Raw genomic sequence first — 243,793 nt, forward strand, 5'->3', positions numbered from 1 at the left:
CTTTTATTTCTTGAAGTAGCATTTTGTAGTTTTCTTTGTACAGGTCCTTTATCTCCTTAGGTGAACTGATTGCGAGGTACTTGATTTTCTGAGACATGATTGTGAATGGGACTGTTTTTTTCATACTACTACTTTCTTCTCTCTGGTTGTTTAGAAAAGTCTTGGATTGGTCCTGCCCTCCTGCCCCAAACGCTGCTCTGCCAGTTTCCTTCCCACCCAGGTCAGTCCGCCCTCCAGCATTCGAGTCCGGGACTTGGCATTTGCCCTGCAAAGGCCCAGGCATCCTCTCGGACCCTGGAACAAAAATGGACCTGAACCCCATCCTGCCCGCCCGTCCCCAAAGCTGCTCCGATGGTCTCCTCCCCATCCAGTCTTTACACCCCAGACACACACCAGGTACCCGTGGGGGTGTGGCTTGTAGAAGTGGGTGTGGCCTGATTTTCAGCAGGCCAAGGCTTACGCGGCCGCAGGTAGTTTACTCATACCAAGAACTCTACTCCCTATACCGACACACCAACATGAAGAAACAACTCAAGTCCCCGCCGCAAGGAGAGGACGATGAAATGAGCCCAGAAGCCTCAGTAAGTGCTAGCCACCTAAGGGACCTCTCTGACAAAGAATTCAGATATGAAGTCATCAAGATGTTCAATCAACTCAATGAAACAGTCAGACAGATATCCAGTAAATTGAAAGAGGACATGAAAGAAACAATTGATCGCACAATCGACAAAATACAGGAAGAAATGAGAGCAGAAATTGGAAAGCTACGCACAGAAATGGCACAAATCAAAGATTCCATAGATGAAATCAAAAACTCACTCTGTGCCCTCAAAAATAGAATGACCACAGGAAAGAATCAGTGAGCTGGAGGATCAGCTGCACCAAGCCAACAGGAAACAATAAACAGTGGAAAAGGACCTCAAAAGGGCTCTACAGAGAATCAGAGTCCTAGGAGATGATACCAAAAGAAACAACATTAGAATCATTGGACTACCAGAAGCTCAGGGAAACAATCCCAATGAAAAAACCATGGTAAAACAAATCATCACCGAGAAATTCCCAGAGCTCCACAATACAGCCATTCAGATTCAAGGAGACTGAAGAGTGCCAGCTAAAAGAGACCCTAAAAAAACCACTCCAAGACATATTATAGTTAGAATGATTGATGCTGCCGATAGAGACACAATACTGCAAGCAGCAAGGGCAAAGAAGGAAATCACATACAAAGGAGCACCCCTTAGATTCACAGCAGACCTGTCAGAGAAAACCCTCCAAGCCCAAAGGCAGTGGTGAGATATAGTGAAAAAACTCACTGAAATGAATGCTTCACCAAGAATACTCTATCCGGCTAAAATCTCACTCAAAATCGAAGGAACGGTACACTATTATCTAGATAAACAGCAGCTCAGGAACTTCATAGACTCAAAACCAAAACCTTAAAGGGGCTACTATAACACAACACAAACCCTACAACCACAACACACCCTTACAGAAAGATAACACAAAATCCCATAACAATAATCTCTCTCAATGTCAACGGTCTAAATTCACCATTTAAGAGACAGAGAGTGGCAAAATGGATACAGAGACAGAACCCAACATTCTGCTGCCTATAAGAAACTCATCTCAACAATCAAAGCAAACACAGACTCAAAGTCAAAGGATGGAAAACAATCCTGCAAGCAAACAGCTCCTTCAAAAAAGCTGAGGTGGCCATACTAGTATCCGACAACATTAATTTCACCTTGAAAAAGATTAGAAGGGACAGTGAAGGCCATTTTTTCTTCATCAAGGGATATGTACAACAGGAAGAAATCACACTCTTAAATGTATACGCACCTAATGAGGGAACAGCTAAATATTTAAAACACCTGCTAAAAAATTTTAAGGAGGACATTGCTAGCAACACAATAGTACTTGGAGACTTCACCATCACCTTATCACCTCTGGATAGATTAACAAGAACAAAACCCAGCAAGGAATCATTGGCTTTGAAAGAAGAAATAGAAGAGAAAGGGCTTATAGACCTATACAGGGCTTTACACCCCCAAAAGAAAGAATACACATTCTTCTCCAGTGCACATGGAACATTTTCCAAAATAGACCATGTGCTAGGCCGCAAAACATACCTCAACAGAATCGGGAAGATAGAAACAGTATCAACTATCTTTTTAGACCATTATGCACTGAGGATAGAAATGAATCACACACAGACACGGAGAACCAAATCAAACACCTGGAAATTAAACAACTTGATGCTGAACAACGAGTGGGTCAGGAACGAAATCAAGGACGAAATCAAAAGATACCTGGAAACAAATGAGAATGAAGACACGAGCTACCAGAACCTATGGGATGCAGCGAAAGCCGTATTAAGGGGAAAATTTATAGCTCTGCAAGCATATCTTAGGTCTGTAGAAACGATGCACATAAGCAACTTGACCTCACAGCTCAAGACATTAGAAAAGGATCAACAGAAAGAGCCTAAATCAGGCAGAAGGAAAGAGATCATAAACCTTAGAGCAGAAATCAATGACATGGAAACCAAAGAAACAATCCGAAAGATCAATGAAACCAAGAGATGGTTCTTCGAGAAAACAAACAAGATAGATAAAGCACTAGCAACAATCACAAAGAAACAGAGAGAGAGAACCCTAATAAACCGAATCAGAAATGAGAAGGGATATCACAACAGAAACCAAAGAAATCCAAAAGATCACCAAGACTAATTTGAATGCTATGAGAAAAGAGAACCTAGAAGAAATGGATAAATTACTGGACTCCTATAATCTCCCAAAGCTGAATCAAGAAGATCTAGAGTATCTGAATAGACCTATTAACATCAACAAAATTGAAACTGTAATCCAAAGTCTTCCCAAAAACAAAAGCCCAGGTTCAGATGGATTCACTAGCGAATTTTTTCCAAACATTTAAAGAGGACTTACTGCCAGTCCTTCTCAAGCTTTTCCAGGAAATTGAAAAAATGGAAACTCTCCCAAATAGTTTGTATGAAGCCCATACCTCTCTAATAACAAAAGGAAACAAAGACACCAAGAGAAAAGAAAACTACAAGCCGATATCCCTGATGAACTCGGATGAGAAGATTCTCAACAAAATACAAGCAAATAGAATTCAAGTACTCAACAAAAAGATCATACACCATGACCAAGTAGGATTCATCCAGGGGATGCAAGGCTGGTTTTACATTCTGAAATCAATCAGCATAATCCATCATATCAACAAAAAAAGATAAAAATTATATGATCATATCATATCATAGATGCAGAGAAAGCATTTGACAAGATCAAGCATCCATTCATGATGAAAACCCTAGCCAAAATGGGGATAGAGGGGACTTTCCTCAATATAGTTAAAACCATCTACCACAAGCCTACAGTAAGCATCATCCTCAATGGGGAAAAACTGAGAGCCTTCCCTCTAAGATCAGGGACGAGACAAAGATGCCAACTCTCTCCACTGCTATTCAATATAGTACTGGAAGTACTTGCAATAGCAATTAGACAAGAAAAAGATATTAAGGGCATCCAGGTAGGAAAGGAATAAATCAAGCTCTCACTATTCGCAGATGATATGATACTATACTTAGAGAATCCTAAAACCTCTACCAAGAAACTCCTAGAAACAATTGGCTTGTATCGTAAAGTTGCAGGCTATAAAATCAATATCCAAAAGTCCATGGCTTTCGTATATGCAAATAGTGAAAGAGAAGAAAGTGACATGAAGAAAACAATCCCGTTTACAATTGTGCCCCAGAAAATCAAGTACCTAGGAATAAGCTTAACTAAGGAAGTAAAGGACCGGTACAAAGAAAACTACAAAATGCTACTTCAGGAAATAAAAGAGGATACGAGAAATGGAAAAATATCCCCTGTTCTTGGATTGGGAGAATTAACATTGTCAAAATGGCAATACTTCCCAAAGCAGTATAAATTCAACGTGATCCCTATTAGGACACCCATGACGTTCTTCAAAGAAATGGAGCAAACACTCCTGAAATTTATGTGGAACAATAAGCCCCCACAAATAGCTAAAGCAATTCTTGGGAAAAAGAAAATGGGAGGAATCAACCTCCCTAACTTCAAACTCTAATACAAGGCAGTAATAATTACAACAGCATGGTACTGGAACAAAGGCAGAGCTGTAGACCAATGGAACAGGGTTGAATATACTGGCATCTCCCCCCAAGCATATACGAGCATCTAATCTTCGATAAGGGGGCAAGAAAAGTGAAGTGGAGCAGGGAAAACCTCTTTAACAAATTGTGCTGGCAAAACTGGATGGCTACATGCAAAAAAGTGGGCTCAGATCTCTGCCTAACTCCATGTACAAAAGTAAGATCAAAGTGGATTAAAGACCTCAACATCAGACAGGAATCCAAAGGTACATTGAGGAAAAAGTTGGCAACACCCTCCATGACATAGAAGCTAATGGTATCTTCAAAGATGTCATGCTGATGGCCAAGCAAGTGAAAACAGAGATAGACAAATTGGACTGTCTTAAACTAAGAAGCTTCTGCACCTCAAAAGAAACAGTGACCAAAATACAAAGACAGTCTACAAAATGGGAAAGGATATTCACCAAATACACATCCGACAAGGGGTTGATATCAAGGATATACAAAGTACTGGTTGAACTCCACAAAAAGAAAATATCCAACCCCAACAAAAAATGGGGCAATGAAATGAACAGAAACTTTCACAAAGAAGAAATCCAAATGGTTAAAAGGCACATGAGAAAATGCTCCACATCATTAATCATCAGGGAGATGCAGATCAAAACCACAATGAGATATCACTTCACACCACAGAGACTCGCCCATATCCACAAGAACAAAAACCAGTGCTGGCGCGGATGTGGCAAGAAAGGGACACTCCTTCACTGCTGGTGCGAATGCCGACTGGTTCAGCCCTTTTGGAAAACAGTATGGACGATTCTCAAAAAATTAAAAATTGAGCTCCCATTTGACCCTGCAATACCACTCCTGGGAATATATCCCAGAGAGGCAAAAATGTATAGTCGAAGTGACATCTGCAATTGTTTGTGCATTGCAGCACTCTTTACAATAGCCAGAATCTTTAAAAACCTGAGTGCCCGAGAACAGATGACTGGTTAAAGAAACTTTGGTACTTTTACTCAATGGAGTACTATGTAGCTGTTAGAAAAGATGAAGTCATAAAATTTACATACAAGTGGTACTACATGGAAAGTATCATGTTAAGCGAAATGACTCAGAAAGAAAGGGTTAGACATAGAAAGATTGCATTCATCTGGGGAACATAAAATAACAAAATAGAAGACTAACACCCAAGAATGGCCAAGATTAGTACCAGGAATTTTACTCCATGTCTTGGAGGCTGACCACACATGCTAGGGGAAAGGGGAGCTCAGATAGAGAAGGGAACACCAAATAAAGGTGTTGGGAGGATCCTCCCAGGATGGGAGAAGCATGCTGAAAGTAGACTATAGACCAAACATGATTGTCACCCATTGCCTCTTTTGAAAACCAAAACACCCAATAAGAGAGAGAGAACAAAAGGGAATGCCCTGCCACAGAGGCAGGTTGGGATGGGGGGGGGGGCTGGGAGCTGGGAGGAATACTGTGATCCGTGGTGGTGGGAAATGGACACTGGTGGAGGGATGGGTATTTGATCATTATATAATTGAAACCCTAGCACAAAAATTTGTAAGTCTACAACTGTACTTCATGATGTCTCACTATTAAAAAATAAAAGAAAAGTCTTGGACTTTTGGGCATTGGTTTTATAGCCTGCGACTTCACTATACAAGTCTATTATTTGTAGGAGCCTCTTCATAGAGGCTTTAGGGTAGAACTTAGGGTTCTCTGAGTGATAGCATCATGTCATCTGCAAAAATGAGGGCTTGATTTCCTCCTTTACTATCTGGATAACCTTAATATCTTTTTCTTGCCTAACTGCTATGGCAAGAACTTCCAGTGCTATATTGAATAGAAGTGCTGAGATTGGACATCCTTGTCTTGTCCCTGATCATAGAGGGAAGGATTTTAGTTTTTCCCCATTGAGGATAATGCTTGCCGTGGGCTTGTGGTAGATGGCTTTGACTATATTGAGGAAAGTTCCTTCAATACCCATTTTGCTGAGAGTTTTCATAATAAATGGGTGCTGGTTCTTGTCAAATGCTTTCTCTGTATTTATTGATATGATCATACGGTTTTATCTTTTATTTATATTATGGATTATGTTGATTGACTTGCTAATGTTAAAACATCCTGGCATCCCCAGGATAAATCCCACTTGGTTGTAGTGTATGATCTTTTTGATGAGTTGTTGGATTCTATTTGCTAAAATTTTGTTGAGGATCTTTGCATCCGTGTTCATCAGTAATATCGGCCTGTAATTTTCTTCTTTCTGGTGTCTCTGTTTTCTTTTGGTAACGAAGCACAACAGGTACGGCATTTGCCTTGCACGTGACTGACCCAGGTTCGATTCCTCCATCCCACTCAGAGAGCCTGGCAAGCTACCAAGAGTATTCTGCCCACACGGCAGAGTCTGGCAAGCTCCTCATGGAGTATTCGATATGCCAAAAACAGTAACAAGTCTCACAATGGAGATGTTACTGGTGCCCACTCCAGCAAATTGATGAACAATGGGAGAACAGTTCTACAGTGCTATTAAGGTGATATGTGCCTCTTAAAAACTGTTTCTTCAATTTCTTGGAAAATCTTGAAAAGGACAGGCAATAGTCTTTAAGTGTTTGAAAGAACTCACTAGTCAATCCATCTGGACCTGGGCTTATGTTTGGGGAAATTTTTTGATTACCATTTCAATTTCCTTGATAATGATAGATCTATTCAGGTATTTCATATCTTCTTGACTCAGCCTTGGGAGGCTATATGAATCCAGAAATTTATCCATTTCTTCTAGGTTCTCTTGTTTTGTGGCATACAGGCTTTCTAAGTAATCTTTGATGATATTTTGAATTTCTTTGGTTTCTGTTGTGATGTCCCCTTTTCATTTCTTACTCATTTTGTTAGGGTTCTCTCTCTCTCTCTCTCTCTCTCTCTCTCTCTCTCTCACTCACTCTCTGTTTCTTTGTGAGTCTTGCTAGTGGTTTATCAATCTTGTTATTTTCTCAAAGAAACACCTCTTAGTTTCTTTGATATTTTGGAGTGTTTTTTGAGTTTTCATGTTGTTGATTTCTGCTCTATGTTTTATTATTTCTTTCCTTCTGCCTAGTTTGGGCTCCTTTTGTTGGCCATTTTCTAAGAGCGTAAGCTGTGATGTCAAGTTTAGGCCCTTTCTCCCTAACTGAAAAAGTTCTTACAGAGGTATAAGTTTTCCCCTTGACATTGGTTTAGGTGTGTCCCACAAATTCTGGTAGCTCATGTCTTCATTCTCATTTGTTTACAGGAATCTTTGATTTCTTTCTGGATTTCCTCTCTGACCCACTCATTGTTCAACATTGAGTAGTTTAATTTCAAGTGTTTGATTTCTCCATTTCTGTGTGTGATTAACATCTATCTTCAGTGCATTGTGGTCTGAAATGAGAGTTGATACAGTTACTATCTTCCTGAGTCTATTGAGGCCCAGCATGTTTTGTGGCCCAGCAAGTGGTCTATCTTGGAGAATGTTTCATGTGCACTGGGAAAGATTGTGTATTTGGTTTGGAGGGGATTAATAGCCCTGTATACATTTATTATCCCTCTCTCTTCCATTTCTTCCTTCAAAGCCAGTACTTTCCTGGTGAGTTTTAGTCTTGCTGATCTATCAAGAGGTGATAGGGCTTTGTTGAAATTTTCAACCACTATTGAGTTGCTACCAGTAGCCTCCTTGAAGTCTATTAGCAGTTGTTTTTTTATTTTCATTTCTAAGTATATTTATAATTTCATATAAAATGTAAAAGTGACTATGGACTGAACATGTTTGCCACTCAATGCCTCTTTCGCAGAACACAACACCCAAAACGAGAGAGAGAACACAGGGGATTGCCCTGACACAGAGGCAGGGGGAGATGGGGGGATGGGAGTGAGGGGGATATTATCCATGGTGGTGGAAAATGGGCACTGGTGGAGGGATGGGTATCTGATCATTGTATAATCGAAACCCAAGCACAAAAAATAGTAAATCTACAACTGTACCTCGTGGTGTTTCACTAATAAAAAAAATTTAAAAAAAATGTAAAAGTGAACAAAAATGATGATACATTTCTAAAGTCAAACACAGGTTTAATTATTAATACATTTTAATCTCTCCATATAACCTTAAAGACAATTTTTCTTTTTTTTATTTTTTTTTTATTAGTGAAACACCATGAGGTACAGTTGTAGATTTTCAATTTTTTTTTTTTTTTGCTTTTTGGGCCACACCTGGCAATGCACAGGGGTTACTCCTGGCTCTGCGCTCAGGAATTACCCCTGGCGGTGCTCAGGGGACCAGATGAGATGCTGGGAATCGAAGCCGGGTTGGCCGCATGCAAGGTAAACGCCCTACCCGCTGTGCTATTGCTCCAGCCCCAGACTCACAATTTTCTGTGCTTGGGTTTCCATTGTACAATGATCGAGTACCCATCCCTCCACCAGTGCCCATTTTCCACCACCACAAATCCCAGTACCCCTCCAACACCCCTCAATCCCCCATCCCACCCTGCCGCTGTGGCATGGCACTCCCTTTTGTTCTCTCTCTCCTTTTGGGTGCTTGTGGCCTGCAAAAGAGGTATCAAGTGGCAACATGTTCGGTCTAGAGTCTAGTCTCAGCATGCTTCTCCCATCCTGGGGGGATTCTCCCAATACCCCTCATTTGGTGCTTCCTTCTACATATGGGCTGCCTTTACCCCTAGAGTGTGAAGCTGGCTTCCAAGCCATGGAGTAAACCTCCTGATATTTATCTCAGCTATTCTTGGGTGTTAGTCTCCTATTTTGTTACTTTATGTTCCCCAGATGAATGCGGTCTTTCTGTGTCTATCCCTCTCGGACTCATTTCACTTAGCATGATACTTTCCATGTGGTACCACTTGTATGTAAATTTCATGACTTCATCCTTTCTGACAGCTACATAGTATTCCATTGTGTAGATGTACCAAAGCTTCTTTAACCAGTCATCTGTTCTCAGGCTCTCAGGTTTTTTCCAGATTCTAGCTATTGTAAACAGTTATTAGCAGTTGTTTTAAGAATTTTGGTGGCCCCTCATTGAAAGAGTATATGTTTATGAGTGTGATTTCTTCCTGATGCACATATCCCTTGACTATTAAAAAATGTCCTTCTCTGTCCCTTCTAATTTTTTTTAGCCTGAAATCTATGTTGTCAGATACGAGTGTGGCCATCTCAGCTTTTCTGAGGGAGTTGTTTGCTTAAAGAATTTTTTCGAGACAGCCGGTTTTCAACCCCTGAGCCGCGTGGGACGGGCACAGAGGCCCAGCTCTGGGCAACAAAGCTGAACGGCTCCAATTCCAACAGGTACAGCCCGCCCCCAAGGGCCTGGGTTCCTCTCTGGGCACGCGCAGCTAGAAACAGCCCCGAGACAGCCGGTTTTCAACCCCTGAGCCGCGTGGGACGGGCACAGAGGCCCAGCTCTGGGCAACAAAGCTGAACGGCTCCAATTCCAACAGGTACAGCCCGCCCCCAAGGGCCTGGGTTCCTCTCTGGGCACGCGCAGCTAGAAACAGCCCCGAGACAGCCGGTTTTCAACCCCTGAGCCGCGTGGGACAGGCACAGAGGCCCAGCTCTGGGCAACAAAGCTGAACGGCTCCAATTCCAACAGGTACAGCCCGCCCCCAAGGGCCTGGGTTCCTCTCTGGGCACGCGCAGCTAGAAACAGCCCCGAGACAGCCGGTTTTCAACCCCTGAGCCGCGTGGGACGGGCACAGAGGCCCAGCTCTGGGCAACAAAGCTGAACGGCTCCAATTCCAACAGGTACAGGCCGCCCCCAAGGGCCTGGGTTCCTCTCTGGGCACGCGCAGCTAGAAACAGCCCCGAGACAGCCGGTTTTCAACCCCTGAGCCGCGTGGGACGGGCACAGAGGCCCAGCTCTGGGCAACAAAGCTGAACGGCTCCAATTCCAACAGGTACAGGCCGCCCCCAAGGGCCTGGGTTCCTCTCTGGGCACGCGCAGCTAGAAACAGCCCCGAGACAGCCGGTTTTCAACCCCTGAGCCGCGTGGGACGGGCACAGAGGCCCAGCTCTGGGCAACAAAGCTGAACGGCTCCAATTCCAACAGGTACAGCCCGCCCCCAAGGGCCTGGGTTCCTCTCTGGGCACGCGCAGCTAGAAACAGCCCCGAGACAGCCGGTTTTCAACCCCTGAGCCGCGTGGGACGGGCACAGAGGCCCAGCTCTGGGCAACAAAGCTGAACGGCTCCAATTCCAACAGGTACAGGCCGCCCCCAAGGGCCTGGGTTCCTCTCTGGGCACGCGCAGCTAGAAACAGCCCCGAGACAGCCGGTTTTCAACCCCTGAGCCGCGTGGGACGGGCACAGAGGCCCAGCTCTGGGCAACAAAGCTGAACGGCTCCAATTCCAACAGGTACAGGCCGCCCCCAAGGGCCTGGGTTCCTCTCTGGGCACGCGCAGCTAGAAACAGCCCCGAGACAGCCGGTTTTCAACCCCTGAGCCGCGTGGGACGGGCACAGAGGCCCAGCTCTGGGCAACAAAGCTGAACGGCTCCAATTCCAACAGGTACAGCCCGCCCCCAAGGGCCTGGGTTCCTCTCTGGGCACGCGCAGCTAGAAACAGCCCCGAGACAGCCGGTTTTCAACCCCTGAGCCGCGTGGGACGGGCACAGAGGCCCAGCTCTGGGCAACAAAGCTGAACCGCTCCAATTCCAAACAGGAGACATTCCCAACTCCTCGCCCAGTGCCAGGGACTCTTTCCGGAGCCGCGGCCGCTAACGCGGCCGCGAAATATTTTCCCACTACATATGCCATAGGAACCATAAGCTAACTTCTTAGATGGAAACTTCTCTATTTTAGCTCAGCCACTAGAAATACAGTTGCCAATAACTCATAAGCCTATCTTAACTCACACTGCATATCAAGCAGAATAGTAACACTGAACGTGAAGGACTAAACCATACCTCTCACAATGGTAAAGCAACGCAAAAGCCCACCAAACATTCATATTGAAGAGTCTAGCCCAGATGACACCAACAGTACTGTAGTGTTAGACAACCTCTCTGACAAGGAATTCAGAAGGGAGCTACTTAGGATGCTTAGGGAATTAAAAGAAACAATGGAAACCAATGCCAATAGAAGACAAGAGGATCTGAAGGCAGAAATGAGGAAAATGCAATCAGAAATGTCAGACCTGAAAAATCTCGTAGGCGAATTGAAAAGCTCAGTGGAAGGCCTCAGCAGCAGAGTAACAGCGGCTGAGAACAGAATCAGTGAGCTCGAAGATGAAGTTCAGAGACTCTCCCGAAAAGAGCAGAAAATGGAAAAGAGACTCACAATTCGGGAACAGATGGCAAGAGAAGATCGTGATGAAGCCAAGAGGGGTAACATAAGAATTATTGGAGTCCCAGAGGGACAGGAAGAAAACCTCGATGAAGAAGAAACTGTCAAAGACATCATTGCTACAACATTTCCAGAGCTGAAGAAAACTTGTGACCACATTCAGGAGGCCCGAAGGGTACCAGCTAGAAGAAATCCGAATAAAAATACCCCAAGACACATTCTGATCAAAATGACCAAAACCTTAGACAGAGACAAAATTCTGAAAGCAGCAAGATCGAAGAAAGAAATCTCTTACAAAGGAGCATCCTTAAAATTCACAGCTGATTTTTCTGATGAAACCCTCATGGCCCGAAAACAGTGGTGGGACATAGTAAAAAAACTCAATGAAATAAATGCCTCCCCCAAAATACTTTCCCCAGCAAGACTCTCATTCATAATAGAAGGAACAACACACAGTTTCACAGACAAACAACAGCTCAGGAACTTCATAGACTCAAAACCATGGTTACAAGAACAACTAAATGGGCTACTTTAAGGCAAGAAAGGCCCCTCAAATACACCCAATTTTAACATAACAATGGGACAAAATCCCATAACTATAATCTCTCTCAATGTCAATGGGCTAAACGCACCAATTAAAAGACATAGAGTGGCAGGATGGATTAGAAAATTGAACCCAACATTCTGCTGCCTGCAAGAAACGCATCTCAATAGTCAAAGCAAACACAGACTCAGAGTCAAAGGCTGGAAAACAATCCTACAGGCAAACAGCTCCCATAAAAAAGCTGGGGTAGCCATCCTTATATCAGACCACATTGATTTCAGAGTGAGGAAGGTCATAAGAGACAGTGAAGGCCATTACTTATTGATCAGAGGATCTGTACAACAGGAAGAACTTACAATAATAAATGTATATGCACCTAATGAGAGACCAGCAAAGTACTTAAAACAACTACTCATAGATTTGGAAAAAGACATCAATAGCAACACAATACTAGTGGGAGACTTCAACACTGCTTTGTCACCTCTTGATAGATCCACCAGACTCAAGCTTAGCAAGGACATACTTCATTTGAGGGAAACAATGGAAGAAAGGGACTTAGTAGATATATACAGGACACTTCATCCACAAAAAGCTGAATACACATTCTTCTCAAGCGTACATGGAACATTCTCCAAGATAGACCACATGCTGAGCCACAAAACATGCCTCCATAAAATTAAGAAGGTAGAGATTGTATCAACAATCTTCTCAGACCATAATGCGCTGAAATTAGAAGTAAATCACACACAAAAACAGAAAACTAAATCAAACACCTGGAAATTAAACAGTGCACTATTGAACAACGAGTGGATTAGACAGGAAATCAAAGAGGAAATCAAAAGATTCCTAGAAACGAATGAAAATGAGAACACGAGTTACCAAAACTTATGGGACACAGCAAAGGCTGTGTTAAGAGGAAAGTTTATAGCTCTACAAGCATTCCTCAGGAAGGAGGAGCGAGCACACATAAGTAACCTAACCTCACAGCTTAAGAGCTTGGAGAAGGACCAAAAAAAGGAGCACAACCCGAACAGGAGAAAGGAAATAATAAAACTCAGAGCAGAGATTAACGAGATGGAAACCCAAAAAACAATCCGAAAGATCAATGAAACCAAGAGCTGGTTCTTTGAGAAAATTAACAAGATCGATAAGCCTCTAGCAAAACTCACAAAGAAAGGGAGAGAGAAAACCCTAATAAACCGAATCAGAAATGAAAAGGGGGTCATTACAACAGAAACCACAGAAATTCAGAGGATCCTCAGGGAGTACTTTGAGAAGCTTTATGCCACGGAACATCAAAACCTCGAGGAAATGGATATATTCCTAGACTCCTACAGACTCCCAAGGCTGAACCAAGAAGACCTGGAATACCTGAACAGACCTATCACCATCAAGGAAATTGAAATGGTAATAAAAAGTCTCCCCAAGCACAAAAGTCCTGGCCCGGATGGATTCACTAGTGAATTCTTCCAAATCTTTAAAGAGGACTTACTCCCAATACTCTTTAAGCTTTTCCACGAAATTGAAATATCAAAAACACTTCCAAACAGTTTCTACGAAGCAAATATCACACTGATACCAAAAGCAGACAGAGATACCACAAAGAAAGAGAATTACAGGCCGATATCCCTGATGAACACAGATGCAAAGATCCTCAACAAACTACTAGCAAATAGAATCCAACTACTCATCAAAAAGATCATACACCATGACCAAGTAGGATTCATCCCAGGGATGCAAGGATGGTTCAACATTCGGAAATCAATCAACATAATCCACCATATCAACAAAAGAAAAGATAAAAAGCATATGATCATATCAATAGATGCAGAGAAAGCATTTGATAAGATCCAGCACCCCTTTATGATGAAAACCCTAGCCAAAATGGGTATAGAGGGGTCCTTCCTCAACATAATTAAAGCCATCTACCACAAGCCTACAGCAAGCATCATCCTCAATGGGGAAAAACTGAGAGCCTTCCCTCTAAGATCAGGGACGAGACAGGGATGCCCACTCTCTCCACTGCTGTTCAATATAGTACTGGAAGTACTTGCAATAGCGATTAGGCAGGAAAAAGATATTAAGGGCATTCAGGTAGGAAAGGAAGAAATCAAGCTCTCACTATTCGCAGATGATATGATACTCTACTTAGAGAACCCAATAACTTCCACCAAAAAACTCTTAGAAACAATAGACTCGTATAGTAAAGTTGCAGGTTATAAAATCAATACCCAAAAGTCCATGGCTTTCCTATACGCAAACAGTGAGAGAGAAGAAAGCAACATGAAAAAAACAATCCCATTCACAATTGTGCCCCAGAAAATCAAGTACCTAGGAATCAGCTTAACTAAGGAAGTAAAGGACCTGTACAAAGAAAACTACAAAACGCTACTTCAGGAAATAAAAGAGGACATGAGGAAATGGAAAGATATCCCCTGCTCATGGGTCGGGAGACTTAACATTGTCAAAATGGCAATACTACCGAAAGCATTGTATAAATTCAATGCAATCCCTATAAGGATACCCATGACATTCTTCAAAGAAATGGAGCAAACACTCTTGAAATTTATATGGAACAATAAGCCCCCACGAATAGCTAAAGCAATTCTTGGGAAAAAGAAAATGGGAGGAATCAACCTCCCGAACTTCAAACTGTACTACAAAGCAGTAATAATTAAAACAGCATGGTACTGGAACAAAGGCAGAACTGCAGACCAATGGAACAGGGTTGAATACACTGACATCTCTCCTCAATCATATGCTCATCTAATCTTTGATAAAGGTGCAAGTAATGTGAAGTGGAGTAAGGAAAGCCTCTTTAATAAATTGTGTTGGCATCACTGGACGGCTACATGCAAAAAAATAGGCTCAGAACTCTGCCTAACATCATGTACAAAAGTAAGATCAAAATGGATTAAAGACCTCAACATCAGACCAGAAACCATAAGGTACATTGAAGATAAAGTTGGCAAAACCCTCCATGACATTGAAGCTAATGGTATCTTCAAAGATGCCACGCCACTGGCCGAGCAAGTGAAAACAGAGATAGATAAATGGGACTATCTTAAACTAAGAAGCTTCTGCACCTCCAAAGAAACAGTGACCAAAATACAAAGACAGTCTACAGAATGGGAAAGGATATTCACCGAATACACATCTGACAAGGGGTTGATATCCAGGATATACAAAATACTGGTTAAACTCCACAAGAAGAAAACATCCAACCCCATCCAAAAATGGGGCAATGAAATGAACAGAAACTTTCTCAAAGAAGAAATCCGAATGGCAAAAAAGCACATGAGAAAATGCTCTACATCATTAATCATCAGGGAGATGCAGATCAAAACCACAATGAGATACCATCTCACACCTCAGAGACTGGCCCAAATTCAAAAGAACAAAAGCAACCAATGCTGGCGTGGATGTGGCGAGAAAGGGACACTCCTTCACTGTTGGTGGGAATGTCCACTGGTTCAGCCCTTCTGGACAACAGTATGGACGATTCTCAAAAAATTAGAAATTGAGCTCCCATTTGACCCAGCAATACCACTCCTGGGAATATATCCCAGAGAGGCAAAAATGTATAGTCGAAGTGACATCTGCACTTGTTTGTTCATTGCAGCCCTCTTTACAATAGCCAGAAACTGGAAGAAACCTGAATGCCCAAGAACAGATGACTGGTTAAAGAAACTTTGGTACATCTACACAATGGAGTACTATGTAGCTCTTAGAAAAGATGAAGTCATGAAATTTACATACAAGTGGTACAATATGGAAAGTATCATGCTAAGCGAAATGAGTCAGAAAGAGAGGGATAGACATAGAAAGATTGCATTCATCTGGGGGATATAAAGTAACAAAGTATGAGATGAATACCCAAGAATAGCTGAGATCAGCACCAGGAGGATTACTCCATAACTTAGAGGCCAGCCGGGTATCCTAGAGGAAAGGGCTATTCAGATAGAGAAGGGAGCACCAAATAAAGGATGTTTGGAGGATCCTCCCAGGAGGGGAGATGCATGTCGAAAGTAGACTATGGACTGAACATGTTTGCCACTCAATGCCTCTTTTGCAGACCACAACACCCAAAAGGAGAGAGAGAACACAGGGCAATGCCCTGCCACAGAGACGGGGGGATGGGGGGATGGGGGTGGGAGGGATATTATCCATGGTGGTGGAAAATGGGCACTGGTGGAGGGATGGGTATCTGATCATTTTATAATTGAAACCAAAGCACAAAAAATTGTAAATCTACAACTTTAAAAAAAAATAAAATAAAATAAAGGGGGAAAAAAAACAAAAAAAAAAAAAGAATTTTTTCCCATCCTTTGACTTTGAGACAGTGTTTGCTCTGACTTTTCAGATGTGTTTCTCGCAGGCAGCAGAATGTTGGGTTCGCTCTTTTAATCCATTTTGCCACTCTGTGTCTCTTAATTGGTTCTTTTAGATCATTGACATTGAGAGAGTTTATTGTGGGGTTTTGTGCCATCTTTCTATGGAGGTTTGTTGGACTTGTAGGGGGTTTTCTTGTCTTACAGTAGCCCCTTTAGTCCTTCTTTTAAAGTTGGTTTTTGAGTCTATGAAGTTCCTGAGTTGTTGTTTATCCATGAAAGAGTGTATTGTTCCTTTGAGCTTGAGTGACAGTTTAGCTGAATAAAATATTCTTGATGAGGCATTCATTTCATTGAGTTTTTTCACTATATCCCACTACTGTCTTCAGGCTTGGACGGTTTCTTCTGATAATCTGCTGTAAATCTAAGGAATGCTCCTTTGTATGTTATTTCCTTCTTTGACCTTGCTGCTTGGAGTATTGTGTCTCTATCTGTGGTATACGTTGTTCTGATTATGATATATCTTGGAATCTTTTATTAGGGTCTCTTTTGGCTGACACCCTTCTTGGATCTGGATGCCCACATTCTCCAGCTCTGGGAACTTCTCAGCAATGATACCTTTAACTGTTGCAACTTCATTGGGGTTGCCTCCCTGTCCTTCTGATACTCCGATGAATCTTATGTTATTCCACTTGATTTCATCCCCTAGGTCTCTTATTCACCTGAGCACTATTTTGAGGTCTTTTCCTGTTATATCTTGTTTCTTATGTGCTTTCTGCTGCTCATATTCAAGCTCACTGATTCTGTCTTTGGCTGTTGTCATTCTATTGTTGAGGATATCCACTGAGTTTTTAATTTCATCTATCGAATCCTTTATTAGTGATGTTTCTGTTTGCAGCTTTCTTTTCTCTGATCTCATTTCTTCCTGTATTGTGTTGGCTGTCTGTTCCACAGTTTCTTTCGTGTCTTACTTTAATTTACAGGATGCCTATTCCATTGTTTCTTTGAGCTCATTGAACATCTTCAACATTTCATCTCTGAATGCTTTATCAGAGAGGTTATATTTGTGAGTATTCCCTGATGAGGCCTCATGGCTCTTTTCTTCATCCACTCCTTGTGGTGGGGATCTGTGCTGTTTCTTCATGTTGTTGTGGTAATATGGAGGTGGGTCCCTCAAGTTCATGCTCAGTGACCCCCTCTCACAGAAAGGGAGGATTCTAGATGGGATAGATTGATAGTGGTCTCCTTTTTCCCCTTTAAGAATACTATCTCTTTGGTGCTCCTCTGTGCCTTATGTGAGGCCACTAGTGCAAATGCAGGGAATGTGTTCTATTCTATTAAGCTTGTTCAGATTCTTGTATTCACTGTTATTTTGATGAGTTTTGGGAGTATTTTAATTGGAATAGGCCAGTGGACTATTGGCTTAATATGTTTGGGATAGCCAGGCTGCCCTCTTCAGAATTAGGTAATGCAGGCTAAGATGTGAGTCCAAAGTGTTGGGAAAGGAAAAATTAACTGAGGCCACATTAGCGGCTGCCGCCTCAAGGTCAGGCCCACAGAGCTGCTGTACCTGTGTGGGGAGGGGCTGCTTCAGTGTCTGTGCTGGGCTTGCAGTCCATTTCTGACGCACTTCTAAGACTTGTGGGGGTCACTTTTGACCAGGTGCTCAGAGGGCATTAATGAATGACTTTAGAAAAAAGGTAGAAATTTATTTGAAAATGGAGGAATACAAATAATTTCTAACTTCTCTAAACATAAAGGTTAAGGGCAATCCAGAGCAAGGAATCACATAAGTAAAACATGACAGTATGAAAGAGCATTGGGGGTGCGGTGCTGATGGAACATTTCTCACCTGACTAAAATGCCAAGAAGCATTTTAGTGTGGCCCAACTGGAATTATTTTTAAATATGCAATGGATCATATAGCTAGAAAATATTAGAGTATGTTGCACAGAGGGAAACTGAGATGTGTTTTGTTAAACCTTTTAAAGTGATCTGTGTGGGTATTAGACTACAATGTAAAATCTATTTCTTATGGGTAGCAGTCTAAGAAGTTAGGAAGGCATTAGAGAGTTTAGATGCTAAGTCATGGAGAGTTATGTAGTGTAGCCGGGAGGCTGGTATTCTAGAATAAAATGAGGGCTCATGTTTGAGATGTGGAATGATGTGTTTGTGTTTGAAAAATGGAAGAAGGGAGACAAGCTGGATAAGACATAATAATTTATGCCAGCACATCCATCTTAGCATTCAGCAAGTCTATTCTGGGGTAGTTAGTCAGGATGCGTGCATAGAAGTCTCATGAGCAAACAGCATGAAAAGAGAGGTGGTTTTGCTGCAAGCTAATAAAGATGAATCTATAGAGACCCTTGTTTTTATGAGTCCCTTCCAAAGGCCTGTTCTGAATTTTGTATTTATAATGTGTTCTTTTTCTTTCTAGAAGAAATGGGATGAGCCACACATGGTGGTGCTTGGGAGCTTCTCTTGGCATGATGGTTTTATGTGGCTCCCAGCACTGTCAGGGGACCATGTGGTGCTGAGCTGCACCCCAGGCCTTTGAGCCATGTAGTCCCTGGTTTTTGCGCCCTCCCCTTTTTTCCCCTCTCCTTCCCTCTTCTTCCCACCTCTCCCTCTCCTTTCCTCCTCTTCTCTTTCCTCCTCTTCTTTTTCCTCACTTCTGTCCCCTCTCCTCCCTTTTCTTTCCCTCCCCCTCCAGTTCTCTGTACTCTTACCTTCACCCCTTCCAACCCTTTCACCCCTCCCATCCCCAAGCTTTCTTGCTTTTTATTCACACCCAATGGTTCAATGGTGCATAGGGTTTACTCCTGGCTTTACACTCAGGATTCACTCCTGGTAGATTTGTGGTGGGGGGTGACATATAGGGTGCTGGAGATGAAACCCAGGTAGGTTATGTCCCCTACCTGCTGTACTTTCACTCCAGCTCCCCTGTTGTTGTTTTTGTTGTTGTTGTTCCTTTGCACCTTCCGGTCTGCCTTAAGAAACTACTTGCCATCATTTTTTTCTTTTTTTCACTTTTTTTACTCTGCCCATGATTATATCTCCCATTTCTTCCTGTGGATAACAATATTTGTGATTCGGCCTTATAGTTGGAAACAGGAAGGAAAAAATACAGATAATAGAAAATGCATATGGATCTGTTGTTACAGTGTCTGTTATATCTGTTAATGATTGTATGTTCTTATCTCCTCCCACTAAAACCTAGAACAGCAGAAGCCAATCCCCCATTTTGTGGTCCTCAAGGCTGCCTTAATTTAGGATGCCCACAGCACATGAGCACTGATTCCTTAGCCGGCTCTGAGTCAGCAACCCACAAGGAATCAAATCCTGCCAACCATTTGGATGAAAGTGAAAGTGAGTCCTCCTGCAGCCCAAGTGTGCTGGTGTGCTTGCAGCATCAGCAGGCACCTCATTTGCAGCCGGTGAGAGATTGGGCTGGGGAGCTGGCTGGGCCCTGGCCACATGCTGACCTATAGAAACTCTGAGATAATAAAGGTTGTTTTAAATTCACTGAATTCTGGAGTGATATATCACACAGTAAAAGATAAATAATACAGTCAATCACACTGCAACCTATTCTCAAAGGGCTCTGAAGGAAAATCTGTACTCTAAATTGGTGATTTGTTTTTGAGAGAGACAGAGAGAGAAAGACAGACAGAATGTATGTTGAATTAGGTCACTCTACTGCTTAAAGTTCTTTTATGCTGGGTTTTAATCACATTTAGAACAAAATTCAAACTTCTCCTACCCTACTGTTCTAATTTTGATCACTTCTAAGTGTCCCCTTTGCCCTATCACCCTGCCTAACTTCTGCCACAGATTTTTTTTTCTTTTTAGTTCCTTAAACACATCAGGGTTTTCCTATGATCAGAGAATTTACTGCTCATAAGAACTAGAGTGGGGGTGGGGGTCGGGGGTGGCCGTCCCCAATTCTCACATGACCCGCCTGTTCCCATCATTTAAGTCTCAAACTCAATATTTCAAGTGTGCCGAATCATGCATACGTTTTTAACCCACATCAACTTCCTTCATATACACTTATCAAATTTTGTAGTTATTGTGTCTGTATACTTCTTAAAATTGGATTGTGGAGACGGAGTGATAGTTAGGGCATTTGCCTTGCATATAGCCATCTGGGGTTCAATCCCTGGTACCACCTGAGATCCACCGAGAGTGATTTCTAAGACCAGAGACAGGAATAAGCCCTGAACATTGCCAGGTGTGACCCCAAAACAAAACCCCTGCTAAAGATAAGCCCACTGGGGGAAATCCTCTTCATCCTCATCACATCTCCTGTACCTGACACTTTAGTACTGTTGCACTGTCCTCCTGTTGTTCATTGATTTGCTTGAGCACGGACCAATAATGTCTCCATTGTGAGACTTGTTACTGTTTTTGGCACATCGAATACGCCCCGAGGAGCTTGCCAGGCTCTGCCGTGTGGGCGGGATACTCTCAGTAGCTTGCCAGGCTCTTCAAGAGGGATGGAGGAATCGAACCCAGGTCGGCCACGTGCAAGGCAAACTGTGCTGTGCTATCGCTCTACCTGACACAGTAAATATATTTTACTGATTAGTTTTTTTTTTAATGTAGGAGTATTGCCATTGATTCAGCCACTGATTAGCTGATTGAATTGTGCACGAACTCCACCTTACTTTTTTTTTCATTTTTTATAATTTTATTTATTGAATCACTGTGAGAACAGTTACAAAGCTTTCGGGTCTAAGTCTTGGTCATACAATGAAACACCTGTACCTTCACCAGTGCCCATTCTCCACCACCAAAAACCCCAGTATACCCCCACCCTAAACCCTCCCCCTACCTGTGGGGTAGATGATTTTCACATTACTCTCTCTACTTTGATCACGTTCAATATTTGGACACCAGACCCACCATTATTATTTGAGATTTTACCCCAACACTCAGATCTGCTGAAAAGGCAACAATAGACAATTTGTGTTCTATTGCTGGTTATGAATAACATATGTCTGTGACTTCAGTAGGGTCACGTGATTTTGAAATTCTGAAATTTTAACACTTAAATCTGGAGGGATTTCTGCCAAAAGCCACTGGGTTTTGAGATTTGCTCCTGAGTATCTGGGATCATGGCCATTGAGCAGCTCAATCAGGAGCCAGAGAGGCCGTTCGTGGGCAATGACTTGGGGTCTCGTTGGGGTGGGGAGTACAGGCCCGGCTCCACCCCCATCCCATGAGGCCCAACAAGTTTTGTTACTGCAGGCCCAAGCCTGACTGTTCAATGGCCTCTGGAGGATGACGGCCACCTAGCCGCCAGGCGGAAGCAGGCAGAGGGATAGCACCCTTTCCCCCCATGGGGTGGCCCAGTGACAGTAACCTACTGCGTGGTCCAGCCGCATTTCTGCCAAAAGTCACTGGGTTTCGAGATTTGTTTCTGAGTCTCTAGGATCATGGCCATTGAGCAGCTTGATCAGGAGCCAGAGAGGCCGTTTGTGGGCGATGACTTGGGGTCTCGTTGGGATGGGGAGGACAGGCCCGAATCCCCGCCCCCCCCAATCCCATGAATCCCTGCGTGTCTCGTCACTGGGGGCCCAAACCTGACTGTCCAGTGGCTTCTGAAGGATGGCGGCCACTGGGCCGCCCAGGGGAACAGGCCAAGGCACAAAACCTATTCCCACCTGGGTTAGCCCAGCACCGGTAACCTTCTGCAGGAACCGGATGCATTTCTGCCAAAAGCCGCTGGGTTTCAAGATTTGTTTCTGAGTCTCTGGGATCATGACCATTAAGAAGTTCGATCAGGAACAAGAGAGGCCATGCCTCTAATTATATAGCTGAGCCGGAGGTGGTTTGTGGGTATGTTTCCCACATACCTAACTTTTGGTCATTTACTTTCTTGGTAAACTTTGCCCCAAGTTTTTGGGGTCTGGCCAAAGGCATAGCAGCAATTTTGGGGTATCTGGAAGCCTGAAGGCGCCATGAGGCTGCTGATACACTCGCCTCACAGGTACAGACTGACCTGCTGGCGGCACCATACCCCCATACTGATTAGTTTTTATGAATTCTTCAACATAATGCTGGCTGGGGAATTTTTTCTTATTTTAAAATTTTTCTTTTATAAGTTATTTCATAATACTTGATTACAACAAATATTCAAAGACCAATCCCACCACCATTATACCTTCCCACCACCAAATTTGGGATGTTTTCATCCCAAGCCCCAAGCCCTATCCCAAAACACACGCTAAAGAATATATTTTTTATTGTCTGTTATGAAGAACTGCTGAACATTCTTATAAAAAAGTGTTCATACAGAAAACAGTGTGAAGGTTGTTCTATTTTGGCAGGAGCCATTAAGACATTCTATTGGATATCACTAATATGTTGTTAAAGTTTGGATGATGTGAGCTTTGGTATTGGTATATATGTCTGAAAATATGTATATATGCATATATATATTTCCTTCTGGGGTAGGGAATGTCTTACAATGTGCCACTTTTGTGGCTGTGCAGTCCAGGAATGTGTTCAGTCATGTGTGAGGCTCGGCCTCAGCATGTGAAAAGTAGCTTGAAGCGTGGCGGGGTTGGGTTGTGGAGGATGGCTGCCAGGGCTGGGTCCCGTGGGGTGGTGAAGGCTCTCACCCACCCCCCTCTGGGGCATCCTGAGTGAAAACAGCTTGGCACAGAGTTCAGTGGCATGGTTATGAGGGCCTCATTTTATGCTCCCTTTTGGAAGAAGCAGTCATGAGTTGGAAAATTTTTTCTAAAGAAAAAATTTTATTTCTTTTCACCTTCCTACCCCCAATTTTTAAGGCTACTCAGAGATAATTCAAATTTGATGAATATGGGCAATCAAGTCTGATCCTAATAGACGTCATATCTTCTGACATCCAAACAGATTGTGTAAGTCATCATCAAGTTTAAAATTTAACCCCAGCTTTATCAACACATCAAAACCTTAGAATTCCTGAAACACATGGCCTCTTTCATGGCCTCGGGACATCTCTTACTCTGCATTACTGATATACCAGGAGTACTAAACCCATTGTGGATACCTAGTAGAAGGTAACCAATCTTGATCAATAAAATATTAACACATGAGCCTTAACCTGTAACAACACGTTAGTAATCTCATATACAAAAGCTTAATAGCTCCATGATGAGATACAACAATAGTCACACACTTTCTTCTAAGGAAATATTTTTTGATCATTTTTAGAGAATTAATCATCATTTTGGGCCTGCAATTGGGGCAGGCTTGGATGGTGGTTGGGAAAATAGAAAATAATGGTGGTGGGAAAGAGTAATGGTAGTGAGATTGGTGTTGGAATATTGAATGTAATAAATCACTGTGAGCAATTTTATAAAAATTAAATTAAAATAATAATAATAAAGCCCAGTTGGCCATGTGAGAGGCAAGGGGCCTCCCTGCTTTAAAAAACAAAAAACTGAAACCTGATTGTGTATACTGAGCTGGGTAACTAGGTCATATCTCTTTTTGGTATTGCTGATCATTTTGGTTATCCTATTTATTTGTGCCTAGAGAGCTTGTGCTTTATTTTTCCATGATTTCAGCTCCTATTTTGCAGATATCTCAAACCAGCTTTTATCTGATTTCACAAACAGTTCCACATCCAGATAACAGCATCATCTTTCAAGAATCCTGAGAACAGATACCATGCAGATTTACTGATCAGTGGAGCTGGCTTTGACAGTGGGACTGGGAATCTGGTCCTGATAGCTCCATGCTTCCTTCTCCTCTTCAACAATTCAGTACCATTAGGAAGGTGAGGAAAAGGCAGCAAGTGTGGGCTTGAAATCTCCAGCTTGTTTCTGCCAGAACACATCAGTTCCAGGTCATGTTTCTGCAGCACATGTGTCATAGAGCAAGCACGAGCTGTCAATGTGAAGAAGGGAGACACTCCTTTGACAGATCCCAGGTTCGCATTCCAAACCCATTACACTAGGAGAATGTGTTTCCCTCAAATGAGCTGCTTTTCTCTCAGCTGGGTTCCCTCACCCGCTGCAGAAATGCATCTGTTGCTGGAAAAAATGTCGAGCCCTAGAAAAGGCCGCATTTCTGCTTGTCATATATATTTACAGGACATGGCTGGTCTATTGATAGCGGGGAATAGGGGTGAGAAGGGACAAACAAGCAGAAATACAGTCTGTTTCCCTAGGTGATGGCATCTGTCATTTCACATTTTTACCATGGAAAGTTTGTTTTCTTCAAACTTAGAATTGAAAAAAAGTCTTCCAGGATTAACTTCTTTTTTCCTTTATTTTTTGCATAAACCTAATTCTTCTGAGGGTAGTTTTTCCATAACTGGGTAAACAAATGTTTTCATAAAAAAATTATAAACTACATTTCTTGTGAATTTTGGTTTTTAGATAAGGGAGCAGGAGATAAAAGCAAAAGTTATCTATGTATACTTTTTGTATTATATATAATAGCACAGCAGGTAGGGCGTTCGCCTTACAAGCGGCCAACATGGCCGACCCGAGTTCGATTCCTCCGCCCCTCTCGGAGAGCCCGGCAAGCTACCGAGAGTATTCGATATGCCAGACACAGTAACAACAAAGTCTCCAATGGAGACGTTACTGGGCCCGCTCGAGCAAATCGACGATCAACGGGAGGGCCTTTACCTTTTACCTTATATTAGCACTACTGGGTGTGGCTCTAAAATTATATATATTATATTATATATTGGACTGGAGTGACAGCACAGCGGGTAGGGCGTTTGCCTTGCATGCAGCTGACCCGGGTTTGATTCCTCTGCCCCTCTGTAGAGCCTGGCAAGCTAACGAAAGTATCCCATCTGCACGGCAAAGCCTGGCAAATTACTCTGACATATTTGATACGCCAAACACAGTAACAACAAGTCTTACAATGGAGACGTTACTGGGCCTGCTCAAACAAATTGATGAACAACGGGAGGACAGTGCTACAGTGCTAAATATATATTTACATTACATTTACATATATACTTATATATGTATACATATATATATATATATGACAACCAATCCAAAGGATGTGTGTATGTGTATGAGAGAGAGAGAGAGAGAGAGAGAGAGAGTTTTGGGAGGCCACACTTTGCTGTGCCCAGGGCTTACTCATGATTTTATGCTCAGGGGTTTCTCCTGGCAGGGTTGGGGGACCCTATGTCATGCTGAGGATATAACCCAGGTTAGCTGCATGCAAAGCAAGTGCCTTATCCACTGCACTAGCTCTCTGACTCCCAGAAGTAACCTTAAAGACAATGTTCAGAAATATTAAGTGGCACAAGATTATTTATACCATAGGAAAAAAATCTTAAAATTGAATACACAAAAATACAATCCATGGAATTAATAAATATGTATTTAGAAAGCATTTAAAAACAAGCACTGGAATAAAAAAATTCATGATAGACCTTAACCTGGAAGAGAGAGATGATAAGATTCATGACTGCTGAAAGATTTATCAGGAACTTCTACCTTATTGATAATCATTTATATTTTTAGATATTAAATGAAACATGCAAATAATAAATTTTGTAGATTCTACATGGGAATTTGCCCTAATTTTATTCTTTTTCAGTTGAAAAGTAAGCTTTTATCAAAATAAAAGTAAATTATGATGATTTATAAATTTTTTAGACTCAAAAACTGGAGCTAAGAAGGGTTATATGAGCTGTTAACAGGGCAGCACTCAGCATGAAAGGAGCTCTGTGCAGACGTATGGTGGTGACCTACAAGGCCCTTCACCATGAGACTCCTACTTCGGGGTATACAGAGAGAGCCCCAGAATGAATTGACTCCGCTCCCCCTCACTTCAGCCTTCATTGCTTAGTTCATGCATCATTCTCTCCAGGAAGTCTTTCCCATTTTGTTCAAGTGAGTTATATTCCCTCCTTTGTGTCTGAGAGGTTCTCTCTGTGTGTACCTCAAGCATGTGATATTTATCATGCTAGTCAAAGCTTCTAGTTTATTTGTTTGGTGCCCCTGGGTCTACAGGCTCCTCTGGGAGAAGCTGTTGCATTGCTATCACTGGCAGAGTACCCAGCCCCATGTGTATCCTTCTTACCTTTTTGTTGAATTTTGTATTTTCTTCGTCTAGACAAGGCACTGGAGTGGGGTGTGGAATGGGCTCCGCTGACACAGGGCAAAACAGGTAGGTAGAAAATTCTCAAGCAAAAATTTTCTATGGCAAACTTACTGCCTGGAGCTTGACTTGCAGTTCATAGTCATTACTGTCTGAGATAAATTTTCATTAAAAGAAAACAAAACAGAAAGTAGAGTTGGTTTTTATCAGCAGCTGATCTTGAAATTACCATTTAATTCGGCCATCCCACTTTTGAGTGCCCAAAGAACATGAAAATGTTAACGTCCAAAGTTATATCCAGTCCCAGTATTTATGCAGCATTATTTGCCATAGGTAATGTGGAAGCAACCAGAGTGTCATCAAGAAATGATAAAGGAAGAGGGATGTGAGTCAGTGGTAAAACATATGCCTTGCATAGACCTGCATTTCTGAAAAGAGAGAGAAAATAGAAAAAGATAGAAATGATTTTCAAAGTATGTGACATGGTTATACAATGGAACATTATTCTATCATAAAGGTATAAAACTTTGTCACTTCACTGTCCTCCCGTTGTTCATCCATTTGCTCGAGCGGGCCCAGTAACGTCTCCATTGGAGACTTTGTTGTTACTGTGTTTGGCATATCAAATACATCACGGGTAGCTTGCCAGGCTCTGCCGTGGGGGGGAGATACTCTTGGTAGCTTGCCAGGCACTTCGAGAGGGGCGGAGGAATCGAACTCGGGTCGGCCATGTTGGCTGCGTGCAAGGCAAATGCCCTACCGCTGTGCTATCGCTAGCACAGTGAGTAAGGTGTTTGCCTTGCACGCAGCCAACATGGCTGACACAGGTTCGATTCCCAGCATCCCATATGGTCCCCTGGACACCACCAGGAGCAATTCCTGAGTGCATGAGCCAGGAGTAACCCCTGAGCATCGCCAGGTGTGACCCAACAAGCAAAAATAAATAAATAAATAAAACTTTACCTTATTAAAAAATAAATAATTCTAACAAATATTTCCACCTGCCACAAAAATGTTGTCATCACAGCACAGAGCTCAAGGGAATTCTGCAAAGCAAAGTAAGTCATAAAGAACAAAGATAAATATTGAGTGATTTTGCTTATGCACACAGTAGAAGGATATAAACCTGGTGGACAGATAAAATACAATAACAAGACAAGCCTATGGATGCTGATAATAGAACCAGGTGGCCTGAAGAGAGGGGATTGGGGAGGGAAAGTAAGGTGTGTAGAATTAGAGGAGGACTGGAAGTTTGCCAAGACCTAGAATCACCCCTGTTTGGAGAGACACAATTGGGCTTTGCTTGTCTATTGATTTGTCTGTCAAGGGCTACTCTTGTCAATCTTTTTCACTGGTATTATTGCTAAGGACTGAAAAAGTAAATAAGTAAATAGACAAAAGACAGCTTGTCATCATTCCTCCCTTTTTATCTACACACACACATGTATGGAAAGTTGGCTCCAAATTGGATTTTCTCTATAGTCTCCAGGCAAAATCCCCCTTAAAACAACTTTCCACATGAAAAAAGTCAGGCCACAGCCCTATGGAACACATCCTGTACACATTTTCCTGTTTTCCTTGTCCAGTTCTACAATGTGCAGGAGCCACTTTATTGGACCCTAGAACTGTCCAGCGTGCCCTGAACCCCTCCCAGCTTTTGAAATCATAATGTAATTCAGATGTCCTTGACTTGTCAACTCCTGATTGGTCAGAACAGGTCACGAGGCCTGAACTGTCCTGTGAGTTTGGAGTGACACAAAGCTTCTGGGGACTCGGCTATGCACAGTGTTGCAGGCCAGACCTTGTGATGGATTGTGAATTGCTCCTGAGCGTTTTCTGCCCCTTCACACACACCGCCTGCCCTGCCTTGTCACTTGCAGAGCTCCCATTGAGGACAATACTGCCCTCTGTCAGGGGCAGCAGCTTGGCCACTGGACTTGCACTGGTCTATGAAATGTGCATGGAAGTAAAGGTGCAGTTATGCCTGCAGATGGCTGTGAGAGCTCTGGCTTTCGGCTCACTGTCTGGATCTCCCTTCCCCCCATCACGTTCCAAATGGCATGTTTCAAAAAAAGTTTACCCTGCTAGCAGAATTTCAGAATAAAAAATATCTGTGGAGCCGACTGATCTGTAAAGTGAGCTTGGGGGGTGGGGGGTGGGAGAGAGGAAAAACAAAGCAAAAAAAACTGATGACTAAGACTTTAGCATTATTGGTCATCATGACAGAGTGAAAGATTAGACCAAATCTATTAGTTTAAGTAAAAAAAAAAAAAGACTACCTGTGTCAAGATATCAAACTTTGCCAGAAGATCCCTATGAATTAGCCAAGTGAAAATGAGTGTTTCCCCCAAAGCATGGGTGGCAAATAATGTTTATACGAAGATTTGAAACTCTGCAAGTCTTCTTAAAGATTTTCCCATACCATCAAGACTGAAATGGGGATGGGGGCAGATAATACTGCCCTCCACCCTGGGGAGTAAGTGTGCCATGTTCTTTCAAAAGCTACCGGAGTCAAGAGTCCAGGTAGAAGAGAATGACGAACCTGCAAGTCACAAAAAGAGGGGAAGTAGGAAAGTGACCATCAGAATGCAGCTGGGTTTGTCCAGAAAACAGATGAAAGGAATGTCGCCAAAAAAATTATTAAGTTTTTAAATGATGGGGACTGGAGCGATAGCACAGTGGGTAGAACATTTGCCTTGCACACGGCTGACGCTCGTCCGATTTCCAGCATCCCATATGGTCCCCCGAGCACTTCCAGGAGTAATTCCTGAATGCATGAGCCAGGAGTATCCCCTGAGCATCGCCAGGTGTGACCCAAAAAAGCTGAAAAAAAAAGGTAGTTGCATACAACCTGGAAAAAAAATTAGATCAAACAAAAGACAAGCTCCTCCACAGTAGGCACCAAGCTGCCAGACAGTCTCCTCTGCTGCTACAGCAGCTGTTCTTAGACTAGACCAAGACGCGAGGGAACATTGTTATGGGTTGGCCTCTTTTTGTCTCAAGGTTGGTTGGTGAGAGCAGTGATGTGCATCACTTAACAACCGGGATACATCCTGAGGAGTGGGTCACCAGGTGAATTTGTCACTGTGGGAATGCCAGAGTGTAATTAAACACTAGGCTGTGGGCCATCATCATCTCTTAGCACCACTGTCAAACCTGCATCCACCACTGAACCAACAGTAGTTCAGTGGTGCATGGCTATGTTCTGTCTCTTGTGCTACTGAGATTCTCGCTTTAATTTCTGTGTGTAGGAAGTGGGGGCTTCCAACATCAATGAATAATCCTGTAGACACATTGCCCTGGGGACTTCTACCATTCAACTCCAAACTCCAAAAGGGCCAGAGTGACAGTACAACGGGTACAGTATCTGACTTATGCACTATCAACCCAGGTTCGACGCCCCCAGCACTCCATATGACTGCCCAAGTCCACCACGAGTGATCCCTGAGTGCAGAGTAGTAACCCTGAGAAGTTCTGGGTGTGTCTCCAACACCTCACCTGTGCTCCCCCACCCCCCCGCAAAAGAAAAAGGTGTCACAAAAGACACATTTTTCCCTGTTTCCCAGGAGAGTTTCAGAACCCACCAATTGAGGGCTCAATCCTACAGGTCTGCATACCCTACTCTGACACTTGGCCCATTTCAGAGGTCTATAAGAAGACCAGGTCCTCATTCTGCTTCTGCCTATGTAATGCTACTATGCACTGGGGGTCCGGAACCCTCTCCCAGTAATTTAAACTACAGTCACAAGTCTAGGTTGCAATCTCTACTTCTGACAGACTTCCAATTAACATGTCCTATGCCCTTCTACCCTGTTCAAAGGATTAGCTGAGTGGATCACAGAACTCAGAAAAAAATTTTGTTTACTACTTATCAGGTGTTTCTTTTAAAAAAAATAAGAGAACAATAGACAGAAAAAGCCAGCTATGATGTTGGAGGGCCAGTTTTGGGTAGGCACAGGATTTAAAGAGGCTCTTGGTGAGATTCTGCTTGACTCGAAACAGCTGCCCTGCGAGACCCACAAGGACAGGTACCCGAAAAGGCATCATCTGAGTATCTGGGAGTTGGTTTTAGACACCTTGGAGCTTAGATTTGACTCTGAGTGAGATTTTACTAGTTCAGGGTGGTTGAGAGAAAAGCAAGCGGCTCAAGTCAGATACCGGGTTCCTTGTCTTTATTGGAGAAAGAATTCAAAGATAAGACAGAATAAATATAGAAAGCAAAGATTTGTTAAATTTAAATTTATTTTAATCATAAAGGACTTAGTAAAGTGAAGTATATACATATGCACAAATATACTTATGTACTTCTTATATAAGGATAAAGCATAAGTATTATTAAAGTACCAAGCCAAGGCATGGTATAGGAGCTCTTGAGGAGCCTGTCACCTGTGGGGTTTTAGGGCAAGGATGAGTTCACTAAGGTATTAGGCTAGTGCAGTCTGATCTGAGCAATGCTGGGTTCTCACAAGCATATTAGAGCTACTTTTCACATGTACCTACTTATGCAGCTGGGGAGAATGGGTTTGAATTCCTTTGTATTGGAGCCTTAATGAAGGCAAAAGAAGAAATTAGAATGAGGAGTCTTTCATTTTTCAGCTTTGGGTCTTTTGGTACTTGGGGACTATTCTTGGCTCTGTGCTTGAGGGTCAGTCCCTGTGGCGATTTGGGACCATGTGGTGTGGATGTCAGGGTTTTCAAACCAATGTAGGCCACATGCAAGAAGCTTAAGCCAAGCCCTGTGCTATCTTTCTGACCCCAAATGTGTCTCTTATTTGGTCCTGCACCAGTCATTAGTTCATCTGAGTTTCTCTCCTTATCAGTTACTGGTCATTCTAAGAACAGCAACAATAATAGTTCTAGGTGTTTTCATCCTTCCTTACAAAGTTTCTACACTGCCTCTTTGTACATGGAAAAGGTGCTTAAGGCAAGGCATAGGGAGAAAGGGTGGAGCTTGCACACCCTATAACTACATTGTTTTTCTAGAATCTCTTTACCAACCAGAAAGCTCTTGTACCCATGCTTTTGGGCTTTTAACAGAGATGTGCTGGTTCATTGCAGCACTATTCACCATAACCAAAATCTAGAAACACCCCAAGTGACCAAGAACAGATGATTGGATAAAGGAACTATGATACATCTACACAATGGAATACACAGTCGCTAGGTAAAATGAAGTCATGAAATTTGCTTGTATGAGTATAGATATGGAGAGTATCATGCTAAGTGAAAAGAGTCAGAGGGAGAGGAACAGACTAGAATGATTGCATTCATTTCCAGGATATATTAAAAAAACATAGTATGAGACTAATTAATAACTAATACCCGAAGACAGTAGAAATAATAGCCAGGAAGACTGGTCCATGGAGGCTTCCACAAGTGGTGGTGGCTGCAGAGGGGGGTGGGGAGTGCAATTAGGATAAAGAAGGGATCATTATGATAATGATGATTGGAAATAATCACTCTGGACAAGAACTGAGTATTGAAAGTAGATAAAGGGATATACTATACTTTATATCTTTCAGTATCTGTAATGCCAAAAAGGATGGAGGGAGGGAGGGAGGGGGAGGGAAGGGGGAGGGAGGGAGAGAGGGAGGGAGAAAGAGGTAGGGGGAGAGAGAGAGAGGAGACAGAGGAGACAGAGGAGAGAGGAGAGAGGAAAGAGAGAGAGGAAAAGAGTGCCCTAGAGGCAGGCTGGGGGTGAGGTGGCAGGAGGGAAATTGGGTACATTGATGGTGGGAAATGTACATTGGGAATGGAGGGGTGTTGGAACATTGTATATAGAAACCAAATCATGAACAACTTTGTAACTTTGGGAGGATGGGGGCAATTTAAAAACAGAAGTTGTGCTGGATTAACTCCTTGGACTGTGACTGATTAAACCTCCTCTCCTTTCACTGAAGATTAAAGCACTTGGTACTTGAAGGACTACATTTCTAGTAACTGGATTGGTTTTCATGGCAACATTTCCCCAGTTTTAGGGTCCAAGTGTCACCCCTTCCACATAACAAAAGACACCTTTGTTCGTCTAATCATTTGGGAAATTCTAAGAGTTTTGAGAGCTCAGGATCAGAAACAAGATGAGGATCAAATGCATACTATTGTAAATGACAATGTCATAATAGATAAGTGTTTAGCTTCCTGTTTTTTAAGATTTATCTCTAAAATTCAGCACTTTCTGAGTTCAGAATGAGTCCCACTGTTGTACTAATTTCCCAGACAGATCTTCAGCAAACTTCTTATCCAGTTGCAAGTGAGCATTGCTATTCGAGCAGAGTAGATTGTCCTATCTTTTCTGTATCACTAGTTGAAAACACTAGAATTTCCCAAATGAGTATAATTTTTTCCCTATTGATTTTTCCATTAGTCACCCTCAGCAGTTTTCCTAGGAAGATTGAAGACATTTCATTAAATATTCCTTGGAAGTGGATGCAGTGTCAAGCTTACCCATAGTCATCCTAAAGAATAGAGCAGGAGAAAGGCTGAGAGAGAGGAGGGAGCGATGGGGAAGAGAGGGGACAGGAGGAGAGATGAGGAGAGGGAAAGGGAATGGGGAGGAGGGGAGAGGAGTATAGGGGAAGAGAAGGCAGGGAAGGAGAAGAGGAGGGGAGGAGAGAGAAGCTTTCATGGAAACATGGTCCATGACGGGGCTGCTGTCCTGGAGGTAATAGAAACCAATGAGATAGGTAATAAAAATGATCTAGAAACACTCTACTTGGGGTATGCTTGTTTTTAGATCCATTCAACTTAATTGGAATCAGCGTTAATGGAGAAAGCAAGGAGAGAGCAGATAAATCAAGACAATTCTTGGGGCCAGAGATATAGTACAGCAAGAAGGGAACTTGCCTGGCAAGCAGCTGAACCTGATTTGGTCCCTGGAACCCCATCGGGTCCCCCAAGTCCTGCTAGGGTTGATTCCTGAGTGCAGAGACAGGAGTAAGCCCTAGTAGTGCCAGGTGTGGTCCCAAAACAAATAATAACGACAACAAAAAGCCAATTCAATTGCTCATTTCAAACCATACTTATATAATCAATCAGCTAACAGAACTAGCTTGGGTGGTAACATAGATAAACATAGGTCACTGAAAAGGAGGAGATCAGATCAGCAGAGAGTGCTGATGGTCAATGCTGGCGGGCAGATAGCAGGAGCAACAGCGAGAAACACAGGCAGAAACTCTGATCAGCAATGACTGATGGAGCCTGGAGGCAGGCAGAGGAGCTACTAGGAGCCGGAGTAGCAAGTGACTGAGCATCTTGGTTGCAGAAGTTTCTGTCTCTGTGGCTGCTACAGCCCACACAGATATGAGAAATTAAGCATGTGGAATAAAAGCTATTAAATAAAACAGCAGTATCACCAAAGACTTGGTGTGCTAATGTTACTACCCACAAAGACCCAGAAAGTAGTGGTTCCACTGTACTGTTAGAGCATCCTTTTATTCAACATATATGTATCCAAATAACTCAAACCCAGTATATGCTGCTGAGAATTCAGCATGCCACTCTTCTTGTTATTATTTAATGAAGGTACTTTAATAAAATAAACAGAAATAGATGACTACAAGGAATGCCTTGAAGCTTTAGAATATTTGCAGCAAATAGTATCTGTTTCTTTAAAAATTCAGGTAGGATGGAAGCCTGCCACATGGGCCGGGGGAAGGGGGGGAGAGAAGGCATCTGGAATGGAGAAGGGATCACTAGGAAAATGATGGTTGGAAAGATCAATCAGGGTGGGAGATGTGTGCTGAAATAAAGGACCAAAAGTGGTGGCCTCTCAGTATCAGTATTGCATAATGCCCCAAGGTAGAGAGAATGTGGGAAATTGTCTGCCAGGGAGGTAGGGGAGGGTGGGAAAGAGGGGGTACACTGGAATATTGGTGGTGGGGAATGTGCACTGGTGGAGGGATTGGTGTTTGATCATTGTGTGATTGTAACTCAAACATAAAAGCTTGTGACTGTATCTCATGGTGATTCAATAAAATAAAATTTAAAAAAATTAAGGTAGGATGTGTTTTTTTGTAACTATCTTCTTGTTTTGATATTTACTTTCCCTGTCTGGCTTCTAGTTGGTTCTTTGTTTTGTTCCCCTTTTTCTCCTAAGCTCTGCCTGGTAGCTCTTTTCCACCTCCACTATCTACCTGATCTCAACCCTGAAGACAGAGCAGTTGAAGAACTCTGAACTTAGAGTCTTGGGTGCTGGGATTGAAACTAATGCTGCCACCAGCATACTGCAATGATTTGTGACAAATCACTTTTCTGTGTATTTTTTTCAAAAAATAAATGGTTTAATTATCTCTAAGATTCACAGCAACTTATTTTTTTGCTCTCTACATATCAAGTGGGCATTTGAATCTGCTCTAGTTTTTTTTTTTCATTTGTGAGTTGGGGGTTGGACTATACCCAGCTGTGCTCAAAGATCACTCCTGGAGGTGCTGGGGGGTCATATGTGGTGTTTGGGAGACCATATGTGTGGTTTGGGGGATATGACTGGATTTGACTGCATGCTAGGCAAACAACCTTTTTTATACTATAATTCTGGTTCTGCTCTAGTTTTTATAAACTATGCGGCTACTTCTTTTTCATTATTATTATTATAGATATTTGTGCTTTAAACATTGGTGTGAAGTATGATTGAACAATTATTTTTTATACTTAAGCATAACACCCAATTACTCCTAGGATGATATGACTCCTTGATAGGTTAAAATAGATAAAATTCAAAAAATAGTTTTCCAGGCTCGTAGAAAGGGAAGATAGAAGGGGTTAAGGATATTCTTCCTGAAAATGACAAGTGAGCTCATCCAAGTTGCTGGAGAACCTTAAACTACTCTTAAAAGAATGGATTTCATCATCTTTCCTGGAAAAAAAAATGAGTGTCAATTTCCATTTGCATCCCCAAGCCTCTTTTCTTCTTAAGTTCCAAATAAGAAAAGGTGATAGTTTCACGCATAACTCTCAGCTGTTGGAATAAAGGGGAGGAAGTACAGTCAGGTCCATCAGTGTCAACATCATGAATGTTTGCCAGGAAACACTGAAATGGAATCTGGGTTTGTTTTATTCTGTTTGCGCTCTTTATTTGACACAAAGTGGGGGGCTCAGACCTTCAGAAAACAAGTGTGTTCTGCAGGCAGCCAAGGACCAGTCAAACTCTCCTGGAGGATAAGTGACTTCTCCTGTGAGGACTTTGATCCAGGACTGCAAGATCAATTAATCTCTTATTCACACATCTACTATTCTCCACTGAATTAGTTCAAACATTCGTGTTAATATTTTCTAATAGAAATAGAGCTCACAAAGATAAAATATTGATAACATCTCAGTTAGAGAGGGAATACAGATGGAAATACTCAAATAAATATGTTGATATTGTGCCTACTCAGCACAAATTTCTGAGGAGCGATTTGGCAATGTAGATTAAAAAAAAAAACCTTAAATGCATGTTCCTGTTCCACTTCTATTGGTTTCCCTAAAGGATCTCAAGAGAGTACACAGGTGTTCATTGCCTAAGTGTTTATGTAAACAAAACCTAAAAACAACTCTTAGGTTATACTGAATATGGATTAGTGGGGGATGGCCTAATAATTAGAATTCATCCACACGATGGAACTCATATAGCTACTTACAGAATAAAGGAATTCTCTACAGATGCTGACAACAAAATTTGTATCAGAGGACTAAAGAGGTATTACAACAGGTAAGGTGTTTATTTTGTACATGACTGACCTGGCTTTGATTTCTGGCACCCTGAGTACCACTGGAAGTGACCCCTGACCACACAGCCAGAAGTAAGCCTTGAGCACAGCCAGTTGTTACCTCTCCAACACTGCCTCCCCCAAATTATCTCAACTATGACCATATTAAAAGGTATCATACACAGTAGAAGACTACTCAAAAAAGATCAAATATTGTAATTTTCTACAATTTGAATGGAATTGGAGGGCATTATGTTAAGTGAAATAAGACAGAAGGAGAAGAACAAGTACCAGATGGTCTCACTTATCTATGAATTTTAGAAAATTGGGCTGGAGCGATAGCACAGCGGGTAGGGCGTTCGCCTTACAAGCGGCCAACATGGCCGACCCGAGTTCGATTCCTCCGCCCCTCTCGGAGAGCCTGGCAAGCTACCGAGAGTATTTGATATGCCAGACACAGTAACAACAAAGTCTCCATTGGAGACGTTACTGGGCCCGCTCGAGCATACAAGGGAATAGGCAGTATCAAATGATGACAAACCCTTGATCTTGAAACGTAAAACTGACATTACCAATTTGTGGAGGAAGAGGATTTATGCGAGAAGAAATAGGCAGATTAAGGTTAACATAAAGACAGTGGTAGGGGTCTTGAAAACTTTGGTTGTGAGGTGCAATACAGGTGTTTATAGCACATCAAAATTATTAGTATCAACACTATTGTAGCCATGATACTTTAATTGCAATAAAAATTTAAAGACATATTACAGAACTTGTTTTTACATGAATGTTTTCCATTCACATAAAATAAGTACATTGAAAACTGCTTCTGTGTGTATTAGAAATATTTAAATGATTGTTAAAAGAAGTTATTGTGAAGAATGGGAAGAGGTAGGAGTGGAAAGGAAGATTTTACCTCTCTAATGAAAATTTTTTTATTTTACTTCATATTTCAGTACTCATGTATTTGATATAAAAATGTTCATATACAATTTCTTCTGTAAAATCTGAAGTTAGAAAAAAAAACTAGAAACACCTGAAAAGGGAGGAACTGGTGAAATAAATTATGATGCAACCATAAAATATAATGCTAACCAACCATTAAAACTATCTCCTAAAACCCTACTTGCTGACAGAAAGATGTTTGTAATATATTGCCTAATTTAAAAAGCAGTTTACAAAACAGAAGCGAGAGGGTGAGGGAAAGCCACTGGTGTTTCTCAGGAATGTGCCAGGTCAAGTGTGTTAGATACCAGTGCCAGCATGTTGCCCCCACACCTTTCACAAATCTTCCGTTTCTTTGATGCTTCCTAGACACCTGCCTGGTGATATGAATTTACAGTGTTTATGACTGATTTTTCTCAACCACACTCTCCCACATTATAAGCTAAATGGAAGATTAAAGAGAGGTGGTTTTTGCCCCAACCAAAAGATTTGTGAATTAAATTATCAACAAATTGAAAATGATAGGGCCAGAGAGATAGTACAGAGAATAAGGCACTTATCTTGTATGTGGCCAATCCCTGTTTGAATTCCTGGTGCCACATATGGAGTACTGCTAGAAGTGATCCCTGGGCACAGTATCGGGTGTAAACTCTGAGCAGGGTTAGATGTGGCTAAGCACCCTTCTCCCCACCCCCCCACCACCAAAACAATGGTAAGACCACACCAGACTGAGTTACTGTACCAGAGAATACAGAATCTATAACCTAGGGAGAAATCCTTATGCTCTCCCAACACCTTGACATGGGAATGGGACTTGACTAACTTAAGGGCTAATTTTCTGACTTGATGTATCATAGGAAATAGCCACCTTGTCTTCTGCTTTTTGAACTGTAAGTTTTTGTCCTTCGGTGAATCCTGAAATAAATATGGCAGATTACAAAATTAAAAAATCAAAATGGTGGACGGTCCCCTTGGCAGGACTCAGGAACTAGTGCTCACAAGACCACTCTTAGAGATAGTCAACACAGCAACATAAACCTGATGGTTTAGTACTCAACCTGATCATGTGGGCTGCTTCTGGAGTCACTGGAGTTATGCCTGGTATTGTTTGAGGGGGACCATGAGGTAGTGAGAGCCAAGCTATTCAGGGATCAAATGAACTAGGGGCCTTATATGTGCCACACATGCATGTGATTCCTCCAAGATATCTCCCCTCCCTATTATTAAGATATTTGTTTAGATAGAGACTGGCATTGAATATAGAAAACCTTATCTGTAATGTATATAGTGAAGATGTTTATATTTTTGTGAAGCTTATTTGTTATATTTTCATAGACAGAGGAGCATATGAATTGCCCTGCAAAGCATCACTATACATGACAGTCAGACATGCTTCAAAATCACTGATTTGAATGAGGTCACTAAAGTTGAGAGGGTTCTGATTGATTTTTTTCTGAGACAATGTCTTTGCCTGCAGAACTAGACTAAATTTTATGTCTTCCTCCTTATATTCTTTGCATTATAGTATTCCTTTCTTCCATATGGGGTTGGTATTACTGAACACACTTTTCTGACAGGACCATTAGTGAAGATAGTGGATGTATAGTAATGGAAATTGTGTGCCTTGGAACTTGCCACATTATTAATGTAGGATTGAGTTCCGGCATAACCCAAAGTCACTCTGTTGACCTCAGATGAACAAAGCATGCTTTGTGACACAGAAAGTGAGAATTTTGTATCCCTGCTTAGTTATTTCCTTATAAGACTGTTTCTAAGCTACAAGTAACACACGGTGAGTAAAAGAACATTTGGAGTATTATCTATAATGCTGCATTATGACAGATGTAGTTGTCCAGCATCATTGTATTTAAAATGCCATAAGTAATTTCCTCTCAACTTCTATTCTTATGTTAACTGTGCATATTTCATGTCAATAGATGTTTCTCATTTCTAAGAAAATGGTCATGTGATACAATTTAAGACTTTTCCAATGCATTATTCAACTCAGCTTAGTGTTAAGTAAAAACTATTGCTTTCCTTTACTCTCCCCAATACACACTTATATTATATAATTTCAAAATTTTGGGGGTGCATCAGGAATGTCATTTTCCCCCCAGCTTAAGCTACAAACATTTAATACTTCTCTGGCTCTTAACCTGATTATTTGTACTGTGAGTCTCTTTTGATAACTGATAAAACCACTGAGGGTGCAGTTAGTTGGATTCTTTTCCCAGAGCCAATACCAAACACAGTAAAAATATTTTAACTAGGCATGAGGATGCCTTCACACTAAACAAGATCAAGATTGAGAAGTGCCAGTAAGGCACTTGCTCTGCATGCAGCCTGATCTGCAAGCCCCAGCAACACATATGTTTCTCTGAGCATCTCTCTAAGAATAATCCTTAAGCACAGAGCTAGGAGTAAGTCTTGAGTATGGCTGGATGTGGCCAAAAATCTTTTTTAAAAAAGTTGTTTTTGGGGGGTGGGGGGGACTTTGGTAGATCTATACAATGAAATACTATGAAGCTGTTAGAAAAGATGAAGTCATGAAATTTGCACACACGTGGTTCTACATGGAAAGTATCATGCTAAGTGAAATGAGTCAGAAAGAGAGGAACAGACATAGAAAGACTGGACTCATCTGGGGAATATAAAGTAACAGAATGGGAGATGAACACCCAAGAATAGTTGAGATAAGTACCAAGAGGTCTGCTCCATGGCTTGGAAGCCAGCAGCACATGCTGGGGGAAAAGGCCAATTTTTAAAAAATGGCTCAGATAGAGAAGAGAACACCAAGTAAAGAATATTTGGAGGATTCGTTCAGGATGCAAGAAACATGCTGAAAGTAGACAATAGACCGAGCACAATGGCTACTCAATACCTCTATTGCAAACCACAACACTCTAAAGCAAAGAGAGAGCAAAAGAGAATGCCCTGCCTCAGAAGTGGGGAGGTGTGGGGGGCATGGGGTGAGGGGGTGGGAGGGCTACTGGGATCACTGGTGGTGGATAATGGGCATTGGTGGAGGGATGAGTACTCGATCATTCTATAACTGAAACCCAACCACTAAAGTTTGTAAGTCTACAACTGTACCTCATGGTGTTTCACTAAAAGAGAGAGAGAGAGATAGGTCATATCCCATTCTATTATAATTTATTTCCCTAATATTTTAAATAAGTTTGCTTGTGTACATAAAACCTAAGAGAGATAACACCCACAACTATTAAATATTTGTGCAATTCAAGTCAACACAAGTTTTATAACCATTTCTATGAACCAAATACAAACTAAATGCAAAAGTTTCAAGGTGATATGCCCTATTCTCAATAAAGCATCTAGGAGAGAGTAACATATACACAAATCTAATAACTTTTGTTATAAATTCACTGTGTACAAAATCAGTGCTGAGAGCTTTCCCCAATCTCTTTTAACTTGCACAACTTTGTAAAGATATTAACCTGTGGTCACCTAACTTTTCAGAGCCTGAACTATGATTGAGTAGACTATTGATCCATTTTTCCTTCCATTTAACACATTTCCATTGAAACTGATCATACAGTTTTGGGTTTTGCAGCAATTATTGAATGGTGTTCTATTAGAAGTAGTTTTTGCCCTCTCCCAGCGAACCCTGATCATTGGGTGTTCCAGATGGCCTCAGTTGGTGGCACTGGGACCTAAGCTCAGTGCTTCACGTTTGCACAATTGCTTCTTTTGTCACTGAACCATCTTCTAAGTCCTTTCTCACTGAAGAAATGCAAACAACAGAGCCGGCAGGGCCACTCAGTGCTTGTGTATGGCTTGAGTTCTACCTTGTGATGTCCAGCCAAGCACTTGTCTTTACTGACTTAACTTCCAACCTTAATACCATCAATTTTAGCTCACATTTTTAAACCTACTGCAAAGAGCCTTCTAGTGCAATGAAGGGAATTGAATTTACCTCCCCCCCCCCCCCCGAATTTTATTCTATTTTCTGTTGAGTTTGAGTCTATGCCTTCTTTATGTTGAGCAAGGCTTCTGGATTATTCACAACCAGTGGCTCACAAACTTTGGAAAGAAGAAGGAAGAGAAAAAATAAGGGGGTTGGGGAGAAACCTCCTAGTACTGATAAATTCAAGGGAGCCTGAAAACCTTTCTTCTTTCTTAACTTGACATTTGTAAATATTCAATCACCATAGGTTGGAGAGTGAGAAGCAGAAAATACACTTTTCAGCATCTTTCTTCCTCCAGGGAAATATGCAGTTCCTCACTCCAGGAGCTGAGCAGATGTGCTGAGACAAAAGTTGTCTGATTCAATGCTCCTTATCACAGTGCAAGCAGAAGTCCTGTGCCAAGCACTGGGATTCCAGAAACAGAGGCAGCCACTCCCACATGCCACTATGAGCTAGGGTGTATATGCTGCAACCACAGACAGGATCACCCAACACTCAGATCTGAGGAGTCTCATGGATGGCCCAGACTCCACAAATCTCTGCTGGGCTGCCAGCTAGCAGGTCCTCTAGAAAAGGGCACTGGTGACTACACTTTATTTTTCTAATTTTAATGGAGTCATTTGGGTTTTGTTGCTCGATTTGCTCGAGCGGGCTGGAGTGATAGCACAGCGGGTAGGGCGTTCGCCTTACAAGCGGCCAACATGGCCGACCCGAGTTCGATTCCTCCGCCCCTCTCGGAGAGCCCGGCAAGCTACCGAGAGTATTCGATATGCCAGACACAGTAACAACAAAGTCTCCAATGGAGATGTTACTGGGCCCGCTCGAGCAAGTCGACGATCAACAGGAGGGCCTTTACCTTTACCTTGGGTTTTGTTGTTGGTTTTATATTTTGGATAAGGTTTTTTTGTGGGGGGCATTTTATTTGGACTACACTAGACATTCTAGGCCATGGGTCCCGATGTGAAGTTCTTCAGCTGATCTTCTCGGTCCTATCTTGGCATTAAAATCACCCACAATGATCTTGTAGAAGGTGTGGTCTTCTTTATAGAACTTCTCCAGCTCCATGTAGAACTTCTCAATTTCTCCTTCATCATAATTGGATGTTGGTGCGTAGACAATGAAGATAGAAGCTGCAGGCAGTGAGCCACATCTATTCAAATGTAAACGTCCGATTCAGGTTGTTAGGCATTCGAATGAATCAATGCTCTTGGCCAAGTTTGTGTTGACAAGGACAGCGACGCCTCCAACACCTCTTTTATCGCATGTTCTGAGGAACAATTCTTCTCCAGTGTTGAAAAAGGCATGGTGAGATTCGTGCCTTCTTGTCTCGGTCAGACCAATGATGTCGTACTTGATCATTCGCGCTTGTACCATCAGGTCCTCGATGGACGCATCTGATGCTAGCGTACATGCATTGGAAGTACAGACGATCATTTTTGTCTTCCTTCATTGTGGCAGTCTAATTTGACCTTGAGATTTTGTCGGCCTCTCCTTTCTCATCCTTCTCAGTGCTGCCATGTCGGTGAAGCCTTCAGGGTCAGGTGAATGAGACCAGTTGTAGTTACTGGTTTTGGCATATTGAATACACAACGGATAGCTTGCCAGGCTCTTCTGTGCGGGCAGAATACTCTCGGTAGCTTGCCAGTCTTTCCGAGAGGGATAGAGGCTTTTGGGGTGACCTCTAATCCCCCTTGTAGGTGTTACCATATTTGAACCCTATCAAATATTGTACGACAATTCCGGAAGATGGGTATTTAGTGTCTTATGATGTTTTGCACGGCTGCTTTGCGGCCACAGGGGTCTGGAAAGCGTCCTGGAGTGTGGCGGTGTGGCAACGGCTGGGTAGTGGAGGTACTGTCGAGAGTGGAAGTCTGCCAGTGGGGTATTTATCTGGGTAGGGTGGGTCTCCTGTGCGCAATTCGATCCCTGGGTGGTTGATGGAAGCAGACAGGGCAGGGTAGGGTGGGGCTCCTGATTAGAATCCCTTTGTCACCTGTGGTGGTGGGAGCAAGCAGAGAAGCTTTGTCCCTGGGTCCGCCGAGCCTGGAGGAACGAATGAACAGGGTGAGAGACTGTCTGAGTTCATCATGTCGACCAAGACCATTCATGGTAACTCACAGTTCCAGAAGGCAGAATCTAAACGATGGACATGGGAGTCTCCCGGTGGACGATTCCACAACGAAATAGACCACATCATATTCAATCGACAGTTTTGCCTGACTGATGTCGCTGTTGTCCCAAAATTTCGAATGGGATCGGACCACCGTCTCCTTTGTGCAAAATTCTACTTCACAGAGAGGGGAGAAAGGACTGCAAAGTTCAAAAAGAGAACTCCCAGAATGACCACCAACTGGGAACTCTTTGGTACTATTGCGGCAACATGGGAAAATGCCATTGTTGACAACATTGACGAGGAATACGATCGACAGGTTCAGCACCTCCATGAATGTGCGAGGAACGCCAAGAGAGAGATAGCCACAAAAAATTGCCTATCTTCGAAAACTCTTGAGCTAATTCGCCAGCGTGGTTTGGCACATGCCTCAGGCAACCGCAAGCTAACGCCCGAGCTCGCAAAGCAGTGCAGAGATGCGATCAAGGAAGACCTCAAAGAGAGAAGAGCAGAAGTACTGGTAGATGCGGCAGAAACCGGGAAAAGTATTTGTAACGCCCGCCTGTCCTTCGCCAACTATAAGACCAAGATGACTGCCCTCCGACGTCCTGATGGATCCATCACATCCTCCAGAATGGCAATGGAGAAGATTATCCATGACTTCTACTCAAATCTCTTCGATAGCCATGTCCACTTGCCGACATACCAAATTCCACAGGATGGATATGTTGTTCCCAACGTTATCCCTTCCGAAATCCGACACGCCATTTCGTCGGTAAAGAAACAAACAGCACCCGGCCCAGACAAGGTCAGACCTGAACACCTGAAGAACCTGCCGTCAGTACTCATCAATACACTGGCTCGGCTCTTCACTCGCTACCTGTCTGAATGCAAGGTTCCGTCCCAATGGAAAACAAGCAGGACCGTACTACTGTTCAAGAAGGGAGACACCCATGACATTGGCAACTATCGCCCAATCTGCCTATTGTCTGTCATCTACAAGTTGTTCACTCGAGTCATCCTAAATAGGATTGGCAGAACACTAGATGAAGGACAACCATGCGAGCAAGCAGGGTTCCGTGAAGGATTCAGCACCATCGACCATATCCACACAATAACCAAGCTCATTGAGGTTTCTCAGGAGTTCAAGATGCCGCTCTGTTTAACGTTCATTGATTTAAAGAAGGCCTTTGATTCTGTTGAGACGGAAGCGGTCATTGAAGCCCTAGCCAATCAGGGCATTCAAGCCCAATACATCAGGATCCTCCGTGAGCTGTATTGCGGATTCACTACCAGGATCTCACCATTCTACAAAGAAGTGATCGTTGATGTCAAGAGAGGGGTGCGGCAGGGTGATACCATTTTACCGAAACTCTTCAGTGCCACCCTCGAGAACATCATGCGACGACTGGAATGGGAAGGAATGGGAGTGAAGATAGATGGTCGGCAACTACACCACCTCCGCTTTGCTGATGACATTGTTTTAATAACACCAAACATCAGCCAAGCGGCACAAATGCTGGCTGACTTTGACCGTGAGTGTGGAAAGGTAGGACTACAGCTGAATCTTACGAAGACAATGTTTATGAGAAACAACCTTGTTCCTGACACCCCATTCGCTCTCAATGGAACGACCATCTCCGAATGCAACATCTATGTGTACCTAGGTCAAGAGGTCAACATGACAAATGACCTGGCACCCGAGCTGCGCAGGAGGAAGAGAGCGGCTTGGAACGCCTTCAAGAATGTCGAAGAAATAGCGAAGAGGATGAAGAACCTCCGGCTCCCGGCACATCTCTTTGATTCCACTGTTCTTCCTGCATTAACATATGCCTCAGAGACCTGGGCCCTACGCAAACAAGATGAGAACGCCATTCAGGTCTCCCAAAGAAGAATAGAAAGAGCTATGCTTGGAATATCACGTTTCACTCAAATGAGAGAAAGAATCCGGAGTTCTGACATCCGTCGACGATCAAGAATCAGGGACGCTGTCTCATTTGCCAAGGTGTCGAAAATCAGATGGGCTGGTCACGTAATGAGATTTAAAGACGACCGCTGGACTAGAGCTGTTACCGACTGGATTCCACGGGATTTCAAAAGACCGCGTGGCCTCCCTCCTTCCAGATGGTCACACTTCTTCGTCAAGATCATGAACAATTGGTTTGAGGCCCTTCATGTTCCTGGAGCGAACAGATGCCATTGGGCTACACTAGCACGCGACAGGGACAAATGGAGACGTTACTGGCGCCCGCTCGAGCAAATCGCCGACTAACGGGAAGTTAAGTGATTAAGTGACACTAGACAAACCTCTGGTTGTGGCACTTAGGGATCAGTCCTGGCAGGCATCAGGGGACAATATGTGGTCCTGGGATTCAACTGCGTTTGGCGTGTGTAAAGCAAACCCCTCTGTATCACATCACTCAGGCCCCAGTGGTCACACTTTAAACTTCCTATCTCTGAAGGATGTCTTGGGTTCTTCCTAAGGAAGTGGGAGGAAGGGTCTCTCAGTCCTCCCTTCTACTCACCCACTCTGAACCTCTAGGAGCTTGAGTTAAATCAGAATCTCACTCCTGAAGTTGATCAGCAATGTTTTCTTATGAAGAGCTCTAACCTCGTCATCTTCCATTTATCAATTGCCAAAAAACATTTTGTGTCCTGAATAAGGACTTTGTCCTAGAATAGTTCACACAAACCTCATGAAACTCAGAAAGGGTCCAAGTTCCTACAAACATTCCGGTTTCACCAGGAATCAGCAAGGCTCCAAAGGGGCAGGTAGCAGTCCCTATCTCAGCTAACTCAAGGACTTGGTTGGAATATGTGGGTATGGTCTGGAAGGATTTAGGGAAATTCACAGTTTGAAGAGAGATGAAAAGACAGCTGAGAAAGGGTACAGAGGCTTGTTCAATGCTCTGACATCTTGACTTGGACTGCCATCAGACAAGGGAAGGCAGCCAGTTCTTCTGGGGAAATGCTTTCTTGGTAAATGATCATTTGGGGGAGCACAGCGGTGATGCACGGGGGCTACTCCCATCTGGTGCTTAGGAGTCATTGCTAGCTGTGCTCAGGGGACCATGCAGTGCCAGGGATTAGACCCAATCCCCCGGCGTGCAAAGCCTGCCCTTCAGCTCACTGAACTATCTCTCTGGTTCTTGCTAGTGCTCACCCTTACAATCAGAACATGAATTAGAAATGCTGATAGCATGGAAAATTTTTTTCCACATGCCCCTTCACCTTGCCCCATCCCCACCCATCCATTTATTGTTGCAATCACCAGAGTTCCTGTGCACACCTGGCCGTGCTGCTGCACACTTAGCTGTGTGCTTGCTCAGGATCTACACAACAGTGTGTGTTGCTCAGATGCACTCAGTGTTGTCTGGGTCACACTCCTTTATTTGTGGTGCTTCTTTGCATTGTTATTGGGCTTTCCAGGTTGCTGTGGTGGTCCCACTTCACTTTAAGTTGTGGTGCTCAACACACCCCTTTCACTTGGGGGCTTGCTCACACCTGGCTGTGGTGAGGCTGGAAATCTCTGGCAGAGCTTCTCGTGCCATGCTGAGTATTTGTGGATCCGCCAGGAACTGAAGGTGGAGTCTCTCGCTAAGTGCTCTAAACCACTGAACTATCTCTAGGGCACCATCAATGCAAACTTCTTATATTTGATAAAAGCACTATGGTCACAGTATAAAGTGTCTTTGTTCTTAGCAATGCTGAAGTATTAAACCGTAAGGAGCATAACCCTCTTTAAATGACTGAAGACCAAAAAATACATAAATACATGTATGTATGTCTTATAGTGAATGATATACCAATGTGACAAAATATTAATGTAATGAATCTTCTTGAAGATTTTTACTAAGTTTGGAATCATTTAAAAATAAACAGCAGAGAGGCCAGAGTGATAGTATAGCAAATAGACTTCTTGCTTTGCACAGAGGCAAATCAATCCTCAGCACTCCATATAATTCCCCAAGCCTACCAGGAGTGATCCCTGAGTGCAGAGCCAGGAAATAGTCCTGAGTACCACCAGGTGTGGCCCCCAAACCAACAAATTTTAAACATTTTAAGAAAATGAACAATATAGGCCGGAGCAATAGAACAGGAGGTAAGGTGTTAGCCTTCCATGCACCCAACCCTGGTTCAACCTCCAGCAACACATACGGTTCCCCAACCAGCACCAGGGGTCACTCCAGAGCACAGAACCAAAAACAGTCCAACATAAATGGGTGTAGCTCAAATATTGAGAAGTAAGTAAATTGCAGGAGCAGAATTTTAAGTCATGCATTTCAAATGTTCTCATCCAAGATTGCTATATTTTAGATCATGAGGAGTGACGCACGGCAGGAATATATTTTAAAGTTCAGTAGGGCATTCAGGGCCTAGAAACCAAACCTAGGACTACAGGACTTGCCCCAGCTGAGAAGCAAAACTGAAAAGAATCCCCAAACTAATAATAGCCATTACTTTAACCATATATAGACTTAACTATTTATTATATTTATGGTTTTCATTATAAAGTAATATAACCACATTACATAAAAATTGGATTTTTTTAAAAGGCAAAGAAAAAGTTATTACTGTAACATGTGCAATGAGAATATTTTAGTTTATTTCCTCTAAGTATTTTTTAATGTATATATTTACTTCCTACACAGTTTGACACATTGAGCATACAACTTCAATGCTGCTATTTTCATTTGACATTGAAAACGTCTTTGGAGCAATCATTTCTGATGAAACAATACCAAGTAGATGTGTTGTTATTGATTTAACTATTCCCCTACTCTTGCACATTTAGATTGTCCTGAATTTTCATTTTTAAATTACAAATAATGCTGCAAGGAACAAATTTGTTCATTCCACTGCTTCCATTATTGGAGGCCATTTACAAAAGTAGGGTCATGGGGTCAGGATGCGTCCACTCCCCTAGCCTCAATAAAATGCCGAATTGTTTTTGCAAAAAAAGCTTTATCTATTTATGTTTCAACAATTGAGAGATGCTAGCTTTGCAACATTTGACATTATAAAATTTTTGTAGCAAATTCAAAGTGTGCAAATGTAAACTGCTTATTGTTTACACATTTCAGATAAACTGCTTATTGTTTACACATTTCAGAAAACCTTAACAGTCAGAGACACAATTCTAGTTCAAGATTCATCAGACAATTGTTAAAAGATTTTCTTTTATATTATAAATTGAAGGGACTTTTTGGGCTTTCTTGCTAAGTTTTACTATACAACTTACATTCATGAAAATTTTATCTTCACACTTTCCTTGATACTAGTAATTGTTAATAAATTATGAAACATAGATTCAAAAAAAAACAAAGTGTGCAAATGTGCCAGAAGTAGGTCAGGGCTGACAGAGGGAAATCTTGAGGCTAACTCCTTCTGCCAGTAACAAAATGTGACACTTTGAGACTATTCCTTTGCCTTGCTATTAATTACTAAATACATTTATTCAACAAATGCTTATTGGGTATCTACTTTGTTCCTAGTCATATGCTCATTGCTAAAGCATTATAGGTTGGCATCCTGGAAATTAGACTCTGAATGTGAAAGATTCAGAAGTGATTTGTGTATCAGTAACCTTAAGGGAGGTTAGAAAGATGGATGGGTAGAGCTTAACAAGGCAACAAAGTCTCAGCAAATTCACAGCCAATACCATGCATGGTGCAAAAGTGGCACAGGCCCTGCCTTCAGAGGTATCCTTAATTTATGTGAAAGGCATTGATCAGATGCAGGCTTTTCTGGAATGGGATATGAGCTCGAGGGATATGAAACAAGAGGATAGCCCTCTTGTTTCATGAGAAATATTGCTTCTTGAAGGTTATGTATGGTCAGGCTCCCAGTTATTGAAGACACAAGAATCTCCTTCTTAAAAAGAAAATCTCTGGGTGGTAATGATGATACCCCTACCAGGTGAACAAAGCCAATGATTGCCTTTGTTCGATGTTGCTTACAGAAAGAAAAAATAGAGATTGTTATTGAATACACACACACACACACACACACACACACACACACAACCAAGCTGAAAATGACTAAGAAAAAAATGAAAAAATTCAGGGTTCTATGAGTGTGGACAATAAGGGAACTGGAGCTAGACTTGGGATTTCAAGAAAGATGTCCTTGAGGAAGTCACATGAGTTCAGATATGGGGCAATGAGTTCAAAGATGAGGATAGGCAAGAGTCCCTCTGGGAAGGAAACTGATCCACACAACGGAGTTAGTGGTGGGTGGGTGTGAAAGGAAGAGGAATTAGAATCTTTGGAGGGAGGTGAATGGGTACACTGGTGATGTGTATGCTGTTCGGATTATGAGCATGGGAAACCATCATTAACAGTATGGCAAGTCACAGTACCTCAACAAACAAAAAAGAAAAAAATTTAAAAAAAAAACACTGTGCAAAGAAGCAAGTCTGGAGGTGAAACTAACCCAAGCAATGAAGAGCAGAACTCACTCAAAGTGAGAATTGGAAATCTCCTTTGAGTGTGGGCTGGTGAGACTCTAAAGTATATTGTGTTTTTCCTTATTTTGTCCTTTCAGAAAATCTATATAACAGGAGTGTGGAACTTCTTCTCTGCCAAAGATCATTTTGATATTTGTAACATCACTGTCAGGTCATGCAGTACAGGCAGATGAGCTGTGGACAGCTGACGAGAAGCATAGATGTCTGTTCCATCATGGTCAAGAGCCAGGACACATGACTTTGCAGCCCAGAAAGGACCCACAGAACAGATGTTCCCCACCTCTGCTGTACAAGTGTGACAATGGTATGGAAGGGAGGAGTGCCTGGTGAACTAGTTAAACAATTGGTCATTACAAAGGCACCAGTCAAAATGGTAGTGGTATGCTGAGGGAGAAAACTGGCAGCAGATGAAAGGAGGCCCCCAACCAGGCAACTCTCTTTAACCTGTCACCTATGACCAGAAAGATGGCAGGGCACCAAGGATCTCATCTATGCATGCATGACCACGGCCAGAGAACAAGGAAAGCCTACAGGACAGAGAGCTGTTGGACTACAGTTCTGGAAAAGTCCAGTGACAGGTTACAGAGAGACAATCCCTGCCAAGGAAGAGGAGTAGCAGGGGTCCAGCTGTGTATTTTAAAGTAGGAATGTGTACCCTGCATAGGAAGAATAGTGGAGGGACAAGACATGGCTGCCATGCAGTGAAGGCAAGCAGGCAGTGAGGGATAAGAACAATGACATCATAATCTGGACTGGGCAGTAAGGAACAGGACAAATGACATGGTACATAGGTCAAAGGAGACACCAGGGCATTACGTACCCAGACCCATCTACTTAAACTATATAATGAACTTTGAACTTTTTTAATTCTTCTTCTTAAGTTTTTGGGTCCGATCTGTCCATGCTCAGGGCTTGGTCCTCTCTCTCCACTCAGAGATCATTTCTGGTGAGTTTTGGGGATTCCACTTGCTGTACTATTTCTCCACCCCCAAACTTTAGCTTCTGAAACACCTGATTTTGGATCCAATCTTTCATATAATTCTCAGAAACCCTCAAGCTCAGGAATAAACTCCTTCTGCACTAACATAAGAAAGATAGCACCTAGAACGACCCCTTAATCAGGTATCTTTCTTTAGGTTGACAGAACAGATGAACATTGGTGTATGCATTAGAGGACCAGTCTTTAATTTGCTCTTTCTAAAATCAAGATTCCCTATTATATTTTTTGTATAAGCTGATTCTTGTGACAATACAGGCAAGATAGTTCTCTAGGCTGTGAGTCTGCCGTCTTTACACCTGAAAACTTGTGGTTTAATAAAGTTCTTTGGCAATCATTCATCATACCTCTCAATTGATTGACCCTCATAAATGAAATTGGAACTTTAATGTGACAGAGAGAGCTGAAGGTTCAAAAGAATTTTTTAAAGTAGGAATGTGTACCTACCTACTGTAATGATTGGTGTTTGAGAGCCAAAAGGAATGGAATAAGAATAAAGCTAGGGAGACAGTTATCAGTTCAAGAAACTTTTTTTGGACATAGGCTTGTTTTTTAAAGCATATTGGTAACAATTATATTTGTGTTTAAAACTATTTCTTACTGTGAAACGGATTGAACAAAGCAAGAAATCAGTTTGCTAAAAGGCATTTGATTATAACAGTCTGGAGAGGTCATAGTGGACCTGAATAGCATTGAAAGAGATAAAATTGATAGAATTTGGCATTAGAGAAGGTTTGAGAGGTGAAAAACATGGCAGGATCAGGACTGACTCCAGGAATTTTATCTCCCCGGTGGGGTGGTTTTGGTTTATACTGTTCAATGAGATGAGGGTAAGAAGAAAGGTTAGCTTTAGGGTAGAACATACTTTGGAGTTCTTGCCTTTGAACTTGGTATAATGCAGAAATGTTATGTTAAGTATGTTCTTTGGGGAGTACATTCAAGTATACATAGGAGAAATATGTTTGATAGACCCCCAGACAGAGATTAGAACTCTATATGACAAAAGGACATTACATAAGAAGATCTCCAAAGAAGTATAGTGCCAAAATTTGAGGAACTTAAAAGACAATTAAATTTGTGCAGGGGATCACAAGAAACTTAGACAACAGGGCAGTGAGTGTTCCTGGAAGCGGAGGTTCATGGAAAACTTTAGAATGATTCAATGAGGGAGGTGTAGTCCAAGGGTTAAATGAGGTTGGGAAGTTGGGTGAGAAGAACATCGAGAAGAGATCCAGGACTGATTGACTTGTCTTTCATTAGTGAATCCATTATGGGTTCAGAAGACTGAGTGGAATAAGAGAAAGAGAGAATTAACTTGTGAGGAAATGAAAATATTGAACCTAGACCTCTTTCAGAAAGCTCAGGTGTAGAGTGTTGTAAAGAAATTGGTGTGAGCTAGAGGTGGGGAACGGTAGATTTTGCTTTGTTTTGCTTTTATAATGTTTTAGTAGATAGGAAAGTTTCAGTCATGTGGAAGAAGATGAGTGTGTTGAATTGGGGAGGAGGTCAATATAGACAGTAAAATTCCTGGGGGTGGAATAGGACTAATATAGTTCAAACTGCAGGAGAATAGGATGCCAGTGTGGATGAAAGGATGTGCTGAAATGGAGATGTTTTCTATCAATGATTTCTATTTTTATGTAAAGTAGAAGAAGGGCAATATGTAGAGAATAAGAAGGAAAAATTAGAGGTTGAGGATGGCGGGACTGAGGGTTTGTAATATCTTCCAGTTCCAGATGCCTGCAATTTCCAAGTTTGAGGCATGGATGATGTACAATGTTGTTGGAGGTTGAGGACAGAGGAAGGTTCTACAGGTCAGTTCTGGCCAGGCAAGAAGCTCTTGGTCAAGACCTTTTCACTGGAAGAAAGGTAACATCACTAATCCCAGGTCTTCATCCCAGCCCACTTCTTAGATATTTTGCTTGATAACCCAGTTTAAATAAATGAGTTCTTCCTCTAGGACTAGATTGGTATCATTACTAGACAGGACCAGCTAATAAAAAATGATCCTCCAACTTTTATGCATAAAGTTGACCATGATAGTTTGGGGGGAGGGACTACCCCCATAGAGAATGTTATGAACATAAATAGCCTTATTATATCAGTTTGTCTGGTAAATTAATAAACATCTAGTTCATGTCCTCTGTGGACCATACACTTGGAATAGAGTGAAAAGGAGACATTATCCATCTTGGTAAGGCTTACAGTATAGTTGGGACTCATAACAATATAACTAATTAAATAATTATAAGTCAGTAAAGTGTCATAAGGGAGAAGTTTAGAGTTCTTTAGCAGTTCAATGAAGGAAGACTCCACTTAATTTTAGAGGTAAAAGAAGATGCCCCAGGGAAATATGTAACTCCAAGACATGAAAAATCAGCAGGTGTTGGCCTAGTGAAAAGCCTTAAGCTGTTAGGGAGGGGATGAGCATCAAAGGGCCAGAGTGACTGAAATTTTGGAAAGTTATGACATCAGTCTTGAGAGAAGTTGGTAATTATCAATGGATGATTAGAACCCATAAAATTTGGGTGACACCAGGTCAGTTCACAATTGTTTTTCTAGGTTGTTTTTCAGTAAGACTGCTTCTATGATTATTATTGATTATTCATGATGGGTGTTTAACTTTTCATCATGTTAGCTAATGGCTTCTCATTAAAATCACTTGGGAGCAGGAAGAGCTTTGTTAAGTGGTATTTTAAAGCACCTTAGACCAACTAGGTTAGAATGGCTGGACTAGGGTCTTTATGAGGCCGTTATTATTTTTAGGAAATCTCCAGCCAATTCTAACGTGTTGTTGCTATGAGACCCATTTCTGTGAGACTCTGGGAGATATACATAGGTGAGTGATTGGTCTCAGGATGCCAAATCCCAGGTCTCAGAGTGAGGACAGAGACGGGACAAAGGAACATTTGCTTCCCATAACTCCACCTTTGTGCAGAAAAAGTACCTCCAGGCACACCTGCTTCCGTTTAGGCCTCAGAGATGTCATTCTTGCATGCATTTGAGTTTCAACAGATTCTTTTTTCTGCTTTGTGAAATCCATACTAACCTCAGTAATTTTAGCCTATAGCCTCCCCTATATCATTTATTTCCCATTCATCCATTCTAGCTCTCCTGCAGAGAGACCTTTGTCCTGTTTTTTGGCAGGGGCAGGGGTGACAGTGAGGGGGTTCCATAGAAGCTCTTACTGATGTTTTTTCCTCTGCTCCCAAAGTCAGCTTTTTTTTTTCAAATCAGCTGTGATCTATCATCTTTCAAGCAAACCACTCTCTTCGACATTCCTCATCTGCACTGTTTTCAACTTTACCATCCCTCTGTATGGCAGGGGTTAAAATTACCGAGGAATTAAAATTATCTCCGGTACCAGGTTTAAAATATGAAAGTTAGGGGCTAAGGAGATAGTACAGAGATAGGTTCTTGCCTTGCAGATAGCAGACTCCAGGCTGATCCCCAGGATACAATATGGTCCCCTGAACACTGCCAGGACTGATCCCTGACCAGAGCCAGGATTATATCCTGAGAACTTCTGGGTATAGCCCCATATTATCCCCTCCAAAATAAGTAAAGTACCCATGGTCCTGCACAAAAGAAGCATCTTCTGATGAGTCCAGTGCTCATTTCAGGGAACCAAAAGAATGAGCTTCCTGTCTTTCTGAGAACTTGGGGCATCTTTTGCTACCCTCTCTGGCCAGTGGATCAGCCCACTGAACAGAGACCTGGGGCCATACTGAAAAACAGATTCCTCAGTAGGCTCTCTGGGCAGCCCATACTCAAGACTTGATCACAAAGACCATCTCACATTTCCTTTCTTCTAAAATGATGATGATGACAATGAACCAGCTCATTTGACTAGATACTCATGTTGGCTGCTCTCAACATGCTCAACTCCAGTTGACCTAAACATACCATTTCTGTTTTTCTTCATACGTTGAATGCTCCAAATAGACCTTTTGGCTTTTCCCATGATCTGGTCTTAGAGAGAGTTTCTGGGAGGTCTGATCACACCTTGCACACTGGTCTTGCTCCCATCAAGAAGGGTGCATCTCTTATAGACACTTTTAATTGAAGTCAGGGGCAGAACGTTCACAGGGTCATTAATTAATTAAATAGGATAATAAAATCAGGGTTTGGCCCAACCCTTGAGCATTTACAAAATCACTTTAAACGCATGGACCAGCCCAAGTCTGGTATGTGCCAGGGCCAAACCAGGCCAATTGAGTTATGAGTCAGCCCAAAGGTGCTCTCTCAGACCAACGATGACTACTCAGCATCTGTTCACTCAACACATCTCAGTGCAGACCACTGCCAGCAGGAGCCCTCTATTCAAACTCCTTTTTGTTCCTCAGTCCCACTTTATTGCTGGGAGAGTCTGGGTGAAGACAAAATCAAGTGTGAGGTTGGACAGGTAGACAGGTAGTGCAAGTCTACACCATGTTATAGACCATCATTCAGGGAGCACCTGGTAGGAAGAAAGCAGATGGGGGCTGTAGGGGGGACACCAGGACTGGATACACACTTCCTGACACTCAAAATAGTCAGACTCTTGAGAAAAGAAAATAGGTCTCAGAGTGTAATTTACCGTTGAATGCTTCTTAAAGATGAGAGGATTTATCTGTGGCCCTTCCCTTTATAAATAGTTAAGTCTATATATGGTTAAAGTAATGGCTATTATTAGTTTGGGGATTCTTTTCAGTTTTGCTTCTCAGCTGGGGCAAGTCCTGTAGTCCTAGGTTTGGTTTCTAGGCCCTGAATGCCCTACTGAACTTTAAAATATATTCCTGCCATGCGTCACTCCTCATGATCTAAAATATAGCAATCTTGGATGAGAACATTTGAAATGCATGACTTAAAATTCTGCTCCTGCAATTTACTTACTTCTCAATATTTGAGCTACACCCATTTATGTTGGACTATTTTTGGTTCTGTGCTCCGGAGTGACCCCTGGTGCTGGTTGGGGAACCGTATGTGTTACTGGAGATTGAACCAGAATAAACAACCTGCATTTTCATCAGACTAACCTGCTTTCTTTGAGAAATTTTGCCCTTTCCAAATTTATTCTCTGCCCTTCCCTATGTCACCAAATCTGGTGTCACACCCCTCAGATGCCAATACTCGAGAGATGAGAGTTGGTGCAGTAAAACAGATTTGTTCTGGTGCTAGCAATGGAGAAGATGGTGGACTTGTCCCTCAAAACATTTTACTCCCAAGCTGAGGCGTATAGTTTATTAGGGCTGGTGGAGGAAGAGGGTGAAAAACAGAAAAGCACAGTCAGCTGGCAGACGGAATGAGGTAAATCACAGAGCATCTTGCTGAATTAGGATTTAATGAAGTCACTGAACCAGGCTGATCTGTTCTTTGTAAAATTTAAGATAACACCAAAAAGTTGTCCTTCAGGGATGCCATGCGGGAGCTGATATCAGTTTGTTCTTTTCCTCTATTTATGGTTGTCTCCTACTTTAACACTTAACAGAGCTTATAGGAACATTTCAAGGGGAAAGGCGGGAGGAAGGGATGAGTGATAGTTCTAAAAATTCTGTGGAGAGCAAGCTGTAAGTATCCTGTGACTACTCATGTATACAAACACTGGTGTCATCATGGTTCCGCCAGTCCCACAGTGACTACAAAGGAAAAGGAGATGTCTATCCAGTTTCTCATCTGCTGGTCCTCATTACTTGGATCATGAAAGGAAAATTTGGATGCTTTATCTTTGCTTGAACATAACCAACATGACTTTCATAGAGCCAAATGCCGGGTTCCCTGGAGTTCTTAATACAATAGGGGTAGACTAAGATTTTTTTCCTAAGGGTTATTCACCTATTGAAGTTTGTGTCCCCCAGGGGTGGCTTATGTTAGGCAGGGAGGAGAGAGACGGTCACTTTCTCCCAATTTTCCTCTGCTGAAAAAACTCCGAGGGCGGCCAGGGGATGACCCTGATGGCTCTTCCCCTGGCCTCCCAGGTTCTGGGGGGCCTGGGCCCTGGGGCAGATGGTGGAGGAAGCGAGGGCCAAGCCAGTTGATTGATCAGATGCTATTTATTCCATTCTCATCCCAGTTCACTCCTCTCTCTCTCTCTCTCTCTCTCTCTCTCTCTCTCTCTCTCTCCTCTCCTCTCCTGGGCCCCGATCTGGAACCCTTTTTTCCTGGCTCTGGCTCTCGATCTTCTCTCTCAGCTGGGCTTACACATAGTTGTGGTCACAGTCAACAGGGGTAAAGTTCTTACCCTCAGGGGATGCTGCTTTTAAGACAGATTCTCTTTCAGCAGGACCACCCACCCACGGGTGGAGGGTGGAATCCCATGGGTGTGGTTCTCCTCTCCTTGTCCAACAAACATATAAGCATTCATAATATTAATAATTTTATATGGGCACAGTAAGCGATGCTTTAAGCTTATAGAATTGCTCTCCTGAGGTCATCCCGATCTCAGACTACAGTGCTCAGGCCAGATTAGTCTTTCCTATTCCTAGCAAGGTTCTTGTCTCGTCGTTACTTTTGGATCATGACAGCATTTGTCATGCTCAAGCTCTTAACTTATGGTTAAGAATTATGGTGCTTTGGCCAGGCCCATTTCGATGCCAGGGTAGCACATAGCTTACTGCTTGCCCTGGTTCCATCCAATCCCTCGTCGGGACCCTGCTTTTGGGGGTGCTAGGAAGTGAGGGCAACTGAGGCTTAAGTTGAGAAAGCAGATGCCCGGGAATGAAAAATATTCGAAGCCAATTAAATCCCAAGCATAATATTAATTGTCTTCTTGTGTTGATACAAAAGGACATTGCTTTAAAGTAAACTATTCAAAAGACATAAGGAGAGGAGAAAGGCAGTATTAATTTACAATATAAATTCAGTGTCCATCCTAGAAAGATCTGACCTTACAAATTAACAGAAACTGATTAGGGGAATAAGCTGATTAACTGTTTGGGGAAGAGAGCATAGAGAAGTAGTTACAAATAAACAAAAGAATGGGAGTGACTTGGGAGCACTGGAATGGGTGTGACCAGATAAACCTAAGCTGCCTGAGGAAGGACAAAACAGTGTTATCCTAAACTCTTGCCACTCCCAGAACCAGGGTTACCAGGTTCTTGTCTCACCTTACAGAAAAGAATTTCAGTAGGCAGGCAGTAAACTAAGAACAGATTTTATTTGGAAGTTTTTAGGAAGAGGAAGGAGGGAGAGAAAGTGTGTGTGTGTGTGTGTGTGTGTGTGTGTGTGAGAGAGAGAGAGAGAGAGAGAGAGAGATAAGAGAGAGATGAGATGAGAGAGAGACAGGCAGAGAGAGAGACAGAGACAGTGAGAAACGCACTCAAGAGAAAATGCTGGCTTCTCCAAAGGTAGAGAGAACCCCTACACATCCCACCATTAGATATGAAAGTACACATCTCAAAAGAAGAGATGTGGATGACACATGCACACGGGCACCACATGTCCTTGGATATGTGGGCACAAGCAGCGTATGGGCTCCCGGAGCATCTGCATGCTCTTTCTTTGTTCAAGGTGGCCTTTGTAGGGTATTCCCAACCTTCCCCCATGTGGAGCTTCTACCTAGCTTAAAGTCCGTTGCTTAGGGAGGTTGCCAGAGCGGGTTGAGTTGAGCGTGGTCTCTGGTCTTCTTTGACATTCCTTCCCTGGCCTTTGGAAGCGGGGTCCAGCCTTCTCTGGCTCTATTGCTAGCGCTAGAGGAAAGTCTTGAAAAATCTCATCAGGACTTAGTTCCTGTGCTCACAAGGTGGCCCCTGATGGCTTGAAGGCTAGGCAGTTTTATTATATCTTAGGAATTCCATTGCTGTGAGGCTCTTGTCTACTTGCCCACATCACTACCAGGGAGAAGCACGGAGTCGTCATGCTTATCATTCTGTGAAAAATGTGTGTGAAACAGCGTCATGAAGCAGGAATAAGTCTGTGTGGTATAAAGTAGCAACAGGACCTTCCTTAACCACTGCCGAGTTCTGACTACAAATGCTCTAAGTGAGGTCATGTTGATCTGCTAAACGTAACATAGCTAAAAGTGCTTCAAAAATAAAAACATATACAAGGACCAGGAGTCATTTTTAGGAAAGAAAAAAAGGACTGCCAACGAAATCATTTATCAGCCTCTGGATTTTTGCAATTCTAGTCAGCTTTAAATAGTTACATGGAGGTTCCCTCCTCTCCACTCCTCTAATTTGAGAAACTGCAATGGGGTTATAATTTACCAAAGATAACAGCAAGACAGCAGCAATTTGCTAATGGGAAAGCCATGATTTTAAAATTAGCTGAGAGTAACTACTGAAAACGAGGGCTTGATTTTAAAGATATTTTGAAAATCTGCTTTGGTTTTATAGTAGCAAATTACAAGTTAGAACTTTTCATATAAAACACACACACACACACACACACACACACACACACACAAAACAAATAGCTGTTTTCCAGAGGTACTAGAGGACAAGACACCAGGCTAGATTAATCTGTGAGGTTCAAGCCTTTGTATTGCCTCCAAATTGCAAGCAAGTCTTGATTGGGAAGGGCTGAATATTGAAGGTGAAATTCTCCCCAGTGCAACACTAATTAATAACAGGTACCCAAGCAGATTTCCTGTATTTCAAGAGTACGTTAAAGGGAAACATATAGCAAACATTTGTGAAAGATCTTTAACTATTTCAGAGAAATGTCATAATGTCACCAAGTGAGTACATCTAGCTTTACACACCAGGGATGCTCTACATGTAAATAAAAATAAAATATAAACAAAATAAAAATAGAATGTAAAAAAAAATTGGCAAATGTTAGAAAAGTGAAGCAAAGTTTGTTTATAATTAAGCCTTTTTATATACACAAATTGTGTTACTATAGGTTTCCAAAAAATCTTATTTCCTAAAAGCAGTCTATCTGAAGTGCTGTTTCCATTAAACACACAGCTATTCACAGAGGCTGGTGATAAGAGCAGTCTGCATGTGGTTACCTGTTAAGGATTGCCAACTATGCCACTGATCCAGAACCTAATGGAAAACATCCAATTCTGGAGAAAATATGTATTTTCTCCCAAATTAAAAACTATACAGAGCTAGAGTTCCATTCAATTTTTTTTTTAAAAGCAAGTCTTAATTTTTGTTATGGTTTTGGGGCCACACGCAGCAGTGGTGAGGCATTACTCCTGGGATCACTTACTCAGGAATGGATCACTGTAGGAGTGCTCAGGGGACTATACATGGTGCTAGCTGCATGCAAAATAGGGTCAGCTGTAAGCAAGGCAAGAGCCTTACCCCTGAATTATTTTTCTGGACGGAAGCAAAAGTTTCATTTACTCTTTAGAGTCACATCAGCTGATGCTCATGAATGCTTATTACTGGCTCTGTACTCAGGGATCATTCCTAGTGGGGCTTGGGTTGTTGGGGATTGAACCCAAGTCAGCCACGTGAAAGGCAAGCATCTTACCTGCTGTACTATTTCTTTAATCCCCAAGCAAAGTTTTGAAATGTCATTTTCAGTATCTATTATGTTACTAAGAAAAAAGTCAAATGATGACATTATCCGGATGAAAACTATGCTTATGGTATTCAAATATTGTTTCTTGTTGAAAAAGCCATTGGGGGAAAATGCTTTCATGCTACCATCAGTAACATAGTGCACCCTAAGAATAGAGAAAAAATTTAAAATAGAATTTTATGGCTGTACTTGTAGTTCTCTCTCTCTCTCTCTCTCTCTCTCTCTCTCTCTCTCTCTCTCTCTCTTCTCTCTCTCATACAACAAAGAAAAGGAAAGAAAAGGTTTTCAGGGAAACTGCACACCCATCAGACCATCAGAGAGAGTCTGGTAATCATTCCTTCTTTGATTTTCTACTGCACTTACTCTGTGAATCATTTTATATGGGTTAGTTGTCTTATATCTTTTCATGCATACATTTCTTATTTGCAGAATTAGAACATGAGTTCCTGAAAGACATTCTCTGTGACACTATGCCCAATCCCTCATATATAATCTGGGTGACTTACTCATTGATTAACACACACAATTGCAGATTGGAGCCCAGCGAGATTCACTTAAAACCTTTATTCATTGATTTACAAAATTTACAGTATTTACAAGGCATTAATCCCACATTGACAAGAATGCTGTAGGGTGTCTAAAAATAAATAAGTGGCACATAGGTTAATATACACATCACAGCTCTTGAGCCCCGAGCTGTCACCAATGGCGGGATTAAATGGAAAGTTTGATGTGACAGAAAGATCAAATGACTGACCAGTTCTGGGTCTTCCAGTGAATGGCCCTCCCTGGGCTCCTTGAGGCTGGACCTGGCAAGCAGACCACTTTCTTTCAAGAGAATGAAACAGCATCAACTCTGCCAGATACACACAGTGCACAGCCACATTCACTAGGGCTTTGCAGTGACCTTAGGGGGCCCAGATGAGTCCACACCCCCATGGACCAGGTCCCTGCACAGCAGCCAGGAGGCTTTGGAAAGGTCCCATTCATGTCCAGAGCCAACATTTGCATTTTGTCTCTTATTCAAATCACATGCAGTACTTGGAAGATGTCAGTGGAGAGTGGCCATGCACAAAAACAGTACTTGTAGCTATGTACAACGAAACTTCACTGTCTTCTAGCATTTTCAAATGCAGGATCATCTTGTTTCCTCTTCCAGCAAGAAGAATGAATAAGGAAGTTGTACCACCTCTCCTCAAATTAAAAAAAATCCTCCAGAACACAAGCAAATAGCATCCTGCATGGAAAGTTTGAATGAACAAGACAAACTAGACAAACTCATATGAAAAGGTTGGACATTTGTCCATGAGATAAGGCCTGAAAGCTTCCCTAAGTGTGGTCACTCTACCTGTTCTTTCTCTTCAATCCATTTCATCCCATATAATCTAAATAGGAACAAAAATGCATAATGCTATTGAGCATGTTAGAGCCCCAGTACCTTCATGTGTAACATGTAAATACCAATAACATTCCTTACAAGACTCTTACAGAGACTATACGACCTAACTTATGTAAAGTGCTTAGCATAGTGCCTGGCACAGAGGAGGTGCTTAATAAATGTTTTGCTTTACTTTCCCTCTACTCCCTCCACCCCATTCTACTCAACGTATTGATAAACCTACAGAACTCTGAGTTAAGGCCATTGGATACATTTTAGTCTTCTGGATCCGAGTTATAGCTGTCCATGCATATTTGGTCCCTGAGGAGGGTCTCATTTTATGATACAGAGATGCATTTTATGCTCACAGATGGACCTGATGACACACTACAGTTCATCAGAATCGACTTTGTCAAATTTAATACAAACACACCACCCCATAACCCTGCAGAGAAACTCATACCTGAAATGGTCACCACCTCTACTCTTCTGGAATAGTATCACTGAAGAGAACCACCAGCGACAACCTCGAGGTCTCCTCATGACTCTAGCTCACAAAATAAGGTAAGCTTTTCAACACTGGTGCACGTATTATAGATAACTTTGAACATATATTACAAGCTCTACCACTGTTGAAAAATAAGTACTCTAATTTGACCATTTTGTTCAGAATAAAGAGCTTTTATAATAGATTTTAGTTTCTAGTTTATGCCATACAAAAATAAATACTGTATAAATGATTTCTGAGGAAAGAATTGTAACTTGGGTGACAGAAATATAGGAAGGAGAGTGACAATTTTACCATTTATGTCAAAATCAATCATCTAAAAGAACAAAAAACTTCCCTCTGCATCACCTTACTGGTCTTATAATCTCCCGATAGATCCATTGACTTCTCATTCTAAAATAATATTGTCTTCTTTTCGTATTAGTCTTGAGACAATTTAATGTAGAACCTTCTTTCTAAAAGTCATTGGGGATTAGAAGTAGGAAAAGGGGAAGGTTCTTTGGCAGTATAAATTGCAGATGAAAGGAGGTCTGATTGAGCTATTTATAGGGTTGTCCAAATGAGGCAGACCCAATTCTTATAGTTTCTTTCAATTCTGAATTCCTCTTTCATATTTAATTATGCCTGGATGGAGTTCCATAACTGGAGAAAAAAACCTCCATCTGGTTTTGGAACTCCTTGAATGCCCATTGGTCTGGATAGAAACCAGAATCTCATGAAGCACATGAAGGTGCCAAGTCAAGGCCAATATCATCAATTACAGGATGGGATAAAAAGACACTTTATGGATGCTAGTTACATAAAGTTGGAAAAATCTTCTAGCTACCCCTCTCCCATAATAAGTTTGTCTGTTTGCCTTTTCAATCTTCTAAACAGAGGAGAGAAAATATAACTTCTACAACTGGGAGAAGGGTGTTGGAAAAAAAGATATTGGACAAATTGTTCTCTACTTTTCTAGAGATTCAGTCAGAGTCTCCAAGGAAGCAGGTTATTAATTTTGGAATCAAAATTATTAAAATAATTCTAAAGTTATCGATGAATTTATGATTGTATTTAAACAAGTGGTCTGTAACCATTTTTTTTCCTGAAAATCCACACATCTATGCATGCCCATATAACATCACCTAACATCTCAGAGGGCCCCAGGACTTCTTGTGGCTCATGCCTGGATTCCAAACTAAAATATCTCAAGAAACAGTTCTTGGCATGAAAACAAAGGCTGTGGTATAGAACTCAGAGTCTGTTTTGGAGGCAGTCTGACTTTGATGAGGTCATGAACTTGACAGTGCAGCATCACTTGTTTCCCCATGATAAGTGGTGATGCTCGGTAGCATCCTCAAGCGTTGTGGTTCAAATGTAGAATTACTGTCAGGCTGGTGATTCATGCATGACTGTGGGCCATTGTTATCCCGTGGCTCCATTCTACAGAGGGTGCCTTGGAGCAGCTATAAAGTGAGTCCTAACCACACCCATAAGCAGGACACTATCACTGACATGCAGTGAGGGTGCCCATTTGTCTGATTTATGGGTGATGTTGTGGCAAATGTGGCTTCTGTTTCATTTCGTGGGAGTGGTAAATTACAGATATTTCCTTCACAACAGGAAGTGCAAACCTGAAAGAAAGAAAGCAAAATCAGGGTGAGGAGAAGCTGGCATGTCCTCAAAGAAGGCAGGACTTTTTAATTAATTAATTAATTAATTGCTATTGCTATTAATATATTTTTTTAAATCCTCTCTTTTCATGGAAAGACTCAGAAGACAGTTCCGAACTCTGCAGAGGAGGTACCAATGTTGTTGTTAAGTGGTAGGATGAAGTTGTAGCTAGAATAAGTGTGGTCATAATGAACACTCTGCACCCCCAGATGAAACTTTTGTGGTTAATACAGTTTTATAGCCTTGCGAGGTCTTAGTTAATTCACTAGGGAAATGTGGGCTACAATATTCAGTTAACTTGAATTTTGTCTCTGATACTGGCTCAAAGAGGCTCTTTATGACAACTTAAAAAAAATATTATAAAGAAGGCAAACTTTCACTTGCCAGATTTTCACAGTGAAAATTAATAGGTAACAACTTCTATCATTTAAACCTAAATATTAACTTTCATTAGAACTGTCTGCATAATTATCACCATTCTCATGGGTGAGTTAAAGTTTGAAAGGCTTTCATTTATTCAATTATACCTACTTTATGTTGCTTCACTTATGGTTTACAAGAAAGAAAGAAATCCAAAAGATTACTAATAGAAATGTTTTCAGACCAGGGCTACTTAGGGTTCAGACTACAGTTTCAGCAGCAACAGGGAACTTACTAGAAATGCAGACTCTCAAACCTCACCCTAGACTCAGGCCATTAGAATCTGCATTTTAATATGATTCCCAAGTGACTCATGGGCACAGTGATGTGTGGGAAAACTCTACGATGTGTAATATCCCAGAGAAATCATTATTCTATAGAGATCTGCATCTTTGGTCACAACTGATAGAAGCCAGGAAAACAGTATAAGTTTTCGAGGAAAGAAACTAGAAATCAGTGTGTTTGAGAGTCTGTCTGTCATGCAATAGCTGTGTAATCTAAGTGCATCATCTCACTTCTTGGTCTGTAGCTTCCTACTTTATAGAAGTAGTTACACTACTTCTATAAAGTAGTTACAATAGTGCCCGAGAACCTGACTTGACAAATCTAACTTGACAGCGATTCAGGAAAAATCTTTGACTTTACCCTTTATATTTCAAAACAGAAGCAAATAGGCAAATATTACATTTTAAATTTTCACCTTTTTTATGATATATATATTTAATTTTTATTAGTGAAACACCATGAGGTAGAGTTGTAGACTTACAAATTTTTGTGCTTGTATTTCAGTTATACAATGATTGAGTACCCATACCTCCACTGGTGCCCATTTCCCACCTCCAATGCTCCCAGCATCCCTCCCACCCCCCCACCCCCCCCCCCCATCCCACCCCACCCCTGTGGCAGGGCATTCCCTTTTGTTCTCTCTCTCCTTTTGGGTGCTGTGGTTTGCAAAAGAGGCATTGAGTGGCTATCATGTTCGGTCTATAGTCTATTTTCAGCATAAATCTCTCATCCTGGGAGGGTCCACCCAACACCCTTTACTTGGTGCTCCCCTCTCTATCTGAGTTGCCTTCTCCCTCAGCATGTGCAGCTGGCCTCCAAGCCATGGAGTGAACCTCCTGGTACTTATCTAGGCTATTCTTGGGTGTTAGTCTCCCAATTTGTTACTTTATATTCCCCAGATGAATGCAATCTTTCTATGTCTGTCCCTCTCTTTCTAACTCATTTCGTTTAGCATGATACTTTCCATGTAGTATCACTTATATGTAAATTTCATGACTTCATCTTTTCTAACAACTGCATAGTACTCCATTGTATAGATGCACGGAAGTTTCTTTAACCAGTCATCTGTTCTTGGGCACTCGGGTTTTTTCCAGATTTCAGGGCTGCAGACCAATGGAACAGGTTGGAATATCCGTACACACAACCCTAAATGTATGAACATCTAATTTTTGACAAGGGGGCAAGAAATGTGAAGTGGAACAAGGAAAGCCTCTTCAACAAATGGTGCTGGCATAACTGGACAACCAAAAATGGGCTTAGACCTCGACCTAACACCATGCACATAAATTTTCACTTTGTATCTAAAAAGCACTTGAGCTTATGTTCTGTTTTGTTTGAGAGAAAAGCCCACTAACAGTGTTGTTTCCGGGTGTGGAGTGTGGGCAGCTGCACCTACCTAATCCCTAGGAAAGTAGATGAAGAGCAAAGCCTCTAAGTCAGGACGGAGGCCTGACATTTTGTCACGTGTATGGCCATCTCTGAATGACAGAAAGGGAGTCTGGGGCATCCTCCTTCCAACCAGGGTCAGGCTGCCTTGCTCTGATTCTTTTGCTTTTTCCTTTTTTTTTTTTTTTCCTTTTCGGGTCACACCTGGCAATGCACAGCGTGGATTACTCCTGGCTCATGCACTCAGAAATTACTCCTGGCGGTGCTCCGGGGACCATATGGGATGCTGGGAATCGAGCCTGGGTCGGCCGCGTGCAAGGCAAACGCGCTACCCGCTGTGCTATCACTCCAGCCCCGCTCTGATTCTTTATATTCTCTTTCAAGGTTGACCTTGGCATTCTTTTAACACTGAATACTTCTATACAGGCGCTGAATGGACTTTACACATCCCTAAGGTGATGGTGCTCTTGTCATCTAGAAGCTGACAGGTCCCTTCCCACAAACGGTCTCTTTTGTGAAGAGAAGCCCCATATTACAGACAGGTTTCAAAGCTGAATTGCTTCAGCCAGCATCAGCTGAATGAGTCACCTGAACATTTCCAGTGTGCTTGAACCAAGATTACAGGACTGGTTCCCTGGCTCTCCTAGGCTCTTTCTTAAAGTATTCAGAGTGAAGGATTTCTGATCATTTTGACCGTCCTCTTATTGTGTTTATAGAATTTGTACCATTTGTTCTATGCTTTGGTATACATTTTCATTCCTTAAAAGCAAAGAGGAAAGAAAGCCTGTTCTTTCTCCTATTGCCTGAAGACAGTGAGCACTGGCAGGGATCAGAATGGGAGGAAGGACTGACTGCCCCAGGAGTTACTCGATTTGTCTCCCACACCTTGTGGCCTTCATGCTCAGAATCTCGACAGCCAGTGGACAAGCACTCCTCCAGTGGGACACAGCGTTTGGTGACAGAGATGCTGTTTCCTGTGACTTCCATTGTGTGCTGAGTGTAGCAGTACCTGGTCTCTGCCAAAAGAGAAAATTCATTTTAATTGACATGGGAAATGTTAGCCCAACCTGCTGGAAAAGGAAACAATAGGGGTGTCAACACAGCAAATCTTAGAAGGATCTAATAGCACATGGTGTGTATACTGTTTTGACCTTGTATTTGGTGCCAAAAATATCCTTGGAGAGATCCACTTCACTGTGGCTGGACTTCACCAGTGTTCTTTCTGCCTGTTGTAATTCCATAAGCCAAGACACAGGGGAATCACTCGTTGCCATTCAACACATCTTTGCTACTGTATTTCTTGATCTTTTATTTTTTAGAGGAGGAGGAATTTGGAGGGATAATTTAGAATGAAGAGTCACAGCAATTTCCAGGAAGATGAAAGGTTGGGAAAGCTCAAAGAAACTTTTCATTCTTTTGATAAAAGAAGTTAGGTAGATAGTAATAGACTTCAAGGAGAAAAAAGATTAGGGCAGAGACTCACACAGAAGTATGTTTGGAAAAGAGTTACTCCCAGGAAGGGAATTATAACAAAAATATTGAACCATCGTATCTGGAGAAAATATATTATCCAAAGAAGATTTGATCCAAAAGAAAGGATTTCTGGCCAACAAACTGATCTTGATCCTAAATGAAAAAGTGACTCTAGTGCCAGGATCTAATACAGGTAGGGCACAGCACATCTGGATTTCTCTGGCACAGCATGGTTCCTCAAGCATGGTCAAGAGTAACTCCCCTGAGCAAATAGCCAGAAGTAATCCTTGAGCACATCCAGGTATACCCCCCCCCCCCACACACACACACATGCCCACCACCACCATCACTGCCTCCAAATTTTTTTTTAAAAGAAAAAGTGACAAAGTGACTCAACAATGAAGACTTTCCAAACTGGGGGGCATTTCTTCCCAGAATGATTTCAGTGACCTTTTGGGCAGATGAATACCATGATACACATTTCTAGAGATTCTATGTATTAAGATTCTGAAAACTTATATTTCTTCCAAAATTCTATAGAAAACTTCTTAAATTGGATTTTAAAGACTTAAAAAAAATGGCCTTGTCAATGGATTTCTTCAAGGCCTTTCAGATTTAGGGGAAGTTTCATGTTTCACTTACAGGTTAAAAAAGAAAATGAATAATTCTAAAGAAATGTCACGGAACATTTTTCATCCTTATCTTGAACCCAACCTTGTATGCTTTCTACATTTTGAATGGTAGCTAATGTGTAATTATGACCTTCTAGGATATTATTTATTAGGTAATAAAAATCCCACCTTCCAGATTCTATCATAAATTTTGGAAGTTTTTACCCAACTATTAATGTACAAAGAGTTTTAGGACCATAGAATGAGCTTATACTGACCCCAATGTCGTATCTTGGGTGTTATGAACATTCTGAAATTTTAATAATCATCCTAGACACCCCACCTGGGTGATCCCAACTGAGATTTCGAAGGATAGGGAGTGTCCCGGTGGATGTGCCCGGCTGTGTCTGTTCATGTTCTCCCCATCGTGCTGTTTTCACACTGCATCCCATGCAAGTCATGTGGAGGATCAAGCAGTCTTTAGCTTGCTAAGAAATTCTAAAGAGATGGGGTAAGAAAGATAGCCCAGCAGGTAGGGCGCTTGCTCGTCTTGCACACAGTCAACCTAGGTTCAGTTTCCAACAGCTCACATGGTCCCTGAGCACTGTCGGGAGTAATTCCTGATTACAGATCAGGAGTAAGCCCTGAACATTGGCAGGCATGGCCCCAAATACAAAAACAATAAAAAAGAAATTCTAGAGAGCTCCTCGGGGGTAGGATAAAGTCAGCTGATGCCCTCACTGAGAGTGTGCCTGTCTCTGGCAACGATTTTTCCAAAGCCCTAAAACACTCTAAAATCGAACAGGGGTAGAGTAACTGACAACCTCTTCAACAAATGGTGTTAGGAAAACCAAAGAGCCACATATAAAAAACTAAACTTGGACCCATATCTCACACTCTATACCAAAGTCAATTCAAAGTGGATCAAAGATCTTGTGATCAGACCAGAATCCGTAGCAATACATTGAGAAAAATGTAGGCAGAGTGCTCCAAGATTTGGACCTTAAAGGTTTCTGTAATTAGATGGCTCCATTGGCAGAGGCAACAGAAACAAAAATATACAAATGGACTCTATCAAACTAAAGAGTTTATGCACATCTAATACGCTAAAACTAAAAGACACTCAATGGATGGGGTTGGAGCAATAGTACAGCGGGTAGGACGTTTGCCTTGCACGTGGCCGACCTGGGTTCGATTCCCAGCATCCTATATGGTCCCCCAAGAACCGCCAGGAGTGATTCCTGAGTGCAAAGTCAGGAGTAACCTCTGAGCATCGCCGGGTGTGACCCAAAAAGAAAAAAAAGACACTCAATGGGAAAAAATATTTGCACTCAATATAGAAAACAGAATTAATATACAAACTGTAAAAAGTACTCACAAAGACCAACAACAGCAACAAAAATTCACAAATACTGTCAAAAAATGAGGAGAGGAAATGAAGGTACTTCTCTGAAGTTGACAGACACATGAGAGAATGTTCATCATCTCTTATTATCAGGGAAATTCAAATCAAAGCAACAATGATATATCATCTGATACCAGTAAGAATGGCACACAACAAAAAAAATGGGAACAATCAATGTTGATGGGATTGTGGTAAGAAAGGAGCTCTCATTCACTGCTGATGGGAATGATGAGTGGTTCATCCCCTATGGAAAATAGTATGGAACTTTTTCAAGGTAAAAATAGAGCTATCATGTGATTCAGCAATTTACCCCCAGGACACAAAACTATAAATTCAAAAGGATATGTGCACACCATTATTCACTGTAACCCATAGCATAATATCTAGGAAATAGGAATCAACCCAGACCCCCAGTAGATGAATATATAATGGAAGTATTGTATATATGTACAATGGGATACTATGCAGCTGCAAGAAATGCTGAAATCATGCATTTTAGTGCAACTTGGATAGAGCTAGAGGATATCATGTTGAGTGAAGTAAGTCAGAAGAAGACAAAAATACCAGATGAGCTTAGATATCCGTGGTATATAGAAGAATAACAGGGGGAGGGAATGCAAGGTATCAAAGGAGGGCACCAAGAATACCCTTGACCCTTGATCATAGAAATGAGAAGGACAGGAAAGGAAAGAAACCAAGGAAGTGGGGAGTAAGAAGAGCTGGATGGGAAACAGGGATTTGGGTCAGGGGCCTTGAGCACATCAGTGATGTGGAAATGTGTGTGTGTGTGTGTGTGTGTGTGTGTGTGTGTGTGTGTGTGTTCTACAGAGCCAGCAATACTCTAAACATAAAATCCAATCTACTACAATAAACTAAACTTTAAAATGTGCCTGTCCAGGATGCAGGCTATGGGCTGGAAGGGAACCTGGGGTCATTGGTGCAGGGAAGTAGAACACCGTTGGTGGGATTAGTGTTGGAACATTGTACAACTGAAAAAATGCTTAAAAATAAAATAAAAATAAAATTGGGCACAGAAAATGACTTAGAGGGCTGTGGCACTAGCTTTGTGTGTGGGAACTCTGGGATCAATCCCTGGCACTGCCTGGTTCCCTATGCACCATCAGGAACAACCCCTGAGAAACTTTCAGGGTACTACTTCACGCACCCAAATACTTTAAAATTGAAGAGACTGCTTTCTTGATGAGTAGGTGCAGTTGTCCTCTATTTTTAAACACAGGGGATTTGGTTTTGGTCTTTTTTAAACTTTAAAGGCACTAATGGGGTTTAGCAAATGGAGCCTTGAGAGATTTACCATATCTTCCAAATAACTGGCTTACTTTGTAAAGTGTCTCACTTGGCCATTTATGACCATGATGTATTGACCATTTCCACCCCATCCTAACATCTTCAGTTTAAGAAAATAATAAAAGCATGAATATTCTTATCTCCTGTCTCCTCTTCATGTAGACAACCAGGAGCAGCTGCCAGAGGTTTTATTGCTTCAAATGTAAATCTAAGAAGATAAGATCATACATTTATGGAAGAGGTAAATCATCATATGGTTTCAGTTTTGGAAATTAGATTTGTCCTGCAAGTAGTGAATCTCTTTGAGTAAGCTTTAAAACAACAATTAGTGAACTTGATATTAACTACTTTTTGTCTATATATCTATGTATACAAACTCTCTTTAATTGGTTGGAATCTTATTATACTGAATGGAAGTAGAATAATTGATGAACATTTCCTTTTTTCAGAAAAATACACAAAACTTCAACACCTAGTAAGTGAATTTGTGCTATTCTTTTGGAAGAAGTATGATTAGTGAGAAAACTATGTTGGAGCTATTTCTTATACTTCTATGCAAGTATACTTCATAACAAAGAAAAAACATCACTTCTCTCTCTATATATACATATATATGTAGAATATGTATATAGATCCTCAGATCTGAAACCTCAAACCCTTAAAAGTATTTCATGCCTACATAACAAAGATACTAGAGACAACGAGTGTTAACAGCAGTATCGTGAAAAAGAAACCCTCTCTCACTATCTGTGGGAATATTGTCTGGTTCAACTTCTGTATAAAAACAGTATGGGGGGCAGACGGGCACGGGGGCCCAGCTCTGGGCAACAAAGCTGAACGGCTCCTATTCCAACTGGGTACAGCCCGCCCCCAAGGGACTGGGACCCTCTCTGGGCATGCACAGCTAGCCCCATCTCCTAGAAAGCCGGTTTTCTCCCATATCTGCGTGGGACGAGCACGAGGCCCAGCTCTGGGCAACAAAGCTGAACAGCTCCTATTCCAACCAGGCACAGCCCGCCCCCAAGGGCCTGGGACCCTCTCTGGGCATGCACAGCTAGCCCCACCTCCTAGAAAGCTGGTTTTCTCCCGTGATTTGCGCGGGACGGGCACGGAGGCCCAGCTCTGGGCAACAAAGTTGAACAGCTCCTATTCCAACCAGGTACAGCCCGCCCCCAAGGGCCTGAGAGCCTCTCTGGGCATGTGCAGCTAGCCCCATCTCCGAGAAAGCCGGTTTTCTTCCCTGATCTGAGCGGTATGGGCACGGTGGCCCAGCTCTGGGCAACAAAGCTGAACGGCTCCTATTCCAACCAGGTACAGCCTGCCCCCAAGGGTCTGGAAATCTCTCTGGGCATGCGCGGCTAGCCCCATCTCCTAGAAAGCCGGTTTTCTGCCCTGATATGCGCGGGAAGGGCATGGAGGCCCACCTCTGGGCAACAAAGCTGAACGGCTCCTATTCCAACCAGGTACAGCCCGCCCCCAAGGGCCTGGGACCCTCTCTGGGCATGCACAGCTAGCCCCATCTCCTAGAAAGCCGGTTTTCTCCCCTGATCTGCGTGGGACGGGCACGGAGGCCCAGCTCTGGGTAACAAAGCTGAACAACTCCTATTCCAACCACGTACAGCCCGCCCCCAAGGGCCTGGGACCCTCTCGGGGCATGCGCAGCTAGCCCCATCTCCTAGAAAGCCGGTTTTCTCCCCTGATCTGCGTGGGACGGGCACGAAGGCCCAGCTCTGGGCAACACAGCTGAACGGTTCCTATTCCAACCAGGTACAGCTCGCCCCCAAGGGCCTGGGACCCTCTCTGGGCATGCGCAGCTAGTCCCACCTCCTAGAAAGCCAGTTTTCTCCCCTGATCTGAGCGGGACGGGCACGGAGGCCCAGCTCTGGGCAACAAAGCTGAACGGCTCCTATTCCAACCAGGCACAGCCGGCCCCCAAGGGCATGGGACTCTCTCTGGGCATGCGCAGCTAGCCCCATCTCCTAGAAAGCCGGTTTTCTCCCCTGATCTGCACGGGACAAGCACGGAGGCCCATCTCTGGGCAACAAAGCTGAATGGCTCCTATTCCAACCAGGCACAGCCCGCCCCCAAGGGACTGGGACCCTCTCTGGGCATGCGCAGCTAGCCCCATCTCCTAGAAAGCCAGTTTTCTCCCCTGATCTGTGTGGGACGGGCACGGAGGCCCAGCTCTGGGTAACAAAGCTGAACAACTCCTATTCCAACCAGGTACAGCCTGCCCCCAAGGGCCTGGGACCCTCTCGGGGCATGCGCAGCTAGCCCCATCTCCTAGAAAGCCGGTTTTCTCCCCTGATCTGCGTGGGATGGGCACGGAGGCCCAGCTCTGGGCAACAGAGCTGAACGGCTCCTATTCTAACCAGGTAAAGCTCGCCCCCAAGGGCCTGGGACCCTCTCTGGGCATGCGCAGCTAGCCCCACCTCTTAGAAAGCCAGTTTTCTCCCCTGATCTGAGCGGGACGGGCACGGAGGCCCAGCTCTGGGTAACAAAGCTGAACAACTACTATTCCAACCAGGTACAGCCTGCCCCCAAGGGCCTGGGACCCTCTCGGGGCATGCGCAGCTAGCCCCATCTCCTAGAAAGCCAGTTTTCTCCCCTGATCTGCGTGGGATGGGCACGGAGGCCCAGCTCTGGGCAACAGAGCTGAACGGCTCCTATTCTAACCAGGTACAGCTCGCCCCCAAGGGCCTGGGACCCTCTCTGGGCATGCGCAGCTAGCCCCACCTCCTGGAAAGCCAGTTTTCTCCCCTGATCTGAGCGGGACGGGCACGGAGGCCCAGCTCTGGGCAACAAAGCTGAACGGCTCCTATTCCAACCAGGCACAGCCGGCCCCCAAGGGCATGGGACTCTCTCTGGGCATGCGCAGCTAGCCCCATCTCCTAGAAAGCCGGTTTTCTCCCCTGATCTGCACGGGACAAGCACGGAGGCCCATCTCTGGGCAACAAAGCTGAATGGCTCCTATTCCAACCAGGCACAGCCCACCCCCAAGGGACTGGGACCCTCTCTGGGCATGCGCAGCTAGCCCCATCTCCTAGAAAGCCGGTTTTCTCCCATATCTGCGTGGGACGGGCACGAGGCCCAGCTCTGGGCAACAAAGCTGAACGGCTCCTATTCCAACCAGGCACAGCCCGCCCCCAAGGGCCTGGGACCCTCTCTGGGCATGCGCAGCTAGCCCCATCTCCTAGAAAGCCGGTTTTCTCCCCTGATATGCGCAGGACGGGCACGGAGGCCCAGCTCTGGCAACAAAGCTGAACGACTCCTATTCCAACCAGGTACAGCCCTCCCCCAAGGGCCTGGGACCCCCTCTGGGCATGCGCAGCTAGCCCCATCTCCTAGAAAGCCAGTTTTCTCCCCTGATCTGCGTGGGACGGGCAGGGAGGCCCAGCTCTGGGCAACAAAGCTGAACGGCTCCTATTCCAACCAGGTACAGCCCACCCCCAAGGGTCTGGAACCCTCTCTGGGCATGCGCAGCTAGCCCCATCTCCTAGAAAGTCGGTTTTCTCCCCTGATCCGCACGGGACAGGCCCGGAGGCCCAGCTCTGGGCAACAATGCAGAATGGCTCCTCATTCCAACCAGGAGACGTTCCCAACTCCTCGCCCAGTCACAGGGACTCTTTCCAGAACCACGGCTGCTAACGTGGCCATGAAATACTTTCCCACTACATATGCCCTTGGAACCATAAGTACCTTCTTAGATGGAAACTTCTTTAGTTTAGCTCAGCCACTAGAACACACAGTAGCCAATAACTCATAAACCTATCTTAACTCACACTGCATATCAAGCAGAATAGTAACAGTGAACATGAAGGACTAAACCACACTTGTCACAATGGTAAAGCAACGCAAAAGCCCACCAAACTTTCTTCTTGAAGAGTCTAGCCCAGATGACACCAACAGTACTGTAGTGTTAGACAACCTCTCTGACAAGAAATTCAGAAGGGAGCTACTTAGGATGCTTAGGGAACTAAAAGAAACAATGGAAAGCAACGCCAATAGAAGACAAGAGGATTTGAACGCAGAAATGAGGAAAATGCAATCGGAAATGTCAGACCTGAAAAATCTAGTAGGCGAATTGAAAAACTCAGTGGAAGGCCTCAGCAGCAGAGTAAGAGCTGCTGAGAACAGAATCAGTGAGCTCGAAGATGAAGTTCAGAGACTCTTCAGAAAAGAGCAAAAAAATGGAAAAGAGACTCACAATTCGGGAACAGGTGGCAAGAGAAGATCGTGATGAAGCCAAGAGGGGTAACATAAGAATTATTGGAGTCCCAGAGGGACAGGAAGAAAACCTTGATGAAGAAGAAACTGTCAAAGACATCATTGCTACAACGTTTCCAGAGCTGAAGAAAACTAGTGACCACATTCAGGAGGCCTGAAGGGTACCAGCTAGAAGAAATCCGAATAAAAATACCCCAAGACACATTCTGATCAAAATGACCAAAACCATAGACAGAGACAAAATTCTGAAAGCAGCAAGATCGAAGAAAGAAATTTGTTACAAAGGAGCATCCTTAAAATTCACAGCTGATTTTTCTGATGAAACCCTCATGGCCCGAAAACAGTGGTGGGACATAGTGAAAAAACTCAATGAAATAAATGCCTCCCCAAAAATACTTTACCCAGCGAGACTCTCATTCATAATAGAAGGAACAACACACAGTTTCACAGACAAACAACAGCTCAGGAACTTCATAGACTCAAAACCATGGTTACAAGAACAACTAAATGGGCTACTTTAAGGCAAGAAAGGCCCCTCAAATACACCAAATTTCAACAGAACAATGGGACAAAATCCTATAACAATAATCTCTCTCAATGTCAATGGGCTAAACGCACCAATTAAAAGACATAGAGTGGCACGATGGATTAGAAAATTGAACCCAACATTCTGCTGCCTGCAAGAAACACATCTCAATAGTCAAAGCAAACACAGACTCAGAGTCAAAGGCCGGAAAACAATCTTCCAGGCAAACAGCTCCCATAAAAAAGCTGGGGTAGCCATCCCAATATCAGACCACATCGATTTCAGAGTGCAGAAGGTCATAAGAGACAGTGAAGGCCATTTCTTATTGATCAAAGGATCTGTACAACAGGAAGAACTTACAATAATAAATGTATATGCACCTAATGAGAGACCAGCAAAATACTTAAAACAACTACTCATAGATTTGGAAAAAGACAACAATAGCAACACAATACTAGTGGGAGACTTCAACACTGCTTTGTCACCTCTTGATAGATCCACCAGACTCAAGCTTAGCAAGGACATACTTCATTTGAGGGAAACAATGGAAGAAAGGGACTTAGTAGATATATACAGGACACTTCATCCACAAAAAGCTGAATACACATTCTTCTCAAGCGTACATGGAATATTCTCCAAGATAGACCACATGCTGAGCCACAAAACATGCCTCCATAAAATTAAGAAGATAGAGATTGTATCAACAATCTTCTAAGACCATAATGCGCTGAAATTAGAAGTAAATCACACACAAAAACAGAAAACTAAATCAAACACCTGGAAATTAAACAGTGCACTATTGAACAACGAGTGGATTAGACAGGAAATCAAAGAGGAAATCAAAAGATTCCCAGAAACGAATGAAAATGAGAACACGAGTTACCAAAACTTATGGGACACAGGAAAGGCTGTGTTAAGAGGAAAGTTTATAGCTCTACAAGCATTCCTCAGGAAGGAGGAGCGAGCACACATAAGTAACCTAAACTCACAGCTTAAGAGCTTGGAGAAGGACCAAAAAAAGGAGCACAACCCGAACAGGAGAAAGGAAATAATAAAACTCAGAGCAGAGATTAACGAGATGGAAACCCAAAAAACAATCCAAAAGATCAATTAAACCAAGAGCTGGATCTTTGAGAAAATTAACAAGATCGATAAGCCTCTAGAAAAACTCACAAAGAAAGGGAGAGAGAAAACCCTAATACACCGAATCAGAAATGAAAAGGGGGTCATAACAACAGAAACTACAGAAATTCAAAGGATCCTCAGGGAGTACTTTGAGAAGTTTTATGCCACGGAACATCAAAACCTCGAGGAAATGGATAAATTCCTAGACTCCTACAGACTCCCAAGGCTGAACCAAGAAGACCTGGAATACCTGAACAGACCTATCACCATCAAGGAAATTGAAATGGTAATAAAAAGTCTCCCCAAGCACAAAAGTCCTGGCCCGGATGGATTCACTAGTGAATTCTTCCAAATCTTTAAAGAGGACTTACTCCCAATACTCTTTAAGCTTTTCCACGAAATTGAAATATCAAAAACACTTCCAAACAGTTTCTACGAAGCAAATATCACACTGATACCAAAAGCACACAGAGATACCACAAAGAAAGAGAATTACAGACCGATATCCCTGATGAACACAGATGCAAAGATTCTCAACAAACTATTAGCAAATAGAATTCAACTACTCATAAAAAAGATCATACACCATGACCAAGTAGGATTCATCCCAGGGATGCAAGGATGGTTTAACATTCGGAAATCAATCAACATAATCCATCATATCAGCAAAAGAAAGGATAAAAAGCATATGATTATATCAATAGCTGCAGAGAAAGCATTTGACAAGATCCAGCACCCCTTTATGATGAAAACCCTAGCCAAAATGGGTATAGAGGGGACCTTCCTCAACATAATTAAAGCCATCTACCACAAGCCTACAGCAAGCATCATCCTCAATGGGGAAAAACTGAGAGACTTCCCTCTAAGATCAGGGACGAGACAAGGATTCCCACTATCTCCACTGCTGTTCAATATAGTACTGGAAGTACTTGCAATAGCGATTAGGCAAGAAAAAGATATTAAGGGCATTCAGGTAGGAAAGGAAGAAATCAAGCTTTCACTATTCGCAGATGATATGATCCTATACTTAGAGAACCCAATAACCTCCACCAAAAAATTCCTAGATACAATAGACTCGTATAGTAAAGTGGCAGGCTATAAAATCAATACCAAAAAGTCCATGGCTTTCCTATATGCAAACAGTGAGAGAGAAGAAAGCAACATAAAAAAACAATCCCATTCACAATTGTGACCTAGAAAATCAAGTACCTAGGAATCAGCTTAACTAAGGAAGTAAAGGACCTGTACAAAGAAAACTACAAAACGCTACTTCAGGAAATAAAAGGGACATGAGGAAATGGAAAGATATCCCCTGCTCATGGGTCGCTAGACTTAACATTGTCAAAATGGCGATACTACCGAAAGCATTGTATAAATTTAATGCAATCTCTATAAAGATACCCATGACATTCTTCAAAGAAATGGAGCAAACACTACTGAAATTTATATGGAACAATAAACCCCCACGAATAGCTAAAGCAATTCTTGGGAAAAAGAAAAAGGGAGGAATCAACCTCCCGAACTTCAAACTGTACTACAAAGCAGTAATAATTAAAACAGCATGGTACTGGAACAACAGCAGAACTGCAGACCAATGGAACAGGGTTGAATACACTGACATCTCCCCTAAATCATATGATCATCTAATCTTTGATAAAGGTGCAAGTAATGTGAAGTGGAGTAAGGAAAGCCTCTTTAAGAAATTGTGCTGGCATCACTGGACGGCTACATGCAAAAAAATGGGCTTAGAACTCTGCCGAACACCATGTACAAAAGTAAGATCAAAGTGGATTAAAGACCTCAACATCAGACCAGAAACCATAAGGTATACTGAAGACAAAGTTGGCAAAACCCTCCATGACATTGAAGCTAATGGTATCTTCAAAGATGCCACGCCACTGGCCGAGCAAGTGAAAACAGAGATAGATACATGGGACTATCTTAAACTAAGAAGCTTCTGCACCTCCAAAGAAACAGTGACCAAAATACAAAGACAGCCTACAGAATGGGAAAGGATATTCACCGAATACACATCTGACAAGGGGTTGATATCAAGGATATACAAAATACTGGTTAAACTCCACAAGAAGAAAACATCCAACCCCATCCAAAAATGGGGCAATGAAATGAACAGAAACTTTCTCAAAGAAGAAATCCGAATGGCAAAAAAGTACATGAGAAAATGCTCTACATCATTAATCATCAGGGAGATGCAGATGAAAACCACAATGAGATACCATCTCACACCTCAGAAACTGGCCCACATTCAAAAGAACAAAAGCAACCGATGCTGGCGTGGATGTGGCGAGAAAGAGACACTTCTTCACTGTTGTTGGGAATGTCGACTGGTTCAGCCCTTCTGGAAAACAGTATGGACGATTCTCAAAAAATTAGAAATTGAGCTCCCATTTGACCCAGCAATACCACTCCTGGGAATATACCCCAGAGAGGCAAAAATGTATAGTCGAAGTGACATCTGCACTTGTTTGTTCATTGCAGCACTCTTTACAGTAGCCAGAAACTGGAAGAAACCTGAATGTCCAAGAACAGATGACTGGTTAAAGAAACTTTGGTACATCTATACAATGGAGTACTATGTAGCTGTTAGAAAGGATGAGGTCATGAAATTTACATACAAGTGGTACTACATGGAAAGTATCATGCTAAGCGAAATGAGTCAGAAAGAGAGGGATAGACATAGAAAGATTGCATTCATCTGGGGGATATAAAGTAACAAAATATGAGATTACTACCCAAGAATACGTGGTATTGGGGACTGAACATGGGAACAGCTACTTGCAAGGCAAGCGCCTACCCGCCGTTCTATCACCCCGCCAAATAGCACAGCGGGTAAGGCGTTTGCCTTACAAGCGGCCAACATGGCCGACCCGAGTTCGATTCCTCCGCCCCTCTCGGAGAGCCCGGCAAGCTACCGAGAGTATTCGATATGCCAGATACAGTAACAACAAAGTCTCCAATGGAGACGTTACTGGGCCCGCTCAAGCAAATCGACGATCAACGGGAGGACCTTTACCTTACCCAAGAATAGCTGAGATCAGCACCAGGAGGATTACTCCATAGCTTAGTGGCCAGCCAGGCATTCTAGAGGAAAGGGCAGCTCAAATAGAGAAGGGAGCACCAAATAAAGGGTGTTTGGAGGATCCTCCCAGGAGGGGAGATGCATGTCAAAAGTAGACTATGGACTGAACATGTTTGCCACTCAATGCCTGTTTTGCAGACCACAACACCCAAAAGGAGAGAGAGAACACAGGGGATTTCCCTGCCACAGAGGCAGGGGGGGATGGGGGGATGGGGGAATGGGGTTGGAGGGGATATTATCCATGGTTGTGGAAAATGGGTACTGGTGGAGGGATGGGTATCTGATCATTGTATAATCGAAACCCAAGCATAAAAATTGTAAATCTCTAACTGTACCTCATGGTGTTTCACTAATAAAAAAAAGTAAAAAAAAAACAGTATGGGGACCTCTTTTAATAAACTAAGAATAGAGTTTCGTAGGACCCTGCAGATATCCTTCTTGGAATCTATCCTAAGAACACAAAAGCATTAATTCAAAATGATCTTTGCATACCTATGTTCATTACAGATATCAATAAATAAAGTATAATGAATGCCCAAAAGGAGGGGAGGGGAAGAGAGCGAGAGAGAGAGAGAGAGAGAGAGAGAGAGAGAGAGTAGTGCCTGCCATAGAGGCAGGTTGGGGGAAGGGAGAGGGGGAGGAAAATTGGTGGTGAGAAATGGAGGCTGGTTTAGGGATGGTTGTGGTCACATTATACAACTGAAACTCAATGATGAACAGCTTTGTAACTGTGTATCTCATGGTGACTCAATTAAAAATACATTAATAGATCAGGAATTTCTTATCAGAAATAAAAATATTGATTTCTTTTTAAAAGAAGGTATGGTTTGTATATATACACACAACAGAATACTATGCAGCTATGAGAAAAGAGGAAATCTTGCAGTTAGGAGCAACTTGGACAGAACAAAACGGTATCATGTTAAGTGAAATAATTGAGAGGGAGAACAAATACCAGATATTTTCATTTATCTTTGGGACATAGAGAAACAAAATAGGGGAATTAACATATCTAATGAAGACAAATTTTTGACCTCCGAATGTAAAGCCAAGATTACCAAGCATCTGGGAAAAGAGAGAGAGGGGACAGACTAGGAGAGACACAGATAGTAGTGGAGGGTCTTGGGAATTTTTGGTGGTGATGATCATAACCACGATCATCCTGTTGTTCTTCGATTGCCTGAGCAGGCACCAGTAACATCTCCTTCGTCCTAGCCCTGAGATTTTTTTTTTGCTTTTTGGGTCACACCTGGCAACACACAGAGGTGACTTCTGGCTCTGCACTCAGGAATCAGCCCTGGCAGTGCTCAGTGGACCATATGGGATGCTGGGAATCGAACCTAGGTTGGCTGCATGCAAGGCAAATGCCCTACCCGCTGTGCTATTGCTCCAGCCCCAGCCCTGAGATTTTTAAAGGTGCCATATTCAAGACTCTTTCAGGATTAGAAGAATGAGACCCATCATTGTTACTGGTATTTGGCATATTGAGTATGTCATGGGGAGTTTGCCAGACTCTGCCATGTGGGCAGGTTACATTCGGTAGCCTGCCAGGTTGTCCAAAGTAAGAATCAAATAATAAGATGTCTTATGTCTTCCGGGAGCTGGGTTTTATAGTCTCTGGGTCTTGACCGTTGATGGGATTACACGGCACTGGGGGTCAGTTGGTGGGTGTGACCCCTGCCTACTGGAAAATGGAGGATCTGGGTGGGGGATGCTCAGCCCCGATCCGAGCAGGTTTGGAGATCTCAGCCCCGGGATCTGCATATCTTTGTTCCTCTGCCAGTACCTTCATGCATGTGGAAAGTGGTCTCACCATGGTTGTGGCTGGTTCTGGAGGTCTTTGTCTGCCGGAGCTCTGCTCGGGGTGGGGAGGGAAACTCAACCCGCCACCCTCCAAAGGTAGGTACGGGCAGAGGAACAAAGGCATGCGGGTCCCAGGGCTGAGATCTCCAAGCCTGCTCAGATCGGGGCTGAGCATCCTCCACCTCCATCTTCCAGTAGGCAGGGGTCACACCCACCAACTGACCCCCAGCGCCGTGTAATCCCATCAATGGCCAAGACGCAGAGACTATAAAACCCAGCTCCTGGAAGAGAACAGCTCAGAATCTCCTGCCCCTGCGCTTGGCGGTACTCGTAGGGTGGTGGTGAAGGTGCAGTAATTTTTTTCATCAAAACCACACAAGTTAATACAACCATAACATTTCATCTAAACAAAAACAATAATTTTTTAAAAGTAGTAATTCTACCTCATATCGTTCAAACCTTCTAGGTAAGTTTTAAAGTATTAATGTGGAACAAGGTCCTATGAATCAGCAAGTGTGGAAATATCCAAATAAAACTGAATACATTTCTTCAGACCATAACTCGTGAAAGCCTGGAATTTACATTGTGATCTCCAAGGGGTGGGAACAAAAAAAGTAGAATTATCCAAGAGAACCAGGAGGACCACATGTGGCTTATCACTGGACTGTAGAACTGATTAAAGAAATCATTTTATGCCACAGAGCATGCATTTTGAATAATCTTTGGGTTAGTAATTAGGTTATATGAGAAACAAGCTTGCTGATAACTTCACACTAAAAGGATTTCAAAGGCTTCTATCTAAAAGATAAAAGATGGACTTGAATTTCTACCAGGTTAGTTTCAGCCTCTAAAAATAACCCCTCATATTCTGCAACTGCCTCATATTCTCAGAGGTTGTGAAACAAAAGTCTTTTGCTGTGAGATGCACAGGTATTCATCTAAAATCAGAACTGAGTGTGAGGCCAGAACCAACCATTATAAAACACAAAGAATGATTTTCACAAAGTTCGCAAACATACACACTCTGAAAGAGAGTTCCAAAATTCACAAAAGATTAAAAGCCAAAATGTAAAATTTCCATTTACCTTCCAATAGTTAGCTTTCAATAACAGAAACTGTACTTAAGCAGAATGTACATATAATTATTTGAACCAAAAATGACCAACTCTGATAAAAGGCTTTCTCACCACTCAGTTACTATCTGTTTTTCTGCTAGTTTTTGTTTCCTGACAAGCATATATAATGATTAAAGTGATGGTAGAGAACAATTCACCAGGTACAAGAAAATTAATGGAAGGAAAATTACTGTAATCATAATATTATAAATTACACAGAAAAATAAAAGACTGGTAGCATCTGCTGTCATTGTGAGCTCAGCCCTTCAATTTTCAGCCACACCCCACCAGAATATGAACACTAAAGCAGGCAGGATGCATAACAGTTCACCTATCCAAAATCTGATTTTATTTTGTGGGATTGGGAGGAAGGAGCCACACTCAGTAGTGCTCAGGGCTTAATCGTGGTTTTGTGCTCTGGAGCCATATGCATGCAAGGCAAGCACCATGGTCCCTGTAACTATCACAACACTTCAGTTTGACTTTGCATAATCTTCTTCTTTTATATCTTCTTCCCTCTTTATCTATCCCTCTCCTTGCCCTTAGCAACATTTTATCTATGCTACACTTTATAATATTTTCTCATCCATAGCCTTTTATATTAAGTAGAATCAGATAGTAAGTGAACTTCTGAGAATGGGAATATGGACTTGCTTAATTAACTTGAGACTTAACCAGGTTTATTTTTATTGCTGGAAAGTATCCCTGGCATGAATATATCAAAGTTGATTTAATCATTAACCCAATGGAAGGCCATAAATGTTGGGAACATATTTAAGCAAGATGGCATCGCATTTGTGCAGAACTTTTTATGTGAACACAAGTTTTTATATCTGTGGAATAAATGCACAGAAATGGAATTACTAGTTGTATGACAGCTGGCTACTTGTATAAGAAAATGCCATAGTACTTCTCTTGAGTGGCTGTATGATTTTACACGTCTACTAATCTAACAATGTATAAATTCTCTACTGTCTCCTAATTATGATTATTACTTTGTGTGTTGAGCTTATTTGGCTTACTGGATTTTGAGCACCTAGTGGTTCTCAGGGCTTATTCCTAGCTCTGTGCTGAGGAATCACCCCTGGCGGGGATCTGGGGACCATATGGGGTGCTGGAAATCAAATCAGGTTGGCCATATGTAAGTAAAATACCCCACCCATTATACTATTGTCTCAGTTTCTCCTAATTCTTACGAACCTTTGGCACAACTTATAGTTTTAGCCATTCTGTTGAACATATAGTAATTTTACCTATTCTTAATTTGAATTTTAATACTTAATGATGTTGATCTTTACATCTTTACATGTCATTTATTTTTGATGAAGTATCGGTTCCTATTTTTATTCTTTTCCTAATCTTTTTTCTGTTGAATTTTAGCACAGCGGGTAGGGCGTTTGCCTTGCATGCAGCCAACATGGCCGACCCGAGTTCGATTCCTCTGCCCCTCTCGGAGAGCCTGGCAAGCTACCGAGAGAATTCGATATGCCAGACACAGTAACAACAAAGTCTCCAATGGAGACGTTACTGGGCCCGCTCGAGCAAATTATTTATTATATATATTATAAATATATAATAGTCAGATACATGATTTGCTAATATTTTCTTTTACTTTGCATTAGTTTTTTCAGCCTCTAACTCTATTTTATACAAAGCAAGTTTTAAAATCTTTGATACAATATAATTAATCACTTTTTTCTTTTATGGATTTTGCTTTTTATATTAAGTCCATGAATTTTTTAGCTAGCTGGGTTAATGGTTTGACACAAATCTGTGAATCATCTTGGGTTATCTTTTGTGAAAGTGTGAGACTTAGGCCAAGGATGTTGTGTGTGTGTGTGTGTGTGTGTGTGTGTGTGTGTGTGACAAAACAAGGATTCCCAAAGCTTTTACACCATCTATTGGAAAAGCTCTATTTTCTCCATTGTATTCCATTCGTGTCGTTGTCAAAAATAAATTTGGCACATTTTTAAGAACTCTTTCTGAGATTTCTATTCTGTCCCATTGATCTATGTTTCTACCCATCAGCCAATACCACAGTCTGGATTATTATAGTCATATAATAAATCTTGAAATAGAATAGAGTCATCCAATTTTGTTCATTTTTAAAATTGTTTTATTCTAGTTTCTTAGCTTTTTATATAATTTGTACACTAATAGTGTCAGTATCTACAGACAATCTTGCTGATATTTTGACAAGAGTTGTATTAAACTGTACATCAATTTAAAGGGAATTGATATTTTTACTATATTGGGTGCTTTAATTCATCAGTATGGCCCCCTCATTAGTTTTTCTTTGGATTCTTTCATTAGTATTAAGACTAGTATTAAGATTAGTATTAGCATGGAAATCCTGTATAAATTTTTTAAGACTTATGTGTAAGTGTTAATTTTTATTGACAATTTAAACTGCTATGTTTACATTTAATGACCACATGTTGATAAAGGTAAAAGGTAAAGGTAAAGGCCCTCCCGTTGATCGTCTATTTGCTCGAGCGGGCCCAGTAACGTCTCCATTGGAGACTTTGTTGTTACTGTGTCTGGTTGATTGGTAGAATATATTGATATAATTAAGTAATGTGTGTATATCTTAATATCTGTGACCTTTTTGAATTCATTCTCTTTTTTAAAAAAGAATTTGCTGCAATTTTCTAAAAAATCTATAATAAGGGACAGTTTTATTTCTCCCTTTTCAAACTACATACTTTTTATTTCTTGCACTGAACAAAACTTTTAACAGTGCACTGAGTAAGAATGGTCAAAATATTCTTAGTTCTCAGTCTTAACAGGAAAATACTAAGTCGAATAATATTTCAGGAGGGGGCATGCACTGGTGTTTGAAGAAACCAAAATTTCTCTGTCCCTATTTTCCTGAGAGATTTGAATAACAATGCTGTTAAATTTTACTAAATGCATTTTCTGTCAGTTGATAAAAATCATGATTTTATTTTCTTTAGTCAGCTATTATTTGGGATTACATGGCACATTAGGAATAAACCCCATTTGGTCATAGTGCATAATTTTAAAAATCAATAAATTTTTTTAGTATTTTATTAAGAATGTGTCTTTGTAAATGTAGCTAGATTTGTTTATTTTCTTTTTTGGGGGGATATGGTCTTTGCCTAATTTTGTATTCAAGACAATTTAATATTTATAGAATGAAATTAGAAGTGTTTCTTTCTCTTCTATTTTCTGGAGAGTTAATGTAGGGTTGGTGTATATTCTTTAAAATTTTAATAGAATTCTTCCATGAACCCATCGGGTACTAGATATTTCTTTGGAGGAAAAATTTAAATTACTAGTTCATTTTTCTTAGTAATTATAGGGTTATTTAAATCAAACAAATCTATCCTGAATGGATCATGATGGGTATGTTTTTTGAGGTAGGATCTATTTCACCTAAATTGTAGAGCTTAGATGGCTGCTGAAGAGCACCTTTATGTCATTCAAATCAATGTTCTCGATATGGTATGTTTCTCTTTTGTTGTTTCAGTTTTGTTGTTGTTATTGTTGTTTTTTAAGCTCCCAGAAGAGAACAGAGTCTCCTGCCCCTGTGCCTGGCTGTCTTAACTGGGAGCCCCTTGGAGAGGGGCGGGTTGAGTTTCTCTCGCCACCCTGAGCAGAGCTCCGGCAGCTGAAGACCTCCGGAACCAGCCACAGCCATGCTTAAGACCACTGTCCACAGGCTTGGAGGAGCCTCATGCATGAAGGAACCAGCAGAGGAACCAGGTATGTGGGACCCAGGGCTGAGATCTCCAAGGCTGCTCAGATCGGGACTGGGCCTCCTCCACCCAGATCACCCATCTTCTAGTACCTAAGTGTTACACCCATCAACTGCCCCTGGCGCTGGGTAATCCCACCAACAACCAAGACCCAGAGACTATAAAACCAAGCTTGCAGAAGCGTGGCCGCATTTGTGGCTGCACAACTTCTGATTGTTAGGGTCTTGATGTGGAGAACCCGGTAGGCTACTGAGAGTATCCTGCCCACATGGCAGAGTCTGGCAAGCTCCTGTGGCATATTTGTATGCCAAAACCCAGTAACAATGATGGGTGCCATTCCCCTGACCCTGAAAGAGCCTCCATGTGGCACTTGCTAAAATCTATGGGCTAGGACGAATTGAGACACTACTGGTGCCTGTTCAAAGAAATCGATAAACAAAGGAATTACAGTGATACACTGATATTGTTGTTTTTAGTTTCAGAAGCTTGGCTATTAAATATCCTGTGTGAATTTCTTCAATTTTACTTCTCTGTGTATCACTTAGCTTCTTGAAACTGAAAGATTTATCTTTTACCAAATCAGAAAGTTTCAGCAGTAATTTCTTTGAGTGCATTTTTTTTTCAGCGCTAACCTCCATTATCTTTTCTCCTGCGATACCAATGATAGCCTATAAGTTTTTAAATTTCTACTGATCATGAGATTATGCATATTTTTATCTTTGTTATTTGTATTAGGTCATTTCTATTTTTCTATATTCCCTCTATTTACCTTCTCTGTCACTGTCACTGTCCTCCCGTTTTTCATTGATTTGCTCGAGCGGACCCAGTAACATCTCCATTTTGAGACTTGTTGTTACTGTATTTGGCATATTAAATACGTCACGAGGAACTTGCCAAGCTTTGCCGTGAGAGCAAGATACTCTCAATAGCTTGCCAGGCTCTCTGACAGGGGTTGAGGAACTGAACCCGGCTTGGCCAGACTGTCTGGGCACAAGGCAAATGCCCTACCGCTGTGCTATCGTTCCAGCCCAATTACCTTCTCTACCCTTTATATTTCTTTATTCTGATACTATATTCTATGGTTCTAAAATTTTCAGTTTTTTTTCTTTATGTTTCCTATTTCTTCACACATCAGGTAAAGGAGTGACATCCAAGATGTACATCACAAAAATGAACATAATCTAATAGCCACATTTAAAAAATGGGAAAATGAAATGAATACACTCTCTGAAGTAGACAAATGGTTGTATAGTAGACATATGAAAAACTATTGATCATCACTCATTATCAGGGAAATCCAAATTAAAAATGAGATAACACCAGTGAGAATGGCACATAACAGAAAGGATAGAAACAACTTCCGCTGGTAGGGTTGTGGTGAAAAAGGAATTCTCATAAACTGCTGGTGGGATAGTCAGCCTTTATGGAAAACATTAAAACATTATGGAGGTTCATCAAAAAACTAACAATAGATCTACCATATGACCTGGCAATCTCACTGCTTGGTATCTATAAACAAGATGCAAAAACATCCATTCAAAAAAATTTGTGCACAACTATGCTTTTTGCAGCATTTAGTACAATAGCCAGATTATGTAAACAATCCAGGTGTTCAATGAGAGAAGAATGGATAATGAAGATATAAGATATATATATATGTAAGGTAAAGGTAAAGGTAAAGGTAAAGGCCCTCCCGTTGATCGTCGATTTGCTCGAGCGGGCCCAGTAACGTCTCCATTGGAGACTTGGTTGTTACTGTGTCTGGCATATCGAATACTCTCGGTAGCTTGCCGGGCTCTCCGAGAGGGGCAGAGGAATCGAACTCGGGTTGGCCATGTTGGCCGCTTGTAAGGCGAACGCCCTACCTGCTGTGCTATCGCTCCAGCCCTGAAATTTTTAGCACAGCTGCACGTCTTGACCCAGAAAGACCCTCTCAGCCTCGGGAAATGCTCCTGCCCCTGGCAGGGACTGAGGCAGAGTCATTTCTTCTTTTTTTTTTTTTTTTGCTTTTTTTTGGGTCACACCTGGCGATGCACAGGGGTTCCTCCTGGCTCATGCACTCAGGAGTTACTCCTGGCAGTGTTCGGGGGACCATATGGGATGCTGGGAATTGAACCCCGGGTCAGCCGCGTGCAAGGCAAACGCCCTACCCGCTGTGCTATCTCTCCAGCCAGGGAGTGAAATTATGGATGAGCATGAAGGATGATCTTAGGGAGCATTTTATATTTGAGACTGAGTGGCGTGAGGATATCAGCTTTGCAGGGAAGAGGGAAACAACAATCTAGGCATGTATATGTATACACACATATACATATACGTATATGGAAGACTATGCAACCATATGGAAGGAGAAAATTATGTGATTCACTGGAACTAGGATGGAACTGAAAGATCTTATGTTAAGTGAAGTAGGTTAGAAGGGCAATGACAAATACTGGATGCTTTCACTAATCTATAGATCATAGAATAACTGTCTAGGGAATGGCAGGAGCAAAGGTGGATAAAACACTGGCTCTAGGTACAGAAACAAAAATTCCAAGGAACAAGAGGGAGAAAAGTAGAAGGGAATCCAAAAGAGGAGATCTGGACATGGTGTAGGGACAAGGGTTGGGGGCCTGGGTCCCTCTGTGGTGAAGAGGTGAAAGATCTGCATATATCTAAACCATTAGATCCAACACTACTGTAAACATGGGACCTAAATGACAAGGATCCTCCCAGGATGAGGAAGCATGCTGAAAGTAGACCAAACATAGATCAATGCCTCTTTTGCAAACCACAACACCCAAAAGGAGAGAGAGAACAAAAGGGAATGCCCTGTCACAGAGGCAGGGTGGGATGGGGGTGATGGGGGGGTGGGAGGGATACTGGGACCCGTGGTGGTGAAAAATGGGCACTGGTGGAGGGATGGGTATTTGATCATTATATAATTGAAATTCAAGCACAAAAATTCATAAGTCTACAACTGTACCTCATGGTGTTTCACTAATAAAATTAAAAAAATAATTGTCAAGGAAGGAGTCAGGGGATGAGAGGAATCTGAGGTCACAGGTGGAGGGTGGGGCAGGGATGATAGGATGGAGGTGGGAATATTGTATGCCTGAAACCCCATTGTAAATAATTATGTAAATCTTGGCGTTTAAATAAAAAAACAATTTACATGAATGAAAGTGAGTGCAAACTCATCAAATGCTTCCTATGTGGTGCATTCTACTCAGATAAAACAGAAACTACTCAGATAAAAACTACTCAGATAAAAACACCAAAATCAAATAGGTTTAAATGTTCTTAGGATACAAAGAATGGATTGTCTCCTTTGGACGACTGTAAAACTGTCAATTAAAGAATTGCTGGAAGTTCTAGTTAAAGAGCAAGTACGAGAATTACAATGCTTATAGAGATCTATCTTCTTACCAAGAAGTAAATAACTAGACAAAATAACCAAAATAACAGTAACAAAGCATAAGCAAATAACAGCTGAACTATAAAAGACAGACGAATTAAACCGTGCCTGGGACCAGTGAAATGAACATGCTATGTTCAGCGGACATTCAGGGACCCTGTTCAGTTCTAGAGGAGCTTGCTGATACACAAAGTCCTAATAAGGAGCAGAGAAGTCTAGCAGAGTCTTGTGCAGCCCCCAAGATGCCAGGGAGAGACAGAGAGGGCAAGGACCTAGAATGATCATCCCATAGGGATTCCTTGCTTGTGACATTTGAAAGCTGGCATTTCACTACTTTCTTGCATCCACTATTTCTGTCAAAACCAAAACACTGGCAAGGCTGTGTGGCACTGGTATCTCAGGTATTTGGGGTGGTGGGGTGAAGGGGTGGAGAGGGCATGGGGTACAGTCACACTGGAAAACTATCAGGCAGTATCTAGTAGGGGCAAAGCCTGCATGCTTCATACCAGAAGCCCCTGCTGGGATAGAGCAGAAGTAATGAACACACCCATGCACCAAGAGACACGTACAAAAAATGCATGTGGCCTCACAATCTGGAAATGCTCCAACTGTCTACCAACATCAGAATGAAAGGACTTGAGCACATTTATAAATCTATTGTATATTGTGAGGGAAAAATGACCTAGTGCTATAAAATCATGAGAGAATTTCAGATACAGAATGTGGAATATTAAAGTGTATGTCTTTTATGATTTCATTTGCAAACACACCTTGGAAAATATTTTGGATTAGAATCCCGACCACTAACGCTAAAGCAAATATCATAATAAAGAGGGTCACATGAACTATTTTTGTTTTCCACTGCATGTAAATGTCACGTTTACACTATAAGATAGCCTGGGAAATGTGCAAGAACATTAGGTATGAAAAGAATATACATATCTGAATTAAAAAGCACAGGGTGCTAAATTAATGCTAACCAACATGGGAACTGGTAAAAAAAAATTGGCACCAATAGATTTGCTTGAATCAGGGTTGTCATAAAATTGAAACTTGTATAAAAAATTACAATGTTTGTGAAGCACAAGGAAATGAGGTATTGGTACCAGGGAAATAGTTCAAAAGTCTGTGTGATACATGTCTTGAAGGGGTGAGACCCCCAAGTTTAGCCCCTGTCATCTCATGTCATGTCTCTGGCACTGCTAAGCATGAACCTGGTAGCCCCCCAGAACTGAAATGTCAGGACCATACTGCTAGGAAGGGTGTAGCCAGGAGCAGAAAACTGGACCTTCAAGCAGGGGAGACCCCCCAAAAAAAGTCCAAAGTAAAATAAGATAAGGTATGGTTGTATAGAAAACTCAATAATTGCTGCCCCAGCTTCATTATTTGTAGGAAATGAGTATAATGATTGAGGTCTTTTTGACTTCTACTGCTTTACTTGATGAAAGACACACAGCAAGTTCTCTTTGTGAAAGTTCGATGAGCATTGCACTTATTATCTATTCTACTATATCTTGTCTATTATATGATGCATGTTAAACTTTAAAAAAATTACTTAAAGCAAGGGAGTTGAAGACTTCCATTTAGTAGTGTAACATGATGTGAATGCTATCTCATTACTTAGCAACCAAAAGAGTTGGATAACATTGAACTAATATCTTTGGTTAATGTTCAAAGCTACTCATCAGAGAGCAAGAAACACCCTAGAGTCCTACAGTAGGTGAGATAATTTTTCTACCTCAGAAAATGGGGGGGGGGGTCACTGATAGATAAATTATTAGAAGGTGGTAGGTCTGAGGGCTATGGAGTTCAGAGCTAAAAATAAAGAATGCTGTATAATGACAGAAACTTTGAAAACCTACATTCTAAGCAAAAGAATGCCTAAATAATCCAACACAATTAAATTAAAATCCAGGTGCTGGAGAGGTAGTACAGAGGTTAAGGCTCTTGCATCTGTCCCAGTTTGAACCCCTGTACTTCATGGTGAGAAATCCCCAAGCACAGAGGCAGGAGTAAGACCCCAACACTGCTTGTTGTGATCCAGTACCATCTGTCTCAATGAAAAACTAAAGCCCACCCACATCTAGGTAAGTAAGTAAGTAAGTAAAGGCCCTCCCGTTGATCGTCGATTTGTTCGAGCGGGCCCAGTAACGTCTCCATTGGAGACTTTGTTGTTACTGTGTCTGGCATATCGAATACTCTTGGTAGCTTGCCGGGCTCTCGAGACAAAAATAAAGACTGCCTGTCTGTCTTAGCCTAGTCTCTATTTAAAGAGTTAACTCAAAGATATCTTTCCAGAAACTCTGTCACCAGAGATCTTTAGTTGAATTGTAGATGGCACTCAGACTTCCTGCTTGTACCAGATATTAGATATTTAAAAAGAAAGCTATTTGGGGACATGCCCATCTTTTTATTCACTCACAGAAAAACAGTAAGTACCCCAGAAGTGAGATAGAGAACAATGCTCTTCTATCTTGAGGTTTCTCTTGGTCTGATATGAACTCAGCAGTAATTTCAAATGAAGAGTTTGCCTCCAAGGGAGATATCTGTACCTCATAATTAACAAAGAACATTAAATCCTTGTGGCTTAGGTACCCTCCACAAACCAAGCCTTTTACAAACCTGTAGTGTTTTGACTTGCCATTTAACTCCACAGACTGTTAAGAGAAAGGCAGACTGTTCCTCTCCTGAGAAGCTTCTGCATCTTACCTCAAAGTCACAGATAAAAACCACATGTATCTATGCAAGCAATGCTCAACTCTTGTTTTGCTTTCTCATTTCCAGAGGATTCCTTCTATAATAAATATGATTTCAAAACCTGTCGTACTGTGGCTTAGAAAAGCAAGAAAACTGCACAGAGTGGTGGATGGAATTAAGTGGATGAAATTAAGCTCAGAAAATGTTTGGGGACTGAAAACTAAATGGAAATCAAGTATGTGGAGGGACATGAGTGAGTTTGGATGGGATCTTCAATTCTTTTTCTAGGGCTGGAGATGGATGAGTCTGAACTCAAGTTTGTGGCAACATGGGCAGTAAGAGTGTGATGGAAGAGGAATTAACTTATGAAACACTTCCCAAAAGTAAGAATGACAACAAACAGGCTTAGCTTGTTGACAACAAACCAGCTAATGCCACCTCTGACTGTCTGAATGAGGGTTTCTGGAAGCTTATTTGACCAAATGAAGATTTACATCAAGTCTGTTGCTCCACATACAAGCTGTGGGGATGTGGACTTTTCCTTAAAAATAAGATTAAATACTTTCGGAAATGGAGGCATAGCACAGGAGTTATGACTCTTGCCTCTTACATGGCCAAGCCCAGTTCTATCCCTGAGCACTGCTAGGAGTGACCCCTGAGCACAGAGCCAGTTGGAGACCCTGAACACTATCTGGTACTCCACACTCCTCAACACACACACACACACACACACACACACACACACACACACACACACACACCCGAGCACACAGTTAAAAACTTGCACAAAATTCTTTTTTCACTTTCAACAAATTCTGTCATGTGATAATTAAAACCTAGTCAACTATTTCACATAACAATGTGTGACACCCCTATGTGATTTGTCTTTCACATAGGACCAACAAGAAAAAGACCAAAACAACAACAAAAAAACCAATCAACAAAACAGAAACCACACACACAAAAAGCAGGATTCTCACAGAAACCTAGTTCCAAATTCACTACTCACCACCCTTCCTAAAGCTCTTTATAGTCTAATAGATGCTTCCAATAAACTAATAACGAATGATAATAAGTAACAACAAAGCTAGGGTGAGTCATTGGTTTTCAGCGGTTGGACATGTTTGATATTTCAGGCTTATTATACAGTATTATTTTCACTGTTAGATCTGGGAGAAAAAAAACCCCGAGAGGAATGAATTAATGATTCGTGGAAACTGGAACGCATAAGAGGGAAGCCAAGTGTGCTTTCAGTCTCAAGTTCCAACTTTAGTCCCCATCCTGATGTGTAACCCCACCTACCAGGTTCTGTCTGACTTGAAATAGCTGCCAGGCCCTGGACTGGAGTCTCCCTGAGCTGAACCACTGGGAGTCCTCCTCACACTTTCTCTGAATGACTTTCCAGAGATGCCCCTCTTACCCACCTACCAGGCTGATGCAGTCTTCCAGTCCATTATGCTGTCCCTGGCATTTAAGCCGGGGGCAGCATACCAGTTTTTCCTTTAAACTTCCATAGCATTCATGCCATATCTTACTTGCCACCTCCTCTGTTCTGCTGCTTTTGACATTTAATAGGTTTAGATCTTATCTCTCCAGCTGAAGTCCTTGCTTTCATTTTAAGATACTGCCTGCCCCCCTCAAAAAGTCTGGCACGGTGCTCTGTGCCATGAACCTCAGGGAATCACTTCCATTTGCCCCTATCAACGCAAGGACAGAAAGATTAATGTGGAAGGGAATATAGGGCAATAGGAGAGTTGTGTTCAGAGCTGTGATATTTTAGGTATCTGGTCATTTGAAAGTTTTTTTGTTTGTGTTTTTTTTTTTAATTCGCTTTTTAGGTCACACCCAGCAATGCTCAAGAGTTACTCCTCACTCTGCACTCAGGAATCACTCTTGGCAGTGCTTGGGGACCATATGGGATGCCAGGGATCGAAACTGGGTTGGCCGGGTACAAGGCAAATGTCCTACTCACTGTACTATCACTCCAACTCCTGGAAGATTGTTTTGAACTCAAAAGCAAGCACCCAGTTGGAATTGACTTTCTTGTTTGTTTGTTTGGTTTTTTTGGTCACATCCAGTGGTGTTCAGGGCTTACTCCTAATTCTGTGCTCAGGGATCACTCCTGGCAAAGTTTGGGGAGCGGGGACATATGTGATGCTGGGATTCAAACCAAAATTGGCTGCATGCAAGGCAAGTGCTTTAAACCCCGTGATATCTTTCCACCCTAGCACTGCCACCTAGGAAGCACTCAAGCAGAGTTCTCTCTTCCAGACACTATTTTCCTTCTGACATATGTGTCCACCATCAGACTTGGACTGGAGCTTTAAGAGATGAAGAGATAGTACAGGGCAGAAGAGATAGTAAGGATAGGGCACTTGTCTTGCATGTGGCTGACTGGGTCTGATCCCCAGTACCACTTTTGGTTCCCCAAACTTCTGCTTAACTGGGGATTTTTTCTGCAGTGGGACCTGTAGGCAAAGGCTGAATCACTCAGAAATGTGTGACTGTAGCAGGCAGGCAGGCGTCCCTGCAATTACCCAGATGGCTGCTAGTTACTCACTGGTGGTTAAGCCAGTCTTTAGCATCTCCATGTTTTATCTCTTCCCTGTGGTCTTCTGGGGAAATCCATTAGCATCTCTACCTCAAACTAAACAAGGAGAAGCTGAAATGATAATACTGCGGTTTCACTTCCTACAAATGGGGGACCAGCTCACAGGGGCTTGTGGCCTTATTCATTCATGTCATATGGGGCAGTCACACAAAATAATGCAGACCCCTAACCTCGGGGCCATGGCTCCTCTTGTACAGAGCTGGGGCTCTTTCACACATCGTCTCCAGACCAGCAGATAACCCCAGGCTGTCTTCCAGCTGTGCTCTGGGCTATGTTCTCAAGGATCACTCCAGGCTGTGACTGAGGGACTAAATGTGTGGTGTCAGGGAAGGAACAGATTTAGCTGCCTTTAAGGTAAGAGCCTTATCCAGTACTATGGCTCCAGTCCCCGAAATGAAATTGGTGTTTGAGTACTCCTTTCCAGGGAGTGACGATCATGCTAAAAACCTGAGAACCACTAGTCTAGCGAGACCTCAGTTTCCAGGGATGATGAAAAGATCGGCAGATGTTTCTCCTAGGCAGCCTGGGGGAAAGCTTTCAATAGCACTGGCTTAGGTAACTTTTATTGTAATTTCCCCCCCAAAGTCTAGTCCTCCAAGAGAAACACAGTGCCTTTCATGAGGTGTGTGTGAAACCTCTTGCATTATGTTGAAAAAGTGACAGATTTGGATATTGGTATGTTCAGTCATTTTCACAACTGGATTAGCTCAGCAGGGAAGCAGATCTAACTACTCACTTAAACGTGTTTGTAAGATGCCCATTTTCATTATCTTCCCATCAAATCAATCAACTTTGCTCCAAAAATAAAACAGCCACATTTTTTGTGACCGTTACCAAGTGAAGCCTTCAATTTTTACTCAATAAGATAAAAGAAAGATGAGTAGAAAGCATTTTTTTTTCAGTTTGAAAGGGTCAAAATTTCATGCTTCAATTGGACATCCATCGATTCTTTGAAAAAGAACTTAATAGTGGAAGAAGCTCAGCATTTTTATTTGTGCAATGATGACATTTAGAATTCTCGCTTTCATGCAGTTTCAGGATAGACGCCCGTGGCAAGACATATAATAAAGAGAATCTTTATATGAACATTGATTCGTACTTTGCATAAAGGAAGTTGCTGGGCAATGACTAATGCTTTCAAGAATGGCGATGAATCTGGTTATTCTCTTCCTACCCTGCCTTTGGCTGGTTTGGAAGGGGGGGGTGGAAAAATACACTTACTTCCTTCAGAACTTCAAGGATACTTCACTGAGAAAAAGGGAAGTTCTATGAGTCTGTCTGGGTCTGAGAAGTCACTCCAAGAAGTCACTGGGTGTGATATGAAGGTCTACTAACAGTCACCAAGAGGAGTGTGGTCAAGGTTGCAAACAAGTCTCATTCTGTACACACATTACAGTCAATAGGGCTGTTTCCTCAAGGACAGCTCTGGGGAACCCCATGTTACTACAGTGAGCTTACCTCGAGGACAGTAGATGTCTGGAGCCCATCGGTTGCACTCATAATTATCTGCTGCCTTTTCACAGGTGAAACACTTAAATCCACCAGGATATGGTGTGGCTGCAAAAAGTATGAAGAAATGATTGTTTAGACCGAAACTAGATATTAGACACTTGCATGTTTTAAATAAAGGCTTCTCTGTGCTGAAGTAATAGTACAGCGGGTAGGGCATTTATTTGCCTTGCATGTGGCTGACCCGGGTTTGATTCCCAGCATCCCATATGGTCCCCTGAGCACCACCAGGAGTAACTGCTGAGTGCAAAGCCAGGAATAACCCCTGTGAATCGCTGGGTGTGATCCCAAAAGCAAAATTGTAGGATAACACTGTTTTGTCCTTCCTGCATAGCCTCAGATAGTTTAGGTTTATTGGGCTGCTCCCATCACAGTGCTCTCACTCCTCTGTGTTTATTTGTAACTTCTTTCTTTGTGCTCTGTTAATTTGTAAATATTGTTTTTCCTCTTCTCCCTAAGTCCTTTGTATAGTTTATTCAGAGCAAGGTCCTTTTTGTATGGGCAGAGGGAGACAGTAGTAAACGCTATGCTTTAGTTATATGGGAGTCATTTAACTCTAAATGATATTTTCCTCCTGGGCATCTCTTCTCTTGACCTAAGCCTCAGCAGCCCTTACTTCCTAGCATGCCCAAAGGTAGGGTCCTGATGAGGAACTGGATGGAACCAGGGCAAGCGGTAAGCTATGTGTTACCCTGGCATCGAAATGGGCCTGGCCAAAATGCCATAATGCTTAACTATAAGTTAAGAGCTTGGTCATGGACAAATTCTGTAATGATCCATAAAGCAATAACTAGATTCGGATCCTGCTAGGGTTAGGAATGATTAATCTGCCCTGAGCTCTATAGTTTGAGTCTGTGGCAAGATGTTCCCAGGAGAGCTGCCCTACAAGCCTCTATGTATCTCTTACTATATCCATACAAAAATAACTGGGATTAAGATGCTGGTAGAGTTATTGGACTAGGAAAGGAGAAAAACACTTTAGGAGGTATTTTTGCTCTTGGGCAGTCAAGAAGGGCTTTGGAATACCCCTAGGTGATGTTTCCACCCTTGAGCCTGGCAGTCAGGAAGGGCTTTCTTATGTTGATTTGGCTGGGGGTGAAGTATAGGCCCAGAGTGCTGGGGAAGTTGGAGAGACAAGAGAGTTGGAGAGATGAGAGGGAGAGCAGGGCCAGGAAGTGGGCCATGGAGAGACTAGCAAGGGGGACAGAGGGAGAAGGATGTAGAAGAATACAGGAGCAGGCACGTGGAGAGAGAGAGAGAGAGAGAGAGAGAGCCCAGGCTGTGAGATGGAGACGGATAAATGAGCAGGAGAGACAGGAAGAGACAGGAATGAGGGGCAGTGTGAGATTAGAATGAGGGGCTCAGAGAGACTGGGGCAGGTGTGTGGGTAGAATGGAATAAAGGGCATCTGATCAACCAACTGGCTTGGCCCTTGTCTCATCCACCGACTGCCCCATGGCCTGGGCTGCTCTGGCCCACCCCAACACGGTGGCAAGTGTCAAAGCTGTTGGGCCTCTCCCTGGCCATCCCCGGAGATATTATACACAAAATAACTAACTAACTAATTAACTAACTAACTAAATAAATAAATAAATAAATAAAGGTTTCTCAAAGCATACTTGTAGTTTCTTGAAAAACTAAACACGCAAATACCTATAACTCTTCAATTTCACTCTTGGCCATTTACCCCCAATAAACAAAAGCTTCTATTCATGTACAGGCTTACCATCACTTTATTTGTAATAGCCCCAAACTGGAGGAATGGTTAAACAAACTGGAATAGTCATCAGCAATCAAGTCAACAACCTGAATGGATTTCCAAGGAATTATGCTGAGTGGAAACAATTAATCAAAAAGACTTAGTTTGGACTTAGTATGGTTTCTTTTATATAACATTTAAAAATGACCATGTTTTTTGGGAAAAGCTCTAATATTTTTTCCTCTCAGCAACCTCAGAGAAAATATTAGAGCTTGCTCAATATTAGGGAAGGAGAGAGGATACCAATAGGAAGAATCTTTGGCTATTAAGCTGTTTCAAACACTCATTTGTTAAGAGCTGAAGGACTAAACAGAGGCACTAACTAAACACAGGCACAAATACATGGACACAGGTAAAAGGGGGAAAGTCTAAATAAGAAAGGTGGATTGAATGTGTCAACTGAATGTTTCAAAGTTGGGGAAAGAAAAAACAGATACACAGGGGTTCTTCATATCATTTCTTAAGGCAGCTATTGAATTTATATTTATCCCAATATAAATGTCAATTAAAAAAAAGACAATTCAAAATGGCATACTCCCCAAAGTATTATATAGATTCAATTAGGTCCCTATAAGGTTACCTATTTTTCAAAGAAATTGATCAAACACTCCTGAAATTCATATGGAACAATAATCCCCCATAAATAGCTGAAGTAGTCTTTGAAAAAAAGAAGGTGGAAGGCATTACTTTCTCCAACTTCAAACTGTACTACAAAACAGTTGTAATTAAAACATCATGGTATTGTAATAAAGACAGACCTGCAGGCCAATGGAATAGGGTTGAATATCCCGACACACACCCTTCAATATATGATCATTTAATCTTTGATAAGGGAACAAGATATGTGAAATGGAGCAAGGAAAGCCTCTTTAACAAGTCATGCTGGCAAAACTGGACAGCTACTTGTAAAAAAATGAACTCAGCTTCTGTCTAACGCCATTCACAAAAGTCAGATCAAAATGGATTAAAAACCTCAATATCAGGCCTGAATCCATAAGGTACATGAAAGAAAATGTAGGCAAAACTCTCCACGATATTGAAGCTAAAGCTATCTTCAAAAATGAAATGTCACTGATCAAGTAAATGGAAGCAAAGATAAATGGGAGTACATTAAACTAAGAAGCCTTTGCACTTCAAAAGAAACAGTGACCAAGATACAAAGACAGCTTACGGAATGGGAAAGGTAATTCACTCAATGCCCTTCTGATAAAGGGTTAATAAAAAAAGATATACAAGGCACTGGTTGAACTCTACAAGAAAAAAAGAAAAATGGGGCAAAGAAATGAACACAAACTTTCTCAAAGAAGAAATCTGAATGGCCAAAAGGTCCATGAAAAAATGTTCTTCATCATTAATCATAAGGGAGATGCAAGTCAAAACAATAAGATATCATCTCACACATCCCAAAGAACAAGAGAACAGATGTGGGGAGAAAGGGACTCTTCTTCATTGTTGGTGGGAATGTTCACTGGTCCAGCCTTTTTTGAAAACAATATGTGCATTCCTAAAAAAACTAGAAATTGGGGGTATGGTGCTGCCAGTAGGTCAATCTGTACCTGTGAGGCGAGTGCATCAGCAACCTAATGGTGTCTTCAGACTTCCAGATACCCCAAAATTGCTGCTGTGCCTTTGGCCAGACCCCAAAAACTTGGGGCAAAGTTTACCAAGAAAGTAAATGGCCAAAAGTTAGGTGTGTGGGAGCCACACCCACAAACCACCTTGGGCTCAGCTACATAATTGGAGGCATGGCCTCTCTGGTTCCTGATTGAACTGCTTAATGGCCAGAGACTCAGAAACAAATCTTGAAACCCAATGGCTTTCGGCAAAAATGTGTCCGGTCCCTGCAGTAGGTTACTGGCGCTAGGCCAACCCAGGTGGGAAAAGATTTCATGCCTTGGCCTGTTCCCCCTGGCGGACCAGTGGCCACCATCCTCCAGACGCCACTGGATAGTCAGGTTTGGGCCCGCAGTGATGAGACACATGGGGCTTCATGGGATGAAGGTGGAGCCGGCCTGTTCCTCCCCATCCCAACAAGACCCCGAGTCACTGCCCATGAATGGCTTCTCTGGCTCTTGATCAACTGCTTAATGGCCATGATCCCAGAAACTCAGAAACAAATCTCAGAACCCAGTGGCTTTTGGCAGAAATGTGTCCAGACCCCACAGTAGGTTACTGTCGCCAGTCCACCCCAGGGTGGAAAGGGTGTTGTCGCTCCGCCTGCTCACCCCTAGGCAACTTGGTGGCTGCCATCCTCCAGAGGCCATTGGACAATCAGGTTTGGGCCCTCAATGATGAGACATGTTGGGCCTCACAGGATGGGAATGGATCTGGCCCTTTCCTCCCCACCCCAACGAGACCCCAAGTCGTCGCTCAAGAACGGCCTGACTCCTGATCAAGCTTCTTAACGGCCATGATCCCAGAGACTCAGAAACAAATCTTGGAACCCAGTGGCTTTTGGCAGAAATGCGTCCGGACCCCACAGTAGGTTACTGTTGCCGGGCCACCCCAGTGGGGAAAGGGTGTTGTCCTTCTGCCTGCTCACCTGAGGCAGCTCGGTGGCTGCCATCCTTCAAAGGTCACTGGACAGTCAGGTTTGGGCCCTCAGTGATGAGACACGCGGGGACTCATGGGATGGGGGTGGAACCAGCCCTTTCCTCCTCGTCCCAATGAGATCCTGAGTTGCTGCCCATGAACGGCCTTTCTGGCTCCTGATCAAGCTGCTTAATGGCCATGATCCCAGAGACTCAGGAACAAATCTCAGAACCCAGAAAGTTTGGGCAGATATCCCTCCAGATTTAAGTGTTAAAATTTCGGAATTTCAAAATCACACGACCACTACTACAGTCATGCGACATCATATATTATTTTTAATCAGCAATAGAAAACAAACTGTCTACTGTTACCTTTCCAGCAGATCTGAGTTTTGGGTTAAAATCCTGAATAATAATGGTGGGTCTTGTGTCAAAATATTGAATGTGATCAAAGTAGAGAGAGAGTAATGTGGAAATCACCTGCCCCACAGGTAGGGGGAGGGTGTGGGATGGGGGTATACTGGGGTTTTTGGTGGTGCAGAATGGGCACTGGTGAAGGTACGAGTGTTTCATTGTATGATTGAGAGTAAAACCCGAAAGATTTGTAACTGCTCTCATGGTGATTCAATAAATAAAATTATAAAAAATGAAAAAAAAAAGTAAGGTGGGGGCTGGAGAGATAGCACAGCGGGTAGGGTGTTTGCCTTGCACGCAGCCGACCCGGGTTCGATTCCCAGCATCCCATATGGTCCCCTGAGCACCGCCAGGAGTAACTCCTGAGTGAAGAGCCAGGAGTGGCCCCTGTGCATCACCAGGTGTGACCCAAAAAGCAAAAAAAAAAAAAAGTAAGGTGGAGTTCATGCCCAATTAAATCAGCTAATCAGTGGCTGAATAAATAGCAGTACTCCTACATAAAAAAAAAAACCAACTAGAAATTGAGCTGTCATTTGACCCAGCAGTACAACTTCTGGGAATATACTTTGGGGGCCCAAAAATACACAGCAGAAATACCATTTGCACTTGTGTGTACGTTGCAGCACTATTCACAATAGCCAGAATCTGGAAACAATCTGAGTGCCTGAGAACAGATGGATGGGTAAAGATGGATGGATGGCACATCTACACAATGCAATACTTAGCAGCTGTTAGGGAAAATGAAGTCATGAAATTTGCCTATAAATTGATGGACATGGAGAGTATCATGCTGAGTGAAATGTGTCAGGAGGAGAGGGACAGATACAGAGTGACTGCATCCATTTGTGGTAAATCATGTATATTATATTAAATATCCACAGTCACAGTCAGGGAAAACAGGCCTAGGAGGACTGGTTCAATGGTTGGAGTCAACCACAAGTGTGTGTGGGTGGAGGGTAGGTAAAATAGAGAAGGGACCAGTCTGATAATAACAGCTGGGAATGATCATGCTGGACAAGAACTGAGTGTTAAAAGTAGGTAAAGGGATATATCTGGTAACCTTTAAGTATTTGCATTGCAAGACACAATGCCCTAAAGGAAAGAGAGAGAGAGAGAGAGAGAGAGAGAGAGAGAGAGAGAGAGAGAGAGAGAGAGAGAGAAGAAAAGCACCTTCCATAGAGTCAAGCTGTTGGGGGGGGTGAAGGGAGGAAAACTGGGGACACAGGTGCTGGGAAATGTACAATGATGGAGGGATGGTGTTGGAACACTGTATGACTGAAACCTAATCATGAATAGCTTTGTAATGGTCTATCTAACAGTGATTCAATTTAAAAAAAATTTTTAAAAATAGAATAAAAGACACTATGAAGGCATCCAGGATATGGCTCAGAGGTAAAGCATGTATCTGGCCCAGGTTCAATTCCTGGCACACAAATAAAATAAAGAAAGTATATTTCAGATTTTCAATTTTCAAAAATTCATTCCGGGGCGTCAAGCTATCTAGACTTGTTAACATGTAAGTATTAACATTAGATTGAGTCTTTACAAATTTTCTGATGTTTGACATTTCACCTGTGAAGGTGGCAATTGCTTTGGTTTAATTGAGTGGTTTTCTATAGTGGGATTGGCATGGTAATGAATCCAGCTGGGAGGTGTCCACTGCAAGGCCCCATTGAGAGAGGATCTGTGGTCTTCACAGAGGGCCCCACTACTCCAACAGCCTTTCAGCACCCTCACTTGGCATGCAGGAGGCAGAGCAGAAGGATCTACACTCTACAGGATCCCATCTCCAGTAGAAGCCCTCAGCCAAGTACCAGTATTTGGGCCTTGCATCTATATCAGGAAGTGGGAAAGCCCATGACTGTCACACTCTAACGCAGTATTTTTCAGTTTTTTCTTTTTAAATTTATTTTTTAATTTTTTAATTGAATCAGTGAAATGCAGTTACAAAGTTATTTACGATTGGATTTCAGTCATACAATGTTCCAACATCCATCCCTTCACGGGTGTACATTTCTGTCCCCAGTTTCTCTCTTGCCACCACCACCTCCCACCCCAGCCTGCCTCTAAGGCAGGAACTTTTCTTCTCTCATGTGTATATTCAAAAAATAAAATTACAAAGGGGCCGCGTGGCGCTCTCTCTCTCTCTCTCTCTCTCTCTCTCTCTCTCTGTCTGTCTCTGTCTCTGTCTCTGTCTCTCTCCCCACCCCCTCCCCCCCGACCCGCCTGTGTTTGGTAGTCTTGTGCTGCTTCCCCCACCCCGAGTTCCCCCACCCGGAGGAGGTTGATGGCGAAGGGAGGGAATAAGGGCCAGGTTGGTTGGTGTCAGTTGCAGTTTATTCCATTCCCATCTCCATTCTCTTTCTCCTCTGAATCCCCCTTCCCTGATCCCCCTCATCTTCCTCTTGGATCCTGCTCTGTCATACTTCTCCTTCCTGCTCCTGCCTCCCCATTCAACTTCATTCTCCTTCTGGATCTCCTTCATTCTCTCTCTGGATCCCCCAGCCCACTCTTACAGCCTTGTTAAATCCCAAAGCATCAGGGGTTGGGGCTTACACGTAGGTGTGGTCATACAATCAACAGAGGTAAAATCCTTCCCTCAGGGGAAGCTTCTTCTAGGACAGATTTGCATTCAGTAAGACGACGCACCCAAGAGCGGAATCCCGTGGGTGTGTTTCTCCTCTCCTTGTCCAACAAACATATAAACGTTCATAACATTAGTCATTTTGTATGGACACAGTAAGAGATACATTAAGCTTATAGAATTGCTCTCCTGGGGCTATCTCGCTATAGTGTCAGGCCAGATTAGTCTCTCCTAACCCTAGCAGGGTCCTAATCTCTTCGTTAATTTTTGCATCATAATAGAATCTGTCCATGACCATGCTCTTAACTTATAGTTAATTATTGTGGCACTTTGGCCTGGCCCATTTTGATGCCAGGGTAGCTCACAGAGCTTGCCCTGGGTCCATTCAGTCCCTCGTTGGGACCCTGTTTTGGGGTTTCTAGGAACCAAGGGCGACTGAGCCTTAAGTGGAGAAAGCAGATGCCCGGGAGTGAATATTATTCAGAGTCAATCAACTTCCAAGTTACAAAAGTATAATATTGTCTTCCTGTGTCTATACAAAAAGGGCATTGTCTAAAGTGAACTATGCAAAAGACATAAGGAGAGGAGAAAACCATATTTCACTCATGAATACAAGTCAAGTGTCCTTAGAAGGATCTGATCTTACAAGTTAACAGAATCTGATTAGGAGAAAAAGGTGATAGACTGGTTGGGGAAGAGAGCACAAAGAAGTTACAGATAAGCACAGACGAATGGGAGCGACTCAGGAGCACTGGTGTAACCCAATGGGTGTAACCCAATAAACCTAAGCTCCCTGTGGCAAGGGAGAAGACAAACCAATGTTATCCACTCTCTTTCTCTCTCTCTCTCTCTCTCTCTCTCTCTCTCTCTCTCTCTCTCTCTCTCTGTTTTTTCTGATGGTGGCTTCATTCCTGTACCACCACCCCTCTTCCACCATGCTGCCAGTTATCCACTTAGTCTCATGCTATGGTGTATGTATGGCATGAGTCACAGTTTGTGCCTTAAGAAGTATGCAATTTTCACTTACACTCCCCTTGGAATATCCCGGGGCATCCTGGTTGAGAAACACTTCTCTGGAGAGTGCCCAGTATTCCCAGACTTGTGGGTATTTCAGGGTGAAGATCTCTAAGGAAGGATCTCTAAGACCAAGTTATTCTTCATCCATTTCACTGATGTCCTGTAAATGCCATTAACTTCTAATCACGTTCTTGTTTTGCTACTGAGAATTTTACCTTTCCTTAACAGATCTACTTGTGCTGTCATTTTTTTTTTGAAAATTACCTAGCCTTGTTGAAAACTACACATTCTCAAACACTTCATCTGCAGGGGCCAACTGTGCTCCCTCGCAGATGGCTGAGCCTGCATATCCCACTGGCAGAAATAATCATCTCAGGGTAAATTGCTTTGCCCACATGGAACCAATTAAGTACGTTATCAAAAATAAATGAAGAAAGAGGCAGCAGCTTAAGGCCAGAATTATGGGTCAGATATAACTTTGATTTTCACCTTGCTGGAATAGCTACTCATCTTTGCCTTTGCTGGCAACGTTTTACAGAGCTAACTCTGACAACATTCAATAAAGTAACATAATCAAAGGTCATAGAGTGTCTAAAAATGATACGTAAAGGGACCTTTTGCAGAGCCATGTGAGACTTCTCTGTCCTCCACCCAGCTGGTGACTCAAATTTATAAACAGAATGAGAGCAAGAGCATGGGCTGTCTTTGAACATGAGTGATGAAAAGCAGCTTAAACACAGAGAGATATACAACCATTTCATTCCCAATGAGAAACTTTCCTCTGGAGAAAAAAAATGATCATACTATCATATAAACAAAATAAAATATAAGTGTGCCACTTTACAAAAGTACACAGAAAAATAATTCTATATATACAATTTTTTTATTATAACTCATGAATCACCATGACTTAGCCCATTACAGAGCTGTTCATGATTGGGTTTCATTCATACAGTGTTCCAATACCCCCAACCCTCCACCAGTGTACACCTATTAGCACCAGTGTCCCTAGTTTCCCCGCCATCCCCAGCACTACCCCCTCCACAGCCTGTCTCTATGGCAAGCACCTATATTCTCTCTCTCTCTCTCTCTCTCTCTCTCTCTCTCTCTCTCTCTTCCCCCTTATTCCCCCTCCCTCCCTCTCCCTCTCTCCCTCCTGTTGGGCATTGTGGTTTGCAATACAGAGACTGAAAGGTTATTATGTATATCTCTTTACCCAGTACGGTCCCTCTCTGTCTTACCTACCCTATGCCTCACACACACCTGTGGTAGATTCCAACCACTGACCTGCCCTCCTGGCCCCTCTACAGAAAAATAATTTTTGTATATTCATATCCTATAAACTAGATAAATGAATTACATTTGAGTCAAAAGATTTTATTTAGGCAAGTTTATGTATGGTTGGGAAATTTATAACAAACAGATTCACAATTTCCAAAGTCATTCAAAATTCTTAAGGAAATTACTTTTTTTTGTTTGTTTGTTTTTTGGCGATGCACAGGGGTTACTCCTGGCTCTTCACTCATGAATTACCCCTGGTGGTGCTCAGGGGAATATATGAGATGCTGGGAATCGAACCTGGGTTGGCCATGTGCAAGGCAAATGCCCTACCCGCTGTGCTATGGCTCCAGTCCCGGAAATTACATTTTTAAAATAAATAATGCTATGAGAAAAATCATACAATTGTCCTAACTGAATGCATTTTAAAAAATTTCGCGTCAACTTGAAAATGACCAAAAAAAAAGTTTAAAACAAAATTTTAAGAGAGCTTAAAAATTCTTTATTTTTTAAAAAAATTTATTAGTGAAAAAATTCTGAGTTAGAATTATTAAAGTAGGAATTTGGAAAAAATGTAAATAATTTGTCAAAGAACTACATTTGTCAAAAATGATCACCATGTTGGGGCTGGAGAGATGGTACAGCGGGTAGGGCATTTGCCTTGCACACGGTCAAGCCAGGTTCAATTCCCAGCATCCCATATGGTCCCCTGAGCACTGCCAGGAGTAACTCCTGAGTGCAGAGCCAGGAGTAACCCCTGTGCATCGCCAGGTGTGACTCAAAAAGCACTGTCTGTATCACTGTCCTCCCGTTGTTCATCGATTTGCTCAAGCGGGCCCAGCAACGTCTCCATTTTGAGACTTGTTATTACTGTGTTTGGCATATTCAATATGTCATGGGTAGCTTGCCAGGCTTTGCTGTGCGGATGAGGTACTCTTGGTAGATTGCCGTGCTCTCCAAGAGAGGTGGAGGAATCGAACCTGGCTCAGCCAGGCTGGCTGCTTGCAAGGCAAATGCCCTACCTACTCCAGTCCCTGACCCAAAAAGAAAAAAAAAATGATCACCATGCTGACCTAAGTTTGACTGAAAGCTATCTGTGCCATTTTACATAGCATGATTAATTCACTGGAGTATCCAATTTTATCTGTCTATCACAGAAGCCAGTAAAAGTTTTTGCTGGAATGTTGGATTAGTTATTTCTGGAATCTTTCCCATCAAAGTCATAAATTAAAAACTTTGAATGAAGATTGATGCTCCAGGCACTTCTAGATATACTATTGAGAACCTAGCACTAATAAGTTAGAATGTCCCCAATTTTGGATTATTTAACAATCTTTTCAAAAGTATGGTTTGTAAGACTGCCGAATGCTGACATATTAAAAAGAATATTAAAATTTCTTTCTCCTTCATGCAAAATTCTACTTCACAGAGCAGGGAGAAATGGCTGCAAAGTTCAAAAAGAGAACTCCCAGAACGACCACCAACTGGGAACTCTTTGGCACTATTGCGGCAACATGGGAAGATGCCATTGTTGACAACATTGACGAGGAATATGATTGACTGGTTCAGCACCTCCATGAATGTGCGAGGAACGTCAAGAGAGAGATAGCCACAAAAAATCGCCTATCTTGGAAAACTCTTGAGCTAATTCGCCAGCATGGTTTGGCGCATGCCTCAGGCAACAGCAAGCTAACATCCGAGCTTGCAAAGCAGTGTAGAGATGCGATCAAGGAAGACCTCAAAGAGAGAAGAGCAGAAGTACTGGTAGATGCGGCAGAAGCCGGGGAAAGTATTCGTAATGCCTGCCTGTCCTTCGCCAACTACAAGACCAAGATGACTGCCCTCCGACGTCCTGATGGATCCATCACATCCTCCAGAACGGCAATGGAGAAGATTATCCATGACTTCTACTCAAATCTCTTCAATAGCCATGTCCACTTGCCGACATACCAAATTCCACAGGATGGATATGTCGCTCCTAACGTTCTCCCTTCCGAAATCCAACACGCCATTTCGTTGGTAAAGAAACAAACAGCACCCGGCCCAGACAAGGTCAGACCTGAACACCTGAAGAACCTGCCGTCAGTACTCATCAATACACTGGCTCGGCTCTTCACTCACTACCTGTCTGAATGCAAGGTTCCATCCCCATGGAAAACCAGCAGGACCGTACTACTGTTCAAGAAGGGAGACATCCATGACATTGGCAACTATCGCCCAATCTGCCTATTGTCTGTCATCTACAAGTTGTTCACTCGAGTCATCCTAAATAGGATTGGCAGAACACTAGATGAAGGACAACCATGCGAGCAAGCCGGGTTCTGCAAAGGATTCAGCACCATGGACCATATCCACACGATAACCAAGCTCACTGAGGTTTCTCTGGGCGTTCAAGATGCTGCTCTGTTTAACGTTCATTGATTTAAAGAAGGCCTTTGATTCTGTTGAGACGGAAGCGGTCATTGAAGCCCTAGCCACTCAGGGCATTCAAGCACAATACATCAGGATCCTCCGTGAGCTGTATTGCGGATTCACTACCAGGATCTCACCATTCTACAAAGAAGTGATCGTTGATGTCAAGAGAGGGGTGCGGCAGGGTGATACCACTTCACTGAAACTCTTCAGTGCCACCCTCGAGAACATCATGCGACGACTAGAATGGGAAGGAATGGGAGTGAAGATAGATGGTCAGCAACTACACCACCTCCGCTTTGCTGATGACATTTTTTAATAACACCAAACATCAACCAAGCGGCACAAATGCTGGCCAACTTTGACCGTGAGTGTGGAAAGGCAGGACTACAGCTGAATCTTACGACGACAATGTTCATGAGAAACAGCCTCGTTCCTGACGCCCCATTTGCTCTCAATGGAACGACCATCTCCGAATGCAACAGCTATGTGTACCTAGGTTGAGAGGTCAACATGACAAATGACCTGGCACCCGAGCTGCGCAGGAGGAAGAGAGCGGCTTGGAACGCTTTCAAGAACGTCGAAGAAATAGCTAAGAGGACGAAGAACCTCTGGCTCTGGGCACATCTCTTTGATTCCACTGTTCTTCCTGCATTAACATATGCCTCAGAGACCTGGGCCCTACGCAAACAAGATGAGAACGCTATTCAGGTCTCCCAAAGAAGAATAGAAAGAGCTATGCTTGGAATATCACATTTCACTCAAATGAGAGAAAGAATCCGGAGTTCTGACATCTGTCGACAATCAAGAATCAGGGACGCTGTCTTGTTTGCCAAGGTGTCAAAAATCAGATGGGCTGGTCACGTAATGAGATTTAAAGACAACCGCTGGACTAGAGCTGTTAGTGACTGGATTCCAGGGGATGTCAAAAGACCGCGTGGCCGCCCACCTACCAGATGGTCAGACTTCTTCGTCAAGATTATGAACGATAGGTTTGAGGCTCTTCATGTTCACAGAGCGAACAGATGCCATTGGGCTACACTAGCACGCGACAGGGACAAATGGAGACTTTACTCGCGCCCGCTCGTGCAAATCGACGACTAACGGGAAGTAAAGTGATAAGTGATTAAGTGAAAATTTAAATATGATTATGAACTAACATACTTTTATATCACAATGCTTTTCTTTCTCAAATCATTTATCTTTGAAGGCATTTATCAGCATGAAGCAATGGCAATTAACCAAACGATCTCATTTTTGCTGAGTTTATTTAAAAATTATAACTGTATATGTTAGCAAATAGAATTCAACTACTCATCAAAAAGATCATACACCATGACCAACTAGGATTCATCCCGGGAATGCAAGGGTTGTTTAACACTCGGAAATCAATCAACATAATCAATCATATCAACAAAAGATAAAAATCATATGATCATATCAATAGATGCAGAGAAAGCATCTGACAAGATCCAGCACCCATTTATGATGAAAACCCTAGCCAAAATGAGGATAGCGGGGACTTTCCTCAATATTGTTAAAGCCATCTACCACAAGCCTACAGCAAGCATCGTCCTCAATGGCGAAAAACTGAGAGCCTTCCCTCTAAGATCAGGGATGAGACAAGGATGTCCACTCTCTCCACTGCTGTTCAATATAGTACTGGAAGTACTTGCAATAGCAATTAGGCAAGAAAAATATATTAGGGGCATCCAGGTAGGAAAGGAAGAAATCAAGCTCTCACTATTCGCAGATGATATGATACTATACTTAGAGAATCCTAAAACCTTTACCAAGAAACTTCTAGAAACAATAGGCTTGTATAGTAAAGTGGCAGGCTATAAAATCAATACCCAAAAGTCCATGGCTTTTCTATATGCAAATAGTGAAAGAAGAAAGTGACATGAAGAAAACAATCCCATTCACAATTGTTCCCCAGAAAATCAAGTACCTAGGAATCACCTTAACTAAGGAAGTAAAGGACCTGTACAAAGAAAACTACAAAACACTACTTCAGGAAATAAAAGAGGATATGAGGAAATGGAAAAATATCCCCTGTTCATGGATCGGGAGAATTAACATTGTCAAAATGGCAATATTTCCCAAAGCACTGTATAAATTCAACGCAATCCCTATTAGGATACCCATGACATTCTTCAAAGAAGTAGAGCAAACACTCCTGAAATTTATATGGAACAATAAGCCCACACGAATAGTTAAAGCAATTCTTAGGAAAAAGAAAATGGGAGGAATCAACCTCTCTAACTTCAAACTCTACTACAAAGCAGTAATAATTAAAACAGCATGGTACTGGAACAAAGGCAGAGCTGTAGACCAATGGAACAGGGTTGAATATACTGATATCTCCTCCCAAGCATACGAGCATTTAATCTTTGAAAAGGGTGCAAGAAAAATGAAGTGGAGCAGGGAAAGCCTCTTTAACAAATTATGCTTGCAGAACTGGATGGCTACATGCAAAAAAATGGGCTCAGATCTCTGCCTAACTCCATGTGCAAAAGTAAAATCTAAGTGGATTAAAGACCTCAACATCAGACCAGAATCTATAAGGTACATTGAGGAAAAACTTCGCAAAACCCTCCATGACATAGAAGCTAATGGTGTCTTCAAAGATGTCACACCGCTGGCCAAGCAAGTGAAAACAGAGATAGACAAATGGGACTATCTTAAACTAAGAAACTTCTGCACCTCAAAAGAAACAGTGACCAAAATACAAAGACAGTCTACAGAATGGGAAAGGATATTCGCCAACTACACATCTGATAAGGGGTTAAATTCAAGGATATACAAAGTACTGGTTGAACTCCACAAAAAGAAAACATTCAACCCCATCAAAAAATGGGGAGATGAAATGAATAGAAACTTTCACAAAGAATAAATCCGAATGGCTAAAAGGCACATGAGAAAATGTCCCACATCATTAATCATCAGGGAGATGCAGATCAAAACCACAATGAGATATCACTTCACACCAAAAAGACTGGCCCATATCAACTAGAACAAAAGCAACCGGTGCTGGCGCAGATGTGGTGAGAAAGGGACACTCCTTCCCTGTTTGTGGGAATGCCAACTGGTTCAGCCCTTTTGGAAAACATTATGAACGATTCTCAAAAAATTAGAAATTGGGCTCCCATTTGATCCAGCAATATCACTCCTGGGAATATATCCCAGAGAGGCAAAAAAGTATAGTCGAAGTGACATCTGCGATTGTCTGTTTATTGCAGCACTCTTTACAATAGCCAGAATCTGGAAAAAACCTGAGCGCCCGAGAACAGATGACTGGTTAAAGAAACTTTGGTACATTTACACAATGGAGTACTATGTAGCTGTTAGAAAAGACGAAGTTACAAAATTTACACACAAGTGGTACTACATGGAAAGTATCATGTTAAGTGAAATGACTCAGAAAGAAAGGGATAGACATAGAAAGATTGCATTCATCTGGGGAACATAAAGTAACAAAATAGCAAACTAACACCCAAGAATGGCGGAGATTAGTACCAGGAATTTTACTCCATGACTTGGAGGCCAACCACACATACGAGGGGAAAAGGGAGCTCAGATAAAGAGGGGAACACCAAATAAAGGTGTTGGGAGGATCCTGCCAGGATGGGAGAATCATGCTGAAAGTAGACTATAGACCAAACATGATTGCCACTCAATGTTTCTTTTGCAAACCACAACACCCAAAAGGAGAGAGAGAACAGATGGGAATGCCCTGCCACAGAGGCACGGTGGGATGGGGGGGATGGGGGGTGAGAGGGATACTGACATCCGTGGTGATGGGAAATGGGCACTGGTGGAGGGATGGGTACTTGATCATTGTATAATTGAAACCCAAGCACAAAAATGTGTAAGTCTGCAACTGTACTTCATGATGTCTCACGATTAAAAATTTTTTAATAAAAAAAAACTAAACCAAAAAAATTTATAACTGTATATCTATGTGTCTCCTCCAAGATGACAGTTTAATATTTTCTTATAGAAAACAGTGTTTACATCTTGGTGGTTTATTATTGATTAGTGAACAAACAAAGCCTTTTCAGTGACAAATCTGCAAACTCAGTTTTAAGTAGTTAACTGTAGCACAAAAAGAAGTAAATGGCTACATTCTTCTCTCTGGAAATAGCGAAAATAAGGTCTGTAAGATGAACAGTTATATTCAGTAACATGCTAATTGATACTGCATCTGATAAGGGAGGTTTTTTGTTTGTGGTGTGTGTGTGTGTGTGTGTGTGTGTGTGCGTGTGTGTGTGTCTAAAGAGGACAAACAGTTCCTAAGAGATGTGCTATTTTCTTCTTTGTTACTTCAAAGCATTACAGAGCAAATAGAGTTTCAAATTGTTGTGGCCCCAGCTGTGAATGAATCTAATTTGGCTCTTGATCACAGACTTAATAAGCTCAGTACTCTGTATTTCAGGGCCTAAGTCCTTGGTCCCTCAAGAGAAGGTGATTGTAAAGAAAAGAAATGCCAAAGTGCCCAGTTACTTCCTGTAACATAATCTGTCCATTAACTCTCTTGGTCAGCCACAGTTCAGCCAACCATAATTCACTTGGAAGGTATCAGAGAAGATTTCATCTTTGTTTCCAACTCTTGCAACTTTTGCCTGGACAAAAGGCCTTTGGTTACCAAAACTACAGTTAGTGCAAAGAGAATCTTGTTTTGAGACATATGCTGATATGTAAATTTTTTTTCTTCACAAACTAATTCCTATTGTTTTTAGAAAATGGAAAAAACTATAAAATTTCTAGAAATAAAATAAAATTGATCTTCAATCTTCATTCCCATGCACTTGACTTCAAAATATTGTTACTATGATTTCTTTTCCACTGGGGTGCCAGTATAATTTTAATACTGTGAATATAGTTCTGATTGAAATGCATTTCTTGGCATCTATCTAGAAAACTCTGTTACTTCCTAAGATTTTCCTAGTATAGAACTGTGAATAAAACTTTACTGACTCTCTAACTGGTAATAACTCCCTGTAGTGATATAGTTCTTTTGGTTCACATGATTAAGAATAGTCAGAATGTGAATTCAAAGGAAAAGTGGATTTTCAAGAAAAGCTACTATTATAAGAAAAGAAATGAAGCCACTTAGGACATGAAATTTTGTGACCTTAAATCTGTCCAGTGACCAAATAAGTAATTTTATTTCTTTTAATATTAAATCATCTTTAAAAAACTCTTTAGGTTGGCAATGACACTTTAATCTTGGGCTGGGAAGAAATACTCTCATTTTGAATCTTAAAAAGAAAAATCAGAAAAAAAAGAAAAAAAAAGAAAAATCAGTATATAAATTATATAAAAGACTGTTACTGAGGACATAGGCCCAAATTTGAAAGCCGTAAAGTTTATTTCAAATATTAGGGATCCAGGGAGCAAAGATTAGTCACAAGAGGTTGAATTTTCCCAACTTGGGTTCCCATTTCACCCCACTTACTACCTGACACAGATGTCTAGGCTTCATGAGAACCACGTGTAGATTTATCTAGGGTTGAAAACTTGTACATCCGGGGGTATAGTTCCACCAATAGGTCAACCTGTACTTGTGGGGTGAGTGCATCAGCAGCCTGAAGGTGTCTTCAGACTTCCAGATACCCCAAAATTGCTTCTGTTCCTTTGGCCAGACCCCAACAACTTGGCACCGAGTTTACCAAGAAATTAAACGTCCAAAAGTTAGGTATGTGGAAACACACCCACAAACCACCTCTGGCTTAGCTATATAAGCTCATTTATTGGCCTTATTTCAGAGACCCATAAATCTCAAAAAAGATCAAAAAGACGCAGTTAGGGCCTGTAGTGTGGAGGTAGATGACTGAGATCTCCAGGCCCACTTGGATTGGTATTGGGCCTCCTCCCATCAGGTCCCCAGTTTTCCAGAAGCTTGGCAGTCATACCCACAAACTGCCCCCGGTGCCATGTAATTTCATCAGTGGCCAAGACCCAGAGACTATAAACTAAAGCTCCCAGAAGAGAACGACACAGAATATCCTTGACATTATATTCTATCCATAACAAGCAATACAAAACAAATCGTCTAGCATTGCCTTTTCGGCAGGTTTTAGTGGTGATGAGACTGGTATCGAAATATTGAATGTAACCAAAGTAGAGAGAGAGTAGGGGGGAAATGGTCTGCCACACAAGCAGGGGAAGAATTAGAATGGGGGTGGGGAGGGAATACTGGGGATTTTGGGGTTGGCAAATGTGCACTGGTGAAAGGATGGGTGTTTGATGATTGCATGACCAAAGCTCAAACAAGAAAGCTTTATAACTGTATCTCACAGTGAATCAATTAAAAAAAAGGGGGGGGGGATAATAATAAAATAAAACTAACATTCAGAATAAAAAAATAAAAAGTAATGTGGAGTTCATGACCAATTCAATCAGCTTAATCAATGTCTGAATAAATAGCAGTACTCCTACATTATAAAAAAAAAAGAAGAAGAAAACTTGCACTTCCTCTCTCCCTGCAACATCACAGCACCTTTCCTGGGGCAGCTTCTGAGCTGTATCTAACATTTATGAAATCCAGCTTGCTGTCTGACCCCAAGAAGGTGGTTTGTGTCTCCAGCTACAAAGTGAGGTGATTCAATCAATAATTTAAATTCAGAATAACCCCACACTTCCCTCATGTATCTTTCATGGTCTGTGTTCTATAGAAACCTCTTATTTGTGGAGAAAGCATTTCATCTAAACATAGTCCAGTGGGTGCTACTCAGGGGTAGAGAACCAGGACCATTAAAAAAAAATCAGAGTATAAAAGCAACCCCAAACCCCAAACTTCTGAAAGAGTGTAAGGATATGTAAACGTTGCTCTTCTTTAAGGCAGGCAGAGAAAATAAAGTTTTTCCTAAAGGAATTTACTGACAATAACTTCAGTCTTGCAAAAGCTTGTGTGCACATATATTCCACTCTCCAACCCGTCTCACATTTGGGAATCCTCCTGGGGAATCCTCTGTATCCTGTCTAGCTTTGAGATGACTTCTCCCTCTTTGTATATCAAAATCATATCAGAAAACCTGGGGTGACATTTTTGTCATTAGTGATTTATCCCAAAGAAATAAACTGCTGAAACAAAGGCTATCAACATTTCATTTCAATTTTTGGTTTTGGGGCCACACTTAGCTGTGCTCATGGGTCATTCCTGGTGATGCTCAGGGCATCATATGTGGTTCTGGAAATACTAGCCTATTGGCTACATTCAATGCTAGTATCTTATCTGACCCATTATCAGCAGTTTACTTTTTGAGTGTTGCTTTATTTTTTTTCTTTACTGTTTTTATTCCCACTTGGAGAGCCTGGCAAGCTACCAAGAGTATCCCGCCTATGCAGCAAAGCCTGGCAAGCTACCCGTGATGTTTTTGATATGCCAAAAACAGTAAGAACAAGTCTCACAATGGAGATGTTACTGGTTCCCGCTCCAGCAAATCGATGAACAATGGGAGGATAGTGCTACAGAGCTACAGTTCTATTTAACAAGTTGTTGGATCAGCACTGCTTTTTTGGTTTGACTCTTCTTTGTTTGTTTTGGGACTAGACCTGGTGATGCTCAGGGGTTATTACTGGCTCTGCAGTCAGAACCTAACTCCTGGAGGTGTTTGGGGAACTATATGGATGCCAGAATCAAACTCAGGTTTACCATGTACAAGGTAAGCACCCAATCTGCTGTACAATCACTCCAGCCCCAGATTAGTGCTGCTTGCTCCCGACTCCTACAGACAACAAATCATGGTGCCTTGACCTGGAAGAACTCATCCTTCAAGGAGCCCATTTTGAAAAAGGCATTTTTGACTTTCCAAACAGGATCCTGCATAATAGTGCTTATCTCCAGCACTGACTTAGCAGGCCATTGAGGAAGAAGGGTGGGTGTTTTTTTGTTTGTTGGTATTTTTATTGGTGTAATATCCAAGTTCAGTTCCATCAATTATCCTTTCCCCATGCCTTTGCAAAGGCAATCTCAGACCAGGCAAGATGTGGGCCTGTTTGGTCACTCAATGGTAAATAAATCAGTCATCAAAATGGACACATAATGCTTCAGAAGCCCAAACTCCTTGCCATCCAATTTAAGAGCCTCACATTTTGTTTTGGATCACCCCGCTGAAATATTCAAAAGAACAGCTGATAAACAAAAATATAAAAGGAACAAAATGTAATCTTAGAACATAAGTAAGTATTGAGATGCCTTCTTTTTATAAACAGTACTAAAACCTAGAGCGATAGCAGAGCAGGTAAGGCATTTGCCTTGCATGCAGCCGACCTGGGTTCAATTCCTCTGCCCCTCCCAGAGAGCCCGGCAAGCTACTGAGAGTACCCCACCCACATGGCAGAGCCTGACAAGCTTCCCGTGCTGTATTCGATATGACAAAAACAGTAATGACAAGTCTCACAGTGGAGATGTTATTGGTGCCTGCTCAAGCAAATCGATGAACAATGGAAGGTCAGTGCTACAATGTTATTAAAACTAAGTAAGGAGTTTGCAAAAACACACAGCCAGGTAGCTTTTCACACTATTAACTAGGAGGCACCAGACTATCCCGGCGAGAGGGTATACAGAGTAGCAGTGGGTCTACAAAAGCTGTTTGCTACCAGTCCAAAGTATATTTGGAATTAGAGGAATTAGAGTGATGGCTTTTCTGCACCCTCTGTATTACCTAACCAAACCAATTATAGCAACATTACAAACAATGAATGTCTTGTTGTCTACTTGTAATTGCCTAGTGTTTTTCGGTTTGGTTTGGTGTGGTTTGGGGTTTTGGGGGAGGAGTGGCACACCTCAGTGGTACTCAGGGTTTACTCCTGGTGGGGCTTGGGGGGCTAAATGGGGTAGTAGTGATTGAACCCTGACTAGCTGCATGTGAGGCTAGAGCCCTGCCAGCTGTACTTTCTCTCCCTGTGCCTATCTTAATGATAGTATTTCTAGTTCACAAAATCATGTTACAGGGTATGTATTATCTCTTCCACTTTAGGAGTGTAGAACTTAACACATACAAGAATTTCACTAATATTTGAGCACTAATATTTGAGTACATGCATTATACTCAATGCAAAATGCTTTGTAAGCATCCTTTTATTAAATCTTCACATTGTTAGGAAATTTATTTCAAACTGGAATCCTACAACAAAGCAACTGAGATAGTTGCTGACCCGAGGTTGAGTGGACGCCAGAGACCACAGCTCATCCTAATCAGAACTTGCCAATGTGAAGCATTTTGTCTGTCAGCAAAGGAGCCCAGAGACTGTCCCCAATGTGTATATGATAATATTCTCAAAAGCAAAGACTATACTCTATTTGCTTATATATCTTTCATGCCTATCACAATGCTTGGCATACAATAGAGGTCCAACAATGTTTGTTAAATATAATATGTTAAAAAAAAATCTCAGGTCATAGCATACACAAAATAATGCACTCTATCACAGGGACAAATCTGGGAGGGACTCAAATAAAATAAAGAAGACGAGATGAATACAAAAGAGGGAATAAAACATCAGTGTTTCCCAAAGTCTGATGATCCCGATACTTATTGACAGAGGAAGCATCTAAAGTATTTGCTTAGAGCAAAACTCCATGGGCACAGCCCATGGCAGAGACTCCAGAGAAAAGATCTGAGAAACTCTGTTATTATGTGCTCCCTAGATAATTTTTAAACACAGGAAACGAAAAGGCATAGAGAATGGGAGGCTGTGGGAAGCAATTATGTTGAAACTGAGCATTAGGTGCACAGACAGGAAGACCAGCTATTATCTTGCCTATAAAGGACAATCTTTTGAGCTTCCTCCGGGGATATGGCGGTACCCTTTGATAACTGACAGAGTGCTGGCAGGAGTCAAAGCGACGGTGTTGACAATCAGAGCAACTGTGCAGGGAACAGAGAAAAAAAGCCTGAAACTTTGCCTTAATATATATATATATATATATATATATATACACATATATATTTATGTTTATAAAAATATATACATATATAATAAATATATATATACATATGGGGCTGGAGCGATAGCACAGCAGTAGGGCGTTTGCCTTGCATGCAGCCAATATGGCAGACCTGAGTTCGATTCCTCCGCCCCTCTCGGAGAGCCCGGCAAGCTACCGAGAGTATCTCGCCCGCACAGCAGAGCCTGGCAAGCTACCCGTGAAGTATTCAATATGCCAAACACAGTAACAACAAGTTTCACGATGGAGATGTTACTGGGCCCACTCGAGTAAATCGATGAACAACGGGAGGACCGTGATAATACATGTGTATTTAGTTGAAGCGATAGCACAGCAGGTAGGGCATTTGCCTTGCACACAGCCAACGCAATTTTGATTCTGGCAAGCTGCTGAAAATATCCCATCTACACGGCAAAGTCTGGGAAGCTACCCATGACGTATTCGATATGCCAAACACAGTAACAATAAGTCTCACAATGGAGATGTTACTGGACCCACTCGAGCAAATCAATAAACAATGAGAGGACAGTGCTACAGTGCTACATATATATTTACATTACATTTACATATATACATATATGTATATGTACATATATATACATACATACATATATATACATACTTAAAAGAGTTCAGGGCAAAACACAGCATCTTCAGCAGGACCTGTCTCCCTGATTTAAATCACTGCAAGTTTCCCCTGCATGGAAGGCTACAGGGCATGCATCATCTCAGACACTGATCAAAGTTTAGTGCCATTTCTTCAGCAAAGCAAGTGAAGTCTTACTTGAAGGGTGGAGGTAGATAATGTCTTTCACTGTGAAGTCCCGGGACTGAGCAGCTTTCAGACAATCGGCCAGCAGGCTCAGGAGCAGGAGCCAGGCCAGGGCAGGGCCAGGTTCCATGGCAGGTCGCGGACTCACTCATACAGAGGTCCTGGGAGTGGGGACTCGGCACAGTGGAAGAGAATTCACACCTGAAACATGAAGCAAGATGCACGTCAGTGTCTGACTCATAAAAACCACAGGGAAACTGGCTGGCTTCCATGTCACCGGGCTGGGCCAGGAGGGATGGAGAGATGGCGATGCAAGAACGTGAACTGGGTGGAGAGAAATGTTATAAATAGTCTTGTAAGAGCACTTACAGAGGTCTAGCCTGAACCTGTTCCTAATGAGATTGCTAAAACTCCACTGGTCATGGGTCCCGCTAATATCCAGTGGAGATGGTATCAAGAGAAATGGGATTTTAATGAAACCCAGTTATTTGTGCCAGGAGGCTGGGGATGGCTGCCAGAAGGCAACAATAAGTGAGTCGGGGACAGAAGCTGAGAAGCATCTCCATGTCCCTGGGGAGGGCCAAGAGGGAGTCACAGCTAAGGCTGGGTGCTCTGTCAGCCCTGTGTAGGGAAGCCTTTCTGATTTAGGGGAGTGAGGGTAGAAGTGTAGGTAAAATTCTCCCAAAGCAAAATGTGTCCTTCCAGCTCAGAATCTCTTTAGTGAACTAGAGATATAGTTATAGAGGTTAGGGCACTTGCCTTGCATAGGGCCAACTCTGTTTTAATTCCTGATATCACATACAGTTCCCTGAGCACCACCATGAGTGATTCCTGAGCACTGCTGGGTACAGTTTAAAGAAAGAAAAACAATGAACAGTAGTACTGTAGCACTGTCCTCCCGTTGCTCATTGATTTGCTTGAGCGGGCACCAGTAATCTCTGTTGTGAGACTTGTTGTTACTGTTTTTGGCATATCCAATACGCCAGGCCCTGCCATGCAGGCAGGATACTCTCAGTAGCTTGCCAGGCTCTCAGAGAGGGATGGAAGAATCAAACCCAGGTTGGCCTTGTACAAGGCAAACTCCCTACCCGCTGTGCTATCACTCCAGCCTCACAACAATGAAAAAAATTTTCCTTACCACAACTAATATTCTTGGCAAAGTATACTGAAATCCTTTACATATACCCACTTTGTTCCCTAACAACCTTGGAAGATAGGCATTATCAGCATCTCATCTTGAGAAAAATGAAGTTCAGCAAATAAGCACAGGAGTTAATTCAAGACCAAACCGGCTATCAACTTCATGTTTTGAGGGTTTTTTTTTAAAAATTTTTTGCCTTTTGGGTCACACCTGGTGATGCGCAGGGCTTACTCCTGGCTCATGCACTCAGGGGTTACTCCTGGCAGTGCTCGGAGGACCATATGGGATGCTGGGAATTGAACCTGGGTCGACTGTGTGCAAGGGAAACGCCCTACCGGTTGTGCTATCAACCCAACCTCGCTTGTTGTTGTTGTTTTTTTTTTATTCACATTTTTCTTTCCATTGTTGGGAGGGCCACACTTGGTGGAGCTGATGTGAGTGTGGGGAACCGAATCTAGCTCCCATATATACAAGTGTACAGAATTTCTAAACTGTTGGGGATAATACTGTGTTTAGCATATATCAGAGACTATTTTGAGATACATAAACAAAAACCTATGAAATAAGATCTAAGTATCATTATGGCCCTAATTGTTATTCTATCCATTATATCTATTCTGTCTTTTTCAATTAAAATTGAAATTCAATGAAAATTTCAATTAAAATTTGTTTCACTAACAAAATTTTTTTTTAAAAAAATGTAAATGATGGAGAATGGGCACTGGTGGAGGGATGGGTACTGGATCATTGTATAACTGAAACCCAAGCACAAAAATTTGTAAGTCTACAACTGTACCTCATGGTGTTTCACTAATAAAAATTAAAAAAAAATAAAATTGAGGTCAGGGGTTGAAGATGTAGCTCAGCAGTAGAGCACTGGTCCAATTCTCAGCACCTCATATACATGCAAGCATTGAGGACAGTAAAACCACTTTCTTGGACTGAACTGCCCAACTTTCCTATAGAGTATGTTTTTCATGTTCTGTTGTTTTCCTATTACTGCTCTTCTATTGTCCACAAAAGGGGTCAAGTTAGATACTTACTTTTTTAAGAGCATAATGTGGATATTATGCTTATGAATCCTAATGCAAATATTTAACAATATTTTTTAAACAGCGTAACAAAATAATTCTAAAATTACCTGTTCAAAACTAGACCAACAGTCACTGTCACTGTCCTCCCATTGTTCATCGATTTTCTCGAGCAGGCCCAGTAACGTCTCCATCGTGAGACTTTGTTGTTACTGTGTTTGGCATATTGAATACGTCACGGGTGGCTTGCCAGGCTCTGCTGTGCGGGCGAGATACTCTCGGTAGCTTGCTGGGCTCTCCGAGAGGGGCGGAGGAATCGAACTCGGGTCGGCCATGTTGGTTGTGTGCAAGGCAAACGGCCTACCCGCTGTGCTATCGCTCCAATAGACCAAGAGTAAACATATTTTAGACAAAATAAGTACAGAAAATTTATCAATAAGAATTCATCTTGCTGGGTGTGGCCCAAAAAGAAAAAAAAGAATTCATCTTAATTGGCTTTCAATTAGAATATAATACAAAGCAATGTAATCCAAACAGGATGATAGGAAGTATAAAAATAAATGCAAAAAAACCCCCCAAACCCCAGAATACCCTAAATAACTCTAAAATAGTTACAACAGTTTACATTCTACAAGCAAATTTTCAACTTAGGAAAACATTAAATGAACAATGTTATGATAACTTGATAAAAATTATGGAAAAGACAACTGAAGCCAAACTTGGTGTGATGCACTGAAACTGGCTCCAGGTGGATTGGTGTGTTCATTAGTCTTTAGAAAATAAATTGCTAGAAAATAGAGTAAGGCTCTTATCAGTCTGGAACAGCTTGATGGCACCAGTCTTGCCAATTTCATGCTTGAGAGCCATCTCCTACATAGTTTGATTCTTCCCAGCAACTATGCATTCAGAGAGAGAACAGGCTAGTTCACTTATTACACATTACTTCCAGGCACTTCTAGGCATTTGATTGGACAATATGATGATAAGCAAATATCATTGATATTTTTTCCCTTACCAAGAGAGACAAATAGTAGGACCTCATCTTTAATTAAATATGCGTCCTACAGTATTCTAACACCACAATTTCCACAGGAATGTCTTCTGTCCACCAGTGTTTCATGATCCTATCCCATCTACCCAACAGCTTCCTCCCCCAGCCCTTGGTAAGCTCAGTTCCATAGACGAACTCTCATGTCCTGTGGCTTTTGGTCATTTGTTGTTTTCTTGTTGTATATCTTTATACTCAAGATATTAAAGAGATTATTTTATACATGTCTCCATTTGACTGACTTCAACCAAACCAATATCCCCTAGGCCCACCAACATAGTAGAGAATTGCATGTTTTCATAATTATACATGAGTAGCAACTATGTATGTGTATACCAAAATTTTGTTATTAAAATTACTAGCAGTTGGACAAAAAAAATTCAATATGCTTCCTTGTAGAGACATCTGGTCCAGAATGGAACCAGCACAGATGAGGCTGTCCTTCAGGGCCCCCTCTGCACCATAGCAGCCCATAGAGATCAGGCAATGGAGACACACCCACAACTCCACACAATCTGCGGCAGGGCTCACTTCAAAGGGGAAAGTGCAGAAACCTAGTTAGCTTTATATTTACATAATTATAATGCAGTTAAATATGAACTGGTTACCAACTTGAGATCTCCTTCATGTTAAACTGGACATCAATCTCAGTGCATCCTGTGCATCAAGACACAGTCTAACCTCAGTGTTGGGATCCAAAGCCCAGAAACAGTCCTTGTATGAGTATGAGTATGAGTATAGGGCTGAGTATGGTGCAAGGTCTATAGCCATGAGACTTTATTTGGGAGGAACAAGTCCTAGCTCAAGACAACTGGGGCAGGGGTGGTAGAGGAATAAGGAGAAGGAAGCAGGAGAGAAAAGGTAAAAAGCAGAGCTAGAGGGAAGTGGGAAGAAAAAGTAGAGAAGGGGCGAAGTAGCCAATGTGAATCTAGGTTACTATGCTGCTCACCTTTTTTCTAATATATCACAAAGAAATAGAAGGTGGCAAGGTCCTGAACCTTCACATCGCTCACAGAGGAGAAAGGCAGGAGAGATTTTTTGCCAGGGGCCTTCCTGCTCTCTTCACATGTCCATTCCCCAACTCCTCTGTCAATAATCAAGGTTTGTTCTGTAAAGATCTTGAACCCCACACAGATCATTGTATAATTGAAACCCAAGCACAAAAAATTGTAAGTCTACAACTGTACCTCATGGTGTCTCACTAATAAAAATTTAAAAAAAATTTTAAAAATATATATAATATAGATTTTATTCCCTTATTTAAAAAGAATAAAGCATTAAAACCAAAGATTCATATACAATGCCCAGTACAAAGAACGTATCCACTTTGTAGTGAACAAGACACCATTTTCCACCTCTTTCTATGAGAAAAATAGGGTGCGCGGGACTGTCTACTAATATCACCAATTGCTTACATTCCTGTAGCACATCATGAAGCAGCACTCCCCACTCACTGTATTCATACTTTCTAGGAACTGAATACTTAGTGACAACGAATATACAACGTGTAACCAAGCTGGAGTTACAGGCACTACATGGTCCCATAGGAAGAAGAATCTTTTTCACAGAGATTCTCAGTGGTTAGTGGAACTTTAACCCCAAAAGCTCACAAATAAAATGCTGGAAATGCTCAAATAATATAAGTGGTCTTTTCTTGGATGCTTATCCTTTTACCTGGAGTACACTGGGTCTTTGGACTGTTCCACACATTTAGAAAAGAGCTTGCATTGCCCTTTTATATGCTACTATTTGAATATGCACTGAAGATTCCATCTCTGACTGTGTGGCTCGCTCTATGAAGAAGTACACACTCTCATTTTCACAGCTCTGTGACCTTTCATTTGTTATTTATGAGCTTTTGCAAATCTAATACCACTCTGACAGATTTAATTTGTGCTCTAAATTACCTTTGCATGAGTTACTCAACTGCTGGTTTTATTCCAATGGATTACATGCTACTTTCTGAAACAGGAAAAAAAATAGTTGAGATCTATTAGACTTCCTTCACTTCGGAGCAACTTGAAAAAAGCTGCATTCTTATTTTCATTCCATGAATACTAGAAAGTATAAAGGAGGATTTCTCTATTCTTCAGAGAGGCGAAGTGATAAAACCAAGACCTAGGACAAGTATTACTAATCCATACTCTAATTGTTATTTCATATAGATCCTCTAAAAAAAGATATCCCTACTCCTTAATCTGGTTACTTGAAGACAATTAAGAAGTTCTGAAACCTGCATTGACTATGTTACCACATACTAAGTGACAACACTTCAATACCCAATCAATATAGAAGCAATTGCAAAGTAGAGAACAAATGCAAATCTAAATAGTTTTCAATGCTATTTAAATTGAAATTTGGAATGCCTCATATAAAAGCAAGATGGAATTCTAAAGCCTGAAATGTTGTAAAAACAATCTTGATTTAATTTTCAATATGCATAAACTGGGCTTATTGCCATAATGGCCTGAAAAATTAATTTGGTTCTTAAAAGCAGAAACAATATTCACAAAACTAACTCTACCTAAATATATCAGTCTCATCAAAACCATCCTTCTTACAATAGGAGTTATTCATAATATATGGTGCTTTTAAACATGTCTGCAAATCCTGGGATTGGAAAGATAATACAGCAGATGAAGGCACTTATCTTGCATATGGCTGACCTGGGTTAGATCCCTGGAACCCCAAATGGTCCCCATGCACTGCCATGAATGATCCTTCAGCACAAAACCAGGAGCACCACCAGGCCCAAAAGCCAAAAATAAAATAAAATAAGGAAATAAAGAAAATTCTCTAGGCCCTGTACCAAGTCGATATCACCACGAGGTCCCAGATGGGGCTGGTGCCGTCTCCCCGCCTTCTCCAGATGGAATTCCAGCAACAATGAGCTTCTACAAGTATGGTCCATTATGTGGGCATCAGTACTATTCTTGTGAACTGCACGGGAGCACTGGACTGGGCAGTTCCATCCCGGCTCCCAGTCAGTCCCTGATCCTGGAAGTCACGCCCTCAACCCCACCCCCAGCGCCATTTTGCTGCACACAGTAGTGAAGAAACCTGGCCAGCAGGAACCACAACACCCAGAGAATTCTCTGGGCCCCGTACCAAGCTGATATTGCAAAGAGGTCCCAGATGGGCCAGGTGCTGTCTCCCCACCTTCTCCAGATGGAATCCCGGCCCATGAGCTTCTACAAGCATGGCTCCAGTATGTGAGCACCAGAACTATTTATCCGACCTTTCCTGACATGCAAAGTGAGCAATGGTAGATGATCTAGCATATGTCCCTGGAAGGCAGGCTTGAATGATAGTGGGAAAATTTAAGCAAAATATAATGTCCAACAGAAATGTATCTGCACTGTGCATTAAACTACATTGCCATGCCGCATGGGGAGGGGAAGGGTGTTTGTCCCCCCACCGTTTCCCCCTGGTGGCAGTGGCATGGTGGCCACTATCTTTGAGTCTAATGGACAGTCAGGTATGCAGTGACAAGGCCTGCGGGACCTCATGGGATGCGGGGTGGAACCGACCCTTCTCCCCGCCCTCACAGGCCCTGAGTTGCCACCCACAAATGCTTCCTCCAGTTCCTGAGTGGACATGATCCCAGAGGCACACAAACCAATCTCGATATCACCAGCTTTTGGCAGAAATTCATCTGGACGGTGCATTAAACTATGGGACCTGTGCCACCCCGGGAGGGGATGAGTGTTTCTCCCTTCACCTTTTCCCCCTGATGGTGGTGGCATAGTGGCCATCATCTTTCATAGCCTAATGGAAAGCCAGGTATGAGACTGCAGTGACAGGGCCTGTGGGACCTCATGGGATGGGGGGTGGAAATGGCCCTGCTCCCCGCCCTGACAAGGCCCCGAGTTGCCACCCACAAATACCTCCCCCGGCTCCTGAACAACCATGATCCCAGAGGCACACAAACCAATCTCAGAACCCAGCGGCTTTTGGCAGTAATCCCTCCACACTTATTACTAGAATATCAGAAATCCAAAATTGCGTGGCTGCAATAGTGGCCGCTCGATATCAAATCCTCTTCATAATCAGCAACAGAAAACAAATTATCTAATGATGTCTTTTTGGCAGGTCTGATTGTTGGGGAAATTCCAAGTAATAATGGTGGGTCTTTTGTCATAATATTGAATGTGATCAATGTAGAGAGAGAGTAAAGTGGAAATATGCCACATAGGCAGGGGGAGGGGTGGGAGAGGGGGAATACTGGGGTTCTTGGTGGTGGAAAATGTGCACTGGTGAAGGGATGGGTGTTTGATCATTGTATGACCAACCAAGACTTAAACTGAAAGGCCTTGTGACTGTTCTCACAGTGATTCAATAAATACAAAATTTTTTTAAAAAAGAAACATGTTGCCATTGAAAAGTAGTTCCTTTGTGTTTTTCTTTTTTTTTTATTGAATAATCATGAGATAGAGCATTACAAAATTGTTCATGATTGTGTTTCAGTCAGACAATGCTCCAACCCCCATCCCTCCACCAGTGTAATTTCCCAGCATCAAGGTCCCCAGTTTCCCTCCCACGACTTCAAGCCACTCCCCAACCCCAGCCTGTTTCTATGGCAGGCACCTCTCTTCTCTCTCTCTTTCTCACTCTCTCATTTAAGGCATTATAGTTTGTGATACAAACACTGAAAGGTTATCATGTATATCACTTTACTGGCTTTCAACACTCAGTTCTTGTTCAGAGTGATTATTGCCAACTAGTGTTGACAAGTAGTTTCCACATCCTCTCTCATTGACTCTAGTCCTAACTTATTGACCAAAGTGTGGTGGAAATGATACCATGTGCCTTCCAAAACTCAGTCATAAAAGGTGATATGAAACTTATATAAGTGTTCTGGAGTACACATACTGAAGACAGTGATACAGTCTGTTTTGTGTGCCACACCATAAGAAAACTCAAGTAGTCCACACAAAGCCTCTAAGACTCTTTGAAAAAGAGACATCTTAACCCTATGCTAAGATTAAGACACCTTAACCTTAGACCACTGAACCCCAGGAGCTCCAAAAGCCCCACTCCCTTCATTCACCAGCTACTATTTGACCGAAATGGCCTAGGGACTCCAAACAGGAGTTGTTCAATCAAGGTTTCACCCACATTTATGACCCTTGAAAACCAAGAGAATTTTTTATTTTTTTTTTTGGCCACATTGGTGGCCAAAAAAAAAAATGCTCAGGGCTTACTACTGGTTCTCTGCTCAGGAACCACTCCTGGTAAAGATCAAAGGATCAGATGGGGTGTTGGGGATGGAACACATGTGAGCAGCTTGCAAGGCCAGTGTCCTACCTGCTCTACTATTAATGTGGTCCCGAGAGAGACAATTAAATGGTTGTTTTATGCCACTACATTCGTGATAGCTCATTTAGATATTGGGACCATAAGGAAGTGAGGCATAAGAGATAATCAAGAATATAAATTCTATTCATGAAGACAAGAGCACTGTTTCAGGCCAGAGTGTTTGCAAGTTGCAGAAATCCAAATTAAAAAGACTATAATCAAAATGAGTGGAAGAAGGGATAATTTTACTGATTCAAGTAATTATATACCGTGACTACAGTTGGACTTTTATCCCAGTTATTAGGATTTTACATTCCTCAAATTCATATTGTCTACTCTTTTGCCTTTATTTTTATTCAGATTTTCCAAAATTGTATTAGTTTCAGATGATTCCAGTGAATCCCTTTCCCAAATGTTCCTCAAAAGTCCTTATCAAGAAGGCAGGCCCAATATTAGAGTTGTAAAGGGTCATGGAGAAGAGGCACATAAATTTATCAGAAAAAAAGTCAGTAGGAAGTTGCTGAAAAGAGCACATCAGGACAAGGTCATAGAAATGACAGGATTTAGAATAGGGGAGGGAGGTACTAGTTTCCCAAAAGGGGGAAAAATATCTAAGTTCTGTCACCTGAGGAGAGACTGGGAACTGGCTAAGAAAATCACACAGATGACCAAAACAACAAAATAATAAAGTTTGATATAGCCTCATTAGCCTGTAAGAGCAAAATAATGATCATGATAAACTAATAAAGCTAATGATAACCCAAATGAATATTGCTGCAAATTCCAGGAGGTAGAGTGTTTATTTAATGACACTATTTTCTTCTCTAAAAATGGAATAAAGTCATTACAATTTTATAAATGGTAATATAGAGGTGAAACCATGAAAACATAGACTTAGTGGGTATTAAACATCAATCCTGTCTCCTTTTTTGTTTGTTCTTTGGGCAATACCTAACAGTGCTCGGGGTTTCATTCTGACTCTATGAATAAGAATCACTCCTGGAAGTGCCCGGAGGAGCTTCTGAGCTTATGTTATGCCAGGAATTTGAGTCCAGCTCAGTTATGTGTAAGGCAAGCGCCCTACCCACTGCACCATATCAACTCCTGGCCACCAGTCCTGCCTTTTTAAGAGAACACTCCTCTATTGCCACCATCTGTGCAGCTCTGGGCATCCCTATCCTAAGACAGGTCATCTGCCAGACTACTGTTTTCTGGACAAGCTTTGGCTGTCTGACTCAAGCCAGATCAATCAGAGTCCCTCTTGTATAGTTCTCAAGCCAGAATTGAAAGAAAAAAGATTATTGGTCATGTCACAATGGGATAAAAAATTCTCAACTAGTGCATTCTAATTTTGGTGGAGGGCACTGCTGTTTTGGTTTGGTTTGGGAGTCATACCACTGGTGGTTGGGGGTTGCGCCTGGCAGCACTTGGGATCTTATCACACACCCAAAGCCTGTGCTCCAGCCCTTTGAGTCATCTCCACAGCCCTATTTTAAAAAAAGAAAAGAAAAAAAAGAGAAGAATTTTTAAATCTTCTCTTAGATGTCTCTATATACATGTAATACATATTCTTTGACCAACTAGTTTGAACTTTTCTGTCCCTTGAAGTCAGAAACCCTGACCTACTGAGGAATCTTTCAAGAGGGTCAAACTACCCTTTTAATTTTCCTTTAAAGAAATACGCCTTTCACACAAACACTTATTTAAAGCCTATCAACTGAAAGGTTAGCATTGGTTTTAAAAATATCAATAGGAGAGAACTTGTTGGAGTATTCCTTCCTTAGACTGCAAAGGCACAGATGTTTCATTTCCATAACCTATAGGGAGAGAGATGTTCACATAGCCCCAATCTGAATTGAGGTTCTATTTGCATAAAAATCAATGCTTTAGAAACAAATCAACAAATTTGTGTCTCTCTCTCTTGGCACCCCCTTGGCAAAGCTAGAGTTAGAGGAAAAAGCTGCCTTCCTACTTACCTCACACTGATTTAAAGATCAATTGCATCAAAACTGCCTCAGCTCCTGAAGGATAAATGATGTCTGGTCATTATGCCTTGCAGTATATTCACATTTCTATGAGATGTCATATTAACTCTATTCCGTTTGTTGGATGTCTGTTTGTTTGTGCTGCTCCCAGTATGAAAGTTCCAGAGAAGTGATGAGAAGGCATTTTGCAGTACAATTATGCAGTACAAATACTCCAGCAATGAGGAGGTGGAGTCAGGGAATGCTCTCTTTTGACAGGAATGGAATAGGATGCATTTCCACTATGGCTTCTACTTTTCATCTACTTGAAAATCAGTGGTGGCTTAGGGAAATTTTTGCTTCTGTGTCTTTTATTAAATGCTCCTGTATATGTAAGCATGTCATGTTCTTGTGTTATTCCTTTTTTCAGACATTTTCATCCCAGGGATTATCCAAAAATGTGGAAGTACAAAATGTACTCAGAAACAATGAGGGTTTTAAGTAAATTAAATCACAAATTTTCAGTTATGCTTCAATCACCCTGCTCCAAATCCAGCACTTAGATTATTAGGTAGATGCTTTCCATCTCTTGATCCAGGAAAGGTTACCTCAGTTCTTAACAGAGGTGGTCTTCTCTGTCATGAGGGAAGACAATTCCTCTCTTCTCTTTTAATTTAGAGAGTATGCTCAAATTTCAGAAGTATTGAAAAAAATCATTAAGAGACAAATAGCCCTTATATTATATCTGTGGAAATATTCTATACAATAATATTTACAACAGCCAATTTATTTGTTGTTGTTGTTTCATTTTGGGTCTACACTCAGTGGTGCTGTGGTGTGTGTGTGTGTGTGTGTGTGTGTGTGTGTGTGTGTGTGTGTAGCGGGGGCGCTATTCATTGGCTCTGTGTTCCCGGGGATAGAACTAGGGTGGGCTATAACCAAAGCAAGTGCCTCAACTCCTGCCATATCTCTCTGGCCCCTTTAAACAAGTTTTTTTTTTGGTTGGTTTGTTTTGTTTTGGGCAGGGGCTGTGTGGGTCTTCTTTGTTTCTTTTTTTTTTAAAATTTATTTATTTATTGAATCACCGTGAGAAAAGTCACAAAGCTTTCAGATTTAAGTCTCAGTCATACAATGATCAAACACCCATCCCTTCACCAATGTATATTTTCCACCACCAAGAACCCCAATATATCCCCATCCCACCTCTCCCTATGCCTGTGAGCCAAATGATTTACACTTAACTCTCTCTCTACTTTGATTACATTCATTATTTTGACAAAAGATGCACCATTATCATTTGGAATCTTCCCCCAACAATCAGACCTACTGAAAAGGCATTGTGAAATAATTTTTTTTTCTATTGCTGGTTATGAAGACCATATGATATCACATGGCCATTATCGCGGCTTGGATTTCTGATATTTTATTAATTAAGTCTGGAGGGATTTCTGCCAAAAGCCGTATAGTTACGAGATTGGTTTGTGTGCCTCTGGGGCCATGGCTGTGCCAGAGAGCCGCTTGTGGGGGGCAACTCTCGACCTCAGCAGGGTGGGAAGCCTGCCTTGTTTTAATTAAAGACTTGATGGGGAAATTTTTGAGGTCTTGAGACCCATTAGTTCTTCTATATCTTGCTTCCCACTTGAGCCACTGACATACTCACCCATGTTCTTAAATGTTCTCTTTTCACCACCACCCCCCACCTGCCGCTCCTTACCACACTCTTAGTCTCCCTTCACCACCTTATTTGAAGGTCTCATGAAAACAATTGGAGGGGAGCGGGTTGAGCTTTCCTCCCCGCCCCGACCAGGGCTACGGCAGCCGAAGACCTCCAGGACCAGCCACCACCATGCTGAGACCACTCTCCGCACCCATGAAGGTACTGGCAGAGGGACACAGCCACGCGGGTTCCGGGGCCGAGACCTCCACGCCTACTCGAATTGGAGTCGAGCATCTTCCACCCAGATCCTCCAAATTCCAGTAGGCGGGGGTCACACCCACCACCTGGCCCCCTGGCGCCGTGTAATCCCATCAGCGGCCAAGACTCAGAGACTATAAAATCCAGATCCCGGACGAGAGCAGTGCAGTCTCTGCCCCCGCGCCTCGGTGTTCCTTCCCGGAGTCCCTTGGAGGGGAGCGGGTTGAGCTTTCCTCCCCGCCCCGACCAGGGCTACGGCAGCCGAAGACCTCCAGGACCAGCCACCACCATGCTGAGACCACTCTCCGCACCCATGAAGGTACTGGCAGAGGGACACAGCCACGCGGGTTCCGGGGCCGAGACCTCCACGCCTACTCGAATTGGAGTCGAGCATCTTCCACCCAGATCCTCCAAATTCCAGTAGGCGGGGGTCACACCCACCACCTGGCCCCCTGGCGCCGTGTAATCCCATCAGCAGCCAAGACTCAGAGACTATAAAATTCAGATCCTGGAACCGACATCTTAACAGAACTTTTTTTATGACATCTTATTGTCTTATTTCTACTTTGGACAAATTTGCAGGCTATCGAATGTAGCCTGCCCACAGGGCAGAGTCTGGCAAACTCCCCGTGGCGTACCAAATATGCCAAATACCAGTAACAATAATGGGTCTCACTTTCCTAATAGTCTTGAATATAATCTCAGGGCTAGGATGAAAGAGACGTTACTGGGGCCTGCTCGAGGCAATCGACGAATAACAGGATGATGAAATGAAAATGAAAAATGAAAACAATTAACCATAACATGTATAGTGTCTTCATAAATACTCTGCTACTCCTTTATGTATTGACTGAAGCTAGCTCATGTTGAAAACACTTCCCACTGAAGAATCTCCCAGTGCTCCTGGATCCTGGGGACAGGCCAAAGTTATTTTTCCTTCGACTGCAGTTTAAAATCATTGCTCTAGAACTAGAGAGATAATACAGGGCATAAAGCACTCACCTGGAAGTGACTGCTTTGGCCGTGACCTGTGTTTGATCACCAGTGCTAGAAGTAACCCTTGAGCACAGAGACAGGAGTAAGCCCTGAGCACCACTAGGTGTGGCACTAAAACCAAAAAAGCAAATAAATAAAAATAAATATAAACATTGTCCTTCTTCTTCAAACAATTTTACCCCATCTTCAAAGACTAAAAAAGAATAAGATCCATATTTAACTATTGGCAATCACTTGAGTTGATTCTCACCCAGTATATTTGAAATCTTAATTCCTAACTTGGATGGAATGTAGAATTTTTCCCAGTTTTCCAAGAATTCTAAATTTTGTCAAGGGGTTTTGAAGGCTGTGTCATTGAGCAATTTGTATCTCAATTCAAGAAAATTGTATTTGCTACTTGGAAAAGTGTGGAAAGCCACTTCAGAATTTCTCAGAGTGTAGGAAAGCCAGCCTTGTTCTTGCTTTTTCTCAAAAAAATAAAAGGGGGTGAAGTCAATTAGCCAGCATCAAAACAATGGTTTATGTAAAAACCTTCTGACAGGGAAACTGAGGACATTGGTGGTGAGAAGTGGACACTAGTGAAGGGAATTGTGTCCTTAGAACATTGTAAAGCTGAAACTCAATCACAAGTTAAATTCTAACTTTTTAATTCATGATGATGCAATAAAAATAAATCAAAAAATTAAAACCTTATAACAATTATTCTAACTCATTGGCTTCCTTAGTAGTTATTTAATCTTTAAGCAATGCTTATTTCCTAAAGAATTTTTTTTCTTTTTGGGTCACACCTGCTGGTGGACAGGGGTTACTCCCGGTTCATGCACTCAGTGATTACTACTGGCGGTGCTCAGGGAATCATATGGAATGCTGGGAATTGAACCTGGGTTGCCCACATGCAAGGCAAACGCCCTACCCGCTGTGCTATCACTTCAGCCTCACCTAAAGAATATTTTAAAAAATTGAGCTGGAGCCCTCTCAGAGTTGTGGTGGATGACATCCCCCCACCTCCCTGTGCTTCCAGAAGACCCTGTAGTCACACCTACATCCCACAGTTACACCCACTGCCACTGCCATGTAAGTTCACCTATAGGCCTTGTTCAGAGACTCATAAACAAATCATGGAAGAGATCAACTAGCCACAAGATTTCTCAGTAGGGCATTTGCCTTGCATACCGATGATGTGGATTCTATCCCCAGTACTGCATGGTCCCAAACACTGCCAAGAGCAACTCCCAAGAACTGGGAGTAGTAATTGAGCACTGGGTGTGGCCTCCAAACAAAAACAAAATGGTATTTTCAAAAATCAAATCTATCCCTCTACTCATTTTTCAAATTTCTGGTCAACCAACACCTGTGTTATCTCCACTACGTCTCTGATAAATCAAAGATCATTTGTTTTATTTTGTAAAACGATAGAAGAATCTGCTAAAACTACAGTTTGAATCATACCCTGACTTTATAAGCATATTTAATAAATCAATGCAGAGGTTTCCAGACGTATTTGGTTTACCAGCTCCTTTTCAGGAAAACAAATCACTCAGCACCTCCCCCCCCAGAAATCCACCTGTTTAAAGTGGACTCACTGAAATTTCACTAAGGAATACTACTTTCCCCAATCTTTCATGGGATGGGGGTGGGGGTAGGGAGGCACAATATTTTCTACTTTGGGAAATGCCATTTAAAAGAAGAATTTCCTCACTGAGGGGGCTGAAGTCAAATGACCTCTGAACCCTATATCACTGAAGTAGGAATTCTTTTCTTTGTAATGCACCATCTTCATTTGTAAGTCTCCATAACTAATAGTTATTTTTAAAAAGTCTATTATCCCAGCAAACAAAATGTAATAAGATTTTACATAGCAGTCACTCAGGCAGAAAAAGATGCAGGCATTATTAATAAAAGTGAATTGTTCTTGATAATAGAAAAAATGTTTTGCATCTAAATTAATTCACCTCTAAAGGAAGAAAAATACTAAATAGTCTCATGTGGCTAAGGCAATAGAGGTATAAAAATGAACCCCACTGTACCTGTGAGGCGAGTGCATCAGCAGCCTCATGGCGCCTTCAGACTTCCAGATACCCCAAAATTGCTGCTGTGCCTTTGGCCAGACCCCAAAAACTGGGGGCAAAGTTTACCAAGAAAGTAAACGGCCAAAAGTTAGGTATGTGGGAAACACACCCACAAACCACCTCCGGCTCAGCTATATAATTGGAGGCAAGGCCTCTTTGGTTCCTGATTGAACTGCTTAATGGACATGATCCCAGAGACTAAGAAATGAATCTCAGAACCCAGTGGCTTTAGGTAAAAATGCGTCTGGTCTCTGCAGTAGGCTACCGGTGCTGGGCCAACCCAGGTGGGAACAGGTTTCGTGCCTTGGCCTATTCCCCCTGGCGGCCCAGTGGCCGCCATCCGTCTGAGGCCACTGGATAGTCACATTTGGGCCCCCAGTGATGAGACACACAGGGTCTCACGGGATGAGGGTGGAGCCGGGCTTGTCCTCCCCACCCCAATGAGACTCCAAGTCATCGCCCACGAATGGCCTCTCTGGCTCCTGATCAAGCTGCTTAACAACCATGATCCCAGAGACTCAGAAACAAATCTCAAAACCCAGTGGCGTTTGGCAGAAATGCATCTGGACTCCACAGTATGTTACTGTTGCTGGGCCACCCCAGGGAGGAAAGGGTGTTGTCCCTCCACCTGCTCCCTCTTGGCGACTTGGTGGCTGTCATCCTCTAGAGGCCATTGGACACTCAGGCTTGGGCCCGCAGTGACAAAACTTGTTGGGTCTCACGGGATGGGGGGGGGAGGTAGAGCCGGGCCTGTCCTCCCCACCCTAACGAGACCCCAAGTCATCGCCCGCAAACGGCCTCTCTGGCTCCTCATCAAGCTGCTCAGCGGCCTTGATCCCAGAGACTCAGAAACAAATCTCGAAATTCAGCAGCTTTTGTCAGAAATGTGTCCGGACCCCGCAGTAGGTTACTGTCACCAGGCCACCCCAGGGGGGAATGGGTGCTGTCCCTCCGCCTGCTCCCTCTTGGCGACTTGGTGGCTGTCATCCTCCAGAGGCCATTGGACAGTCAGGCTTGGGCCCGCAGTAACAAAACTTGTTGGGTCTCACGGGATGAGGGGGGGAGGTGGAGCCGGGCCTGTCCTCCCCACCCTAACGAGACCCCAAGTCATCGCCCACAAACGGCCTCTCTGGCTCCTCATCAAGCTGCTCAGTGGCCTTGATCCCAGAGACTCAGAAACAAATCTCGAAACCCAGCGGCTTTTGTCAGAAATGTGTCCGGACCCCGCAGTAGGTTACTGTCACCAGGCCACCCCAGGGGGGAATGGGTGCTGTCCCTCCGCCTGCTCCCTCTTGGTGACTTGGTGGCTGTCATCCTCCAGAGGCCATTGGACAGTCAGGCTTGGGCCCGCAGTAACGAAACTTGTTGGGTCTCACGGGATGGGGGAGGAGGTGGAGCCGGGCCTGTCTTCCCCACCCCAATGAGACCCCAAGTCATCGCCCACAAATGGCCTCTTTGGCTCCTCATCAAGCTGCTCAACGGCCATGATCCCAGAGACTCAGGAGCAGATCTCTAAACCCAGTGGCTTTTGGCAGAAATCCCTCCAGATTTAAGTGTTAAAATTTCAGAATTTCAAAACCACATGGCCCTACTGCAGCCACACGACATCATATGTTAGTCATAACAAGCAATAGAACACAAATTGTCTATTGTTGCCTTTTCAGCAGATTTAAGTGTTGGGGTAAAATCTTAAATAATGGTGGGTCTGGTGTCGAAGTAGTGAATGTGATCAAAGTAGAGAGAGAGTAATGTGGAGATCATCTGCCCCACAGGCAGGGGGAGGGTGTGGGATAGGGGTATACTGGGATTTTTGGTGGTGGAGAATGGGCACTGGTGAAGGTACGGGTGTTTCATTGTATGACTGAGACTTAGACCCAAAAGCTTTGTAACTGCTCTCACGGTGATTCAATAAATAAAATTATAAAAAATGGAAAAAAAAATGAACCCCACTCCCAAACAGTCCTGAAAGAGCCAAGTGCATTTCTCTCCCTTCCTCTTGACTGGACTTTTCCTATTTCAGTTTCTCCATTCTCCTTGTTTTTTATTTTGCCCACCCCTTTATATATTAACCATCCTCTGTGAGGCAAGCATAATGTTCTTTTATAAATCTTCATTATTAATAATACCCAGGCTCTTGAATTCTATTGATAAAATGATTGATAGAATCCTTAAGACCCCCTACCCCAAAGGCTGCCAAGGTCATGGAGGAGAAGCTGGACTGTGCAGTGCATGGGAAAGAGATGATGTATCTTTGAACCATTCAGCCAAGAGCAATCATGGTGTGGTATTTACCCACTGTCATTACAACCCATGGGCATAGTATTAGATGCCAGAAAAGAGGCCACCAAAGGAAACACACAGGCCCTCTGATGAGATCTCAAGCATTACAGTGAATCCCCCCAGAAGCCATTCCCACTAAGCAACACAGTTTATCTGAAAGAAGAAAGAAAGGGAGAACTAGAGGGCCGAGAGACAGGACAGGGGTTAAAACACTTGGCTCACCCTAATTTAATCCCTGGCACCACATGTGGTTTCCCATCACCGCATGGAGTGATCCTTGAGCACAAAACCAGGAGTAGCCCCCTGAGCACCTCTGGGTTTGAATCCACTCCCTCCATCAAAATAGCAAAAAAAGGAGGGAAAAGTGGAGAAAGGTCTGACCTATTCCATTTTATAAACACCCAGATAAATGTCAAGGTTTACATGAATGTTAAGGAACTAGACCAACGATCGTACATTAAGTACAATAAAATTCAGAAGTGTCATAGCCAGAGGTGATTTATCACAAAGTTAGTGAAGCACAATTTTCAGGGTCCCTGACTTCAAGGCCCAGTTCCTCATTTTCAGACTGTAGTTTATGTAATTTATTCCTCAAGACACCCTCAAAAGCTCCATCAGACACCCCTTGTGCAAGTATTAATGCAAAACATTTTTTATTCATAGTAATAATATCCTTGCTTTTTGTTCTGGAAAGGGTCAGGTTAATAAATAAAAAGACACACCATCATTCTGATTCTATGGTAAGGTGGGAGAGGGTGGAGGAGCACTTTACAAAGACAGGCCTTCTTAAAAATGGGGGAGTAGAATTAGAACTGGAAGTAAAAATGTCAACCAACTTAGTAAGTCCTTTCCTCAGAGGTTACTAAACCTATCTGCCATTCCTGTGCTCTTTGTAGGGGAGAGAAAAAAAAAGCCCAGGTTTGCCTTGTTCTGGCTCACTGGGATTTGATCCCTTGCACTGTGTATCGTCCCAGAGGCCTTGGAGGACTAATTCCTGAGCACAGAGCCAGAAATAAGCCCCGAGTAATACTGAGTGTGCTTTCCCCTCGTCATCACCCCCCTTCCCGCCCCCCTGTCCCCCCACTCCCATTCAGCACTTTGGGAAATACTGCTCCAGCCATCCTTCAGCACAGCCTCAGGAGAATCTCCCAGACCACAGACTGAGGGAAGATACTCAGGTCCCCCTAGGACGAGTGCAGTCCTATTTTTCCTTGGTAGATGTGTAAACTTTGTTAGGATGTGTAAACTTTGTCAGAGACATCCCCTCACTTAAAGGAGATACAGAGATATTGCAACAAGAAAGGAAGTCTCTCCAAGGTCATTAACACAACCATCAAAGAGCAGACCTCCCCCCCACCCCCCAAGCCCCAAGAAGGGACAGCTGGAACATCAAGTGTGGGCTCCAGGGCCTTGAAGTAGACCCACAGAGGATGCCTGGAAAGAATATGGTATTGTACTGTCCCTCGATCAAAGCACAGACTCCTACTGGGCTAAGAACTTGGCCCTGGGCTTGCTCTTAAAACCTGCATTCCCCCTTGAACACTGATCTGCCTTGCTTGTCTCTGTCTCCTTGCTTTTTCTACTCTGGAGAAGCCTGTATTCTCTCTTCAATATGCACTTCCTCTTTTTCTCTCCTTTCACATCTTTCTTATCAAGTGTTATTTGATGAAAACTTGCTTCACTTTTTTTGAAAAAAATGAAAGAAATACAGATAAAAAGAATTCTGATGCTGCAGATGATAGCCCTGTTAACTTGGGCCATTTTTTTAGCTTCTCTGGGTCAGGTTCCTTGTCTAAATAATGCAGGAAAGAGGCCTGAATGATGGGTCAAATGCTTGGACCAGGAAGTGCAAGGCAGAAAATTCAAAGCCCAGTGCTATCCCTAACCAGAGCTACTGCATTCTGACCACATCATGGTGTGTGTCTGTGTGTGTGTGTGGGGGGGGGGGGGGGGAGGAAGTCCTAGTTGGTGGGGATGTTAAAATGTGGAAATCATACCCCTATGTCTCAGGTCTGAGGAGGATGAAAGGAAGCAACACACATAAATCGTTTGGAACCACACCTCCAGCAGAGTCTTCCTAACTAAATTCATCCTCAAAATTGTCTGTGTGGCAGGGGACCACATCCAGTCATCCACCTGAGTCCAGACATGACTTGGAATTGCCTATTCTCCAGCCTGCAAGGGTGAGGGGGGCGGTCATCCCAACGGGACTGCGTCTCCGAGAAGTCAGAAGCCCAGGTTACTTGCCAGACACTGTAGTCCAGTAAATCACCTGCTCAGACTTAAAATTATGGAAACCAACAGTCACATCTAAGAGATGATCCTGATTTGATTGTCATGATGTGCTCTGAGCCTCATCCATGTTATTAGGAGTACTAAAAAGACATTAAGAATTTCAGAAACTCCCCAGATGATGAAAAGTTTATTACCTGGATCATCTCCTTATAACTTCCTTATCAGAGAAGGAGAGAACTTTGACGACCTTTGCTCTAAGTCATCCCAAACTGAGACCAGCATCCTGCAGTGAGGCTTAAACATGCAGGACAGGGCCTGAGAGACAGCACAGGGGTTGCCTTCCATAAGGCTGACCAAGATTCACTTCCTGCCAATATTTGGTCCATCAGACTCCTATGGGTCTGACACTCCAAACACTCCAAGCCCCCAAGCACTGCTAGAGGTGACCCCAAACAACTCATGGGGAAAATTGAATTAAATGAAGTTGCTGAGAAAGAGCAAGGGTGGGATTTCTCAAATACGAGAAATGCTTTCTCTTTTACAGGAAAAATGTCTCAAGAACAGAACCTCTCCTACCCCCCACCTAATTAATCCTAATTATGATGCTACTACAGAAGCGGATAGAAAACTAGGATTAAGTGCTTTTGTTCAAAGATCAAGCAATGGCTTCAAAGCTAAATAAAACCAGAAAGAATGTCACACTCACATTAAAGACTCTAAATAAAATATGAAATAACAGGAATGACTAACACTTACGGAGTGCTTGCTCTAGGGTAGAACAGTATGAAGTGGCCACACTTCAAACATTTCACCTACCGAAATGTTGATTTCCTGTGGTTCCACCCTATGGTACTAGGCATGCTAAAGACTCTCTTTAATCCACACCACATCCTCTGAAGAAGGTATTACTTCCTTGCTTTATCTTGAGGGTGGGGCGGGTAGATGGGAGAGTGGGAGGGTGGAGTAGTAAGTGTTCATGGGCTATTCCTGGCTCTGTGCTTTGGCCTCTAGCTGTAGTCGGGGATTATATTTGATGCCAGAGATAAGTAGCTGGTTACCAGGAAAGTGACTTACCACCATACATTGGTCCCCAAATAATGCCTTTGAAAATTGCCTATGACAATGTCATCTGGCTCAATCTCTATGGAAAGCAATATCAATATTTTCAAAAAGTTGCAGAGGGTAACTATTACTCCCATGAGACCCAGTAGTACCACTTTTGGGCATCTGTCCCCAAACTGAAACATGAATTTGATAGTATACATGCTCACCTATGTTCTTCACAACTTAGGTACAATAGCCAAGATATGGAAAACCACCACCCTTCCCCCCAATGCCCAAATATGAATGAATGGCTCAAGACATTGTGATATATACACAATGGGATATCTTTAAGTGCCAAGAGAAAACAACATCACGCAATTTGCTGCAACCGGGATGAAACTAGAGGCTGAGTGAAGCCAGTCAGAAGGAAAAGGATGGCTACAGAATGATCTCTCTCTCATGAGGAACTCAAAGATATATAGCAAGGGAGCAGCCAGGGGCGAAAGCAAGAGAATAGGAGAGTTGACCCATGAAACTGACTTGGGTGGGTGGGGCAGATGGTGAGCTGTAAATAGGCAGGGAGTGGGAACGCTCATGCTGAGTGTGGTGGCACAGTAGCTCATAGTACTTCAACCAATAAATGTAATCAAATAATACATAAATTTGTCCCCAACCCGGAAGATTCCCCTTAGGGGTAGGCACCCCGTAAAGTTCTGAGCCCGATAGCAGCCTGGGTTGGGGAGATGGAGGAAGAATCCCAATAGAAAAAGTTGGGAGCAATCAGTTAGCACCCACACTAATGGGAACCTTGACAACACCCCTGCAAGAAGGAAGCAACTAGTGAGAACCACCTGGATGAGGAGTCCTTTTATTTTTGCTCTAAATACAAAGGGGCCTTCAGTGTCTTTCCCAGGCACTGATGAACAATAGTTAATGTCTAAAGGCAGGAGGGGGTCGGGGGAGGAGAGATGTCAAAAGCAAAAAGGACAAGAGAGAATGCAATACTCAAAATAAGGGCAAACACCAACATCTCTCCCCACGGTGCTCCCCATCAGGAGTGATACCTGAGTACAAACCTAACATATGGGAAAATTACTGATCCTGGCTCTCATCCTTTTACAGTTTCATGAGTATGGGGTGTGAAACCTTGACTACTGAGATTGGAAATATCCTCCGGGTGGCTGGAAGTTTGGATGACAACCATACTTCTGCCAATCACTGGTGGAAGGAAACAGATCCAAGTGCTCTTTCATCTTCTGGAACATGCAAATGGCAGCAGAGCTCTCAAGAACAGCTAATTAAGAATCTTGTGCACTGTCCACCATAAAAAGCGCCATTTTCTCTCCTGGGTCTCAACCCTTTGTGGCTCTCTGTGTCCTGGGGAAAGGAAGTGGGCAGGCCATGAGCTACGAAATGATCCCCGCACCCTGTACACTTCCTACAGGCTCTGTAGCCAACGAGTCTCTCTTTCTTCCTTTATTCATAACACTTTCAATGTGGATTTTTATCCTCTCGATAAACGATCCTTCCAAGTACCCTTGAAATGCTTCAGGGAGAAGTGCTTTCTACTGGTCATCCCTAGCACGTAAGTGGGAGAAGATGTGCTGGCTTGGGCACTCTACAGGGCAGGGCCAAATACAGAGTCACTGACTGCTTTGAAGGCAGACAGAATGGTATTTGCTTTTTTTAATGTTAGGTTTTTGTTTGTTTTTATGGTACGTTGTCACACAAGGCAGGTGCTCCACTAGTGGATTTACATCCTCTGAGCCTAAAACAGGTGCATTTTTGAAGAAATTTTTAAATATGCCAACAGTTTTAGATGTGATATGGAGAGGCTGAAAAGACTTCTGCAGACTTGAACTAAAAATTTTTAAGCTGTTACAAAGGGCTGGTGAAATAGTACAGTGGGTAAGATGTTTTTGCCTTGCATGCGTATAACCTGGGATTGAGTTCCTCTACCCCATATGGTCCTCAGAGCCCCAACAGGAGTGATCCCTAAGCACAGGACCAGAAGTAAATATTGATCACCCTCAAGTGTGGCCCTAACACTCCCATCACAGACCCCTGGCCCCTGCCAAGAAAAAAAAATCTGCACAAACTTGGGCACGAAAACTTGACTGCATTACAGTGAGTTGCAGAAGGTGAAAACAGGGCAAGTCTCCAGAGAATTTAAAGAAAGAAGCATTTCTTCCTTTGGCAGGGGATCAGAATGTGGGGGTGTGGACCATACCAGGAATTCTCAGGGCTTACTTGAGACTCTACAGTCAGAGATCCTTCCTGACTGAGGACCACATGAGGTACTGGAAATCAAACCCAGGCCGGCCACAAATGTGCAAGATAAGTGCCTTACCAGATACAGTTGTACCAGATATACCTTCTTTTTAGTCCCAAGAAAAAAAGACTTGTGTTATTTGGTCTCTATATAAGTTTTCTTTGACTAGAAATTTTAGTCTGACAGCTGGAGTGATAGTATAGCAGGTAGGGCGTTTACCTCGCACATGGCTGACCCAGGTTCTATCGAGACATCCCATGATTTCCCCAAGCCATCCAAGCATGATACCTGAGTACAGAGCCAGGAGTATGCTGTGGACACTGCCAGCTGTGGCTCCAAAACAAAACAAAAAAAAAATAAATAAATAAAATGGAATGCTGGAGAAGTAGTAGGGTGAGTAACGTGCTTGCCTTGCAAGACCTGGGTTTGATCCCTGGCATCCCAAGAACTGCTAAGAATGATTCCTAAAAGCAGAGCCAGGAGTAACTCCTAAGCATTACTGGGTGTACACCCTCCCACATGTTTTTTTTTTTCTTACAGACTCAAATATAGGCAAATCTAAGGGATTAAGTTGCCTTCATTTAGTCCCTCATCATTTTTCATTCCACATGGTACCACATTTTGGTATGCTAAATAATGAGTACCATCCTTGCTTCTCCAATCACTGTCTATTCCTCAACCTTTTCTTGAAACAAATTCCTAAAGATAGGACACGGGTAAGGAGGGTAGGGATTGGGGGAATATAAAAGTGTCTTTACCTGCAATGAGTAGATCAAGTAGAAAGCTCAAGGTTTTCCTTCTCTGGAATGACATCACAAAATGTTGGATTATGGTCCTAAACAATTTAGGTTAAACATTGGTTTGTCCTTTCTTCTCCATCATTTCTCCACTGTCCTTTCTTTCCTCCTGTAAGGAGCTTAGGTTTACTGAGTAATGCCCATTACAATGCACCCAACGCATCCCATTTCCTTGGTATTCATCTTTAACTTCCCCTTTGTCCTCTGCTTCTCCTACGTGTTTATCACTTATATCCCCAAATCAGACCCTGTGACTTGTAAGGTCAGATTATTCTAAGGACTCTGGAGTTTGTATCTGAAATATTGTTTTTCTCTTTTCCTTATGTCTTTTGCATAGTTTGCTTTAGAGCAATGCCCTTTTTTTTAATAAACACAGAAAGACAGTTAATGCTATGCTTTTGTAACTGAGGAGTTAAATGACTCCAACTAATATTTACTCCTGGGCATCTGTCATATTTACTTGACTTAAGCCTCATTTGTCCTTAGTTCCTAAAGCAAGGTCTGAAGAAGGAATTTGGATGGACCCAGAGCAAGCTGTAAGCTACCCTGGCATCCAAATGGGATAAGCCAAGTGCCATAAACCTTACAATAAGAGCATCGTCATGGAAAAATTCTGTCATGACCCAAAGAGAAGCACCTGGACAAGGACCCTGCTGGGATTAGAAAGAACTATTCTGACTTGGGGATTGGGATATATAGCAATGTGTCAATAGAAGAGCCACCCTATAAATTTAGTATATCTCTTACTGTGTCCATACAAAATGACTAGAAAAGTTATTGAGGAGTAAATTTAAGATGATTGTTTAAATGGTTATTGGACTAAGGGGAGGAGAAATACACCCTTAGATAAAATTTTGCTCTTGAGTGGATGCCCAAGCAAGATGAGATCTTTGTCTTAAAAGAGCTTTCTCCCACAAAATTGGACCCGAGCCCCTTCCTTCTCGCCGGCCCCCAACACTGCTCCTCCCTACCCAAGCCAGTCCACCCGCCAGCATTCGAATCCGGGACTTGGCTTTCGCCCTGCAAAGGCCCAGGCGTCCTCTCAGACCCTGGAACAAAAGCATGCGTGAGGCCCTTCCTCCTTGCCCGCCACCAACGCTGCTTGCCGGTCTCCTCCCCAACCCAGTCTTCACCCCTCACACACACCTGGTTCCTGGGTGGCCGCGGACTCTTCAGGTGGGGCGTGGCTTCCGTAGAAGTGGGCGTGGCTTGATTTTAGGCGGGCCAACCTCACGTGGCTGCAGGTAGTTTACTATACCAAGACACCTAGTGTGACATCACAGTTCCTATACCTACACACCAACATGAAGAAACAACGCAAATCCCCACCACATGGCAAGGACAATGTAAAGAGTCCAGAAGCCTCAGTAGATGCTATTCACCTAAGGGACCTCTCTGACAAAGAATTCAGATATGAAGTCATGAGGATGTTCAATGAGCTCAATGAAACAGTCAGACAGATATCCAGTAAATTGAAGAGGACATGAAAGAAACAATCGATCGCATAATTGAGAAAATGCAGGAAGAAATGAGAGCCGAAATTGGAAAGCTACGCACAGAAATGTCATGAATCAAAGATTCCATAGATGAAATAAAAAACTCAGTCTGTGCCCTCAAAAGTAGAATGACCACAGATGAAGAAAGAATCAGTGAGCTGGAAGATTAGCTGCATCAAGCCAACAGGCAACAACAAACAATGGCAAGAGACCTCAAAATAGCTCAAGAGTGAATCAGAGTCCTAGGAGATGATTCCAAGAGGAACAACATTAGAATCATAGGAAAGAGTCAGGGAAACAGAAGCTCAGGGAAACAATCCAAATGAAAAAGCCATGGTCAAACAAATCATTTTTAAAAAATTCCCAGAATTTGATAATGCAGCCATTCAGATTAAAGGAGCCCGAACGGTACCAGCTAAAAGAGACCCTAACAAAAACACTCCAAGACATATCATGGAGAATGATGGATGCCGCCGAAAGAGACACAATACTGCAAGTAGCAAGGTCAAAGAAGGAAATCACATACAAAGGAGCACCCCTTAGATTCACAGCAGACCTATCAGAGAAAACCCTCCAAGACCGAAAGCAATGGTGGGATGTAGTGAAAAAACTCACTGAAATGAATGCTTCACCAATAATACTCTACCGGCTAAACTCTCACTCAAACTCAAATAAACGGTACACTATTTTCTAGATAAACAGCAGCTCAGGAACTTCATAGATTCAAAACGAAACCTAAAACAAGGGCTAAAGGGGCTACTATAAGATAAGACAAACCCTACAAGCACAACAGACCCTTAGAGAAAAATGACACAAAACCCCATAACAATAATATCTCTCAATGTTAATGGACTAAATTCAACAATTAAGAGACACAGAGTAACAAAATGGATTCAGAAACAGAACCCAACATTCTGATGCCTACAAGAAACTCATCTCAACAGTCAGAGCAAACACAGACTCAAAGTCAAAGGATAGAAAACAATCCTGCAAGCAAACAGCTCCCTCAAAAAAGCTGGGGTGGCCATACTAGTATCTGACAACATCAATTTCAGGTTGAAAAAGATTAGAAGGGACAGTGAAGACCATTTTCTCTTCATCAAGGGATACGTACTACAGGAAGAAATCACACTCTTAAATGTATATGCACCTAATGAGGAAACAACTAAATATTTAAAACAACTACTGACAAATTTTAAGGAGGACATTGCTAACAACACAATAGTAGCTGGAGATTTCAACATCGCCTTATCACCTCTGGATAGATCAAAAAGAACGAAACTCAACAGGAAAACATTGGCTTTGAAAGAAGAAATAGAAGAGAAAGGGCTTATAGACCCATACAGAGCTTTACACCCCAAAAAGAAAGAATACACATTCTTCTCCAGCGCACACAGAACATTTTCCAAAATAGACCATGCACTAGGCCACAAAACATACCTCAACAGAATCAGGAAGATAGAAATAGTATCAACCATCTTTTCAGACCATGATGCACTGAGGATAGAAGTGAATCACACACAGACAAAGAGAACCAAAGCAAACAACTGGAAATTAAACAACTCAATGCTGAACAACGAGTGGGTCAGGAACGAAGTCAAGGATGAAATCAAAAGATACTTGGAAACAATGAAAATAAAGACATGAGCTACCAGGACCTATGGGATGCAGCGAAAGCTATATTAAGGGGAGAAAATGTATAGCTCTGCAAGCATTTCTCAGGACGAAAGAAAGGATGCACATAAACAATTTGACTTCACAGCTCAAGACCTTAGAAAAGGATCAACAGAAAGAGCCCAAATCAGGCAGAGGGAAAGATATCATAAAACGTAGAGCAGAAATCAATGACATGGAAACCAAAGAAACAATCCGAAAGATCAATGAAACCAAGAGCTGGTTCGTCGAGAAAACAAACAAGATAGATAAACCACTAGCAACACTCACAAAGAAACAGAGAGAGAGAAACCTAATAAACCGAATCAGAAATAAGAATGGGGATATCACAATAGAACCCAAATAAATTCAAAAGATCATGAGAGACTACTTTGAAAGTCTGTATGCCACGAAACAAGAGAACCTAGAAGAAATGGATAAATTTCTGGATTCCTATCATCTCCCAAAGCTGAATCAAGCAGATCGAGAGTACCTGAATAAACCTATTAACATCAAGGAAATTGAAACTGTAATCAAAAGTCTTCCCAAAAACAAAAGCCCAGGTCCAGATGGATTCACTAGCGAATTTTTCCAAATATTTAAAGAGGACCTACTGCCAGTCCTTCTCAAGCTTTTCCAGAAAATTGAAAAAACAGAAACTCTCTCAAACCAAAAGGAAACAAAGACACCACAAGAAAAGAAAACTAGAGGCCTATATCCCTGAAGAATACGAATGCGAAGATTCTCAGCAAAATACTAGCGAATAAAATTCAACTACTCATCAAAAAGATCATACACCATGACCAAGGGGGATTCATCCTGGGGATGCAAGGATGGTTTAACACTCGGAAATCAATCAACATAATCCATCATGTAAAGAAAAGATTAAAATCATATGATCATATCAATAATTGCAGAGAAAGCATTTGACAAGATCCAGTACCCATTTATGATGAAAAGCCTCACCAAAATGGGGACAGAGGGGACTTTCCTCAATATAGTTAAAGCCATCTACCACAAGCCTACAGCAAGCATCATCCTCAATGGGGAAAAACTGAAAACCGTCTTCCTAAGATCAGGGATGAGACTAGGATGCCCACTCTCTCCACTGCTGTTCAATATAGTACTGGAAGTACTTGCAATAGCGATTAGGCAAGAAAAAAATATTAAGGGCATCCAGGTAGGAAAGGAAGACATCAAGCTCTCACTATTTGCAGATGATATGATACTATACTTAAAGAACCTAATAACCTCCACCAAAAAACTCCTAGAAACAATAGACTTGTATAGTAAAGTTGCAGGCTATAAAATCAATATCCAAAAGTCCATGGCTTTCCTATACGCAAATAGTGAAAGAGAAGAAAGTGTCATGAAGAAAAAAATCCCGTTCACAATTGTGCCCCAGAAAATCAAGTACCTAGGAATCAGCTTAATTAAGGAAGTAAAGGACCTGTACGAAGAAAACTACAAAATGCTGCTTCAGGAAATAAAAGAGGACACCAGGAAATGGAAAAATATCCCCTGTTCATGGATCGGGAGAATTAACATTGTCAAAATGGCAATACTTCCCAAAGCACTGTACAAATTCGATGCGATACCTATTATGATACCCATGACATTCTTCAAAGAAATGGAGCAAATTTATATGGAACAATAAGCCCCCACAAATACCTAAAGCAATTCTGGGGAAAAGGAAAATGGGAGCAATCAACCTCCCTAACTTCAAACTCTATTACAAAGCAGTAATAATTAAAAAAGCATGGTACTGGAACAAAGGCGGAGCTGCAGACCAATAGAACAGGGTCGAATATACTGACATCTCCCCCCAAGCATATGATCATCTAATCTTTGATAAAGGGGTAAGAAATGTGAAGTGGAGCAAGGAAAGCCTCTTTAACAAATTGTGCTGGCAAAACTGGACAGCTACATGCAAAAAAGTGGGCTCAGATCTGTCCCTAACACCAAGTACAAAAGTAAGATCAAAATGGATTAAAGACCTCAACATCAGACCGGAACCCATAAGGTACATTGAAGACAAAGTTGGCAAAACCCTCCATGACATTGAAGCTAATGGTATCTTCAAAAATGTCACGCCACTGGCCAAGCAAGTGAAAACAGAGATAGATAAATGGGACTATCTTAAACTAAGAAGCTTCTGCACCTCAAAAGAAACAGTGACCAAAATACAAAGACTGTCTACAGAATGGGAAAGGATATTCACCGAATACACATCTGACAAGGGGTTGGTATCACGGATATACAAAATACTGGTTGAACTCCACAAGAAGAAAACATTCAACCCCATCCAAAAAATGGGGCGACGAAATGAACAGAAACTTTCTCAAAGAAGAAATCCAAATGGCAAAAAGGCACATGAGAAAATGCTCTACATCATTAATCATCAAGGAGATGCAGACCAAAACAACAATGAGATATCATTTCACACCACAGAGACTGGCCCACATCCAAAAGACCAAAAGCAACCGGTGTTGGCACGGATGCGGTGAGAAAGGGACTCTCCTTCACTGCTGGTGGGAATGCTGACTGGTTCAGCCCTTTTGGAAAACAGTATGGAAAATCCTCAAAAAATTGGAAATTGAGCTCCCATTTTACCTAGCAATACCACTCCTGGAAATATATCCTAGAAAGGCAAAAAAGTATAGTCGAAGTGACATCTGCACTTGTTTGTTCATTGCAACACTCTTTACAATAGCTAGAATCTGGAGAAAACCTGTGTGTCCGAGAACAGAAGACTAGTTAAAGAAACTTTGGTACATTTACACAATGGAGTACTATACAGCTGTTAGTAAAGATGAAGTCATGAAATTCATATACAAGTGGTACTACATGGAAAGTATCATGCTAAGCGAAATGAGTCAGAAAGAGAGGGACAGACATAGAAAGACTGCACTCATCTGGGGAACATAAAGTAACAAAATAGGAGACTAACACCCAAGAATAGCCGAGATAAGTACCAGGAGGATTACTCCATGGCTTTGAGGACAGCCGCACATGGTAGGGGAAAAGGCAGCTCAGATAGAGAAAGGAGCACCAGATAAAGGGTCTTGGGAGGTTCCTCTCAGGATGGAAAATGCATGATGAGACTAGACTATAGACCGAACAAAATTGTCACTCAATGTCTCTTTTGCAAACCACAGCACTCAAAAGGAGAGAGATAACAAAAGGGAATGCCCTGCCACAGAAGTAGGGTCGGATGGGGGGATGGGGGGTGGGAGGGATACTGGGACTGGTGGTGGTGGAGAATGGGCACTGTTGGAGGGATGGGTATTTGAACATTGTATAACTGAAACCCAAGCACAAAAATTTGTAAGTCTACAACAGTACCTCATGGTGTTTCACTAATAAAAATTTAAGGGAAAAAAAAAAAGAGCTTTCCCAGAAGAAAGGGCTTTACATATGTTGATTGTGCTATCTGACCTAGTGGTAGTTGCTACCCCCACCACTGGGGACTGGGTTGAGGATTAAGGCTGTGAGACTGGGGATGGGGAGATGGGAATACAGAGAGAGAGAGAGACAAGCATGAGGGAAAGTAGAAGATGGGAATGAGGGACAATGTGAGACTGGAATGGGGTGCTCAGTGATACTGGAATTGGTGTGTGGGGAAAACAGAATAAATGGCGGGATGGAGATTGGAATAAATGGCGACTGATCACCAACCAGCATGGCGACCCTGTTCCCTCCTTCACGCAGGTCCAGGATGGAGAAGAGGCTCATGGCCACTGAATGCACCTGGTGAGCATCCACACATTTATTGAACATAAGGAGCGATAGCACAGTGGTAGGGCGTTTGCCTTGCACGCAGTCAACATGGCCGACCCAAGTTCGATTCCTCCGCCCCTCTCGGAGAGCCCGGCAAGCTACCGAGAGTATTCGATATGCCAGACACAGTAACAACAAAGTCTCCAATGGAGACGTTACTGGGCCCACTCGAGCAAATCGATGATCAACGGGAGGGCCTTTACTTTACTTTACAACTAAGTAATGTGATACTTATTTCCCAAAATTCTTTGTATATTCTTCTACTTGCAATCCAGAGAGAAAAAGAGATCTCTTGGTTCTGTTTTTTTTTTCCCCCTATAGAAGTTGATCAAGCCAGGAAACTAAAATCTACATAAAGTCAGTAAAAAGTTCAGCTTCCAATAATTTGATGCACTTAATCTCCACTGTCAGGAGAGTTATCGAAGATCTCTATTTTTAGGTCTAATATTGCAAATTCAACATCACCCAGTAGTAACTCATTTTCTAAATATGTCCCCCAAATAATCATACACACCAAATTAATTATTGGATGATTAGGGGAACTGAATAAATACTTACCAAATCTAATATGTATCGAATATTGTTCTAGGTTCTGGGGGATACAGAGTAAATAAAACAGAGAAAAAATAATATTTGATATTCTGAGTCAATATATTTCTGGTTTATCTTAGCTCAGTGTTTTTGGAAGAAATAATTAAGTCAAGAAAATTTAATATTGGGGTTCAGTTCAAGATCTAGCTGATTAAATGGACCTCATTAACATTTTTGGCTTTAGCTTAGTTCAAATTGCTTTTAGCGGAATAGTCCTTGGGGACTCTTTACTCTGAAATGCAACAGCAAAAATGTAACACATAAAAATCTTTTTGGTTGCTCAGCAGATATCCCAAATTATTCTGGACTTTTTTATAACTGATATGAATTTTTTTTTCAGTTTTACTGATCTTACACTTTAGATATTTTTCAAAATCATTCTCTTCATCCTATGACCAGAAGTTCAGTCTAGCTCCTTGATTTTGTTTGGATTATTGTAATAGCTTCTAAACTTGACTTCTAGACTTTTGTTTCTATACTTTCCTGCCTTACTGTCTTAGTTTTCAAAAACAAAGAGTTCATCATAAAGACCTACAATTAGAAACTGTGAATAATTTCTATCGCTCATCAAATTGGGTTTAATGTCAGTCAGACTGGTAAAAAGATAAGCTTTGGTGTGGGAGAATGAGAGAATAGGTCCCTGAATTCTGAAATAAGTACAAGCCATTTTGCCAAGGTTGGCAGAATAAGATGAATATCGTGCACCTGGGACATTCTGAACTGGGTCTAGTAGACCCTCCGAGTTATAAAGGCGCATATACCCAGCTGACAATGGTCAGCACTATTACCTTGGAACTTATGAAATTTTGGGGCCATCAGCACAGAACCTTGTCCAGCACAACCTTTATCCATACACTACTGGACTGAATACATGGGATGCACTGTGTTGAAGAACATGGGGGTTCAGGTGCAGTCAAAATATCATCCCACCTTGATGAACACAGAACAACCATCTAAGGGAGCATCTGAACTGTCAGCCCAGAGGAATGATGCTGAAACTAGATTCAGTATTTAATCTTTGATTTTTTTTAAATTTCGGGGTCACACCTGGTGGTGTTCAGGGTATACTCCTGACTCAGGGATCATTCCTGGTGGTGCTTGGAGGACCACACAGGCTGTCATGAATTGAATCCAGGTCTGCCACATGAAGTCAAATACTCTCCAGCCTCAATACTGCTATGTTCTGAATAGAAAGAACCATGGACCACAAAAACCAAACAGTGGAAATAGGAGTAGCTTCCCTTGCTATTATTCCTAAGAGCCAACCAGGGAGTTGAGTACTCCTGCCTGAGCAACAGTGGGGTTGTTGAGTCTGGAGGTGCGGCCCAATTGGACCAAGGCGGCCCAATTCTTGTCAAATATACAGCAGAACATGGCGAAGGTCCTACTGAACATGAAGTTCAGCTCTCATCAGGTCACCCTGCATTCTGAACACCAATAACACCAAACTGTCAGGCTTTAATGACCTAATTAGGAGGAAGAGGAAGGGCTGCTCTTGCCCATTTAAGACAGTGAGGAATTTATATATAAACTAGGAGAGCCATGGAGACGCTAAAACAACTACAACAGAAAGGAAGTTTATCCCCCTCACTCTCTTCTCAGAAAGAACAACTCAGAAGAACTCCAGGCAGCCTCTATCTTGGACATAAATGGTGAAAAATCTGTGTGGCACTGAGGCAAAGTATAGCAACCTGGGAGTGAACCTTATGGTATCTACTGAGGATAGCATGGTTAATCTCTGGCCCTGGTGAGTGCTCTGTAATCTATCACCATGCTTACATGAGGCCATATTTCCAAAAGGCTTCTCCCAGGCAAACACTAAGCATGGCACAGAAAATAATATGACTCATTCTGGGAAGACCTTCTTTGATTAAAGGAGTCCACATATTAACTTGTTAAATATTTTTGAAGGTAGAAATGTAACTCAGTGGAAAATCACTAGGTCCTTATATATTGAGGCCCTGAGTTCTATTCCAAGCATTTAAAAAAGGAGAAGGAACTGCATTATACTGTAACTCTTTAACCCAACCTATATTCCCCTATTCATTACTAGAATAACGAAGAGGAACTGCTGCATTAGAACAGTAATAAACTGATTCAAAATGAGAATAATATCTAACGGCAGACCACACAAAGGAACACCACTGAATGCTCTCAGGTACCCAGGAGACCCCCAAAAAGCTGTACTGATCACCTTTATAAGAAGCAAATTTGCTATATTTGGGATTTTGTCATCATGGGGTATCTCATAACCTTATGTTACTCTGGACTATTATCCTCACAAAAGAGGCTGTTAATCCATTATCTTGTTCAATAACTATTTACTGAGACCTTAACATGGGCCAAAGGCCTACATACAAAATATGGAGTTTCAGATTTGAATGAAAGCCAGCTCATCTCTGAAGTTTTAAGAAAAATTTAAACAGTAGAAAATACAGAAACCTAAAGAGTTCAACTTTATATTATTTGTGGAAAAGTAGAGGCAGTAAAGGCAGGTGTTTTGTTTTGTCAAAGAATAGTAACATGTAAAAAAATTTATAAAACCAGGATTGAAGAGCTAGTATATCAGGGAATATACCTGCCTTGCAAACAGCTGGTTCAGGTTCAACCCCAAGCATCCCATATGAGTCTTCTTAACCCCTTCAGGAATGATACCTAAGCACAAAGTAAGGACTAAGCCCTGAGTCATGCCAGGAGTGATACCTGTGTACAGTTGGGTGTGGCTTCAAAACCAAAAATATAAAATAAAATCAAAACAAGTACAACTTTAATAAATAAACCACAGAATCTGGATATTTTAAAGATTTTAGTGGATAAAAATAGCTTTTTATTATGAAACTGTAGAAAATAAAAGGTAAGGTAAAGACCCTCCCGTTGATCGTCGATTTGCTCAAGCGGGCCCAGTAACGTCTCCATTGGAGACTTTGTTGTTACTGTGTCTGGCATATCGAATACTCTCGGTAGCTTGCCGGGCTCTCCGAGAGGGGCGGAGGAATCGAACTCGGGTCGGCCATGTTGGCTGCTTGTAAGGCGAACGCCCTACCCGCTGTGCTATCGCTCCAGCCGGCAGAGCCTGGCAAGCTCCCCGTGACGTATTCGATATGCCAGACACAGTAACAACAAAGTCTCCAATGGAGACGTTACTGGGCCCGCTCGAGCTCGAGTAGAAAATAAAGGATTCAGAAATGAAGTGTAGGCAGATAAAACATTTATTTTAGGCAGTATTATTTTCAATGCAATTAATATTAATGTTTCAGGAATAGGGTACTACAATACCTCACCAGCAACCCCAGAGAACCAGCAGCCCTCCCCGTTGTCTCTAGGTCTCTTCTCAAACACTTAGCAAACCTGATTTTCTGGGTTAGCTCTCAGGATCTGTGTATTTCCTTACTGTTTCTTATCAGAGAGAGAGAGATAGATTGTTCTGTATTTGCCTTTCTGCCTTTCACTCACCTCATGGTGAGCACTTTTTAAAAATGATAAACATTTAGCAACTCTTTCAGAAGATGGCTTCAACATTACCTCATTCCCACACTGAGATTTTTTTTTCTGAATAGTTGCATAAAACATTCACTTGGGTAAGAAAAAAAAATATTGTACAATTTTCTTAACCAAACATCTACCCTATCAAAATCTCATTCCTAAGATATAAATTTGCAAAGATTTGCAACACAAGTTAGTTCTTGGGTAGCTTGGTCATAGCCACTGGGGTTGTTGATGGCTCACCTATATGCTATAAAGGTACAACTGGTCTCCACTTGGATGCTGCTCCAAACCTCTGCACATATGCACTGACCTGAACCAAAGACTGTTCTCCCTATGCTCTAAGGTGAGGTATGTAGATACAGTTGGAATTAGTGACTTATCAGTTGTTCCAAACACCTCTTTCCATCCCCTTCCTTTCCCCAACCCAATACCATTGCTAATCAAAAACGCTCGGTAGCTTTCCAGTTCCCCAGAACAGATATGTGATCTTCACTTTCCTAATGACCCTGAATAATGCTTTAAAATACACAAATTAAAATTTCTCTGTGTCTGTGAGTACTGGGAGAATTTTAACCAGTGGATTAAAAGGCCAATCAATTGGTAAATTCCCAGGGGAAGTTCTAATGCCAGGGAATAAATTAACTGTTAACTGATTTCAAGTACAAATGGAAAGTGCTAACCTCAGAAAAATAAGGTGGGGAAGGAGAATAAAATAAGTAGAAGCAAAGAGCTGAAAGAATTTAGATCATAGAAATTGATTTTGTTAAACCTATGATAGCAGATGAAATTTTATTATGTTTTTTTAATATGAGGAAAATTTGAGCTAGTTTATCAAGCTCACTTATTTTCCTGTCTAAAGTTATGATAAATGTACCTAGTAACTAAAAATCTTGAATTCCTCTTTCCTTCTACTCTAGATCCTCCTGGGCATGGAAACATTGAATAACAAGGATGTGGCTCAGGATTGCTAAGTCATAAGGGAGGTCTGGTCGACCCAATGGGACCCAAGGGCTGGAAATCCTGAATATGTACATGTTGTCCCTTGTTTGGATGAGGTCCAGTGTCACACGCTGCTTCATAGTATGTGAATTCTTTACAAAGTCAGGGAGAAGGGGAAATGCCTCAAAGATGTTTTCTAAGATTGAGTGAAGAGTATTAAAAATGAAAAACTGAAAATTGAAAATAAAACAGAAACCAAGCAAAATATTATTATGATTAGTCTTAAAAAGTCAGCTTAGGTCTTACTGACCAGTTTGGGAATATGAGAAGTTGATGATCATGAAAGAAATTTAATAGGTATGTAATTCACATAAAGACATTCTTGGTGCCAGAGTGATAGTCCAGTGGGTAAGGCTTGTATACATCTGACACAGTGAATCCCTGGCATCCCCCAGCCTTCCAGGAGTGATTCCTGAGCACAGAGTCAGGAATATGTTCTGACCATTCCCGGGTGTGACCCAAAACCCAAATAAATAAAATAAAATAGGCAAAAATGTTTGCATTTATACAATTTAATATGGTAGAGAGGACAGCAGGGGAAGAACAGCTCCCTGGAGAAGTAAATTCGTTTATCTTTTGGGGATGAGAAGGTAATGATGCAGTTATTTAGTTGATCACTTTTTTTCAAGTGTGTGTACTTGTAATCCAAAATTTCTATTCCTTGGGGCTGGAGAGATAATCTAGAAGTTAAAGTGCTAGTCTTGCATGCAGCTGACCCCAGTTCAATTCCCAGTCCTGCATATGGTTCCCCAATACTGTTAAAAGTCACCCTTGAGCACCAAGCTGGAAGTAGCCCCTAGGCACCACCAAATATGGCCCGCTCCACCCCCAAATTACCATTCCCAACAATTTATCTCAAAAGAGTGCCAAGATAATACAGGCAATAATGTTGATGAAATTTCTAGTAACAGGAGTAGATTTATGTTAAAGTACAGACATCAAAAGAAATACTGTGAGGTTTTTCAAAAGAAGATGCCTGTGATATGCTAAGAAGAAAAATAAAAGCAAACTTCAGAGGAGAGAAATAAATGCATGCATATATATGTGGCCTCTAAGCATAACCTTTATTTTCAGAAAAGACAGGCATAAATTGATATTGATACACTTACTGAGGAGAATCTGGAGGTTCTGACCTTCACTTTTTATCTTCCTGTAACATTTTATTATAGATAATAATGTTGCCTGTAAGAGGACATTGCAAAATGTTTATTTCCATGTTGTTCCCTCTACTATCTAGTATGTTTCTTAGCCAAATTCTTCTACTGCCAATCACATGTGTGGTAATTTATTTCAAATCACATCCTACCCACAGTGCCAGCCTACTTATTTGCAAAGTAAGCTTGAGAAGACCTGTAACAAAAGATGCACGTATAACTGACTTTTTAAAGAAGCAATAAAGTTTATGGAAAGGAAAGAGAAATAAAAAGCTCAAACAAATGTTTTGCCTATTATTAAGCAGGATGTACAGTTTTAGGTTTCTTGAAGGAAAAGGCAAAAAAATAAAAATGCGATGGATGATGTCATTCTCCTGGTCTGAAAAAAGATTTTACACCTCTTTTTCAAAGGAAATTCTACTATCTTGTACTGAATTCTAAGAGATATGATTCAAGACATATTAAAAACATCTTGATCGTATGGCCTGCATCAGAATCACCAGTGTTTGTTACCACTCAGACCCCTGGGCCTCTTCCTCAGAGTTTCAGATTCAGTAGGTATTGAATGACTTTGCTTTTCTAAGCAGTCCCTCGGTGATACTGCTGCTGCTGGTGGTTTTGGACTACCCTTTGGGGAACTGGAATCTTAAAACAACTATTCATTTACTAATCTTAAATGGCCAAAGATTACTGAAGATCTCCTCGCACAATCATTTCCGTGAAACATTGAATTGTAACCCAGTCAGTGAATTTATAAAGGGCACCCAAATATAATTTTCTTACTATCTAATCAGGAAACAAAATGGAACTTGATGAGCCGTAGATATAAATGTATTGCATTTGTCTTGACCTTCTTGATACAAATGCATTCTTCATCACCTGCCCTTCAAGACAAAGAACTGATGATCATGCAAATTCATGAAGTAATGAGTCACATTAACAATGGCATCATTTTACCCATGCAGGAGGCTGTTCTCCTGCCAGCACCCAAAATACATTACAATTCAATTCCAAAAGCAAGAATCAATAACCTTTAGACAATCTGTACCTCCCTCTACACCCCCTCTCCCCACACACAAATACTTTGATATGTAAAATAGAGGATTAACTGTATCAGGAACTAAAGTAGACCTTTCTCCTGAGGAGGTAAGGGTTCAAAACACTTTTTAACTAAACAACCTTACTTGATTTAGTATACATCAAGGGATGGGGGTGAGGCAAACCGCACCTTTATTTTAGTGCTGGAATCTATGTTTATTCCTTCTTCCATCCCAGTTATTGAGTCTTTGTGCCTCAAGAAATAGGGGCTAGAGCAATAGCCCAGTAGGTAGGGCACCTGCCTTACATGCAGTTTACCCAAACTTGATCCTGGCATGCCATATGGTCCATTGAGCCTGCCAGGGGTGACCTCTGAGCACAGAACCAGGAGTAACCCCTGAGCACCACTGGGTGTGGCCCCCAAACAAACAATAATCAAAAGAAAGAATGAAATAACTGGTCTGTTTTTATAAATTGCACCTAGATACAGATCACATATACACATATACACACATAAAATATCCACCTATACTGGCACCAACAACCAATGCCTTATAAGACTAAAAATGTTTCCAGCAAATGTAGTTGCTGTAAATCATAAGTACATCACATCTCAAAAACAAAAAAAGAAAAGAGAATTTTTAAAAAACAAAAAAAGTGCTCTGAGATCCCTGAATTTCAGTAAGTTAACTCATTTACAACAGCTGAGTCCAACAAATTTTAACCTACCATGTCCCAAGCATTGTTTTAGAAGCTGGGGATAAAGCTGGGCTCCAATCCTAATGGAGTAGTAAGGTGACATTGTAGTTCCAGATGATATGAATAAGTTAGATGTTGTATCAAGTGGCTGACTTAAGGGTGCCATGCTCAAAGATGAGACCACCTGACCCCTTCTGGATTCCCAAGGAGAAAAAATCATAAAAGGAAACCCACAAAGAATGACAGAACTTTGGTGGTACAGGGGTTAAGGCACTTGCCCTGCATGTAACCAATTTCAGTTGGATCCCTGGAACCGTCTCTGATCCCCTTATCACCAGAGTGTAGCTCAACCAACCACGTTAAGAAAGTACATAGGAATTCAGTTTTGTTCAAGGTGGCATCTGGTCTGAGGCAAAATAAGCTTCGCAGAATTCCCTACCACCCTGACGATCATGTGATACAGTCCTGGCCAAGGAGATGTGAGTAGAAACCAGAGCCATACTGCTAGAAAAATCATCATCTTACATTTCTCTCCTGCTTTGCCTTCTTTTCCAACTTCATCCTTCCTGCTGCATAATGTACAGAGTATAAGTTCCGAACGATGTCTGTTGTTTCTGAGAACAGGTCGGAAAGAAGGTGGAACAACGACTGCACTCTGGGAGCGGACATAACTGCCCCCAAGGTTGCTCACTAATCTTCTTGCTATTGCTAAAAGTAATTTCCTGTTTAGCTAGGCCCCTGGAGTAAGCAGACATCCAGATGCATGCGGAGACCCAACTCGTGCTCAAAAACAGTTATTTACACATTTCTATTTATTTTGTATGTTTGCATAGTCAGAGGAAGTCCCTGGATCTCAGAGAAAATGCTAATATCTGAACCAAAACTGGAATCCTTCATCAAAACAAGAAATTAAAGCTGCCCTGAGACTTTTAACAACTGTGTTACCAGAAAGTTGAAATACAGTATTTAATCAAGAGCTAACAAAATTGGCCAGTAACATTTGCTGTCTCCTCCAAAAAGGTTAACATGAATACAGACTCCCAGGGCTTAGATAAAATTTGTTTGAACAAAGTGTGATCTCTTATCCTCCAGAAAAAGAAGTCTGCACTAGCAGCAGTCACTCACACAAATGCCCCCAAGTATGCTTTGAATGCAAACAAACATGCAAACACTTTTTGTTGTTTCCTTTTTCACACGGGGGTTCTGACCCAGTCATCTCAGGCATTGACTAGGTTCTTGTTTGGTTACATGAATAGGCAGTGAGAGCTGCCATCAGCAGGAAACTCAGGCAAGAGCTTTAATGGTTGTTTGTGACCTAGTACAAATGTTTGGAGTGAGCTGAACCCTCCAGGGCAGAGTGAGCGACCAGCAGTGCTCAGGCAGGAGTGTGGCGGCTGTTGCAAGACTCTGATCATTGCCATTTGAGGTATAAGACACCATTGTTGGTCCTAGGACTTCTTCATTTGAGAGGGTTGGGAATAGCAAAGAGACTTAGGGTGGGCAGACACACTACCCTTGCTTTGTCCTCACTAAACTGTCTTCTTCCCTCAGCAGTAAGGGGTGTGATTTATATCACCCGATTCTCAGACTGGGGCCTCTTGCAGTAAAATGAAACTCAAAACTGCGATTCAACAAAGCTTTGCCCAGTGTTGCACCTTTCTATAAAAGTAGACACAAATTGGAGGCTGGAGCTGTAGTACAGCGGGTAGGGTGTTTGCCTTGCACATGGCCAACCCAGGTTCAATTCCCAGCATCCCATAAGGTCCCCCAAGCACCTCCAGGAGTAATTCCTGAGTGCAGAGTCAGGAGTAACCCCTGTGCATTGCCAGGGGTGTGACCCAAAAAGCAAAAAAAAAAAAAAAGTACACACAAATAAAACCATACCAAAAGCCCAAAGCCAAGAGTGTACTAAACTGCTTTTTACTGAAAACAAAACAAAAACTCACCTTCTTATAATGAAAGGCTTTATTCTGCTTACTTTGGAAGTGTAACACTGGCCTAGAGGTGTCCTAAAGGCAGCCAATACCACAACCTTTATTAATATATTTTGCTATGCATTTTGAAATATCATTTATATTTGATTTTCTAAGCTAATAAATATTTCACTTCTCTTGCCCCTCTATTTCCAAGGCTGTTGAGCTTGAGTGACAGGGCATGGGGGTGGGGCATTGATAACTTCATCAGTATCTTTATGAAAGCTCGTCATTTTCTGCTTCTTGTCATTCCAGCTTCCGTGTTAGGAATACAGATGACTGATGCAGAGGCAGGATGCCTGGAGGAGAGCAGAGTTGCCTGAACCACCTGCTACATCAGACCCAGCAAGGACCTTCAGATGAGTCTATTGCCCCTTTGCTGTCTTACCAAGACCATGTTAAGAGTTCTAATAGGAGTTACCTAACTGGACTCAAAGAGTAGCACTGTACCACTGTCCTCCTGTTGTTCATCGATTTGCTCTAGTGGGCACCAGTAATGTCTCACAACAAATTGTGAGACTTGTTATTACTGTTTTTGGCATACTGAATATGTCTCGGGGAGCTTGCCAGGCTTTGCCGTGAGGACAAGATACTCTCAGTAGCTTGCCGGGCCCTCTGAGAGGGGTGGAGGAATCAAACCTGGGTCAGACTAGTGCAAGGAGTACTAAGGTTAAAGTATTTCATTTACCTTGTATGTAGTGGATACTGGTTAAATTCCAACACCTGCATATGGTCTATCAAGCACTGCAAGAAGTAATCCCTGAGCACAGAGGTAGGAGGAGACCCTAAGCACTACCAGGTGTGTCCTCCCTCTGCACACCCCCCCCCCAGATATTTGCCTGACCAAGTTGAACAAGCCCAGAGAATCATAATTACAAACTGTTCTTTACATTGTTGTCTAGGGGAAGTTCATTCTATAGTAATAGATAAAAAGAATGCTTTTACTAGCTTATTTAATCTTTGCAATGTTTGTAAAAGGAAACTAGTCTTTAAGCCACAGCTTTATAGATAAGGGGACTCAGGAGACTGAGATCCAGAAGTGATAATAACTCTCCAGGTTTATATAGTTAGAGAGAAATCTTTGGAGAAGTGCAAAGATTAGAAAATAAATAAACATCATGTTTCATAAGCATAAATATTGAGGGAGACTCTAAAGCAACAGCAGAAACTTGTTCTCTAAAGAAACTCAGAGTTTCAGAGTAGAGGCATGATAAAGACAAAAGAAAAGAAAAAGAGGAGAAAGCAAAAACACTCAGAAATTGGTATGGATAGCACAATAGCAAGCAAGAAAATGTTTGTTCTTTTTGGGTCACACCCAGTGATGCACAGGGGTTACTCCTTGCTCTGCACTCAGGAATGACTCCTGGTGGTGCTCTGGGGACCATATGGGATGATGGGAATCGAACCCAGGTTAGCCGCTTGCAAGGCAAAGCACTTCCCACTGTGCTATCACTCCAGCACAGGCAAAGAAAATGTTTAGGAATCTAGAATTAAGAGACAATTGTAAGGGAATAGTTCTTGTGAAACATGAAAGAGGACACAGGAGTCAGGAATGAACAAGGCTGGAGGCAGGGAGAAAGAAGTGAAAATATTCTTTTCTTTTTTTTTTTTTTTTTTTTTTTGCTTTTTGGGGTTCTGGGGATCGAACCCTGGTCGGTCGCATGCAAGGCAAACACCTTACCCGCTGTAAGATTGCTCCGGCCCAATATTCTAAAATTCTTGGTATAAATTTTTGCATCCTAAATATTAGCAAAATTGACATAGAAAATTGAACAAACCAATTACCAAAGGAAAGACTGGGAAAGTGTTTATTTCCCTACTACTAAAAAAGATAACAGAAACAGATGATTCCACAGTTACAACTTGTGAGGACAGAAATATATTATTTAAATTATTGAAGACTGCAGAAACAAAAAGTCTCTAAATGCATTCTTTAAAACTGGGTTAACCTTAAAATCAAATCTGATAAAAAGTAGTTCAATAAAGAGAAAAATGTAAAACAATCTGACTTATAATTTTTTTGTAAAAATTATAAATAAAATATTAGCAAGTAAAATCCAAAAGTAGATGAAATTAATATTGTCAATGATCAAGTAGAGTTTAGTCAAGAGAGGCAGTTTCCACACCAACAAATCCATTAGCATCATTAATGATACCAACAAAAACATGGAGGGAAAGCTGATTATATCAGTAGGCTCAAAAGAAAAAAAAAGCATTTAGTAAAATTCAAGTCATTTTAAATAAATAATATACAAATAGAATCCTTTTGAATATAAAAACATCTATTTATCAAAAAGAATTGCAAATTTCATACCAAACAATCAAATGACAGTAATAAGGATACCTGCTATTATCATTACAATTTAATAACATATTGGGGAAAGCAAAATGGAACAAATGGGAAGATGAAGTTTTTTCATTTTTCTAGAACGTAAAAAGGAAAACTGATTAGACGCAACAAGAAACATATCAAGTGGCTGAAAATTTGAGAGATTTTCTGTATAAGGCAAAATATTTGATTTTAAAAAACATACTGTTACAGCTAAAAATTAGAGGTAAGCATATAAATTAAAATTTTCTACATATATTATCAAATTCTAATTAAAAATTTTAAAGTAATATAATAAATATCTAGGCAAAATTAAATGTTCAAAGCTTGTCAAAAAACTTTTTTAAAAATGTATTGAAAAGGGACTGGAGTGATACTACAGCAGATAGGATGTTTGTCTGGCACATGGTCAACCCAGGTTCAATCCCCAACATCCCATGTGGTCCCCCATCACCACCAGGAGTAATTCCTGAGCACAGAGCCAGGAGTAATCCCTGAGCATTGCTGGATGTGACCCAAAAAGAGAATACCAATATTGGACTAGAATGTGGCTCAACAGAAAAGTGTATGTCTTGCATGCATGAGACCTGGTTTCTAGCCCTAGCACTGCAAAGAAAAATAAAATAAAATAAAATAATGGCAGTATCATGTCTAGAGTAAATTCCATTTCATCATTGATACTCTTCATAGAAAAAAGTTTCTATAAGAAAGTCTGTACTATGATCCATTGTGGCAAGAACAGCTTGTTGATAAATGGCACCTTCACCATTAACTTCCCATATGGATAAAAAAAACCAGGAGAGGGCGCTCTCTTTTACCCTCATCCTATTATGAAGTCATTCGAGTGATTTAGTTTTAAGCCCACTCATGAAGTCTATATGATATACCACTAAGAAAATTAAGATTCAGAGAACAGTTGCTATATGCCTACTCTACTTCTCATGGATTATCTAATCCACCATATAGTTTATGACAATAGACAAAGAACATATGAGTAACACTGCTTTAGAGGCAGTGTCTATATAACACTGTTATATTTATATAACTGTAGCACCGTAGCACTGTCCTCCCGTTGTTCATCAGTTTGCTCTAGCAGGCCCAGTAATGTCTCCATTGTGAGACTTGTTGTTACTGTGTTTGGCATATCGAATATGTCACGGGTAGCTTGCCAGGCTTTGCAGTACGAGCAAGATACTCTCGGTAGCTTGCAGGGCTCTCCAAGAGGGGCGGAGGAATCAAACTCAGGTGGGCCAAGTCGGCCGCGTGCAAGGCAAACGCCCTACCCGCTGTGCTATTGCTCCAGCCCATATTTGTATAACATAAAACATAAATATGTACATCTGTAGATGAAAATGAAAAGAAACGTGAAGATACCTAATCTAGGTTGTTCAATACTGGTTGGCAGTGGGGGTGTAGAGAAATAGTTAGAAAGGGAGTGAATGAACCATGTAAATTTTAACAAGTGTTCACAATAAATAACATATATTGTTCATCTAATGTGTACAGAATGGTTTATAGACAAAGAGGGAAATGAAAAGATGGTCACCAAGATATTTTTTGTATTTATCACAGAAGCCAAAGTTTCAGATGACTGCTTTATATAAACAGAATGAAAGTACCTCATCCCAAAAGTGCTCAAAATCACAAAATATAAATATAGGCAAATTTAACTTTAAAATATATTTTAAGCAGATGCCAGGTCCAAGGGTCTTCAAATTCAGTTTTATGAAGTTTAACTAAGATGGAGAAAAAAGCCTTTAGCACAGGCATAACAGGACGATAACCCCTACTATCATAATTCTAGAGGCTCAGAGGTCACCCGTTGACATCTCTTGTCTAGTTGTAGCAAAATGTATAACCTCAGGGACCCAGAGTGGGAAGCTCTTGGAATTCTAATGGCTCTAAAATCACATTCAGGCAAGGAAAAAAGACTTCTGGCTGATTGCCTCCACTCGGCTACTGCCGAAGAAGAAATGACATCATTGGGAGTGAAGAATAGAAGCAAAAACATTTTCCAGGGACCTTTCTACAGCAGGTCTTAAGTACCCTTGTCACCAGGATCAGAATGTGACAGTGTAAACGGATTACCACGTTCTTTAGTCCTGCCTGCCAAGCCACCGGCTTGTAAGCAGCTTTTATGGAGGCGATGCTGCCTACCTCCCTCACCAGGTCAGGGGACGCCTTCCCAGTCTCCTCCTGCACCTTGGCATTCAGATTGTGCCACAAAGGAAAGGAAATCAGCCTGTTCCTGCCCTACCGTTGACAACAGTCAGTGCTTCAAAGACCCTGGAGCTAATAGATGGTAATAGATTCCAGGAGAACTGAGAAATCCCTCTGGTTAAAATACTTTTTAAAATGTATCCCCTTTCTAGCTGGGGAATGCTAATCTCCTCTTCTCTCAGGGCACAGTGCAACCCAGATCCCTTAATCTTCCTCTGATTTTTGCATAATACCCTCTGATGTTCAAGTAATGCCCTTTCTTTAATATAAATAAAAACCAGCTTCCTAACTCGCACCGACTCTGCTGCTGCCAGTCGGTCGCCCTCACCATACAACGGGCAAGAGCACACTTGGTTTCTGAGTCCTCCTGATGCACTGCCTTGCTCACTGCATTGACGTCCACTATTCAATGCAGTGGGTCTTAATTTTTGGCTCTTGGTTTATTTGGTTCTTTAGTACCTTCTAAGATCCTGGAAAGAGCAAGTGGATGCGATGAAAAGTTCGTTCCTGCAGTGATGAGGCACCCATCCCACTCGTATCTTCACAGACTGAACAACTTTGAATTATCCCTCTCATCAGAGTCATTTATGACCAGACTGACCCACTGGCCTTACCACTGACAAGGCTAGAAACACAAGACTGGGTTTTCAGGCAAAACATGTCAAGATAAATCAGTGCTCAAAAGGCATCTAATAGCATATCTTTAAGAGCGAAGCAAAAAAGCTAGAGATGCATAAATGTAATCGGAAGTCTGATTATAATCACCACAGAAGAAAACACTTGTATGGTTAGCACAGAATCATCTTAACTTCAGAAGACTTGTAGATGCAGCTCCACCTGGATCAGGTGGGTCCACTAAGTGAGCAGAGACCTTGTACTCTCATTCACCCCCAGCGAGGGGGCAAAATTGCATCTTTCTAATGGAGTCATTCATAAAGTGGTATCATTCTCATTTTGGGAGTGCTTATCTAGGAGGTCAAATTTGTACTTAAATCATCTCAAAAAAAATACCTTTGTCCAGCTTCAGCGAGAAAAAAACAACAAAACCCTAAATAACAAACCTATAAACAAACAACAAACAAAACCTTCTCTATATATGACAGCATCTTGCTTCTCTACATAGGGAACACATCTCCCTAGATCACAGTTAAGTTTCTTTTTTTTTTTTTTTAGGGGTTAGTAAGCACAAGTTACGTTTTTAGTCTTTTGAGACAAAAGTTGAGGTATGCTGTCTATTCCCCAATTCCACCAAATAGTTGTGATTTGTTTGCTTGTTTGTTTTGGCAGGGTTTCAGCTATACCTGTCAGTGCTTGTGGGATTCTCTGAATGTGCTCAGGGGCTGATCCCAGCAGTGCCAGAAATTGAGCCAGGGTGGGCTACACACCTGGCAACTCCCATGATGCTGTGGTTTGTGAGAAATAATAAATTTTTGTCATTCTAATGAAAAAGTTTGTTTTTCTTATCTCTTTGTTCTTTGCCCAGAATTCCTGCCTCATGGCTTCCCAGAGCCTTGGGGTTTCCTATTGCCTGGAGAGATGAGTGTCCCTTGTGTTGATGAGGTGACTTTTGGGGGAAAACTCAAAGATGGTCACCAGGGACACCAGTAATTGAAAGGGGGTGGTGAGAAGGTCCAGTCCCAAGCTGCGACATAGAAAAGGTTCAGTTGTCAATGCCTAATGATTGCAGTAACCATGCCTGCGTAATGAAGCTTCCATAAAACACAACAAAATATGGGGCTTCCAAGAGTTTCCTGTTCTATGAATATGTGAAGATTTGGGGTGCCTGCCTGATGAGGTCATAAAAGCTTGTTACCCTTCCTCATACTTCATACACTGCTCTGGAGTCCCAGCCTTGGTGCTCTCTAAGTAGACGATTGAATTAAGCTGAATTCTTGGACACAAGCTAGTGTCTGATAATAACTTCTTGTTATGGTGAAACCTACTTTTCCACATACACTCCTTGGAATGGGGTCCAAAGACACAACCTACCAATCCACACTCTGATCTGAGTCCAAATAACCAGGCAGAGTTCTTTTCTGCACCCACAGACCATGCCTTTAATAACCCTCTTTAAACACTTATCCTTGGCTTTGTAAACATGGGCATTTCCATGACCAGTCCCAACCTCTCCACCAGCTTACCTGCTATAATGGACTGAAAAGTGCTCCCCCACAGTCCTATGATGAAGTCCTAACACCCAATATGATGGCAGCTGCAGATGTTGTCTGGGATTCCTGATGGCACAACCTAGTGCCCAATCCTATTTGAGGGTTTTGTTTGTTTTTGTTTATTGTTGTTTGGTTGGTTACTGTTTTTGTTTTTGTCACATCAGGTTGTACTAAGGGCTTATTGCAGGCTCTGTGCTCAGGGACCATTCCTGGCAGTGGTTGAGGGGAACAGTTCTGGGGTGCTGGAGGTTGCACCTGGATCAGCCTGCGTATAAGGCAAGCAGACAGGTACCACATACATAGTCACTGTACAGTCTCTCTAGGCCCTGAAGTGTGCAATCTCTAGAGTACCACAACCAGGTGTGTGAGAATTGCTACCAAGTAGGTGCATGCTGACAGAGGCTTGGCTTTCCCCTCTGAAGTCACGAGGTCCTCTGAATACTCTGAGTAACTCCAAGCACAGAATCAACAGTAGCCCCAGAGGACTTCTAGGTGTGACCCCAAAAGTGGAAAAAAAAGTAGGTGGGAAAATTTTTTCATTAGATTATTTTTAATCACATTTCCTTCCGTCATAAACTTCTTATTCCCAGAAAGCTTTTTTTTTCTTTTTGGGTCATATTTGGCAATGCACAGGGGTTACTCCTGGCTCTGCACTCAGGAATTATTCCTGGCGGTGCTCGGGGGACCCTATGGGATGCCGGGAATCGAATCTGGGTTGGCTGTGTGCATGACAAACGCCCTACCCGCCGTGCTATTGCTCCAGTCCCCAGAAAGCTTTTTTTCTATCAGAATATGACTGGTAGAAACTTTTTTTTTTAAGAGAGTGACAGCCAGCTCATCATATAACACACTTCTGAATAATCTCTGAAAGTCATTTCTGGGAAATATTGATCAAATGTCTAGCCTTCTAGGGATCCAATCTTAATAAAGTTCCTGAAACACATGTTATAGACCATGAGGAGTCATGCAAATATAAAATAGAATTGCTCTTTCTCAACTTCTTTCCTCGAACATGACCCGAATGCAAAGAGCAAGAAACAGCTCTAGTAACGATGTTGCTGTTATTGCTGTTGTTTTTAAGGAGTTCCAGGCCCCAGGCTCCCAGATTCCGTTTCTCAAAGTGCAAGAAGGAGATCCTGAGTTTGATCTCTGGGAGCTTCTACCTGTGCGGAGTTCCCTTCCCAAAAGCTCTACTGTTTTTAACCCTTCAGAGCCACAATAGAGTGTATGGTCTCTGGTGCACAGCTAGATGTGTGAGAGCACCCACAACCAAAGTGCATGGCCCCCAGTTAAGTACAACTAAGAGATCTTTGAGCACTGTGGCCAAAAAAATGTATTCCTACAACCCTAGGGTGTATGTGAGCACCACAACAATCCCAATAAGCACTATAACTAGAATGTGTTCATGGATGACACGTAAATGAGTGCTACCCCACGTTATTATGGCAGAAGTAAAAGGGAGGGAGATTAATAAATAAATAAATACATACATACATACAATGCAACCAATAAAATATTTTAAAGGCCCTCAGAAATTTATAAAACTAAGTCTATGCCACCGCCAAAATCAAATTATTTTAGAGCAAAATATTCACCAAAGTCAGGGGGAAACAAAGGGTTTGGAATAAGAAAATAACAAGAAAGGTTTGGAGAAGTTTCTATTCAGATATCAGACACTTATTTATTCATACTGAATAAGAGTTTTGCCCACTAAACAGTGATATGCTCAGGGCCAAGGGTCAAATTTTACTCACCTTTAAATTTTACTCAGAGTTCATTTCATTTCCTAGTATTCAACAAGAATCAGTCAGGAAATCAATAAGAACACAGAGTGACACGTTCAAAAGAATGTTCTATTACTGATGGTGGTTTGCTAACAATCACCTGAATATTTCTTATAAATGCAAAATGGTACAGCATAATGAAAAGTTTTTTCCCTGAAATAAGAGATATGTGCATAATGACAAAACAATTCTGCCACACAACTTGGGCAAGTGGCAAATGCCTCAGTACTTTCACCTGTAAAGTGGGAGTACTAATTCGCCCCATTGTCAGCCTTGTGATACTAGATAAAATGTGCATAAAGTTTATAGAGCATGTGTTCAATAAGTGAAAACTGTCATTATTGTTGAGTATTTCCAAAGAAGAATTATGTGTGAATCCAGTTAGACTCACAACGTCTTGTTATAACCTGTTCATCATCCATAAACTACATCCAGCAATTCTTCATTCAATTACTGCCTACACTATTCAATGACTTAATGGGTTGTTACATTTTATGTTGGATATCAATAATCCAGAGTAGTTAGAAGAAGGGAGAAATGGATATAATACCTCGATTGTGTACCATCTCTGCTTCCTGCATTAGACAAAACCTGCAGTGTGTAAATTCCCTCTTTCTCGCTCTCTCTCCCTCTCATATTTTTCTAAATAAAACTTCACTAAAAACATAAAAAGACCTAAGATCATGAGATGTAAAACATAAGCTGGGAGTTAGAGAAATAGTATAGGAATAAAGCATTTGCCTTGCATGTGCTTGGGTGGCTATACCCTGATTCAAGTTCCAGCACCACAAATGGTCCCCTCAGCATCACCAGAAACCACTCCTGAGCACTGAGCCAGGAAGAGTCCCTGAGCACTGCCAGGTATGCCCCCAACCCTAGCCCCCTCAAATCCCCCATGCCCTCAAAACAACAACAACATAAGCTTGAATATGTGCCCTAAGGTCTTGGCCAAGCTCTGAGTAAGGGCCTGTGTGACTGAGGAGGTGAGTAGAGCTGTAATAGTTCCAAGAAATAGAGTCCCCACAGCATTTTCCAGAATGTTGACCAAGCAGACCATCTTTAAGTCAAGCAGCGGACCACAAAGCATGTTAAGAATGAATCAATTGTGGAGCAGACCTCCTGGTATTTATCTCAACTATTCTTGGAAACCAGCAGCACATGCTGGGGGGAAAGGCAGCTCAGATAGAGAAGGGAACACCAAGTAAAGGATGTCTGGAGGACTCACTTGGGATGCGAGATGCATGCTGAAAGTAGGCTATAGACCAACACGATGGCCACTCAATACCTCTATTCCAAACTACGACACCCCAAAGGAAAGAGAGAGCAAAAGGGAATGCCCTGCCACAGAGGCAGGCAGGGTGGGGGTGGGGATAGGAAAGGGGGGTGGGAGGGCTACTGGGATCATTGGTGGTGGAGAATAGCCACTGGTGGAGGGATGGTTACTCGATCATCGTATAACTGAAACCCAAGCATGAAAGTTTGTAAGTCTACAACTGTACCTCATGGAGTTTCAATTAAAAAAAGAGAGAGAATGAATTAACACAGGGGCTGGAGCGATAGCACAGCGGATAGGGCATTTGCCTTGCATGTGGCTGACCTGGTTTCGATTCCTAGCATCCCATATGGTCCCCTGAGCACTGCCAGGAGTGAATTCTGAGTGCAGAGCCAGAGCATTACCGGGTGTGACCCAAAAAGAAAAAAACATAAAGAACAAACTAACACAAAAAGAAAGATGTAATGACCTGGAACCACAAGGAGTGCCAGATCAACAGGAGGTAGGAATGCCAGATAAGAAAAACTACCTAAAATGCCTAAAACTATGCCATGAGAAGCAGTTGGTAGAAGCTCCACAGCTAGAATCTGCACACAGGCATTCCTGAGGCAATGGTACCCTCACCCATTCCTTACAAAAATGGACTCATAATATATAAAAAAATGTGAAACTAATATTCAAGGCCAGGAAAAATGGGCCAGGAGGTGGGTGAATGGTGTGGGAGATGGAGGGCAATTAGGATTGAGGAGGGTCCATTATACTCATTGGCAATGATCACTCTGGACAGGAACTGAATGTTGAAAGCAGGTAAAGGGATATGGATGATAACCTTTCAGCATCTGTATCACAAAACATAATGGCTAAAATAAGAGAGAAGAGAGAGAGAGAGAGAGAGAGAGAGAGAGAGAGAGAGAGAGAGAGAGAGAGAGAAGAAAAAAGTGTCTGCCCTAGAGGCAGGCTGTGAGCGAGGTGGCAGGAGGGAAACTGGGACATTGATGGTGGGAAATATACACTGGGAACTGAGGGGTGTTGGAACACTGTATGACTAAAACGCCATCATGAACAATTTTGTAATGCTCTATCTCTCGGTGATTCAATAAAATTAAAACTTTTTAAAAGATGCACTCATGATTACTCAAAGTAGAAATAAAATTAAGAATGTGCTGAGTTAAGAGTCGAAAAAGCAAGACTAAAGAGTCGACCCACAAAGTTAAAGAATTCCAAAGTTGGTCTTTGTTTCTTTCATATCTTCAACATAGAGCATTTTAAAATTTCTTCAAAATTTACTGACGATTTTTGGGGAGGTTGTTTTTGTTTTTGTTTTGGGTCACACCCAGTGATGCTCAGGGTTACACCTGGCTCTGGGCTCAGGGATCATGCCTGGTGGACTTGGGGAACTATATATGGATGCCAGGGAGCAAACCTGGGTCATCCACATGCAAGGCAAGTGCCTTACCTGCTGTACTCTCTCCAGCCCCTACTTCAAAATTGATGAATGACCCGGATAAGCTATCTGCTGACAAAGAATTCAAAGCAAAAATTATGATACATTGCACTGAATTAACAAGTAGCATATATTTTTTTTCAATGTTTACACGTAGTATTATTACATAAGGGGAAATGTGAGTCAAAAGGCAGGGTGAGCCAGGAGGTTGCTATTGATCCCTAGTAGGTAAGTTGTCAACCTAGTGGCCTACAAATGCATCATTCATTCTTGGAGTGCAGCCTTGCACCAGGCCTTGGAGAGATGTGGGCTTGGAGCTCAGGTCCTAATAGAACATGGGGTCAGAGGGTGGAACTCTGTGGAACATGTTGCAAGACACATTGTTAGGGGGAGGGGGGCGGCGGAAAGCATCTCCACTAAGAGTCTCTCTTAAAGAGAGATCAACTTTGCCTTGAAAGACTTCACAGACCAAAAATAAAGATACTAGACCAAAGCTCCACTGCAGTGACTGATCAAGACACTTCAGTGACCTTCACTATTATTCAAATGGAGTCATTGTGATGAAAATATGCCTGGATTCAGTTAGTAGGCCAAGAAGCCAATGTGCACAGATGTTCCCTCCGGGTCATTCATTAACTCATGGGACCATGTTGGCATGTCTGTTTCTCATTTTCATATTCGTCTCATTTGTTCTCATCTTCTTAAAGCTTAACTCAGCCAATTCTCCCTGTAGCAAGTTCTGAAGCTAAATGTGACTAGGACCTTTTTAATGTCTTAAAAGTTCAACTTCTTCAGGTGCCTTAATTTAAGTAAACCCAGGAAAACCTTGCAAACTCAGGGAGACAGGAGTATCACACACATGTCCACTCCCCACCTCAGCTATTCCCCCCCAAAACCCATTCCAGGCACACACATCCCACCCTGTACAACTGGCCCAATCTCTCTCTGGAATACGCAGTTGAGTGTTTTTGTCATGAAAAAAAGCTTCCAAGGAAGTGTCATCAGATTGAAAGCTAACAAAAGTGATCAATAAAAGGTTCCAAAGCAATTATTCCCAGTTAAGTCTTGAAAAGCCAAGACTCAGGTTAATTCTTACCTCCAGTCATTCTCCCCTCCCCCTAAAATCATGAGTAAGTGACCTTTAATTGCATGCTGTCACCTGATCTGACAATGGCCACTATAAAGCTTATCCAAGAGGGTGGTGGGTTAGCACAGTTAAGCATTAAGAGACTGAGAACCAAACTGAGAAATATGAAAGCAATTCTGTAGAGCAAGGAACTTTCTTTGACCTTCCAAGAAAAAAGATTCTGCACTTAACATTCGGAAGGGCAAAGTTCACCTGGCTGTGGTGACTTTTTAATTTCCCTTTTAATATGCATCACAGTGCCCTTGAATATTTCTGCAAACTGGCTTAGTTGAGTAGCTCAGGAAACAGTGACACAGTAGGCAAAAAGCATTTAACTTCAGGTAAGCTAAGGATATGAAAAGAAGACTCAAATGTTGCTGTCTTGCTAAAAATGAACCCAAGCATTCAAGGCAAGAATTCCAGGACCCACCCTTCCTTCACAGCAACTCCCCTTTTCCTGCACCAGGTCACGCCTGCTGTGAGGGCCCTGAGGGTTCATTGAAAGCATTAACCATTTCCCAGAGATGAACCTCCCAACACATTGTGAAGCAGGAGTGCTTCATCAGGTGTGGCTTTCTTAATTCTGAAAGATTCTCCACTTTCTCCTCTTAATTATAGGGGACAGCAAATGCCTTTTCAAGGGAGCTTGATATTCTTGTTTGCTTTTGTTTGGGGGCCACTTACAGCAATGGTCAGCCTTAGTCCTGCTTTTGTGCTCAGGGCTCACTCCTGGTGGGGCTCAGGGGACCACATGTGGTGATCTAATCTGAGTTGGCTGCATGAAAGACAAAATGCCTTACCTGTGATAATATCTTCCTGGCCCCAAGGGAGCTTGATATTCTGCCCAAAATAGAAATGTCCTTAGTGCCTCATGTCTTTTTAAGTGCCAATTTCATTCTACTCCATATTTACTTATTTTCATATGAAGTAATATGTTTCCCAATTCCATGTGCAATGAACGCTTTGGAAATTTATCCCAGATGAATCTCATAGCTTTGTGTACTATGGTATACACTGTATCATCTTATGCTAGCATTTATTTCTACAGAAATGCACTCAAATCTTTTTTTGTTTTGTTTTGTTTGTTTGTAAAGAGCAGTTTTATTTAGGCGGAGGGGGAAGTAAGGTGAGAGAAAGGTAGTCAGAAGTTTACTTACACAGCCATTTAAATAAAATTAAAGTAACTATTTAGGAGCCCTCAAAAGAGATGATTTCAACTTTCTCTGTCATCCCTTCCTATCATTTCCCATCCTACAGTTTTAATATGATAGAAGTTTTGGAATTCGCATAGAGCATTTTTGAAACTGGTGCCAAGTGGGAAGCCCATCCCAAGCAGTTTAGAAAGATTAATTTCCCCAAAACTTACCAATCAGGTGGCGTTTCACTCAACCAGAGCAATCCATATATCCTTAGCTACAAAGATTGGTTCAGGTTTGGAAACATGATCAACTAATCCCAAACATCAAACACCCCAGCACTCTGCATTATTATCCCAAAGCACCTTCACTTCCGTTACTGTGTGTTTATGCGTGATAGATATGCAAATAATTAAATATATGTATGCAGTAACATATACATGTATGTGTACATATGCATATCTTTAAATGACTATATACAATGGCTATAAATATATGTGTTATACATATTTATACATATATATTTCTGGACTCAGAAGTGACTCTTGGCAGTGTTCAGGGTGAGCCCAAGTGGTCACATGCAAGGCAAGGACCTTACTTCTGGTACTATCTCTCTGGCCCCGGGCATAAGGTTTTTTCAATTTAGGTTCCATCATTTACAACTGCACCCTTGCCAAAATGAAAAAATAACTGACACTTGAGTTCCAACTCCAAAAACTTAGAAAGAATACAAACACTTAGAGTGGTTCCAAGGTCATCTGCAGTCTAGGACCCACCTTCCCTAGGTCAAGGGTGCCTGAAGAATGTGTGATACATGTAGAGGCAATCAGGAAGAGATTCCGTTCTGATAAAGCACATCTTCTATCCTCTCTCCATTTAGCTCAAACTCTCTCTCTACTCTCTTCTGCCGTCTATTGCCTAACTTGCTCTCTTTGCTAGGGGTTCTTTAGCTACTAGGTACATTCATCCTTCTAACTCACCCAGGCAGGCTCTCCTCATGTCCAAGTTTCCCACTGAATTACTCAATTCCCACCTCCTTCCGCCCTCCCACCCCAGCCCTTGTGTGCAGGCTGGCTGCCTTCCCACCCACTCACGAGCTGCTCTGCCCGCAGCCTGTCCTATTTATCTCGGCATCAATCCCATCTAACAAATTCTCCTCTGTAGTTCTGGTTATGTGAATATTTATTATATAAACAAAAGAATCACTCGGGGAAATTAACATCTACTTATCAGGACACTTTAATAAAGAGCGAGGTGAGAAAGGGAATGGAATTAAATGCCAGTTTGCTTTCTTCCCCTACCATCTGACCACAAATCTTTATTATTCAGAGTGATTTGATCTGAGATAGAAACACCAAAAGGACTGAATTCAGCACAGTAGGAACAATAAAATGTTTTCTTCCCTAGCTTACTTATACTCAATCCTAATATCTACCCTAAGCTCATTTGGAAGAAACCTTTTATTCAGGCGGCCAGGTGAGAACTTGTAGTTCTTGAAACAGACTAAATTTCTTTCTTTTTTTTCTTTTTTTGCTTTTTGGGTCACACCCGGCAATGCACAGGCGTTACTCCTGTCACATGCACTCAGAAATTACTCCTGGCGGTGCTTAGGGAACCATATAGGATGCTGGGAATCAAACCCAGGTCGGCCACGTGCAAGGCAAACACCCTACTCACTGTGCTATGGCTCCAGCCCCCAGATTAAGTTTCAGACCAGAGAAGGAGCTGGTTCTCTGGAAGGATGCTTCTGTGTGGTCGGGTGGGATACTGTCACCATCAGAATGGACACACTGGGATTTTCCCACTTGGTATCATCAGTGGCCTCTGCAGTCCCTAACATAACCAGAAAGTATAAGGTCATACTGGGATTCAGATTGACTGGACAGGTAAGCCTTGATTTTACACACTACTTGCCAAAAAGATTAGAAGATACTCCCAATTTTAATAGCTCTCATCTTCTCAAGTCCTCAGTGATGTATTACATCGGTACAACAGGTAGTGAGCATGCAGAAGGATTCCATAACAGCTAGCTGCTGCTTCGCTGCAAACCAAGGACTCATGCGACATAGAAAGGGAATATCAGTTTTGGTGCCTTTAGCTGGTGGCTATGGTGCAGCTTACAGTATCTCACTCTTCATTTATTCCATGAGGCTTCAGATTTGTTCCCAAAAGTTTATTTTCAAGTCATTGCTCCTTGATCCTTGGGGCTGGAGTGATAGCACAGGGAGTAGGGAGTTTGCCTTGCATGCAGCTGACCAGGGTTTGATTCCTCCGTCCCTCTTGAAGAGCCCGGCAAGCTACCAAGAGTATCCCGCCTGCACGGCAGAGCCTGGCAAGCTCTTCATGGTATATTGGATATGCCCAAAACAGTAACAACAAGTCTCACAATGAAGAGGTTACTGGTGCCCGCTTGAGTAAAACAATGAACAACAGGAGGACAGTGCTACAGTGCTACAGTGCTCCTTGCTAAACAAGGTGAGGTGGTTTTTTCACTTCTGGTATCACTCTGTGCTAAAGCCTTTGTCCTTCTTTTCAACTGCTGGGGCTATGCAAGCAAAGCTGTGATTCCTATCTGGGAAGCACGATGCAGACATCCATGGAGTCTGATCTAAACAGACTGCTTCTTCCCTTACTGCCAAAGGTTTAGCAGTGGAGCTGTCACTGTCTGTCACTGTTCTCCTGTTGTTCATCGATTTGCTCGAGCGGGCCCAGTAATGTCTCCATTTGAGACTTGTTGTTACTGTGTTGGGCATATTGAATACGTCACGGGTAGCTTGCCAGGCTTTGCCAAGCGGGCGAGATACTCTCGGTAGCTTGCCGGACTCTCTGAAAGGGGCAGAGGAATGGAACCCGTGCAAGGCAAACACCCTACTGCTGTGCTATCGTTCTAGCGAGGCAGTGGAGCTAGGCATGTCTTTTCTGGGGACCAGTTTCTATCTACTGCAGGGCAGAGGATGAGATCTATGAGGAGAAAATCAGAACCTTAGTGTCAACAACTATTCAAAGTTAAAGCACATAGCAAATGAGAAATCTGAAAGTCATCTTATGGAGAAGCCAGGGGAATTCCTAGGCAGCCGTAAGAGAATCCCAAGTGTAATAGGAAGCAAACCCTACTACCCTGCTATTATTGTTGTGGAAATTCTCCTTTCCTTATAATTACAACTAAATTCAGGTTAGTCTTCATTCTTCAAGAAGGGGGAACTTCCCTCAAATGCTATTTGTCTTTTTACAAAAGATTCAAAAGGTTAAAATATATGGCTTAAGTTTTGGGGACATTTTCATTTTGGGAAACATAGGCAATTATAATGGTTAATTATAGGTTTGGGGGCAAATTCTTGATGTTTTGCCAAGGTGGATTCATTTGAACCCACCCAGGGAATTGTGGCTTGGGGAACAATGACAATTTCTAGACCCAACCACTAACTTAAATATCCAACTGCTACATAGGAAGCCCCTAGCCCCCTACCCTACTCTCTTGAGTTTTCAAGCTCATTTTCTCTGTCATCTCTCTCTGTGTCTCTTTCTCTCTCTCTCTCTATCTCTCTCTCTCTCTCCCCCTCTGTCTCCCTCTTCCCTTCTATTTAGTGTCATGTGTATTTTGCAGTACCAGAGAAAAGTCATCCCTTTCCCCTTCCCCCATCCCAGAGCTGTTCTGTTTTGTTCTGTTCTGTTCTGGGAAGCACACAAACAAGGTTTGATTTCTGTTTGCTAATCAGGGGAGAGGAAAGAGGTCATTATCTAAATAGAACCAGTATAATTGCTTTCACTAAATTTACTGGTCATTTCAGTTCAAGAAAACAAATCTCCCCAACTTCCTGACTAAGATCAGTTAAGTGATCAAATTCTTAACAAAAGGTCATCAAGGTAGCCCTATGAATACATGATTCTAATGCTAGATGCCAAAGATTTCTTCTGCACATCCAAGTCTTTTGAACATGTCATTAATCCAGTATGTTCTTCTTGGGTTCATTTCCTTGGGGACTTAATGGGGGGAAAATGTGCCCCTCAGATGTCTTAGCTCTGAATACTACATGCAGAAAGGGTTGTGAGATTGGGTGTATTTGTGTACAGCAAATCAAACAAGGGACATATGAACACACATTCCCAGCTTCATGAGATCTCTTCTCCAGGGTGAAAGGAATTCAGGAGTGAAGTACGAGAAGAGAGAGAAAATGAAAGGATGTACCTCCACAAAGTCATATATGTGTGAAAGGATGAGGTAGTTGAACCTGGACAGAGTCTGGAAATGGGTAAAGGAAGTCCCAGGATTTTGGCCCAGAGGCCCAAAGTGACACTGCCTCCTTTCAGACCATTCCATATGTGCAACTTCCCCTTTTTGACCAGTTGCAAGACCAACACCAGTACCCAACTGTGACAACTGCCACAGCAACTAGAATGTTTCCTGTCTAGACCAGTGCAGGGCCATCACACAAGGAGAAAGCTAAAGATGGACATTTCACACTCTGCTGCAGATGACTTGAAGGAGCCAACTTCCCAGCAGCATCTTCTCCATTGTGCCTGACAAACGGAACAAAGTCATCCAAAAACATCGATAGGGACTGCAATCTTCAGGTCACTATGGGCTCTGGCAAATGAGCCAGTTCAGGAGTTCAGGATAAGGACACTTAGTCATCAGTTTATGATGCAAATGGAAGAAATGTAAGTTGCTATAACACAATTTATATGTTGCTGAGCCTCTCCATGTTTTCTATAACCTTAGTAATTAAAATATTATCATATTATGATTTCAAATAAAGAAAATTCCAACGGGTCCAAGATACAATATGGATTTTCTGAGAGTATTTTTGGAGTAAAGAGTTAGATTCAATGACTGTGGAGTCAAGGGATGTTTCACAAAAAAATAGAATTTAATTTAGATCCTTAAGAATGAACACATGGGGGCCGCACAGGGATAGTTTGGCAGCAAAAATACCCTCCTTGTAAGCATGAGGCTCTGGGTTCAATCCATAGTGATGTTATATGCATTAAGCATAGTCCTTTCTGGTAATCCTGCTAAGAAAAGCTATTAATGAATGATATGTCATTCATTGAAGAAATATTCATTTTCTAATAAATAGATACATATTTTAGATTGAAAAAGAACTATATGTTTAGTAAGTACATCATAAATAAATTCAATTTTATTATTTACTGGTATATATCATCAGTTATTAGGAAATAGTGTTTTATGAAGAAAATTTATCAATGCTTTAAGTTGAAAAGCTATACATTTGCTTAAAGTAGATTTAGCTCATTAAGTTTATCAAATTGGTTCCTTTCTGAAGTTCCTACATAGTTCCTGGAAGACTTCGACCCATAGTGACTTAGTTAAAGACAAAGATATCTCTCACTTGAACTTCATGTACTATTTCCTTTAGTCATCTATTATTTGGGGTCTCTTTAAACTTCACTGACTTTAATCTCTGGAATGTACATGTGGCAACACATATGAGCATCAAATTGCTTTGATGTTAAACTAACAGGTGTTGAGTTTAATTTTGTGGTACTTTGATAAAAGGATTAGGAGAAGGATCATGAAAGCAATCCCTTTACCCGAAAAACTGAATTTCAACAATAATCAAAAAGATGTGGTTAAACTCAGCCTACTACTAAATGAGTATATTATAAAATGAACACTCATAATAGTTTCTGACCCAAAACCCAGAAGTGACCTATTAAATCTTGGGTCATTCTTCAAGATGAATCAGCTGCTGCAAAAAACTTCTAATATTTTCATGTAATTTGGAAAACACTTATTGTGCTTAGAATAACAGTTATGGAAATAGATCAGCAGAGAAGGTTACGTAACTTTGTAGATATGATTGTAGGTATTCAAGGCTAACCCTTGGCTCAGCACTCAGGGACATTCCTGATGGTGTTCAGGGGATCAAATGTCACAAAATTGTACACTTCAAGTGGTTGAGATGGTCAATTTTAAGCTACCTATGTTTTAACTGAATAAGAAATTCCCCCAAGATCACTAATAAGAATTTTCTCTTCACAAAGCAGATGTTGAAATTCAGCGTCTTCTCATTATTTACCTTAGAGAAAATTTTAAAAGATCAACAAAGACTATCTTTTTATCCAGACAAAAACAGTTGTAACATCATTAATAACTCTTTAGCATTCTTTGCAAACATTCTAAATTTATTTCAATTCCTATAGCTTTTATGTCTCATCAAAATTTGTACACGGTTAGGTTTTGTTTTGTTTTTCTTTTTTTTAAATTTGATGGGTGCACACCCAGCAGTTCACAGACCTTACTTCTGGCTCTGCGATTACTACTGGCAGGCTCAGGGGACCATCTAGGGTGCCAGGGATCAAACCTGAGTCAGCCACATGCAAAGCAAATGCCTTACCTGCTGCACATGGTTAAGTTGTTCTGACACTAAATCTTATGCAAGATTTGAATATTCAAAAGGGATACTTTGTTTGAAAGCCACATCCAGTGGTATTCAAGGCTAACCCTTGGCTCTGCACTCAGGGACATTCCTGGTGGTGCTCAGGGGATCAAACTTGGGTTGGTTGCATGAAAGGCAAGTCTCTTGACGCCGTATTATCTCTCTCGATTATCCTAACAACAGGTAAATTTTGTTAAAGATTTTTTTTCAAAAAATGAATCATTTTGACCAGGGTGATGGTTCAAAGGGATGGACAGCAGAACTTACATGTGGGAGCCCTGGGTTTGATTCCTGGTACCATATGGTCTCCTGAGCACAGCAGGGAGCAACCCCTGGCAGTGTGTCAGAAGTAGTACCCAGCACCAAGGGTTTCCCTCTCCAAAGAAAGAATAAGACAAGTGTGAGAAAACATAGCAGTTAAAATTGATTAAGCCATTTTTAATAAAATTGCAAAATAGCCAGTTTTATCACAGAAATTCCAATCATTCCTAAGGAAAATGGAAAGATTTTGTGCCCTAATATTATTTACTATGTGTATGGCACAATTAGCATCATCTAAGCGGTGACTGCAGAGTAGGAATAATTTTTTATATCTTATTCTTATTTATAATAATACTTTTACATGTAAGGACATTCTGACTCCTATTTTTTTTAAAAATGTATTTCTAAAATTGTATTTATGATTTGGAAAGCAACCAGAATTGCCATTAACAAGGCTATGTTTTTCCTATTACGTAGGTTTCATTATTAAGCTCTGCACATTACTATACACTGGACTCCAACTTAAGGTGATGAAATTTGATACTTAGCAGTAATGGAAAAAGAATATTCAACCTGATCTTTTCTCTCTAGAAACATTCAGAGTGAAAAAAACACAAGAGCAAGAAACAAACCCAGAGCAAGAAACACAGAATGAGAAAATACATAGAGAACCCATGAAAACGTTCATACCTGGAAGCCATCACTAATTACTCTCTCTCTCTCCACACACACACACACACACACACAAACACATACACACACACACATATATATATATGACAAACTTAAAAGAGGAATAAAATTCTAAACTGAAATTCAGGGGACCTGGATTTGAGTTCCATCCTTGGGCTTCAAGCTGAGTCATTTTAGAAAACTGGATTCTCTCTGCCACCTCACAGAGCTGCTGGGACTATCAACATAGGAAAATGAGACAGATCCAATAGACAGGTAAATACTGATCATAAAAACACCACCAGCAGGATTAGGAATTTCTCCACAGTATCCTGCATCTGTCCATGCGTGCTCAAGCTTGTTCAATGCTCCTGGATGATGTCACACCTTAGTTCTCTTTTCTCAAACTTCAACTATTCTCCTCCCTGTTGCATCACAATGATAATACTTGCTTTCTCACTTATTGGAGAAACTCCCCCAGGCTCTCACCTTCATTCCTATCTAACTGCCAAACTTTGCGCACAAACACTGCCTCCCTTTTGCTACAAAGGGTGCAAAGCTTGTACACCTAAAACCTACACAGCTAAGCCTCTCTTTCCCCTCTACACATCACCACGCTGCAATTCTCTGCAAAGCCCTTAATTTGGGGCTATCATCTGATCAATACCAGTAGCAAATGGACTAACTGTTGTCACACCCATCTAAAGTCCTAAACAAGCACAATGATGACAAAATGGAGTCCTCGAGACACGGGCTCCCCTGAGAAACCAGCATTTTTCTTTTCTTCCTTATGCAGCAAAAATCCTCAAGGAGTTTATCCTTCTCCCCAGTTCCTTTCCTCTACTTTGCTTGAAGCTTCATCTAAACAAGCGTTTTCCCTGCTAGTCCACACAATAGATTTCATCCAGGGCCTGGGATGCCATGGTGAGTTCTCAGCAGGCATCTTATGTGACCTATTGCCCATTAATCACAACTCACCCCATCTTCTTCATAACCTTTTCTTGGCTTAGCTGCCAGAACACTTCTCTGCCCTGGTGTTCTTTCTTTTGCAGTAGCTGCTCTTTCTCATTTTCCTTTGCTCTTTTCCCTTCATGTCCAGACTCAGGATATCGAGCATCCCAAAGGTCAATCCTTACTCCTCTTCTCTTTCTAGTGCACACTGCTGGGCTGAAGACTTTAAGCACAGCTGGTCCCCAAATAATGCAATTTTGCTCTTACTATGATGAGAAACAAGAAATCCCAGTCAAAGCCGAATGAAAAGACTGATGGGGAGAACCTGACTTCATTATTTGTTGTTTCTGAACCCACTGATGACGAGAAGCCTGCCTTTATGGCCATTTAGTCAGATGCTTATGACTGAAAAGTACCTATTTTCAGCCAGTATCTTCATTGATTTTACTGGTTTTGGCATATTGAATACACAACGGATAGCTTGCGAGGCTCTGCCGTGTGAGTGGAATACTCTCGGTAGCTTGTCAGGCTTTCCAAGAGAGATAGAGGCCTTTGGGGGGACCTCTAATCACCCTTGTAGGTGTTACCATATTTGAACCCTATCAAATATGGTACGGCAATTCTGGAAGATGGGTATTTAGTGTCTTATAATGTGTCGCGCAGCACATTACGGCACATTGAGGAATTGAAAGAGCTATGCTTGAAATATCACGTTTCACTCAAATGAGAGAAAGAATCTGGAGTTCCGACCTCCGTCGACGATCAAGAATCAGGGATGCTGTCTCGTTTGCCAAGGTGTCAAAAATCAGATGAGCTGGTCACATAATGAGATTTAGAAATGACCACTGGACTAGAGCTGTTACCGACTGGATTCCACAGGATGTCAAAAGACCGCATGGCCACCCACCTACCAGATGGTCAGACTTCTTCATCAAGATCATGAACGATCAGTTTTTAGGCTCTTTGTATTCCTAGAGCGAACAGACGCCATGGGGCTACACTAGCACGCGACAGGGACAAATGGAGATGTTACTGGTGCCCGCTCAAGCAAACTGATGATTAACGGGAAGTCAAGTGATCAAGTGATCAAGTGATCTTCATTGATTAGCAGATTTCCAGATTCAACTATCTCCTCAACATTTCCTACATGCATACTAACATGCATAGAAAACACAGACCTAGTGATTGCTCTCCAACTGCTCGCTGTCGTCACAGGACACGTGAACACAGTGAATGCAGCTCTTAGTTTCCCGTTCACAGTGAATGCAGCTCTTAGTTTCCCGTTCATGGCCCAAGTGTTTCCCATACCTTTGTCTCCACTCTTAGACTCACATTCACACCATATCCCCACGTACTCACCCAATGCAGACTCTTCCCTCTGCTCACCAGTTCCCTGTGATGATCATCTCTTACTGAGAGCAGCATGATAGATAGCCTTACCCTTGCCCCCACCTGCTGTCCTCCTTCCTCTCTCCCCAGCATATCACACAACTGTTCTACCCAAAGATTGTTGGTCAGTGAACCTCTCTGCTTAAAACCAACCCTCCTGTATTTTGCAGAGGTCTTGTCAGGGTGCCTAAGGCACCATGTAACCCAGTCTCCATAGGTTCTCTGTCTCCTGCTTGTGAGCTCTCTTACTTGCCAAATAGCTCCTGATTCTGAGCATTGGCACTTGCTCTCTCCTCTGTGGGGAGTGTCCTTTCCTCAGAGAACCTTGCGGTTTGGCTCCTTCCCTCCACCAAGTTTTTGTGCAAAGTCAACTTTTTTGTTAAGTCTTCTATGAGCTTTTGAAAATGGGAAAATCTAGGGCCCAGAGAAAGCTCAGTGGTAGAGGGTCTGTTTTTTAGGTATGAGACCATGAACCTAGACCCCCTCATCCCTCCCCCATGAAAGTTCAATACAGATTAACATTTAGGATCCTTGGAACCAAAGCAAATGTGTTCTTCAGTATTCCATACCTTGAGTGCATGTTACCCCCAGAAACAGTGCAACCAATGTGTGTGTACCACAGTTATGTCTAAGCCCCTGGAGAGTGACCCAACTAAATGTATGTGACTCCTGGCCATTACTACAACAACAAAGAAAAGCTAAGGGGAAAAACTTAAAATTAAAAGGTCAAGTTTCTATAGGTCTATTTTGAATTTCTAGGGGGGTAGTTCTCCTAGACCTTACTTTTCAACTACAAACAAACAATATAATTTAGGGAATTATTTTTCTTTTTTCTTTCGTCTGTTTCCTCCAGTCTTGTAGATATAAGCTTCTCAAGGGCAAGGATTTTGTTCATTCTCTACTGTTGACTTGGCAGTTGGAAGAAAATTTGGCACTAAGCAGGCAATGTTCCATAAATATTAAATTAATAAATAAAATTATACAATCACACCAATAGCCATAGAGGACTTCAGTCATCTGGTCTATTATTTCTTTGCTTTTTGAGTCACACCCCGCATTGCACAGGGGTTACTCCTGGCTCATGTACTCAGGAATTACTCCTGGCAGTGCTCGGGGGACCAAATAGGATGCTGGGAATCAAACCCGGGTCAGCCGTATGCAAGGCAAATGCCCAACCCACTGTGCTATTGCTCTAGCCCCTGGTCTATTTCTTGACTCTGATCAATTTCATTCTTGTTCTCCAAAAGACATGCTGGATCCCAAAAGGGCCTTGGCATCTGTAAGCCACAGGGTACAGCTGAGGATGGAATGAGCAGGGTCCAGAGTAGGGCTCTCTCCACCCCTCACCACTCCTACAAAGAGAAGACACAGACCCGAAGGTTAAATGTGAGCATGAGAATAAATTTCCCAGCTGCTGATTTGGGTTGAATCCCAATGAGTCTCATTCATAATTTTTATCTATTTGTTTTAGTCTTGGCTTGGTTTGGGGAGCTAAGAGTCGAGGGTGGCTACGTCTAGTGATGCTCAGGGGCTAAGCTCCTGGCCCTGTGCTCAGAAGAAACCCAATTGATGATGCTCAGACAACCACGTGGAGTGCAACCACCCTGCTCCAGTTCTGTTGTTAAGTTTGTTTTGCTTTTGTGAATTACTCATTCAGCAGTTCTCAGGGCTTACTCCTGGCACAGTGCTGAGGACTCACTCCTGATGGTGTCCAGGGGACCAGACACATTGCTAGAAATTGAACACCTTAAGCCCTGTACTATATCTCTAGTCCCCAAATTTCTTCTTCATGTCCATTTTTCAAGTGTTGATGTCAATTCTTCTCCACTTAGCACTAGATATCCATTGGTAAGATTTATTTCAATTCCCATAATTTTAACATTAAAACTAAGGTGAACAATTCATTAAAGACTGGGCTTTGGATGGTCTTCCAGTTTTGTAGGAAAATACTGTAGCAGGTAGAGATAGATGCACGGGTCTTGTCTGTCTCTGACAGTTTCAGTTTCATGCCCCTTTCTCTTCTCTTCCACTCAAGTCCTAAAATTCCTACCAGCTCCCAGTGTTCATGGAATCCAAACTGGCAACCACCTAAGCTGAATTTACTCTGATGACATCATTCTGCCCTGGAGCTAAGGGACCACAGATGCGTGCTCTCCAGTCTGCTCTGTCCAACATAAATGCTAATTCACAGAATATCCCTCCGAGAGCAGGTTTCAAAGAATTCTGTGAATCAATATCTTTGAATAGCCCAAGATGATCATAAATGCATTTGCTAATACTCAGTATCTTTGAATAGAACCACTCCCCACTCTTCTTAAATATCTGCATGTTCTCTTTTAACAGATTTTTGCAGATCAAAATAAACACTCACCAAAAAACAGAAACTATGTTGTACTTTGTAGATAACAGGCACTCAGAAAATATCCATTGACAAGTTGATAAATATTAGTCAGTTAAATTACTGCTGCTAAAGGGACCACAGAAAAACAAGATGACAGAAGCAAACTGATGGGGTAGGGACTGGAGCAACAATACAGAGGGTAGGGTGCTGGCTTTGCATGCAGCCAATTTGGGTTCGATCCCTGGCACCCTATATAGTTTCAGAGCCCGCCATGGATAATTCCTAAGTGCAGAGTCAGGAGTAAGTCCTAAGTACCATGGGATATGGCCCTAAAGCAAAATAAACTAACAAAATACTGATAGGTGAGGTATTTTTGTTGAAAGGTGGAGCACATACGCTTCCAGAACTCTGAATTAGCTTTAGTTTAGGAGAGTCATTCCTCAGAACAGGTGAACTAGGCACCATCAGACTGACGTCATTGGAAAAAGAAGCAAATCTAAATACTAGACATGAATTGGGTCTTCTAGAACCCTAGGGCTCAGCCCAGGGCCTGTCACTTGAAGACATTTCGTGCGTGTTAGATGAATGAAAGCAGAGACTTGGGAGGCCAGGGCAGGAAGCATGGCGGAGGCAATGAACAAAGATAATGATACAAGATGCAAAGGGCCCAAGAGGCCCTGACATAGTATCTGTGGTTTTGCTTTTCGATCCTTAAATTGTTACTGTGCCTGTCAGAGCTGCTTTACCTTTAAAAGGTGACCAGCCAGGTCTGGTCTGGTAGAGGTGAGCTGGTCTCCTGCCTTAAGTCTGAGAAAGCAGCTCGTCTAAACAGGGCCCTATACACAAGTCTGGGACTTGCTCAGCAATTGTAGTTTTCTCAACTCATTAGGCAGAGCAGGCAGAGTCTCACAAATTCTCTGTGCATCAACACCTGCCAAGGCAAGAAACCCTATTAATCAGCACATTTCCCCCCCGAAAAAGAAGAAAAGGGGAAAAGTCATCTACTTTAAATTATGTAAGTGGTTTTAGCCACAGCAAAACTACTTACCTAATTTAAAGTAAAAGAGAGTCTAACTTTCTTACTGGACATAGTACGAATCTGGAGGCCATCAGTTTTCTTACTAGCTATGGTCTAAACCCACTTAAGGCTGTGGATTTCATTTGGAGGGTTCATGGAAGCCTGATCATATAAAGAAGAAGCCTGATTAAAGCTGGTTGCTGATACTCAAGTGACAAAGGGACAGAGTTTGGGAAGGACACTGTGGACAGTTCTATGAAACTAAGAGAAAACACACAAGCTTTAGGTGGTTCTATATTTAATTAAGGGCTGGAGCGATAGCACAGCGGGTAGGTTGTTTGCCTTGCACACAGCCAACATGGCCGACCCGAGTTCGATTCCTCTGCCCCTCTCAGAGAGCCCGGCAAGCTACTGAGAGTATCTCGCCCGCACGGCAAAGCCTAGCAAGCTCCCCGTGACATATTCAATATGCCAAACACAGTAACAAGTCTCACAATGGAGACGTTACTGGGCCCACTCGAGAAAATCAATGAACAACGGAAGGACCGTGACCGTGATATTTAATTATATGCACTTACTCAACTCTGTACCAATCAAGTTCCAGATTCCAAATGAGCAGACAGTAGCAATGTTTACATGAAGGGTCAGCTACGACTTCCAATCTCAGTTCTATCCCTTAAAAACTATGAGGGCAGGGCCGGAGCAATAGTACAGCTGACAGTGCATTTGCCTTGCACGAGGCCGACCGGGGTTCAATTCCTGGCATCCCATATGGTTCCCCCATGCACAACTAGGAGTGATTCCTAAATGCAGAGCCAGGAGTAACCCCTGAGCATCACTGAGTGTGATCCCCCCAAAAATAAAAATTAAAAAAAAAAAGAACTACAAGGGCTTGGGTTAAGTTACTCATCCCCAGTGAGTTACTGTACATACAACAGCGAACACCTGGAAATATATTATTATTAGGCCCTTTACAAAAGTATGGTATCTAATGACAACACATATTTACATTACATTAAAATAATTTGATTAATTGCATTTAATTCTCACAGAAATCTTGCCAAATAACTATCAATAACACTTTACTAATGGGGAGTTTCTGGTTCAGCTGACTCAAGCCTTTGCTCCTCCACTGTTCCCCTTGTGGTTTTACCACATTAGAAGGCTCCTACCTACTAAGCAAAAAAAGTTCAGATCCCATGAAGGAAAAGAAAAGCTTCAGGTTGGTTTGGATGAGAAACCACCATCTCGATTTATTTTAATAGCACTCAGATGAAACGCTGAGCATACAGACAGGTCTGCACAACAGAAGTCAACAGCCAGGAGGTTCTCCACTATTGCCCAGTGAGAGACAGCTGTTTCTTTTGTACAGGTTTTAGACTGCAAAGCTGGAGAGTTTATCTGTAGGACTGTTTTCCCAAGGCTTCCCAAACAGACCAGGGGCAAACCACACTTCCCAGGCAGCCTGTGTTCCAAGCAGCTTTTGTTGTTTCAGGCCCAAGGCGGTTTCCATGCCAGCACGAGGGCCTTTTGTGTTTATGCAGTTCCATCCCCAGCCACATTTGTTTAGGTGTGTTCACTATCTACAATTTAGCTGACTCCTCTCGGGCTAAAATAACACTTGGCTTAGGTACTAAGAAAATACTGCTAGTGTGATTCTGCATTGGTAGCATTTTTAGAAGTAGATACCCAATTACACATACTTTTCATGAAAGCCTTGTTCTTTCTCACTAGCAATAAACGCTGCAGGACTCTCTCAGAGAATATTTCTGTCCCGGAATTCACCTGCATCCCACTCACTCTCTTATAAGAGTTTTCTCCTGTACCTACTAAACCCACTTCCTTGCCTTCCTTGCAGTTGGGTAATAAGAAGACTAACCACAGCAATAAAATCAACAAAATGGTTGCTTCATGCCTGTGAGAACAGAAGTTCAAATATCTTAGTATCAGTTATAGCAACAGGCCAGAGGGCTGGAGCGATAGTGCAGCGGGTGGGGCGTTTGCCTTACACGTGGCGGACCCGGGTTCCATTCCCCATTTCCATATGGACTCCCAAGCACTGCCAGGAGTAATTCCTGAGTACAAAGACAGGAGTAACCCATGTGCATTGCCGGGTGTAACCCAAAAAGCAAATAATAGTAATAATAATAATAATAATAATAATACAGCACTTAAATGGTAGAGCAAACAAAAGCATGCGTATATATGCATACATATGTATATATGTATATGTAGAGAGAGATAATATATATTTAGAGAGAGAGAGCAAATAACGGAGAACTCTTCTTCCTTATTCTGCTTAGAAAAGGCATGTTCTAAAGTACCTAGGAATCAGCTTAACTAAGGAAGTAAAGGACCTGTACAAAGAAAACTACAAAACGCTACTTCAGGAAATAAAAGAGGACATGAGGAAATGGAAAGATATCCCGTGCTCATGGGTCGGGAGACTTAACATTGTCAAAATGGCAATACTACCGAAAGCATTGTATAAATTCAATGCAATCCCTATAAGGATACCCATGACATTCTTCAAAGAAATGGAGCAAACACTCCTGAAATTTATATGGAACAATAAGCCCCCACGAATTGCTAAAGCAATTCTTGGGAAAAAGAAAATGGGAGGAATCAACCTCCCAAGCTTCAAACTGTACTACAAAGCAGTAATAATTAAAACAGCATGGTACTGGAACAAAGGCAGAAATTCAGACCAATTGAACAGGGTTGAATACACTGACATCTCCCCTCAATCATATGATCAGCTAATCTTTGATAAAGGTGCAAGTAATGTGAAGTGGAGTAAGAAAAGCCTCTTTAATAAATTGTGCTGGCATCACTGGATGGCTACATGCAAAAAAATGGGCTCAGAACTCTGCCTAACACCATGTACAAAAGTAAGATCAAAATGGATTAAAGACCTCAACATCAGACCAGAAACCATAAGGTACATTGAAGACAAAGTTGGCAAAACCCTCCATGACATTGAAGCTAAAGGTATCTTCAAAGATGCCATGCCACTGGCCGAACAAGTGAAAACAGAGATAGATAAATGGGACTATCTTAAACTAAGAAGCTTCTGCACCTCTAAAGAAACAGTGACCAAAATACAAAGACAGCCTACAGAATGGGAAAGGATATTCGCCGAATACACATCTGACAAGGGGTTGATATCCAGGATATACAAAATACTGGTTAAACTCCACAAGAAGAAAACATCCAACCCCATCCAAAAATGGGGCAATGAAATGAACAGAAACTTTCTCAAAGAAGAAATCCGAATGGCAAAAAAGCACATGAGAAAATGCTCTACATCATTAATCATCAGGGAGATGCAGATCAAAACCACAATGAGATACCATCTCACACCTCAGAGACTGGCCCACATTCAAAAGAACAAAAGCAACCGATGCTGGCGCGGATGTGGCGAGAAAGGGACACTCCTTCACTGTTGGTGGGAATGCCGACTGGTTCAACCCTTCTGGAAAACAGTATGGACGATTCTCAAAAAATTAGAAATTGAGCTCCCATTTGACCCAGCAATACCACTCCTGGGAATATATCCCAGAGAGGCAAAAATGTATAGTCGAAGTGACATCTGCACTTGTTTGTTCATTGCAGCACTCTTTACAGTAGCCAGAAACTGGAAGAAACCTGAATGCCCAAGAACAGATGACTGGTTAAAGAAACTTTGGTACATCTACACAATGGAGTACTATGTAGCTGTTAGAAAAGATAAAGTTATTAAATTTACATGCAAGTGGTACAATATGGAAAGTATCATGCTAAGCGAAATGAGTCAGAAAGAGAGGGATAGACATAGAAAGATTGCATTCATCTGGGGGATATAAAGTAACAAAATATGAGATTAATACCCAAGAATAGCTGAGATCAACACCAGGAGCATTACTCCATAACTTAGAGGCCAGCCGGGTATCCTAGAGGAAAGGGCAGTTCAGATAGAGAAGGGAGCACCAAATAAAGGGTGTTTGGAGGATCGTCCCAGGAGGGGAGATGCATGTCGAAAGTAGACTATGGACTGAACATGTTTGCCACTCAATGCCTCTTTTGCAGACCACAACACCCAAAAGGAGAGAGAGAACACAGGGGATTGCCCTGCCACAGAGGCAGGGGGGTATGGGGGGATGGTGGTAGGGGGGATATTATCCATGGTGGTGGAAAATGGGCACTGGTGGAGGGATGGGTATCTGATCATTGTATAATCGAAACCCAAGCACAAAAAATTGTAAATCTCCAACTGTACCTCATGGTATTTCACTAATAAAAAAAAATTATATTACTAATAAAAAAAAGTAAAAAAAAAAAAAGGCATGTTCTAAATCTTGTTTCAGATTAATGGGACTTCAGGGCCAAAGAACACATGTGAATATTCTGACCTGTATTTCATCAGGTCAAGACAGAGTGTAGAACCACAATTTTAATGGGTGACCAAAATATGGTGGGTATTATCCTTACTACGAGTTCGATTCCTCCGCCCCTCTCGGAGAGCCCGGCAAGCTACCGAGAGTATCTCGCCCGCACGGCAGAGCCTGGCAAGCTCCCTGTGGCGTATTCAATATGCCAAACACAGTAAAAACAAAGTCTCCAATGGAGACGTTACTGGGCCCGCTTGAGCAAATCGATGATCAACGGGAGGGCCTTACTTTACTTACTTTACTTATCCTTACTACGAACTAAACATCAGAGGAAAAGAGATCTTCTATGTTCTTTCCTATGCATACCCACATCCACCTCTAAGAACGCCAGGATTTCGTGGCACCAAGTTCAGACATTTTAGTTTGTTTTGGTAACTACCTGCATGTTCGGAAGCAGGGAGTCACAGAAATGGGCAGATGACTCTGTAATGATGATAAAGTACTCTCAAAAAAAAAAATCAAAAGACCTCATACTTAGACCACCTCCGAAATCCATCTACAAATTCACACACACACACACACACACACACACACACACACACACACCATCCAAATAAGGTGTGCAAAGGCCCTATAACTCAATTTTTTTTTTTTGCTTTTTTTGGGGGGAGGTCACACCTGACGATGCTCAGGGGTTAATCTTCGCTCTGCACTCAGGAATTACTCCTGGCCAAGCTCGGGAGACCATATGGGATGTAGGGATTGAACCCAGGTCAGCGGTAGCACTGCATGTCCTCCCATTGTTCATTGATTTGCTCAAGCGAGCCCAGTAACATCTCCATCATGAGACTTATTGTTACTGTGTCTGGCATATTGAATACTTCACGGGGACCTTGCCAGGCTTTGCCGTGTGGGCGAGATACTCTCAATAGCTTGCAAATAAATGCCCTACACACAGTACTATCCCTCCAGCCCTATCATTGAAATCTAAAGTAAATCAAAGTCTGTGGAGTAGCTATTCTGATGTATCCAGGGCTTTCGCCTAAGTCTCCCTAGTTGAGTCTTTCCTAAAGTATATGATACCCACTATCTCCCTTTGTGGTGGGGAATAATGGGGGCGGGGGCGCAATTGAATAATACAGGAAGGGCAGAGTACCCTACAGTGCATTTGATGGGTAATTTGTTTTCTTGCTTAAAGAAGGTAGATTTCTGGGGGATACAGAGTAATTTGACGGGGAAGCACTGGGGACACACCTGGCAGTGCTCAGGGTTTATCCTGGCTCTAGGATCAGGGATCACTCCTAGCTCGGCTTGAAGGATCAGAGAAGGTACCAGAGTTTGAACCCAGGTCAGCCACGTGCAACACAAGCATCCTAACACTTGTAACTCTCTCTCAAGCCTCAGCAATTATTTTTTGAAAAGAGAACAGTGGACCAAATAAGTTTGGGAACCTTCACTCTAAATCCTTGTAGACTCTTGTTCCCCTGGATCAAGATGGACACCCAATTGTCCCAAAGCAATAGAAAGCATATAATAGTTTGTAAATAAAACCATGCTGGAAAATCAAAGTTCTTCTTAAACATAATAGCCACCTACAGTAGAAACCTAGTGCGTCCTACCTTCCCACGAAGTAGGATGGTAACGCACCTCTTTGCAACCAGTATATAAAGAACTTCACTATAGATTTGACATTGCAATTCTCAGTAGAACCTCTTAAGTGGAAAAGAAGAAGAAGAAATTTAATACAGATCATTTCTCTTAAAAGTCTGGGACTCAGAAAGAAAGCAAGAGAAAGGATATTGCCAAAGATGAGTTTTCCATTCAGTACCATATTATTCAACATTTAATATCCCTTGGGCTTCCGCTACTCTCTGGGCCCTAGGAAATACTCAAATCACTGCTTTCATTCCCAGGATTGTGGAGGACTCAGGATCCATGGCCAGAGGTCACTATAACTCTCCAGTGTATAAAACTCACTTCCAGGCTATACTTTTAAAACTCACTGACCAAAGCTACAATGCATTATATTCCTAAAACACCTTCTATAATAAAGATTGGACCTCATTTTTGAATACATTTTCTTTATTTCTCAGCCTATGCATTTGAGTCAACAAAACAGTGATATTTGACTTCTGAAAATTTGTGCCTTGAGAAATGACTACTCTGATTTCTTTCTATTCTTGGGGTATTTGTAATAGTTTAAGAAAAGTTGCTGGTCATTTAGCCTAAGGGGATACTTAGCTTTAATATCAGCTAGAGAAATTCTAAATTTCCCTAGAAAGTTCACTCAATGCTTTGCCCTTTAAAGCTACATGAATCAAGTATCATGCTGTTTGTTTCTGCACAGGGACTGGAATGGACCATGAAAATGATGCTTTAAAAAGCCTCCTGGGTGAAAATACATGGACTTGAAAATAATTTCCCACAGCATTTTCCAAATTCAATTTATTTGACAAAAGAAACTACAAAGCTGGGACCCCAATTAGTCCCTTTGCCTTGTGCTAAAGAATTCAACTGCAAGGGACTGGAGGATACTACAGTGAGTGGGGTCCTGCCTTGCACACGACTAACCTGGGGTTCAATCTCTAATATCCCATATGATCTCCTGAGACTCAGCAGGATCCTGAGCCTAGAGCCAGGAATCACGCCTTAGTATGGCTGGAGATGGCCCCAAAATAAAGTTTAAAAAAACAAAATACATAAACAGGAATTCAACTTCAGGTCTGGGGAGAGGGCTCACAGGGCTGGAGCACTTGCTCTACATGTGGAGTCTCAGGGTTTGATCCCCAGCACCACATGTTCCCCCGAACACTGCTCTTCTGAGTACACTACTGCTGGCTACTACATGCACACACAAAAAGGAGCAGACATCAGTTTAAATTTTTTTATATAAAGGTAAATGTTATATAAAGGTTTGCGATAGCACAGCGGTATGGCGTTTGTCTTGCACGCGGCCGGCCAGGTCAAGCCGGGTTCGATTTCTCTGCCCCTCTCAGAGAGCCCGGCAAGCTACCAAGAGTATCTCGCCTGCACGGCAAAGCCTGCCAAGCTCCCCATGATGTATTCAATATGCCAAACACAGTAACAACAAGTCTCACAATGGAGATGCTACTGGGCCCGCTCCAGTAAATCGATGAACAGGAGGACAGTGCTACAGTGCTACATAAAGGTTTAATATTTTGATCATATAGCTAAAGCAACAAATATTTGCAGGACAAAAATAAAATGCCTTTGCCACTCTATTGTATCCCTACATAAACTGTCATGACCAACGACTTTCAGATTATTGAGGGTGATGGAGAAGAATGTGACCTAATCCTTCCCTTCCCCACAAAGAATCCACTATAGCATGTGGATAGTTTTTATTTTGCTGAAGATATTTCAAGACCTAATAGACTTTGAAAAAAATTCTTTCCCCTACTTCCTTCATCGTTTACTGCCTGAAAGAATTTGGTAGGGGCCACAGCCAAAGATCTTTGTTTGTTTCTTTTGTTTTGTTTTTTGTTTGGGGACCACACCCAGCATTGCTCATGGGTTACTCCTGGCTCAACACTCAGAGATTATTCATGGCATTGTATGGGGAACCAATGGGGTGCTGGGGATTGAAACCAGATTGGCCAAATGCAAGGAAGCATCCTACCCACTATGCTACCTCTCCAGCTCCTCCAAAGATTTTTTTGTTTGCACAGAATTAGGATCTTCGTGGAGGCTGTCTTCAGTCCCTGCCATTTTTCTTCTTTTTCAGGATGTTGTGTATGACCAAACTGCCTGATTGACATTGGTCTCAAATCTTATTAGGGAATTTGTTTTTCTCCTCTGAGTATAGTTCATGTCAATTTAATTATGAGACCAGTTAAGTAATCCCAACGAGAAGATAGGGTTTACTTTCTACCCAAATCCTGCTGAGGATTTCTGTGCTTAGGGTATATTTGCTTCATGCAGATAGCCCAGGGTCACAGTCTCCTGGTCTCCTTGCCTTCCTGCTACCTCTCTGACACTCTTTAGCTTCCAGTTGATTCCTCCCCTCCCTGACCTCTAAATGTGGCAATTCCCCAGGGCAGAGTAAGTCCCGGAAACGCTTCTCTTCCAATTCTGTGCTTTTGCTCAAAGCCTTCTCCTGCAACCACATTGCTTTATACGTCCAGGCCAGCAACTCCAATATCAATAACTTCCGTCCAGCACAATTTTCTCATTCTAGAGTCATTGTTTTAATTAGCCACTTGTCATCTCTAAGACAGGCTCACAGGCCTTTAAAGCTTTACATGTCTCCAGTTGAATGCTTCATCTCCCAACATTGGCCACTGTATCCTCACTGCAGCTCCCTGGGGATGCTGGGAAGTCACCCCCACCCAGAGCTTCCTTCCCCCACACACCAGTCAGTTCTTCCATCTTTTGCTCCCCCACCAACATTATTCCAAGGACCCGAGTGTCATTGTACCTGCCTGCCAACCGTTGTCCTATATTCACCCTTGTCCCCACTCTCATCATTTCTCCAACGAGAGACAACTCTTCAAGCACAAATAAGATCCTGCACACTATCTTCCAATTCCCTAGAAGTTACTACTGAGAATCTTGGGGAATGAGGGTATATATCCCCAAGTAAGAACACATTTTTCTTCTTCAGTAATTTATATAGCTCATGATACTTTTGTTTGTTTTGATGTCACACCCAGTGGTGCTCAGGACTTACTCCTGGCTCTGTACTCAGTGATCACTCCCGGTGGGGTTTAGGGGACCCTATGGGGTGTCAAGTTGGCTGTTGCAAGGCAAGTACCTTCCCTATTGTACTATCACTGCCATCACACTCAGTGATTTTTTTAAACCTATGTAAACCTCTGTGTAAGCCCCACCCAGAGCAAGATACTATTACGGGCTTTATCATAATGGGTTCATTTATCCTGTTCTTTACATTATACAAGTTGGTTTGTAAAGATGACTTTCTTTCCCTTTTCTTTCTTTCCTTTCTATTCTTTCTTCCTCTGTATTTTTTGTTTTTAACTAAATCAAACGCTCCTGGCAATGAGTGACGGGAATGTTGAGAACTAACATTCTGGAGACTCCTGAAACCAGGCGGTCAGCTCTAGAGTCTCAACTTCCCCCAAAGAGTCTATTAATTAAGAAGTGAGAATGAAATCCGCATAGCTCTCCAGATTAAGTCGTCCCCGTGAAGCGTCCCTTGGTCTTTAAGAAGACACAGAAACTACTTCTGCTCGTGGGCTCTGAGCCAATCTGGATAACTAATCTGCGAGGCAAATCCAGTCAAAGAGAGTACTCTTTCGATTCAAACAGAGACTTCAAAGTGACAAAAATGTGACAGCAGGAGCAAAGTGTACAGTTACAGTCTTAATAGAGGAGCGGGACTTTATCGGGCTTAAGGTCTTACCGGGAGAGCTCTGTTACACGTATTAGGAATTAATGAGGATGGACTTCGGTGAGGCAGATTAAAGCAACATAAAGCCTCCCCTGTACCCATTCACCTTTCAAACTTCACCCTCGAGGAAGGCTATCAAATCTCTATTCTCAAAGGTACAGCTCCTTTTTGAGTCCTTCCATCCAGAATAAGGGCCTATTCCCAGGAATGCGGTGGTCCCTCCCGAGGATTTATTCTGCTCCTAACTCAGAGACAACTTCCAAAATTCAGAATATCTGCAGCCTTTGCTGCAGACCAGAAGCAAAGCTCCAGGGAGTTACTTTTACTATCCTGATGCTCCACTACCCCTCCTAGCAACAGAGAAGGAAAGTACTAGTGCTAGAATGAGGATCTAATGGGCATATTTTGAAGACTTTACCAAAGTCCAGAAAATTAACCAAACCAGTCTCAGCATGCATTCCTGCTACCACAGAGTCACATGTTCTGTGTCCTTTGGCTGTACCCTGAAATTTCTACAGCGTTCAACCAGTTGGTGTCAGGAGGTAAAGTGACAAGTGTGGATTTTGGTGACACTGATTCCTGATACGTGGAAGGTACTTAGGAAACACTGTTGAGTGTTACCATGAAGTTTTGCTTCCTAACATAAAAGAAAAAAAAACTGTTCACTCTTACTGGTGTTTACTAGGAAGCGTATCATTGTAGGGGGAATGAGGGTGGAAATATGATGGGGAAGAGAGACACTGGGACAATGGTGGAGGGAAGCTGATGCAATGGTGGAGGATGTGATAATGGAATATTTTTTGCATGAAATCCATTATGGGGTCAAAGCAATAGTACAATGGGGAGGGCGTTTGCCTCCTTGCACAAAGCGGACCTGAGTTCAATCTCTGGCATCCCATATGGTTCCCCAAGCACCGCCAGGAGTAATTCCTAGTGCATAGCCAGGAGTATGCACTCAGGTTATGAGCATTGCTGGGTGTGACCCAAAAGCGAAAAAAAAAAAGAGAAAGAAAGAAAGAAAGAAAGAAAGAAAGAAAGAAAGAAACCCTTCCATTATCAATACTGTAAATGACCATGCCTAAAACAAAATTAAAAGAATCATTCACTTTTCAGTTGAAAGAGTTAAAAAGATAAAAAAGAAAACAGAGGATAAGAAAGTGCTTTGGGAGGCTGGGTAGATAATCCAAGGGTTAAGACATATGCTTTGTACACAGCCAACCTCCATTAAATCCCCAGCACTAAAATATCCTAAAATATGGTTCTCCCAAGCACTTCTAGCAGTGACCCCTGAGCACAAAACAAGGAGTAGTCCCTGAACACTTCTAGTGTGGCCCAGCCCCCATCCCCAAACCAAAACAAATGAAGGTATTCAGGTAAGATCACCTTCATCCCATCCTCTCTTTTGATGAACTAAACCAAAAGACTTCAAAGAAGAAAAAAAATGTTTTAGACTACTTAATAACATAAAACCTAAGTCTATTTTCTCTTCCTTTCCTGATCTCAATTTCCCTTAAGGCTTTATGCTAGTAAAAATCATTTATCCTGGCTTAAGATGCTTTGGGAAAACCTTCCGGATCCTCTAGTAAAAGAAGCAATGCTGGCAGGCCAGATGGCCTTAGCTATGTGCTGAGTAGTGACTGTTACAAAGCTGTAGAAGCCCATGCAAGACTACATCCCAACCCTGCACTGTTGCCCTATAACCAGGAGGAGATTAGCAAGACAAACAACTTTGTCATTTGTACAGTGACCACCAGTCCTTGACCTAGATTTTCATTCCCTGCATTCATATTTTTATTTGCTCCTCAATGGACACTGTTTATTTTTTCTAATGAACCACCATGAGATACAGTCACAAAGTTTTCATGTTTGAGTTTCAGTCATACAATGATCAAACACCCATCCTTCCACGGTGCACATTTTCCAACCACCAATGTCCCCAGTAGCCCCCCATCATCCCACCCATCCCCCTGCCTCTATGGCAAACAATATCCCCCATACTCTCTCTTTACTTTTGGGCATTATGGTTTGCAATACAGATACTGAGAAGCTGTCACATTTGGCCAAGGGACACTTCTAAGCTTACTTAGGAATACAGAGGCATTTGCATTCGGCAGGGACACTGAGCTCAATTAGAGATGTCCATAAGGAACCTCCAGTCATAGTTCCTGTTCTGTGCCCTGATGTATGAAATACCATATTCTTTTATTGTCAAAAATTCAGTATATTGGAGAGTTGCTCAAATGTTGTGCTGTTCTGAGGTCCCAAATGTGCCCTTTCTTCCTGCGAAGCTACACGTATTTCCTCAAGGGCTGGCTCAGTCTGTGGTCCTCTCCCAGGGAGCCTGGCCTGAACATCTGCCCCTGTGTATTAGGTATCAAGCCTCTATAATCCCACAATCCCTTCTGCCTAACCTTGCCTGTAGTGCCATTAGGAAAGTATGCACTTGATCTGTTTCTCATCCATAGGACCTTGTACTCTTTTCTTTTTATGTTTTGCATTTAGGCCACACCTAGCTATACTCAGGGATTACTCCTGTATCTGCACTCAGGAATCACTCTTTGTGGTGCTTAGGGAATGCCGGATATAGAACCTGAGTCTGCTGCATGCAAGGCAAGCGTCTTACCCACCGTACTATCTCTCTGGATCTAAGACCTTGTTTTCTTGAAGGGAACAGAAGTTATATTTCTGACATTTCAAGGGTTCGCCACTCCTAACAAACCTCTGCCTACTTTGTTCTGGAGCAACTGCAGGGAATACAAAAGAAAAAAACAAACAACAAGAACCCTGAAAACCTCCCTGACCAGAATGTGCTCTCATTCTTCTCACAGCTTTGAGAATTCAGAAGAAGAAGATGAGGATGTGTATTTGCAGCTGTTTTGCTAGAGTTGGGCAGCTGGGAATTTTCTTTCTCTTCCTTGACATTTCTCAAGGTGGTTTTCTACGTGCATTTACTCACAGAGCAGTTCCATCAGGTCCTGCAGAGGGTTGGTCCAGGACTGCAAAAGCCAGTTCTGCACAGAATACTGGCTATTCCCTGGCAACTATTTTAACTCAGAAAAGATAGGATTTCTACACACACACACACACACACACACACACACACACACACACACACACCCTACCACCACCACCCCCACCCACCAGGATTCTAAAGGCTTGTTGAAATGGACTCATACAACTTTTAAGTACCCCAATCTAGTACTCACACATGTGTTATCTCTGTCCTATAATGTCAGCTGGACTAATAACTTATTTTAACAGCAAAGGTGAATGAATGTCTTAAATTACAGACTTTGGTTTTGATAAAGCCAGTTGTAGAACTAGCCAGGACTGCGAAAGAGGGAACTGAAAAAAGACTTCCAAAGCTCTTAAAAACTGAGACCCTCAGTCCTAAAGCTGTGAGGAACTGAATTGTGCAATAGTCATGTGAGAATAGATGCCAATTTTTCCCCAACCAAGTCTTCAGATAAGTCACCAGCCCTGGCTAATCTATAAATGGAGCCTGAAACAAAAGAAACCTTGAGACAAAACTCATCCATCCCCTTCTATCCCACACAAAATGTAAATCAAAAAAATATTTATTGTAAGCTACCCATGTGCTATAAATTACTAACAAAATCTCCTTTATTGCTATTGAAAACCTAGATACCAAAAACATGTTTTTTCCTTTATTTTATGGCGGGCTGTAGTGATAGCACAGCGGGGAGGGCGTTTGCTTGCACGCAGCCAACAGGGCCAACCCAAATTCAATTCCTCCGCCCCTCTCGTAGAACCCAGCAAGCTACCAAGAGTATCTATCTCGCCTGCATGGCAAAGCCTGGCAAGCTACCTGTGACGCACCCAATATGCCAAAAACAGTAACAACAAAGTCTCACAATAGAGACGTTAACTGGGACCGCTCGAGAAAATTTATGAACAATGGAAGGACAGTGACAGTGATATTTTATGGCAGGTTGACTAGAAAACCGCCATTAACAAACTGATAAATGAATGATGAAAGTAAAAAGTTGAGAAGGGACTTAATGGAAAACAGGGTTCAAGGATCTCAGGTACATCAATAATGTGGGGGAGTGGCATAGTTCTATATCCAAACCGCCAATCAATAAGACAAGAGAATGAGATCCAAACTACAAAAACCAAATTTTAAAATTTTTCTATCAAGGCAGCAGACTGGGCAGGGGGCTGGGGTTGGGGTGGGGGAGAACTTGGAGATACTATATATCTAAAACTCAACTATCAATAACTTTGTGAATCACAGTTCTTTCATAAAATTTCCAAAAAATATTTAATGAGAATCCCTCTAAAAATGAGCTTCTGAATTATTTTAGTATACAAAAGCTAAGGCTGAGCATTTATAAAATTATGTAAAATGAAGAAAGGGTAAAAAAAAGGAAACAAAGTTAAAATTTGTAAAGGGGCGCAGGAGAAAACTTCAGGCTCCATTGGTTTATTTAACTTTTAAATCTTATTAAATTTGCTAGATGCATGTTAGCATTCATGGTTCATTTGCTTTTATTCTGACTTCTATAAATAGGCACAGTATGAGCCCTGATAAGTGACTTGAAATCTTGTCTGATTTCAAAAATAAATTAGGATGTTAAATCTTAAAAATACTCATACAAATGAACGAAGCTTGGTTTCCTCTACTCCCATCTACCCACCTATTACCCTCCACCCCACGACCACAGCCCCCCACCCTGCTCTATGCCTGGGATCATTTCTGCCATCCTTGCTCTATATTTTGGCTCTGCATTTATAAAATCTGGCATTCTCTCAAATCACTTCGATCTGACTCCCCTGCAAAAACAAACAGGAGCTACCTGGAGCCGTGGATTTCCACTCATTGACATTCTGTGCGTGCCAAGGGTGGGAAGGGCATGTTAGAGTTGGTTGCAGTCAGTCAAACTCAGCATGGAACAGCCCTTATCAAGCCATGCAGTGTTTTTCTGCCTCTGAACATGCCAGCATTGGTTTCTCTAGCATTATAAATGGAAACATATGTAACTGCCACAAAACTGAAAGATCTAAATCCCAAAGTCCAGCCCAGAAGAAGCCAGAGAGTACATACGGTTAAGATGTTTGCCTTGTATGTGGCCCGTTCGAGTTTGATTTCCCGCACCCTCTATGGTCCCCTGGACCCTACCAGGTACAGTCCCTGAGCCCAGAGCCAGGAACAAGCCTGAGTACCACTAAGTGTGGCCCCAAATTTAAAAAAAAAAACCCAACAATAAAAAAAACAAAGTTCAGGCCAAAAAACAACAATAAAAAAAACAAACTTCTGGTACAAGCAGATAAGGTCTATTTAAGTTCATAAAGGGGACAGAAAGTGAGTGGAGGGTAAAATCCGTATGACCTAAACAGTATATGGCACACAAAGGCAAGCTTGAAATTCCAGGTAATTTGATTATGCAGAATTCTTATTTAAATAATGAGCAGTTCACACCTAACACTGAACTGCCACTCTGTGGGCAATTAGTTGGTTTGTAGCTTTCTAAGCTGCCTTCAGCTAAAGAGTAATGTCAGTTTCATATACAGTCACTGCATATGACAGTTCCACCTGTTAAATCCTACTGTGCTCCTCTCTGCTCTGTCTATAGAGTTATGGTCATCTACACTGTTTATTCACTAAAAGCATTTCTGAGCTCCCAAGAAGATAGAAATCACTTGACAGCAAAACAAAAACAATTTAGACATGATATTTGGTACTGTTACAAAGCTCAGTTCTACTCAACAAGATTATATACCTTCGTATTTAATTTCTCTATTTAATTGGGAAGAATTTATATTAAATTATTTTTTGTCCCGGGGGGAGGGAGTAATGACAGAAGAAATTGAGTCAATAAAATAATTAAAACTTTTACAACTTTAATCTCCTTCTCTTTTTTCACCAAACTTTAGAAGACCTTTTAGGGTTTAAAAAAGCAAAACAGAGGGGCTGGAATGATAGTACCGCGGGTAGGCATTTGCCTTGCATGCGGCCAACCTGGGTTTGATCCCCGGCATCCCATATGGTCCCCCAAGCACTGCCAGGAGTAATTCTTGAGTGCAGAGCCAGGAGGAACCCTTGCGCATTGCTGGATGTGACCCCCCCCAAAAAAAATAAATAAATAAAATAAAAAGCAAAACAGAATGTCCTGAGGATTGTAGTTTGGGAGTTGCAGCAAACTCTTTCTGAGAGAAGCCATATTTGACTTTGGTTGGGTCAAGGCAAAGTTCTCCTGCTTTGTTGCTTTGGGGTCACACCTGGCAATGCTCAGAGGTTAGTCCTGGCTCAGCAGTCAGGAAGTACTCCTGGTAGTGCTAAGAGACCTTATGGAATGTTGGGGGTCAAACCCAGGTCACCCTCTGTACTATTGCTCCAGGCCCAATCAAAACAAAGTCTTTCAAACTCTTTAGCACCAATTGGGATCTCAGACAATGGCCAGACTGTCCTGGTCAGTGAAGACCATTGCAGTCTTCAGCTGCAATCACTGTACATGTCCATCATTCCCCCCTGTAAATATGCACGAGTTTCTGAAAAACTGCTGACTAGATGTAGACTCTTACCTCACCACAAGTCTACCACGCATAAAGCTGGACCCTCCTACTTCTCTTCAAAATTTTGCTGTATAGCCTCTGTTGCTTAGATTAGTTTCCCAGCATGGCCGTCTTCTTGATAATAAAGCCCCACTATTCTATTAAAGCGTTTTTGTGCTTTTGGGGCAACATGAAAAACACTACTCTAGATACTTAGACTTCCCGATAAATGCAGGAGCTGGAGCAAGAGTACCATGAGCAGGGCATTTTCCTTGCATGTGACAGATTTGGGGTCCGTTCCCAGCATCCCATATGGTTTTCTGCACACCACCAGGAGTAATTCCTAAGTTCAAAGCCAAAAGTAACCCCGAACACGGCCAGGTGTTGTCCAAAAGATTTTTAAAAAAAAGAATTCTAGATGAAATGTAGAGGGAGGAAAGAGAATGAGAAAGTACATGAAGAAAACTTTAGGGCTAGATCTAATGGAGCCCGTGGCAGTACCAGCGATTTATTCCCTGTCTTGGTAAGTACATGCTGGTGTAACCCTCATGGGAGACTGATCAATTGATTACAATTAGAGACATGGTTCTCAGCTCCCATCTGCCACAAGAGTCTGTCATATTCTCTCTGAACCTGGAATCTGCCATGGGACTAACTTTGGTCAAAAGGATATCAGTAAATGTGGTACACAAAAGGTTTGAATACCTGGGCTCCTTAATACCTTTACATTTTTAGGACTTGGGGAGGCACATCCAACGGGGCCACTCCTGCCTCTATGCTCAGTTATTACTCTTGGAAGTGCACAACAGACTGTATGCAGTGCCAAGTATCAAACCATGGCAGCCCAACTGCAATACAGGTGCCTTAACCCCTGTATTATCTCTCTAAAACCATTTTAAGGATTTTTCAGCTTTATTGAGGAACACTTGACAAATTAAAAAGTATAATGAAACCTTCGAACCACCCCAAATTAACTCCCATAACATTCTAATAACTGAGTTCACTGGTGTGTTAAAACAGGCGCTGAACGAGAGAAATGCCAAAGGTAGGATGCCACGGCAGTAGAAATTCTAACTTGGAAGTTAGAAGACCTGTACTGAGTCAGCTCCTAACACCCAATAACTACTTGTGCCAATTTGGAAAGGGAAAAGTGCTACTTATTACTTGAGTTCTTTTTCTGGCTCTGTAAAAGGAATGAAGTTATCAGGTTTACAAGGTTATTACAATCATTATGATATTAGCAAAATATTTTGCAAGCAAGATGCTGCTCAGTGGAAGGTAAACCACCCAGCAGAAGTACCATCTGGGTGGAGGTCTGCATTGATAAGCTGACAATTGACACAACTGTGAGTGACTGCCTCAGATAGGTGGAGAGCCTGTGTGAAGGAACTGCTCGTTAGAAAATTTTGCATGTCTGGGTTAGAAAAAAATAAAACAAGAATGACACCATGAGACTGATTTAGTCTGCAGCAGCAGATAGGGAGAGACACTCAGACCACAGAAAAGCGATGAGAGAAAAACCTCCCATCTTGTCATTCATCTACACGTGCCCTCAGCTGGCTGCATGTCCAATCCCCTGGGGCACTTCTGAAAACTTCTGAAATATGTCTGAGCCTGGAAGATTGTGAGAACTCCATAAATATTTATGGAATAAGAACAACGACTAGGCTGCAGCGAGATAAGCATTCTCATGCATTACTGCTGGAAGGGCAAATTAGTCTTTGAAGAAGTCAATCTGTTCATAAGTACCAAGTTATTTTCTTTAATTTTGTTAGGTTTCAATAGTTTTACATGCAAACCCTTGTTCAAATAAGTCTACATCTAATGACCACTCCCAGGCAAATAATGAAAGACAGCAACAAAAATGGATGCATAAGGATGCCAGTTGCTTACGCTGGATGACTGTACATTACGCCAGTGAGAACAACTTGACTTGCTTGGAACATGCATAAAACACTTGTGCTCTGTAAGCCCTATGTTATAGGCTGGGATATCTGACAGGTAAACAAAAGAAACAATAAATCAAAACAAGGTGCTACAAAAAGTCTGGAGTTCTCGCAACCCAAACGGCAGCTCATTAATATTTCAAAACTTTGAGAACCTGCCAATCAGTTCAGGTCTGGTCAGGTTAGGTCTCAGCCTTTCAACATCCTGGTGATCTCAACTAATCTCCAAATCAAATGGTAGACACTTACCAATTAAAGCACCCAAAATGCACAAGGAGGATTGCAGGCAATATCAGAACAGGGAAGCAAAGAATAAATTTCACTTCACTGGCTTTCTTTGTAAACCCCCAATCTTTGTGAGTCAGGTCTCCCCCTAGCCCCAGATTTTCAACTCATCACTAGCCTAATATTCTCCACCACAAATGACAAAAATTCTCAAGGGATTAATTGTACTCTTATCCCCCCAAACCCACTAAAAAGCTGCTAAAATCACTGCAAGTTCCCACTAAGTTCTATCTTCCTGCAGGCTATGAGATGTTCTCTCAGGAGTGTAATGAGGAGTGTAATGAGAAGGATTCACTGTAAGAAGAAAAATAAATTAAAGGGGGGCAAGAAAAAGAAAGAAAAATTAAATTTTCTATAAGGGACTAAACTGTGAACCCTTATAACCAAAATCACAAAAGAGCACTTCATTCAAGCGCAAGTTATCAAGTAGTATTAAGAGCCTACTTACCAAATGAGTCAGACATCAGAGCTAATCAGCCAGGAGACCCTGTCAGCAGGGTAACTAGAGACCATCACAGGAAGTTTTCATTTAGGGTGTATCCCATCGATTCTTGAAAACTGCAACTTCAAACAAAATGGCATTATCACAATACATGTAAAAGCAGGTTGTTGAACAGCCAAGCTTGTTATTTTCTTTTCTTTTTTTTGGGGGGGGGCTATATCCAGCAGTACTTGAGTTTACTTCTGGTTCTGTCCTTGGGAGTCACTGTTAGCAGCACTCAGGGACTATGTGTAGTGTCAGGAGTCAACTAGGGTAGACCCCAAGTATCTTAACACTACAACCATATATATACTATCTCTCTAGCCCAGAACTGGTTCCCCCTTGCCCGCCTTCTTCTCATAAATATTCTATCAAAACAATGCTGAATGAGATTATTCAAAGATTTCTATACAAGCCACCACATATATAATAGTAAGTAACATACCATTCATAGAATATTTTTTAAATTTTTATTAGTGAGACATCATGAGGTATAGTTGTAGACTTACAAATTTTTGTGTTTGGTTTCAATTATACAATGATCAAATACCCATCCCTCCACCCGTGCCCATTTCCCACCACCACGGATCCCAGTATCCCTCCCACCCCCCATCCCACCCTGCCTCTGTGGCAGGGCATTCCCTTTTGTTCTCTATCTCCTTTTGGGTGTTGTGGTTTGCAAAAGAGGCAATGGGTGACAATCATGTTTGGTCTATTGTCTACTTTCAGCATGCTTCTCCCATCCTGGGAGGATCCTCCCAACACCTTTATTTGGTGTTCCTTTCTCTATCTGAGCTCCCTTTCCCCCTAGTATGTGTGGTTAGCCTCCAAGCCATGGAGTAAAATTCCTGGTGCTAATCTCGGCCATTATTGGGTGTTAGTCTCCTATTTTGTTACTTTATGTTCCCCAGACATTCATAGAATATTTAATACTTCCCAGAACATTCCATTTACTGATCATTTGAACTGCACATTAAATCCCTAAGGTAAACAGAAAAAGATCTGAAAAAGACAGGTAAGCCAGATCTTGTTCACATTTACAGACCCAACTGATTACTGAAGGTGAGCCAAGGAACTGGTAGGACATGGTCTCACACCCATTCTTCACATCAGGCTGGCACAATCTTCTTTACCTGATCTCAGAAGGTGTTTTCACACCTGCTTTAGTCAGTGGAATCCAACATGGTGTCCAAAGACAACCATGCTGACCCACTTTTCTTCATTATATCCTAATTATAATATGTTTACATAGAAAGTGGCATGCCTACCCATACCATGACATTTTGACAATTATTATGATAATCTCCATAGAGCCTTATAAGGAATGGAAAGGCCTTTCCTGTTCCTGGGAAAACCCCTCCCCATCTCAGAAAACTTATGCATAAACCAATGATGATAATAGAAAGCTAGATTCCACTTACAAGTGGGGCTACTCTGTTCACTGCTTGCTTAGTAAATTCTCTCTATTCAGGGGTGAAGGCAGATGCTCGGTGGTTCCTCCCAGCTCTGTGCTCAGAAGTCACTCATAGTGGTGCTCAGAGGGGCCATTTGGTGGTGGGATTGAGCCCAGGTCTTTTGCATGCAAAGCATGAGCACAACCCAACTCTCTAGCTCAATGAATTCTACTTTAGTTGTCTTTACCAACTCACTCTTGAATTCTTTCCTGCACAAAGTCTAGAAATTTCTGTGTTTGGGACTTAAGACAACCCCTTAAGAGCAGGTCTCAACCACCTTCCCTTGCATCAAAAGTATCAATATTCAAACTGAGCTGAGAAAGGGACTCTCCTTAATTGTTGATGGGAATGCCAACTGGTTTGGTCTTTTTCTGAAACAATGAACATTCTTCAAAAAACTGAAAATTGAGCTCTCATTTGACCTAGCAATAACACTTCTGGGAATATACCCTTGGGGCCCAAAACACACAGCAGAAATATTATTTGCACTCCTATGTTCATTGCAGCACTATTCACAATAGCCAGAAACTGGAAACAACCTCAGTGCCTGAGAACAGACAAATGGATAAAGAAATTATGTCACATCTACACAATGCAATAATTATCAGCTGTTAAGAAAAATGAAGCCATGGAATTTGCCTATAAATGAATGGATATGGAGAGTATCATGCTGAGTGAAATGAATCAGAAGCAGAGGAACAGATATAGAATGACTGCATTAATTTGTGGTATATAATATACCAAAAATTATAATATAATATCCACGACCAGGGAAAACAGGGGCTAGGAGAACTGATCAATGGTTGGAATCAACCAGAAATGTGTGTGCAGCAGAGGGTAGGTAAGATAGAGAAGGGAACAATATGAAAATAATAGCTGGAAATGATCATGTTGGACAAGAACTGAGTGCTAAACGTAGGTAAAGGGATATTCCTGATAACCTTTAAGTATATGTATTGCAAACCACAACGCCCAAAAGGGAGAGAGAGAGAGACAGACAGAGAGACAGAGAGAGCGAGAACTTCAGGAACATGAGGAAATGGAAAGATATCCCCTGCTCATGGATCGGGAGAATTAACGAATTAACATTGTTAAAATGGGAATAGTCCCCAAATCATTGTACAAATTCAATGTGATTTCTGTAACAATACCCATGACATTCATCAAAGAAATGAAGCAAACACTCCTGAAATTCATATGAAACAATAAGCTGCCACAAATAGCTAAAGCAATTCTTGGGAAAAAGAAAATGGGAGGAATCAAATTCCCCAACCTCAAACTCTACTACAAAGCAGTAATAATTAAAAAAGCATGGTACTGGAACAAAGGCAGAACCGCAGACCAATGGAACAGGGTTGAATATACAGACCCCCCCCAATATATGATCAGCTAATCTTTGATAATGTAGCAAGAAATGTGAAGTGGAGCAAGGAAAACCCCTTTAATAAGTTGTGCTGGCAAAACTGGACAGCTACATGCAAAAAAAATGGGCTCAGATCTCTACCTAACATTATGTACAAAAGTAAGATCAAAATAGATTAAAAACCTCAACATCATACCAGAATCCATAAGGTACATTGAAAACAAGGTTGGCAAAACCCTCCACAACATGGAAGCTAACGGTATCTTTAAAGATGACACACCACTAGCCAAGCAAGAGAAAACAGGGATAGACAAATGAGACTATCTTAAGCTAAGAAGCTTCTGCACCTCAAAAGAAACAATGACCAAAATGCAAAGACAGTCTACAGAATGGGAAAAGATATTCACCCAATACCTATCTGATAAGGGGTTGATATCAAGGATATCAAAGCACTGGTTGAACGCCACAAGAAGAAAATATCCAACCCCATTTAAAAATAGGGTGACAAAATGAACAGAAACTTTCTCAAGGAAGAAATCCGAATGACTAAAAGGCACATGAGGAAATGCTCTACATCATTAATCATCAGGGAGATGCAGATCAAAACAACAATGAGATATCATCTCACACCACAGAGACTAGCCCACATCCATAAAGAACAAAAGCAACTGGTGTTGGCACAGATATGGTGAGAAAGGGACCCTCCTTCACTGCTGGTGGGAATGCCGACTGGTTCAGCCCTTTTGGAAAACAGTATGTTCGATTCTCAAAAAAATTAGAAATTGAGCTCCCATTTGACTCAGCAATACCACTCCTGGGAATATATCCCTGAGAGGTAAAAAAGTACAGTCGAAATGACATCTGCACTTCTATGTTCATTGCTGCACTGTTCACAATAGCCAAAATTTGGAAAAAACCCAAGTGTCCGAGAACAGATGACTGGTTAAAGAAACTTTGGTACATCCACACAATGGAATATTATGCAGCTATTAGAAAAGATGAAGTCATAAAATTTACATACAAGTGGTTCTACATGGAAAGTATCATGCTAAGTGAAATAAGTCAGAAAGAGAGGGATAGACATAGAAAGACTGCACTCATCTGGGGAATATAAAGTAACAGAATGGGAGACAAATACACAAGCTTGGAAGCTGGCAGCACATGCTGGGGGGAAAGGCAGCTCAAATAAGGAAGGGAACACTAAGTAAAGGATGTTTGGAGGATTTGCTCAGGATGAGAGATACATGCTGATAGTAGACTATAGACTGAACACGATAGCCACTCAATACCTCTATTGCAAATCAAAACACTCTAAAGGAAAGAGAGAGCAAAAGGGAATGCCCTGCTACAAAAGCGGGGTGGGGTGGGCGGGAAGGGGTGGGAGGATGGGAGGGTTACTGGGATCACTGGTGGTGGAGAATGGGCACTGGTGGAGGGATGGGTACTCGATCATTGTATAACTGAAACCCAAGCATGAAAGTTTGTAAGTCTACAGCTGTACCTCATGGTGTTTCACTAGTAAAAATAAATTAATTAATTAAAATTAAAATTAAAAAAGAAAGAACGAGAGTGAGCGAACGAGTGAGGGGGGAGGAAGAGAGAGGAGAGAGAGAGAGAGAGAGAGAGAGAGAGAGAGAGGAAAAGTGCCTGCCATAGAGGCAGGCTCAGGGTAGGGGTGGGCGGTTGATGGGAGGGAAACTGCAGACAGTGGTGCTGGAAAATGTACAATGGTGAAGGTATGGGTGTTGGAACACTGTGTGACTAAACCCTAATCATGAACAGCTTTGTAAGGGTCTATGTCACTGTGATTAAATTTAAAACAAAAAAAACCCAGACTGAGCTCAGCTTCTTCTTCCCTTATCATGCTAAGTTAGCACATGTCAGTTCTATAAACACAATATGAGAAAATAATTAGACGAGATAGAGACTAACTGCTTGCTCGATCCCTTGCTATCACTTGGGCATAGTGTGATTTAGAGCAAATTATTAAAACATACCTTATACCTATTCCCTCCTTGTCAAGTGCGGATAGGAACTGAGTCCTGTGTGTCAGGTATGTGTTGGGGATATATTAGTTTCCTACTGCAACAAATTGCCATATATTTGCCACAACAAAATACCACATGCTGAGTTTAAAATAACACAAATGTATTAACTCAGAGATCTGGAGTTGAGATGTGTACAAGAGGTCCAAGAAGTCCCATTGGCTAGAGTTCAGTGCCAGCATGTGGCATTCCTTCTGGAGTCTCCAAGGGAAAATCTGTTCCTTGCCTTTCCTAGTGGTCACACATTTCTTGGCTTTCTGTTTCCATATATTCTTTCTTCCCTTCCCTTGCATCCCTCAGCATGGCACTTTCTCTGCCCTTGATCCTCTGCCTCCCTCCAGTAAAGGCCCTAGGATTACACTAGGCTCACCAGGATTATCAGGCTAATCGCTCATCTCAGTTTCCTTAATTTTATTACATCTACAAAATCTCTTTTGCTATGTAAAGTATCACTCACATGTTCCAGGGATTAGAACATACATATCTCCAGAGGACCCTTATTCAGTCCACAATAATATCAAGGAAAAATTTTACATATCAGCTGAGCTCAAGAATTGAATAGAATATATGTATTTTTCTGTTTCTTATAAAAATTAATTTACTGAAGGTATTATTAGTTTAAGAGTTGTCCATGTTTCTATGTTTGAGGAGTGCAAAACTACCACACCATGCCTACCACCAAGTGATAATAATCCTTAACCACAGTCCATAAGAACCTTACACACACACACACACACACACACACACACACACACACACACCCCTTCGATTACCTCAGTCAGAATCTGTGGGTTTGTTCTTATTGGACATTACCTAACCCTTTGCTTTGTTTCTTTCTATGCGTGAGATCATTCAGCATGTTTTTCTCTATCTGACTTATTTCACTTAAAAAAAAATTCCATCCATATGAAAACAAAATGTAAGGTTTGTTTATTTATTTATTTATTTATTTATTTTGCTTTTTGGGTCACACCTGGCGATGCACAGGGGTTACTCCTGGCTCTTCACTCAGAAGTTACTCCTGGCGGTGCTCAGGGGACTATATGGGATGCTGGGAATCAAACCCGGGTCGGCCGCGAGCAAGGCAAACGCCCTACCCGCTGTGCTATCTCTCCAGCCCCAAGGTTTCACCTTTTCTTATAGTTGAGTTCTATTCCATAGCCTATCCACACTCCAATTCAGTGTTCAACTGTGAAGCCTAGTGGGGCTCGCATAATTATTACATAATGATTATTACAATCATCTTTTGAGCTTAACAAATTATTAATGTACCCAATGCCTCAAAAATTCTTATATTTCTCTGAATTGACAGACACACTTCTCAAACTTAGGGATAGATAATAAAAAGGCAGTAAGATAATAACACATATTAAAATTCATGTTCCTTAGTTGGACATATAAATATATATATATACATAAATACACATATGAATAATGCCTATATACATGAACATTGAAATACATTGATACTGGCACATACCACTGGTGGCTCACACTGTGTTTCAACAAATTGTAGTGCCAGAGTCAAGCATTAACAAGTATGTACATATACACAGGCTCGACTAAGGAAGAATTATATATCAATCTCTGTCTCTTTGGTTGTGCTTCTATTCTACCTTTGCTTAGTCCCATAGCTAGCTGCACACATCATTCAACACTGAATCCTAGTGTTATTCAAACATATGACTTTCCTTAGTTAATACTGTTCTTTGTGCTGTGTCTTGGTCCACATTTTTCCTTCATCCCTTCTATCCTCCCCAGACTACCCATCTTGCCCTGATGTCCCATTTTCAGCTCTCATTTCTACAGCTGTCTCAGGTCTGAAGTGACCACTCCCTCTCTGATGTCCCACTGTAACTTCCATCATCATTTCTTTACATACCTCTGTCTCCTTACCAGAGTTTTAGTTTCCGAACATGTCAGATACATAAAAGATGTTGATTGATTGAATGACTGAATCAATGAATATAATAGAAGGAAAAGAAACAGTAAGTATATGATCGATTTCTTCTAAGGCAAAATACATTTCTTTTATTAAATTCATTTATAGGTATTGGGGCCTAAGAGATGCAGCAGACAGGGAGCTTGCTTTGCGTGTACTGACCCAAATTTGATCCCTAACCTCCCATATGGTCTCCCTAGCACTGCCAAGTGTGGCCCCAAAACAAATACAAATTCATTTATAGGTCCAGAAACAGTTTTTGTTTATTCAAACAGTGTTTGTTTATTAAAAAAATATTTAAAGGTTGTAGCTGGAGCAATAGTACAGCAGGTAGAACACTGGCCTTGCATGCAGCTGACCTGGGATTGATCCTTGGCATTCCATAGTGTCCAAAGCACTTCCAGGAGTAATCCCTGAGTGCAGAGGCAGGAATAACCTCTGAGCACTGCCAGCGGTCATCCAAAAAAAGAGAAAAAGATTAAAGGTAAGAAGTTCTAACTTTATGGTATAGTGGCACAATTTTTGCAAAATAATATCTTCCACAATTTAGGGGGTAAAGAACAAACAGCAACATTTATGTGACCAGGAAAAAAATGGATTAATTTTAAAATTCTCTTTATTCTTTCATGTTAAAAAGGACCAGAAATGGAACGATGACCACCTTAAATTACACATTGCATTGGGATTATAATTTGTGAAACTGAAAGAGTGGGACATTTATTCTTGCTCCATCAGTGCTAAAACAGCTACAGTGCTACCTTCAGGGCTGCATTTATGGCCATATCAGTAAACATGCCCATAGAAACAGCTCTCAGGGAGCCTGATCAACAGCACTGTAAAGTAAGCATGTTAACATGTGCCAGGTAAGGTGGCTATTGATGTGTTTCCCCTCTGGAGCTCCCCTAAGAAGCACATTAAACTTAATTCTGAAAAGGAATGTCAAGAAACTGTGTATCCAAATCCTCCATCACACCAAGGAGACAATGCCGTTTCTAGCAAAAAGGAAAAAAAAATATACTTGCTCTTTGTCACACTACCTCCACTACCCAGCCGTCGCCACACTCCAGGACGCTTTCCGGACCGCGTGGCCACTTTGCGGCCATGTGACACATCATCAGACACTAAATACCCATCTTCCGGAATTGTCGCACCATATTTGATAGGGTTCAAATATGGTAACACCTACAAGGATGATTAGAGGTCGCCCCAAAAGCCTCTATCCCTCTCGGAAAGACAGGCAAGCTACCGAGAGTATTCCGCCTGCACAGAAGAGCCTGGCAAGCTATCCGTTGTGTATTCGATATGCCAAAACCAGTAACTACAACTAGTCTCATTCACCTGACCCTGAAGGCTTCACCGACATGGCAGCACTGAGAAGGATGAGAAAGGAGAGGCCAACAAAATCTCAAGGCCGAACTAGGCTGCCACAACGAAGGAAGACAAAAATGATCGTCTGTACTTTCAATGCATGTACGCTAGCATCAGATGCATCCATCGAGGACCTGATGGTACAAGCGCGAATGATCAAGTATGACATCATTGGTCTGACCGAGACAAGAAGGCACAAATCTCACCATGCCGTTTTCAACACTGGAGAAGAATTGTTCCTCAGAACATGTGATAAAAGAGATGTCGGAGGCGTCGGTGTCCTTGTCAACACAAACTTGGCCAAGAGCATTGATTCATTCGAATGCCTAACAACCTGAATCGGACGTTTACATTTGAATAGATGTGGCTCACTGCCTGCAGCTTCTATCTCCGTTGTCTACGCACCAACATCCAATTATGATGAAGGAGAAATTGAGAAGTTCTACATGGAGCTGGAGAAGTTCTATAAAGAAGACCACACCTTCTACAAGATCGTTGTGGGTGATTTTAATGCCAAGATAGGACCGAGAAGATCAGTTGAAGAACTTCACATCAGGACCCATGGCCTAGAATGGAACGAACAGGGTGAGAGACTGTCTGAGTTCATCATGTCGACCAAGACCATCCATGGTAACTCACAGTTCCAGAAGGCAGAATCTAAACGATGGACATGGGAGTCTCGCAGTGGACGATTTCACAACGAAATAGACCACATCATATTCAATCGACGGTTTTGCCTGACCGATGTCGCTGCTGTCCCAAAATTTCAAAAGGGATTGGACCACCGTCTCCTTCGTGCAAAATTCTACTTCACAGAGTGGGGAAAAAGGGCTGCAAAGTTCAAAAAGAGAACTCCCAGAACGACCACCAACTGGGAACTCTTTGGCACTATTGCGGCAACATGGGAAGATGCCATTGTTGACAACATTGACGAGGAATACGATCGACTGGTTCAGCACCTCCATGAATGTGCGAGGAACGCCAAGAAAGAGATAGCCACAAAAAAATCGCCTAGAGATAGCCACAAAAAAATCGCCTATCTTCGAAAACTCTTGAGCTAATTCGCCAGCGTGGTTTGGCGCATGCCTCAGGCAACCGCAAGCTAACGTCCGAGCTTGCAAAGCAGTGCAGAGATGCGATCAAGGAAGACCTCAAAGAGAGAAGAGCAGAAGTACTGGTAGATGCAGCAGAAGCCGGGGAAAGTATTAGTAACGCCTGCCTGTCCTTCGCCAACTACAAGACCAAGATGACTGCCCTCCGACATCCTGATGGATCCATCACATCCTCCAGAACGGCAATGGAGAAGATTATCCATGACTTCTACTCAAATCTCTTCGATAGCCATGTCCACTTGCTGACATACCAAATTCCACAGGATGGATATGTCGTTCCCAACGTTCTCCCTTCCGAAATCCGACACTCCATTTCGTTGGTAAAGAAACAAACAGCACCCGGCCCAGACAAGGTCAGACCTGAACACCTGAAGAACCTGCCATCAGTACTCATCAATACACTGGCTCGGCTCTTCACTCGCTACCTGTCTAAATGCAAGGTTCCATCCCATTGGAAAACCAGCAGGACCGTACTACTGTTCAAGAAGGGAGACATCCATGACATTGGCAACTATCGTCCGATCTGCCTATTCTCTGTCATCTACAAGTTGTTCACTCGAGTCATCCTAAATAGGATTGGCAGAACACTAGATGAAGGACAACTATGCGAGCAAGCCAGGTTCCGCAAAGGATTCAGCACCATCGACCATATCCACACAATAACCAAGCTCATTGAGGTTTCTCCGGAGTTCAAGATGCCACTCTGTTTATTGATTTAAACGTTCATTGATTTAAAGAAGGTCTTTGATTCTGTTGAGACAGAAGCAGTCATTGAAGCCCTAGCCAATCAGGGCATTCAAGCCCAATACATCAGGATCCTCCGTGAGCTGTATTGTGGATTCACTACCGGGATCTCACCATTCTACAAAGAAGTGATCGTTGATGTCAAGAGAGGGGTGCGGCAGGGTGATACCATTTCACCGAAACTCTTCAGTGCCACCCTCGAGAACATCATGCGACGACTGGAATGGGAAGGAATGGGAGTGAAGATAGATGGTCGGCAACTACACCACCTCCACTTTGCTGATCACATTGTTTTAATAACACCAAACATCAGCCAAGAGGCACAAATGCTGGCCGACTTTGACCATGAGTGTGGAAAGGCAGGACTACAGCTGAATCTTACGAAGACAATGTTCATGAGAAACAGCCTCGTTCCTGACGCCCCATTCACTCTCAACGTAACGACCATCTCTGAATGCAACAGCTATGTGTACCTAGGTCGAGAAGTCAACATGACAAATGACCTGGCACCCGTGCTGAGCAGGAGGAAGAGAGTGGCTTGGAACGCCTTCAAGAACGTCAAAGAAATAGCTGAGAGGATGAAGAACCTCCAGCTCCGGGCACATATCTTTGATTCCACTGTTCTTCCTGCATTAACATATGCCTCAGAGACCTGGGCCCTACGCAAACAAGATGCGAACACTATTCAGGTCTCTCAAAGAAGAATAGAAAGAGCTATGCTTGGAATATCACGTTTCACTCAAATGAGAGAAAGAATCCGGAGTTCTGACATCCGTCGACGATCGAGAATCAGGGACACTGTCTCATTTGCCAAGGTGTCAAAAATCAGATGGGCTGGTCACGTAATGAGATTTAAAGACCGCTGGACTATTGCTGTTACTGACTGGATTCCACGGGATGTCAAAAGACCGCATGGCCGCCCACCTACCAGATGGTCAGACTTCTTCGCCAAGATCATGAACGATCGGTTTGAGGCTCTTCATGTTCCCAGGGCGAACAGATGCCATTGGGCTACAGTAGCATGCGACAGGACAAATGGAGACGTTACTGGCGCCCGCTCGAGCAAATCGACGACTTATGGGAAGTTAAGTGATTAAGTGAAGCTCTTTGTCAATTATAAAGCAAACATAGATTGTGCTACAGGCACTTGAAGATAAAGCTCATAAAGCTCTCTTTAGTAGGAGAAAAATTGGATTCAATGGTTAAATGCCAATCAGAGTGGGAACAGGACAGCTGAAAATACAAGATTTAGATGCAAACCAGAACTCCTTTGGGAATACATCACTACATAATGGCTGTCAGGAATGAATCCTAAGTGAGTTAGCTCCATGAACTTAGCAAGAGCAGAGATTCCTGTTTCTATAAACACATAGATAACCCAGAAAATTTTTGAAGAGTTACAGTTTAAGTGGGTTTGGAAAACTTCCTTAGCCTGGAAAGAAGGATAAAAACTTAATTGGGATAATAAAAATAAATGAAAAAATAAAGAAAAATCAAGAGCAAATTTCCTTCAACTATTATACATACATACAGAAGCAAAGAGCTCCTAAGGTAGTCATGAAATTTGGACTTGTGACTGATCTATTCATCCTGAGAAAACATTTAGCCTTTAGAAAAGGGCATTCTCTCTGGGGCCAGAAGTAGATTGTGAGCTTCATCATTTGACCTTTTCATTTGCCTTCTCTGAGCTGCCTCTTCTTCATGCATTATGAAAAGGAAGTTGAGCATCACTGGGACTCATGGGGGAAAAAAAATCAAAGGAAGCCTGCTCTAAATCATCAACTTAGGAATTCTTTTCCTGTCTACACCATGTCCTGTTCCATATTTTTTCCAACCATGAAGAGCAATGACATGCAGAAAAGTGATGGGTATGAGGTTTTTTTTGGCAGAGGGTCAGGGGTAGAGGGCATGGAGGGAGAACTTGCAAGAGACCAGGAAGCCATTATTGGGAAGAGTGAGATGATGTGTCCATGTTCTCGGAAGGGAAGCATATCACATATCAGGATTCTTCAGCCCACATTAATTACATTGAAATTATCATTTAATGATACACAAGAAAGGATTCACCAGGGACAGACACAATGTAGTCCTTATCCCCAGGCAGAGCTGACTGGTCCGAGTTAATGTTGTCCCAATCTGAGCCAATCAGCTCTCTCCCCTAGTACTGCTGACTCTGGGACTAGAGAGAGTTAAGTAGCAGTTCTACGTGGTAGCATAATCTACACGGTGTGCAAATGAAATCATCCTCCCACCTGGCCTATAGGAAGGAAGAAGTAAATCAACAAAACTGAAGGAATCAAGAGATAGGGACAGAGTATTGAATGTATTCATGTCCCTTCTAATGAGTTATTCCATAGCCTTGGTCTTCCAGCAGTTCCATTCTCTGATTCTTCCTACAATTATTCTGCACTTACTGAAGTAAGGGAGAACAGCACAGCTGATCATTATAAAACTGTAGTAGTAGTTAAGCATTACCGACCCAGATCACAAGGACCAATCAATCCTTACAGAGGGTCCCAAGAGAACAAGTTAGGAACAAGAAAAAGATCTTTTCTCTCTTGCTCATGAGATAATCCTATAGAAAATTTGTCTCAGTTCATTTGTTGTGTCTTTGTTGTTTTAGTCTAAATACCATATGAAAATAATGAAAAGATCTTATGCCTGTCTACTTCTAAGCAGATTAGGAAACGCAGAAGGTGACTAGTGTGAGACAGTCAGCCAGCTAAATGAACACAAATCCTTTGTCTTAAAAGATAGTGGGGTCCATTGTGAACAGGTTACTCCTTTATGCACATATGTATGAAAATCTATTCTTAGTACCAGAGGTTTAAGTCAGTATCTCCTCTCTCTAATTCAATGCGATCTTGAGATAACGTGAAATTATAGTGGGGGAATAATGAAAACAATTTGTAGCCCTCAGAAGTTTTGAAAGTATATAATTTTCCAAAACTTTAATCAAAGCTTTCAGGATGCAAATGTAATTAGCACAGTGTGTTAAAACATATAAAATATTTATGGGATAAAATTGATTAGAAGAGTGGGTCTCAGGAAAGGAACTAGAATAGACACAAGAAGAACTGATACGTGGAGGTAAGTTAAATTGCTATCCTATTCATCCATATGAACAATGTGTATTATTAGAAAAAGATAACGTCATACAAAATGAAAGATAATAGCAATACAATTTTGTGTTTGCTTGTTTGTTTTGGTTTTTGAGCACATCCAATGATGTTCACAGGCTACTCCCAGTGCTCAGGAGACCATGCGGTGCAGGGCTCAAACCCCAGGTTCCCATATGCGAAGCATGCCCTCCAGTCTTTTGAGCCATGTCTCCCTGATCCCTACTATTTTTGAGCTAGAACACTGAGACATGCTAGTGTTCATGACCTCAACCATATAGACTGTTCTACCAGTCTGCAATCTAAAAAAAGCTCTGATTAACATGTACTATAACTGAAACGATTAAGCCACTTACCAGAAATGTGCTTTGTCCCACAGGAAAGAAATACAATTTAGGCAAGCTTTAATTCAACAAATTCTAGCTCTCTTCACAACTGTGTCTCAATGGCCACTGGGTAATACAGTCTATGCCTCCATGCCTTTGCTTCCTCATACCTATCCTCAGGGGGCCAAGACCCCCTAAGGCAAACCCCTTTCTATGCCACAATCATATGGGCCCTGCTATGATATAAGTCAGTTCAATGTGCCAACAGACGATGGTTCTCCAGATTTTGCAAATGATTAATATGCCTGAGCTTCTATTCAACCTTGAAACACACTGGCTTTTTCACCCAGTAAAAGGTTAACATCCCTCCCAGAGCCTTGAAAGCACAAAACAGAAGGAAAGGATGAGTATCAGTAGCTTCTGGACAGGGTTTTTCTAATCTGGATGCAGTGGTTTTCTAACCTGGATGCATTCCTTCGTAGAAACTGGAGCAAAAGATCATAGAGCCACAGGCCCAAGCAGGTTCTTCTGGGGTGCTGGAGCTCTGCACCTCTAGTTTAAATGGCTCTGCCTTTCCCAGGAACATTCAAAGTCCCCTAACCAGCCTGAGGAGATCTCAAGAGCCATCTGTCCCCATAGTCAATCACAGCCCAGTCCCACCTCCTACCTGCCTGGTGCAGTAGTGAGGCCTGTCAAAGAAAAGCTGCATCAAATAGATGCATGTGATGGGAAGTGGCAGAGAGAAGAGAAAAAGGAAAGAAAAGGCAACAAACATTCTGTTTGCACCTTTCTGACAGAAACCCATCCCTATCCCACTTATGAATCTCATGCCCAAGTTCGGGAATTCCCTTTTTAAGGAATAGCAAAAAAAGCACCACTAAAGTTACATTCGATTTTTTTTCTGAGCAAAGCTTTGGCTTCTGCAGAGAAGCCAGGACCAGCACCCCATTTCCTCATCAAACTGAAATCTTTATCACAAGCCCCACTGCTTTTGCCATCATCTGACAGAGCCAGCAATTTCTAATTTACAAGCTGGAGAGGGAGAGAAAAGAGCCAGGGGGGAAAAAAAAAGATTTCAAGGTGGAGAATAGTTTTTGTTTGGTTTGGTTGGAATGAGCATTTCAGGCGGGGCTGAGCCAAGAACAAAATTCAAGTCACATAGGAACAACCTTGATAGGGGGAGGAGTAACCTGATGTTCAAATTCATTTGCCTCCCTTCTTGAAGTAATTCATCTTGAAAATTTCTGTGAAAATTCTACAAACTTGCCCAGAAATGGCACCAACCATCTGTAAGTAAAAACAAAAGCTCTCTGTAGTATATATCACAGGTTCAAAGCACTTCAGCATCGGCAGATTGAACACGTTATTAAAAGAATTTAACTGCAAAAAGAGCCTCCATAATTACACAGCAGCTGGTCTAATGTTGACAAAACAACTTTTAAAGGCTTTCAGAAGCCTTAAAGGCTAATCAATTAAAAAGGCATGAATAGTAATGTTTCTTCCATCCTTAACACTTGGGGCTGCGGCTCCAGCAAATACAGTGAGGTGTTCATTTCGGAACAATCATTTCTTATATCCTACAATTAAGTCAAACACAGGAATAAATTCTAAGTTGTGTCTAGGTGAGCCCATTAGACTTAAAATAAAATAACTTCATAAAACTCAATTATAAACACTGAACTTAATGAGCATTTCTATACCAGCAAAGTTACTATCCAAATGCCACGAGCTTCTTCCAGAATCTGAGCTCACTTTTCCAAGAACAGGCAGAGAAGAGTTTTGGATCACCTACACTGGAGATTTGAAGCAGGAAGAAAGGGAGTGAGTCTGCTTACTGCCTCTTGGGAACACTGCTTCAATGACCTTGAGTTCTGCCAGTGGTCGTATGGAATGGTCTCCACTGGCAGGTCCAGCAAGTTTCCTTTGCTTTCCAACTGAACATCAATTCAACCTCGGGCAGGAACCCTTCTTTACACTTGCTGCAATTTTTTCCCCTCAATAATCGTATTATGTGAGAAATCCAGTGCTCATGAGACTCTGCAAGCTTTTTCTTTAAAGGACAGAGAGTGCTTTGGCTTAGTATCTTGGGTTTTGTGGGCCCTATGGTCCCCTCACATGCATCCCCATCTGTTCCCCTCTACTGCTGTGTGAAAGCAGCCAATGCACCACATGGCAACAAGAGATGTGTCTGGGTACTAGTAGCGCGTTATTGACAGGGCTTTGCTGGGGTTGGCTCTGAGGGAGTATGGCTCAATGGTAAGAGCCTGTGAACTTGATCCCCCATTCCACCCGCACATGCTGAGTTCAGTCCCTGCAGTTTCCTGCCCTCAATCCAGCAGTGCAAGAGAATGTGTAGTCTCTGGAGCTACAACCAAGCTGCATGACCTCTGCTAAGCACTGTGGCAGAAGCTCTGCAAGCACTCTGGTTAGAAGTGTGACCCAAGTGGGGAGCATGTGAATCAAGACCCCAGCAACTACAACCAGACACACTGAAAGACTTCGACTTGAGGGGCACTCCGGGGAGCACATGTGTGACATAGGTGACCCCCAGCAAGCACAACTGCTGAGTATGTGAGCTGCACAACCAGATGTTCAAACAGCACAACCAAATGTATGTGGTCGTAATAACAACAGCATCAGAAAGGGAAGTGAGGGGTTGGAGCGATAGCACAGTGGGTAGGGAGTTGGCCTTGCACACGGCTGACCCGGGTTCAATTCCCAGCATCCCATAGGGTCCCCTGAGCACCTTCAGGAGTAATTCCTGAGTGCAGAGCCAGGAGTAATGCCTGTGCATCGCCGGAAATGACTCCCACCCCCCAAAAAAATTATTTAAAAAAAAGAAAAGAAAGGGAAGTGCGTGGGGGGGGGGAAACGCACCTTTATTGACAAAGGAGCCAGGAAGCCTGACATGTCCCTGCTCTGTGTGCATGAGCCCCTCTGGCATCCCATATGCAGAGTTTATTTGGGAGTTTCACCAACAAAAGCAGGGGTGGGGGTTGGGGGAGGGTAGAAGCCCTTCAGAGTGGCCTCTAATTTCTGTAGCTTTTTCTACTAGAGACTGCATCTCCACAGAGCATGCAGACCACCAGTCACCATCCAGCTGGGCATCATTCCCAACATCCTATCCTCTCAAAGCCTTTCTTCTTCTTCAGATTCTCTGCATAACTAGGCTTCAAAGCCCTTGTCTCTCATAGAGATAGCACATGAGGTAAGGCGCTTGCCTTACAACTGGCTGCAAAGGTACTGATCCTGGTTCAAATCCCTGGCACTGGGCCGGAGTGATAGAACAATGGAGAGGGCACTTGCCTTCCATGAAGCCAACCTGGGTTCGATTCCCAGGACCCCACATGGTCCCCTGAGCATCGTCAAGAGTAAATCCTGAGCGCAGAGCCAGGAATAACCTCTGAGCATTGCAGGGTCTGACCAAAAAAGCCAAAAAAAAAAAAAAAAAAAAAAGAAAAATCCCTGGCACCGCCTGGTAACCCCCCATTTAATTATGTTAAACAGGAATACAGGCTTTAAGAGGAAGAGCACCTTAGAAAAGGTTCTTTACACAGTGACCAAAATACAAAGACAGTCTACAGAATGGGAAAGGATATTCGCCGAATACACATCTGACAAGGGGTTGATATCCAGGATATACAAAATACTGGTTAAACTCCACAAGAAGAAAACATCCAACCCCATCCAAAAATGGGGCAATGAAATGAACAGAAACTTTCTCAAAGAAGAAATCCGAATGGCAAAAAAGCACATGAGAAAATGCTCTACATCATTAATCATCAGGGAGATGCAGATCAAAACCACAATGAGATACCATCTCACACCTCAGAGACTGGCCCACATTCAAAAGAACAAAAGCAACCGATGCTGGCGCGGATGTGGCGAGAAAGGGACACTCCTTCACTGTTGGTGGGAATGTCCACTGGTTCAGCCCTTCTGGAAAACAGTATGGACGATTCTCAAAAAATTAGAAATTGAGCTCCCATTTGACCCAGCAATACCACTCCTGGGAATATATCCCAGAGAGGCAAAAATGTATAGTCGAAGTGACATCTGCACTTGTTTGTTCATTGCAGCACTCTTTACAATAGCAAGAAACTGGAAGAAACCTGAATGCCCAAGAACAGATGACTGGTTAAAGAAACTTTGGTACATCTACACAATGGAGTACTATGTAGCTGTTAGAAAAGATGAAGTCATGAAATTTACATACAAGTGGTACAACATGGAAAGTATCATGCTAAGCGAAATGAGTCAGAAAGAGAGGGATAGACATAGAAAGATTGCATTCATCTGGGGGATATAAAGTAACAAAATATGAGATTAATACCCAAGAATAGCTGAGATCAGCACCAGGAGGATTACTCCATAGCTTAGTGGCCAGTCGGGCATTCTAGAGGAAAGGGCAGCTCAGATAGAGAAGGGAACACCAAATAAAGGGTGTTTGGAGGATCCTCCCAGGAGGGGAGATGCATGTCGAAAGTGGACTATGGACTGAACATGTTTGCCACTCAATGCCTATTTTGCAGACCACAATACCCAAAAGGAGAGAGAGAATACAGGGGATTGCCCTGCCACAGAGGCAGGGGGGGATGGGGGGATGGGGGTGGGGGGGATATTATCCATGGTGGTGGAAGGTGGGCACTGGTGGAGGGATGGGTATCTGATCATTGTATAATCAAACCCAAGCACAAAAAATTGTAAATCTACAACTGTCCCTCATGGTGTTTCACTAATAAAAAAATTTTTTTTAACATGACATAAAAAAAAGGTTCTTTACAGACAGAAAGACAAAGGAGGGAAAGAAGAGAATGAGAAGCAATGGGTGAACAGGCATCAGGGCTTTCATTATACAGGTGCTATGAGTGAGGGGTATAGCCATATATCCAAACCACAGATTCAACAGAACTGAAAGCATGAGATCTAAGTGGCAACCACTGAAACTTTGTAATGCACCTGTCATGTTGACAGGCAGGGATGGACTGGGGGATGATGTGGGGAGGGAATCTGGGAACACGGTGGAGGGAAGTTGACACTGATGGAGGATTTGGTGTTGAATTACTGTATGCCTAAAACTCAACTATCAGGAACTTTTTAAATCATGGCTATTTAAAAATTGTTTCTTCAACTGTACCTCATGATGTCTCACTAACAAAAGTTTTTAAAAATTCACATTAATGTCTTCAAAAAATTGTTTTTTCAAAAACAAAAGGGTCTTTAGCGACTCCAACAGTTGCCTCATTTCATTGCATTCTCCCTTTATTTTATCCTTCTCCAGGATAGGAGGCAAGTGGGGCACAGTGTTCTACTACATGCAGTGACGCCGCATGCTCTCAAAGTGACATCAGGTGCTGGACCACCAAATGGAAGATTGGCCAAGGATGCTCCCAAGGGTTTGGAGAAGCTCCAGCCAGGTCATGGCGGACTTCTACACATTCTCTGCTCCAGAAAACCCAGGCCATTTCATCTTCTTTGGTCATGCTGCTCATGGCGGCAGACACTAGCCAAAGGAGGCCACTTAGAGTTAATTCAAATTCAGTTTACTACAAAAAGAAATTCAGTCCCTCCTTCCACCAGGCATCTGGGAAGAACTCAATAGTCACTGATGTCAGGCTTCTCATGCATGTCATTCAGGCCAATGGAGAGAAAGAAGATACCAGCACAGAAGACAATAGAAAATATTACAGCTTAAAAATGCCATACCCCCCAGCCCACCACCAGGCTGTTTCATTCGGGGCACGGGCATGGGGGTGGGGGCATGAGACCCACTCCCCACCCCAAGGGACCCAGCCCTAGCAGATGAAATCCTGGACTTTGCGACCACGATATCTCATACCACCAGTATGAGTAGTCCAATAGTAGCACACCACATTAGATGGGGTTTAATTTAACAACATACTAGTACTCTCTTATAGAAGGGCTTACTTCACAGACTATCCCCTAAGGAAGGTTTTTTTGGAGCATTTTCAGCAGTTTATTCACAACAATACAAAATAAATTATTTCAGTTCTGCTTTAGGGCAGGGGTTGGGGTTTGGGGTGGAAAAATCCAAAACATGGTGGTGGCAAGGTGTAATGGTGGTAGAACTGGTGTTCAAATAATAAGTATAATCAAATATTGTGAACTATTTTATAAAAATAAAATTTTAAAAAATGTTGTATCTGGTTTGGCCAAACCACTGACACCTCAAGTGTTTGAACACTCCTTAAAACAAAGAAATAAGTCCTGTGCTCTTATCTTAGGAAGTTGTGCCAAAATTCTCATCCACTACAACTACTAGCGAAGTTTTACACAAAATAAAAATGCGACTCGATTCTCATGTAGATTCTGATGCAAAGTAAAGACAATTTTTCTCTAAACATTTGTTCTAAAGTTGGCATTCTTTGTACTGTTTTATGAAGTGTGTTTTTGTTTTATCACTTTATATCAGAAAAGAATGCAGGAGGGTTTTTCCCCCTTTATATATGACTCCAAAGTTCCCGTGAAAGAGTTAAAATATCTATGTGCCTTAGATTTATTACCATGCAAGTAAAGTTATTCAATAATCTGTCTCTAGGTAGAACAGCATATAATTTATTTTTCAGATATACTTAAATTGCTGTCTCTCTAAAAACCCCAGAACATGAAAAAGTTGCTAATAAATTTCAAATTTCCCACATAGTAAGTCTGGAGTACATAAAATTAGGAGAGAAACAAAATTCAAATTCCAGACTGCTTTCTGAAAGATTAGATGACCTCCTCATAGTCCATAAAGTCTGTGAAACATCTGTTTTGATAAAATATGTATTAAAATTCCCCACATGTCAGTTTCAAGTTTCTACAAACTATAAGGCGGCACCAGCTGCAAGGATAAGGAGGAAAGCTGTTAGCAAAGTGTCTGAAAATGTTAGGGATTTTAATGGGGCCCATGGTGCCTTATCATTTGCATATTATGATGCTAGGGAGTATTGTGAACAAAGATCAGAAACCTTGGTCCATTACATGTGCGAGATTATTCTATCATAACCCAGTGGGGTCCCCCTTCGTACCTCTCTACTGAGAGACTGTGGTGCTGAACTCTAGTGTATTTCAATCCACCCCTCCAATTTTGACTGATCTGCACAGTCACATCCTCACACTTCTCACCTCTTCTAACCCACAAAGTCCCGCTTCTTCCTGCACCCACAGCAAATAACAAAGAAGCAGACAAGGGCAACTTTGTTTCCTCATTCTATTCTGACATGCTGCTCGGATCTCTGTATGGTTCTGCATCTGCTCCTGTTTCCTAACTCCTACCATAACAAGGAGGTTTCCCAAATTACTTCTTCATCCACCCCACATCAGAAAGTCCCTGAACTCCTAATCACAGTCCCAACTACCTAATTCCATACCTCTATTTGGAAGAATATTAGAGCATTTCCAACATATCTGAAGCTACCTACTTCCCTTCTAACCTGCACCTTAGTCATTCCATCTCATAAATGACAACTCCCTTTCTAGTTACTGAGCCCCCAATCTTTGTGAGTACCTTTGACCCTAGTTTCTCACTCATGATCCATATCCTACCCTATAGTAAATACCATCTTCTTCACTCTTTCCAAATAGCCATGGAAAGAACTTTCCACTACCTCCCATAAATCACCTGCTCCAGGACAACAACATCTGGATCATTTCAACAGCCTCATTGCAACTCCCACCTATAATTCATTTTCACAGTAGCTACAGATCTTTTGAATCATACACTCAATCATTCTTCAGTATGAAGTCTTCCAACAGCTTCACAACTCAACTTAAATGAAAGAGAGGGAGGGAGGAAGAAGAAAAGGAAGGAAAGAAGGAAGAAAGTAAAGATGAACGGAAGGAAGGAAGGAAGGAAGGAAGGAAGGAAGGAAGGAAGGAAAGAAGGGAGGGAGGGAGGGAGGGAGGGAGGGAGGGAGGGAAGGGGAGAGGAAGGGGAGAGGAAGGGAAGGGAGGGAGGGAAGAGAGGGAGGGAGGGAGGGAGGGAGGGAGGGAGGGAGGGAGGGAGGGAGGGAGGGAGGGAGGGAGGGAGAGAAGAAGGAAGGAAGGAAGGAAGGAAGGAAGGAAGGAAGGAAGGAAGGAAGGAAGGAAGGAAGGAAGGGCAACATCTTTGCTATAACCTCAGTGGACCAGGATACCTTAGTATTCCCTGACTAACTCCGTCCCCATCATTGCTCTCCTTGTCTTTTTGAGAGCAACAAGGCAGGCATTACACCACCTGCCTACAAGACTCTTCTTGCAGCAGTCCCTATGATTGTCTCCCTCACAATACCTTACCCAGGTGTCCAACCCATACCTTCAGAGCAGAGCTCTTCTATGACCACCATATTTAAACTTGCTTCCTACCCATCTCTGAAGTTCCTTTTACCTCTTCCCCAGTCTAGTTTCCTCAAATCACTTCTCGCCAACACTCTGCACAATTTTCTTATTTGCTTCCTTCTTTTCTGCCTCCACCCCTTGAGAATGTGAGCTCTGTGAGAAGAGGGGTTCCCGTCTTACCACTGCTTTATCCCCAGGGACTTTTGCCTGTTTATTCACAATTGGGTCTCCACCTAGAACTGTAATGGCCTAAGCTGGTCCTCAAATATTTAAAAAGAGATAAGTCAATTCCAGATTTCATGAAGACAGTTGCCATGTCTATACTTCGTTTCTATATCCTTGGATAAGACCCAGAAAAAAGTACTTGTTATCTGATTATTGCTATGTTTGCATTGGCAAGTGTGAAATATTAGGTCATTCAAATTGTTGGACATGTTAAATGCAGAGAATGTTGATGCAATATTGAGATGTAACTATTTTTAAAAGATTTCAAAGCTATTTAAACTTAAGCTCATAATCTCCATTCAAGTATGAACAATTCTCAAAATCACCAATAAGAGACAGTTTCTTAAGTGTTGCCAAAAAAAAAAGACAAAAATACCTGCCTGAGAAAGGAAAGGAAATCTTAATACCATCGTGTGTTGGATAACATTACAACAAATAAAATCAATTTAAATGCCAAGTCCTAAAATCTGTCATTTGAGTTGTTTTACCTTTAGGTTGATCCTAACAATGGACTTGTGATTTGATTAAATCAACTCCATTTTAATAAACAATGGTGCTCGTGATGACTTTGTGTTCAAGCATTTTTATACTGACAGACCAGTATTAGTCCTTAATTTGGTAGTTGAAAACTACTGGCCAAGACAGTCTGTTAGGTACTTTAAAACCAGGGAATGAGACAGAGAAAGGAAAACCCACATCCTCCCCCTGTCTGAGAGGAGAAGGGAAGGTACCCTGTCATCTCTAAGCAACCAACTTTTTAACAAGGACCACTTTCTAGCTTATAAATCTGAGAAATGTCTGGAAAGACATTTCTACACAGCCAATGCATCGCCTATAAAACATCATCAAGTATAGACTCAGTGCAAATGAGAATCTTTTTCAAAGAAGATCACTTGAAGGTTCTGCAGAAAGCTTTATGGAAACCCTTCATCCATAAAATGATAGAGCATTCCAAAGGGGGATTGCTGTAAGATGCCCAAACTAACCCTCCTTGGTAGTTTTACCACACTTAGGTTCAGCCCCATAGCAAACATGCAGAGCTACGTGAGAGAATTCAGGTCTCTTCCAAAGTTCATCAAACTGCAGCTTTTCTTAATCCATCACATGGATCTATCTACTCTGCTTTGTGAAGTCCATACAGATTTCTAAATTTAATTCACTGAACCTGACTGGTGTCTCTTTAAACACAGGAAGATAAACATATTCTTCACTAATTAGCAGTGTGCACGAGTTGTAAAAATTGTTACTCCCCTCACTTTCCAGCGTGCTAGAGATTAAACCCAGGGTCTCACACATCTCAGGCACATGCTCTACTGCTGAGTCACATGCATGGTCTAAACACAGTACTTCTTGCTGTAAGTGAAAATAATATTGCATGCCAGATGATGGTTATTTCACTAGCATGGTGATAGTTACATTATAGGCAGCATCACTCACTAACTACTTTGTTCATTGATACAGCAATGCTATGAAAAGGAAGAATTACTATTTATTGAACATCGACTGAGCAATTACACTGTTCCAGGGCTTTCAGTGAGTGCTGAGGTAAGGCACAGTTGATGAGTTAAAAGAAGATGAAAACGTGACATCTTAGAATGAGAGAGCTGAATTACAAGGGAAGGCATATGACACAGTGTGAAATAGAACCTTCATCAAGACAACTCAAAGCGGTAAGGAGCCATGAGATCTCTGAGTGAACAGTATCATAATCTATTTCGTCACTTGGATAAAACAAATTGCTAATTGCTCAATGCATTTCAAAATTCAACTTTGATTAGAGAGAAAGAAGGAAGTTGTCTGCCATAGAGACAGGGGGTAGGGTAAGTGCGAGTGGCAGGAGGGATTCTGGAGACATTGGTGGTAGAAAATACGCACTGGTGGAGGGATGGGTGTTTGATCATTTTATGACTGAAACGCAATCATGAAAGCTTTGTAGCTGTATCTCACGCTGATTCAATTAAAAAAATTCAACTTTGGAGCCCAGGAATGAGGTTCAGTCTTAGAGTGCCTGTCTTGCAGGCATGAAACCCCAGTTCACTCTGGCATCACCTCTCATGCTTGTTGTGATCTTTGTGGCAGTTTTGCTTTGCAAAGTGTATGACCTGATATTCTTGCCCCCACAAACACCACAACCAAAGTATTCAAGTGACCATAATCAAATGTGCTAGGACCCCCCACCACCCACCCATCACTACAACAACAAAAGGGAAAACCAAACATCAAATAATAAAATGTGAAATAAAGGCAAAGACAAATAAGCCTTAGAAACAGTGTAACATGTAGGCTTAATAGGGAAAGGAAAATTATTATCCCCTTCAGGTTAGTCTCCTAATGTAACCTAGTAAATTATTTCTTTAAAAGCATAAAAGCAAGCCAAAACGCCCACAGTAAATTACCTGCTGTAGATTAACTATAGTTCACCTATAGAGACTTACATTACTCTAATTTTAGAGCACTCATGAACTGCAATGATAATATGGAAAATGATCACACGAAATCTTTCTCCTTCTGACCCAAGAGACCCACAGAGAACCACTCTGTGCCCTGCCTCGCACCCCCACCCACAACAGCCTCAGATGGGGAGCTGCCTCTGAGGAGCTGGTGTGACCTAGACCTCTGTGCTCTGCTCATCCATCCTCCCTCCACTCCCTTCCATCCCCAGCTTTGACCAGGTTCCCATCAAGTGAAGGTGAATCTGGGGGAAGCCAATGAGAAAATCCAAGACTGATGTTAGGGAAGCTGGGGGTAATACATGTCTTCTGTGATCACAGAGATGAAGGGAAGAACTGCACATCTGGGATGTGCAGTTCAATACTTTTATCCATTATTCTGCAGTATCTGCACTGCTTTGCTCAGAAATGTCTCAGAATAAAATGGGGTCTTTTAGAAGTTATTTTTTAAACTTATTTCTTCTATTAATGAAAATATTTCTTTTGGTTAGAGAGGGAGTATGCACTTGTCTTAGAAGTTTCCTGAAATGAAACTTATTTTCTCTATTAATAAAAATATTTCCATTTTTTTAGTGTGTGTGTGTGTGTGTGTGTGTGTGTGTGTGTGTGTGTGTTTGAGAATTCATTCTCTGAGTTTGACTTCCTGGGACTTTATGGAATCTAAAACCAAGATTCTCAAAGAGCGCATCAAAATCCTAAATGGTGGGGAGAGGGGGGGCAGGGTTGGAACAATAGTACAATGGGTAAGACATTTGCCTTGCACACAGCCAACCCAGGTTCGATCCCCAGCATCCCAAAATGTCCCCCAAGCATCGCCAGGAGTAATTCCTAAGTGTAGAGCCAGGAATAACCCCTGAGCATTGCTGGGGCTACTCTCCCACTACAAAAAAAGGAACAAAAATAAAAACCCTACATGGGTTCACTGAATGTTTTAAAATAAGTTTTTTATGATTAGGGTGGGAGAGAAACTATAGGGTTAGGGTATATACCTTGCATGTAGCCAAACTTGGTTCAATTCCCAGCATGGATCCCTAAGCATAACTGGGTACATCTCCTTAAGCCTTAGGCCCTAAGTACCACTAGAGTAGTGACTGTAAAATTCTCAAAGCCTCAGGTTCTAGCTTTGAACTGTAAATGGACTGGCCGGGAATCACCAAGAGGGGTTCCAGACCTCCTGAGTACCTTTGGGAGCACTCCCAAATTTTTCTTCATTTTTATCATAAAATATTATATTTTATGCATATTTTATAAACCTCTGTACACAGGGTCACATCAAAATTTCTCAGATGTAAAGGGGTCATGAGTAAAACCTTGTATTTATTACACTGGACCTCAAGAGGAGTATGCTAAAAGGACTCTCCTGTCAAACAGATGTGGGGTTCAATGAATAGGACCCCTCCTTTCAGAGCAAACAATCACTTACTGAAAGTTCTGAAAAGTCCTGTAATTAAAGAAATGGCACTATCTAACCCATTGTTTCCCAAATATAAACCAGCTTCTCTGGTAGAGCCTGTACTAAAAGTGCCGATTTTGCAGAATCATTTTACAATACAAAAACTGAAGTTCAAAGAAGTTAACTGGCTTAGTCAAAATCCGGTCATTAGTTGATGGTTGATAAATCAGCAATGAACATGATGAGAAGTTTAGATTAAAAGCGGAAAATATCCCAACATCTCCACTTTCCATCCAGGTTTCCCCCCACACACAAAAAAACAAAACAGCTGCCCCATCTTCACGTCTGGCTCAGTCAGTCTTCTTGGACTTAGTATTCCTTCGACGTCTACTTCTTAGGTGACCAATGCACAGCTGAGTACTACTCAGCCACAGGCCATCTAGTTTTGTATAGAGCGCATTTCAGCACATTTTCTTCTTATCCTGATAGAACAGAAGATTTCTATCTCACACTTGCAAAATATAGGTAAGGAATAGCATAGTCCGAAGCCTTTGAAATATTTTCACGATTCATCTCACAGAAAAGAATAACACAGTTCGGAGAGGGTTTTTTAAACATTTTACTATTTCTTTTTATTTGTTGCTTACCCCCATGCCGGGCTTGGGAGGCTTGAGGGCACTACTAATATTAGATCTTGCTATTTGAGCTCAACACAGAGTCAGGCAGTGTTGAAGATTGAATGATTGAACTCGGCGTCTAGCACATGCACACAGCCCAGTGAAATACCTCCCTGGCTTGAGGAATGATACTTTTAATTTTCTTTTTAATCTATTTTTTGGGGGGAGGGGGCACACCCAGAAGTGCTTAGGCATCACTCTAGGTGGTGCTTGATATTTCCTGTTCTTCCCAATCTAAGATTCTAGTTTGGGGTCACAGCCAGTTGATGTAAAATGAGGGTGAGAGACAGTACAGGGACTAAGACTGTTGCCTGGCATATGATTGATGTTGTTCTATCTCCAGCACCACCAGGGAGACAGGAAGATTCCCAAAACTCTCACCCCCAAAACAAGGAGCATTCGGTGAGGTAGTGCCATTCTGTTGATTCCCACCAAAATGAAAAATGGCTCATCTTCTGTTGCCAATGTCACTATTCTCTGGCATAGGCAAAAATAAATAAATAAATAAATAAATAAATAATTTTAAAAGCAGCTAGAGTATAGAGCAGTGTTTCACAATCTTTTTCCAGTGGCGCCTTCTAACCTTGTTTCCTTCCTGTGGAACACCTACCCTACTAGTTGGCTTGCTAGGTTCATGCCATGGTCTGACACTTACATCATTTTCATGTGTGGACCCCTTGGAATATTCTGGAATTGAGTAAGCATGGCTTAGAGTATACTCCCAAAGATTCTCAATATCTGGAAACATTCAAGAGAAAGAGAAGCATTCAAGAGTCTCTGAGCAGAGTGGTCACATATGTGGACTTTGTTTACCCTTCATGGCTATCCAAAGATTCAAATTAGTAGTATATTTAGTAGTATTGTGCACGAAGTACAAAATTCATCCCTTCCATCTGGAACAAATCTTTTGGGATCTCTCTCTCTCTCTCTCTCTCTCTCTCTCTCTCTCTCTCTCACACACACACACCTTTATAACATTTTCTCTATTTAACGTATTTACCAATCTATGTAGGACAATATGTTCATGCAAGCACCCAAGAGAAATAGAGTTATAGAAATAAGCTTGAATATGTCAGTTCAAACCACAGAGAAGAGTGAGTGAGTACAATTTACAGTGATGGGGCAATCAGCAGAAAAAGCTTCTCTGGAGAGCTGCATTTAAACTGGGTCTTAAAAGATAAAAAGGATTACCAAGGCTTGAGAGGCAACTCAGAGACAGAGCACTTGTTTTGCATGTGTGAGACCCTGGATTCAACTCTGGCACTGTGGAGGGGGTGGGGGAGGCAGAGGGTGGGGGGGAGGGCTCATGTAAGCTGCAAAATAATGAAAGGAAGGATGCTACTGATGATGGACACATCCAACAAGAACAAGTCAGATATACTGCCAAAGTTTCTGTGAATTCTTTCTGGGTGAAGTGTGACTAGGACTACAAATTGAAAGAATTCCATGAAAGGAAAGTCTGCTATGAAGTGATACATAAAAGAAAATACATGTACTTCTAATACCCTTCCTTTGATCTTGCATGGAAAGATATACTATATAGTTGTAGAATATTACTTCTGTGAAAGCTGGTATTTTTCAATGATAATATTCTTAGAAGACTTGAAAGGAGATTTTGTTCCTCAGTAAGATATAAAAAAATCTAAGAAATCAAATGCATTCTGTATGCATAATAAAATCAAAGATTAGTGAAAATCTACATAGCAATGAAACTACAAATTTCAAGGAGAGAGGCTAGATCCTTTATGCTATTTGTTACAGATCTCATGCTCTAAGCAGCCAAGAATGCTGTCTAACTGAGTTTGGTCTAAATACTAACTTTATGCCACATTTTCAATTGCTTAGAACTATTTTATCGGATCAGCATTAGTGGGTAGTTTTAAATGTCAAAAAAAAAAGTGTTGGTTCCTACTTATCTGAGATTTTAAAGTTTCATTAGTACAGCCCCTTGATTTTATAGTTGAAGCAAATGAAGCCCAGACTGTGGGTGACTGGCTTCCTAAAGGTCCGTCATCTAGTTAATGGTAACCAGTTAAACTGAAGAAAACTAAATAACTTCCCCCAAGGTCATACATTTGGCTACTGAAGTATATAGTGGTGGAGCTCCTGGGTTCCTAACCTTCACTCTGTGTTAACTCTACCAGAGGAAAATTCACATGTACTCCCCATAATGGGGAGTTCTATAGATAAAAAAAAATCCCAGAAATCAAAAGTACATTGGTAAGAACAAGTAACTATATGAATAATCTAAATTGCTTAAAGGGCCAAAAGGGCTTATTTCTAAATAACTTAATGGAACAACTAATGTATATACTTGTTCATTTATTATGCCATTTGGTATTGAAAAGGGGGAAAGTGACATGAGTATAATGCAGTTTTTATTTCTGGTGATTTTTAAGGCATAAAAATATTAATAAATATATTTATGAAAATGTTCGCTGAAATCCTACCACTCACATGCATTAATTACTTGACAGTCTTAAATATAATGGTTTGGGGTCGAGAGTGATAGTACAGCAGGTAGGACATTTGCCTTGCATGCGGCTGACGCAGGTTCAATCCCTGGCATCCCACGTGGTCTCCCGAGCACTGAGTTACAGAAATAAAAAAATAGTTAAGAAATAATTACTTCTGGCTCTCTTCTCTAGCACTGAGAAGAGCCAGGAGTAATTCCTGAGCACAGAGCGAGGAGTAACCCCTGAGCATTGCTGAGTGTGATCAAAAAAGCAAAACAAAAAAGAGAGAGAGAGAGATAATAGTTTTGACCATTTAAATGACTGTTACAGTTTCAAAAAAACATTGGCTGCAATATTAGAATGGCCTCAAGTTGAAGGCTTCTACCTCTAATGACTTCTAAAATGTCTATCAAAAGTTGATGATATTTTCCTTTTGCCAAACAACTTGTTATATGACAATCATCCATGTGTAGACCTGAACATTTATGGTCATTTTTTATTTTATTTGTTTTTGTTTTTGGATCACACCTGGTGATGCTAAGAGCTTGCTTTCAGCTGTGCACTCAGGGGTCACTCCTGGTGGCAAATGGGGTGCCTAGGATTCAACACAGGTTGGCCACATGCAAGACAAGCTCAATGAGATGAACAGTGGTTCCTTCCCTTAGCTTCCAGCTGCACTGTTGCTACAGGGGACCACAGAGTCTAGGAGTACAATTAGCAGAATCTAAGAGGAGCCTCTGCCCTTTGCTATGGACCTTCACAGTGTATAAACCACAGTCTGATCCTGACCCTTTATCTTCCAAGGCAAAGTTCCTTTCTTTACATTCCATCACTGGCTAATAGCTACCCCCCCCCCCCAGGTGCTCACTCACCATCCTGAGCACTAACTTGATCCTTTGAGTGTCCCTGAGCCTCTTACAACTGCTTTCCTTGAGGATGGACAGTGCATAGCATGAAGTAGTATATAAACTCATTTTTTTTTGTTTGTTTGGTTGGTTGGGTTTTTTTGTTTTTCTTTTTGGGTCACATCTGGCGATGCACAGGGGTTACTCCTGGCTCATACATTCAGGAATTACTTCTGGCGGACCATATTGGATGCTGGGAATCGAACCTAGGTTGGTCGTGTACAAGGCAAACGCCCTACCCACTGTGCTAACACTCCAGCCCCATAAACCCAATTTTATATAATAAAAAAATAAAAGCATATGTTCTTCCATTGATTTTTTTTTCTGACAATACCGTATTACATATAAAAGTCATATATATAAAAAATTTAAAAATAGTTTGACCATAGCACCTCATCGAGCTGATATTGAAGAACAATATGAGACCCTAGTTTCTTCTAGGGGATTTTTATTAATATTCAAGGTAAGGGTCAGAGTGATAAGACAGTGGACAGGGCACTTGCCTTCCAAATGCTGACCCAAGTTCAATCCCTGGCATTCCATATGGTCCCCTGAACCTGCCAGGGGTGACTTCTGAGTGCAGAGCTTGGAGTAAGCTCTGAGAATTGTCAGGTGTGGCCCAAAATCAAAGAAAAAAATTATAAATACTAAAAAGCTTTGGGGTTTCATTTTTTCCCCAAAGATTTTATTTATCAGGAAGGATCAGAGCGCACTGTGGTCATTTGTACTGAGATACAAAGTGGGAATGAAATGGGTATAGTCAAGCCCAGTTTTGCGAGAAAGATAAAGTCCACAGCCAGGGAAAGAAACAGACCCTAATACAAAAACACAGGAATATCAGATGAATGTAAGTGTCAGAAATCAGAGCAAATATTGAGAATAAGTCAGAGGGTCCTCAGTGACCAACATAAATAACTTTTTTCTAGCCCAGGAGTTAATTGCCTAAGGATTAGCAGGATGACTTATAGATTATACTTCACTAAAACTAGTGAATCGGATAGCCTCAGTAGATAAAATGGGTTCTAGCGTCTTTTCTGATTTCAAACATCTGTGAGTTGACAGGAGCTTTCAAGCCCTTTCATCAATTTATAAGACTTCACAGTATTTACTGGCAAACCAGCAAGCTTTCCTCTTGGTACCAAATACTTGGTACCAGGTACAAGGGAAAGTATTGTGGAGTCAGGAAGAAAGGAAAAACTTGATCCCTGTCTTCAGTGGACTTACAGGCTAGAAAACACATTACTCCCTGCACTTAACTCCTCTTGTCCTGGTAGTTATGCCAAGAATAGAACCCTTTATGGATCTCCCAATTGTCACTATCTAAAGGAAACACAAGAGTTCACCTTCAGCTACACTTTTTCCTAATAGTAAACAACAACAACAACAACAAAATTCAAACACGTTGCCCTTTTGTATACAGAAAATTTGGGGGTGGAGGGAAACAAGTCCTCATTTCCTCCCTCCTTCTTTTCCTTCTTTAATCCCTCCTTCCTTCCCTCCTCCCCTCTTATTCTTTTTTTTATCTCTCTCTATATCTTTCTTTCCCACACCCAGAGATGCTCAGAGCTATCCTACCTGTGTTCTGGAATCACTCCTGGCAGGGCTCAGGAAACCATATGGGGTGCTGGTGATCAAACCTGGGTTGACCAGAAGAAAAGCAAATGCCTTACACACTATACTATCTCTCCAGCCTCCAAAAGGTACATTTTCAACTATAGTTCTGCAGCATAGAAATGATCACCAAATGATCCTTTCTTATAGTAAGAGTGATATCTGAGGTTATAGCATCTTATTTTCAAAATACCTTCTCTTTCAAGAAGACTTGAAAACACTTAAGTAAAAAAGTATAAATTATTTTAGAATTTCATAATAACCCAAGCTAGTCACTATTAATATGTTGGTACACTTCTTCCTAGAGAGAGAGAGAGATGAACAGCAAATAGGATTTATATAAAATTACTCAACTCTATACTTTTTAAAGGCACCACACGAATACAGGATTTCATATCCTACTCTTTTTAAAAATATTGGTCCTAACTTGGTGGGCACACTGGTTTTCTTAGAGAGAGTTGAAAGAATATTATCCAGCTATATGACAGCTGATAGGCAGAGAATTTAAAACCAATTCCTATAAAAGTACTTTTGATTGCTTTTCCACAGTATACTTATAGTCAATTTTCCTTTTGACTTGAATCTTCTATTATTTTTTCCCATTTAAGTATCTTTGAAGTTACTCCTATGTTATAAGCTTTGTTTTTACTTACCCATAAGTGCTACATATGATTTATGAAAGTTAAATAAAACCATCCTCAAACTACTTCCAAGAGAGTCTATTTATCCACTCAGAGAAGTGTCTATTCACCTCCACTCTTGTTTCTTGGTCAAACAAAAAAGGTCATGAGTATACAGTAAGCTGAGGTTTGCAGGATTTTTAAAAGTTAAAACTAACATTTTGGGCAACACTTTAGCTACAAACATATTTCCTCCTTTATTTCTAATACATTATCTTTCTTTTCCAAAAATAAATTGCATTTGCTGTAATCTGTACTTGCTTTGAATACTGATCTCCCAATTCTCTATAAGGATTCAGATCTGACTAGGTAATTCTAAGGTCCTCCCTGAGTCCCCTTTCCTGACAGAAGACCCCTAAGACCACCTTTCATCTCCCCAGAGAGCAGTGACTTACACACTACAGTTCTTCAATACACTTGGGTGATGGTCATCTGATCTTAAGGATTTTGTATCTACCCATTGATTAAATCTGGATTATACTGAGTGCTTTCCATTTCCTGCTCTATTATCTCCAATGTGTTTATTGCTTGAGAAAGCATGCATGCAGGGATATTACTCAGCAAAAGCAGAAGCAAAGAATTCATTTACCTGTATTCTCTTTTTATCCCTGAGTCTATGTTTGCTATGATGAAAGCTAATTTCTTCCACAATTCTCATTTCACAGCATTTAAGAGATTTTCATGACTGTTTTGGGGAATGCACTGCAAGGATTTCCTCAAATTTAGTTTTGGCTGTTTCATTTTCAGTGTTCCTAGGATCTGTCACCCTTCTTTGGTACAGTTTAATCACCTAACCTTCAAACTTTTTTTTGACAGTACATGGAATCATTCTCAGGAAGCATTCTCCTTTTTATTTTTCCCTTTGTATTTAGAATTTCAAAGAGCTTGAATATAAGATCTTTATTTTTCTAATCACATTTGGATTTCCATACCATAATTCATGTAGTCGCCCACTCTTTCATATAAGTAATGTAACTTTTTCATTATTTTTTCCTAGGGGATAGGAAGATAGCTTAAAGGGCTAGAGCCCATGCTTTGCACACATTTCTGTATGCCAGACCCCGAGTTCAAGTCCTAGCCCCTCCACAACCTACACTTCTCATCCAGTGCTGCTGAGAGGACTAGAGCAGAACAGTGCTGCATTCACCAGTCTGAGTATAGATCATTCAGACCTACAGAAAGGAGTATTGCCAGGAGTGATTGTATGAACACTACTTAGGAGACTCCCCTCCCCAAAATCTTTCTATTTTTATCTCTAGCATGTCTGCAACAAATTCCCTTCTAGAGAACATATTGCACACTTGCTATCTTTCTTTGGTGTCCCCTAGCTATTCTAAATATTTCTAAATATTCCACTATTAGAATATTTAACTGAATCTAATTGAAGTGCGTGCATGCTTGCATGCATTTATGAGTGGTCTGTGTGTGTGTGTGTGTGTGTGTGTGTGTGCGCGCGCGCGCGCGCGTGCGCAATTCCACACTATGTGTTCCAATCTGAATTGTTTCTCCTAGGTATTCAGTAAATGTATCCTTAATAAATGTCATAACACTTAATAATCACAGGAATCCTATTAAGAGTCATTTCCATTCTAAGCACTTTAAATGCATCATATCATTAAGTCTCAGACAGTAGAGGTTAAACTACTTTGGCTAAGAATTTGGCTATGAATCTCTAACACCTCGATCATGTTCGCACATAGTAGGTGCTCACTAAATATTGCTGCATGAAGAAATTAAAAAGCTGTAGCTGATACTATTAGTTATATTTACATAAGGAAACTGAAGCACAAAGGTCCAATCTTTCTGAAATCCCATAGATAGTGTTTGTGAAGTCAAGCCTTGCATCTTCAAGCCCACAGAATTAACCAGAACTTATTAGTAGTAAATTCAGGACTCATCTCCATCAATGCAAAGAAAATTAATTCTATTCATCTTGATAAATAGTATATGATACCACATATTGTGAGCAATTATTTTCCAAGAAATCATCATAAATGATGGTTTTTAAATAAACAGGCAGATAACTGTATGCTCCTTATTGCTATCTATGAAAGAAAAAATATTTCTCTTTCATCAATGTCTTTTGTTCTATTTGTACACCAGTTAATGAGGATTTCAGGACTTTTGATAAGTGGGATTTTCACCCTGAGAATGGTTCCACATTATTTAGCAATTTTTTTGTGTGTCAATTCTTTTTTAAAAATAAGAATAAAACTAATGAAATCATCACTTATTAGGGTTTCAATATAATTAGCTATGGAATTTGCAAAGAGTTTCTTTGTATAAAGTGGGTGACCTATGTATTTCTCAAACATCCTTGCCACTATCACTCACTGCTTTACCTGAAACACTATCATTAGAAAATCTTTCTTCAGGGTTTTGGTTATTTGTATAACAAGTCAATAATAACAATAATATACCCCCTTTGAAAGAGGCAGCTCCTTAAAACCACTATTAGCTTTCTCCTTAAATCTTTTCTATCCGCCCACACCTTCCTGTGAAGTACATGATATTTAAAACAGAGACAAGCCTTTTTGGGAATGATATACAATGGTCCTGACAGTGCAGACTGGAAAAGAAAAAGAGGTACAAAAAAACAAGAGTAGGGAAACAGCAGAGATATAACCCAGAATGAAGGAAGAAATGGAGAGAGGGCGCCAAGGGAAAGAAGGAATTAGGAAAACAATGGACTTAAACTCTGCTGGAGGGGGAGGGAACACTTGGTCTCTGAGCCTCAACTGTCCCACTTATAAAATGGAAATGACAACAATTATGACTTCCTCCAGACACTTTAATAGTAGATCTCAGGGTATTCTGGATTCTGTACAGCGTGCTGCTGTTTAAACTACGATTTATTTATTTATTTTTAGCATTTTGGGTCACACTCGGCAATGCAAAGGGGTTACTCCTGACTCTGCACTCAGGAATTACTCCTGGTGGTGCATGGGGGACCATATGGGATGCTGGGAATCGAACCCGGGTCGGCCGCATGCAAGGCAAACGCCCTACCCACTGTGCTATCTCTCCAGCCCCAATGATTTATTTTTTAATTTGGCATTATTTGCCATAATATTTCCCCCTCTTCCTCTTTTTTTTTTTTTGCCTTCTATTCTATAAACATTCATCATACAGACTGTCAACAACTTGAAAATGCAGACCCATGAATCAGATCTACCTTTTTCTTCTGAAGCATTTCTGCTGTTTTTAAGCCAAGGAACCCACTCTCAGTGTTTAACCAGCCCTGTGTGTCTACTGGCACAGAAAGCTTACTGTGTGCCTTCACAGCTAGAGTCCTGTAAAACCTCTGTTGAAACAAGGAGGCCTCTTTTAAGTCCTGTTTCAGTCTGGTGCCTTTGGTCAAGGTGGAAACTCAAATTGAAAACAGACAGATGCTTTACATTTAAATGGTTTTAACATAAATGTGTGTTAAGCCATTTCATGGACGATTGCACAAATATCTTCCGCAAACTTGGTACACACATACAGTAACCATTAACGTCTTCCAGAGAAATAAGGGGCAGATGTAAAATTTTAAGCAGCTCCCTCGGAGTTCTCACATTCTAAAAGCAAACGTAAAGGGTTGGAAGCGAATTGCTCAAGTAATATCGCAAGCGTCTGCTGTGCCTGGCCAGATGAGAGCCGAGTACGTCACCTAAGTCAATTTAACAAGAAATAAGCCTCCCCCGGGAGGATCTAAACTCCCGAGCCTCCCACAAACAAAATTGCATTTTGGAGGTCACATCGTGGGAGAGGTTACCAAAGGGAGAAGCTTTCACGTGCTTCTGTCGTGGGCGCGGAGAGCTCAACGCTACCTAACAAATCACTGCCACTGTCCAAGATCTGGCACCCTGTCCCCCTCCTTTGGAAACAAGTCTTCGGAGTCCAAAGAAACGACAAATGATTGTTGACACTTAAGACGAAGCCAGGGACCGCGCCAGATGCAAGCACGTTCGAACATCAAGTTTGGGGGCGGGAGGCGTCGGGCTCTTGGTGCCAGCCGGGATTGGGGGTGCAGCGGGGGGCCGGGACGGCAGTGCTGGGGGTGGTCGTCAGAGAAAATCAGAGACCCAGAGAGAGAGAGAGAGAGAGAGAGAGAGAGAGAGAGAGAGAGAGAGAGAGAGAGAGAGAACTTGAGGCGAAAATAGACTCGAGCCCCCCTAGACCACCGCTCTTAGCACAGCAAGTCCAGCCCCGGTCAAACCCAGGCGGCGGGAGCCGACTGGCCCCTGGCCCGGGCGCGCGGGTGGGTGGTCCCCGGGCCTGGCGCGCTCCCGCCGTGGCCACGGGAGCCACGCGTAGCCGCATCTTAGGCTGCGGCTCTTCGGGCGCAAGGCGGGTCACAGCCACCCCACCCACCCTCGCGTCGCTCCTCCCGGGCCGCAGCAACCTGTGGGGCGGCTGCCACTCCGTTCGCCCGCCAACTCCCTCGGGCCGGAGTTGCAGGTGGACGCTCGCTCGGCCCCGGGAAAAGCGGCCAACGACTCCGGGGAGGGACTCCTCCCGCCTTGAACTTGGCGGCGCTGACATTTGCAGCCCACCCGCTGCGCGCCAGCGCTACCCCCGAGCACGCACACGCACACACGCGAGCGCACACACACACACACACACACACACACACACACACACACACACACACACACATACACATGCACGCCCCTCTGGACCTGCCGGGCGCCCAGAGTGCTGCTGGCCGCCCGCTCCGCCAGAAAGAGGCGAGAATGCCAGCTCCGCTGGGCCCCCGGGGGGAGCTGTCCTAAGCACCGGGCAGTTTGCAGGGCTCCAGCCCACTGCCCGCTTGGCCCAGGCCCCGCGTTTTTGGCTCGGGCGCCTGGCACCAACCCCATCTCCTTTTGTGCTCTCCCGGGAAACCCGCCTCTACTCACCCGGGCTGCGCGCGGATTCCGGCCGCCAGCGGCAGCCCGCTGCCCCATCCCACCAACACTGCGGCGCCCCCAGAGTGTGCAATGCGGAGCCCCGCCAGCGCGCGGCCAGAGCCAGGGAGAGCAGAGGAGGGAGCGAGCGAGGGAGGAGTAAAGAAGGGAGGAGGTGGGGGGAGCGCGCGGGGCGGGGCTGGGGGCGGGGGGAGCTCGGCGAGCGCCACGCCCACCGCGCCTGCAGCTCCGGGCTGCCCGCCTGGGAGCCCGGCCGCGCGACCAATCAGCGCTCGGGTGGTTGGTGGGGGGCGGAGCCCAGCCCTCCGCCCCGTGCGCTCATTGGTCGGGCGCTCACGACCCCCAACTCTGCGAGTCAGCGAGTGCACCAAGTGTGCAAACTCCAGCAGGCTCTGGTGGGACGCGGGACGCAAACGGCTGGGGTGGGAGGTGGCCAGGGCTGAGGATCCGTTGAGGGTCGCGGGCGGTGCGGGGGAGCATCTGAAGTCTGCCCTTGATGCTTGTTCAAATAGCGAACTCAAAATCCAGCAGGATTAGCCCCGAATGCATCGATTCCTTCCCCCGAGCGGCTCCCCGCGCCGCTCGCTCACCCTGGCTAGCAACGAAGTGATAACCAGCCTGGCAGTGTGAAACGGCCCCAGGTATATCCTCTGCCCCGCCACTCCAGGGTTCCGCGAAACCCTTTGCACCTAAGCACCTGTGCTTGAAAGCATGTGGGCAGATCTGGACCTTGCTAACACTTCACGTTTGCAACAGAAGACCTGGACTGCGGGACCCGAGGCAGACGAGAGCGTGGAAAGGTGGAAAGCGGAGCGGGGCTGTTGTGGCTGAGAAAGTGGTCATGTCTTTCCTTATCAAAGCTGTTAGAGAAAGCCAGGACATCCTTCTCCCACGCTCCGCCCAGGCCCTTTCCCGAAGGAAAAAGCAACCCCGCCGGCTTGCTGGGCGCTTTGCTTTGCTTCCGCCTTGTAAATCCTGTCCGAGTCTCGGGACTTCTCAGCCCGGAACCTCAGAGTGGGAGCGGATCACGCCACGCCCCTTCACCGCCGGGGGTGCTCGGGTCTGATCCATCCCAGGAATGCGGGCTGGAAGGACTCCAGCGGCCGGCCCGAGAGGGATCTCCAGCACACCTACAGCCACCGGCTTCCCGCAGGGCCACCTGTGCTAGGGGAAGGGGTGGGGCTGTCCCCGTGGCTACGTTTGTAGATCTTTCATGCTCCTCCCTCTTCCTTAGATTTTTCTACTCTTCGCGCTTATTTCCTGGCAGGCCTCCTGAGACTCCCTTCCTCCACTCTACTTCCTT

At 42.1% G+C, this 243,793-nt stretch overlaps 1 protein-coding gene across 2 annotated transcripts; it reads right to left on the bottom strand.

Moving 5' to 3' along the window:
• Window positions 1-60,533: 60,533 nt before the first annotated feature.
• Window positions 60,534-242,594, bottom strand: LYPD6 (LY6/PLAUR domain containing 6). Of its 2 annotated transcripts, XM_056117569.1 has the most exons (6): window positions 242,482-242,593; window positions 205,377-205,492; window positions 118,981-119,169; window positions 96,193-96,291; window positions 66,500-66,630; window positions 60,534-63,483 (listed from the first exon to the last, which is right to left on the bottom strand). In XM_056117569.1, the coding sequence occupies exons 3-6, from the start codon at window positions 119,096-119,098 to the stop codon at window positions 63,316-63,318; spliced, it is 516 nt and encodes a 171-aa protein (XP_055973544.1). In that variant the 5' UTR covers window positions 119,099-119,169; window positions 205,377-205,492; window positions 242,482-242,593; the 3' UTR covers window positions 60,534-63,315. The 2 variants fall into 2 exon arrangements, with proteins under 2 accessions (XP_055973544.1, XP_055973545.1); XM_056117570.1 differs by lacking the exon at window positions 205,377-205,492 and having other exon boundaries at window positions 242,482-242,594.
• Window positions 242,595-243,793: the final 1,199 nt, after the last annotated feature.

The sequence above is a fragment of the Sorex fumeus genome, unplaced genomic scaffold (genome assembly GCF_029834395.1).
Source record: "Sorex fumeus unplaced genomic scaffold, SorFum_2.1 ptg000035l, whole genome shotgun sequence".
NCBI lineage: Eukaryota > Metazoa > Chordata > Mammalia > Eulipotyphla > Soricidae > Sorex > Sorex fumeus.

What these genes read in the sequence shown, in the direction of transcription:
- LYPD6 (XM_056117570.1), bottom strand. Translation starts at nt 119,098, where the DNA reads ATGGAACCTGGCCCTGCCCTGGCCTGGCTCCTGCTCCTGAGCCTGCTG. An exon ending in TATCTACCTCCACCCTTCAA is followed by an intron (nt 96,292 to 118,980) that starts GTAAGACTTCAC and finishes TACTTTTTGCAG; the next exon opens with CCACACCATATCCTGGTGGA. An exon ending in AGACATCTACTGTCCTCGAG is followed by an intron (nt 66,631 to 96,192) that starts GTAAGCTCACTG and finishes CTCTTTTGGCAG; the next exon opens with AGACCAGGTACTGCTACACT.